Here is a 219604-nt window from a genome sequence, read left to right on the forward strand (position 1 = left end):
AAATTTGTACATATAACAGGCGTAAGATTTTAATTGTCAGGTGAAGTTTTTCGAAAGAAATTCTTACTAAGGATAAGAAATTCTAACAAGCGTATGAAAAGTTATAGAAGATTCTATTTTAATAATAGTAAATCCTTTGGAAGATTAATATATTCTAAAAGTAATTTATTATTTATCTTTGATACAAGAACAAGCAGTTGTATCTTGCGTATAATTGCATCGACTTGATTTATTATCAATTACATTTATTAATCACCACAACAATTTTATAGCAAATTCTGAACAATAATGTAAGATGGACGCAATTCAGTGCTCTTTATACTGCCATTCCAATAGGTATTTTAATAATAATAATATTTATGAAGATGCTACGAAGACATACATCTGAGTCTAAAAAATATTACGACTTACGACACAGTACAAATTTGATAAAGAAGTCTAAATAAATTTAATGAAAATGTTCGATAAATATTGCTAATCCGATGTCAAAGTGATTAATATAATACATGGTAAATATACAAATGACCTATTTAGTATTGCAATAATTTTTATGGCAAATGTGTTGTAATAATTTTGCAAAGTATAGTTTGAGAAACGACATTTAAATCGTTAACAAATTATGGCACAAATTCACGATAGAAAAATACAAATGCCACGACGTACAGTGTAAGTAGCAAGGTCACTGCCATATAATTTAATTTTAAACTCATTTATAAGTCACGAAACATTGTACATCAGTATTTAAAGTTATTTATTATTGTTAATGTAAGTGCAACAGCGATTTCGATCGAGAGCGTGCAGAGTGCATAAGAATGCGCTCGATCAAAACCGCGTTCGACGAAAGAAACAGACGAAAGAGGAAAAAGGACAAACGAAATATGCAAATTATTTTGTACTTTTGTAGCAGTAGTAAGGTATAGAATGTAGTATTTAAGAATGAAGAAGTCATATCTAGCGCCCTGTAAAGTGTCCTTCTTAACGAATTAAGTTGTAGGGAGAAATGTTCTTTACAAGGATATTTTAATATTTATGTCTAGTATTTTTCTTATTCGTTGAATTGTAATATATTATACATACGCAGGAAAAATTAACAATGACGCCTCCGCTATTGTGTATAAAATATATATAACAATGAGAAAGTATGGTCATCTAAATTTACCTTTTTTTTTTTCTATACTTCAAAAGTTATATACATTTACATTACAGCCAATCAAATTAGACGAAGAAGACACACATTAGTTCCACATATTATTATTACCATAAATATATATTATCATTCGCAGAAGAATAAAAGCCTATTGCAAAGTAGGTTATTAAATTTTATTGATGACATTCGCTGCAAGATGCTAACAGTAAAATATGACCCAAATTTACTTGACGTACTCAATAAATATATATATCATCGAGTGGTAGTTTTCATTTATGCGTATATAAAAACATAATATTTACAGACATGGAGAAATCGAACAAGTTATGACAAAGTTTCGGTGTTTCCTTGCTTTTTCCTCGTGACAATTAAAAATGAAGGATTGTTACATAAAAGGGTAATCGTTTATTATTAGTAAGCGCGATTATATCCCATTCGTAGCTCTCTGTCTTCACCCTCGTTTCATAATTTATCACGCCAGTTACCAACAGCTCACTAATAATATTCTCTGCTTCGAAAAATATAAATATTAAGCACAAGCAATCACCACCTTCTCCAGCTACGAGTTACATCATCCTTCCATCGAACATTAGCCGCGTTTCGCGTACCTTCATTTTCGTCAATCCCTTCTCGCCACAAACTGACGTCGATACTTAAGATTAATGACTACATTGTTACCGTAAGTTCCTCATTCGCAGTTCATTAACGATCGTCATCGTTGATTGACCGTAACTTGCGCCATCATCTTACACAACTCATCATCAGCGTCGTCATCGTCTCATGGCGTTTACTTCACGTTCAATATTGTCAGGTTGGACTGTTTCAGAGTCTGAAGTTTGCAAAAATTTCTCTATTCATTTACAATAGACGAGAATATAATAATGAATTTCTTTGGATACTATAATCGACGGATTTTTCTAAATTTTTTTCTTTTCTTCCTTTCAAGTCCACGTAAACGAGTTCGCCTCGTCCTCGAGGCCCATCAAATAATCGGGACGATTGAACCAAGTTTATCGTTACGAATTAAAAATATATTTTCCGCGGTTAAATCGTGAAGAACATGAAATTCGATATGTTGCGTAATTACTTAATAATAATTAATACGGTTGTGTTGCGTGTAAGTGTGTGTGTACGTGTATCTGCCATTCCAGAATATAGGAGGTCTACGGATAAGGCGAACTGATATCTCTATTTCTTCTCTCTTTTTTTTTTTAATCATTGCTTGAAAATTTCATGCACATGCCCGTCAAGCTAAAATACATATAACAAATATCGGATGATACGAATAATCGGATAAGTTTGACGACACACTGATATAACTTAAACGAATAAAACCAAAATCTCTGTAATAGATAGACCCTCCTTATTTCTGTACAAAATATATTTTTACCTCTATCTATTTCTATCCATTCGTTCTATCGGCATATTAAACAAACGAAATTGCATACCTCAAAACAAGAGAGAGAACGAATCGTCAGGATGGAAGGTCAGTGCCAGTCCCATACGAAAGGCGGACATATTAAATTTATGGCACAATAAATAGTTCTTCCGTTACGTTATTATGCTAATTATTCATCATGTACAACAAAGACCGCGTACCTCATTCGCTTGAAATTGGACTGACACACTCCATTAGGAAATAGAAAGAACGAACGATACTAAAATAATGATTGCCATTTGAAAAAGATCTGTTACTGTGAACGAAACTCGTTTTAAAGGAGACTACGCAACTTATTAAACGTGTTACACTTTAGTCCACTTCGTAAAAATTCCCAATACACTAAGATATTATAAATAAACCCCTAATATGCCGTAAGAAGTTTCACGAATCGTGAGGAACGCAGACTATGGATGTTGAATTAAAAACACACTTTAGGCCTACAAAATTCAAATAAATATTTAATTAAGAAAACAGATCGTATAAATGAGATTTCTCACGTAACATTATCCTAACCATCTGCTTTCCTCTTACAACGTTCTAAGCTACACAAGACTTCAAATCGCTTCGTTTATCGTTAAAAAAAAGCAACAAAATTCGATTGAAAATCTTGTGTAGTCGTTTTTCACCATTTGACGACACTTATCGATCATCAAAATTCATTACTTTTTCAAACGAAATCACTTTTAGTAGTACTTAAGGTCCCATTCTCTTTTCTCGAAACCTCGTTAATCTCAACTCTATACCGATGCACACGTCACAAAAAACTCGCTCCGAAATTCAAACCGACACAGCGTTTATAAATTATTCGAATGCACCTACACCACAAAGTAAGACATACTCGTACAATATCGATTACATCCAGATTGATCATAAGGCTGATTTGGTATTTTCTTCCTTTTTAATAATCAAGACCAACTTATCATTTATTTACATATCCACTCATGTTCGTAAGCTGGCTCCATTACGCATTCCAACGAACGAATTACAACTATATTTGTTGTTGCGACTGTCAACAATCGCAAAACTTTCACACGTTAACGAGGAATCATTAATTCGCCTTCGGCAATGACAGTGACACACAAAGAAACTTCTTGGATTACAACTTTGTAATTTTGGATTATTTAATAAAAGGGTAGAACATGCAAATACTGAAAACAGAAGTTTAAAACAAGACGAACTCCTTATTGACGAATTTCTTATTTTTTCTCTTTTTAACACTTTTCACATTCAAATTTCAATAAATACAGACAAAGCCAACACGTATTTTTAATTCAAAATTCGATAAATATGTACAAAGATAATAATGACAATACGACTCTTTGTTGATCTCTGTCAGAAACATAATCAAATTAATGATCCTCCATTTTTCAATTGAATAGTTCATAAACGATAATTGTACTCTAGTATTATAATAATTCAGAAATTTTTCTTGAATTCAACGCGTAACGAGGAAATCTGTGCGAGTTATTTTATGCAATGTAAAGAAGAAAATTCGTTACATTCGACGTTCATGAAAGCCCTGCCTCTCTTAATACAAAGAAAAGAGTATAAGAGAATTAATACCTTGTTTTATACCAGTCACGTCATTCATTTACAACACAGTAGCTTACATGATTACAAGGCGGTTACACGTCGAGAGTTAGTCCGCAAAGATATTAGATACTGACAACAAACCATTCCTATGGTAGATATTGGTAATCTTACGACACAGTGATTGATGCCAACGTTAACTAAAAATAAATGTGAACGAAAAATAGAAAAGAAAACGTCTGGTAACAATGCTACATTCAATATTAGTGTGCAAAAATGAAAACGATTCAAAAGAACTGCACACTCGCATCGACATGTCAGCATCAATCATTTGTCCTTATAAAATTGACTAAGAACGCAACGTTTGCATTAATTTAATATGGGCCTGTATTAAAATAGTAACTATGAACAACAGAGGGCATAGCATAATGTTAGATGTGACATCTGTGTAAAACTATATGACGAGAGGCATGTCTTTTTTGTTCGGCAAATTCACTTTCTTCCCTTGCCACAGACTATTGTGTATTGTAAAGGCATCTATGGTTACAGTCAGATGCTTCGTATGAACTTGGGAAAAGCATTTTCCTCCCGAATTGTATCTGGAGAAAGACAAATGTACCATGTAGGAAAGTTCAACGACTATGAAAAAGTCGCAAATATTTGGCCACTTGAGAATTCAGAGCAGTTTAGTTCTTGCACCTTCGTTAGACGTAATTATATGCATATTACTTACTTGAAAAATTTGTCGAACATTTTATCGATGACTTGCTTCGGTCCTGTACCGTACAACTTCGATACTTCTTCTCTATCTGGGCAGTATGAATAGAGAGCCCGGAATTGACAGCCAGCATCCCGAAATAAAATCAAGAAGTGCTTGCTTTCCGATCTCGCGATTTCATCTAAAACTCTTCTCTTTGCTTCTTTGTTCACCGTGCCGGGGAATACACAATACTCCACTGCGTTTAACATTATACCACGATTTGACTTGGTCGTAGGTTGTTTATACAATCTTGGACCTGTTAAACAGCAAGTATAATGAAATGAAAATGCATTTAAATTCATACATTTAAACGTTATGTAGCTTCAAGGGAACATTCCAATACTCCAACCAGAATAATTTATTAATACATTTTTTAATAAACAGATTTGTGTCTAACGTTTTTATGAAGACTATTTATTATTAAAGTTTCATAGAAATTGGTGATTGCTATTTTAGGATGTTCCCTTGTAAGATTCAAAATACTTTTGATGAGATTCAAGTGCTATTCATGCCATATCTGTGTTCACCAACCATTATAGTCCATCATAGAACTTGGCGTGCTACTGATGTCACTGCTACCGTCATCGAACACTCTTCTCTTTGTCATCAAGCCAGGAGGTAAAGAGCCAGGCCCCGATGGCGAAGGAAGATGCCTCATGCTACCCATACCAGGACTCGGTGCTCTCCTCGGGGGTGTCGCCCTGCCCAGACCGCTGTCCGTATCTGTGTATCGACACATCATACCGTCTTGATCACTACTCGAACCTGCGAACGCAAGCTCAGTATATGAAGATAGAAATAAAGAAAAAGAGTCCGAACATACGTGTCCGTTCACGATAAAGGACAAGAATACGATTCTCATACGGTCGATCCTGTAACGTTTACCCATCCAAGCAAGAAGATATCCGAACTTACATTAATTAATAACTGTTAGTCCCTGATAAGACCGAGAGATATTAGTCACTTGTTAGACTTACGAGAGACCAAGAATATCCATCTTCATTAGCTTGCGTCTAATACATAAATTCATTTTCAAAGTATTTCCATGTAACATACGAACACAGGGACAAAGACTCTCTGATACTATGTTGATGTCTATTTAATTTATAAAACAGGGAAAGCTGATCATGATTCTATGTTCATCTAAGGAATATCGTGTCAGTGACTTCAACGAAAACGATTTTAGCGATTCATAATGGAGACTATTTTTCTAGGACTTGTAACGCGACCAGGAACAATGGATAACTTCAGTTATGATCAGACACGATTACTAGTGATAAATTTACGACTTCAAACGGACAAATAAAGAGCAGCAAAATCATCTTGTGATCGTGTATGAGTTGTTCAATGAGAAGTTAGTTAAGTATGATAATTGAATTGCTATTCATTGGACATCAATTCAAGATGAATTTGCTGCATTGTATCACCATAATACCTGGAAATAAAAACAGAGAGGAATGGCAGAAAAAATACATATCCAAAGTAAGTGATAGGATAACCGTATGATACAGGACCTAAATGTGAGTCAGAGTGAAAGGTTATTAAATGGAAACTGGAACCACCAACAATAATCTGAAAAACACTGAATATATCCGCACCCAGAACCAGTGCTGTACAACAATAAGCCCAACAAGCATCAACTTAATCTTATCTACTGCAGCAAATGAGTTATCCTGTGAATGAGAATCAAACTTCCATCTGCTCTTGTAAGATTTATTCAGGAACCTAATGGTACCTCGTACATTAATCCTAGAACTCCAAACAAGAGGCTCCTCGAACCCACAAATTGAAAAACTTGTAAATCAGACTTATTTCCCTTGAGTCAAAGATTCTCTACAAATTATTTATTATCATATACATACACTTTGAGTACAATACTCTGAAATCCCTGTTGCTGTTATGTGTCAAGAACACTGTGCGCAAGAAAAAGAAAATGTCCTATGCATTAAACACTCGGGAGTTCTAGGATTAATGAAATAAACATCCTAATGGATTACAAATTTGTGAATGACTCATGGTCCAAGTAGTACAATAGCAGATGGAGTTTTGAAGACGTATAAATAATGTGCATGTTGGTGTATGCGTGTAAGTATATCACTGCCACCTGTGCTCCAATCTGCCACCATGCGACTACGTGTGTATGCTATAGCCTACAAAAAATTGGAACGGTGTACGGGACACGTAATACTTTTGCACGATAGAAGGGGGATAAATGTATTCCAAGTCACTGGTGCTTCTTACCACACAAATTCATCAAGGAATTAGATTTTCTCCCCTTAAAGTTTTGGTAAGTCGGGTATTTAGGCCTGCCTCTAACCTGTTGCTGAGGCTCCTGCACATCTGCAATAATGCAATGTTTACCTTGTTACATTCCAAACGCTATGTACGATCAAAGGATTTAATAATAGGGGATGCTTCAATCGTACGTCATTGCATCAGGGGCAGAGTCTAACTACGAGCCATGTCCGCTAGGAACATCAAAAATTCAAGGTAGCCGGTGCAGGTTGGTGCAGAACAACGTTGCGTTCCAACTGAAAGATGTCTACTATAAGGCGCTACTTAAAAAATAAAGGTTATACCCTCGAGTAACCTTGCTCGGGTATATTGGAGGATAAATATCAAATGCTAATGAAATATTCAACATTGTAAGATTCATACGTAGCTGCCCATACCAGTGATACATCCTGCAACGAGTCTACGTTCATCAAGCCAAACGTTTAAGGAATATGATACGGCATTCTTTCTACGAATAATGATTAAACCCACCTCTGGATGTCTTGTAGGAACCACGTCGGCCAAGTTGATTCATACTTCGACAAGGGGAGGAACCTCTACCGTCGTCGGGCGAATCTACGGAAGATACTAAAATAGGGTACACCTCTATTACAATCAGTTAGTTCCGCTCCAGGTCTAGATACTAATAATTTATGATATTTTTCACTACTAATAATACTACTATATAATTGACAAATATATAAAATGTATGGAAACATGCAGAATCATACGAAGAAAAAGTGCTATAACACTTCTACGTTACAAATGAATAATTTTGAGTAAAGTAAGTAGATACATAGACACATATTTTCCAATCAGGCTTAGGTAATAGTACATCGATACCTTCATTCTAATACCACGTGTTTGACAAAAAAAGAATTTTACAGGAAAGCAAAAGAAATTATTTCAGCGTAGCTTTATACTTTATACAGTTATATGGTATATTTTTACATGAAGAGCTTTCGTGGGATTATCTACAATTACTTATAATACAGCTAACACAGTTAACTATTAACAGCTACCTATTAACTATTAGAAAATAAAGACAGCTGAGTCTGATACGTGGTTTCTGTTAATTGTGAATAAAATCTGTAACTAATTTCTTTTTATTAAAATGATTCTCGACGCAGAATTAAAAGTAAATGTAGAGACACTTAAGACCCAAATTTTGTAGAAAATGATGGTACGTGGTATTAGAATGAAGATATCTATATACTTGATAAAGTATATTGCACTTTCTTCCGTTCAATGTGAGACAACGCAACGTGACAAAGTAATGACAACAAGTATAAGCGAACAAATTTCAATCAGCGTGTTAATAAATAATTATGAAAAGAAAAATCAACCAATATTTTGAATTTTGTTGTTCGTTTAGCACTTCGTATGCGTATTTTTATGCGAATACTAACAAGTACATATGTATGTGATGTCTCAAATACAAATGCGAGTCAGAGTGTGTATTGTGCATACCCCTGAGACTGCCGCCCCGATAAAGAGGGCCAGAACGTCGTTCCTCGAAATGGGCAGCAGTGAGACTGTCCTGCGAGCCTCGGTAGTAGTCTCGCCTCATCGTCGGGGAGGTCAGCGACGCTACAGTAAGTGTGTTAGTGCAAAACAATCGGCTCGAATTTTCTTCACTATTCTAGTTCATTGAAATTAGGATATGTAAGAAAAATCAACTACGACTTATTTAATCGTTCATTATAACCCATTGGTAAACTAGCATAGCTAAGAAAATTTTGAGCTTGTGAACTGTGACTGGGTGAGATCTCGTAAAAAGTATTGCAACAAAAAAAATCAGTATAGAAAGACGGCGTTACAAAAAAAGGGGAAAAAATAAAACTTTTCTGACTCGAACTTTCGCCATGCAAAGTATAAATGCAGATTACATTACAACACTTAGAAACTGTCGCTATTAAAATATTGTAATCAAGGGATACACTTGTTACGATAGCTGTGGTATTTGTTATCTTGGAGATAACGGTTTGTGGCGCAGTAGAATATGTCACACAGAAATATATAATATTAATAGTTTTAGAACAGTTAAGCTACACGAGTCCTACTTCATTTCTTTTTATGCATGTGTAATTAATCTCCAAGAAACACTGATCATTGCAACAAGTAACTGCTACTAAAACCATGTTACATTCTCTGCCATACCTGTGCTTAGATTAGAAGAGGAACCCTTCTTTCCACGACTAGGTGTGAGAGCTCCAGAATCCAACTCTGCACCAGCATCCACATGGATAGTCTTGGGTCGTGGTCGGGTCGTTGCAGTCTTATTACGCAATTTGGTTGGTTTTATTGCATTGAGAAGCTCTTTATCAATGACTTTGCCCTAAATCACGAAAGCTATATTTAGTTACTGACTTATGTCAAGGAAATATTGTCGATAAACGTAGAAGGAACACATACTTCTCTTTCTGCTTCTTCTATTGCTTTTTTAACTTTATGTTGTTCTAAAATAGCTGCTCTTCGTTGCCTCTCCTCTTCTTTTTTACGAGCTCTTTCTTCTGCTTTTAATTTTTCTTGTTCCCGGCGTGCTTGTGCCTCTGCTTCTTTTCTTTCTTTCATTTCCTCTTGTTGCTGTCTTCTTTGCAGTGACAGAAGCATTATGCGTTCTTTCTTCCTCTCCATTTCATCCAAAGAATTCTATAAAAATAAAACAATTACGACAAAAAATAACATCTATCAGATTATTTCCTATATGAAACTTACTGGGTCGGGATTTGCAAGCTGATTTCCGATTATTAAACCAACACCAGATTGACGACTTTCCGCACTGGCATCGTGTCGTTCCCTTTGTTTCTCCCTTTCAGCTTCTCTCTGTAATTCTCTTTCTCTAAGTTCTTGCCGCTGAAACTCCCTTTCTTCCGCTTGGCGCTGCTTTTCTCGATCAGATTCTCGCTGACTTTCTAAGTGTTTCTGCCTGTCAAGAGCAATAGTAGAAGGGGATTCAGGACGCATCGTGAAATCTTCGTTTTCAACGTACGACGATGTACTTCTCTCCTGTGAAAAAAGATGACAAATTTTAAAAAACTAAGTCTCCAAAAAATATGCCACACAAAGCTTAAAATAAAGTTGCGTATTTACCTTCTTGGGGGAAGACCTCTTCACTCGGAGAGTTGGTTTCGGTTTCTTCGGTGCATCATTGTCGAAACAAATGTAGAACCCTTTCTCACCCGCGTCAGTTGGATCAAGAGGGGTTACTTCTGGGGTACCTGATGGAGATGGTGTGGCTTCTCTTAATGATGGATGAGGTTGAAATGAATTACGCGATATTGTAGGTCTAGTTGGTGATGGAATTCTATATGTACGGCTGCCAGACGAGATGTGCAAACCTCTTATACCTTGTGAAAGCTCATCGTCATTTCCTTTAAAATACATAGATGAATGAGCAAACAGAAAATGAAAACAAAAATACAAAAGTCAATGACCTCTACATAAATGTCATACAGTATATTTAAGAATGAATAAAAGTAAAATATATTTACCGATAAATGATATATTTTGTGGCTTCATATCATCAACAGGTGGAGCTGGAACAGGTGCATGTAGCGCAGTAACTTGTCTCTTTTCTGTAGGGCTTTCACACTTAATTGGTACGTGATGTACAGTTGGCCTTTTTGGTTCGGGGCTTTCACTCATTAACTGACTTATTCGATGAACCTATATAAGTTTAAGATGTAACTAACATAATTGATATAATTTTCGTGAACATAGTATAACACTATCAACACTATTATGACACGTTCAGATACTGTTGAACTGTATACAGATAAACGAACCTTGTAAGAGTAACTATATGATTTAATAGTTGTAGATGAATTAAAAAAGTGCATATTGTTGATACTGTCGAGTATATTTTAACAGAGAACAAATAGTTTCATTAGAAACAGAAGCGTTCAGACGTCGAAACTTCAGTCGGCGAAGTGTCTGCAGTACTAACTAAGTCTTAAGAGTATCTATAAATGTACATTACATCACTAACTGGTTTCATGACGACAGTGTATATACATGAAGTAATTCATTTAGCACCTATGTGACCAAAAAACTAAGTAACATGCAATCGTCACGTATAAACATGATTTCATTGTTAACAGAAATTTAGAGTGTAACGTCTTATTATTTAACTCATTTATGTTTCAATATTTCTTCACTAATATAATACGATCATAAGAACCAATTGAAAATGAAATAAAGTTATCTAACCTTGAGCTAAAGACGCTACAAAAAATATAATCGATAATGCTAATAGTAAGTTCGAGTGTATTTTATTTTAATATGTGCAAGTAGGTCAGTCAAGTAGGTAGTAGGTAGTACAGTCAAAGAGATATTCATGTTTGTCAACACTATTGTATGCAAATATTGGTAACAGTACAGTACTTACAGCATTACGATGTTGAGGACTAGCAGAAGATGGTGGTGTTTGATTAAAGATAGATGAAGACGTTGGATATGTAGAACCAGGATGACTCATTTGATTATTACAAAGACTATGATCCCCACCATTGAGATACCTTGGTTCCTGTGTAGTATCATGTAAAATGAATCCTTTTTGTTGTGGTGGGTGTGTTACCCAATTCCGTGTGTCTTGATATAAACGCAAATCTTGTTGATATACTACAAATTACACGATTCAAAGGCATTTAAAATATTTGATTAAATCTTGACATTCATGTTGTACATTAAATGGTTCATAAAAGAGAAATATATACATACCTGAGGACTGAGAACCATATCGTGGATCTATTGTTTGCTGGTAACCCACTGCAGCCATCTCATTTGCTAAACTTTGCGTTGGAGGTGGTTGACCCCACATTCGTCTTTGCAGTTGCGGTTGGTCATGTAAATAAAATTGCGACTGTTGGGAGTCCGGCATCTTTGACGTTAATGGATTCATGGGTGCCATTCCAAAACTCTAAACAATACCAGAAAGAAAATAGGTATCATAAAGTAATAAAGGATGCATTTCTAAATAACGAAGGATGCACGCACTTGCATATGTTGTTGACTGAGACTTTGCAACTGCTGTAATTGTTGTTGCATTTGTTGTTGATGGTGCGTCATTAAATGCTGCTGTTGTATCTGATTTTGCTGATTCGCTAAGCGTTGCATATCGGCTTGTATTTCGCTAAGACTGCTATTCATTCTGTGGAGAAATATTGTGCGTGACTGCTAAAAGAGGCTCAAGAGGCTGGGTGTTTACAGAAGTGTCTTACAAGATTGAAATAAATACTGACTGTGATATAGTCTGATGATATTGCTCAAGATCCATATTTTCAATGTCTGGAGTACGCCTCGTTTCAATAAATGGTGCAGTACCATCGTGTTCCAACCATTTATGTTCAACATCCCGAACATCCTCACTAATTTCCTACAGTCATCAGTATAAGTATGGAAAAATTATTTATGAGTTAACGTCACGGATGTGATGTACAGAGAGAAAAATGTGTAATGTCTGTGGGGAATAACCGATTTATAGATTTGTAAGTTTGTATTTATAGATCTGTCTAATTTGTATTATCCTTCTGTATGCCCTCCAATTGAAGTAATAGACAACATTACAGCCAACATAGATTAATGGCTACAGTTAGCTACCCAAGTGAAAACATGTGTAAAACATTAAGTCAACGCCTCAAACTATTATCCACCTCATACAATATATATATACACATGTAGTTTAGATATAAGATTTGTCTTCTCGTTAGTTTCGTGCCAGAGCATAATCAGAACACAAGATTAAAGAACCACCATCACCACCACCACAAACAATCATTGTAAATAACATTTAAAACACATTTCTATTCTTGTCCAGGGAGTGTTTAGTACTGTACCATGCATTCTGAGGAGGACATTTTACGAACTGCATTCAAATAGGAATAGAACGGTGAAGTTTCTCAAAGACCACAGAATGCACTGGGACTGTTTCGTTTTCCTCTATAGCTAAATGTAAGCAATAATAAGCAGGATAATCATTCGCTGTTAGAAACTTAATTCAGATGGTCCACTAATAAAAAATTATGTAAAGCATTTGGTTCTATCTTGCTTGCAGCATATTATAGCATTTTTATCATTGCTTCAAAAATATCTGACATTAATAATTAAAAAGTAAGTGGTCAAAACCTTTTCTTCAATTACGCTATGTATGAGAAAGATACAAAAGAGAATTAAGAGGGTACACCACTTTGAGGGTTTCAAATCATCAAAAGTTGTTTTTTTATTGCTTTGTTAAGTTTCATATGTGTAGAATGCTTTGATAAAAGAATTTTTTAAAGGTAATTGATGAAGTTATAGCATTGAGGACTGCATAAACATATTCAGAATAATGTGAACGTTTTTTAATCTGGTTGACAACATTAAATTTGCATATCTTCACTAAAAAAAAAAAAAAGAAGAAGAGTCTGAGGAGACAATTGTCTATAAAGTATTTTAATTTGTGGAAATATTTTAAAATTAATCGGATGAATAGTTTCAGAGACCTGCTGGCTGCCATCAAAGGTCTTTCCAAACGTGACAACAAATGATCTTATATCACTCTGCTATCTTACAATTTCCATGCCCAAGTAAAGCTAAAATGTTGCTTAATTCTGACCCAAAAAGATCTCAATATTCCATTAAATAATTACTATAGAACAGAAGCTTCAAATTTGCCTATTTTTCTACACCTCCAAGATGGTATACCCCCTTAACAAATGTCTGAAAGCCATACATAAGCGCGTATGTAAATTGCTAGACAGATCAGCGAATCGAATCAGCAAATTTGTTTCAAGATATTCAAGTACGGGACCTGGTTGTATGATGTATCGTACCTTGAGCGAGAAAGGTCTCTGTGGTTTTTCTTGAGAGGGTTGTTGGGGTACAGGGGTCGTCTCAGAAACGCTTGTTGGGGTCTCCCCCGAAGATCCGGAGGTTACAGGAGTGGGGGGACCGATTTCGGCCGGACTGTCCCCCCCAGATGTTGATGAAGAGGGAGATTTAACCTTACCCTGCAACCAGCCCAAGCACCGCGCCTTGTTAAGTACTTGGAGTCCGCATATGCCGAGTCCAATATGTCACCAACCACCACACCATGATCGGATTGTGTCTCCATAGTCAAGTTATACGTTACATTCAAGCTCTAAATGCTAAAGCCAATTTAACTTGCTATTGCACAAATTTATATTTCATCAAGGAAATATAAAATCATTTGCTGGTGAGTGATATCTGGCTAGAAATTGTACATATCTCTAGTCTCAGTAGACTACTTTTATCATTATTAATTATCTAACGTAAGTTCTTTTAGGTGAACTATCTTTTGTTATCAGCTGCTACGTTATGCTTCTATATCATCCAAGTTTTGATACTAATTGTAGATATTAATAAATGCTATATAAGGAAATTTGAATGTAACTTTCTCTGTTAAAAGTTGCTACAAATTAACATTAAACATGCATACCATCACCAAATTAAGACAAATATTATTTTTTTAAATTTACATTCATATTTGTTTTTGTAAACAAAATTTCTATATAAAAACGTATAAAGCAAGAAAACAAGAATGGCATCCAGATAATTAGTTACCTAATTTATTATACAATGTGTACAAACTACTTATAAATTTGTAACTTTGTGATGCTATAATCTTATTTCGTTAGCATGCACTTACCACCAAATACAGCTGAAAGGTGAGAAAGAAACACGTATTATAATAATATTGCTGGCAATAGAGATTATCTGCGCTAGCCATTATGGGCATCAAGATTATATTACATTTGCAACTATGCACACAAATTCATTACTTGATAACTAATGATACATAACGGCAGATGTTATGAAAAAAATAAGTAAATACTGAAAAAATATGCTGCATTTACCTGAAATGAAAGATTATTACTGCAAGCTTGCTTGCACACTACTTTACAGAAATCAAACATAGTAATACAGCCAAATACAAAACTCAAATATACATAGACATATACAGGAATAAATACTTGATACTTTTCAAATCTACACAAACTGTATTGTAGAAGAAAATGAAACTGTTTAGTGTCCAATGTACGATATAATTATGCTTTGCTCTATACTAAACACCCGTGGCTACATATTTTAAGTACCTCATGGCTGTATTCAATGTTCTGTTTCAATAAAACAAGTTTAATGTACATTTCCCCCATTTTCATTCTAAGAAATATTGAAAAAACAATACTTTTACTTTGCCACATATTCAGAAGAAATAACTGATTATGCACATATTTATGAAACTTATTTTTATCTTTCAATGACGGAAACAAATCATCAAAGTGGCCATGATCAGGCTGAAAGGTGATTGTGATGTTCAATATGAGAATCGTAAATTTGAATATCTCGCGTTTTACCTTCGTGACAGCTTGCAAAAACGCGGCTTTTCCCACTTTTTGACGCTGTTTCGACATAACAACCTCCATTCTCCTCTTCTCGTTTTCTATGTGTCGACGTTTCTCCTCCAGCTTCAATCTAATATTATTCAGTTGTGAGGCCATAATCGTGTTACCACCGTTTTCGTCTGCTCGCAAGAACGTTACATTCGACTGGTCAGTATCCAGAGTGTTCTCACAAACGACGTGCTTTCTTAACTAACAAATACGTACCGACAGTGTGTTGTTCCGCCTGTTGAGATTGCTGATTGCTCTGCTGTTGCCACGTCGTCGTATTCGGTAACGTGGCGAACGTCGTTTTCTTCTCCCCATTTCCGTTCCCGTTCGTCTGGCCGTGTTTCTTATTCGATAGATTCGATTTATTTGTACCATCGTCGCGTTCCTGCTCGGTATAGTTCAAATTGATCGCCTTCTCCGAGCTTTGCCTGTTCAAGTTCGCAAAGCTTGCTAACTTAGACGTGTCCCCTTCCGAACTATCTGTTTCACTGGAATGTAAAATCTGCTTGAGCGCGACGTTGTCTAAACTAGAATTCGAAGCCTGTCTCCTCAATCTTGGCGGTTCGTCGTTGCCATAACCGTTGTCTGCGAGTATATGTTGCACACCACTTCCATATACGTCCTGAACGCTAGATCTCGCAGGCAACGTCGGCTCTGTGGTACTTCGTTTCCCTATATGTGCTCCGACTTCCTTGTCTGGATTTCTACCAAAGTTGTGTAAATTATCCTGCATCAAAAATTGGAATTTTAGAAAATAATTTAAATTCGCGAACAATAATACCTAGTTCGTTGCAGGAATTTTGGATCAGAGAACTATTGGTAGTGGATTTAATATAAAATATCCTCTTTTTAATTATTCAGATGCACATAGTGTAAAGATTTTTTTTTTAAAAGGACATGCTAAAAGCATCAACAGTAGGAACTGTGTACAATAATCAGTTAATATGATTAGTAACCAGTTCTTACTATTACAATAAACCAATTTTTTAATTAGTAGTATCTCATAATGCCCCTATTTCTATTTATAAAAATATGTAATACTTTCAAATCCTTAAAAAAATACTTGCTACTTAAATGAATCTCAAATACATTGCTGTATTTCCAAAAGCCACTATAGAAGTCTAACCCCGACTATCAGGTGAGAACACTATCAAAGTAAACCTAAAGCATCCCAGTCTAAAGGCTTTGGTAAAATACTTGAGCACACCCAAGTGGTATGTAAACGATACCCTCAAAGATTAAGCCGCCATACACGCTTCTCGACCTTGTGACCCTCTAATGAGTACTCTGAAGGTACCATTTGATTCCTCTTCACGAGACCTCTAAAGAGAAGCGATAACACGCTCTTTGATCCAAAATCCACGTACAGACTTGACACTGTACTTCGGCAGAGAGCACAGAAACGCTCTGAACTCACCTGAGATCCGCCGAAGTTTTCTATGGTCAGCTGAGAGTCGTCCGAAACGCTGTTACGCCTGGATCGTCGGCCAGCATAAGAACTTCTTCTCTGTTCTTCCCAGTTGCTCGGCCGACCAGCGGCGTCTGCTCTTGCGACCGATTTTTCATCAGCCACGGAGCTTAACGTAGGAATGCCTTTGCCACGATGGACCACGAAACTCTCTTCGCTCCCCGCTCGTCTGTGAAATACGAAAAGCTGAGAAATAGGGTAGAAAAGTAATAGAACTGAATACAAATTTACAAACGATGAGAAGTTGAACCCTTTGAAAGAATAGTTGCAGCAAACGCCGATCGCATTTCTACGTGGGAAGCATTTGTGTAGAGCACTATTCTACACGCTTTACAACTTGTTATAATTATGTACGCTGCTACTTATTTTGTTATTTATAATGTGTTGTTTTATTGCTCCATCTAGAAACTTGGTCACTGGACTATATAATAATTCTATTAGAATAAATTAAACGTTCAACCAGGCAGTGTTCACACAATCGAGCTTTCTATTGTATGACTAATCTTCTTAATTATTCTAAGAGAAAAATGTAGTAAGAGAGTTTAAAAAACATTATGCACACAGTTGTGTGTGTAACAGAGGTAAAGTAACTCACCTGGGCAAAATTTACGTAAAAAAGAACGCTCAACAAGAGTGCTATGCGATCTTTATGATTTTTAAGGATTACGTGTCTTGTCTTCGCTTGACGAAATTGAGAAGGACATTTTAATACAATGTGAACAACGTACCTGTCGTCATGGGAAAAATTCTCGGCAGTCTGTTGCAACGATTGCGACTTCTTGACAGAGGAGGACGACGGTGCTTTCGCAACTAGAAAATAATTCAATGCTGAATCGATCGTTTACGTACGCATCTAGAAAATAGTAGCAATATCTAAATCAGTGATCACTTCTGACGTGTGTCGGAATGAAAGTTCAGAAGGATGTTTCTCTGATCGGTGTGCAGCATTTAATAATGCACGCCGAATATGAAACCGCGTGCGAAATTTCTGTGCATGAATTCGAATAAAAAAAAAATAAAAAAAAGAGGGTAGGCGATTAAAAAAATGAACATGCTTTGTTGATATTGGGGCACAGAAATTTCGACACGCAGGCCTCTAGAATCGAGATCTATGGGGAAACAGAAGCTCTTTTTATCAAACACTGGAAAAATATACACTCGTCTGATGGACCAAAGGTTTGATCAACCCCTCAGCGAACTGAAGATAAAAATATTTGAATTTTCATCTTTTCAGTCCTTGGAGTAAGCTGAACGGAGGCTGATAAACGAGAGAAAATTAAACAAAATCCAGAGGTATCATTAAAATTTGATTTGAAATTATTTTCAATTTTAAAAACAGCATAATCCTTTAAGCAAAAATTTCCATCTGGATAGTCACATCTTAGACGAATTTTTGTTTCTCTAATTTAATTTTTGCCACGTGTGAAAAATGTCGCTGAGAAGTTAACACTACTAACTAATTTCTAACACTTCTAACCGTCTTGTGGTACTGTGTCACAATATCGATAACCCATTAAACAATTCAAAAAAAAAAGGAGAAGGAACAAAACAATGTACGGACATAAAATACAAAAGATACGCAATAACGTAGACAAATGTACGTTTGCAAAACAAGTATACTAACTCAATATGGAGTGGATATATATATTCATATTAATGAATCGTCCAGACATCACCCTGCATCACTCAATGATACAAGACCATGAAACACCATGCAAAAAAAAAATAAAAAAAAAAGAAAGAGGGAACTGAAAGTCAGCGCGACAATGCAAGCAGCAACCGATCGGCCAGAACTTAAAACGAATGACGAAAATCGGCAGGCTATGTTCCATGCAAATCCTGTTTAAGAGGATCTCGATATGCTCTGATGGCATTAATTGCAATTTCTAATACTGTTAGTAAAAAAAAGAAGCAGTGCACCTAGTGATATCTGCGTCTTGTTGCACAGTTAATCTAAACACCATCGAGCCACTTTTTAAATGCAAAACGCATTTTTTGCAATTCGTGAAGAGAAATCTTGGTTTTTTAGTCTTCTATTTCTTCAGCAACTCGCTTTTTTCTGTGTTCAAACGTTGTTTTCAATTTATTCTATTTCATATATCATATAGGATGCTAATGGATAAGCGATTGATGTTAGGCATAATGAGAATGATAATATATTTGGCAAACAAAAACTGATGTATCCCATACAAGTGTTCCAAATTCTATTTATGGAGGTATTTAAATATTCTACAACAAATTTTGGAAATTTCAATTTTTGAAACTCCAGTTTTTAATAGAAAATGCTAATTTTAAAAGGAGAAACCAGAGAAATGTAAAGAAATTTAATTTTTTTTTAAGCTACTCTATTTTTTCTCTACAAAATTTTATAGATATTGAACACAATTTGCAACACTTGCTAGAGTTATCCTACACACGATTTCATAAAAAACGTCAAATAAAAAATTGAAAACATCATTTTACCACCAGCGAAATAATGACGAACTCAATTACTGATAAAACTATAATAATTGTGCCGTGTATACATGTGCCATTCACTCTCAAAATTCACATAAGTGGAATCCAAATGTGGACTTAAGAAACTCATCTTGGCACAAAGTATTTCACTCGAAATAAAACCAACACATTACCAATCACTAACAAAGCTCAAAAACTGTTCATATAGTCCACATATACACGGTACTATATCCCAATGAAAGCAAAGTGAAAATGCGTCGCATTTAAAACGTAGTAATCCAAGATGAAGAATTACAAAAAAAAGAGAGAGAGAGAGAGAGAACAAGAAACCAAACAAAAAGAAAAAGAAATCAAGTCTAAAAGAAGACTATCGAGGAACGAACGACAAACTCGAGAGGTTCTCGATCCCTCGGAAGACTCTTTGTTTACTCTAATCATTAATACTTTTAATTTGTTCAATCGACACGTCAGCCTGCGAAAATTCAAAGAGAAGACCACCTAGTTGGTTTTCATGATTTGGTTGTTTGGTAACGTGTGGGTACCTGTGAAGCCTGGCGCGGATACGGAGAGGTTGCTTCTCAGATCAGGTATCGGAGCTATAGACTGTGGTAGACTTCTTTTATGAGCTACGCCATGACTATTGCGCGGGCAGTCTGCCACCCGTCACCGCACACCGTATTCGTTCATTGGCAACCGGAAGTTGACGAAAGAAGAAGGCGAGGATAGCGTTGTTGTCAAGCGTCAAGGAAGGTTACGCCATAGAAATATATGGAAATATTACAGTTTTAACATTAAAGTTCTATTAATATCACATTAAGTACGTTGGAGGATCGTCGGTCTGTGTTTCATTGTTTCTCCTCTTTCATTAATCTTTATTTATTCTCTATCCTTAGAACTTAACTCTCGACTTAATTCAAACGGACACAGAGAAGTAGGAGAGAGACCAAAAAAATACAGATGCGTTTATTAGTCGCTGCTAAGGATCCTGGATCTCGAGACTGGGAACGAGTGTGTGTACTGACACTGATAAAAAGCGTGATCGCCGTTCCGACTGCGGGCAACGTTCCTTACCTCTGCCACTCCTCGACAAATAAGGAAATAATAATCCTCTGTGCATAGGCAACCGCGTATATACTGGGTGGAAGAGATTCAGCGAAGTTGTGGTGGTATTGGGGGATAAAGAATAGCGATGGCTGCTTGAACGTCTGTATGGCGTAATGGTACATATTCTGCTGATGGAGGAAAAGCGAGGGATCAGACACTTGAGTCCCTTAATTTTTGCATAGACACTTGATAAAGAATTTGACATTGCATACCTGTGTATAAAAAAGTTTATAGAATAAAATAATATTGGACAATATTCAAGAGACGATAATAAAAGTGGTATGTTATCAGATATAGTACAGTTTTATAAAATAAAAATAATTATTGATAAAAATTTGATAAGAGTTATACCAAGAAGAAGAGGTGCACTTTCTGTGAGCTGCTAAATTTTCTTCACCCAGTATACGTATAAAGGTTTCTATAGACACATCATAATACAGACCATCTAAAGCTGAAGGCTCTTAAAATCTCTGAATTATCGGTTACTGTACAGTAAAACACCAAGGAAGAAGCAAAACAACAACGGAGACGCATTGCCCGCAACAGAAACGGAACTCCATGGAAAAAAAGTATAATAAAATAAATTATAGAACGGGTAAGTCCAATACAGAATGTACGCAGCCTTCACCAATCACATTAATCCGATACCAAGGTTCCATGAACCCTTCCCGATCAAAGGGTGCGTTCATAGTGTCGAACAAATCTCTCCAAATGCTATTAATTCGAGAATTGTCATTCAGGTCACTTAAAATGCGTTACGTACCATCTAAGAACTGCATCGCCCTCTCCTCGCCCGGATAACGTACGCACTTTGCAGGGTGGATCTCCAATACGTTGTACATGTCCGCCAGGAAAACGACTAAATTTTGCTTCATTGACCTGATTGGAGAGGAAAAGATAAAGAGTTAAAGGCTTAAAGGAAAGGCTTAAAAAAGCACAGTGTTATTTTTCAGAATAGAAAAATAAAAATTATTTCATGTAGGAGGAGATCTGGTTTGCGGTACTTATTCACAAGGAAGTAATATATTTTCTGTTAACTGTTCAAGTGGTGGAATGAAGTCAGAATAATATACGTATTAAATTAGACCTACTTAGATCTGTGTCTTAAGTAGTAATTAAGTAATAAGGATGACAAATAATTAAAATATAAATTAATGGGGACAGCTCCTCAACCTTAGATCGCCTATTATCTTATTTAAAATAGTTAACTAAATGAGAAATTATTATATTTAACCTTATTACAAAATGAAATTACTTTTCCTAATGAGAAGAGTTCCCCGAGTCTTACTAAACGAGCTTCTTTCTTAATTAAATCTTGAAGTCTGTAATTCTATTTACACAAGCCTATATAGAATCTACGACGTGTTTCTATATAGGCTGTTTAGCGAGGGGTATCAGGAATTTGAAACGGGAATTCTATACATACGTTAAAACAATGCAAAGGTCCAGAACTACGAAATTACATTTGAGGTTCCCTAGTTAATAACTGTTGAAGGTGAAACGTGTCTGACCTGTCTTATTCTACTGGCATCGCCTCGCCTGATCTGGCTATTACACGCCAGCAGTAGAATAAGACCTAAGTCAGACACATTTCACCGAAACACACAATAGCCATTTCTGCAGCAGTTAATACCTCTGAAACGAAGCTTCGAATACAATTTCATCATTCTTGACTCTTGCCCTATTTTGACCTACAGAATCACCCTTTCAACTTCCTGACACCTGTTATTACACAACACTTTATAAGTACATTACCATAATTTATTCTTTCAAACAATTTCTACTCAGATCTAATAAAGAAAATCTTCTGAAGCTACTATAAGGCGTCGGCAGCGATAAAACCACCACGTCCTCATTCTGTCCTCCATATCAAAGCAACTCGAGCAGGTGTGCAAACACTTCACTCCCCCATTTGAAAGCTAAGCTCGCACAGATCTAGAGAAATTTCCGCGAGACTCTTACCCCCTCATGTACGTCACGTCCTCCGGTTGCATGTGAAAAATGGAATAGGGTAAGCATCTGTTACAAAACGCGTGGACCAACGACAGATTGTGGAGCGCGTCGGCGACCGATGGTCTCTTCGATACCCGGATGTCCATCCAGTTCAGCTCGCCTGGGCAATAGAATGCCACGACCGCGGCTAGACCGACACCATCGCACAGTGATTGGAAGTCCTTGGCAGCTGGCAGCTCTGGCAGTCGCGTCTTATCGCCGGCGCCCTCCTCTGTTTGGATCTTGGCGATCAACGCGTGCGAAGCGTGGCTTATCCAAAGCAGGAGCCCCTTCTCGTGGTCCGCTGGAACGTCCACCTCCGCCTGGGGATCGAATCGTCGAATCGCTGAGACGACTCGGTCCCCCGTCACCACTTCTTTCGCGTACAGGACCATCAGGCCCTCTATCACAGCCATATGCGCAGACTGTAACATGTGATCACCAGACGTGTGAAAGTATTCGTCTATTTTAAGGGAAGGGGTGATAATTACATTTTTTAACAAAACAAAACAAAAGTGTTAAAAAATATGAGGTAGTTGAGGAACATTAGGATAGTAATGAAATTCAGGATGACAAGGTATATTATTGGGTTTCGTAACTATAAAGCTACTCTAGGATACGGAGTTTTTGTATCTTGAGACAGAAATGAAATTAAAGGAAATATTTCGTAATATTCTAACAACTCGAGGCTTCGATGTTTTTTACTATCATTTGACTTGAATTCAAAACCAGTCAGTCTAATGTATAATTTAAATACTTCAAGCTGGTTTTATAGCTGCATAATGGCAGTGTAGCGTAGACTGGAAATGAGAGTTTCATATTGCACATGTATTTTAGAAAAATAAATTTTTCAGAAGAAGCAAGGAATCATTTTTGAACTTAGAAAGAAAATATATACTAAATAAATAATACTGATAAAAAGAATAGAATTGTTTTACGAAAATTATCTTACTCAAATAATTCTTCTGAAGATTACATACTGATTTTACTTGCAATAAATTATTTTATCAACATTATTTAACTACTTTGTAGTTTATATTTGAAAAAGACTTTAAATAGACTCTACAATTACAAAGTTCAATTCTTCAAATTTTTAGCATGAATGTGTTTACCAATCTACATCTTCTGAATCTAATTTTTTGAGAATACAGAGCGTAATGATAAATTCAATGTGTCCTTACCATCTTGAGTGGTGAATTTTGAATGAGGATCGTTTCGGTAAGTTGAGTATTGTTTGGCTCCGCGAGGTAAACACCTTTCCTGGCAAGAGCTTGCAGAATACCGCAGTGATTCTGATTGTGATAATTTGGATCCGAATAAATGTTTGCCAAAGCCAGACAGTATAGTTCTGCATTGGAGAGTGCGTGGACGATCTGCGGTTTCAGGTGTTCTTGATCCTAAAATGCAGAACACACTCGTTAGAAGTGCCACAGATGAAATAATTAAATAAGAAGGTTCTCGGTAGAGTTCTTGGTAGGCTTACAAATTCACAATTAGTAAAGAACTGTTTTAAGTCATCGATGATTATTTAAATGCCATTACAAAAAGGCAAATTTTTCGCTATTAACCCCTTCCCACACAATTTTCTTTCTTAATACTATCACCTTCTCCAATCTGAAACGTGTGCCCAGTCCAAACTGCCAACAACAGAGCTCCCATTAAACGAACACAGATCCCTCACGCGACGGTGCGTGATCGGTTACTTACGAAAAATCCTCACCACGCGTTATCATATAATCGACAGCTAATATACTATAAAAAGTGCACGAATCAGCCTCGTCAAAGTATGGCAAGGAATTAAAATCCATAAATAATAAAAGAAAAGTCCTACTCTTCTACTTTATTCTTAGAAAATAATTCCAAGAAATAAATAACATTCTATACCTACTTCAATGTCTAAAATTTCAAAAATTCGGGACAGGAAATCGAGAGTGCATACTTTCATCTCCAATATTCGCAGCCGTCAAAGTGTCAAACCGAAAAATTCGTGAACGCAGATTTTCTCGTCGGTGAAGAAAGTCCAGCCCTAAGTGGGAAATCGGATTCTGTCGAAAGGCATTAATCGGTATCGCCAGTTTGAAACACAATCCCCAGCGCGTACGTCGGCCGCAACCGCATAAGAATATCCGGCGTGGACGACGAGCAAATATTAGTATTCCGTAATTTCCGGCACGGTGCACGGAAACGCGAAGAACTCGAGACGACGCGCGTCGGTAACGGAAATACATGGTGACTCTGGTCGCGGTTGTAGATGTTGGACGATCGCTAGGAACACGCACGATACGTCGAAGAAATATCGAAAGCGTGACAAGAGGACGCGAGACGTAAGACGCTGGGCGTACGAGGGAATACAAATCTGCAGGATGCACTGCAAAGCGTGAGAGTAATTGCACTGGCGAGTGCAACAGAGTTGCAAGGGAGACAGTGTATCTTGATACGAGCTCGTGAGTTGGGATAAGTTAGGAGATTAGGAAAATGTAAGAGATTCGGTTTCGAGATCAATTTATGGCCTAGAGGTTTGAATTTGTGTTCTTGAAGAAGAGGTGGAAAAATAGTTCCCAGAAAATATCTGTACCTGGGCATAAATTAGCATAAAATATGGCGACTGAATTTGAAGAATTAAATGCACTATGTTTCTTGAGCTACTGAGTTTTAGAATTAATATGAGAAAAAGCTGAAATGATTGAAAGAGAACAATTCCTCTACATGGAGTTTTGATGTAATCCTCGCGAGGCTCATTTACCTAGATTGCAGGAAACTAGATTTCATGTGTCGAGGTGCTTTTATTTAAATCGCCAGCTTGAAACGGATCTAAAACGATGCGGATATGTACACGTTCCTCCCTCCCTTTGCAGGCCAAGTCCTGCACTGTGGTGCAGAGAAATTAGGGCAGAGTTGATATTTCGACGAGGGAGTCGATAACAGAGGCCAGGTTTATCAAAAGAATGCGACAAGAGCGGCTGCCATCGAGCTTTCAAACTCGTACGAGTTTGGCGGCTGGTTTAACTTCGTAATTAGTTTGCACTGATAACTATGGCTCGGTGAATCTGAAAGTCTGATGCAATGCTTTCCTACTCTCCTCTTTAAAATGGGTAAAAAGAAGGGAGAGATAAGCTAGGTTCTTTTGCGTACATTGTGCCATTTTGAACACAAAACTGGTAGCAATCCCTCTGTTCAAACAGTTGTCTGAATTTGACATATTTTTTAAGTGGAATTAAATACATAATTTCTTCTGATAGCTCCAGTTAACGATTCAAAATATTATTAAAGAATTTGTCTTCTAGTATTGTTAACTGAGTGGTAATGAGAAAGAGCAAAAATATTTTGATTGAAAAAGGCTATTTTGTCTTTCAAAGCATATTTCTGAATTATTCTAATAATATTCTAAAATTATTCAATAATTTTGTGGAATACTGCAATCACGTAGGTAGGACTAACGGAAAAATGATTAGAGTCATTAGGTTTTACGGCACATTAAGCTTCTGTATATGGTCATTTAAATAGGCTACCTCGCTTCGTATAAAGTGGCCAATTAAGTCAGTTTCTTGATTCATGAAGAAAATAGCTTGAGAACGTCATGTGGTTAAAAATTTGTTGAAACGAACAAGGAAATCATTGGACTGGAGTAACTAGAAAGTATTATGCACCAGTAACGTTACAGCTAATTATTATTAATTATATAATCCCATTGGACTGCAGATATATTATATAAAAAGTGATTTTATACCGAAGCGTATTATTTAACGTTAATTAGGATTACATCTGTTTAAATTGAAACTCAATCAGTTCTACGAATTAACATGGCTAACTATTGACAAATTTTAACAGAAAAAGTTTCTTCTTCTTTATACTATCTATCAGATTAAGTTATCTTAATTGTCTAATTACATTCTAGTACTTTCGACTCTGATTAAGAAGTATCAGCTTAAAAAAGAGATTGCATTGCAATATTCTAACTTACAATTGCAATATCAAATCACTATCTTTCATTAAATTAATGGACAGTCACAGAAAATTGCCATTCTTTCCTTAAAACTAATTTAGATCAAACACACTGATAACAACATCGAAAGGAAGTATTGAAGATGTTGATGTAAAAGACGAAGTAGAATTGGAAAGAGAAAATGAAAGAGACTAAGAAAGGAGAAAAGAAGAATTAGAAGAATAATAGAAACGCTAAATTATCAGATACTCAGTTCTCATTCACGCAGTTAAAGAAAGCCGCAGTATGATAACAGCTGGCTGAAGATGAACCAGCTTCCATTGTTTCCAGGAGTGTGTAGTCATCCTTGGATTACACTTTTTCCTGAATTTAAAGGAGGAGTCAAGATCTCGGGACTGATTAGTCAGACGAAAGTTCAAGTTTGGAGAGGGAAGAAGGAATGAAAGGCATTCGTCCGTAATACTCAGGAGTGCCTCGTTTGCAAAAGTAATGCCTTATTAAGGGAAGGATATCAAACGTACTTTAAAACCCTGATTACCTCTCAAACACAGAACTTCTTCAAGTTTTAGACGCAATTCCTTATGATGAATAACTCGACGTTGTTAAGGTGTATATGGTATTTATATTAGGAGACAAGTGGCTGAATATTTGTCGCGAAACAGAGGTAATATGTAACTTTTCCACAATCTTATATCCTCTGACCTATTAATGTGTACTTAGATTTACATAGGAAAATTTGATTCTACAAATAAATATTTTTCTGACAATCTTATAGCTAAAAGAACCACAGCGAAAAATATTTTTTGTTCGCTTAACAAAATTTTAATCTAGCAAGATTGTACGTATTTAAGCAATCTAACAGTAATGTCAACAGGATGCGTGAAACGAAATAGTTTCATTAAAGAACTACTATCTCATCGACACGAACTTCATTAACTCAATTTTATATTTCCAAAATTCACTACTCACAGCGTCTTTTTAATTAAATCTGAATACACCCAAGGGTTTTTAGTCCGCTCCCTTTTGAAACTGAGTATTTAGTTGAGAAGCACTCAGGTCCCACGATCCATTAATATTCCGAACGATTCGCGAAGGCCAGCAACGATACTCACACTGTCATCTAACCATGTTCACTGACAAATAAATTGCATTTCAAGTAGAGCAACTCAATTACTTCCTCCGAAGTTCAAGGGTCTCACCTCGTGTCGTCGGTACACCTTGAGGAACTCCTCCTCCGCGTTTATAATCCTCGAGCCTTGCGAAATGCAGAATTGACAACTGTGCGATTTATCTCGCGGCGTGCACGCGGGGGAAAAGAAGATCTCGATTAAATACATGTTTCTTGGGATGGAATATTAGTAAAAAGCAGAGGAACATTCGTCACGGCAGTTCCATGTTTCACTGGCCAGGCAAAAGAGGTCGAACGCAGCCGATCACAGTGTAATTTGATTGGTTTAACTGGATCAACCACAACAACCGAGGCTTTCGCACACAGCTTGCTAGCGAAACGTAACGTGCGGTTACGATGGCATAATAGTCGATATCATTTCTTTTTCTATTCTCCTTTTTACCCCCTGTCGTCGAGCTATTTTGCGCCTTCCATGAGCCTTACTGTCAGTTCCATCCGATTTCCTTCATAAGTAGCCTGTCAGGCATTTTTTATGACGATTTAACACTCTATCGAGGTTTAAATCATTAACGATGAAATTATTATGCAGCAAAAATTTAAAAGATAAAAAAGTTGCAATCTTGTGGCAGAAATTTCATTAACATTCATGTGACGACATTAACTTTGTATCTACTTACATATAATAAATATCGGGAATAAGTAAACAATCAAAATAATAGTAAACAGTTATATCTCATTTATGTATATTATTATCACTGTACATGAATACAAAGTTCCTGTCGATGATACGAATGTCAATAAACGCTCTGTCAGTGATTTCATCCCATCAGTAAATAAACAATGTCAGCGAAATTATTGTCAGTAAAACGTGAATAAAAACATTCTCGGTGAAGTGATTCTCCGTGACCTCACGCCAACCCAAATAAAATGCATGCATAAGGTCACGTGAAACGCAGCGGCGCGATTCCCCAGGAAGTGCATTGGTATTTCCGCGCTCGTTATCGCCGTTCAGCGAGAACTCTTTTCGCGAAACTTTATTAGCAGCTCTCGGGCAAACGCCCATCCACTGTATGCCTTTCACGACGAGGCCGGTTTTCTCTGTCGCGGAGTAACGACGTGCGCCACAAAAGAGTTTCCAGGACGCCTTAAAAGGCGCAGGAAGCCGCGGCGCGTTCTTGCCATCCGAGGTTCCCTCGTTCCCGCCGCCCAGCAACGCCACGCGTTTTCCTTCGTTAAAAGCGAACGCGCTTAGAGGAATTAGGATTTAATCGTGCAGGATGCTCCTTAGCGAGACGAGCAGCCAGTCGCGTTTCTGGGAAGAGCTATTCGTTACGGTTAATTAATTATTGCTTCTTAAATAGAGTACTGTGTAACGGATGCATTCATTCATGAGCAGCGGAGCTTGGTAGCTACTGTGATGAAATACCTGAGCTTTTCTTCCTATTCGGTGGAGAAGGGATTTGTTAATCGAGGTGAGAAATTAGTCTGCTGGACTTGTAATAATGTTGGGTAATTTGTTAACTGGGAAGAGTTAACTCGTTATGTGGGAACTTGTGCCTGCTGGAGGGAATGGGGCTGTTTGTTGCAGTAAATGTTTACAAAGGAAGTGGATAGATTTGGGGACCTAATGAGAATCTTTTGAAAATTATGAAGTATGAATCAAAAATATATTGTGAGGAAACTTTATCCTACGTCTTCAATTTATTCTTTCTCTTTCCTTGTAGAATTACATTTTTAAATGGGATCACATTTGTACAATAAAGGGTACTATAAATACAGAACTAACACAACTACAGATAGTGACATGCAATGGTGTGTTAAAGGACGCGTGGCTCAAATTCCTTATAAAACCTGATCTTAATACCTATAGTAATTGGCTCGTATGTACCTTGCAACAACTGCAAGATTAAAAAAAAATGTGAGGAAGGAGAGTATTGAATGTCTCTTGCCCGATTTCTCAAAGTAAGAAGAAGGAAAATGAAAATAATAAATGCGCGAGGGAAATAAGATCCTGTGCAGTTAAGTAGATTTTAATTCTATCATATCTACTATATTGTTCTCGCTATACAACAGCCTTAACTATTACCCTACGAAGCTGTACAAGAATTCTTCAGATTCATAAAATAAATATTTATAATCATATTCAATACTATAATTTAAATATATATAAAAAATTAGTAATAATAGCTTGTAACTTAGTTGCCCATGTCTTTCTTGGAAATAAAGAGATCATACTCCATAGGGGTAGACCCGAAAGGCTTAAGAACAATACTTCATAATGACGAATTAAAAAATGCTTTCACAGTAATGAGAATTTCTGTCTGTGTTTGAATTGCAATGTCGACTAGCGTGACGAAACAGAATTACGTACCTCATGATCAACATAATACGGCTCACGAAGGTTTTCTGGCACTCGGTTGTTGTACGCCTTCGACAGGAGCCATTTCACGGAGGCACGTTGTTTTGCCTGCAACAATAAACACACATTATTAGCAAATATTACATTTGTAATAATTTCATACACAAGATAATACAAGCAAAAACAAATATGTATCTAAATATTGAACCACTTTATTATAGGTAGGTACTTAAAAACCTTCTAATCCAAGAAACAAGAAAACCTTTACACTCTACTAACCCAGTACAAACTAAAACAAAAGAATGTATTTATTTCTCAGTCATAAAACTGTATAAAATTCCAATTCTAAGGATTCTTAATCTACCATTTTCAGTTTTCAAAATTATCACCAACCATGAATATCTTAAAGTCGTTACACGCAGATATTCTTAAAATCGTGAGACTCCAAATAATCAATATTAACTATTTTTTATTAATCATAAGATTACATACACCACGATAATTTCTCTCGAGGAATGCTTGATTCTACATTCTTCAAAGCCAGAGGAAACCTTTTTAAACCGCTTGTAGAATTCATTCACGGGCGTTCACGTTTTCAAGTTTAATTACGATAACAGCGGCGATTACATCACGCGGCAGTCACGAAACTAGCCGCGCGAGTATTTTCGTCGGTAGGAACGCCGATTTATAACATTGGGCGAGGCTCCGGAGCGTGAGCAACTTAAGGGGGTCAACGAAGTCCAGCCCAATCATTGCTATCGACCAGCAGAACCATTGTTGCACAGTCGTCATCCTTCGGAATAGTCGACCCTGACTGACGCTTTGCACCGCGAGCTTCCAGGTCACTCGTGAACTCCCAAGATGAAGGAAAACGACTGTTCTTTTCGTGAAGAAGAAAACAAGAGCACTACTGGTCTATACATAGTACACAGTAGATCTGAGTTTGCCTGAGATTACTCGGGAGAAAGGTGCAGTTCAACTGCACTATTTTCTAACACGTTTAAGTTCATGATTCATACTTTGAGATAATCCCTACAATTTTTGGATGTTTAGTGTGGAGAATGTTTGTCATTGCAGTATTTGTAACTTTAAATTTTTTAGTACATTTTTGGAAAGCAAACTGAAATAATTAAAGTTTCTAAAGTTTGTTTTCTGTAGCACCTTTCAGAAAGAAAATTAAAGTAGTTAGATTGATTAATTATTAGAATATTTGTTACGAAAATTTGGAGCAATGTTCCCCACCAACTAAATAAAAAAGAAAAGCCAGATTTAGGTCACATAAGTATCAAGAAGTATTCTATAATATTACTCATAAAACAGAATATTAAAAGTTTTGTATTATCTTTATAACACGATAACATTTGGTCACTCTGTTCATCGTTCCTCAGCTTCATTTTACTTTCTATTTAACACGCTACCATCCACTAGAAATTCCATCATCTCGTGAATAGTGATCCTGCTTCCTCTTTCATTCAAATCTTTTACGACAGATTTCTAATGAATTAGATATGCGATAAAAATCCATTCCGATAATAAAGATAAGGGCCCTGCATTGGCGAATGGAATTTCAGCTATGAGGAAGCATACGAAAGATTTTGAAAAGAGGTCAGATAATCGAGTAGCGGGTACAAACGTTCTGCAGAGACGTTGGCAAACTGAAAGTACACGGTTGGTCTCAGAGATCTTCAATATTCAATGCATCTTCATCCCCCGGGACAACTCTGAACGCGGAAGGCAAGGCAGATGGAGTGACGATTCGGTCGACGACGAGGAACACGTTTAAATATTGGGTCAGTACATAAATAATGCGGCTTTCTTCTGTACATATCCGAATTCTGTCGCTTTTATTTGCAATTAGTCGTGTGCACAGAAATATTGGAAATTACAGGTCGATCGAAATAAAAATGGTGATTTTTGCTGATCATAAATACGTAATTGTAGGTACTTGTTTTATTTTTAAGTATTATGGAACCTCAAGTAGAATATCTTGAAGACTAATTTCGAAATTCTAATATTCTATTGACGCCTAGTTTTCGAAAGTTTGAGTGTACATAATGGAGGTTCGATTAATCGAGGTTTTTTTGTAAAATAATTTCTAAATATTGTGAATATAAGAACGTGATCCATTGCAATATTTACAAAAGTAATATTGTTCAGTACTATTAATTAATATTGGAATTTTCCGATTCAATTAAAACGTTCGTCGTTTTAAGTGATATATTTTCCAATTTTCTGGATTGGAAAACAAACACTGAACATATGTTTACTTAACCGAAGATTTATAATTGTTTTTAGCTTTACAATTGTGAATTACCTAAAAGTCACTATATAAATTGTCACGTTTTTCGAACCTTCCATCAACCCCTCTATTAACTTACAATTTATTAAATTCTCGTAATTTGTTCTTCCGAAAAATGTCGACCAGATTTTTTAATAAAACAGGTGTCACTTATAGTAAAATCATTTCTTTTGCTCGTTTCCATAGTATTAATTTCATAATGCTACTAACGTTGCACTATGCTTGATTAAATGCATATCAAACACGAGCACAGAGCTGCTTTTTTGACGCTGCATCAAAATAATCGATTAGCAAGTTCCCTGTTAATTAAAACTGAACAACCAGTCGTTCGAGAATTTCTGCACTTAATAGAAAAAGTCATTGCATTCGTGTTAATTATATTTAAAAAAACATTAGATTTAGAAGTAACAGGTTTGAGTTTGGTAATGATGGAATACCGTGCATGATGCATCGCTGAGTGCTCTTCTTATCACGTGTTTAGTATAATCAACGAAGGTGTGGCTCGATCCAATATGATAGCATTTCACCCAGGAAGATGCAGCTGATAAATAAACCGTGGAAGTGCATGTCACATCGACCATAAAATTGCAAGGTAGTATGCGCGAAATATTTCACGAGTGAAAATTTAAATTGATACCATAATCCCCTAGGAAAGAGAGAAATCAATAAAATGGAATATAGGATTCGTTGAATCGATTCAACTTTCATATTTTCTCGATATTCATATATTAGCATTAATGTTTTTAATGCTTCAATCACGAAAAATTGCCTGGAGAAATTTCTGCAAAAACATTTTAGAAAATACGAGAAAATATTAACATATATGAGAGATTAACACGAATGCAAAAATGTGCGCAGAAAATGGAGCGTAATAAGAAACGAATCCTTGAAAGCCAACAACAGCAAACGTGATCTTCTGATGACTATCTTGTTTTTGTTACACAATCAATTTACCTATAGGCATGATTATTCGAGTGGAATGACGATCCATATAATTATCGATGACTTCGATAAACATTCGAATCGCGGATCGTCATTAAACTCACCAGGCAGACACTAACATATAATCAGCTGCAGAAGGTACATAAAAATGTAAATTTGCTGTACAGAATATGCCCTAATTTTATGAAAATATTACTAATTAATATTTGCAATGTTTATACTGATTTTTAGAAGAAACCTTGGCTTTTTAATTAAATTTCTATTTTCAATATTTTTCACAGAAAATATCTATACAAAACTGATTGCCAAAGTGAAACACGTAGTAAAAGACATAAAATATCGTGAGCCAACTCCGTTTCCAGCATCTGTTAATTTATTCAGCTGGTTGTTTTCTTGCTTTGCTTCTTTCCATGCGATTAATCTTGATGTCGAGTTACGACGGTTTTGTTAGCCATTCAATTTCATCGAGAGTCACTTTCGCTACGTTTTCCAACCGATCGTCCCCTTTAATTGAAATTTCTTTTCCCTCTCTAATTACTCTGTTCCTATTAATATACATCGAGGCTGACAAGAACTTTCATATTCTAAACAAAGGTACGGGCGCATTTTTCACTGCGAATTATAATACTAATTGTAGCTCGAGACGATCTTCGAGCAATGGGACGCTATTTTCTTAATTGGCCTCGCAACTTAATTAAGCTAGCCCGTTGAACCTGGCTTTGATGGAAGTTCTGCGAAGTTTACGAAATCGTTTCTGATATAATCTTAAAGCGAATTTCAAATGAAGAGATCGTTGCTAAAAATTTTTATGCATCTTGCTGTGGAAGATAAGCTGCAATTTACTTTAATGAAATTTGGAAAGGCAGTCTATTTTAAATTTGTAAACTGAAGTTTTTTGGATTTTTTAATGTTAACGAATTCAGACTTTGTCGATGAATTATAGATTCCTTTAAGAACAAGTAACTGAACAAAATTCGAAGACCCTAAAACTTCTTAATCACTTGCTATACTCTGACGAGTCTGACTCGTGCAATTTTTACAGTATCTTCGCTGGTGAGAGGGAGAGATCTATGTTACGTAAAAAAATTGTATGTGAGGTTAAAAATTAACAAAAAGTTCCTTTCAAAAATAACATACCACTTATCAATGTTATACAAAACTTCAAAAGAAATAATTTAAAAAATCAAAAAACTGTTCTCCCAGTTCATTTCCCATTACATTCACTTTACAACTGATTCAAAGCTAGGTTCGTTAAATAAATAAGAAATTTTCAGAAGCACTAGTTGGAAAAATAAGAGACCTCGAAGAGTTACTCAGCGTCCCTTTACGTGTAGAATTTATGAATCAACTTTTACCGACGAGTGCTCGCCTGTACCTGTCGCGCAAAAAGGAAGAAAAATATGGGACATATTTTCTCTTGAGCGATACTTTCAGCGAGTTCAGGCGACGTCTGCGGAGTACTGCGCCCCTTCGATGCATAAGCGACGAGACAGTGCACATGCAGCGAACAGAAGCGCAGGAAGCACTGCTAGTACACGGTGCGTGTTCGTGACGTTTACGTTTGTCTATAAAAAGAAGCTGTGTCATCGCTAACGACCAGTTGTTCTACGACGTGGAATATTGCGTTATAGATATATGAAGAGAGTCAAGTTCGATCGATCCTATCGCGACACGGGTTTCGGTTCGATGAACGACGACGAGTCTGCGATCGACCACCTCATTGATCTCTGTTTGATCCGATCGAAACTTTAGACATTAACAAATGCGTCTGTTTGGAGAGAATACTCGAAGTTTATTGCTGTACAGGATGACTCGGGATCGGTACTGTCTATGATTTAGTGTCGTCATTGAATTATAAAAGAGATCACTTTTTATAGAGGCCACTCTTTATGAAGAAATTGATGCAGGATATAATTTCTATCTACATATAAATAGATCACTGCTTTTTTGATGATTTTAGAAATATAGGGAAATGAGATAGACGATGCATGTGAAGTGACGAAGCTTTTTAATTTTGTCAAGTGCATTTGAAAAGTGCAGTAACTTAGATTGTACTGTTTAAGTATTTTAATTCGAATTCATAATTTTTATGAAGGTTTATAAATTAAATAGCACATTGAAAATATTTCTCTGCTTCCATCTCGAGATTACAGAAACGGGTGTCACCACTCTCGTCACGATCCTCTTAAATGTGCGTCTGCACGTCTTTTCGCTGTACCGTTGCTTCTGAAAGTGCGAAGTGCATCTTGACACAAATTGAGATAGAACCTGTGCATTTTAGGTCGAATCTCTGTTTCTGAATTATTGAAGGGGACGTTTACTTCCAGACAAGCTGTAGCAGGTTTTTAACAGCATTTAGCTCTGAGCACTTTCTAGCATTGTTGACCTTTGGTCGATACAGTGTGCATTAAGCGCTTGCAAGAGTTCATGCGAGAGTATACTTAAAAAATTTGCATATACTCAATAAATACACTTAGAAAATTTTCCCACCAGAAGTATGCTAAATACTCAAATTTTACAATTTTCTAAATTTCACTCGACCATTAATACAACACTTAAGACGTCTAAAAAAATTAAGAAAGGAGGTAACTATTTTACCCAGAAAATTGGAAATTTGTCCACAGTTCAGAGAAACCTCTGTCCCATTTTCAAAAAATTCCAATTAAACCCTTACTTGAGATTACAGAATTTATATTCCCAGAAAGAAAAAAGAATATTAAATGAACTTTTTTATTTAAAAATACAGGTTCAACAAGATACAAAGCCACAAAACAATATAGAAATCGAAAACCTTCAATTCCAATGTCTGCAAAAACAAACCATATGCATTTTCTTCTATAATCTCAAATAATATTGTGCAGTTCACACAATTCATAAAACAAACCACATCGAACCGCCTTTTTTCTCGTTCGACTCGGAATCTCCTCGAAGGAACTGGTTTACCTTTGTTGCACGTGCAACAATCCTTGCAACCGACTGCACGCTAGTGCACACAGACCTGTAAAGGAAGACTTTTCTCCCGAGCTGCCTGAAGCATGTGCACACGCACCGCAAAATTTATCAGACTACTTGTGGCACGTGAACGGTCTTAGACGCGGTCAGGTCTGGCAATAAGACAACACTAATCGCGATATAACCTTATCCGTGAAGGTATAATAAAGATGCGATTACTGGCGTGTCGCGTTTCACCGCACCGAAGAACAGACGCAGTAAAGTGCAGTTTGCTTCGACTGGCGATAAGTCGGAACACAAAGCTGATTTCAAACACTGTTAACGCTACCGACACTGTCGAACGTGTACCCTCGCTATTTATTCTGAGTAATTAGGCGGTAAATTGTTTGTGCATGATTCTACGTCGAAATGTTAATTGGATTTCGACTGGTCACAGTGATGTTAAAGTGGGGAGTGTGAACATTTATCAGTGCCAGTGGAAAAATGGGGAAACAATTCTGGAATTTTTCTGGAGTATGGATGCACTTTATGCAACTTTGGGAAAAAAGCTTCTCTGTATTGTCTACAAATTTTCTTGAGATGAAGAGTGAGGATTTATTAGTATTAGTAGAAAAATAGAGAAGTAATTTTAGAATTTTTGTGGTGTATGGATGCATTTTATGCAGTGCAGGAAATAGCTTGTCTGTTTTATCTTCAAATTTTTTCAAGAGTAAACATTGAAATAAAATGTGCTGAATAAAAAAAAATGAAACGTGATTTATGGTATTTTGCATTGTACAATAAGAATTATTCTTCGATCACAGTATCTATTTATAAATTAATAATAAAAATTCTGATGATCAAAGAAGTACTTTCTATGAATTCATATTTACATTTATTACGGTTTTTACTTCAACATTAATACCTCAGAAAAATCTGCTAATCGAAGTAGCAATTACTACTACATTAAAACAGAAGTACCTATTTTCTTTCTAAAGGATTAAAGCTTTGTGCTTCTCCGTAGCATTTTCAAAGAAACCTGAAGCGCAAACCAACGAGAGAAGTTCTTGACGTTATTTACATGCGGCTTCCACGTCGGTCAATTTAGCGAAAGCAGGACGAAGGCAAAGAGAAACAGAAGGACAAAAAGGGGTAAGAACGAAAAGGGTTGAGGGCAAGGCTTTTTGTCCGTATCCTGTCCTCCCACCAAATAAACGTCAGACTTCCTGTCGTCACGGGAATACCATTCTTTGTTCCGAAACTTCGTGCTGGTAAGAAAAATTGACGCAAAAACATAACATCCGATCAGATTGTTGGCTCGTGACTCACCAGCGCGAGAGCTCTTGAAACTCCTAGCATCGTTTCTTTAGCTCGAGAAAAATATACTTGTGAGGATAATCATGTCAGATTTGCGTCACGCGAATACCACGAGCTGAAATAATTCAGCGGATCCTTTTACTTTCGACAGAACAGTACAAAATTGAAAAATTGAGAAAATACATTACTTACACTGCTGTGAGTAACAGAATTTTGTATCTGAGAACCAAACTAATCCAAGTCCATTTCTAAATAATACAAACTTATTTAAGATTCATTACAAGTAAAGGAAATTTAATAGTATAAACTGCTTCAAATATTATTTAACCTACTTATTTAGTCAAGAAATAAGTGATCGTATTTGTTTCTCTACTCTCTTGAGAAATAATAAAACAGGATTAGCCTTCAGCTGCAGAGTTAATGTGTGACAAAAATTTCTTTTCAATTTCTAATACTCCCCACTATTCCTTACAATCGAAGGATAAAAAGCAAAGAAAATAAAAAAGAACTTAACTATCTCTGAATAATGGTTATTACCACAATTAAAAAAAAACCACCCCTATCTGTCTACACTCTACACACATGACCAGAACGATCGCTCGACTGCCAAGAAATCGAATGTGCATCACGAGCAATGCATAATCAGATCGACTGTCGAGGATATACATTACTGGAACCCCTGGCGACTGGCAATGGCAATGGTTGTAACACGCCGCTGATTGCATCGGATAACGTTTAATAATGCCCAGTGCGCACGCTGCACGCACTCTACGCACGCATTACTGCGCCATTCAAGAGAAGATACGGAGCCTTGGTCGTGGGTTAATTTAACACGCGAAGTGAACCCTATGGGACTGAACCTTGTGTGGCCAGCCTGTTGGCTCAGATGCAAACTCTGTTTAGCATGTAAACGACGAGACGACACGTACTGTTACTTTGGAGCGGATGAGCGTTATTTCAGAATGGATTTTCAGAGCTGTCAATTCCCCTTATGCTATTAACACGTATGTAGGTACTTTGGAGTGACGACAAAGGGGTCATTCGAATCATTAGGTGTGTAGAGGTACATAGAAGTGAATAAACTTGAAATTAAGTTTGTAAAAAAGGGAAAACGAAAGAGGCTCGATTATTTTTCCTACATGGTTTAATATTGTATTCTAAATGTCTAATCAGTCTTTAAATACTTCAAGCTTAAGAATCTATTTTACAAAGTTCTAGATTTAAATCATTTCTACATAGTCTAATATTGTATTCTAAATTTCATCACTATTCTCCATTTGCATTTTACTTTTCTCTTAACATTCCTCACCATCCTGAGCCACGTCCTTAAATCTCTTTTCAGTGAATCAACCCTTCTCAAATAGGAACACCTCAGAATTGATACCTACTGATGAATATCGAATCCAGACCACCCAGAAATAGGTGAAGATCGTGGGACGAGCATAAAGAAGAGACCAATCTTATTCCTGTAATATTCACGCGGTTGGTGGAAGAGATTCCGCTTCGCCACGAATCGAATCGTAAGACGGTGCTTCCTGATACGACGAAAAACGACAACAAATATCCTGGATAAAAATACTGTATCTCCCGATTTTCCACATCGAGAAATTCCGTGTCGTCTGCAGTTCGCCCGAGGCGTTCGCCAGCGCACACGAAAATTGCAACCAGCCGTGGAAATTGCACCGCGCGAATCCAGCGATATCGCGGGTTGGATACAATTACTAGGCGATGCCGAGAATTTTATGCAGGCGCTGACGCGCCGATTGCCAATCGTTCAATTAAACCTGAAAAATGTAAATGAACGAGAACCACTGTTTTGCATGCGATCAGAATGCGCCTGATCGAATTCTCTACGTGCAAGATGCGATTCGAAGAAATGCTTTGGTAGGATAATTAGTAACGGACGGCTTGATTGAGTAATTATATGGGTGTATGGTCTTCGAGAAAGCACATGATTTTGCTTTCGATGAAAACTGAGGTTCTGCATAATGCTTTCGTTCATGCAATCTGTGGGAGTATGGTAAACTAGATAAACAGATGAGAAAGGAATTTAGAGAATTAATGTTAAGAGATTAAGGAGAATTAAGGGTTCTACTGGAGTTGGAATATTTATTTTTACGTGATTAATATTAAAGAGAGAGACGAAATTTTGAACAGGAGGCTTGTATTCTTCGATAAGAGTTATTAATCATTCAAACGTCGTATGCAAAGATTAGCCCGCATAATCAAGACTACCGTAGCTAGGAATTCATCTGACTACCTTGAGAATATTCGCAAATTTGTGCAAATTTATGCATTTCAAGCCTCCTCCTGAAGACCACATTTCTCGAATATGAAATTTGTCCCCTCTCACAATACCATAAAAAACTGTCTAAAAAAGCATACAAAGCGACGAAATGTACTCTTTCATGTCACATTTATTTTTAAGCCTCGCCGCTAATAGCGAAGCAATCTTATTCTATTTTGAATCGATAACGTCAGACGAAAATGGTAACGGGATCGCGTGACAACAGCTCGCATCTAATATGAGGTCTTAAACCTCGCCCATGTTGGTACAGCAACCTCGAAATAAATCACCATTGCCCCCCTGCAGTTTCGACAAAGGCTTTCAATGAAATTTCATACAAGCTTCAACAAAGACTTTCAATGAAACTTCATAAACACTCGAAGAACAGTAAAACTCACAGCCGTTCGTCAAAGTTAGAAGGCAAGAATCTGTTAATACGCCCTTCGAGAGTTTGCCTAGCAGTGGGCATGCGACAATAGTCGATCGATCGATAAAATTCCATACGGGACAGTGCGTGAAATAACGATTGGAAGAGATATTCATACGCGACAGGATCGGCTGGCTGTTTTGCAAAGCTTCTGGTCGCGTGGGCAAACGGTGGCCAAGATCGCGTGGGTTGGAAGTCCGAGCCTCGCCAACGCTAGGCTTTGCTACGGTTTCCAAGGCTGAGCCGCGAGAAAAAGGCAAGCAAAAGTGTGCGAAGAAAAGTGAGCGAGCACGAGCCCTCGGTACCTCAGCGGCATCGTGAACATCCACGCGCCTACGATTGCTGTTCGCAATGCAAACTTACTTCGCCACACGATTATTTTCTGATACTGACGCCTCTACTGCCACTTCACCTAGATATGGCAGACACTAGGGGTCACGTTAATTTGCGCGATTATGAAGAATATTAGCTGTGAATTTCTGGGGAGATTAGTGGAAGAGAGGGTTGTGGAATGAGTGAAACAATTGGTTGAAATTGAGGGTAATATGGTAAATAGTTTTTGAATGACTTTTTAAGGGGGACCATAATCGAGGAATATTGTCGAAATTTGTGACCCATATGATCTATGAGAGATAACTATGATTCATTTGTTAACCACTTAATTTTGAATACGAAAATTTATGCACTTTCAGAGAGCAAGATTAAGAAAATATTAGGTAGCAAAATTATACAGAAAACTGTATATTATCAGGATTTTTAATTAGGAATAACAATTTCTTGTATGTCTCTTGGTTTCTAAACTCCTTAAAATTCAAATGAATATACAAACTTCTGAAGAATTTGAAACACTTGCACTATCTGCTGTGGTTACTTCATAACATTTCCTAGAACTGAAATTTCCATTGAATGAGATTGCAGAACACTTGTTTTACAACCTGAAACACAGTTGATGGAAAAAATTGATACTAAAAGCAGTTTAATTGAACTATTACTCTTCTGTGATTGAATTTATTGCCTTGTCTTTTTAACCAGGCTCAGATTTCACACTTTATACTGAAGTTAACTTTTGCTCAAAGCACGCGTCGGTACCGTGTATCCAGTTCTATTAATATTGTAATATAATGCTACTAAATTGGACGTCGCTCAAAGCACAACAACTGCGTGAATCGTTGCACTAAATTTAAAGTTTGTTGGAATCTCAGGTATATAGTTCAACTTCTCATTTTAATGAATGTTATATACCTCCATTTTTCAATTTCTACTTTTTGCTTACCATAACGTTATCACTTAATGTTAGAAAGAATTTCTAACTTTTATAGCTTCATCAAGAGTTTTTCAATTATCCACATCCATTAATATCAAATTGGAATAGGCGCAGCATCATCAAAGTTTTTCCACCATTACTATAAAATTCATTAAAGAATCTGTAGGATAATGCTCACCATTACGAAGTTAAATACTTTTAAATTGAAGGAATGCCAAGTTAACATCGGTTCATTCTTGGCAATCGTGACACTCAAGAGACCTTTGCTCCTCGTCATTGCAATTGAGCTGAAGTTCAAAGTCTGGGGCAAGATTGCAGCACTGAGTCTGCTCCTACCTATTTCTTTACCCTCGTCTTATTTTATTGAGCAGCAAACAGAAATGTAAAAAATCCTCACTGAACTGTATCATTTTTAACACTCCAGCAGTCTACAATTTTTCATCGCAAATTATTAATTTTTCGATATACTGAAACCTTGTCTATATTTATGTACAAGATACCACTATTTTACTGAAATAAATTTCGATCACACTTGCTCATATTTTCACTTATTGCACATTACATTCCACGGACTTTATGAAAACTACGCGATCGTTAACAATTTATTTCACTTGACGCGCATAGTACGTACTAAAATAGGCGGTGCACTATATTTACTCGCAATGAGCATGTACTTAACGTGCATTAACTTGCACGTACCAAGCTCATATGTTGCTGCATCTTACTGACGCGTCAGACGTGGCAGATTGAACCCTGTACAGGAAGTTACAAAGGAATAACATGCTTCAGAAATGATTCGCGAGGGTCCTATGTAATCTTCTGAACGCTTTGCATTCGGGGAATGACTGCCTTTACGAAATCACATGTTTGCATTGAGAGTTGAGGATAACAGTACATATACACTGTGTTTAAAAAAGAGCTACAGTTAATTGCTTCCAATTATTATTTTAATGTATAATTAATGTATAATAGTAAAATAAATACTTTATTTTATACGTGTAATAAAACTATGAATTATGTAAATAAGAATGTATATTGCTCTAGACTATTCATCAAATTGTGACCTCGAAGCATTAAATTCTAATTACCGAGCAACGTAATATCCCGTTATGTAACATTAAATTTCTACTCGAACACTGTTTTCGTCGAGTCCTTTCCCTCGAATTCTTCAGAGTATCGAAATTCCTCGATCGATACGTGAAATGTAAATTAAGATGGAGAGATAAAACTGTTAAATAAGCCAACTATATTGCTTAATACTTGCAAAAAGACACAGATATTCAGAATAAAAGTAAGAGATAATAGGTACTAAAAACAGAAGGAACATAAGCTGCCTAGATATCATAAGAAAATATTAACTCTCAATTTATTAATCTAATTACCCCCCACCCCTCAATCATTCCACAAAAATGATCCTTCCTATCGAATACAATCTCATTTTAATCAATTATCCACAGAGTCAATGCATTTCAATTACCAAGCAACGAAGTGCATAAAAATGCATAAGCAACAACGGATGCGCCCATTCAAACCAATTAATTCTGAATTAATTTCGAGGCAAGTGTACCCAAGGAACCCCAACCTCAGCCTTCAGCGCACAATTCATTCCTGATGGCGGTTCATTCTAAAATCCCAGCGAAGAACACCGAGAGGCCCGCGGATTCGCGACTCCGCAGAAGCTAAAGTCGTTGCACAATGGATTCATCTATTTCTAAGCACTCCTTCGGCTTCAAGAAACCAGGGGCCATCCCCCGAGAGTGACACTGTTGACTCTCGGTGTAACAACGTTCAATCCGCTGCGAAATCCTTCCTTTTCAGCGCACCCAGAGATCTCGAAGCCCGCGATCGCTAGGGGAAGCCACGGATCACGAGGCTACGTGCATCGAGCTAAACGTTCGACGTGAAACAGGTAACTGACCTACAGCAATACACCGAGGCATGAAAGTTGCGCGCGGTCAATGTACTCGGAATTTTCTAGCCTTACGCGATCTCGGTTTCGTGCTTCGATTTGCTCTCTCGGCTGGCTCCTTTTTTCGGAACGCCTCGGAACGAATTCGCTCCTGAGTACCTCCGCCAGAAGAAGAGGAGGATCGTGGAGAGTAATCGCGTGGCAAGGATTTAAAAAAGGCGAAGAAAAATTCATTTCTACGTTCCTCCCGAGATCACCTTCTCTTTTTCTGCCACCGAGGGATGCTTAATCGCGCTCCTCGACGGTTTACGACCAGCCTGCTCTGCGGTGGCTGGGATTTTATTGTTTCGAGCTGTGTCGCGCGCACGGGGATGCAATTTTTGCTGATACGTCGATCGAAGATATGAGAAGGGAAAGTGGAACAGAGATAAGTGGAACAGAGATGTTTGGAGAATTGATCAATTTTGTGAACCTTTTTTTTTAATCATTGAAGAGATTTCAAATCCTTGTGGAGCTTTGTAAATTGAATCAAGGGTTGCTTTATGAGTCCTTGAGTAAATAATTTACATGTTGAATTTTAAAAAGGAGGATTCATTTTCGTATATTTTCGATTCTAATGAAACTGTGAAAATCTAAAACTCTCGAATTTTTAAAAAAAGAGAAATGTGAGTCATTCATAAGTGAAGGATGAATATCTAGAGCACGTTGCTGCTTGCCACTCACAACTGCTTTAATATTTCCTGTGACTAACATTGCTCTGTAATAAGGCAGCACATTTCCCACTTGCTAACGGTAATCGATTTCTCGTACCCTGTAATCTAATATATTTCTAACCAAACACTGTGCCATACTCTAAAAATCAAATGAACAAACAAACAGCCTAATATTTGAAGCTGAAAATGAACCAGAAGAAATACTAAAATCAAAATCTGAAAAAAAAACATTCCCAAAACTGTTACTTCACCAGTATTATACAACATTACAAACTTATTTTGCTAAAAAAAATAAGAACTTGCAAATAAACCTTGCATAAAAATGCTATATTCAACATTCTAAAATTCCAGCGACCTAAAGCAACATAATAATTAATGGAACACGCGTAACTGCCTCCGCATAAATATTAATAAAGGGTCGATTAACAGGAAACACGTAAATGGGATATCGCGGCCTGTCCACAAAACGTTCCACGCGCATTCAACTGGAAAAAGGGACAAACGTGTACACGGAAAAGTCGAGAGACCGCGGAATGCTGTCGAGGATTCCAACAAAACCAGAGGAATTCACTGGACTCGCCTACAAAATGGTAATCGGTTCGTGGTTAACGGTAACCAGTCCTTTTTCAGCTCTCGGTAATTACGTCCCTGCTTTCGAGCTGCAGATTCGCGAGCACCTGCGGCCGATCGATCGGACAATTAGTCGCGAGACGATACCGATACGCTTGTTTACGACTCAATAGATTAAACACGCTAATTCGTTCGGCGGATTTCTTGTACCCTCGTGCAATATAATCCCATTAAAATTACACGAAGGGAGCATGATTCCCTCGACAAATGGAAAATCAGATAGAAAATCGAGGAGCAATAATTAATTCTGCGCAATTGAACGATGAACGGTTAATTAAGTTCTGTGGAGGTAGGGGGTGATTTTGTGGCACTTTTATTAATTCTGAGATGATTTTATAAACATTTTCAAGATAGTTTCGTCTATAGGCTTGACAGATTATTTTGTTTTAATTTTTAGTGAGTGTTGGAAGGTATATAAGTCACGATTTAATTTTTATTGGCTCCTTAATTATTTTTGTAGAATAGTATAGCCTCATTTCTGTACCTATAAACGATTTAATTTTTCCTGTTTAATCTTCGAATTAGATTGCAGAATACTACTTGTATTTCTGAGATTCATCCTTTAATCAACTAACTCAGTTCAATTAAGATTCTTCTTTACTAAGAAATTTAATGACAGTTTTGTAAATTGATATAATTCAACAAAGTAATAGAATAACATCAGATCTCAAAGTCTAACATCGAAATACTTCTCGAAATAAAATCAATTTCCAGCATAACGTATTAAAATCAAATAACCTAAGACATTAATTAGCCGCAGGTTAATCCAATTCTCAGGTGAAAGTCGATTACTGGAGAGTAAGTAGTCTGCCACGAATCGAAGACGAACCTAATGATGTATCCGATTCGAGACTCTTTCCTCCTCTACTAGAAGAATAAAGTAGACGAGAGAAAAAGGAGTTCGACGAACGCGTGCAATCGTCGAATAAACGGGACTTCGCAATTTTCGTGCCTGTCGCGTTGCCAAAATCGATGTCAGCGTCCGACCGATGGAACCAAAGGACAACGAGTCGTCCCTGGCGTTGCCACGCACCGCTCCTTTTATGTATCGCGTACAAAGTTATCCAGCAGAGAAAAAAAGCAGCAGACAGTGGCGTGGGCAGGTAGAAACAGGTATTGAATATTAAACAATTTCATACGTGCGACAGGTTACCATCGCGATCGACGTTATTGACAAAGCAGGGACGTGACGGATGCATTGCGATTTGATAATCAGAGTTCTGAATCCTTTGGACATTAAATGACGAAGACTATTATTTATAGGTGTTCCATTTCCTGGAAACTTCATCAAGACTTATATTGAGAGAAAGTAACATCACGAAGGCTGACAATAAAGTTTCTTAGGAAATCGTTGAGGTATGCTAACTCCTTGGAAACAGACTCTATTTCACCCTTTTCAACTAGGTATTTCACAGCCACGTGAAACAAAAATTAGATCACAATGATTTTAGCAAACTAAGAGTCAAGAAACAATCTTCTGAAAACAGATTATGAGAATTAATGTGTTAAATAATTTACGCCAGGAAAAATTATTTTTAATACATTAGCTTCTATGTCACCCTTACATGGATAACAAATTCTACATCACTATGAGTAATATCAATGTACAGTCATGAATGGTATTAACAAAAAGTTATGGCGACAGCTAACTAGAAGAATGAGAATACTGTAGAATAAATACAAAAGGGAAATAAAAGTATTTTCTTTTTCAAGTTGGAGTCACTATCAAAACTTTTAGAGAGATCAGAGTAGCAGTCAATGTATTGAAGAAATAAACCCAGTATTCTGCAGCAGTAAGGGTCCACCTAATACCCTAAACCATACATCAAAATTACCTAAGACACTTGGAACTGTTCAATTCCCATCAAACATAGCTCCCACCTCGAAAATGGTTAATCTCTAGACCAAACGCTTGGCTCTAGAAGTTCCACAGCGTTCTAGAACCTCCGCGTTCCATGTTGCATGTGCAAGACGAAAATAATCGAGACGGGATGCAGCAGGTCCCGTAATGAGACCAAATCGCTCGACAATCAGGGCACAAGCAGTAACGAGCGCAAACGTTCGAGGAAAAAAACGAAGATGAGCTCATCGATTGTGCAACCGATTTCTGACACTCTGGCACAATTTCCCCGACGTGTCTGCGGACTTTCCTAAGTTCAACGACCTTACCAAAACGATTCGAAGTATCCAAATCATCCAGGCGGAAAGGTGATCACTTGTCGAAGTCTCTCTCTATTTCAGTTAAACTCAAATACATTACTGATGCAAGGAGGCGCGACGATCTCGCGGCAAGTCGAGCTTTCTCGTTTTCATCTTCGACTACTTCTTCTTGGATCACCGAAAACCCCGAGGAACATTCGCGAGGAGAAATAACCCGAAGAAAGACCGAGGGAACACTGACTGAGTCGTCCAGACCATCCAGCGAAAGAACTTCGCACTGTTTCGTATGTGGATCGCCATCCACGCGCCGATGGCCACGTTAACTATTTAACGTGCAGTTGTTAAGCACGTTACACAACGAAGATCGAGCAACCGAAGACGTTGGCCGCCTAGGCAGCCGCGCGAATCGCGGGAGAACGCCGATTGCTTTCCGCGGGGGAAAAGTGTCTTAACGCGTTCACAGTTCGCCAAAGGCGCACTGATTCACTCCCGCATATTCGAGAAAGCGATGCAAGTTTCGCGGAATTATTTGAGATGCGAAAAGAGAAATGGGGAAGAAACTATATCGTCACCAAGACTTCCATATTTTTTAGAGGCTTAAAAATACATCTAATACAAATATCGTCAGGAATTGTTATTTAAAATGACCTGAGGTGTGGCATGAATCAGCTGCAGAGTTTTATGCGTTTATGAAAACTGGAAAGGTGTAAAAAGTTGTGAAATGTATGTAATATTCAGAAACATTGAAAACATGAAAAAGAGAATGCATGGTATAGTACTTGAAAAATGGAGCAAATTTTAATTTAAATTCCGTTTCTGTAACTGTGTTCATATAATTGTGAAATTCATATTTCACGAAATTAATTCATGAAAGTCTAGTCATAAATGTACGCCACATGATCTGTTTATGATATCGATGGATTGGAGGGATTTGCAAAGTAATTTTCTGGGATAAAGAACCACTTGTGCACTGTCTAGTTTCATGCAAAGTAGGTGCATCGGACTTGTAGGTATGTAGAATTGGGAAACTACCCCAATTCTTCTTGTCGAGCTGCTCGTGGCTTTCTATAGGTACGTGAGCCTCGAAGAATGCTTCAGAGGAAAATTAAAAGATTTTTTAGCCGATTTTAAGCGAGATTCAATCGAGAGCATGACGTCCGCCTGGAAAGTGGAACATTTTAGTTGGTAATGCTACATGATTTTTCCAAAACGAAATACAACTGCAGGTGTTAATTAGCAAGGGTGTTATGACTTTCTAGACGTTTCTGTTTAATTAGAAGAGTATTTACATTCCTGATTTCTGTGACACATTTGTGCATTGTTAATTGACCGAATTTTAGTATAGCCACACAATTTATGTGACACAAAATATACATAATTATTATGAAAAAATATACTGCAAAATTTGTATACTATTATTTCATTCATACGCGACTTCTTTCGTGTTCGAATTTTTTATCCTGAGCCCGTGCGTAGGCTTCACTATTTATTAGTGTACAAAGTATATTTTAATTATACTCTCTTGCGTGACGGTTTCAGATAATATCCAGAAGTAAATTACTATGTCTGGAAAGTAATAGTGTTTTACGCTTTTCAAGTAAGAATCTTCGTAAATTTTAAAGAGTAGTTAATATGAACACTTAAAAAAATTAAATTATGTATCTGTAAATGGACTTTATTGTTCAAATCGTGTGTAGTGTTAAATAATTGAAAAATATACTCCGATAAAAAATACTACAATTCCCTCACAGCAAATATTAAAGTACTCCATTTGCCCTAACAAAATAAACTTATAAATATTCAGCTACATGTTAGTGTATCGGCACGATTAAATTTATTAATCCCAATTTTCCAAGTTTAGCCTCAGTCGTTAATTCATAATAATCTGTAGGAGGTAATTAAACTGAGGCGCCAGTTTGATTAGGGTTCCGTGGGGAAAATGTACATCCCTTATCTCGTTAGGAAGTTAAAACGACCTTGAGCAAGTGGTACATGTTCCTTTTACGAGCAACACTATTCAATTTTCACGCATATGCTTCCGGCTATTTCGCTTTAATCTGCAATCTGCATCAGATCGACACTGTGCTCTCCGATGAAACTTTTTAACAAACATGCAAACAACGGGAAACATTTTTATCCTACAGAATATTCCAAAAAATTCAAATCTTCCTGTGTCCACTTTTATTTGTTTTACTCAGTGACTCTACTCATTTACATTTTACTGATTCACTCGATTTCCTGAATATTCCCAAATCTAGAAATACGAATCAGATACTACTAAATTTAGCTCCTTTTTTATAGCTTTCATAAACAAACCCTTCGACTTTATAAATCCTACTCAGAATCACAATCAATAAATTTTACAAAAAATACAGTTTCTCAATTCTTCACCCTGAGAACTCGACTCATTTAAATACAACTCAACTCCACAATCTCCTCAACAGTATCATTCCTGTCCCATGAGAAGTCCCCTGGAAGACATCAGGAACAATGAATTCCAGAAGACTTCTCACAGAGCACAGATAATGCATCTTATCCTTTCAATAAGCTTGAAATCAGTGAGCCTCAAAATTGCAGCGCAGACAGACGCTTTCCTCCCGACCCCCGAGGTGGAGGAGGACGTCGAGCCCCTGTCTCGTGCAAGGAGCCAATTGAAAACCAGCGAAATCGCGAATCGACGCGATCGAAACTGTACCGTTAGCCCGTGCAAGATAAATGCACGACAGCTCCCCGAGATAAACGACGAAGCGTCGAGCAGCGCGTGTAAGTGCACAGGGACGCGCGTCAAGTGCATAACGTGGAGGAGTGAGAAGTGCATCGTGCTTGGTATCAGTCCCGCGAAGGCGAAGGGAGGCCACGTGTTCGCCGATGCGTTTCACGTTCGATCAACGCGCAAAACCTGTAAATGTGGCATCTGGTCGGCGACTTTCTACTTTCCTCGTGTCGAATTGCTCGAGCAATACCTCCACGGGCTGCACGCAGACTGGGTTTGCCGTGACTCTCGAGCTATAGGAAGCAATGTAGCTGGATGGGAGATTTAATTGAAAGCACCTAGAGCAATTTTCACGAGAGATTGACCGCGAGTCAAAAGTACGTATCACTTTTCAATGGACGTCGAACGTGAAAGTGAGAAATTGCCCTGATGTTTTTTTTCGCTCTTAAGTGTTCGATTCTGATTATCTACTTTTTTTTTATTTCTAGGGAAATGGATGGGAGATCGTTTTATGAATTATTTTTGGACGAAGTTAGGAGTTTGAGCACTGAGGTTAGAAGTAATTAAAATATGGATATTTCTATGTTTTTTGTTTTTTGTGAAGGGGTATCATTATTAGTGTTTATGAATAAGGAAGGAGGTGAGAAAATATTTGTGAAGACAGTGGAAAGGGCATTATTGATTAGAGTAATTTATAGGAGAGTGTATTTTCATTTGAGTAAAGGCTTTGAATTTTTCGTGTGACCTAATATATCTAGTAATATCTAAATATATAAAATATCAAAGAGAACAGAAAATGGAATTTAAAAAAAGTGACTTGAAACCGGAAATTTCGACTGATAATATCTGGGATTTCTTTCCTGCCTCGTTCAATCCTCGATCGTTTAAAGTCGAGTCCGACTGACCATGGCTAGTCCATTAATTACAGCGGGTTAATGACCGACAATTTCATACTCCGTAAGAAAGAAGTCTTCTAAATTTCTGAACACATTGAAACACCTTAGTTATTCATTAAGAAAACGAACACGATGTTGAAGGAATGATAACATGAATTAGATTTGTAACACATACTGAATGGAGTGACTTTAAATGTTTTTCTTAATAAGCTGCACTTATTTAGTAGTGATGTAATTAAGTTATATACTTGGAAGTTTAAAGTTCTAATCACCATATTAGAGTGTATTAAGTCTTAAAATCTATTTTATTTAACTTAGGTCTAACAGTAAGTAGTATTTAACTTTTTTCGACTTCCCAATTACATAAAGAGACATTTATACCCTTCATAAGCTCATGACGCAGTATGTGTAATGTTACACAAGTGGACTGACAATTATCGTAGCGATTACCTCCGCTACGGAGGTACGCTAAACATTACGACCACTAAATAATAAAGTATTCTTATTTTACTACTTACATATTATTTAATGACTCAAGATTTCTACTTCTATCACCCTCGAAACAAAATCAAAGCTACAGTTAAATGTAGCCAAATGTTCCATGAAATTCAACTAGTCATTAATTAATCCCCATGCATGCATCTGTTCCGCCATATCAATAATCCCCCAACAAAATAATCAAACACCACAAGACCACACATCAATACCCAACAAAAACTAACTTCAGTCAAACATTCGCCGCATCAAGACAGCCCAGAAATCCCAGCTCCACCACGAAGGACCTGCAGTTCTACACTCAAAGTAGCACCCCGATGATTTATTAACCACGCGCGTCACAGCACCCAGTCGAACCGATCGATGTAGCCAGCCCACAGTGCTACCAAATCTGGATTTACTGGTCCACATAATTTAAAACCAAATAAATCAAAACTTTGTAAAAGAAATCTTTCCTGCTTTACCAAGCCCTAAAGCAAATACCCCAATACCTTAAGATGCCAAATGTCCCAGTAATTAAACAACCAAAAGATGCGTATATCTCAACACTTGAATCGCGTACCAGTAACTGAATTATTTTACAATAATATACTTCGTCCTTTATTAGTAGTACTAGCTTTAAATTAGAATCTAAGCTTAAAATGAAATAAAATTAGCGTCAGCGTCCAAGCATCAAGACATGCTCAGCTACTGGGACATTTACCTCAGTCAAATAAGTAACAAACTTACTTATACTCGATAGAATCTGAAATTCTATAATAGACACACAACAGCGTATCCTAAGATATTAACATTGCTTGAATGATTTAAAGACGTAGTTCACTAAATATTGACTTCAAACCACTGTGCACCCCCTCGATCATCTCCCATCCATCTTCGACGATCTTTCCCATCCGATACATGCCTATCGATGAGTCAACGACCCGTATTGCATCACAGCAAAATGCAACTGCACACAGCGCGTGTGCAACCGTTCACGATCAAAACCACGAGGAGCCTCCGCCAGGTACAGCGCGTGCGCGCACAATAATATGCATACCGCGAATTTATCCATATCGTGCAAACACCAAGATCGGTCACGCTGGCGTAGGACGGCTTCCTTCGTTAGAGCGCGAAATAAATTACCTGAGAGCTTGAGGGAAAAGAACGAGCAACGATGAATGGCGGAGGAGGAGACCCTGGCTCGCCAGTCTGCGCGATAATTAATGAAAACGGTGAATCTGCCGTGAAGATTTGACGCGAGATACTCGCGGCTCTGCCGCTAAGGCGATACACACCCCGCGCGATTTACCTTGCATTAGAGGAGGATCGGAGCCGGAAGGGGAGCAGCCCATTCACTTCGCGGTAAAAGCTGCTCGGTTCCGCTGGTGTATTTATACCCTCGCGGAGGGGGCTGCCGCGGCGAACGGGACTGCGAAATGGATCCTCGGCGTTTCAACGTGACACGTATTTAGGATCTGCGCGAATCAGAGTGGTGGGTATCGATGGCCTGCGGAAGAGGGGTGAATGGGTTCCAGTGGAGAGTGAAATTGCAATCGGGTGGAAATGGAGAGGTGACCCTGCGGCACTATAGTACAGAGGATCTATCGATTAGGGTCTTTGCTATTAAGCTGGGTGTACATCAGCGAACAGGTCGCGAACACTGTTTCTAAATAATGTCTGTCTTCGTCCTTAAGCTGGATCTACACTAGGGAACAGTTTGTGAACACAACATATCTACCTATGTACCAAGTAACCCACATTTGCTATGAATTAAATGTGAAATTGAGCCTGTAGTTTAAAATACCCAGAATCCACCATAGTGTCAATACTAGTATACTACATATCCTATATACATAGTAGATAATATCGTGAATTTTTAGCAGATGTTATTTACCGAGCACTTCACCCCAACCACAAACTTTTTATCCCACCTTAAGCTTCCTGGCGCTAGCAGATGCCCCAAAACGAAGTGACCCGCGAATCGCGACGCCAGTAGAGCCAGCAGTCGAGAGCTTCGCCATATCGTTTGCATTGAAACGACCCCTGGTATTTACATTTGCCTCACGTTCTCGTGGCAGCGGACCCCTGGCTGCGCGGCACCTGTGCCGACAGCGTGTGCTCGCTTTTAGCTCTTTTCGGCTCCGTTTTGCCTCGGTTCTGCCGCGAATAGAAACAGAGAATCCCCCCTCGGCCGAGCGACTGCACTAAGCGCTGTGGAAAGTCTGCGCCATGGACCACCGACAAAAAACGGCGATGACTCACGTGGACAGCGCACGATTTCGGAACTGACGCAGCTCGGCGAAAGCTCGAACGGAAATGCTGCATGCAATTCGCGGAAGGCGGGACAGGACAGGGAAACAGGGATTTCTGGGTACGATTGTTGCCTCTGGAGCTCCGTGGAACGATCTTCTCGTGGTAAACAAGAGGAACGAGGTGTTCGTACGCTCTGGGAGCGTTAAACGAATACAGTGTTTACTCGTTATAAACTCGACGCTATTTGGACGGTTTCTTGGGATTGTTGTCCTGTTTTGTTTTAATCTGATGAGATCCAAATAGATGAAAAACGTGGACCTGATTTTATAAAGGCTCTAGCTGCGAGATTATAACGAGTAGTGAGGGGAGATATGGGTGGTACTTGGGTGAATTGAAATATTTTTTATCTGTTTGTATACAGAGTCACTGGAAGTATTTGACAAAATACTTGAATGTCGAAATATTGATAATAAAGTAGGTTGAAAATATTATGTAAAATGTGTTCCTCTGATACAAGTATTTTTTATGTACTCTATGATTAAATTTTTATTTAATCATAAAGTACATTTTATTTAATCAGAGTACATAAAATTTTATATACTCTGTGATCAAGTTTAGATTTAGATATCTGTATTTTGAGGTAGACCACCCTGTATATATTACAGTATATCTACTTTTTTAACCATTAAACAAAATATTGAAGTTTGTATGAATAACCAATGAAGCTCACATGAATAAACATTAAACAAAATATCTAAGTTTGTATGAATAACAGATAACACAAATTTAGTTTGAAGATAAAACATTTTTTGCCACTATTTTCCATAATTCCTCACTAAACTTTAAAAGATTATATTTATGAATATATATTCTATTATAATACACATAAATAATGAATGACTGAATTATTTGAATTTTTAGGCATTCATCGCTGCAATTAATTATTTCCTACGCGTTTGAAAATCAAATACTTAACATAAGTTATCGAAAAGCCAGCCGTGTTTCAGTGGAAATGCAAATCGTAATCTTTGGCTACTTTTGCGGGAATATTTACCGCGTGCTCAGCGATAACGATAACTCCATGCAAATACCACTCCTCCATACTATAAACCGTATCTTATTCCACCTTCGATAAAGCTTCCTAAGGAAAGATAAGATTGGATTATGCTCAGAGAATAACTACTGAACGCCACTTGTGTGTTATTACTTCTATGTTTCGTTAAAATTCAAAGCACCGCGATTGTACGAGATCGTGTTAATGCGATGAGGGCTGCTGACGCAGTTTCCTCGTCGTCTGTTCAGCACTTTTCATTTATCACAGCATGCTATCATTCGTGCAATTATTTTCCATTGTTTTACTATGCATACAAACAACATATTTAACCAGATTATATCAAACAAATTTAAATATCAAAAACTTGTTTACTATTCAAATAAGAATTTTTTATCAAACAATCAATTATTATTTGATATAAGAAACTCGATTTTTGTGTATATTATTTAAAAATACCCACAATTTTAATTATATTTCTTTTTCCCGCTTTTTTTTTCAATTTTTCTTTTACTAGGGAAGTAGATTCTCTGATTCATCACAATTTCAGTGAATGACCAAGCAATTGGCAGAGCTTTAAGAGAATAAATGTTCACGCGTGAAATGCCGGAAACGGTCGCGTAATTGAAAGGCAACACCGTTTCTGCGAATAATGGTAATAAGCTGCATACGAGCAAGTATCGAGGACTTTTAAACACGCTCGAGCCATGAGAATAAAGATAATACGAGCTATGCACACCCACACGCACCCACGCCAGCCATTTGCACAAGATAGAGGCAATTTCGAGAGTCGAAGGTAATCTTCTATCGTGGTAGCGCCTCCATGACGGAACCGAGCAAAGGTGATCAGCGTATTATATCGATTTATGCGTGTAATTGTCAAGGGAAGGGCAATCTAGTCTTCTTTAAGAAAAACCAAAAGTCGAAGCCAAAAGGATCAATTTTTTTAGTTTCATATAATCTTGAAAATGTAGAACGCGAGGAATATTCAAGCTTTCATGTGAGAATCTCAAATAAGCTTGGCTCGTTACTCTGTATAAAATAAATTGAAAAAAGGGAAAAAGGGATTTCGAAGACACTCGTGCCAATTTCAATCTACTGACCTCATACGTAGTACAAGCTGACAAAGTGACGATCTGAAGGTGGCCTGAAAAATTCAAGTAAAGTTTCACGAGAAGCTTCTACAGAGAGCACCGTGCGCGAGAGACCCTCTTCAGCATGCCCACACATTCACGATACACGACTTTCAGAATTTATTTGGGAGTGGCCACTCCAATATCCCAAGTAAGGTCGTTAAAGCAGCAGTTTTGTTACAGTCAAAGAACCATTACGCGCTCAAAGGTAGGAAAGAGCCAATTTGAAATTTCAGAATTACATGAATCGCTGCTTCGATTGTTTCGCTACCTTTTCGTCTCCCTTGTCAAGTGGTTACCTTGTGAAAAGATCTGGATACAAATGGGAATGAAATTAATGAGATTGAAAAGAAATGTGAAGAAAATCAAAACATACGAAGGCGATTGAAATTGTAAGGAATGAAAGTTACAGTATTACAAGTAGTATTTCTTTTTATTATACAGGAATCTAAGGCCTTGGCATTTTGTAAAACATGGACAAACCTCGTCAGATCCTCATTTTCCTACAAAATTGATAGTAATCAAGTTACTCTCAAGAAAATACAAATCCACTTTGAGAAGAAGTTCACGGAATCCATCAAATTTCCTCGACATGATAAACTTCCGCCTTACTATTCTCAGACGCAAGAGGACTCTACGAATAGTTCAACAGATGGTTTCGATTGAGTTCGAGCGTGAATTCGCAATCGTCTAACCCGAATTACTGTGCTGTCTCGATAATAGATTTATGTTTTCTTTGAACTGTCGAATGACCAATCTTACATTAACTCTGACTCACCAGAAGAACCTGACTAATAACTATAGCTAGCTGCCCTGTCCAAAATACAATTTATCAGAGCCACTCTCACTTCCACTACAGAGTTCATAAACCGACTTATGACTCATTCTATAAAGGTATGATAGTCACCTACATCTCGCCTAAAACCTGATAATATAATACCTCTTAAACTAGCAAAGAAATTTAAGTCCCTAATGCATAAAATGATCTCATTAGAACAGAGTCCCTTGCATCCTCTGAGCTCCTGACTGACTCCAAGTCGCGAGCTTCTAATGAAATAATTTTATAATCACTTTCAAAGAAATGGAACTAATAATTAGCATAGTCTTTAAAAGAAAGAAGGAATTAGCGAGATTAGAGGAATTAGGTGTTCGAGAACTCTCGTTCACTCTCACCGTGAGACCTCTCTGATCCTCGTAGGCGGATCGAAATGTGAGAACCAGTCGCTTCCTTGTTTGGTAACGCCGATTACCGCTTTCCAGCAGTTTTTATTCACCCGTGACACACGATGCGCAGCTTGGCACACCTGAAGGATGTGTTTAATGGAAGATTTGGTTGGTTTTCCGAAAGGCTTCTGTAGCGAGCAGATCTCGTTAAGGCTGGGATCGCAAGAAGAGGACTGGACTCTGATCTGATGGGAGATCTAGACCACAGGGAAGAGTGGATGACTCGTCGGTGTTACGCTTAACTGATTCACTAAGGTTATTACCGAGGAAACATTTTTGCACAGGGTTTGTGAAGTTTCATTTACAGCGAACGATGGGATATTGTTATGGGATTAATTTCCTGGGACGCGTATTGATTGATAAGAACACGTATTGTATCGGTTAAATAATTTAGAGGAGAAATTTTGTTAATTCTTGTAATTTATTTTTACTCGAATTAAGAATTCACTCTGAAAGAAATGAGATTTTTTTCAAGCAAGCGAATGTATAAATTCTTCGAAATTTTTGCATATTCCCAATTAAGAGAGACTACGAAAAATAATATAAATTAAAAAATATTTTAAGTCAGACGAACTTCATCCTAGGAAAATGTAAAACCATTCAGTCGACGAATTTATGGTTGCATTTGCATTTCAAATTGCAGTTTAGTCATACGATGACATCATTTCTACCTACTAGTGCCAAAACTACCAAAAAAGATGACGAATTTGCAGACAGTTTGCTGGCAGATAGAGGTCGCAAACATTAGTCGAACGAACGATAGGAAAAGAAGATAATCAACCATCGAACAACACAAAGGTGGTCATAATTCTTCCTTGATCTTGATTAATATGACAGTGAACACAACAGCTTAGACGATTAATTAAACGAGACCTCTATTCGCGAGGAATAAAGAAGCTCTATAAAGAATTTAGGAGTACAAAATCCTATTATCATTTTTCTTCAATTCTATCACACAATCTTTTTGTTAACTTCACACCGATCTTTATGAGATCGTGTAGGTTTGAAGGTTTCTCTCACTAAAAATACTGATTAACCTTTAGATTTTAATGTTCAATAGAAATGAATGAATGGACGTGGGTACTAAATCACACTAATAAGTGAATTCATTTCTAAATTATTAGAAAAATTGAGTAAGGATGACAAAAAGTTTGTGAACTATTCACAGACATTGCTCATGAACTGTTCACTGATATATATCCAGCTTAAGACCCCTCCTATAAGTTTCATCTGTCCAATCCCTAACGCATTAACATCAGTGGTCTCCAATGTCTCCCAGTACATGCATCTCCTCCTAAACAAATAACAAACTTCTCCTCCAACAAAAGCTTTCTTGCCATCGAATCGACGTGCTCATCGATCACCGCCCACGAGCATTAGCTCGATCACCGTGGACCCACGGTGCCTTTTGTCCGAGCATTTGTCATTCGCAGCGCGTCAATCGAGGCGACATTACGCCCAGAGAGGTTTTCATTTGTCGCTGTAACGCGATTTTTCGTCCCATCCGACCAGTCTCCGACAAGTAGGCAGCCCTGGACGTCATTCCGAACCTACGCCGTTTTCAGTCGTCGGTCCACGCAAAGGCGAGAGGAAGTTTCAGATATCCACACGCAGAACCGGCTCGCCGATTGAGTACGTGATCGTCCTGTTAATTAGTTGCGCAACGAGACTCGACGAACGCCCAGGGAGCGTTGAAAGTCTGCTAGAGCATAGCGAAAATTACACCGTGACGATTTATGGGAGCGTTGTTAGCGCGGCGATCCCTTATTCGGTAGCAAATAGAGGAGGCTGGCGGTATCGTTTTCATGGAACGCGTCGATCGTTAAAGGAGGGATCGCAGAGGTGAAGAGACTGTGCACCTTCGCTTTCTTGGTCACTGTGCTTCCTTGTTCCTGGGAGCTATCGTGTGTCTAGTTTTATATGCTAGCGGTCTTTTTTTAGGTATTGTTACATGGAGAAACTTGGAGTAAGATACTAGGTGTGGCAATGAAGCAAGAAAATAATTAATTTGAAAATTAATTGTTCGCAGTTGGAGGTCCTGATTTTCCGTACATTTTGTATCCTTGGAAGAAAGACCAAGTGCAAGGGGTTCATTTTGAAAATTGGAGAGAAGCTTGGGGCCATCAGCTTAGAAAGAGACCACTGAGTACTCAGTTTCTACTACTTGTTTCAGTAACCGCGGTATATTTACTTTGAATTTCAAAAGCTGGCTGAAAATGCGTTCCTTTAATGAGAAAGAGGAATTCCTACTGGAGGAAGTGAACCCCTTTTTTCTCATGCAGTAAATAATTTGCAAGAAAATTTAGGCGATACAGTTATGAGACTCATTCTGTATAGTATAAAATGTGTAAAAAATGAATATAAACATAAATATACTATATAATACACATAGATAAAATATACACGTTGTCTCAAAAATATTCATTGAAATATGCTCCAAATTGCAAGGTAAAAATGAATGAAATCTCGAAGTATTTCTCAGAACTGCAAACAGGTGCCTGCTACTCGTATTTTTGCTGTTAATCATAGGAAAAAAAGTAGTAGGAACCGGAAAAAATCAATGAAAGCATTCATGCGACTAGCCTTCAGGCTGCTGAGTAATCAAACAATACGTTTTTTCAGTTTTTTGTTCTGGGGGATCATTCGCGAAATAAAAAGAAATGTATTCTCGCTTTTTTCTATATAGCTGTATTGTAGAGAGAGAGAGAGAGAGAGATAGCACACGTGTACAAAGAATAGAGTGAAATAGAATTCACACTTGTGTGTCAATGAATGGGTAGTGATGTGAGGAGTGTTAGAAATTTCTGAGAAGTGTGATCGAATGCGTCTTGGAGTCTGCATAGAGTGCAGAGTGATAAGAGTGAGGCGTGCTAGAGTGTGAATAACAAGTGTTTGGTACAGACTGAAATATGGGGTGACTGGATTTTTTAGAGTGAGGAGTCGATCGAAGACGAGTGATTGTTGAAAGAAAACCATTAAAAACGAGTGCATCAGCCTTCCATATTTTAAGTACAGATACCTGTTTTTAAAACAAAAGAGGTATCTAATTTCACTGATTTTCCTTATAATTCTCACAAATATTTCAAAATGATGTATGCTGTGAATTAAATCACTCTAAATACAAATAAATATAAATTACTTATTAGTCTCACTAATCCAATTATAATAATAATATATACTATAATAATAATACTAGTTATGTATAAACAAACGTAAAAATACAATTTTATCTCATGAATGTTGTCACAGATCTTTTAATATCTACACATAAAGCCACAGAGACTCTAAGACTAAAAGCAAACATTGTCTCTAAATAGAGCAGGTAACACAGCAAACAGAACATTGGCGAAGATTGAATGGGTATCGTTCTCCAGAGGCATTGTTTCCTAGACACCGTCACCGTTTCATGGTTCGAGAGTGAAATCTTGTCCTTGACACTATTGTCCTTCGTCGCTGTGGACACACACGACGACATACCAGTGAACTACTGGTTGAACAATAATGATGCACGCGTGTTCATGGTGTATCCGCTGGCAGAAAATGTGACTCGCTGATGTAAACGTGCAATCGAAACCCAGAAACACATAAATCTGATCAAGGCAGTGTACGCTTCGAAAGATCCATGGATTGAAATTGATTCACGAACTGTTTCCTCGACCATGGGAATTTATTTCAATCTACGTGATAGACTGTTGCATCAATAAATCATTTGAGTTGTACGTATGAACAATTGGACTGTACAATGATATGAAGGAAGAACTGACGACTTTTATGCAAAAAATTGTAATTTATAATTTTGCTCGTTTTTTAGAGAGCTTGGAGTAGCATGAATATGGATTTATGAATTTTCGTTGAGGACAGATTTTTTGATCAATTTCCCTTGAAGGGAATTTAGATAGTAATTAGATTTGTGGGGATTGAAATTTCTCAGAAATTGAAGTGAAGTGAAAGATTGAACTTGGAAATTTAGAATGAACTAGGAAGAAACTGGAACTTTAACAAGGACGTCGTGAAACCTACTAACTATGCAACTTGTGAAGATCTACTTCTACGTGAACGGTATTGTGCCACCTTGACTATAAATCACCTAAATTCGAAACACGTATCGACTTTCAATGGAGACTGAAATAGCAATGAACATCATTTCAGAGAAAAACTATGTTACGCAGATTTTGCTTCTAAATTAACATTGTCAGTAGTAAACTGCTGAGAAACTTGCAAAATATGGTCCCAATATAAAACTTTATTCTTCGAGAATCGATATTTCAAGTTCTCACAACGAAGGATTCCATAAATCTGTGATGTCTGAGAAGAAAAATAAGCACAAAATGAATGAATGTTTGCAGACCTCCAGCAATTTTGCTGCAATATATCACCTCATTATTTTTCCTATAACAAACAACGCTCGAAGGTCACTTTCGCATAAAATATTCATTGCAGACCATATTTTTGCAAACATGACACATTTAACCTTGGAATACAGCACATAAATCCTGCATTTCAAATAATAACCAAAGATATTCATCATAACTCTGCAATTTTATTTAAAAACAGAATTAAAAACTTCATAAGGTCTCGAAACCTTCTTTAAAGACTTCACGCTGAGGCTCATTTCCAAGCGAGCAATTTTAAAAAATTCCCTCGCCATTACCAAAGACACAGGAACTATTTTATCTCGGCACGCTATCACCTACTCAAAAGAGACGATTCAGGAAATTGAAGGTCTTTCAACGAACAGTTCGTTTGAAAAATGTCAGAGGGAAAATTTCCTCTGGTGGCATCCATCGAGGATCGCGATATTCCTCGACGCTGAATCAAAAAAGACTCTCGACTCCTGACTGTGCCAACTGTTAAATTTCGGAGTGAAACAAAAGGATATACACAAAGACGTCGAGAGAAATCCATTTTCAAGCGTCGACAGTAAAAAGAGATTCGAGTCGACGATGTTGGCTCGGTTTTTTCGACGCACGAGAACACTGCGAATCCTTGTCCGCCAGCAATGGACCGTGAACCACTGTGTAGCTTAGCATTTTTCATCGATTAACGATAAATGTGGACGATGTATCTAGAGACACGTTTACTCGATGTGCTCTCGATACTCGACACTGCTGTATTGCTTAACGAGCAATCAACGATATCGCCAACTTTTCACTTTAAAATTGCATTATCTTCCGCACTGTTAATTGCACTGTGACCTCGTTGTCTAAGTACTGTAATCAGTAATTCATGCTCGATTATATATACAGTGATTCAGAACCTCAAGTGTTAGTTTAACTGACTGTATTTTAGGCGATCCAAAATAAAGTAGCTATAACTAAAAACTTCCATCGAATACATTACTAGGTCTATGTCTGTATGAAGTTTCTTCAATGCAAGAATGCCCCACATTTTCTGTAACTCCGTAACAGTTCTACGACCAATGCACAGAAGCAATATTTTGTCACACGATCTCATTGCAATCGTATGTCTGTCTTCATTATTCTGTGATTAGAAGACCAAAGGAAAACATGATCGCTATGAGATCGTGCGTCAAAATATAGTTCGCATTGGCTGTAACTCCCAAAAAGCTCGTAAGCTGAGAGACACTGAAACTGAAACGACAAAGTAGGGTCTTAAGCTCGCTGTCGTGAGCTAGCACTCGCTGAGAAGCGCTCTGGCTCCCTGACACAGAGACAAGTGGAAATTAACAGCGCGCAATCGCACGCCCTACATTACGCTAAACGTTGAAACGCATCATGGAGGATCTCATAACTTACATAAACGGTCGTGACGGTCGCGTTTCTAACCATGTCTCTGACGTCGTCTATTTCTCGTCTGGATGCTCCAGGCGCCGCGGGCGCCAACATCACTTCGCTCGCCATCCTCGATAATCGTTGCCCTTCGCAAGAAGAACGTCGCCAGAAATAATAGCACAGCACAATACGCGATTAATGGCTTCCGGGAGCTATCCACATATAGCTATGTCTCCTGTGGGAACACTGAAACTTTTCCACTATCCAGAACCACTTTACCTAGGGGCACACCTTTTTTCTTGAAAGCGTTGGCGCAGTTTTATAGCAATTTCTTCATAAATATTTAATGTCAACCTCACTGGTTTATAAAGGGAGTTTATATTATAGTTTATCCACGAAGATTGGTGGAGTTTGGTGAAAGATTTGTCACTGCTTGTGGCGTTCGTATCAAATTTTCGTTTATAACACGTAGAACGTTGATTACTGGAGCAGACTGATGAGTTGTTGAAAAAATGCTCCCATTGAAGGTAATTTCCATGGCGAACGCGTATGCATCCTGCTTTCTGAATATAATTGCCGAGTGAATCGAATTTCACGCGATGAGCTAGCAGTTGGTTTCAACGTGGTCGTTGAGTTAAAACACAGCATGCTTCGTGAGTTATCACATTTCCAGATACTCTGCTTTAGTTTCGTGCCTTGTGATAAAGTCAGGGGACACGGGGCACTGATAAAATTCGGTGCTCTGATACATGGAGAATCAGTCAGCCTGTTCTTCGGTTTAGTCACATTGTTGGAGAGCAATTCATTCAACTTGTCCAATCTTTTTTGTTGGAAAAATTTGTATAGACACGATGCAAAATAGTTTGTATGAAAGTGTAGAATTAATATTCTTCAGGGATGTTCATTTGTAGTTGGTTACTGATGGATGAGAGTATAAGCACTTTTTTGGGAAAACATGTTTTGAGGAGTATTATTGTTAAAATAGTTTTAACTTGAGATGAAAGTATCGATCTGCAATGGCTTAGAATTATGTAACTAACTTCACATTTTCCACTGATTTATATACTGATCCCAAGATTAAGTTTAATTCATGTTCTTCCATCGAATACAGATGGGTCCCAATAAAGGCACCTAGTGGTAACCTACATTTAAAGTTCCAAAAAGTAGCACAATCCACCAACCTTCAATGGAGGCTGCTCGAAGATCGAATCACTTTAGTTTCTGAACTTACATGCTCGTCAATAATCACTGAACATTTCCCAATTTTCCACAATTCAGTCCACGATGTCGATCAATCTCTTCAAGAAATTCCCAAATACACTCAGAAGTTTAGAAAGAAAACACAAAGCCCCAGGTCAAATCCTTCAAAATTGTAATTCTACAACTCTATCAATAGTCGCTGCTAAAAATCCAGAAGCTTCACATCTCCCTTCCCAATTTTCCACGATTCAGTTCATAATGTAAATCAATCTCTCCAAAGGACCCTGAATCCACCCAGAATCTCAGAACAAAAACACAAACCCCAACTCAAGCCACATTAAACCCCACCTCCACAACTCACCATCACCCCAAAAATAACAGAATCGTCTCAATCGAATTTCCCAGTTCCCCACAATTCGATGCACAGTCCCCTTCCCTTAACTCCACCCCCAAGCACCCTCAGAGCCACAGCCCCTCAACTCTGACCCTAAACGCACAGTAGTCACTCGAAACCGAGCACAGGGCGCAGTCACAGGTGAGACCACGCTCGCGTCACAATTCCATTTCCCGATTTTCCTCGACTCGGTCGACCCTGGTCAGTCCCCATTTCCCTGTCGACAGGCCCAGGGGGAAATCAGTCAGTGAGGCGCGTTAATCAGCGCGCCGCGCGGCATCCGAGAGAACGGAACTGACCGCGAATGCCAGAAGTGTTCCGAGTTTGGAACGAGACTAGAAGCGAAACGTGGCTTCATTCTGTCGTGCCAGAGAGAGAGAGAGAGAGAGAGGCCGAGGAGAGGACGAGAGGCGGTCTCGTGGTGGCTGCTGCGTGAGTCAGCTGGTGCCTCGACTCGTGCACTCGTGCAAACACGGATCGTTAGGTCGACGATGGAGCTGGCACGAGGGGAGAGGGAGCACGCGGATCATTGTGATTCACGTGAGTTCGCCAGTGGAGACGGCTGGCTGGCTCTGCAGGGGTGCACCTTTTGCTCGGAGGGACGTGACTGGGCGAGAACAGGGCTTCCTTTCGTGCAGATGCCTGTCGACGTATGTATACACGTCGTGTAATAAGCGTAATAAGGGGATCGCTCTTAATTGAGACTGTAATCAACGTCGGGACACTGTTTCGAGGAAAAGCAAGCGTGGTCGCGGCGAATGGTGAGATACCATAGGTGGCCGTGTGTAGAGAAGTGAAAGAGCGTGTGTGGCTCGTTGTCTGAGAGGGTTTTTTTAGAGTTTAATTGGGGGAGAATTTTTTAAGGGGTACTGCAGCGTGGAACGTGCTTTTTAGACCTGTTGGCTAGCTTTTTTGAAGAGAAATTATGTAGGTTTTTTTTTTGACTCTTTGTGTGTATTTATTTATGCTTCAGTGGGATTTGTAAATTTGTTTTCAAGAAAGAGAATCGACATTTAAAGCACTATCCTGTGATGAGCTCTAAAAATGTTCTTATAATTCCATAGTCAAATTTCCTACTGACACCAATTCTTAATTGTCCATTATTTTCGTTCATTCTAGCACCAATTTTATTTTGGTTTCAATTTTACATCTTATCCTTTAGAAAAGAAATGTTATATGTCGACGAGAATTGAAAGAACTTGTCTGGTACATTCTCAAAGAAGACTGAAGAAAAGTCTATGAATCATGTATGAGAAATGGGAGACGCCGAAAACCAGAAAAATTGAAGGAAAAATATGTCCCTTGAGGAGAAAATCTAAAACTGGAGTTAGATTCTAGGAAAATCAATGAACAGTACCACAAGATAACGATAAAAGAAAGTAGCAAAATAGAAAATATTTCTCTGCAAGAAGAGGCTTCTAGGAAACTGTCGAAGAAGTCTATTTTCGTAACGTCATGCTCCCACCTACCTATAAAATCCTTGACAGCATCTTCTAAGGAGAATAGGAAGCCATAACCGACTTCTAGCAGCAATATTCATTAAGGATTTCCTATTTCTCTAGTCAACCATATCTTAAAACAACCTGTTTAAAAGTGTGTTAAAATTTTCTAATTTAAATAATCAATTTTCATTAATCGAAATATACGAACTAATAAAAATACACTTCTCCACAACTGCACAGTTCTCGACACATTTAACAGAAACACTCGTGTGCAAACTGAAACTGGCACAAAGTAAACCTCGCCGCGAGTAATGTTATCGAGAAACTCTCCGAGCCCAGCAATTAGTTATTCCCCCACCACAGAAAAATACTACTAGCTCTGTAATTAACTATTTCGTTGACAGTGCCGTGAGAGCTTTATAAATAACTGGCTCTCGCATTGAGGCCTTTTAACGCAAGATGCTTTTGAATGAAAAACGATAGTGCATTTCAGGTGCAACTATCGTGCAGGCTTCATTGTATATTCTTTTCACGCGACTGTGCCCACGAAATCTTCGCTCGAGTAGTTCAAGGATACTTATGGAAATGCGCTGTAATTTTCTACAAAAGTGGACTGCGTGTAACATGACGAAGTTGCGTGTGATGCATCCATCACGAGGATGGAATTCGTTGCTTATCTAATCTAGCCACGTTTCTACCTAGCACCGTGATTCGTCCTGAACGATTTGCTGCCATGAAACGCTGCAGAAGATCTGAACACGTCTATCATCGACTCTGGGATTACGAACACGTTTATCTTCATTTTTATGCGTTTAGACGTAACATCGTACCGTGTCATTACCAATGTGTTATCTGTTGCTGATATATGATTGCAAGTGTAAATATTATGATATCTGAGATTCTTTTCTTTGGACGTAACTGATTATCGGATGGCGTCAGAAACTTTGCGAAAGTATATATTACATAAAAAACGACCTGACCTATGCATACGTAGAAACTTGTGGTAATCAATAGTAACTAGTGGTTGTTAATTAGAGCTATTTTCTTGTAATTATTCTGGAGAATATACTTTGATCTGACCCCATATTCTAAAGAAGTGGAAAAGTGTGTGTGGAAACTCACCTTGCTGAGAATTAAGTAGGCACTTTTTTTAAATTATGACTCAAATATTGAGCAGAGTGTATTTTTTTCATGCGCATAATTCAGTATGCGCCTAGATAAATGGTATAATGTTATAATTAACAATTGTTCATGGCTATGAGATCACGATTACGGTCAGGATTACCTGTTGAGAACAAGGCCAGTTTGTGTCAATTAAAAAACGCTTAATGTTTAAAGGAGAACGTTTTATGATGATGTCTCCACTGGAAGAGAACTACTTTTCCAATATGAATTATGCTTCATTCTCAAATTTTTAAACTTTTATATATTTAAAATATAAAATTTCGAATTTTCAAATTTCTAACGGTTAAATTTTCAAATTTTTAAACTTTTAAATATTTAAAATATAAAATTTCGAATTTTCAAATTTCTAACGGTTAAATTTTCAAATTTTTAAAATTTCATATTTTCATACTTTCAAATTTTCAAAACCTTTTCATATAGGTATTTATTCCAACTTCTACAATTCTATATTTTATCCCTAAAACCTCAATAAAGATAATTTCAGTTTGGCACGACAAGGGTTAAAATGGAAAACCAAAGGAAAAATTTAAAAAAATTCAGTTAATATTAATTTTACAGATAAGTACCATAGTTTCTACTTCTAATTAGAAAAGTTTAAAGAAATATCAACATCGAGAAAGGAAAATGAAAATCTTGCCTACTTAAATAACCACAAAATTTAAAAAAAGTGTCTGGAAATTCCACTAAAAACTACCACGATTGCTATTAAAAGCCAGAGAAATTGCTGTTCGAGATAAATTTAGGCACTTAATGGAATCGATCATGTGAAACGGATCCCTTTGTTTGAGATCTTTGTTCCAAACCTGTCGATTTATCTTCTCACAGTCCCTCAAGGCTTGATAGCCTGACAGAGGAAGTTTCAAACGTTGTAAATGCAAGCGTGTAACGCAACAACAACAACCTATCCCATGCCCCCGACGCCTCCACAATTCACAAGTTCTCCAACGACGTTTAAGTCTCGCTTTGGCCCCAGCCACCACCCACGCCACCTTCGCATTTTTCTTTACGGTTCACAGGATTTCGAAACTCCAAAGAAAGCCAAGTCCCTGATGAATTATGCAATTTCACTGCTCGAAATTATTTTCGAGCTTGCGTAATCTCCATAACTGAAGGCAAATGTTTGATCACCCATATAAAGGCAATCGTTAATCCTTTTTACCCAGTTGTTACACAATAATGCGCTGTGTCATTCATTCGATTTTTCGTTCTAAGAATTTAATGGTTGAAGAAACATCTTTCAAGTCTGCACTGGGTTTTATAGGTGATTTTCTCTTTTCCTGTAGCAATAATTCATAGATATAATTACTATTGATTAGTTTTTATTTGTAGAGTTGCAAGTTCTTGAGAAAAGAGTGGAAATTGTACAAATTCTGACCATATGTTATTTATTGATGGTTGTCGAAAATATAGACTCCTGAGGTTTTCAAGAGCTTAACTTCTTGGGTGCAGCGAGCGCAACTGAAGACAGGAAATGAAACATCCGTGTCACGACCAAAAGTAGATATTGACCTTTCCTGAGGCTTGAGAAACCACAAGAGGTTTCCCAAGAAAACCACCAATCCCTGATAATAGCTACACTCACTGGCAACCTAGCATATGTATAAGAATACGGTTCCCAAATTCCCCCAAAAATGCAGCAAAAAATTACACATGTAGATTCCTCTTTTTAAATCAAAATAACCACCAGCAATAATCCTCGTTGCACTCTATCACTTTCTAATTTCAGCATTCAATTTATTTTAGCATGAAAATCATACTGTGTGGCACAGATTTGTGGCTTCAAAATAATAATTATCAAAAAAGTCTTCACTACCCTTACTTTAAAAAATGATTTAAAACGCTAAGTGAATTCATTCTGTATAATAAAAAAAAAATTCAATTACATGGATCTCAAGAGGATAGAGCTATGCAATCTAAATCGCAATGAGTGTCCATATGTGGCACAGATATATAGCCTAGGCGTAAATCATGAATGTCTCGATTGCTCTAGAAGGTATCCTCAAGGTGCGCCAGAGCAGCGATTTTCCCCTTGGAAAAGATGTTTCTCTGTCCATCGGCCGTGGAGGTTGATGTTAATGCGACCATCCAGGAAAAGCCTCGATGCAAACGGTCTAGGCAAGAGGCTCCACGCTGGTCGTGACCAAACGCGATCGATCTGTCAAGATCATTGGAGCAAGCGATGCTTTATTTAGACGGTGAGTCCACTGACACCGACTCGCCAAGTTGCAATTAACGCGTTTCCTACATCGCTCTGCATATGGAAAACTGTCCACCATAGACTATTACTATGCTTTTAAGTTCCCTTATTAGGTGGAGTATAAAATTTTAATTAGAAGGCATGACCAAGAAAACAAATCAGTATTCTGAATGCATTAGGCTTGCACCTTAAAATATACTGAAAGAGTGGACATTTTGTTCATGACAAAACAACTATAAATTACTGTTTAATGAATATTTAACGTCTAATATTTAATACTTCAATACCATGCAATTTCGTTTCCTGGAATAAAAGAGAAATCGAGTTATAGAGCATTAACTCTCAGCTACTGGAGGTAGTTAAATTATCAGAAATGGTGATAGAAAATATATTATCCCTTAAACCCACATTACTGCTAATCTACATGGATTTCATAAAACATTAGATTATCGTATCTACAACATGGCTGTATAATTTTAATATTTCACTGAGAGGTAACGATGCTATTATTGTCTTAAATGCAGTCCGAGAAAATTTATGCAATCAAGAATTTGAAGACGTGAAAATACTATAGGCACGCTAGTTATTCATGTACTTTGGTCTCGAGTAAAAATCTTCAGAAAGTAAATAGCGGTGTCTATTTATAGAAGACGAAGGATGAATACATTCCACGAGCTATCAACGAAGTCGTTCGACCATTCACTAAACCCAGTGAAACGAAACTGAACGACTACAGATACTGGCTCCTGTAGCCTCAACTTAAAAGTCGTTTTAAAAGATCGTGGAGACGTAAAATTGTCAGATTTAGGGAAAATTACTTTCAGAGACGTCATATTTCAGAAGGCGACGCAATTCCCTGCAGTTCTTATCTGTTATCGCAAGAAAGGACACGAAATTTGTCGCTTTCATTGCAACTCAAACACTTTATCTTTTATCGCACGAATAAAATCAAATATCTTATTAGCTTTTCAGAAAAAATAATTCTGAAAGGAATTTCAAATTTATTAAGAGACAGAGGAGTCCTGAATGAACTCTTCAAAAATCAGAAGAAATATACCCAGCTGACATTGAACCAGGTCAGTGACTGAACCACTGCACAATGGAAACACGTGTACCAATTATGATCCACGCAGTAATTAATGATTAAGGAGGCGAGACGTCGACTTTATAATTTTACCATCGAATCGTGCGATTAGAGGCTGAGTAACACACCTGGCGAGATTTTTGCGAGCTGTCGACGTTACTTTCACTCTGAAACGAAACTACATTTTTCCCAGTTTCGCGAAAGCTGCTGAACAGTGATCCCTACGAAACCGATGACCCAGATTACGCGAACTCTTCGATGTAAGTATCGCAACTTGAAATGCCAGACAGGAACCGAACTCTCCTCCCCTGCCAGATTTTCCTATTCGACGAACCATAATTCTGGGACATTTTACTTGCAAGCTGCTTTCGGCTAACTTCCCTCGCGCTGCGTAATAACATCGCGTACGAACTATCTGTTTGCGGGTTTGACGTTTCCTAAGAAGTTAAGGCAAATACTGCTGTTCGCGAGATAGATACTCTTGATAAATAATGGCTGTTTGAGTACTGTGGTTCGAAGTCACTTTCGAGTGGAAATGGTTGCCATATGGGTTTCATAGTACCTAGTGGTAGATAATATAATAATATAATGTGGTATAATTTGCACAAAGTTACTGGTGGAGATTCATCTATCTAGGTACACACGTGTTTTGATATTATTCTGATAACCTACAGACGAAAATGGAGAAGAATTGAAGCATGTCTTTTATTTCTAAGTTAAGATCGTGACTTAGAGTGTCTAAGATAATATCATCCGTTTCACTTTTGATTAACTGTTGTGATATCGTTAATATCGAGGGCGATCATTTTTTAAGTTTACGTGGTCAGTTCTGAGTTTTATAATATTGTCAGGATGTATAGACTAATGTAACGCATAGATAAGAGACACGCCCTAGAGATTAAGTGCTCAGTTTCCGCAACATTAATCGGCGGAAACGATGGAGACCTCAAGATCCTTTTAGATCCTCTATCAGTCTATATGTCTTGTGTCTTATATTTTTATGCATTGCGTTGTGTATGTAAAAAGACAAAATAAAAAAATAAATGCTAAGTTGATAAAATTTTTAAATCTTTTTATACTTCTCAAAGTCATCCCAAGGTAACTTATTTCCCCAGAAAGATACCATCTCTTTCTTTTAATATTATGAAAGATACGTAAAAATTTATCGTATTCATTTACACACATCTCGAAGAAAGGACAGAATCATAAATTTACATGGAATATATGCACACAATGTTCCAAGATCTCTTGCATTTTTATGAAACGAATTCCAACATTTCTCAGAGTTTGTTGAATTTATTCAAAATAATTCCCTCAGTACTGCAATCTACCATCAGGATAAATCATGCAAGCATCCTATTTTCACTGTTCATAAATATCTCAATTCTCTGAATCGCGATATTCCATAGGCGTGGAGCCTCAGATCTTCAGATTCGAATTAGATTTCTTCCTTCAAAGAAGATTTGTTACGTTAAATTGCAGGTGTGGCGCAAAAGACCTGTGAGTTCATCAGATTCTCGTAATCCCATCAAACAGGTCATTCATACAATTTAAATAACCGTATAAAGCCCACAACTTTCATCCACAAATAATCGTATTACCTTTGACAACAAGTTTTCGATAAAACCCAACAATATAAAGTTATTCAAAAATAATGTAATTTGTGAAATATTTTTTGTATTAGGAATTTGAACCCCTGTACAAAGGTTATTCTGCAAATCCAGATACATGAATGTACAAAGTGTGTTGCAATTACAAACTTAATGTTCGAATCTGTTATTCAGTCAAACCCTATTTAGCAAGTATTACTTATGTTAAATCACTTGTGAAGTGTAAAATGCTCTCATATGAATATAATATGTATGGGAACATTAGATGGATTTGATATGGTAATATTTTACATTTTCAAATACTACGATATTTTGAATTAACTTCGTATCGTTGCATTTGATCGAAAACTCTTTGCCAGGGGTACTACCCTTGTACAATCAAATTCCTTGCATTCTTTCTTCACATCACTCTAACCAAATCTATGACTCCATCTATGTACTTATAACGAGTTAAAAATACAAGTCACTGTTGATGATAATTCATCATTCGATGAACTTGTTGATACCCATCTGAAACAGGTCACAAGACAGAGCCAGTACGCGAAAGGAAAAAGCGAAAGCCTGTTTCCAGCGCGTAAATCACCCGCTAATTACTCATTTTCGCAGAAGCATTCTCTCGATACTTCTTTCAAGGACTAATTCCCTGCATTCATGGCTGGCCATGGGGGAACAATTACAACTGTTAGCCCGATGAGTAATGAACCTCTATTGAGACAAACCTTTGCCTAAAGCCATGTCGTCATGTGTAATGCCCTTAACATCGATCATATCGCGAAATTAATCGAGCCAATCCAATAATTCAGATTTCAATTTCAATCTGGTTATACCGTTACCTACATATATGGCTCTTGCATCACGGCTAATATCAAGAGAATGATTTTTCAAAATGTTTGCTTAAAAATCCATAGTGCACAGTATTTTCAAATTTCTCGATTAAATGTATCTGTTACGAAATTTTGTTTTATTTCATTTAGCAGAACGTCAGAATCAAATAAAAATAACAGGGTTTCATTCCCTAAATTACTTTCCTATTAAACCCTGGTACCTTTCAAGCTCTCTTAAAAAACGTTTTTCATTTTTTTCACGTACCACCCTCTCGTGCCAAAATACGTATCCAAGAATGCGCGCGGGTCTGAACGAATTAACGACGTTAAAAGGCGATTTCTCGCACAGACCAAGGGAATGAAGAAAGAATTATTAGTTGGCAAGGGCAAGTGCTCGTCGTGATACACCTCGGTCACCGTTTCTTATGGCAGTTGCTCAGACTTCCAACACCTTTTTCGATAGAATAGAAAGAACGCAACCGTTCGTTTGGTCGCGTGCCAGGCTTGACCATCGATAACGAGGTCGCTATGATGCCTACATATTGATTGTTTATCGTCACCGGTTTGCGCAAGTTGCACTGTGCCAAGATTAACGGTGCAAAGGAAAACCGTGAGTTATGGGACAATGGCTGATCGAGAGGATGGAAGTTAATGGAATTCACAATTAGCTTCTTTGCACGGTGAATATGAAGGAAGCAGTAAAAGAAAACTATTACTACCCTTTGAGGACTGTACAGAAGAATATTTATTACAGACCTTTGCAATACTGGGTATTATTGAAAAATGAAAGTATTCTAAAAGGCAAAACTACTGTCAATCATTCTTTAATGAATATAATTTGTATTTGGTTTTGGATAGACCTGTATAATCCTATGTGTTCAGAATACAGAAAAGAAGAAAGCAATACTGCTACTTCTAATTTCTAATGAACCCTGTATACTGAACAATTATTACAAGATAACAAGATTAGGACTACGAATTTGAGATAATAATATGATTAAAAAATTCTATGATATCTTGTATTTTATATAGAATCCTAAAATAAAGAAGTTAATTATTTCAAGAACATGTTCTGAATTTCTAAGTTAATTATTAAAAGCAAACAGAAGAATTCAACAAGGAAGTCATGTACAATTGGTCATTTAACACAGAAGTGTATCTCTTCCTTTTCACGTTAAGGTAGATTCAAACTTCATCAGGTACAAGTGCTAATTGGAATACGGAACACGGATGTGATCAGCTTGTAACAAGCTTCGAACACACGGGCGTTGCGCAAAGATATCTTTTCATTGATCGAGCACGATGCTCCCTTTGCCAAACTGAATCAGTCGATTTACGACGCAACCACGACCCTTTCTACACGAAAAACTTAAAACAGCTGGTAATGCTTGAACGAGGGGCAATCGATCGTGTCTGTTTCATCAGTTTCAAAAACAGGATTTGTACATAGGAGTGGGCCATCGAGAAAGCGAAGCACGCTGCGGTAAACCGCGAAACAAGGAAACTTTTGTGCCTTTCTGATGCTGACTAGAATTTTAATTTGCTTTTTACTTTGTGGATAGGAAAAGTAGGTATATAGATATGTATGTGCAAATATTTTAATTCCTTTTTAAAATGATACTTCTTTTTGAGTATACGTGCTCAGTTATTTCTTTGACCATTGGAAGAGCTAATAAACAACCCAGTTTGAAAGAGAAGTTATTTTTGTGAGTGTTTTTTATTTCATGGCATTGTTTAAATAATAGATACTGATAATGATGTTAGATATTGCTTTTGTTAGAACATGCTATACAATGTTCTGAATAGAATTCAACTATCCGTAGCATGACTGAATGCATTCAATTGTCACTTTGTTTGTTACAGTAAAGCAAGAAATAGTCAATTAATTTTGGAAATAAATGCTAGTGCATTGTAGAATATAAAATGGGATTTATTATTCTATATCAAGAATAGTAATAAGTTCTTTTACTAATATACCTTGCGTAATTTCGTGAAGAACTAATTAGAAGTAAATTTGTTACTTCTGGAAACTCGCTATAAAATAAGCTTCATAAATTTATAGCTTCATTTGAATGAGTAAGAATTACTTCTAAGATACTATAATTAATGAATACAGAAAACTTCTAATATCATATTCATTTTCTGAAATCAAGAAGCTTTTTCATTAAGAACTTCCTTGCATGCATAATGAGCTAAGAAATAACTGGGTGCATACATGGAAACCTAATGATACATAAATTTAACAATCACCAAATACTGTAGTTATTAAGTAATTCAATGAAAAAACTATTGTAGTAATTATTATGTACATTCATAAGTAAGACAAATTTTAAATTCTTATTAATATAAAGTATTACTTGCAGATGATAATTATTGTACTATTACTACTGTGAATTTACAAGTGAATAAAAATTTTTTTAAATATGAATATGCAGAGAAAACTTAATGTAATGATGATATTATCTTCGCTAATACCATGAAATTAAAATTGTTTCATATCCCAAATCTATCCACAATTTACTGAATATATACGAGATGGACCTAAGTACACATAGAAAATACATGAAAACATGTTCCTTTCCTTTAAGTTATCAAAATAATTTCAAACTATGTAATAAAGCAGAGATATAATAAAACACGTGGCCTACTAAAAATGAAGCTAAAATCTTCAATAATAACCGTTTCACTATACAGAATATACACACATATACACCTTAAAGAAAGGAATACATGGAAAGTAATATCCGCATCTTCCAAGCCACAAAGCAGAATGTATAATTTACTAATACTATCTATACCCAATCATAAATCTCAGCTTTTATATACATTCATTAACCTTCGACTACTATTCCATTAATCAACATAAGACCGTAAAGAATACATAAAAGCAATAACATAAATACTAATCCTACTAAATACTTCTGATCTCCATCAAATCGACTTCCATCTTCGATACAGTCATCACAGAAACATAGCATGGTCCTAAATTAACACGCAAAACAATGCTACAGCAGAACACAAACAAATTCCAACACCTGACCAGCCCCCAAAAACCCTGCCCTCACAACCACGCTATGCTTCTGTCCTGACCATACCTGCAGGAAGACTATCACGTACATTTAAACACATTTCACACCATGTACTCAAGAAAGTGAAACACAACATACCTGACGGGAGTCGTAGGCGTCGGAGAAGTGTTCAGACTCGGCCCCAGCATGCTGTTGCTCGCCGGCAGGACCTTTACGTCGATCGTCACCCGCGTTACGATCCATTGCGTCGAGAACATGGACGACCGTATCGTGCAGGCCGTCGCACGTCCTATCCTCCGTCCTCGGGGCGGGTTCCTCTGTCTTGCCCTTGACGAAGAGGCGCGAGATCGCACTCCACATTCAACGAGATCACAGCATCCGCGACGATGGCAGCGACGTTCCGTACAAACGGGTCCTTGTTCTCGTCATAGCCGGCGTGACAAAATCCACTCGAACGAAATCCTCACGTTCCTTCCGGGGGGCGCGCGTGGCTTCCCTGTCAAGGTGTCATCGAGCACGCTCGCGAACCCCTGTCCCGTCGACTGAGAAACGCGAAGGTTAGAATCACCACCGTATACCTGCAGTTATGAAACAGAACACCATGAGCCACGTATCTCTATCAACGCACAAGCTACGAATCCTAAGCCTCATTATCCACCTGCATTCTATTAATAAGATTCTTTGAGAGAAAGTTTTTTAATTTCAATCTCCTGTCAAAAACACGAATTCTATGCGGCAGTTCGAACCTAAGTTAGGTTATGAACTCGATCCCCCGCGAATGTGACTTGTGTCGTTCTGTTCTACAGCCACAGATGCATCTCCCGAAGTAAGGTTAGAATACGCACCCGAACGATCCCTCAGCCACGCAACTCGTTCACGTTGCAACACGATCCTTCAGATTCACCCGACGCACACGCGTGAATCTTCGATCGAGGCCCACAGGAAAAGGCGGCAATTCGGGGGGAAATTCGAAACGGTTCGTGCAACACTTCGTGGGACCGCGGAACACAGCGATGTTTGGAACCCCCGAGGAGCGTTCCCACGAGCGCCGTGCGCAGCGTTGTTAAACAAGCGTGCCGGTTGATCGAGGCGGAACACTGCAAAGGACGAGAGAGCTAAGGACGTGTCCACCGAGGACTTCGCTATTTTTGTCGGCGGCTCGCGCGAGCGTTCCACGCTCCGCGGGCAATGTGCGAGCTTCCCTATCGATTTTGCGCGAAACGGTGGGAAAACCGAATATGGGGCGAACTCCTAGCAGGAGCGTGTCCCTTCGACGATCCAAGGGCAGCGTTCTGATTCTCGGCGCTCGAGAGGTCCCTGGCGTTCGGTGGTCGACTCCTTCGACGGGCCTCGCGAAAATGTTATTGGCACCTGTAAAAGGGGCGTACCTCGCGCGACCCTCGTAACGAGATGAATGGGTCCACTATCTCTCGCGGGTTATTGCTTTGGGATGAGTACGATGGTTTGTTCGCAGAATCTGTTCCTCTTCTTGTTATCCTACGATTCTGGTGTACGAATTCCAGGTGACAGCGGCACGAGGGCACACGAGAAGACTACGGTCGTACACAGCACAGACTTGAGCACTAGCACCCAACGATACGTCGGCTTCGCGAGATCGTTATTACTTAATCGTCGCGACGGGCCCACGGGGATCGCGGTTCGACGTATCTGTGCGCGTGGATTCTCAGGTGAGGAACATTGTCAGCACGAAAAATCGTCATTTCGCACGAACATCGAGTCCACGGCACGTTCGCCGTCCATCGTGAAAACGATCATCGATTCGAAGCGAGATTATCGTCGCGAGCGATGTATCGAAATGGCGTTCGAGGGCGGCCATCTTTGCCCCCGGGTCGAGTCGATTTGCGAGTAACGGTCGCGGCAGTATTTCAGTTTTCATTGTTGAAGCTCGTTAACTAGGTTTCTGATTCCTGGGAAAGGTCGTTTTTGGAATCTAGTTTGGCGAGAGGTAAGAAGCTTTGATAGCTATGTATTATGTAAAGTAGAATTGAGTTTAAATCGATGGAAGCAAGTGAGGTCGAATCTTATTGGTTGGTTTCTGGTTTAGGGGATCACGTGTGTACTGGGATCGTCGAATGTGAAGCGTTCTATTGGTAAATGGTGTTCGGAAGAGTTTCACGGGATTTCAAAAAGTGAGCAGCTTTGTTTCGTGGATTTTGAAATGCAAGTGGGAAGACGAATCGTTGACGTAATGCAGGTATGATTGCTTGCTTCTATTTATAGAAATTTGCTAGAACCGAGTACGTAAATATAAATGGAATGGAGTGTATGAGGAATGTATCTGCATGCAATATTTAATTCGTATGGCATAGTTTATGTTTTGTATGGAAGGATTCCTGTAATGAATCAATTTTAATGATCTTATTTATTCATCGTGTATATAAATTGCGATTTTACTCTAACAATAAGATTCGCATAGACTTATTCTGTTGCAAACAAGTGGCGCCATCTTTCGGCGACTATTGTAACTATATGCAGAAGGTGTTTGAATTCAAATTCCCGCGCCTATATTTGAATTCAGTATTCAAACCAAATTTTTATTTATTGTAACAATAACGATATTATATTGCATGCATATATTTTAATAATACACTGCACTGTTCCATTCAGTTTTTATTTTTGCAAGTTCAGAAAATACGTATTACATTTTACTTGTTTGCTGATCTTCATTTTTTGAACAGTGAATTTGCTTCTAGAAATTTTTAAAGAAATTGAATTGCACTTTTAATCATTTAATCGCAAATATTTCTATTTTAATTAGTAAATATTTTATGCAATTACCAAAAATTGAGAGTCAATAAAATAGGAAATTTGCATAAGTGAATCCTCACACGTTACAGGTCTATATAGTATGTATTATAGAACGTATTTACAACGATATATTTACATTGTCATTACAAAAGTTGTGTTAATGATACCACAGACATATAATAATCGTCGATTTATTTGACTGCATACAACATTCACGCACCCATCAGCTAAAATAATCTATATGCTCCATTTCCCATTCATACGGTTAACGCTCATTTAAACAACTCGTCTTTGAAAAAAAAAAAAAAAAAAAAAAAAAAAAAAAAAAAAAAAAAAAAAAAAAAAAAAAAAAAAGAAAAACAAACGTCGTCGCGGCCCATCAAGCAGCAACATGCCTGTATCTCGCGTCGAAATAATTTAAAAACTTTTAATCTCACGTGTCGATTAAGTGACTATGATTTCTCGTACTCCCTTGCGACTTCGTAGAAAATATATAAATCTATACAAAAAGACAGACAGATAGAAAGACAGAGAGAGAAATAGACAGTGTGAGAGAGAGAAGAGACAAACAAAGAGAGAGAGAGATAAACTGTACGACTACGTATTAATTAATCAAATATAAGTTCTCGTTTTCTATTGCACGTAAAGTTTGTTAGAAATTTTTTAAGGCACGCACTTCGTTGTGATCCAACGTTATCAACGCTAATTCGACGATCCTATCTCCTTTCATATGGCAATGTCGACGCTGCAAAATTATGCTAACGAACTTTCTACTTTCTACGTACGCATATGTAAACACATTTACACCTCACCACATGTGTACATAGAAAGCAGATTTGCACACGTGTGTGTATGGATAGAATGGTCCAGAACTATCGTCACCTTGATACATCGGAGAAAAAATTTGCTTGATAAATACTTGCGATCAGGATTTCTTTCTCGGTGCATCTGCTTTCGAAATATAAATGTTTGAAGAATTTGAAATTTTTAGAGCAATTGAAACACAATGTTTGAATAGATAAATTGATTTGCACATTCGAGCTGAACTTTATTCGTCTCGTTTCTTTAAATATTTGGAGATATGTAGCACATATCTGTGATATGTAGATTTGGTAACAGGTGTTCTTCAAGATTTCTCCATCTCTGTTTATAATAAGAGATTATGTAAATAATAAGAATTAATGTGTTTAAATATAAACTGTTTTTTATGCAGACATTTTGGAATTTTAAAAAAATAATTTTATATGTATCTCGTAAGTATCTTCAAAAATACTCTACACAAAATTTCAAAAATTTCGTAGTACATGAGATGATTAAGAACCGAGCTCGTTCACTGAATATTGAAGACATGGCAGTGTAATATAACATCTATAAATGTGATACATTGGTAAAAATGGGAACGCTGAAGTATTTTCTAAAAATTCTATAGAGAGATAGTATGAAAGAATTTTATATCTCGAAAGCATCTTCACCTCTCAATTACCTAACAATTTCTTCTGTACCGTGTAACATCCACCTAACAAATTTTTTAGATATCTCTTATCAACGTGGCAACAGTCACTACCCTGTAAAATGTTTCATAAAATAATCAGTTTTCACTAATAAGTTCTAAACGACCATTTAGTCGATTCTCAATACACAGCAATTATTAGTTGGCAATAATCGATCTGTTTGTTTGCTGAACCTTATCTTATGAAACAGCCTGTACACGTACGAATCTGCTACGAGTATTACATACAATGTTCTTATTCACTCAAGGAGACGCACTTTACTTACAAACATAAATAAGACTAATTACAGGGAGATATATTCCTCTTTCTATACCAACTTACATAGATACCTTTGACGAAGGGAAAACACACAGACACGAGTGTTCATCCCGGAATAATAATGAGACGAGAAGGAAGTGAGAAAGAGCTTTTGTCCTTTGCAGGCTATACCATCGGAAATTTAAATTACTGAGATGGTACAACCAGTTGAAAATCTAAAATACTGTTATATAGATACGAATTAGGTATTTGTGAATCACAGAAATATTTTCGTTTTTTTGAAATTGATATTTGAAATATTCTTTTAAATAAATTACTATTTTAGAATATATTGAAATAGGACTTTTTTGAAGTATGAAAAATACCAAAATGTAAACCATTATAGATTTTTCCTATTTTCTTTGTTCTTTTTATCTTCCGTGTATTTTCATATTAAAACCATAAATTTTCGAAGATATATGTAACACGTCTGGAATAAATTTGACGAAAAATCAGTATTACTTAATTAACGTCTCCAACCGGTTGTGACCATTTAAATTAATCTCACTGAATGATATGTATTAATCAACCGAACGTTTAGATGAGATATTCCAATTGATTTAAAAAAAAAGAAACAAAGGAAAGATAGAGAAAGAAGAGAGAAAGAAATGATTACGGAGTATTGATAAATGACTCCGACTGTTACGTATAATATATTACAACGTATCCACTAAAACCGGACAAATCGCGCGTCGATTCGTCGTGATCAAGAAATCCCATTTCACCAGCACGAAATGTATTACGATCGTTAGTACGGAAGCACTTGTTTCGAGAATTACGCTATCTACTAGTCGAAATTTGGCACCAGACGACCGATGTCTCTTTCTGCGTCGCTTATGTTCGCCATCGATCTGCTTCTCGTTTCAACAGAGACATTGGAATTAAGGTAGATTGAATTGAACCGATACGATTCGATTAACGACACTTTGATCGAGAACCGATTGACGTGATACTGACAGTGATACAAATTGGTTGTTATAACTATTACACTGATGAATATCCTAATATTCTTTTATAAAAAATTGCAGGATAATATAAAGTGATTTTAATGTGCACAGAATTCAGTTGCATGTGCACTAGAAAAATCTTTAATTTAGATCTTTTGAAGGATAAAGAAAATAACAGCAGAATAAAGCTTTAAAATAAAAGTCGAACGCTCACGAGATCACCGAGCAAAGTGTCGATGTGACAAGAGAAGGGTTCAAAACGTCCTTCTGCTGCTTTCACTGATTTTTGTAGGATGATAGGATACTGTCATATGTATAATATCAGGAGTAGACATTCAATAATCCTTAAGATATAAATATATACTTAGGGTAACTAGTTATTTACGAATATTAACACATAATACATAATCTAAATTCAGATATAGTCATCGCTATTGGCAGTACAAGAGTAAATTTTATAAACTATATTGAAGTTAAAAAATTGTAGAATCTCAGAATTTTCAAGTAATATCTCACTGTATTACCATACTGTTTCCTTGGAGAACAAGAAGAAATCGATTTATCATCAATTCCTATTCTAAAGAGGACTCTGAAGTGATCAGCACTCGTGAACCACAGTATAGAAACTAATGCTCCACATTGAATATTCCTATTGCTTATATGCAACACTGTATTTACTTATATCTGTAAAATGATCGAATGTCTACATCCCGACACTCTCCGCCACCAATAAAACCTGATACACTATCATCCTCCAAAGCCAAGCGACAAAGACGAAACACTTTGCATCCTTCCCTCGTCAAAAGGTAACCGAGAATCGCTCGAAGGCGCGAATCGACGAGCATCAATAAATAATTCCGTCGTCTAATAATAGACAGGTGGCAGCGACGCACGCGAGTACGAATCTGTGTTCCAGCGATATCGGGTGATAAATATCAAGTAGTTTGAAACGTTAGACAGTAGCCCCGGTCGGTCGTCGTTAAAGGTTACTCGATCCCTCGGCGATCGAATCGATTTCCGAACCGAGGATCATTAGTCGAGCTCGAGTTGAAAATCCAGTGGTACTGGTGCGCCGGTTCGCGTCACGGCGCCGATCTCGGCACGCTCACCGATCCCCCAGGACCGATCAGTGGCAACCGCAGCTCTTGACGACCATGTTTTTGTACTTCTTGAGTATAACGTTGCTCTCGTCGAGGAAATACAGCACGGAGATCGGTGAGAGCTTGGTGGGCGCGCAGCAAGGCTTCGGCACCTTGCCTGGGCTCACCAGGTGCACCAACGTTTGGACGATCGCGTGATTGGTCGCGTTCATGTGAGCGTTCAAAGGGAAATTGCACTCGCCGCTGCAATAATATGCGTCGTAGCCGTCCGGTGCTATGATCCAGTCCTGGAATATGAATATTCAAGCGGTTAGAGGCGTTCATGAAAGTACGGAGGGCCGTGTGAAGCGCGATTGCACGAGGAGCGCACGCTATTGCGCATCTTGTCGCAACTCACCTGCCACTTCAGGTCCCTGAAGCTCACGTACAGCGTTTGGATCTTGCAGGTCCTCGAGTTGTACTGCACGCCGGGATCTGAAAGGAGCGGAGATTTTTCTGTTGCGTTATTGTGAAACTTGACACTCTGTCTTAACCTGCGATGGTTAAGTTAGATGCGTTGGTGCAGCTTCTATTGCATTTACTCTTCTTTTTAGCTTGGTAAAGAGTCTACAGAGATTTTACTCAGTGATCATATATGACGTATAATAAGTATATAAATATTTCATATCCCATGTGCAAAGATATGCAAGTATGTCTATGTCCATAGGATTGAATCGCTGAGTTAAAGAACAGTACAGGTTTAGAATGATCTATTTTCAAATAGTCTCAAATGGAGAGCCAAAATGTATTAAGTCACACAGAAAACACTCTGACTCTGGTGTCCAGATATGTAAGATGTGTATACAGGACTATATATTGGGATCAAGTATCTCAAAATGTGAACTTTGGTGTGTGACTGTTCTTCAACTCACCAATTTGATTATATTTGAATTAGTTTCCCTGTGAAATAAGTCTACGTGTCTCTTTTGAGTCGATACCGATTTCGTACTGACGCTATCTTTAGATGGTTTGTGAAAGGCATTGCAAAGTGTTGAAAATAGTAGGATATAATATTGGTTTAGCGATTCATCGGACGTTACCTTCCGGACTTACCGGTGTACGGATTATTCCGATAATCCAAACTCGAGGACTCGCTCTTTTTTCTTCTCCTGGCATCCCGTTTCTGTCGTACCTTCTTCTCCCTGATGCCGGAGCTCTTGAAGTAGCCCACCAAGAAGGGTTGCTTATCAGGATCACCTCTGAATCCGACGATCCCGATGTCCTCTGGTCTCATCTCGTGCACTGAAAGTAACCGTAATGGGAAACATTAATCACTGTTCCGAGCAGTAGATAAATAGATGACTGTTCGATGAGATTTTAATTAACGCTCTATAATACCATCTACCTTAAGAGTTACATGCTTCTATTCTCTATTTCTCAAGTTTTATTTTACTCATTTATCTAAACTGTTTTTCACGATTGACATCTATTCAATCATTAAAATGCAAAGACAACAGAGAAGGCGGGAGATTTGAAATAATTCGAAGCAACTTGGTATTTTTAAAAATATCTCACCTACATGGGAAGACTAAATTAGAAGTCATAATAAATTCTCTATTTAGAAAATGAGTTCAAAGTCTCAAGAGAATAAAGACTATAGTGAAATACTTAATTCACGACAACTGCAACAATACTGTGTCTTCATTCAGAAAAGTATCATTCGACTCAAGTATCAGCCCGCAGTTACGCTACAAGCCTGGGTCGATCAGAGAGACACGAAGGTACGCGTAAACTAGAAACACTGTCGACATTTTAATCGGCCGCCAGGTAATTACCCATTTGATTCCATAAGCGGAATGCAGGCAGGCGATATCACATTTGTGCGCATGTTGGCTCGATTGGCCTGGCAGGCGGTGAATTGGAATTATTAATAGCCAACCTTCAGGAATATTAACTATTTAAGAATCTCAGCGGCTGTGTCAGCGCCAGGCCGATACGTATCGAGAGCCGTTCACTTCGTCGATATAGGCGACAGTTCATGGTTTCCCAACACATTGGCCCTGCAATTAAGTCACCGCTGTACCGTTGCGCGGTTTAATTAATTGATCCTTCCATCGTTGCGGCATAGCGATCGCCGCCCGATTATTCTTAATTATCTTTACGCGGCGTGCATAGCGAGCGACGGTACAACAGGGACAAAAATTGTCAGCGTTCGGGCTGTTCAAACGCTAAGGCAGATCGGGGATTTCGTAATGTAATCAGAACTTGAAGAAGTTGTGACACTTGTTTATCATAATTGTCGCGACTGCGTTAATATTCATGCGGTAATAATTATATTCCATAACAGTTTATAGGCGCGAACAAAAATAGAGCTGGTTTACATACATTAGCATATTATGTCGCAAGTTGGCTCTCTGCTACTCGGTAATAGTATCGATACTATCGATACTTACGGCGGCGATATTATCCCGATGACTACTGACTTGGGACAGTAGATTTGGAAGAAATAATCGAACACATTCTCCAACTTTCATTGGAGAATTCTTATTAATTCCTCCTCTGAGTGTCTCAAAAGCAGAGACCACAGAAGAAAAGAAATATTTCAAACTGTCATAGAACAAATTCACTCGTCATCTCTCTCGAGAACGTTTTAAAAATCAAGATTGGATTTTTCGAAAGACCTCACGTCATTTTTCCCTCGAATCCCCTTTGAAACAAGAAGGGTGTGAGAAGCACCATCGCGAGGTGCTCGAGCAGCGCACGAGGAGCTATTCCAACAAGAAGGCGGGAAAACCGAGGCGTAGAAGCGAGGCGCGAGGGAAGCAAAGTGGAAAGAAAAAGGAAAATCGACGCGCGACGGAAGAGGATCTTCAACTGATTGTGCGATCGATTCGCATGCAGCGCGCGGTTTTCGCGCAATATCATCGAAATTCGAACGAAAGAGCGCGCGGAGACGTGAGAACAATTCAAACGGTCTGATTGCGCGTAACCCGTGACTGGTCGATCCACGGCCCCGTGGTGCGCGTTGCTGTGTATGCAAACGATCCTTCTTACGATCGGCACGGCCGTGCGCGCCAGTTCGAGAAAGCTAGTAAATTGGCTCGCTGGAATGCGCATTTGCCGTGATTGCAGTGGACACCTGCTGCTGCTGCTGCTGCAGTTCGCGCGCCGTTACGGAATCGACTCGCGACGAGCCTGGTCGACACGTATGTATGCACCTCCCGAGCACGGATTCACGCGACTATTTAATCGCGACTTGTGGTTTCTCCGCGTGGAACTTCTCGTTTTTGGATGGCATTTCTGCCTTTTCCAAGTATTTTTAAACGAACCGCGAAAAATTGTTTTTGAATCGGAGATTTATGCTAGAGAATCATTTGGTATGGATTTAATTACTCCTTGTGCACTGTTTTAGTAATTATTACATACTAGCAAGTATAATCGAATTAATTTCTATCGAGTTTGTTAAGTTTTGAGTTCAATTGCACAAGGGTTGAGCTATTTTCAATTTTTCACTGTGAAGGTACATTGGGATTGGGACTACTTACTGGAGTTTTCTGTATATTCCAAAATTATTTAAGTTAAATGGAGCTTGAAGTTTTCCATTAGCTTGGGTTTTTATGAAAAGAGATTTCTTTCAATGTAAGAACTGTAGAAGTGAAAGTCATTAAAGTGGCGAGTATTCTGAAGAGTGATAAAAATGATATTTTAGCGTACCTATCCCTTTCGTCCCAGAGACTCAAGGATAAAATGATTTCTTACGAAGGGGCAATCATAGATCCATCGCTTTCGCAATAATTCCGACAGTCAAGGACGTGGAACCGGTAACATTGTTCGACCCGCAATTCATTCTGACCGTTAAAAATCGTCAGATTTCAAGGACGATTAACATGCTCCAGAAAGCTTCCTCAATCTGAACACACACTACAATCACCCATAAAAGTCCACATAAACTTCGTTCAACAAAATCCATCCAAGCTTTGATAATTTTTGTTCCACCACAGAAGCACAGTAAACTGCTATACTACTGTACTACCCATCAGAAATCCACAGAACAAGTCTAAGCAAACTCCAGTAGAAACCAGAACTCAAGTGTTCTTGAATCCCTAATATCAATATAAGAACTCGAAAGAAGCTATACCCACGAAGATAAGAAAACTCCCTAAGACTTTCCTCAAACATCAAACACCGAAAGAACCAAACACTGACTTTCACCGCAATCAGACAATATCTAAATGCATATTGCACTATCCCAGTATCAGAGACATTGTAAGAACATACACGTAGAATCAGCATACGTTAGACGTACGTATTCCACGGACAAGTCAAGTACCTTTGTTACTGCCCTATTAGCATCCCGATAGCGACTCCATTACCGCTGAATTAGCATTGCAACAAGTACGACTGAAACACTCGGCATTGCTACTATCCTCGACTTTTCCAGAGGTTCTCGCCCAACCTATCTCCTTCTCTCTCTCTCTCTCTCTCTCTCTCTCTCTCTCTCTCTCTCTCTCTCTCTCTCTCTCGTTCTCCTTCTCTCAATATCTTGATTGTCCAATAAAACGACGATCGTGAACATTTCTCTCAAACGGCGCATAAAGTCTGCTATCTCGACGGGGAGAAAAGATCACCGGAAGAAGAGAGAAACCGAGCACGGATTCTTGAATACCTTCGCCAGACCGCTGCCTCCAGTTACCCGTTCCACAGGGAAACACGGAGATCCTTAAACGCGAAACATTTATTTACTCAGCAACAGCCGATACTCGACCGTGGCAACGAATGCAGCTCCTTAACTGCCGATAAGCGAGCTTTACCGCGAGCAAATATTGTTTTCCATGGGATTTTGCCTGAACGATCGGCGAAGCTCTGGCACAGGCTCGTAAAGATACACTCGAGAACAATTTTATTAGGGCGATTGGATTATGTTGCAACGGTAGAATATATTTCGGCCACTTCTGAATACGGCTTGATCTCCAGGTGCAGCGAGGATTGCGAGGATTAGTGGGATAGATGGGGCTGACTTGGGGTGCTTTAATCAGGTTGCTTCATAAGTCCACGATCTTTTCGAGTACAGTGTTCCTTAGCTATAGTCTCAGGGAGGACCGACAGTGATATTTACAGAAGGGGGATATTTTCGAAAAGCTAACAACGAGGAATATACACAAACATGGGTACTCCGAAAGTAACCAAGCCGATCACTTGGACCAAGGCTAGCCCAAGGCTACCAGAAGTCTAAAATCTCCTATCCCCAGATGCTTGCAATTAGAATCTAGACATAAATAACACTCACTCGTGAGAGTCCATTTAGAGAGACTTTCATTAAAATGAGAGTATCGGTATACCAAGCAAGCTCGAGGCCTGGACACAGCGTAAAGCTTATCCGCCAAGAGCTCAAGTTTGCTTGCTGTACCTATAAACCCAGAAACGTTTGAACTAGATTCCACCAGGGAGCGTCAAAATTCCAAGCACATCTAGACACCAGTGTATCTCATGTCCAAGGAGGAGCACCAGACTCCACGATAAATCCCGAGCCATCTGACAAAGGCTCGTTCTCGTTCGCGGTGATAGCTTTGGTGTCGCAAGCCTCGAGAGCAGGAGAGCCGTGTCAGCGGTAGAGAGCGAGAGAGGGCGAGACCGCGGCCACGCAGTTAGGCGTGCGTGGGCGTATCACGCGGAGGTGTGTAGCCGGTCTTTAGAGGCAGAGAGATAGCCGGCTGGTACTTTCGAAAGCATCTGGTTTTCTGCAACCGGAGGAAACTTCCTCTGGCAAGGGAGGAACGGTGAGGAGGCCGCGACCGCGTGACGGCGAACCAGTGCAAACAAACCGATGGAGGGTTCCTCCTCGTGGCGAAGCTGCGCGGCGAAGCTGCCTGGGGGAGGCGGCGGAGAGGGCAGGGGATAAAAGGATGGCCGAATGTGTGCGTGCGAATGCGTATCGCGAGAGGGAGAGGACTGGATAAGACACAGGACGGGAGAAAGGGAGAGGGATAAAGGGAGGAATTACCGAGGAACGGAATCGTGGCGTTTCGATGTATGCAAGAGGGACACCTGTGTACGTGCACGCGCGCGCTGCGTCGTGTGCGCCTCTGATCTTGTGTTTTATATTGAATGATCAAAGGTAAACCGGTTGTGCTCGCGAAGGAGAGGAGTAGACGCCAGGGAGGCAGCGAGAAAGAGAGAGGGTGAGAGGGTGAGAGGAGGATCGACGGGAGAGAGAAACCGGTGAGAGAGACAAGGAGGTGGCGGAGTACGAGGTGAGAGAGGCAAGCAACAAAATGATCTAGGCGCGGCAAACAACAAACTATACGCACGCACACCGCCAAGCATTTGAAGCTATCGCGTACACAGACTACCAATGACTCTCGTTCTGCCAGCTGAAATGTGTCTTGTTTATCTACGCTCTGTCGTTGTGGTAGCCTCTCGGCTGTTACCGCGCCAGGATACGAGGATTACAAGCTGGACACGCGCCGTTCTTTCATGATCGCGGAGAACCTTGCGGTTGTCACATTCTTCGATCGGATGTTGGATCACTAGACTTTTGTTGATATTCGGTTTATGGTTGTTAGGTTTCCCCTGGATAAGGGTTTTGCAAGAGCTTCGGCCAAAATAACTTAGGCTGTGGCTACAGTGGATGCGTTTTCTGACGAATATGTCTGAATTATTTATTATATGCAAGAAGAAGTATTGATGTATTCGTCAGAACATCAGTTCATCCATAAACGTATGTACTGTAATCTCAGACTTAGGCATCGACAGTAGAATTACTCATCTAGCAAGTCTGAGGAGTCTGGTCATCGTTTCCCAATCAAATAGCTAGTCTATATAAGATTCAATTTAATTTAAAGTTTAATTAATATGCCACTCTCACTGAGTTCTATTCTCTCTTCTCGTAACCCCTTTCAAGAGACAGAATTCAAATGACGAGACAGGATGATTCGTGGTTTACGAGTGCTACTTGAGAAAAGATGTTGACTTAAGATTGAAATATTTGAAACTCGCGCGTTGATTCTCTCACGCGATCGATGCATTCCTAAAGATGGTTTCAAGAGTTCAACTATGAAAAGCGGATTCGAATGTGAAGTTTTTGGTACATGGTCTTTGATCTACCACGAAATCACGACTTTTATTTAACGACAATCTGATATCTTCCCGCAATATAGTGTCAGTAAATTAGTACATTATACTGATTCCGCAAATTACCCAAGATGAATGCAGTCTTCGTTCAGCCGTCAGATTAAATATTAATGATTTCGTTCAACACTCGGAATCATTCAATTATACAGACTCCAAGAACGCTGAACCGGAATTAATGCGATCACTGGAATTGATCGATTGCACTTAGGAACGATAATCTGATTTGACATCGTAATGAATAGTTGACGCGGTTCGAATTTTTCCGTAGAAACCAAACAATTTCCGCTGCAAAGTATTCCACCATTATCCAACTCTTCGACAATCCTACACTAATTACAATAATACACCCAAAAATCTGCCCCTGATCGTCTCCTACTATTCTCTGCCTCATTTGCTCGAAGCTCCAGAGCAGCCAGCAGAAAAGATCATCGATACACCTTGACGCGTTCGTGGCACTTGGCTACAAGCTGAAAACACGTGTTCACCAAGAATATTAATCTCCGATCCTCGGCTGTTTTTCGTACGTTATCCCGATGAGATTTAATCGGCCAAGGCTGCCACGTTCTCAGGCGGGCAGTAAGGGCCCGCTAGGCACGTCCGCAGAAGGAAACGAAAAATCATCAATGATCTAAGGCTCATCGGTCCGGGGCCCCGGTTAAACAGGTGTATCTTATCTGACGGATCGAATCGAGGTAATCTTTACCCGTACGCCTCGCGACGATTCTCATCTGAGATTCGGTGGCAGAATCGGATTCAGGGGCGTCCTTATCTCACCATCTGGGGCCTCCGCTCGTTCATATCTCTCTCTCTCTCTCTCTCTCTCTCTCTTTGCTATCGCTAATCGTGCCGCTGTCTCCCTTCGTCTCTCTCTGTTCGGGCTGAATCCCACGCACGCACATCTCGCCAGTATAGGAAGACAAGACGACGCCACAGCCTGGCCTCTTCGTCGATGATGTATTCGTGCCTGGTAGGAAGAACCTCGAGTGACGCACGAAAACTGCCAGGCACGAGCAAAATCTCTGTCCTCAATTTGTAAACGACCCCCTTCGGTATTTACTGCCTCTCGGGGTCCAGGGCTTCTTCCACTGAACGAATCAATTCAGCCATGGATTCTTCTGGGTTATGGCTCTTGGCTACTTCGCTGAGGGTCGAGGGGATGTGGAGTCTTTTTTTTTTAAAAAGGATGCAAGTAGCCATCGGTGGTGGTAGCTTGAGTCGAAGCTCTCAAGCTTTGATAATTGTAGTGCTGATCGCTTAATTTGGAAACGAATTTGGATACTACGAAGGAATCGGTGAGTTGGGGAACAGTACAAGTCCAAAAACCATATTTAGGGATACTTGGCTTTAATATATAGTTCTCTGCATTTTACATACCTGGACCCCAGAGCATGCATTAAGTCCACTTGCACTCCTATGCCCAGTGTCACTCGACACTAATTTTCTTCATATGTTGAGTCACATTCGACATTTTTAAATCGTCTTAAATAACAGAGAGTTACTAGAAAGAGTTACTAGAAAGTGCAAATGCTTGATACACTTTGGCTCTGAGGGGCAGGTGTAGCTTTGAGATCACTTGGAAATGGCTAATTTTGGACTCGTACAGCTCGTCAACTCGCCGATTGAAATATTGAAACGCAACGCAGTGAGGAGGAAAGGGATCGAGGCCTGATACGGAGCCATCGCTAGCCGATCGGCCGAGGCACGGTACGCGAGCGGGGAACGCTTTTCAGCATGAGAGTAAGAGAGCGTGGAACAGGTGTACGCTCGAGAAAGCATATACCATGCGCCTGCGGAGGCTGACTTCTCTCCGAGCCAGGTGTACAAGAAACGCCCGGAATTCACCGCGTCGAACTTTTGACCCCGAAGCGTTTATTAGCCACGATCTATTGCTCAATACGAACCGCGTGCCCCGTTCACGCAGCTCTAACTAATGCACGTGCGAACCTTTACGGTTGCCTTCCACGGGATCTTTCGAAGCCTGCCAGTCAGGTGGAAAAAAGGTCAGTTGCGTATATCGTTTTGCTCGCGAGAGAAGACTCTTCTTTCAACTTCTCGCGATCGATCGACGAAGAGGTTATTTAAAAATATAATATTTTTACAGAAATCTGAAATTTCATATTTCTGCGTGTTTAGAATTGGCTAAGTCCTTTTCACTGTCTGGACGAAGGTTTTCTTTATGTCAAGTTAATTAGGGTCCACAAGTAAAATAGTAAATTAACAAATTTAGTAGATTTGATTTGTCACTCACCAGAACGATCTGCAGGATGCACTGAAAGGTATAATCCCTTGTTCCCATCAGGGTTGTTCACCCAATGCTCGAGTGCTTCGCTAACATTTAATGTCAGCCAGCCCTCTTTGCCAGTCGTCGTATTGACTGCGTCCACGTACTGCAATTCCCTTGTTCTGCAACATAAAAAATCATCATTTTTTATGATTCCACTCTTACTAAATACTCTATTATATTTCCATTATATTATACGAGAATTCATTTTTTACAAAACTGATTACGAATGACTCACAGTGTCAATTAAACAACTTACACATCCAAGATTGAACTCTTTCAATCTAGCGACTGCTCTAATGCACATATCTATGCAAAAATCAGCTATGTAAATTACAAAAGTAATTAACTGATTGGTTCTAGGTACATGTACATATACAATTCACCACCCTGAACTGATATACTTACTCACTTCTAGGACTTAGTTTTTTAAGCGTATAGGATATACATATTCCTTAGTCCTAAAAGCGTTTTTTACGCTTATGAAATCAATTTTACATGAAGTATATTAACTTTGCGTGAAACTTATCAACTTTGCATATTGACGTTGAATGTTGCTTCAGGCTCATCGTCCGCTTACTGTGAGCAATATGTCAGCAGCATCGCAGCGCATTAGTCGTTAAAAGCTACTTCCAACGGCATGCGCGGTGTCAGTAATGTCTCCGCAATTTTCCTTGCATACATCAAGGAAAAACTCACGTTACTCATTACGTTAACACGCAGTTACGTGGCCAGCGGACAGGAGGCGTGCATTATGTGGAAGTTATTACGCTGATCAAAACAAACACATTCCTCAGTGGCAATCCTACCATGCTGACAAATCCTCAAGACTACAAACATTCTTCTACAATGTGCCAATATCGTGTACTGCAATTAAAGAAACAGTGGACTGCCAAAGAATTCTAGACAAGTTCAGTAGACTCTTATTTTTGATAGATTGATTGTCAAGTGGTTTTAACTACTTCTTGAATTTTTATTACTAATTTAGTTACTGAAAGAAACTTGCCAAAAATAGTCTATTGCAATTTATTAGTCATGAACTTTCTGGAAATATGTTATGTCCTATCTAAGTTTCAAAGGGAAATGGATAAGTTTCATTTCTTTTAAGCTTTGGATTGCATCCCTTATTTCGTCAGGGATTCTTAGATTCATAGACACTTAGATCCACTATTTCTTGATACTTCTTAATATCTTCACAAACCATAATAAATGACCAGTGACTCCCACGACTGTCAACACACTAATTACCATGAAATTCAAAGACAGACGTACTGAGAAGTCAACCTATAGAGAGCGGGAAAAGAAGTCAGAGTTGCGTGAAGGTTTTCTAGCAGAAATCGTTCCACAGTTCGAACCGCGCTACTCATCGATAAAATTGATCGATGGGAAACCACTGAATCTTATGTAACGAAACCAACCGAGATGTACAAAGCAGGAGAACGAGGGAGACAGATAATGCTGGATTGCGACTGTTTGCCGCGATTCCTTAGATCGTAGCATCGTGACTCGACGATTCGTGCGAAATCCGTCAGCACGTGACTGGCATCAATAAGATATCGGTGAAACACACTAATCATTGTTCATTGAGGAGATGTATGATCACCTCTGATCCCAGCGTACGAAGACATCCCGTGAACGACGCATTTATCTTCCTTCCTGGGACTGATTACCGTTCCCGTAAATTGAATAATTGGAAACGTTAAAAATGTAAATAGAAGAGGCGGTTCGACAACATTCTTGAGTGGAAATCGTGCGCACTAGTCGCCAGCGGGCGTATTTTTTCACTTCGAGTTTTTTCTCCCTTTTTTCTTTTCGCTGACGTTCGTTGATCATTGAAGTTGTACAATCTTTCAATATTTGTGCAACAGTCCAAATACACAGTTTCGTAATAACTCAGATTTGCAAATGTTGTTTTTCCAATTTCTTTCAGCGTGAAAATTATGTAGTTTCGATTTCTTGCATGCGAGAGAGGGGGTAGGTTTTTGTTTCATGTGGAATATACAAGTGTGGGAAAATTTTCTAATGAAGTCAATTATGCAGTTTGTTTTGCAAGCTGTTATGAATTGCAAATGATTGATCTTTTTGAGCTTTCAAATAAATTTAAACTAATCGACAGGTACATATTTAGATTTTGTTTCGATGCCTGAAATGGTTTAGTTATTTTACTACTTCAGGTAAAAAGAGACTTATTGTAGATAATTTATTGTTATATATGTATATGCGAAAATGAAGCATATATTGTACAGTGAGCACAACAAATTTACTACCAATAGCATAAATAAATGTATACATATGTAAAATATCTTGTTTAAACTTCAAAATATATTGTAATCGTAAAAGAAGAATATGAAAATGTAAATTATAATCGACATAATTATTGAATACTGTTTTTACGATTAAAGTCGCAACAAGAATTCACAAAGCAATTGAAATCATGGCTGTCAATCAAAATCTATCTTCTATGAAGCATATATTTGAATTTCAAAGCGCAGCTGTTATATCGTAATAAACAGAACATTATTTGCTTCGCAAATTGAATATTATTACCGGGTGATGAATATTGATTCAGCGTTAACAGTTTCTTAAATGGACACCTGTGTTTACCTAACACTTGACGAACAAAAATAAGACTATCTATCGTAACAGACTTCATGTACAAATTGCCAAAAATTGCAACTGAAAAAATTGAAAGAAATATATGTAAACTAAACATTTGAGTATTCAAAACTTTGAAAATTTCAACAGTTGAATATTTGAAATATTGAAAAATTTAAAAACTCGAATACTTAAAAATTTGAATTCGATAGTACGAGGAAAACAGTATCGACACCCTCAAATACCTTCACCATAATATACAAAAATTCGGTGTCAGTAATTAAGGGTTAAAAGCCTATCACACATCGAACGATGAAATCCCCGATAGTCGAAGGAACAAGGATTGCGTGAATGAGCAACCATCCTCCCATGTGGGACACCGTCCTCCTTCGGCGAACAAAGTATCGCTGCGCGCGCGTGAAACGCGCACGCGAGGAACGGCCGCCTAATAAACGCGGACGAGGGGGAAAAATTCATGAATCCCTAATTGGGCCTGAAAGCACGAGGCCCGTGGGCTCGTTACATTAAATGTCACCGTCTGACTTTCGTCGGAGAGAAGAATCTCCTTATCGTGGAACCAAGACAGCTGACGCGCTCGCTGTGCCCCTACCACTTGCTAGAGGGTCGGAGGGATAGAAGAGGGAGGGGGGAGGGAGGACTCTTATGGAAACCTGCGCGCACACGTAAGAAACCAGAGTCGCCAGCTTGTCTCGGCTGGACCAGAGAAGGTGGAGGAGGATAAAGAGGTGGAGGAGGATGCGTCACGCATCAAGTTTGACGGAAGGAGCCGAAGAAGAAAAGGAGAAGAAGGAGGAGGAAAAAGAGGGGGAGGGGAAGGAAGAGGAGGTGGAGTGGCTGCGTGCGTGTAACTGCGTAGGCACACCAAGTAACTCGTGGCTCTTAACTCCTTGCTCGGAGCCCGTCTCCACGGCTAATTTACCTCAATTTACGGAATAGCGTTTCCTGTCGGGGCCTGTATATCGGTCAGGTCGCCAGTACCAAAGTCTACGGAGGTAGCCTCACAGACAGGGATGGCTCTAGACACGGTGTCGCCATCCGCCACACCGTCCTCCTCTGTCGAGGAACGGCCAGACACGTGGACTCGAAACGGCCACCGTGTCTGCCGATCAAACTGCTAGTACACTACAGCTTTGGCTCGTCACCAGCTCATGACCTTTTGAATCTGTTAAAAGCTTGCAGAATGTAAGAAACTTATTCCTGAGGTCAGTTTAAGTAGGCTGGAAATTTCAGTTGATGTCTTCGAGGATGAAGATTAAATAGAGGGAAAGAATAGTTCCATGGAAAATACGAAATTTTCACGATGACTGCTACCTATAGTAGAAGTATTTATAAATAGTAGTTTTTGATAAACATACTTCTCCCAGGGTCTACAGTAAATCAGCTTTCGATTCCAAGAAAATCGAGTAATCCCCAAAGAAAAATGGGTAGAACCACCAGTAAAACAATTAGATACAAAGAATTAGCTAAGATTCTCCTCAGTCATAGAAGCTTCTGGAAGGATATGCTCTCTTTCAATGAAAATTCTTCCTTTTCTGGACTATGACACCTGGAAACGGTCCTCCATTCTAGTAGCGAGGCCTGATGCCAATAACGCGAGCCAGGAATGCGATGCCCACGGATCTGACCAATTTGTATCATATTAACGGCCCGGACGGGGAGATAAAAATCGATCGGAATATGGCGTAACCGTCGGTGCCTCTATGTAGAAAAGGAGTCCGGTCGTTATTCGTGCGCCACTCGACGTCCCTGGACGCATGAATGAGAAAGGCAGAATCGAAGAAGAAATGGTGGCCCGGCCCCCGAAGCTCTCTCACAGGTAGAACAAATACCTGAGATTTTTTCGGCGACTTAAGGACGGCCTAATTAGGGGCACGATGACGATGTCAAAAACCACGGACTCTGCCTGAAGGAACACGAAATTGGTCTAGCCACCCACCCGGGACCAGCCCCTCGAGGAGAACGAGAGAAAGATAGGAGCAGAGGAGTACCGTTTTTCCACCATGTTCTCACCCCCTCCGCCCCCTCGTCACCCCCTCCTCTTTCATCCGTCTCATCCACCGCTGCGCAGCAGCTAAAGGTCACCTCGAAACTATCAGCCACCCTTGCTCCACCCTCGAATAGCGGCTCGGAGCTGGCTGCAGGTAGACCCAATACCTGAAGGACTTTTCCGGGAACCGGGACCTCCTAATTGCCGACACGACAATGACATTAGGCGGAGGGTATCATTGCGAACTTGCTGGGGAGAAAAAATACGTGATTCGCTATGTTTCGATGCGTTTCACCGTCTCAGAGTGAGGAGCTTCAAGGTTATCGGTGTAGAAGAAATCGGTTCTGTTGGGGAGAATTGTCCTTTGGAATGGATTTGGGGGAGACGGGGTAATGGGTAATGGCTGTCGGTGATGAGGCAGTGAATCTTCTTTGTTATAGAGTAAGATAGAAGCTTCAAACGCAAAATAGATTATTGAATAGCACGTATGAAGTTTCATAGGGGAAAATTGGTCAAAATGGGAGACTTCGAACTTGACGACTTGTCCTGTACCAAATACCTATGTATATACATTAATTTAGGTAACGTTTCCAGCTGAACACATAATAACAGATAAACAGTGTAACATAAACCAGTTATCGTATCTTGCAAAACAGTACCTCATTAGACAAAAAAATAAAATCGTCTAGTTAGACGAAATAGTCATCTAAATCAGCCTAACATTATAATCCCCTTTTATCCGATCACCCTATTTTAGCGAACTTTCCCCTATTTAGATACCTCAGAAAACTGCAAAAAGAGTTCACATTCTATGACTTAAGGATTAACCCCGAATTTAGGCAACGAATAAAATCATGCATCAGAACTCACCCATCTTCTGTCCTCAGTACGCGGTACGCCGTGATCATGTACGACCCACGATTTCTTCGATTCTTCACGTCCATGCTGCGATAGAGCCTAAGCTCCGCGCCGATAATGTGTTCCCCAGGTGGTACCTCGGAGACGTCGAACCAGAGCCTCTTACCTCGCTCATGCCTGACTCCGGGAACATGATGATCTGCAGATCGAGAGAAACCGTCTCATTAAGCGGCAAGGGCGAATGGAACGGAACGAAAACGCAATCGTACAGATTTACGAGGGGGATTGTCGAAGGGCAATTAGCCTCCTTGGCCGGAGTAAATCGTTCCTACTCGTTATCGTTGCTCGGCAAGTACAAGGTAGAACTTTGGTAAACGGTTCCCCCCCTCTCTCGAGTGCTCCGAGGGGGACTCGAGGCAATGCCTCTACCACTTTCATGAAGCTGACGCTGTTACCGACTCGGACGGATTTTAAAAGGGAAGCTTTTTTTATCGTGTCCGATGCTCTTAGGCGATAACGGGAGACTTTAATGCGGGGCCGATGGGACTTTAAGCGCTAATTGTAGAGAAGGAACGAATGAATTGCTCGACGTGATGTTTGTGGGAATGCGCTGTGTTCTGTGATAGCGACGCCCCTTTCGAATTGTAAGACAGTGGAATTATCGACGATTAACATACGTTTGTTTCTGAGATAGTGGAGCATTAATAGGTTTTTGGAAGAATGTATAATCTGAGGAAACACTGGTTTTCTTTTTGTTCTTCGAGAATTCGATTCAGTGCTAGTTCAATGTACAGTACAGAGCTGGTAAGATTGTATCTCGAAAAGATGTTGATCCTTATGATTACATGAGATAGAATCGCCTGATTTCACACATACCTTCAGATGTGGCGTATTATTGGCCAAACTATTAAGTGAATCGGCGTGTCTCATTGTATACACAAAATTACTACAACATCAAAATATGTGCCGAGTGTAACCTCACCAGCTCTGCAGAGTAGAGAGTACCTAATAGAAAATTGAGCTAAATTTACGAATGAAAAAGTAATTTAAAAAACTAGTAACCATGACGACGAGCTGATAATGAATTCAAGAACAGCACAGTAAATTTTTGACCAGGTACACAGCCAAACCATACATTCACACATAGCTACTTTCACTTTCTGAATCACCCTGACTCGCCCAGCGATTCGAGGAACCTCTCAAAAGCTGATCCCCTGCCAGAATAGGGTTAACGCAGTCGTTCACGCCGCAAATCAATTTCCTGTTCGAGACAATGAGGCTCGTTCCCAATTGTATCTTAATCCTCTGACTGATCCACCGTCAGGGAGGTCAGCGCAGAGCGCGCAGGTCGTCGATGGACAGGCAGCCATGGCCGACACCGATAACCGTGCATCCTCGTTCCGGCACGAGATCGATAAGGGAATCGTTACCCTCGTAAATGAGAGGCCCCGAGAACGAGCCGTGGACAATTCGCAGCGTGAAATCGTCCTTTTTTCTGCCGCCAAAGCGAGCGCCTGCCTCGTGAGAGCGCAAAAGGGAAGCAGCAGTAGGTGTACCCTTCCTCCACGGTGGACCCGTGGGCCCTTAAGTAATGCCTAATGTTTCTCCCGAGGAGGGCCCCGGGCCGCGGTAGGTGGGGGACTAGGATGAGGAGTAAAGCGAACGAAAGCCGAAAAGGTGGTGTACGGGAGGGACGAGGGCATAAAAATTTGTTTTGTTTTTCTCTCGAACGGTCGCATTCCAACGGCACCTGATTGCCGCGAGCCGAGCTGGACCCCTCCGCTCTCGGGGTGGTCCCGAATAGCTTGGGACCATCCTGGACCGCTCCACGACCGACTGGACTTTTGTTTTTTACCCCACCTTTCGGCCTTCCTTCTATTTCTCTCTACGTCCTCGGGGCCCTCCCCCTCTCCCCTACGCCTACAAGCTCTCCTCCCGCGACGGGTACCCTGCACGCGAGAGCCCGCAACAGGGAAGAGAGACGGAGGCATGAGGACCCATCGGGGAGGGAACCTCTCTCTTTTCTCTCTCGTAGAACGCGCCGCTCCGTTCTTCTTGCGATATTTTCCTGGAAATGTCCGTGAGCCGACGGGAGATCCGCCGTTTCGCGGCCCGATCGACCAAGATCACTGTCGATTCCCTGTTCTCTCTTCGACGACTTTAGACCGTCACTCTGAGCCGACGGGATTATTGGTTCGAGGTAAAACACCGACCAGATGCTCCTTTTGGATGATTCGACCACCATCCACCGTGGGAATTGCTGCGTGGTTCCTTTAACGCGTTCGCTGCCGTGGGGGTCGACGGTGACCACCACTTTTGACGACGAGCTTCCCCCATTGTCTCGTTTACAATATTCTCTTGGCGATTAACTCTTAACTGATGTAGTGGAGACGCACCGTTTTTACTAGTTTAACGTTTAATGCTTGATACGAAACATATTCGTGAATAGCTCGTAGAGAGGGGTAAATGGAATTCACGATTTGAGTTTTTTGTACAGGATTGTAAATCAATTTTTCTAGTGGATTAGTTGAAGGGTGAGACTCTTCAATTTTTAAGTTTTTTGCAACGGTGGTAGATATATTAGTGGAAAAATAAAAATAGTAGATAGTTGCAGCAATAGAATTCTCCTAGATAAGTTATTGACTAAACAAGAAACCAAAGAACACAGACTCGCAAACAGAAGACACTTTCCAATTTGTATCTACTCAAAGATCCCAAATCCCAATCGATAATCTAACGACAGCTTAACAAGACATCCCATCTCGGGATCAGGTCGCAATACATTAGAACTGGCCTGCATAACTGGACTTCCAAGAACGAGGATGCTCTCGGTTGTTCCTTAAGCAGATCTAGAAGCAGCATCTGTACAGTAGATCGAAAGAGCAAGAGTCATTGCTAACCATAATAGTATTGTTTGTACACTGTACCAACACACTAATCAGTCACAATCAACGAATACCAACTATCATACCTAGTATAATAGCTACTGATACAGTACCTGAGGATTAAATCTAATCCACTGCAAATAATACGCCTAAACTCGAAGCCACCCCAACCCTCTCATCTTAGCTCTTCCTCCAAACTCTCCACCACCAATCATCTCCCAAAATTCTCAGATTCCACGATCCATGGAATTCCTCAGTGGCCACTGGCACAGCATCCACCGCGCCGCTTGCCATTCCATCTCGTTCCTCGGACCCAACGCAATCGTCCAGGCCAGGACGAAACGGTGAATAGGAGGCAAAGCTCAGCGATCGTCGCACACGTCAGGCCCAATCATTGATCGAGGTACGATCACGTAGGAACAGCGACGGCCGCGTTCGCCACTTTTATTCGGCGCAGAAAGAACGGGTGGACGGAGGGTAGAGAACTCGGGGTCCATCCATCTCGTTCTGGCATGCTACTCTTCTTCTTCTCCTTCGCCGGTTCTTCCCTTTCTCTTGTCTGGCCCGTGAAGGGAGCCGCCCTCAGGCGGAAGATAGATAGATAGGGAGAGAAGGAGGTCCTGGGAAGAAAGGAGCAAAAGGAGCAGTCAGGACGAGCCAGGGCACCCAAGTTGAGACATTTTTACCTGCCCGCGGCTTCACGTGGGAAGAGATATTGACTCGTCTTCTTCCCCGTTCGGGTATCCGGCACGATTTGGTGGAACAGAGGGGCCCCTGGCACGGGGGAAACTTTGTATAATATATAGGCCGTGCCGCGGGTCCCACACGTACGCGCGAGCACACGACCGCAAAATTCGTCCAGATACACGTACCCGAGGGGATCGGCCCCGGGCGGGCCATAAATCGGCCGATACTTTTTAGGGGACGTACGCGAACCCGCTGACAAATGGAAAGATCACTGCACGACTAATTATGCGAACAATTAATATTTCGGGGCCCTGCTGGATAACCGATGGATGAGCCTTCCTGGACACCTGTTGGCGGTTCGAGTTGTTAACAGGATCATTTATTGAGGAGACGTCCGCTGTCTGGTTGAAAGTGATTCAAGTAGAGTTGATGGATCTTGCTGTAGCGAGCACTATATGTAAGTTTGGTCGTTTGAGGAACACACATGACGAGTTATATCGAGTTCCTTGGCTCATACGTAGGTACGTTGAAAAATCGAAATTTTAATGTACAGGCCAAGTGATTAGCAATTTGCTTTATTCTTTTTCTTAGATGAGGTAAAGGGCAGTTTAAGTAGTTTTAGGAAGCTTAGGTTGAATTATAATTAAGAACTATTAAGAGACAAATTAATTTGGAGTTCAAATTAATGTGTGATAATTGTACAATGTGGTTTTTATAGAATTATGAAATTTTACTTAGTGTTCCTATATCAAAATCTCTGTTAATAAATTAGCGTTGACGCTACCGAATTAGCATTGAAGAATGGAAGTCTGGTTAAAAAAGGTCAAGAACGCGTAATGTCTAAAAATTAAGACAAAACATCTTTCCCCGAATAACTCTGAAGGACGTGGATTGAGAGATTCAGAGAAATACGTAATTTGATTATGCAGCTTATTGATGGTACTAAATATTCTTGTAATCCATCATAAACACACGTGATGTTTATGCAATACATTATAACATTCTACTTACTAAATCTTGTCTCACAAATATAGATGACTGTGTTTCGACTTTGGTAAATGCACTGTCACCTATGATAACTTTCTTGTGGTTTTAAAAAGATGCAATCGTTGGGTCCGAAATCAACTCACTTATTTGATTTTCCTCAAATTTCACTAAAGTTTAATATAGAAAGAATACTTAAATTTAGATTTGAATGTTATTAACCAATACAATTATAGCCAATACAAAAATTTCAGAATGCTAGACTTCATGATTTCATCAAACAGAATTTCTAAAAATTCCCTTTCATCCGGACCTCCCAAGAAGAATACCACTTCGGTGTTCAGTTCCAATCTAGTCCCAAATAATTTGTATCCACTCGTAAATATAAAATGAACGATGAAATGACTCCCACATTTTTCGACTTGACCCTCACCCTTATAACACAGTACAATGGAATTACTGCAATTCCACTGCAGGACTACGCAGAAAATTCTCAATTTCCCACTTCACTCATTTCTACGAGTTAACCATATATTTACATATTTTCCATACCAAATCTAAAAACTTGAACTAATAGAAGCTAAAACACTATTCCTCCAAAACACCACCCAAAGACTTTCATCTTCTTTCACCATCTCCTCATTATCACTTTCAATCATCGCTCCTAAACACTCCAATCGTCTCCTAATCTCCGCTCGTTCCATCAAATCTCCCTAATCGCGTCTGAAACCCATCGAAAAGGAATTCCTGAAGACAAACCAACCGCCTGCCCGTGCACCACAATTTCTCCCAGTTCACAACAAAGAGCCTCGGAGTCACCCATACCTCCCCAACCTTCATCCCCTCCCTCTTAATCCAATTAAGCTCGCGCTATCCCGGCTACCTTCAATAAAACCATCAAGAGTCCAGATGGCCGTAGCGATCAGATACGGCGGCCGAGGCACCGATTCAAATCGAGTTTCTTTCCTCCGCGGGACAATTATTCGCGGGATTCAGTCTCGGCTACCGTGCGCGCGCGGCAACAAACAATGCTGGAACGCGCGCGCAGCGAGGCCCGAGCGAAAGAGAAAGAGGGAACACGGGCGCAACGAGAGAGGGAAAGGGTCGACGGCGAAGGGGTGGGCGCAGGAGGGGGGGAGGTTCGAGCAATGGCAATCAATTAAGACTCGCCGGGCGTCGTATAACGTAATAACGCGATTTAATTTATGCCGGTTTTTATCGGACGCCCGGAGTTCCCAGTACTGGGTTGGGTACATATGTCGAATAAGTTATGGTTATGGGTATCAATTTATATGCATGCCGCATATCGCGTCGAAGAGCCTAGAACGTTTCTCACCGCGGAGCCACGGCATCAGACGTCCCGGAGATAAAGCAGGAGGGACAGATAAGCGTGAAAGAGAAAGAGGGACCCTGGCTACTTTTCCGAGAACTGTTCGACCCGCGCGCTTCTTCTGCCACCCTCGCGAACGACGCGAGGATCGCTGGACGATCCTTCTCTCGCGATCGAGTCCTCGGTACACCTCGTTCTTCAAGCATCGTGGGTCGGTTGTCAATCGAACCTGATCACTGTGCTGCGAATCTTGACGAGGACGGTAGGAACCTTTCCTGTTCACGATTTTTTGCTTTTCATTCAGATGATTGTGTTTCAAGGGTTTTCCGGGTGAGACTGGTATGTACGATTGGTGTCCTTTGAGAAGTCCCCTGGAATGTATTGCTTCTAATACTTTCCAAGGGACTTTTCATGGGACACGAATTGTACTTGGTTTTGGGTGGAAGTAGCTTATCTAGGAGAATAGGTTTTGTTAATCCCTGGCATACCAAGACAGAATCACACAAAGTGTAAATATGAGTTTCCAAAAATAGGAATTCGGAAAACTGAGGTAAAGAGACTTTGGTATATGAAGAGTTTGTAAATTTGTAAATTAAGAGTTGCAAATTGGACTTGTACTTCTTCTACGCAGTAAACTCTTATTGATACTAAATAAAAGTTGAAGTTGAAACATTTTCTGAATGAAGTTTAGATACCACCCCTTTCTACCCTCTGGATCCATTAACTCATTTGATGTACCTAAGTGCATATGCTCATTACTAATAGTCAGTTATAGCTTTCTAGATACAAAGTAACTTTGTAACTCCCCATGAGCTTGTATTCCAGACATTTTCAGGTCCCGAGTTCTTCTGGACTCGTACTTGGACTGCTTTGCTGTCCCCACTGACGAGGGAGTGATTCTTCTCATTCCTTTGAGCATTTTATCTGGATTTGGTGATTGATGAACCTGATGAGAGCTCTGGTTCTTTGGAAGTCCTTTTAGTGGTGCATTGGAATCTTGAATTCCCCTCTGCCTTGGTGTCTTCACCGCTGACAAGCTACCTCGTGAGTTCATGCTCTTTGGTAGTTGGACAGTCGACTTTCGAGAATGCGTTTATATCTAGGATATTTATTTCTCAGCGTGTTTCTTGGGATGCCTTCAAATTGAGAGGAAAGTGTTTTTTCAACTGTCTTGGCGACTGGCTATCTCCACCAGAGCTACCTTCTCGCTGTCTCCTAAATTGACACGAAATGAGACTTTGTTTTTCGATCATTTGGTATTTCAAAATTCAGCTACTTTTTCCTGGTAAATCGTCCTTTTACTGTGTTTCGATATTCTGAAATTCCAAGTCCTCCTCCTTCTTAAAACTACCTTGATATTCTTCCATCTTCTGTACCCAGTCACGCAAATACTCAGATACACAAATTTCCCAAGAAATTTGCTTCCCTTTCAATCCTTCATCCTCAGAAAAGTCGAGAATTTTCGTATGGACGCCACTCAGAAACCATCAGTTTCCCAGCCTTCCGCGTTCGCCTTACCGTCTTTATTCATACGACCTCGAACTCGAGCGAACGCTCGCATGTAAACTCGCGCGCATTTGCATCTCGATGTCCACCGCGAGTGCACGCGAGAAGGTCGCGTTGCGACGATGATCCACCAGCCGCGGGTGCTGATTAATTATCGGCCCCATCGTCTCCTTCATTCGCCACGATTTCGTCACTGACGCGTCTCGCGCGCCAGTTTATTCCGCGAATCCGAGGTTTATTTTAAAAGTGTTCCGCGAACGTGCTCAGCCTCTCGGAACCGCGGGCATAAATTTGCGCGAGCCAAGGAGCTCTCGAGGCGTATTGATTCGCGCGAACGTTTCGATTCGCATACTCGCGGATCGACGTGTTGGCTAACACCCTGTTTTCTCCAGAATTCTTGTTGGATCAGCTAGACAGGATTTTAGTACTTTCAATTTTAATTTACAATTATTTGTGAGCGATTATTTTATTGTTTTTAAGGTAGGTCCTTTTTTCTCTGGTGAAATGGTGTATATTAATTATGAATGATTATAACCATTAGTGATCGACGCTATCATTCGTGATACATAGTATCTGAAATGTTAATACGATTTAACAATATTTTTAAACAGAACAAAACATGAACTATTAAGGTAATTGTAATATAGCTTCTCCTGTTAGTAATAAATTATCGTTTGAAACTTTAATCGATTCGTGGTCGATAAAATTCCCTGGCGAGGTGTTTTTCTGACTATACACTTTCGAGATTTCTATCGAGTCAACATTAATAAAACCATCGACTTTGTCAGTCCCCGCGGAACGATAAATCGGCTGAATTCCTTCAGGCACATAAATTCAATTACAGAGCTGAATAAATAACGAAACTAATTGCGATAGGCTGACACGATACTCTCCATATTTCTTCGTTATTACGAACACCAGCGCTGGCCATTGATGTTTCAGTTATGAACGCGATTAACAGTTTCGGTGGATTATACTGCCAGGTAAAGCCTTATCGCAGCTGAGATCTCCTTCCGCCACGACAGGCGATGAAACATCGCCTTTTCTGAAACGTACATTTTGTACCTTTTTCTCCTGGCCGAGGGACCTACTGTCAAAATTAACACCGCGTGAAGTAACATCGATCTTTGCGCTGCGAAGGGAACTAAAATAAAATTCTACTCGAAACGAATTTAGAAAATGAACGAAGAACAGAGAGTCTTAAGAACTTTTAAATTAGTGTTAATTAATTTTATAGGGTTTCTGGTGCAGAGGATTCTTGAACCAGCAGACAGGATCTGAGGACCTTCGGGTACCAACTATCTTCAAGGTAAAAATTGGCTCTAATTCAGTACCAGTAGTTTAGTAAACCAGTAGTTGACTTTAAAAAACATATACTATTTTTAATACACACGTGCTTAATTGATTACAATAAACTGGATTATTCTTTGAGCAATTCTGGAAAGAGTAATCGGTTCCATACATTAACACTAATATTCCACTTCACACTTTTCTATCTTCAATATAGATAGAATACAGTCTTATAAGATTTTTCTCAAAATTTAAAAATCGACTAATATCTTTCCTAGAGTCAGAATTATTTCTAAGATTCTCCAGTTTACTAAACACAGAGAAAAATTATTTATTCAATTACTTAAAAAGGATATTAACAGTCAACTGCCCAATTGCTTATAATTACTATTCCACGAAATTTATTGCCACGACCCTGAGAAATAACACATTTCATAGTTTCCACATAAAGCAAATAGATCCTTATATCATCCAAGAGTATGAAACAATGCACAGTGGTGTCCCTTCGAAAGATACCAACAGCCAAAAGGGTTAATCGGCGACTTTCGTCGCTGAACGCAATTTCCCCGAGATTCGGGGCAAAGATTCAAAGAGAAGAAAGGCAAGGATCGCGTCTGAAGAAGGCTCGATTCCAAGAAACGCCTGTCCTTCGTTCATTCACTTCGTCAGAAATTACCATTCCCCGGTGTGTTCCATTCGCGTCACGACGTCCGAACGCGGAACAATTTACGATGCCACCGTGGCGTCTTTCGGGAAAAGAGCACACCTCCGAGAGGTAGGGAATCCCCCTTTACAAGGTTCGTTGAACCGAATGTGTCAGAGGCGAGATTTATCCCGTGTGAATAATTTGCTGCCGACACGGCGAACAGTGATACATTCTCGACGCTGTGCTGTTGAACTTAAACAGAGACCACCACGCGATGGCAACCTGGATTCAGGTGTACTCACGTTATGGGGGGCGACTACTTTAGAAACCTTACGTGGAGGTGAAATAGATGCTCTGATTTGGCTAAACTAAACTTTGAAAATTTTGTAATGACTGTGGAATTGGGACGACTTTTGATCAAATTTATGTAACTGTGTAGTGTTCCAATGATGTAGGTTCCATGGGTTATTGGTAAGTTTCTAGCAAGAGATACGTTTTTGAAATACGTGAGATATGTGGTCGTGATAAATTGTCTTCAGTAAAATCTCAATTCATTGAACTTCGAATATTTAGAACGCAGAATGTCTGTTATTTAGGGTTACGCATCTTGGGTGCTATGATAATAAGAGTACAGTAGATTAAGACTTAAACAGTGAAATTATAGTATATATAAGTAGTTTGCTGAAGAAAATAAAGCTAGCTACCAAAAAGATGCTTCAGATTTAGATTAGACCTAGTGGTACTTCAGATAATCGAGATTCTACTATACTTTGATCTTAGATCAAAGACGTACCTACATAATCTGTAGAGAATTGAACAACAAACTTATAACAAGGGGATATATGTTGCCCTCCTGTCTCATTCATACGAGGCTAACAGAGAGGGAATTACACAAACCTAATATCTATTAAAATTACTTTAATTAACCAAATTAAAGACTGGAATATTCTAAATATTACAGAGAAAGTCTCTCCAAATCCTAAATTCACAGAGAAAAGCATAAAACTCAACCCAAAATAGTCAAAAGCCTCTTCCAAAAGGATCAAACGAAGCCTCATGAAAAGCGCCATGCACCTGACCCACCGTCCCCAGATCCGACAGTGTCACTGTCCAAAGGGTGTCACTATGCCTCTTCAAACGCTCAGGAAAGTGTGACGATTAAATCGCGCCTGAACCAGGATATCCCTGGTTTCAAAAGCTGAACCAGAAACGTGGCAATTTCACGCGTTAGCCTCGATTGACTCGGATCGTTTTCGTGATCGCGAGCGTCCGCTGTATCCAGGCCCGCGGCGCTTCTCCCCGCGATTTCACACATCGGAGGAACGTGTGCCTTGTCCCCCGTGTCCTTGTAATTTATCTTCCTCGAACTTTCTAGAAGAATTCGTCCGCCTGCGCTCGTGAGACCGTGTGCCCGCGTAAACGCGGCCAATCAGCCGCCGTGAAAAGGATTCCCCGAGTGAATAGAAAGTTCTAGCGGGCGGCGGTAGCGGCATTTGCATAAGTCGACGGCAACGAAAGTGGAAGGCCACTGGTCCCGGCCGATTTTCGACAGAGCATCCGCCGCCGATCTCGATCACTCGAACGGTCCGCGTGACATAACCGAAGAGTTATGCTCCGAGGGTCCCAGACCGAGGAATTCACGATGGGCGGTCCGCATGAACGGTTGCCAGGACCTTGCGGGAAACGTCCAATAGAAAGTTTCCCCGCTCGCCTCTGGGCTAATCCTCGAGACGTGGAAATCGAGATCGTTGCGCCCCAGCCAGGATTTTTCCAATGGGAGAACCGTGTCTTTCTTGCAATGTTGGAGTTTGATTCGAGGGTGGAAGGAAGGATGAGGGTGAATATTGGGATTTGTGGCTGGGTGTTTTGTGTGGTTAGGGATTTTAATTGGATGGGGATAGTGTACTGTGCAGAGTTGGTGAGGTTGCAGCTGAGACACATGTTGACATAGTAATTTTCCGTGTGTAGGGGATACGTCGGTTCAATTAGTTGTTATGATCACTGTGGTCGATAATATGCTATGTCTCCAAGTGCATGTGAAATGAGGTGGTTCTATGTACAGTAATCATATAGATTTGCATTTTTTCTAGATGCAAGATGCAGTCTTACCAACTCTGTATAGTATATGGGTGGCGATTTTGTTTGCAAGATGAAGGACAGTGATTAGGTGATTACCTTGTCATGCATGTAGGCTTTTTATAGGTGATAGTCCTATGAATTACTTGATTATGTGTAGTAATGACTAGACTACTAATGGTCTAGAGTAATATTAAAAAATATGCAAAATATGAAAATTGAAGTGCAAATTATAGTATTCGAAAGATGAAGCAGATTTTTATTTTGATTTCATTTCTGTAATTGTATTTATGAATATGTGAAATTGTATGAAAATCTGATGTCTAGTAATGACCCATTAATGCCATGGAATTCGTTCTTATTGCAGACTATATTCTATTTCACTATAATTTTCCTTTCACAAGTAAAGAAAAATTAAGTGATGAAAGATTAAGAATATTTGAATTTGAATTTGAAGTTGAATTTGAATTTGAATTTAAATTTGAATTTGAAAAGTGGGATTCCAGATTTTCATGATTCTCATCGAATTAATGGTAACTCAAAGCTGTATAAGACGAGCTTTCTTAAAGTGTATTCGTGTTCCAAGAAACTGACTTCGTTTCTGTGGTATTATATAGTGATTTAACGTGATGTCATGATTTCGTAGAAATCGACAGGTCCAGAAATTTGATCGTGTTCGACCGTCGATGAATATGCATGCGGAAGCACGGATTTACGAGAAACTGGTTCGCGTTTCAGAACGCGAACTGTGATTCGACGTATGCAAATCCGCCCCCTTGTTTTTCCTTTTTTCCGCGATTTGCCGAACAAGCTGCATTCTAAACCGAATATGTTTTTTTAACTAATTTTGGAATGCGATAAACAGCCAATAAAAGAAGCATAAATTTGCCGAGTTAAGTATTTATTGCATCGCTGTTTGGAGTATTAAAAAACCTACACAGTGCAGTTGTCTCGCGATGTAAGCTCAAGGAAGACTCAGAATCAACTGTGAGCTTATAAAGCCTGACTAACACTATTCTTCTAATAGAATTAAGCATCAATTTATCTAGATTTATGTTAAGACAAATTCCTATAAATTTTGCACAAGAATATCATTGACGAAACTCAGTTGTACTGATTTTGAATATTTTCTTTACTCTCAATGACGATAGTGTAGTAGAGGAACGAAAGTGTCCTTTGACAGTGATCAAGATATCCAACGGGATTCCTTTCAGCATTAGAACGTGAAACGCGGATCAATTTACTATTCCCTGTCGGATATCGTGGTGTAAGAGCTCGCAGAACAGCCACGGAAATCAATGTGCTACTTTTAAACTAGTAGAATCTAGTCCTAATACCAAAGCCTCACAGGCTATCGATATTAATCGATACAATTACCCGCAGATGTTCCTTATAACAATATTCCATATTCCAAAGTGTCGAATTCTTACACACTCTCCTTTTGTACAAAAATTATTTTGAAAATTTGTCAAAATTAAAATCGTTAATTTAATCAAATCAGAACGTTTGAATTCAAATATATAATAAACTGAGACTTCTCATGATTCTCATTTAAAAATAATTAACCACACTGAATGTCACTACTTAAATCACAAACAGTGTTTAAAATATAAAAAACTACTCCAAAAAAGAAACGCACAATTGAATTCTCCCAAACTAGGAACTTAACTCTCCACTCAAAGAAGATTAACAACCCATACAAAATCACCAAAGTACATAGTCGAAGTAGAGATATAAAACGTGATAATCCTATCATTCCATTCGCAACAACAGGGCCCGATCCGCGGAGGGCACAGACCATAAAGAAACACTTTCCCAACGTGGACAGCAACGTGAAAGAATTTGAAGAAGCCATCGAAACATTTAGACAATCGCTACTACGTCGTCCGACCGGATGATATTCGAGATCTCGCGGAGAGAGGATCTGCCAAAGTCACCGAAGAAACGCTAGACGCGGCATTCCGTGCCGCAGAATGCTCACACCCACGAGAACTGCTTCTAAACCGGTAGAATCCAGTTGGTGAAGCGATTTATAATCCCGAAGTAAACTCATACGGGAGTAGCGCATTAAATTATATCGATCGCTCTGAAAACATTTTCAAAGCGGTCGGTGAATTCAAATCCGCCGGTTAAGAAACCAGTTTCAGCTCCAATTCCGTTCTCAACGCGACGGCCGACGGTTTTTTTCAACGGGACGCCGCTGTCGTTGCTTAGCTTTTCGATGGAGATTGTTTCGGGCCGTTCGACTGAATTTCACGCTGTGACGCAACCGATTTGCTATTTGAATCCGCGCCGACGCGGGAAAAGCTGCGCGGACTTTGAAAACGGAATCGTCGGGAACGAGGCTGGACTGATTAACGCGAAGGAGGTACGACGAAATGGCATATAGATCGAGTGAATCTTCTTGGAATTGAAATGATACCCATTCCATGTATGATGTAGTTGAGGTTTATAGCAAACGCTCGTCGTTACTTACTGGCTGAAAATTTCATTTCTTGAGTATTCTCATGATGTTAGAAGAGTAATATTTGTGTAGATTTGGGGGGGAAGTACTTTTGTAGAATAATGGTTAGAGACCCCCTTTGCTATTTGTGAAATGATAAGTATAGCTGTTATATAATTCTACAGATATAATTAATTGAACTTGTGATCCTTTGTGATACACTGTGTTACAGGTGTTTTTTAGAGGTGCCTACATTTTAGCTATGACAATATTAACTAAAGAAGGTTCGAACCCCTGATCTTTAGCACAGTAACTTCTAGCCAGGTAGCCTTCTAGGTATACCTTTCAACTCTAGTCACACCTTTAATACCTAAGTCTCTGTTTTTATAGTATAAAGTATTCTCTTGATCGCTAATCTTCTATGACAAGATAAAGACTCTATCAGTAGATGAATTGATCTCAAAAACTCACCTTCTTCAATGAGTGATCATAACACATTGTAACTTTAGGTACAGTAAGTAAATACTGTGTCACTCAAATAAGTATAACTAGCATTCTATAGTAAAAGAATCTCTGGATTACGATTCTGCAAAACTGTATCAAACTCAAAGTAAATTTCTTCACAAGATTTACAATCTTTTAATATTCCTTTGTGTTCACTAGGTTCTATAGCCAAACGTGTTCAAACCCCAAATTCTGATCATCAAACTATACTATAGAACACAGTAGAATACTCTAATCAATTCTGAGAACAGACTATATTGTCGGTGCAGTAGGAGCCATAGGAACCTGCACTAGGAACCTAAAATCATCAATGAAAATAGGAACCACGTATCTCAGCATGAAATCAGAGTCGCAGCAGTCCGCGCGGCGCGCGAGCTAGACGCATGCCAGCAAGAAAACGTTCGCGGAACCAGTTAACCTCCGGCTTAACAGAATTCATCGAACGATCCTGAGCGATCCGACGGTGCTGGCTGGATGCTGTGCACGAGACATCACAAGGGACATCTAACAACGTCTTTCCTATCGATAAAAGCTAGCCACACTGACATTCTTCTCGCGAAGAATTCGTATTACAGTTAGAAGTGAATGAGTCGTGACCTGGAGAGTACCACAAGATGAGGGGAACATTATTCTATTTTATTACACAAGATGTTTACACATGGTATGCTATTACTCATTCACTGTTTCTTAGGTTTCATATTCTAGTCAGTGGAATCAGGTTCAAACTCAACTCTTCTAAACTGTATCTTTCCCACTACCACTTTTCAAAGGTATAGTCACATATCCCACTAACCCCGATAACAATCCCTTCACGACGTCCTATTTGCTTACGATTTCCCTCGCACTAAGAATGTCACTGTACAGCTATCTAAAGTCCCAAGTATAGTACCTCTCAGAAATATAGTGACTTCGTAAAAACAGCAGGGATTCACGTTCCTCACGCCTCTGACAGTGAGCGTTTTAATACTAGTTCTTTGGAACTCTAGAATAACGCTGTCCAAATGAAAGCTTAGTAGCCTTGTGGAGGGTAAGAAAGTAAATCTAGCCACATAAAATACAACCCTGAACCAAGTAGCAAAGAACACATTTGGCGACTTGCAGCCACAAGGGTATTACACAGCACGCCACTTCAGGTCTCACCTAAGTCACTATATTTCCAAGAGGCACTACATCAATTTACCGCGCATAGGCAAGGATCGTAGCAAGGATGAACCTGCAGCGGCAAGAGGTGCCTCGAACCTAAACCGACACGTCAGAAGCTAGTCAACGAACGCCGCCAGGAACACAGAGAGGTCCACAGGGAATAATGACTTACTGTGCGCGGTAAAGGTCATGATGACGTCGCTCTGGTCGATGGCCCTGAGATCCTGACCGGTGAGGTCGAACTCGCCGGCCCTCCGTTGCTCGCCGATCGGCTTCTCGTCCTCGTCCTCGCCGAGAGCGTTCTTGTATATGTCCAGGAGGAACTTGGGCGCCGACCTCTTCACCTGCGGCGGCCTGCCAGCCGTGCTCCTCGGCCGGTCAGGCAGCCCAAGAAGGTTCAGTATCTCGTGCTCGACCTCCCTTTTCTCCCGTTGGCTGACCACCCTGTGGACGATCGTCTGGTCGAAGCCGTTGTCGACGTAGAGGCCGCTCATCCTCTCCGCGGCGGCGGTGCTCGTCAACCCGGCGAGGATCGTCCCGAGGATCAGCAGGGGCGCGAGACGGCGCGGCGACATCTCGCCGCGTCTTTCCGCTCGAGATCGACACGGGCCGGAAGCCACCATTCTACCTCCCGCCGCTTCCACCACCACCTCCACCAGCACCACCTTCCCCTACGCCACCGCCTCCTCCTCCTCCTACGTCGGCGCTCGCACGACGACGACGTCGTCGTCGTTCCTATCGAACCACCAACGTGGACGCCGAGCGGGACCGCCGACTCGGCGATCGAGCCGCGATCCAGCCGATGGATCGGCCGATCCTACGATCTGGATGAACGCCAGATGCGGTAACACTCTCTAGACAACTTCGACAAATATGAACACACCACCGAGGTCTCTTGATCCTCCTCTTCTCACACTGCCACTTCAACAAGTTTACTTTTCCCAGACACTGAAGAGTCCCGACGGTGGATCCCTGAACACCTAGCCCCGCGAGGATTTTCAGGCTCTTCTCAGGTTCTTAGTTTCTCGTGCTAGCACAGGCTCTACTTCTCGAATCACGTTCACTAACTATGACGATCGGACGCGTTGTCAGGTTGCTTTTCAGGTAGATCACGGAACGCAGAGGCACACCGCGCGCACTTCCGTCGAGGAGGAGCGATTTAAAGGATGCACGCCGCGCATGTTCGCCAACCGCGCTCGGCTGACTCTCGAGACCGTCTCGGTGACCACCGGTGACCACTGCCGCCGACTCCCGCGATGCCAGTGCCAGTCTGTTTGTCTGGCCCGTGCCGTGCACCTCCTCGTCGTCGCTGCTCCTCCGCGAGGCCTCACCACCGCCTCCCAGGGCCGTACCGCTCCTCCGACAGAGCCACGCCTCGCCTTGCCTTCCTCTGCCTTCCTTTGCCTTTGCCTCTCTGACTCCCGTCGCCTCGTTTCGCCTCGCTTCGCTTCGCCTTGCCGCGCTAGCCAGCGACCGACCGCGTCTCCTCGCCTCGCCTCGCCGATGCCTCGCTTCTTCGCCTCGCCTCGCATCGCTTTACCTTGCCACGCCGGTAGCCACGCGTACATACTGATCCTCTCTTCTTTTAAGGACCGTCCCTTAGGACGTCGATTCAGTCAACCCTCTTTTCCCTTTTGGACAAAGCGGCGGGAGAGGTGGTTGCTGAAATTTGGATGGGAGTTTTGAATTTGGGGAAATGGGACTTCATGAGTGGCTTCATGGGTGGTCAATTTGGTTTGCTTTGAGCTTTAGTGGGTTCTCAGGGGTTTGGGGATTTGATTAGACAGGGGTTAGGGGGGACAGCGGTTTTGGTTATGAGGATGTCTTGGGATTGGAGTGGGGTTTAGTGGGTGTTTCGTGAGCTGGTTTTGGATTCGAGTGATTTTTGCAAATGAGGTGGAGTTTAAGGTGTAGATACCTATAAATGCTAGAGGTTTCAAATTGATTTAGAGGAGTATACTTAAGGAGGTAATTTTGGAGCAGGATATGAGTGAGGATTTTAGAGTGAATTTAGTGGATGTTTTAAGAACCTACTCTAATTCAGACTCTAATTCAAGTCCATTTGCTTTCTGTATGATTTAATACTCTAGCTTCGGTGTTCAGATAAGGTACCACAAATTTCAATAGTTCTATATCTCTATAAAACTGAATCAGCATCTGCCTTATTCATGGGATGTCCCAGGAGTACATTAAGCAGCCAAGAATTTTCCCAGATTTTCCTCGTACACATTCCACAAAGGTCACTTTCCTCCCGTACAAACTTCGACCACTAAACTGTACTCAAACTCCACCACAGCCCACCAAATCCTCCAACGAAACCTCCTGAAACCGCTGCAGCTAACTTACCCCACTGCCAGCCATTAGAATCGCTTCAGGCAACATCGACAACACCTACAACAGTATTAATTTGTCGACGATATCTCCCTCGCCGATCATCCCGTCTCTATCTACCTTTGTTACCTCGCTGCAAAGTTACCTATTAAGTAACAGTGCAAAGCGTGCTCGTTCGCCTGGTTACATGTAACACGTTGAACAAGAAAAGGGGAAAGTGTCTATTCGCCTGTGCGATCGCTGTGCCAATGGCATCGGGATAATCTTTGTTCCGACCAGTGGAAACTGCTAGCAGGGGAACGTGGATTGCCGCGGTAGATGGTCGTGATAAAGAGAGCCGCGAAAATGAAGGATAGCCCGTGCAAAGTGAAAAGGTATGCCCACGATTAGATTGTCGAGGGAGCGTGCGCGACGGGTTGCGTTACAACGGCTGTTGCGCGCCTAACAAGGCAGCCGCGGAATGTTGCATGCAACTGCACATGTTTGCAAGGTTCCGGAGAGGTTCGCGGACGTGTGTTACAATGTAACTATTACGTAACAGACGGCACTCCGAGTGTGTGTCACTTAGACGTGATGCGCAGTGGTCCGAAACGGCTGTCCGACCGTGAAAAATTATATTTTACCTTGAAAGTGTGTAAATCGTGGAGAACAAGTTGGTTGAGTAATGATTGAAACGCTCTTTGAGTATTTTTCTTCGTGAATTTGACATATTTAAAGCAGAAACTGAATTATTTCTTTAAGAAATATGAAGATTCTGATAATGTACTAGAAGCGTTTCGATTCTTAATTTTGTATTGTAGATGTATCATTTTTTATGCTGTGTATTTTGAAAATTTATTATTGAAAACAAGTGGCTGCTTTTTGATGTTAATAGTGGAATTCTTGTAGCCATTTCGAAACACTGTGCAACGACAGGGCTCAAGATTCAATTTGCACCGCGCACGTCTTCCAATCGACGCGCAGCGATTGCAAATTTCGATGGCTTTCACTGGAATCTACTTTGCAACCTATTTATAGGCGCGAATGCTGAAAATGCAACATGATTGCAGAGAAGCATGGACGAAGTAATTCTTCAGAGTTCTGGGAAGCACTTTTCCTTCTGAAGTTCGCGGAATCATTTACCTTTTTGCTCTCGATGTCTCATTCGTGATTGATTCTCCGTGGGTGAAATTAAATTAAATTGAATCATGGATAACTCGTCACGCAAATTGGTAGAGTAGAATGTAACTACATCTTGTATAGTTGTGATTATACTTCATTCCACTTTGGTATTCAAATATTTTGTATTGAATTTTATGGTTTTATTGTTTAGAAAATCATAAAGAATTGTCTTCGTATGAGGCTCCATGTCAGAAGGGTCCCTCGAATTATTTTGGGCTCCCAAATGGTAGTGACCTCTCCCAGTGACACATTTCCCTTGTTGTTCCTTTATTATTCATGCAATAAGAACGCAGACACGGGAGAAGAAGAAAATCCGACTGGAACCAGTTCGTTTAGCGACACCCGGCGACGTTTAACACGCTAAAAGGACGAATCTCTTGCTTTCACCGCGGCAAATAAATTTCATCAGTTCTCCCAGGCCAGGCTCGCAACTTTCGGAAGTGTAACGGCCGCTTGAAAAAGGAAAGAACATAAAAATTCCAGAGGACCATGCAAATGAATTCACTTACGAGGATGCTATCGAATATTTGTCATTTTGTTTTCCACTTGGCCGATATCGCTTGAAGGTAGGATCTCTGTAGACGACTCTCCACCCACGTGCAGATAAAAATAGAAAGTATAATTAATGCAAAAAATTTTATCTGCAAAAAACTCCACTGATTTTTCTTCAGCTTCTTCTTATGGTACTGTCTTAAACTATGTGGTGAAGTTAAATGAAGTAAAAAAGAGGGATATCTGTAAACCGACTGATGACTAAAGGATGACTAAAGGAGTTAATATATATCATTAACTAAGGGAGAATTGTATAAGTTTTCCTTTAATTTTTAATTTAATGCAATATTTTACCACTCTGTACATTTTCTGGCTAAAAGGTATCTGGCACTCTAACGCAAAATCATCACTAGTAACAAAGCCTACGATTAATCATACGTATCCCTTGAAGTAGTACAATCTATCAAATGTGCAATGTGTCTATTTCAAACCAGAAAAATACTTTTTGGCTAATTGTCCAATATAAAGCAGCACCCATAAACATAAAATACAAGACACTTTTTAAATTTCAATTTCTTTTCCTGCTTCTCAAAGATGAGCAAATATAATAACAAAACTATAACCCAGTCCTATTCATAACGTCTCAAGCAAATACCCTCCACAGGGATAAACAAGGGTCTCTTGATAACACATGGACAATAGAAAGAGATTTAATAAGATCAGCGATCTAGAGCAAAATGTTTCCAGGATCACTGAATTTTCGACAGAATTTTCGAAGGCATTTGCACGTCCCTGGGTCATAGAGATAGGACCGCCCCTGCCGAAGAAGTAGGCGGCGTTCACCAGCCCTGATCGTTGGTATTACTCGGCTCTCTAACGTGGTACCTGGGATCAGGGTTAGCGTTGAAACACCGTGCGATGGCGGCCGACCGAACCAAGGAATTCACTTCAACTTTTTCAACCCCCCTTTGGATCGTTATCTTCTCGACGTGCTGACCAGTCACACGCAATTCCCTGCGATAACTGTACGCAACCGAACACTGTTTTCCTCGGTGAAAACTGTCCACCGTTTCCGGCCTGGAGATAGGAATGCAGGGCTACCGTGAGCAATGTCGTCCATCAGTCCATCGTCCATCGCTCACGACTAGACACTCGCCTGTTTTTCGAAAGAAAATGTGAATCCTAACGCAGGTAGTTTCCTGTTACTTCGTTTTGTTGTTGTCAGGAAGGGACTTGTTGATAAAGGGGATGGAAGGGCAGACAAACATATTTCCTGACGAAATTGCGAGTTAATGAAAGTTATCTTTTAATAACATTCAATGAAAGAATAGTGGCATAGTTCATTAGCTACTATATAAATCATACAAAATATAGAAATTATAGATCAATTCTTTATTAAAAATAGGTAGCAATTTTCTATAACTAGGATTCTAAAATTAAATTAAAACACCTATACTCGATTTCCAATTAGCTAAACTAAATAGTATGCTATATTTAATAGCAATCACCTTATCAACATTATTTCTATATATCCTACGGTTTCATAACATATGTTTCACATTAAAAATCCAAGTTTTCGTTAATTGAACAAATGACCATTTAATCTACTGAATTATTTTCTGAATTTTCAATGTTCAAAAAATGAAATCTTGAGTCTTCATAGAAATACGAGAAAAGGGGGAAAAAAATAAGTCGCGTGTCGTATTTATGCGCAACCGGTCATAAACGTAGAAGGGGTCGGGGTGGGCAGACGACGGTGAAAGCGAATCTGAGTCGGTGGTATCATTAATCTGCCAATAAAGCCAGCGCAAGGCTTATAATATCCAGTTTGTTGTAAGAAATATTTGTTTACTCGACACAATTTCCTTCAGCAGCGTCCGTTAGCCGTAAAACGACGGAGAAAAAGTCCGCATCGCGTCACCGTTTCGGTCATCTCTAGATCTGCAGCAGACGTCGCGCGACAATTTCGTGCAGGCCTTTTTACATAGATTTTCTCGTTCATGAATAATGGACGAGCGGATAGAAATTGGTGAGATATTTTTAAACGTGATTTCAAGGCATTTTACTTGTTTACTTCGACATCGTCCTTTCAAATTTGTCTGGACAACCTGCTGGGGTCTCACTTTGCGCTGCTCTGAGGTGGTAATTATCATTCTTTTGTTATGAAGCATTTATTCGATACAGTAAGCTTCAGTGTAAACTTCTTTTATAGTTTTCACTGGCAACTAAAGTGTTAGGACATATAGGGTTGAAGAACTGATTGCGAGAGCTCCTGAATGATGATGTCATTTTGGCAAATGTTCATTTATTAATAACTTGTTCATGGAACACTTTATTCTTAGAGTTTCTATCTATTGAAAATGATTGAACTCGACTTGTTAAATGATTACTTCCCAAAAATAGTAAATCTAGTGTTGTCTTATCATTCGTTTCTTAGAGTCTCATTACCTCTGATTGAGTTATAAGTCTGAACATATGTATAATTCAAGACATTATCAGCAGACTCACAAAAGGATCATAAACTTGTCAACAGAACACAATTAAATACTAAAACTAGTCTCCAATCCTGAACTGATAAACTATTCAACTTCATCGCGAAAGCCTACAAAGTGATATGCTTCAACACTTCATCTGAGTCAATACATCAATGTTCATCTTCTTATTATAAGCTCAACTTCACCTCCAACATATCTCAGAACCACTCTCTCATTTCCTCTCAGCCTCACACGACTTATCAAGACATAGATCGACATTGCAATCATATTACCTACACGTTGTAAGCTCTTCTTTAATGCACCACGAGATTACATCGAATAAAGACTATGTAAGAAACGATCGTTAACGACCCCTAATGCAAACGTTCCCCTGGCGAGGTGGCAGAAGGCCCCTGCACTCGTGGCCATGTTCACGGTCTCAATTCCAGGCGATAATCCTGAAGATTCCATTACAGATGCATACCAGCTCACCCAATAAAACGTTCGTAGCTTACAGCCCTGGCTCGTCATTCTGCACGTCCGTGGATGGAACTCCGGAGAAATGCAAGAGATGCTACAGTTCACTCCATCTCTCCCTCTCTATCCCTCTCGTCCTCTCTGTCCCGCTCTTCCCTCACCCCCTCTCTCTCTCTGTCGGTCCCCGCACGATCTCTGTCTCGACTGACCAACAGCAACGGAATAAACAAAGCAAATAGAGGAATATAGGAGGTAAATAAAAAATGTGGCAGCAGCGAGAGAGAGGTGAGTGCAAGAGAGGAATGGACGATTGGAGGGGGATGGGGAGGTAAGAGGAAAAAGAGAGTTAAAGGGAAAGAAGAGGGAGAGGGAGAGGAATGGAGAGTGCCCTCAGGGCGAATTCCCGTCGAGCATCGGCCGCTGCAGAATCCAGAGGTGCGTTCACCGGGGAAATCCCTCCCTCAGAGATTATCCGCTCAAAGAAAATTCAACGACTCCGCGGCTCTTTGCCTCGACGTCGAACTCCTCGTCCATCGATTCCATTTACTAACACGTCCATGGTCTATTCCCCCTCTTTTTTTGGTTGTTTAGGAAATCACCTGACGAAAAGGTGGGACTGCGACGGTGAAAGCGGAGCGTAAGTGGAGTCGGTTTTAATTTGGAGATTTGGGGAGCCGAATTAGAGCACGGACTGTCTATGCTTACCCTCTAGTTGTTGTGAGTTTTAGACACTGTGTGGTGGAGGGAGGTAAAGGAGCAAGCTTCACACAGTTGACTTGTAATAAGGCTTAAGAGGAGTCTTAAAAAATAAGAGAGCACTAATATAAACGCTGCGTAAATTTAATCTTAGTTTTATTCTATAAATAATGAGACTTTCCAGCTCTTACATAGTACAAGAAAATCAGACGTTCAGAGTATAGAGAGAGAGAGTCTTTTCCTTTTCTTTGGGACAAAGAAGCTCCAAAATTAGGCAAACAATTCTCTTCATACTATGTCTGTAACTATAAACCTACAATTCTTCAAATACACAAGCCTCAGCTCAGAACAGAAACCCAAATATTCACAAAACCTGACTCATGTCACATCCTCATACAACTACAGATCCACGTACGCTCACGCATTGATAATACAGACGCAAGTACTACAATCAATCAAAGCCTCACGAGGATCGAGCTAGATCCCCAATTACAATGGCACTCGGATGGATCTTCCATCCTGTGTTCTAAGCAATTCGAAGGAGAGGAGCCAGGCGGGATTAGCGATGCTAGATGACGAATTCAGCGGCGCGCAAAGTACCGATCGGTCGTACCGTAACGTACGACATATCTCTTCCTAGAAATCATCTCGAGGCGATCTACCGGTGAACGGTCGTCTCTCTTTCTCTGTTCCTCTGGTTGGCCGAGTCGGGCCGGCCCCTTGTGTCCCTGTTGCGTTAGTTGGCCAGGTCGGTGCCAGGGAGTCTACCAGCGTTAACCAGCTGCGCGTCGCACCGGTAGACTGCCTGCTGCCTCCGGCTGCTCTGGGGACCCTGGGACCGGTTATACTTGACCCAGCGGTTTACACGCGCTTGCCGCCGCCAGCACCACCACCGCCGAGGCCGGATCGCACCGCTACCGAAACACGTACCTACATTGCCTGGACAAACTCTAGCACGCTCGCCTCTCTTTCCCTCTCTCCCTTTTCCTCCTTTAAGCACGCACACGCACACACACGCGCGAGGAACGATCTCCGCCAGACCGATACACGCCACCAATCCACCTCGTTCTCTATCTCTCAGCGTCTCTCTTTCTCACTGCCTCGTCCTACACTTTCCTCCTCTCGCTCGGGATTTTTAAGCTTATTTTTACATACGGTTCACTTAACGACTTTGTAGAGTTATTAGAATGACCCTCCTCGGAGGGAGAACACGCGAACAATGTACGAGCAGGCTTGGGAAGAGGAGCCTTGATCGATTGGTGTGTTTTAATTATGCTTGCAGTAAGGCGCGGGTTCTGTGACGACTTTTATGTAGGTTTAGATTTGGATATCTTGTTTTAGTCTGCTCAAGCGAGTGTATTTGGTGGAGGTGATTAGAAAATATGTTTATGAAATGGTGTGAATTTTGTGAGTGAAATTAATTGTAAGATGCGAGACGATAAACCTTGGTTCTGAAATAGATTTTAGGTTTGTAAGAGCGAGCTTTTAGGTCTACTCGATTTTGAACTTCTCGCGTGAAACTTATGTAATTGATATGATCAAATTAGCTTTGAACTATGTACAAACATATATTCCTTATAATAGATTTTTACTTAACATATTTTTCCATAAATTTACGGTGAAATTCACTTCTTAACGAATCGTTTATGAACACATCGTGCTTCTTTTTGGGTTCTGAACGAGCGCAATTCTTGAAGACGACGTCATCGTCCCAGCGTCGTCTAACTTTCATGTCTGTTCGTCCACTTTGCGAGGAGTAATTCAGTAAAGGGTTGCCAGAAAGAATGTTTTCCATTCTTATTCTTTCTTCTTCCTGCCGCTTCTCCATTTCCTGTGAAATAAAATAAATATATAATGAGCGTAACTAAATATTTTAGCATTGTACAAACTTTTCTTTCAGGTAAAGAAGACAAAATAAAAATTCTCACCTTCTTAGCTTGTTCCGCAGCCCTCTCTTTCTTAATACGTTGCAGTTCAGCTAGAAGTGCAGCAGTGTCATCTTCATCACTCTCAGAATCTGAATCATCTTCATCTAAAGGATCATCTGCATCTAAGCTTGCTGTTGGGACTTGATCTATCTTCTGTCTTTTAGCACTGGTTGCAGAAGTTTCTCGTGCTGGTTCTATCATACGTCGATTAGAACTTTTGTCCTTTTCCCTTTCACGTTCACGTTCTTCCAATTCCTTACGAAAGTCTCGGTTTCGCAGTTCCTCGATCGTACTTTGCCCATGTTCTCTAAACAGAAAATACGTCAATATAAATAGGAGTAGACAAGGTTATGTTCGACTTCTTATTAAATGCATAAAAAAGATACCACATATAAGAAAAGGGTTATGAAAAAGGGTATATCTCTTAAAAATAGCACTAAATACATTCTAATACCTGTATTTTAGTTTCGTATGAGATGGTAAATCTCTACTACTGTATTGTTTTGATATCGCACTCAAATCCTTTTCACCGCGTCCTTGTCCTCCTCGAGCAGGCTCAAATGTAGGTCTCGCAGCTGTAGTCATCTTTCTTTCGAGATTATTAAATTGTACACAAACAAAACTTTATTTATTTTCCTTTTTGTCAGCACGTTTCACAGCGTTTTCAAAACACAGCTGATCGTTCAGCAACTATCACCTTTTCTGCGTCATATACGTACGCATGTCATACATACCTTGTCCGATAGAAGTCGCTGTTGTAAGTTATCGATTTATCATTCGATTGTTGCAACAATTCGAGAATCGCAAGCAAAATTGAAATCAGTCTTGTTCGAAATCGTGTTGAGTGAGGACGTGATTTAGTTAGTTCATATTTCGTGAATTACAGTTCTATACAATTCTCTTCTTCTTTCTAAGCGCGAGTGATTTCCAATTTTCAAATTTCCGTATTTTTAGTTTCTTTATTTGTTATAATTTGCAGATTCTACCTTTGAAAAATCGCTTACCTCCTCAAGCAATAGTTTCGTGCGCGAACTCGAAAAACGAAATTACAGTAAGATTCGTTTGTTAATAAGACTTTTAAAGTTATTTGTCGTTTTATTATCGTGATCACAATAGAATAATAAATACAGTGGGCGATACATCAGTAACCAGAGTAACAGTGAAATAAGCAAGAACATTCTGTGAGTATATTAAATTGTTATCCCATTACAATTTATTTATATTTAACACTTCGACGGCCATTCAAGTCACATCGTTATATAGAATTCATAATTTATTTGCACAATCAATATAAAATTTTATAATTCAATATGGTATTCAAGAGAGTACATACCATTTAAGTTATTCATTTTACTCAAATTATACATTATACAATGTAACGTATAATAATTCACTATTCAACGCTATTCAAAATTTTATGAGCAGGTTTATTTGATATACAATTAACAAGGACTTACTAAAGTAACTTCTAACATAACTGCCAACTAAAAAAGTCATGTGTCTTTACAGAATGTAGGCATATTTAATTAATATAAGGAATAAAAATTAAATTCACAAAGCAGCTTTTACATTTCTAGTATTGCATCTGAGACTAATTTGATAATTGTTAAAATAAGAATTACACACATGTACCTAATCGCAAGACTTATTTTCGTGTTAAATTCGTTCGTTTCTATCATTGAATTTAAACACATATTACACTTTTCTCTCACACACATACATAATCGTTATTTTTTCTCTTGATTATAAAAGTTTATAGTAAATGTAAACTGTTAAAGTAATATGTTTTGTGCGATGCAATATTTACCACAGTTGGACTTATTTTTATCGCTAATTGTTTTGCTTTTAATTCTAACATATTATTGGACAGCATTTTAACTTTCATTCATTAAAGTTTGTAACTAAAGAGGCACCATATTTGAAGTTACATTTTTTTTTTAATTCTCACAAGTAGTAATATGAAATCGAGAAATTTCACTGCTTATGAATGTAGAAACATTATAAAATGAAGCTCTAATTGTTATCAAATATGGTTTTTACAAATTTCGAAAATATATTTGCCTAATAGAATTTTTTAACAAAAAATTAAGACGATAATTATTGCCGCGTACATGTTTAGAGAGCTTTTTAAAGGAGCTGAGCAATAGAGTTAAATAATTATGTAGATGCAATTATCCAATTGCAATGTAAGATGTAAACCTAGCATAAATTTTTTCTAACTAGCCTAAACTTTTTATCTGTGAAGAACCAAATGTGTACTATAGCTATGAAGCATAATTATTTTTTAATATTCATTTAGAAACAATTCATAATTTTAGAAGCATCACTTTTTCTATTTCTAATTATATAACTTATTACATTAATTGCATTTGTCGAGAGAAATAATAACATATATTTCCAAATATTCAGACATGTATCTATGCAATGTCCATTTACATTATAATTAGTTACAAAATGCAGTCTGAATAAGAGAAATAATATGCTATGGCACGCAAGTTTTATCCGTTTTTTCTTCAGACGTTATTTATTATATTAGTTTAAAGTTTATCCATTTTGTAACTAAACGACACTAGTGTACAAGCCTACTATTTTTTCAATTTACATATTATAATATACGTATAGTCTTTACTCAGCCTTTTCTTTGTAGCGTTATGACAGTAAACTGCTATACATTCATTTTGCAAGTCAAATAAAATTTTAAGAATAACACAATTAACTGCAAAGGTACTTGACACATTGTTTTATAGGTAAACTTCAGAAGTCTTACATTATGTCACTATTTTATACCTATATTCTTCCTTCAAGTTAATTAAAATTGATTAGATTCACTTGTCATAATGCACGAAATCATTTACCATGTTACTAAAATTTATTCCAAGAATTTTTTTGCCATTTATATATGCATTATTTATACAGTTTATAGTAAACTGTATATTTCACTCTCAAATATTACATAAGCAACTTTGTACTAGAAAAATTGCAAATATATAAAGCACATAATACAATTTGCAAATATACGTATTCAATAAGACATTCTTGAAGACAAATTCTAAGATCAAGCAATACATATGCTCAAAGATAAATAACAACATTTCGTTAGTTGAACATAATATTCTATACATACTAATTACAATTATACATTTTACTATACATAATAACACATTAAATTTGCAGTTTTCTGCATGAAAACCTACAACACATGTAATATTTATTTTATACAAATAGTTACTGGCAAAATATTTTGATAAATTAACTAGAAAATAGACCTCCTATAAAGTAATGAATTTTTTCTATCTTTTTATAATTGATATCCTGCATACAATAAATGCATTGAAATTAAAAATTCTGAAAGATTCAACATTTGTAATTCTACGTTTCACGGATATCATAAAAGTTTCAATATGTGTGTATTTACATACATGAAGTGATAAAAAGAATTGTAGAGTGCAAATACAATCTTGTGCTCTACTTGAAATGTATCACAACAAAATTATATAAAGAAGACAAGCACACAATATAAAACAAAAGTAATTTGCCAACAAAATTCATTGTGGAATATATCTGTATCTTTAAGTACATAATACAATTTTCCGATATAATTAAATAAAATAAGAAAACTCAACAAATACTATAATTTCATGTTAATATAAATATAAATGTTCTATAATACATAAATTTCTACTTTCTTTTCAACAAAATTTCTTAATCTTTCTTATAAAATAAAATAAATGTGAGCATTTTATAACTTGATAAAATGTTAAGATTTGAAATAGTTCCATAAATATAAAATTGCTAGCTACATCTTCTTTACATAATGCATATGCATAGAATAAATTATACAAATATGTACAAATTAAGTTTTACATAGTTAACATATTCTAATATACAAACCATTAAATTATTACAAAATATGTACGCATATATAAATGCCCCTTTAGGTGCTTGACACCAAAATATACTACATTCAACTAGATTTAAATGTATGTATATGTATATATATAGTATTCTTAATACGTACAAATTGCATATAATTGTAGACAGTTACAAATCTTCCTGTTAGGAAAAATGTAAAATTTTTCATAGAAATAAAATATCTAAATATCAAGTTTACATTTACCCTTCTGTTTGTATAAATTTGTAATAAACAAGAGTATATATACGTACATCAAATACGAAAATATGGCAGTGATCGGAATATTAAGAACCTTTGCAATTAGACCATAGCATAATACTTTTATACTTTTAATCAGTATACTTTTATACTAATTGAAAAAGTAGAAAAAGCTATACACATACTGTTCATGAAATATGTTTCTAAATCATTCGAGTCTATTCTACCCAATAAAGCAAAATGAATGTTCTTTAAATGTTTTACATCAAATAACAAAAATGCCTCCAAAAAATTAATAGTAAATGGTAGCATACAAAGTTTTAATTAATCTATGTTTACTAATAGAAATGCTTTTATGCGTATCAAATTAATAATGGATTAATACATAATCCAATTTCATTCACTTACACAAGAAACTGTATTAGAGACAAAGATAGTTCGCTTGTTGAAGACTTGCATTCTAATCGACCTCTTAGGCTGTACTTGTATGATTACTAGCACCACTGATAGCACTAAATAAAGCAGCACTATTACGTTTAAAATTCCCAACCTGGTCGTCTGGCCAAATTGGTTCTCCAAGCAATGATGATAGATTCTGACAAAGTTTCTGATAATTCTCGCGTAACACTTCTTGATATTCATGTTGATCGGACGTAATTAACTTACTATTTATTTGAAGTGCCGTGTAACATATCTTAACAAATTCTCTGTAAATGAAATATGTTTCAAGTGTAAGCATATGCAAACATAAGCTTTTAAAAACTGATATAACATACCTAAAGACATCTTTTAGTTCTTCGACCTTATCATCTGGATATTGCGGTGATAATGCAGGATCTAAGAATGCAGAAGCATAAGCAAGTGGTCCAGCATTTACGGTCACACATATACTCCCTTGCAATCTTAATTGTAATTTTTTCACATCCGTTGGTCCTATCAAAGCCACGTCTTCTAATTCCTGCACGCGTTGCCGCATTTCATCCAAAGCAACTTCAATTGGACTCAACTCCATTATTCGTCTCTCAGTTACTAAAATACGCTTTTTGATGTATGGAAAAGAGTATTGTGCTGAAATATTTTTAAAAAATTGTTGTTACTCAAATATATTTAGAACAAATAGAAATTAGGTGTTAAAGTAACATACTTGTAACAATTGTTCTGCGTTTCCATTGATCTTCTGGATTACCTCTTGCTTTTCCTTCTTTTGTAAATGGAGTTTCAAACATAAAGCACGACACATTGTGATTCTGCTCAAATTCTGTTTGCCGAGTTTCTAGCTCAAACTTTTCGAAGTAAGGTGTTACATGTGTAACTTGAATATACGCTATTTTTGGATCTAACTCAGTCACGTCGATAGGTACAGAATCCATTATCATTTTCACGTTTTCGGAACCGAATTTATCAGAATATAAACGGTGCAAGCGTTCTGAGATTTCTGATAAAGATGTAACCTTTGGTTCCTTGTAAATGTATTCTTGGCCATTCTCCTCCTCAAAATAAGCCTAAAAAAGTAAATCATTCATATTGATATGAACATTATAAATTACATTATAAATTATATTATTATCTTCTTATAACCCATACCGAGCCGAAAAATGCGACTCTGTAGAATCTTCCAAGGAGTCTCTTTCCAGACTTTGTAACTTCAACAATCTTATTACAAGCTTGTGCCAAATTCGTATAACAATTTGCTAAAGCTTCGTAATTTCGTTTCTCTTCGTACATAGGAACTATTAATCGATACAAATGTCCAAGAAGTTCAAATCGTTCTGCTTTCTCTAACATATCAGCGCAAACTTCCAATTGTTCGAGAAGTAGGTACTCGTTGTAATGAATATCTTGCACACCTAAAAGAATACGACTAAATATGGAACTTGACTTCTAACAATGGAAAAGGAGAGGTGAAACAATTCAGGCATTCTATGTACTAATACAAGTAATTGATTTTTAACGACGTGTCGTACAATTTTTCGTGCAAAAATAAAAAAATTTGTAACTAGAAAATTAGTAAATAATACAAACATGTGCAAAACATACAAATCTCACCAGCATCGAGTTTAAGGCTGCACTCGTCCCTAGAAATATTTTCAGAGATTTTGTCAAAGGCTTCTGCACCCCATGTGTGAACTTTTCTTAGTTTTAAATATTCAGCCATTAATGCAGCGATATGTAATTGACAACAAGCAGCCTAAGAGGGAAATATTATAGTACAAAAATATTATATTTGAGAAAAATGTTAAATACGTACCTCTGAAAAATTGCCATCTCTTGCGTGATTTCTAGCCATAGTTTCTAACCATGTGTGTCTCAGTTCTGGTGTACTAGCATAAGAATTAGCCAGACTATGTTGTAAATCCACCAACATTTCAGGATCGTTATTGTGTTCCCTCATTTGAGTGGTGGCCATTAAGACAGTTCGAATTCTTTTATTGAGATCTTTAACTTCGACTGGAAAACCAGTACCTTTCATCACTTTATCAGATGAAGCGTAACTATTTATTAGTGAGAGCGATTCTTGGAATCTTGAATTATTCAGTCCAATAACGTTTCCAAGCATTTGGGAAACAGATATTATCACCTGTTTGTAAATAAATAATATGTATGAAATATCTAAAATATTATTAAAAGTATTTTAACATAAACAAGAAAATTAGGTTTCGATCATATTTACCTGCAGATGAACTCTAGTCAATCCTTTTCTACTAGTGAATTCAAAATTACTTCTCATAAGAAGATAAAGTAAAGCACACGACTCCTGTCTAATGGAACTTAATTTACTATTACAACAACGTAACAATTCATAACATAAGCGTCCACATAAGACTGCATTTCCTGTAAGATTAAAAGTGTCTAATTAGGTTTAGTAACATTTTTTTAATAATTATAGTGTATATATTACCAAATTTTATACCTTGGAAAAGTATTATAGAGTAATTGTTTAAAAAAGCTCTAAAACTGGCAAAAACGTGACGTAATAGAGTTTCTGACTGGCCTACTTGGAGGAATGATAAGTATATAGAAAATACTTTTTGCATTATAGGATTATCACCATCTGCTGCTAAAAGTATGTCCTATAAAAACAGTTTACTCATTAGTTATGAATAATTAAACTCTTAAAAATTTTAGCACGCTAGTTAATACCTTAAAGTGAATGCAAAACAACCCTAAACAATCTAGCGCAATAAGACCAACTTCTGTTGCCATGTTCGCTTCCAACAAAACTTGATGCACTTTTCCACTATCACTTTCTACAAGATTTTCTCTTGTCGTACTATTTTGAGGCTGTAAAGTACCAGTGGCAGGATTTTCATTAGAAAAGTCTGGGGGTGCCATTCTGGCTGGCAGCGTCATCGCCTTCACTGTCCGAGGCTTTCCACAGCTGCTCACCGTATTCGTAGCTATTTGTCTTTTTCCAATATATTTAAAATGATGGAGACTCATTCTAAAAAGATATTAATATGTAATTTATACTGTAGAAATAAATTTTGGGATGTTATGTCTCTAGTAGCTTACTCTATCACAGTGAAAAAGTTTAAGATTTCACAATCGCTGCACTGTTGCCACCATGCAATGACCTGGTGATCGCCCAAATATTTTATAACAAACAAAAAACAAAGTAGGATGTCTCTAACTTCCGATGACTGCAATTTGTCGCATCTTGGTGATGACTGTGTAACGCTTAAGGAACGTGAATGTCTTTTCCTTTCGCCAGTTCCATTTTCAATAGGTTCTCGAATAATTGTAGTTTCTTGAGATATATTGGACTGAGAGGCGCCAGACATAGTTGACGTGTCTGATTCTATACTGGTACAAGAGTATCCATTAACCAAACCTTGGCCTGCTATGGCAGCAAAATATGTAGAATCTCGTAGATGCATAGACGCTCTCATGGGGGATTGCGTCTCCAAATGTAGTGTGAGCCTACACATATTATTTTATGTAACTTCTTCTATTTCCTTATTTAGTTTTAAAACAAATTTAATAGTAAATGCATTTCAAATTTACCTGTGAATTGATTTTGGAGTTCCAGTTGCTACAGTGCTAGTAGTATCTTTACCTGCTAAGAATGAACTACTAGTTGATATTCTGTTAGTACCATTTTGCTTAGTTTCTGCTTTATTACTGTCGTGCACAGACTGCAATCGATGTAAATTTTCCAATACTATACCTAACCATGGTATATAAACAGATGCTATTCTACTTAATTGACCCTGTGATAACAATTTCACGCAATTAAAAATTTTTTCTTTTGAATAGAGTCTAATGTATTAAATTAAATTTAATTTACCTTATTCTGATATCTATCATCGAGTTCATGCTTCGCCATTAAATCTCTCAATGTAGCGATTGCTACTTTTCGAATTTGTACGATTTCGTTTAGAGACGTTTTAACTTCTTGCATTAAGAGCCCAACCAAGAAGTGATGTTTGCAGAAATCTTCTGATAAACAATATTCGTTTATTAAATCTGTAATGAATACTTTAAATTAATAAATACGTTTTTATTATAATGATTTATGGCATACATGGTATAAGAATAGAAAGATGTGCACATACAAGGGCCACCTAAAACCATTAAAAATCGAACAAAATTAAAATAATTGAAACAAAATTATTTAGTGGAATGCCATCGATTGCTGACTATGCTTTATGCGTGTAATTTCTAAATTCAGTAAATTATTCGCTGACTGAAATTGATTAATTAGTACGAATTCATAACAATATAATTGTTGCGCTAATTATGCTTAAGAATTGATAAAATATTTCTAAATTCGTGCAGTTTCTCTCTGTGTAAAAATATTTTTAAATGGTGAACATGAATGAATGAAAGTGTTTTAAAGAAAACATGATGTATAACAGAATATGTGCGTGTATTCTATGTATTACGTGTACTTTATATTGCATAAGAATATAAAACTTCGTAACTTTTAAAACCTTCGCCATTTTCCATATATTTGAATAATATAATAAACCAGGCTTGCATAGCAAGAAATAAAAATACCATAGAAGTATTTTCTAAAATCTACTGATTGATAGTGAATTAATGTTACAAAAATTGTGTGCAACTCCCACTCACTATGGCTACGGTAACAAACCACAATAAAGACGGGAGTGTATGAACGTCACTTAACATACCATCACATTCTGGATCACTGTCTGTATCTTCTAAATAAAGCATAAAACGATTACATTATAAGGTTGAAGGTATCGAGTATTGTAACAGTACTAAGAGTAATTTTACCTCGGGAAGTGATTCGTGACTGCATCATTGGCAAATTGAAAGACACATAGTGCTCGTGTGAACAAATTATTTGCAAGAATGTGAACTTGAAATCGTGCAGTGCACGCGGATCTCCAGGAGAAAAATTGTCCATGTATGAATTGATAAGACGAAAAACAAATCCACGATCCATGAACGTAAGACATCGCTATTTAAAAATACATATAAAAGTTAAGTCAAATCAATTTTTACACATTATTATCTAGTGTATTATTACTATTATATTTTAAAATATGCAGTGATGCATTTACTTACCTTCAAAAATTGTGCAAGACTTTTGTTTAATTCGTGAGTTTCAATGGGCATCTCTTTATACTTCGTCATGAGATAAGGCATAATAACTTCCACTAGACTTCTAATTTTTTCATGGTATTCCTTTGAAAACCTTTCATTCCTATGCATCTATTAGACACAGTATTTGAGTCAAATCTTTCTGTTTAATGTATAATACTGCTATGAATCTCACCTTTATTCTTCCTGTTGATAACAAATGTTGTGCCATACTCTTGATCATTATTTCAAAGAAAAAGCTAGAGTGGTGCATAAACTTATTTACTACTAGGAAATCAGTGTTACTCGGTTGCAATAACGTGGGAAGATGTTTCCCCAATTGTTCATGGACTGTCACACTGCCATTTCCTTGAGAAGGTGATGCAAAAACAAACTGTCAAAGGAATTAATGTAATATAATACTCGCCTGTGAAGTTAAATAGTTACAACAGTTAGTAACATTTACCTTAATGTAAGCTTGCAGCGTTTCCTTTCTACCAGCTTCGTGTACCATATTTATAAAGTGTATTAAAACTCTTATAATGAATAATCCAACTTCTTCACTTATGGAACAAGTTAATAGCGCAAACAATTGATTTAGTATAGTAGGAAGAAACGTGATGACCGTAACTAGTTGCACAGCATGCGCAGCTTTCAATATCTTGCACGTTTCGGAATCCGCAGGTACTGCTGCCAATTTCGTATCCAGGATTCGTTCCATATGAGCAAATAAGTTATGCAAATGTACATCACGTGTAAATACAGTCGAAATTAATTGAAATGCCACTGTAAATACTGGCCGTTGAGAATCGATCCATATAATTTCTGGTCCCGCATTCTAACACAACATAATTGACAAAATATTTAGTCCAACGTTACGCTTAACTAAATAGCAAAATATAAATTTTTAATCTTATTTTTACCCCTTTTCCAAGTCCTAATGGTTGAATAGAAAGATACCCTGAAGGTAAATGAGTTGCCACAGGTAGAGCCTGCACATTCATATCCATATCCACGTTTAATCTATAAAAAATATGTGTACGCTCTTTTATAACCATAGATAATATTAATTTATAGAAACTGTGGTTCTTTAAGGGACATGCCGTACCTTCCTTTATGCAAAAGAGGGGACCAGGCATAACCAACACAATTTTCAACTCCATTTTCTTTTTTCTTATTCATATCACAACTTATATGGTAGAAAGAAAAGAGTAAATGGTGCTTGGAATGAAGCTTCGTCGGTAGTCGTATTTTAATCTCTTCGTACCATGAAGGAACTGCATTGTGATGTAAAACTGCACAAGATGTTCGTACACATAAAAGTGGGGAACCAGGTTTTCCATATATACACTGTTTAAAAGATATACAGAGAATAATGATTAACAATTTAAGAATTTTTGGAAATATGTAGAAGCAATAAATATACAATATACGTACTCTCAAAGGCATAGCATTTTCACTATCGTCATCTCGTAATTCAACAATACACGCTATGTTTCTAGCTCTAGTGAATATTTTTTGAGCATCAAAACATAGAGTTTGTGGATACACATAAAGATGATTAATGTATGTTGTGTAAGGATGAACATCTTTTTCTGACGTACTTTCAAACTCTGCAATTTCAAGAGTAGGTTCAGATGTCGGTGGTACTGGAAATGGTTTTAAAGCTGCTAAGGACGTAGACAGTGTATCTAAAAAGTAAAACGTAATTAATCATTTTATTATTCATTGCTCCGATCGATACAAAAAATATTAATTAGATACATACTGTCAGGTAGATCTGTAATTGACTCAATTTTTATTTTCAACCAACCAGGTATCACAGTCAATTTACTAAGTTTCTCAGGTCTGAAAAAAATAATAGTAAGCATTTACATCTCTAGAAATTAGCATACACACTTGTAATACATACTTCCTATACTCTGAAAGAAGTTTTAGTAGCTCATCATCCTTTATCTTATTTCCTTCTTGCCTATATATTGCTGGAAATTCTGACGATGTATCTAATTCATTACTATAGAGTCTAAACAACGGTCTAGCAGCCCAAGCAAAAGGCATTCTATAATTTCCCAGTCTGAAAAATATTAAAATATGTATAAAAATGATTTTTAAAATGTGTTCACGTATAAATTTACCTTTGGCAGCATGCTCTAACTTGTTTGTGCACTTTTAAACCTAATCGTGGATCTTTTGTAGCTCTTAAATATGGTTCAGATGTTTGACATATATTCCCTTGCAATATTTTATCTATTCTCACAACCAAGAATATATCAGGATGAGGATTACTAATACTAAAGATAGCCTAAAAAATATAAATCATTGTTAATACACTAATATCAAAACTATCATCAAAAACTCATGTAAAAATAAGACAAACCTGTTTTGGATACTTGATCCAGTCTAGAGGAATATTTTTTAAGTCATCTGGCAATGTTATATTTTCATTAGATTCTGTCATGATACCGACAGGACTTAATTCTTTCACCATTCCTTGAACAACTTCGTGATTAATATCGAAGTGGAAATTTTCTGTAAGTTTTCTACCGTTTCTTGCATCGTAAAGACTTAATGTTGTTTGATATGGCTCCACCTGACACAATGATTCTTTCTCATCTATTGGTGCTTGTAATCTAAATTTCAGGCTTTCACACCTTACAAAAATTCTTTGCCCAAATTGCTCTTTATATGGATCAATATTATGTTCATTAGAATTGCCTGGCTGTTGCTTGCTGTGTGGAATATGAGGATAAATGCTAAATAAACATTTACGGTGTTCACGTCTAGCTAATGCTATACTAGTATCAGTTTCTCTGGAATATTTTATCAGCTGAGGATTCATACTTTGCTCCAAGCCTTTCAGTGTTCCATAAACCTATAAATAGTATCATACATCGTTCATATTAATTATATTAATTAGGTTCGTTAGTAGTTGGATAAAGGGCTGATTTATCCTTATTGTTAATACCTGCATAGGTTGAGGAGAAGGAGGGGGCGTATTACACGCTCGTTCTAACGAAGCAGCACGTTTTTCTTCTTGTTGTTTATAGTGTTGTAATACTGAACTTAATTTTAATAACCAATCCTGCATGTCTGCCTCATTATCTGCTGCGAAAGTATACGATTTATGAGTCCCGCTCATTCTTAACTCGAAACAATACCGTCCGCGTTTCGGATTCCTGACAACTTCAGTGCAAAAATCCATCACTATTGTTAATTTAGCTTCTCCTTTTTTCTCATCCTTAAAAAGTTCAAGTATGTACGTTCCATCAACTTCCTGTCTAAGGTGGCAAAATCGTCTTTTGAATGACTTGGAGCCAATATTTGCAAACATACGATCGCTGCTACCAATTTCTGGTCCTTTCATCAAATAGCCTTCTTTTGTTATCCCATTACTCTTCGTTAATTCCTAATGAAATTAAGTAAGCTACTTAATTTTATTACATTTTTCCGCATTTGTTTTTATGTATTTCATAAGAATGCATGTCGTAAATAAGGGAAAATGTAAATAATAGCTAAAAAATAACAGATTTACTGAATCATAGATAATAAAAAATAGCATAGAAATAATTTTTAAAAAAAATGCTAACATTACTGCAATAGATATTACACTGTTTTTGTAAATAGCAACTGCAAAAAGGCAGAATATGCAAAATTGACATACTTCTTAATGTAAATTACTTTTATCAATATCAATACATTTGGTATTTTAATCTTCCTTATCTAATCATGCAGCCTGATAAACAACACAGTAATAAAGAATGAACTTAGCAGAATATTCATAACATTTACATTAAAAGCAAAATATTTTACCTCATCAACTTGGTCTACTTCTGTATCAATTTCATATACTTCATCTTTCAGATCATCTGCTTTTGCTATTCTAAAAAATAAGGAAATACAAATAAATCATATTTTGCTGTGTACTGCATACAAAAATTTGCAACAGATCTTTTACAAGATTTAAGTAATTTTAATTAAGTTAATATTGTTATAAATCAAACAGGAAAAACATACTTAGGTAATTCAAGATAAGTTCCACTGTATGCTGAATATTTATAATGTATAAGGTTCCAGTTAGATGTGTAACTTCTTAAACATTCTTTTGTCAGAAGGTTCTCTCCTCCTTCCTCACTATCTGAAACTTGTGGAACTGTAGGTACCAAAGTACGATACCTTCTAGGTAATACCACTTGCTGCATTAGAAGAAAATACTGTATTAAAGCACTACTACTACTTTATAAAATAATTGTACATGTAATTAAATTATTACTGTCACATATTTAACAATACAATCATATATGTTACTAAATTAATAGCCATTACAATTTCTAAAAAAAAAAGCTAGCACATAAATTCTACTACATTGTATAATTATGTACATCCTGTGTGTGAACCCATATAATAATTTATCTATTCACACAACGGATGCAAGTTCTCCTAATTAGATAACAAACACTGAATTGAAACTCACTGAAACATCATCCTGAGGATAAAGTAGGAGCTCCCTTTGAGGATCATTTTGTAATAAAGTTTTATTCTTTAATACAAAACTTTCAAAGTCTATAGGCTCTACCAAATGTGGTTTATTCTGAAAATAAATACAAGTTTATGAAATAAGCACAATTCATGTGGCAAATAATAATGGAGTAAGAAAAATATTGCATGCATAATAATAGAGTTTTATTATACAATAGAAATTACTTAAAATTTTCGAAAACACTTTACAATTATGAGTATGACTTTTTTTAATCTTTATAAAGTGATTAATTAAATATATTGAAAACACTGAAAAGATAAGTGACTATCATTTCAATAAATTAATTCACATGATAAGTAATTTTCAGTTTCAAAAGAGAAATAATTATCAACACTGTTTATTTCTCAAAAAACAAAAATTTTATTTGACTGATTTTTATCAAAAACAAAAATAAATACATATTAATTGATAGCATTTATATATAAGTTTATTCATTGAATACAAATAACCCTTTGAGTTTCATACATGTATTAGCTTTCATTTATTACAAAGAGTAACTGTATTATTAATTAAGTAATTGACCCATAACACACAGAGAGCTCGTGCTAGTGTGTACTCTACATTCTATTACACAGTGCCAATAAATGGGCCAAACAATTTCTCTCAGAAGCGACGCAAGGCACCCTTGATCCAAAGAAACGATAAATGAATGATAAGTCAAGGTACAACAAGATACCATAAATGGGCACATTCCAATGCGAATATAATTATCCTTGAGGCAAAATTGTACGCACCTTATTGCCAAGGAAAATAACAGTAGTAATAAAACGAAAACACGACAAACAGAGATTAATCAGGCTATGCTTTATTTGCTTACAGCTCATTATATACATATTTTAAAGAACTCTGCATATATAGTTGACAGTAGTTGTCATGAATAATGAATTAACGATCCAAAGAACGCTCCGATAAGAACGTCGAGCTCTCAGAGGGAACCGGTCTCGGTCGGTGTCAATCATTATCGCATACTTTTTGCCCAAGCCTCGGCCGAAAAGTTGCCGGATGTACTCGCGCGGCGGAAAGTGTCGAACCGAGGATGTCAGTGGGCCTACCTGTACAGTGCTCTCGCGCACTACCTGGGACACGGTCTCTCGTAATTGGGCAGCCATGCCCGGCTTGCCCAGGCCCCGAGTGAACTTCCTTTCGCTCATCTTTCACGATGACACGTCGATCTCATCACCGTACGCCGAAGAGGACGATCACAAACACCACGCGTACTCATTACACTCGATCACGGGGACCGCTCGTTATTGCCGCGGCCATATTTACGCGGCTTCTAAACTCACGTCGTAGCAACGCGTGACAGCTCTCCCTCTATGCACTTCGCGGAGCGTAATGCAATCGCCACGATTATATCCGGTGTGCGCATTTAGATGTTGAAGGGAATTTGCATTTCAAACGAGGAGCCTTTTGCGACGTTTTTCCATACTTCGATTCGGAATTTTGTAGCTTGAAGTCGAAGGGAAGGATGCTACTGGTGTGTTGAGCGCGTTGGGTGAAGGAGATTTGAGGAGGAGTATCAAATTTTGGGGTTTTGCTATTTTTATATGATTAGAGCTCATTTGTTTATTGAGCCTTTTGAATTTTAGACTGTCTTCGTAGGTTTCGAATGTCTTATCTTTGTGTTTTTTGTTTTGTTTCTATAACATAGCCAAGGCACTGTATTTCGGTTGATTTTGGTACAGTGGTCTTTGACCTTGATTACTGACTTTTTGACGTTCTCGGTCTTGGTCTTCTATTCTAAAGAATGAATCTTGTAGTAAATGATGATACATGTTATCTTATTTTCCTGAAAATGAAATAGTATGTGTTATACCATCGTTGTAAATGAGCGATATCTCAAAATTTAGAGACACGAATATCAAATGTTCCGACAGAGGGTTCGCTTCTGCATGAGTTTAATTATAAGGTCCGCGATTAGGAATGTTATTAGGTCCATGGCCCGTGGTTCCCTGGGACTTCCTATGGAACCATTTAAACGGTCCTCTACCCTTACCATTAGTCAATTAGAATTAGTCCATTAGTCAATTAGAATCAAGGAGTCTTACGATTACTTATGTTTACAGCTCAAATGGTACTGGCGTGATAATTCAATCAGTATCTCAATATATTTAGAAATTTTAAGGATTTCTTTAATCATTTTAATTGAGTAATCATTCCAGGTCCTAGTACAACAATTTGGAAATGATTTCATGAATTCTTGGAGTTTCATATTTTTTATTCATTCTTCTATAATAAAATAACTGATACATCATAATTAATCGTTATAATAAAGTAGCAAAAATCGTGTAACTTTATTCGTTAAAAGCTCACTCGCCACTAACGAGGGGCTTATGAACTATTATAGACCGTAAGATACAAGTTTTAAAGGTTCATTGACCTTTAAGGAGTCTGCAGTTTCATTGAAATTTCAAACTTTTTTCGCGAAAAATTTATGCACATATGTAACCTACAAGTTTGTTACTGATCCATACATGAACCACTTAAAGGTTAATGGCTCCGATGACTTAAGCCTATCCTATCAGAAGTGAAATTAAGAAGGGAACGAACAGTCATTTCAAGAAGTGAAACAAATCCAAACGATAGAGATTACTTAAATTCTACATAATGCCGCCAATAATTCGCATGCATAGGATTACGGCGTGAGCATAAGCATCGACCTGCAGCAACGTTTGTAATTTGGTGTCGTCTGCCGTAGATGCCAGGGCAGTGTAAAATATTAACACTCTTTCAAATGTAATTTTCCGAAACCGTTTCGAACGAACGACCGCACAAATTTTCATCGAATTATTGATGCAATTCTCGCGAGTATTTTGTGCTCGATCACGTCCACAGTCCCACAAATAATCCGAAAATTTTTGCTTACGCTTGGAGTTGCTGCGAAACTGGCTTGATTCAAAGTGTTTTTTTTACGGTATATTATGGATGACGAGCTTGAAGACAGGATCTTATATCAGGTGATACAGGAAATAATTAAACGTAACGTTCCTTTATTTCACCTTGAATTCGCTTCAAATTGCAAATACTTGTACGTTTGATGTGATTCCCACGTCGCGTAGTTCGTATTCAAAAATAGTCTCGGTTAGCTGGTCCCTTATTTTTACAACGCACACTTTAATCAATGATTTAACACGTTTACTGGCAAACAATTTTCTTCAATCTTTCATGTCTCTTCATTTATGCAAATATATACTGCTAAAAACGAAAATACTGCATAATTCAATAATAGACTTACCATTTTATATAAACTCCTAATTACGTTAATATTACTTAAAAGTTGAGGAATGTTAAGGTTTATTTTTATAAACATTTAAAAAAAAACACTGCATGCCTGAAGTGTCAGTCACTGATAATTGTGGTAGCAACGAATGGTTTAAGTAAATTAAAATATTTGTTTTAGTCACTCCAATGATAAACAGTGAGATTTCATACTTATTGTTAGACTGTAGATTTTTATGCAAATTTGTATGTTCATAAACACAATGAAATGAAATGAAATAATCCTGAATGAAAATTTGTTTCATTTTCCAATTACTATAACTTGCACTCTATTTTTTATATTCTGAATATTTTTGCATATTATGTGCAACCTATAATTTTTTGTGCACTTAAAATTCCCACAAATGCATGAATATTTATAGTCTAAGTGTTACATAGTTATACAACTGATGTCATATGAATACGCACAAGCTTATCACAAAGTAAATTAGTGGTAATTAACCATATTTATAATTGTGCAATAGACATACGTGTCACACATGAAGCTAGTATCAAAGTTTGCGGTGGGTATTCCCACTGGATTAAATGCTGGGATAAATACACCTTTGGGTTATTTTTGGAGAATTATGAGGGCTTATGCATTAAAGCCAGAGGTATTAATTTGCGGAGCAGTTTTGGCAATAATTCTGTTCTATATACAAGCTGTTGATGTATGGAGCCGATCTTTATTAGGAAGAATTCAGTATACCCTTGGTCGTACTACATCAAAGGTATTCAATTTACAGTTAGTTGGATAATGATATATTATTTAAATAGAAACTTTTATTACAAGTGAACTTAATGTTATGCATAATTTTGTACATAATAAAATAATATGGTTAGTGTAGTTACATAATTATATATATTTAATAGGTATAAAAATTACAGTTTTTAGTTAATGATCCTGTAAACAATGGTGTAAAACTCAGCTGGGAATTAAAACAAGGAAACATTGCTGCTTATGCTGTCCAAGGGCACAGAGCTCGTATGGAAGATCGCTTTGTTGTGAATGAAGATATGAATAACACAGGTGTATCTTTATTTGCAGTATTTGATGGACATGGTGGAGAAGTAAGTTGAATAACTTAAATAGTTACTGAAATATTAACTACTTCTTTATAAAACAATTGAAAAAATTAAGTTGTCAGTGTTAAACATTTCATGCTACAAATTCTGTATTGTATTTTTATGATCTTACATGGTCATTGTCTTCCAAAATTGCAGATTTGAAAAGCAGGATTAAGGTAATATAAGTACTTCTTATAATGGCACAGTTATATAAAAATAATAATATAATAGTGAATAATGAATCTAAATAATTACAAAATATAAAAATAGATTTTAGTCAGGTTTTAAAATGTATTGCATAGACATAAATTAAAATGTTTGAATTATTTACCTAGACTATACATATGTATATATAGTTTAATTTGAAACAGTTACATAGTTCATGTGAGGAATTATACCAAGTGCTATTGTAATTGCATTTATTACCATACCAAATATTTATAAAAACAAGGTAGTGCATGCAGAAGTTTAGACAGATAAAAATATATTCTTGTTCATAAGTTTAGTATAAAATAGTAAAAATATAGTATAAAAGGAGATATCAATGTATAATAATAAACAAATGATATAATTTAAACATTAATCACAAAGTTTTAGCACTAAAATATCTTGGCTAAAGAGAGAACATTGATATCTTTGTGAGATTTGTAGCAATACATAAATTATAGTTAAATCACTCATCAATTGAGGCACATGACCTTAAGTAACAGTATATTGATTACATTATTATTATTACACACACTTGCATCTAGAAACAATAAACTAGATGTAGAACCTTTTTTTCGCAGTTTGCAGCAAATTATGCATATGATAATCTCATCCCAAACATTAATAAAAAAGTGATTGAACTGAAAGATATGATAGCTGGTAAAGCACCACGTGCATTAGAAGATACTGACAAATTTGAGGAACAACAGAAAGATGAAAACAGTGATAAAACTGAAAAAACTGATGGATTTCTCGAGCGTAAAAAATCATTTCGTAAAACAGTGAGTACATCAGTGACAGACGATTGTATGAAAAAGAACGTTGGTCTAACTGATCCAGAACTACTTGACAAACTAGATAGTTTACAGAGACCGATTACTAGAGAGGTATGATCAATATTAGATTTCATTTTATATAATTTTAACACAATACATTTGATATTTTAATTTGAAGGTAAGGCCATGCAGGACAACAGAAAAACCACAAAAAGTAGATATAACAAATTATCTAGACGGAAATAAAATAAACTATGCTAGATTATTAACTGATGAAGTGTTAGCAGTTGATAGATTGTTAGTTGAAGCTGCTAAGAAAAACATGGATGTGGCCGGTGATTGTTTATTTAAATCCTAAGTTTGTTACTTCAACTTATATCAATTTTAAAATAACTTTGTATTTGTATTCTCAGGAACTACTGCTTTAATTGCTCTCTTAGAAGACAATAAGTTAATTGTTGCGAATGTTGGAGATTCAAGGGGTGTAATGTGTGATGGAAAAGGAAATGCGATACCTTTATCATTTGATCACAAACCCCAACAAGTACATAGCTTTTTTTTCATTAAACAGAGTATTAGCTTGAGCTATGACAAATCCCTTTCACTTAACAATAACATTTTTACCTATAATGAAAATTGCTTTCAGGAAAGAGAAAGGAGACGAATAAATAAGGCTGGAGGTTTAGTAACATTTAATGGTGTATGGAGAGTAGCTGGTATATTAGCTACATCGCGAGCTTTAGGAGACTATCCTCTAAAGGATAAAAAATTAGTTATTGCTGACCCAGATATTTTAACTTTTGACTTGAGTGATCATAATCCCATGTTTATTGTTTTGGCATCAGACGGCTTATGGGATACTTTTACAAATGAGGAGGCTGTGGCATTTATAAAAGAACGAATAAATGAACCACACTTTGGAGCAAAAAGCATTACATTGCAAAGTTATTACAGGTAACATAAACGAATACTACATTTCTTTAGGTATTAGTTTCAATAATATTTTATCACTATCTATTTATTTTTTTAATGTACAGGGGTTCTGCAGATAATATTACTGTAGTTGTAATCAATTTAAGAGATCGCAAATACAGTATGTCAGAGGCCAAAAAAAATCAATAATATCTTAATTATACCGTAAATTTTTAACGTTTTTTCCAAAGATATACTCTAGTCATTAATTGATATTAACGACTAGTAAATGTAAGTCTGCAAAAAAACGAACGTACTTCTACTGTGTGTATAATGTTGAGAAATGTGATATTTCAGTTGTTATTAAAATGTTCCTTTTTGCAAAATGCAGTATCATATTTTATTCTGTTAGAGCTGTAGATATGTATTCTATATTTTATGCGGTCACACATAACAAAATACTTACATTTTTCTTACCTGGTTCACTCCATTCAATAATAATCTAATTGCAATGTTGTTTCAAAATTTTCTAATATGTGCTATATTTCTTACATATCTATTTTTCTATTTCGCTAGCAGCATACAATTATAACATTCACATGTACATGTGTACATATGCATTATTGAATATTAATAGGAATATGTATAGTGCATATAAAACTAAATAGAATTAAATTTACAATTAAAATAAATTTGGTATATAAATTGCGACCATATGATATTTATTTTTGTATAAATTAAAATGAATGCATTCTATAAGTGAGCAATGCGACAATTCATGCCCTGAATATATTACACTAAATGACTACTAATATTTGAGTATACTAGTTTATAAATAAGTAATTATTTAGTAACATTTAATTATAATGTTTCGTAATTGTAAATATTGAAAATTGTAGATAATAAAAATACAAAGCAGATATATTTTCAAGTTGAACAATTATACTAGTTACATTGAAGTTGTAAACTAATTGTATTAAAATTTTTAATATAATATAATATAATTGAATAAAAATGAAGTTATAAAACATTGGTTTATTCTTGAAAGTTGTAATTTATTTTTTATTTCTTGACGTTACACTGTCAATACACTGAAATTAAAACTATGAATTTATGTAATTTAAAAAAAACAATTCAAAATTTCAAATTTCATTTTATTACATAAAATCCGAAATACAGAAAATTTTGACATTTAAATAAATACGGTTTTCCATTTGTAAAGTGCAGCCAAAATTTTTTATCTTAAATATACATTATACTACAAAATGTTCATTCATTGAAAATTAGTCTAACACTTAAAATAGTATATTTAAGTATCACATGATAATCAATTATTTTTAATATTTTCTTTTTTATAACAAGTTTATAGGAAGCAATAGTCTAATTATTTCGCAGTATTTGTAGTAAGTTTTATAAAAATTTAGACATATTCGTATTTTATATATAATATACATATTAAATTCTAATAAATTTTATCATAACTTGAATGCAAATTTAACTAGTTACAATGTAACATTCAAATGATTTCTTTAAGTAAGTTTACAAGTAGCTTATTTAATATTTTATAAAACTTTATAAATATGTTGAATTTTGAACCACAGAATACAGATGAATTATATGCAACTTTCATGAATTTCAATTTATGAGTATTCAGGGTTTTGAAATGTAATTTATATATAGTATAGACTAGTTATTGTATTTAGCATAGATTATGCATTAATGTTCATTCCCATCTCCTCATATACTTTTATTAATTCAAACTAACATCATATTTCCTAAATAAAACGCCAAACAGAATTTACATTAAAATATTTGTTTCATGATCCAGGTTTCTCCCTGAACACACTTCAAATTGTGTACATATCAGTGCATATATTCTTATACGCATTACTTTCTAAAAAAGGCAAAAACATTTTAGGGACATGAGTGTTCTAATTTTTAGTTTGATTTTCCGTATGTGTATTGGGCAGTAACAAATATAATTCTGTACATAAAACTGTCTGAAGTTATTTCTAATACATCTTGCCAATAATTTGTAGGTTTCAATAAATCATTCATGAAACAATGTGCATAAAATATATTCAAAAATTTGTCTTATATACATGTCACTTAAACTAGTAAAGCGTTAAATAACAAGGAAAACATTAAAAAATTAATATATCACAATTGCACTTTGGGGAAAAATTAATAAATACACTCTCTCAGAATGATATTACATTATATAAAATGCATCACTTTAAAAAATATTTTTGCTTCTAAACAATCATCCGCGAGTGTTCAATTACTAAAGTAATTTAATGATTTATTTAGTGTATGAGTATATGTATTTAGTTTCATTGATATATAGAAAAATAAGTACATATTGTATTGTATGTAAAGGCGAATATTTCTTTACAAACAGGCATTTGTTTATATCAAAATTCATATACTATATTAACAATGCTTTGATCACCCATGTCCGAAAAATTTAAATACAAGTGATATATACAATACCTTATTAGATTATTGTTTTATTTCATTTCTAGTACTGTAACAGCACTAGTTTAATTCGAATATGTATATCCAATGAATAATTATGTTTTATTTTTAATGTGTGTATGAGTGAATCATTCTGGGCATTTATTTACATATTTTTTATATAATGAACTGACGTTAATTGGTGATTAAATGTCAACCAAGTAGTTCAAAATCTTCATCAGACGTGTCATATTGTGGGTCTACATGTTCAAAATCTACAACTACGAAAAAATTTATGATGAATCATAAAAGATAAAGTTTACTAATATCTGTACTAATAAAATGAAACTATAGACTCTACTATTAAAAATTGAACTCATAAGTTTTAAATGACTCATGTGTTGTCACAAAATGATTATGAACTCAAACAATTTATTATTTATTAAAGTAACTACTAGATAACAATTTCTTTTAAGCAAATACTTACAATTTGAAGCTGAGAATGCTTCTGCAGCAACATCTTCAGCGGGAGACCACTGTGCTATTCTTTCTGCACATAATTCAAGTAGGGGTTGTTTTTCTGGCATGATTAGTTCTTCTTGAATAGATTTACATAAGGATTTAAAGTCTTTCTCTGTAGCACAGAAGAAGCACTAGAATGAAAAATGTTGTTGTTAATTTATTCTAAAAAAAAAGCATTTTAAATTATTAATTACAAAAACTACTAACAAGAGCTACTGATGGATCTATTCCTGTGATAGGAATACGACTAGCTAACTTGCAGTGATAAGTAGAATCTATGTCAATTTCTTCATTCTCCAGCTTCTTGTCAACGCTACCTGATCTTTGCGTCGTGTGCGGATCTAAACAAATCACCTCGTTTCCTGTAAATAAAAATAGATTTTACGATGTTTGAAAGCTTCCAAAAATTAAGAAAATCGATACACACCAACACATCCTATAAAGTATAATGCAAGATTTGGTTTTCCTCCTATTACTCCTAGAGATTGTGGAATTTTGAATGAAGTCTGAAAAATTATAGGTATAAATAGATTATCCCTAACTTCATTCGTGTTTCAATCCATGTTTAGCCATTCATGCAAGAACATTTATTTCTTTATTACTTTAAGCCCATTAATGTAGATAGGATTAATCTCGCTTAATCCAAGGCGAAGAGGTATTAAAAGTAATAAAGGCTTCCATTGGCTAGGTGCTTTCAATGGTATATCACCGTCTGCTTCTGCTGTTGTACCTCCTTCTACTCTACATTGTCTTACTAAAAATATCCAAACGAAAGAAATTCAGTGATGATGAATTTATTAATTAGAGAAATCACTGAATTAATCACACTTACAGATATCATTAACTATTAATGTATTGTCCAGCGCTACGTGTATCGTGATTGAGCTCCATTCATCGAACACAACTAATTTTCTGCAAATAGTAATTATATAAATACTATGAATTAAACATACTTAATTACAGAAAATGTAAAGGATGTGTACTTTAACACTTGTGCTATTGTATTGGGTCCAAACCATTGTCCAACTTCTTTCCCTTCAGATGCTCCCATTGATGCAATTTGATGAATGGAAAAAGCGGCAGTTTTTCTATCCTCAAAACGTTCCAAAATTTTTAGGTACGTATTGTCCCTTGTTTCTGGTGTCCATTGCCAGTCTCTACCTAATTTTATGTGTTACATAATATTGTACCAAGTTAATTTAGTGTTTTAAAAAACTGTATTATACAGTTTAAAAAATTGTGTTTGAGCCAAAGTAACAAAGTGATTATTCAAACGTAACATATGGTCCTAACATTAAACTAAAGATAAGTTACCTAAGTGTAATGTAATTAAGGCTTGACCAAGAACCATTTGTCCACATCTCAGCATACAACCCCAACCTTTATCAGTCGTAAAATTGTAACCACTGATCGGTACAAAACCTTTACGATAGGTGAACCATAATTTGGATCTTATATCCCTACGAATTGCGTCGAGTTCTGAAATATAAGACCTTACACATCTAGTCTATCAACACAAATTATGTCTTAAGCGATCATGAGACCTTTTATAGCATTATATTTTTTTCCAAGAATCCAAACCGGATCATCTGTTTGTGGTATATCCTCTGGTTCATCCAAGATGTTCTGTGTGAAAAGGCTATCCATTTCCACAATTTTTATAAACTAAATACTATCTAAATTGCTCGAGGTCTGTCAATGTATCATAAGGAAGAACTGCTTTGTTGCCCTATAAATAGAAGGAAAATTATAGTTCTTTGTTTCTATAAAATGAAAAGATAATAGGACTAAGGTTAAATTATCAATGAATACTAATAATAATTCGTATATAAAATATGACAACCTTCAGTTTAACAAAACAGCATCGATCATTGCTCATTGAACGAAGATTTCATTATTTTTCGAAGTGACGAAGATAGTTATTTTACTTCAGCAGAATGTCAACAATATCATGATAGCACTACAGCTGATTAACAAGACCTCGAAGATAGCGTAATAATCGAAAGCAACTTGAACTTTTTTTATTTACTGTTCCGAATAACCAAGCATAAACAATGCATATAAGAAGTAAACATACATTAATGTCTAACTTGTAAGAAATATTTTAATGGAAAGGCGGTGATTTATGAAATGTTTCGCTCGTATCAAGTCAAACACATATTATCAGTTCCCTTTATTTGACATGTTTCCATTACAATTTGTAGAGTGCCCATATTGGCCCATATTAAACACTTCTATTTTACACTAGATGGCACATGCGTTTTCACAATTAAAGAGACATCTTTAAACATTGAAATTAAAATTGATGGAAGTTCTTTTTACTCTAGCACCTTAGCGGAATATTTGAAGCTATATTTTATTGAGATACTTCAACTTTTGTTTAGTTTATTATTAAAATATTGAAGATTCAGATCAAACAAGATTTGAAATATTTGAAAGCGCTAAGATGATCTTAAAATATCTCGCTTTATCCTCTATTATGTAGCAACTTGAATGAATCAAATATTTTGGCATAAAAATCAGTTATTTACATATATTCGCGATTTGATGATCAGAAATATATTATATAATATGTATCTAAAGTTTCTTAGTTATTATAATAAATTCGATCCTTTAAGTTTACGAGCAATCCAAGAAAAATAAACACTTGTAGGAGTTATAGGTCACTTTCAATATCTTAATGAGTAAACAAACTGTATTTAAAATTTTCACATTGTATCACTCAAAACGTCTAATAAATATTATTTTTACATACTTTATCTTAAAAAAATTGAAATTATAATGTCAGCAACGTTCGATAAAGATACAGTTAAACTAAAAGTAAATTATAACGCGATAAGGGCTGTAGAAGAAAGAGTCATACAAGCATTGCAGAAAGAAGGTATAAGAATCGTATTTCATCAATAAAATTGATTAGAAATAATTTTACATTAAACAATACATTTTTCATTACTAGAGTATACATTAAATACAGTGAATAGCTATGGAGAAAATTTACTGCATATCAGTGCAGCAAACGGCTGTCTCAATATTATAAAAGCAATATTAAAAAAACAAGATCATCGTATCATTAACAGAAAAAATAAATTTGGATGGACACCATTAATGTTGGCGATTCGTAATAGGCATATTGAGACAGTCAAATTTTTGTTAAAAGAAAATGCCAATGTAAATGATTCAACTTATCTTGGTAAGTGTATTAATTTAATTTTTGCACAAAACAAAAGAAAATGTATGTGAATTAAAAAAACTATCATAAGCTCAATTTTAATTCACAGGAATGTCAGTATTTGGATTAGCTGCTGCAATAAATAAAGATATGTTTGAGACTGTCTATGAAACATGTCCATCAGCGTTGTTAAACTCTGTAAATGATGACATTACACCACTTTGTATAGCTGCTATGAAAAATGATAAGGATTTGTTTTTTAGATTGTTGAACTTAGGCTTTGATGCCTCTAAAAGTAGTAAGATAATGTCTATTTGTGATAAACAGCATAGTATAAAATATTGAGTTCTTAAATATTCATTTGTTTCTTTTTTACAGATGAATATACACAAATTATAATGAAACAATCAGCAGTACCTGAAATATCAAATTTAGCAAAAAAGCTTGACATAGAAAATTATTGGAATGACACTTCAGATAATATTTCTACAGTAAGTGGTTTAGGTAACATAGAACAATTACATATTTTTAATTCAATGAATAAAAATGAAGAAAAATGTGTTATGCAATCTGAAAATAATCCCGAAAAGAAATTTGATAATGAAAATGACAAAGAAAATAACAATAATGATGTATCTTTAAATATTCCTACACAGCCCATCTTTGTATTCAATTCTGCGGAAATAGATAATGATGATAATAATAACAATCTAACAATGGATATGAAAACAGACTGTAGATCCTCTAAATTACATTTAATGGTAAAACATTCAGAACTTACCTCACATAGTTTAATTTCACCAACTTTGACATGTACTCTTGATGAAATATTATCTACATCTCCAAATATATATTTTGTACAAAATAATCATGATAATGTTAATATGAATACAATGAGTAGTGAGAATAAGCAACAGTTAGTAAAAAATAAGACAGAATCTTCAAAAAATGATGACTGTATGAGTAAATTACATTTGCAAAGGTATGTTCATACATATATTAATTAAACATGGTAATTGATGAGATAGTTATATTTTTTGCTTCAATTCTATTATTTTTTAAGGTTGCAGTCTATCCGACCACCAGATTTAAATATTCAAGATGTATATGAAGATCTTGATACTACTCTTAGTTATGTACCTGAATTTAGTCCAGTTAGATCACCAAATGTACCTCCAGATATAAATGATGAAGATGTCTTTGGAGAAAATACACCAACTCCACCACGTTACAGAACACCACCAAGAGGAATGATTTTAAATTCAGGAGAAGCAAAATTGATAGTTCTATTAAGAAATTGTGGATTAAGTCACCATATCCCAATATTTCTTGAACAAGAAGTAAGCGTTTTAAACTCTAATACTAATAACATTTCTCTTAAGTCCTCAACTTCTAATTATTTTAATATTCGTATATATCTTAGGTGGACATTGATCTATTTATGACACTCACAGACAATGATTTAATTGAAATTGGCATAAAAGATAAGTCAGAGAGAAAAAATATATTGGACGTTATAATGGACTACAAAAAATTACTAGTATAGACACATTTCTTGTTATTATATTATTTATTATGAATTTTAACCACTTTTATACATATGTTTTAATAATGAAAAATTTTTAATGTTTGATAAATAATATTTCTATACATTGTTATTATTTAATGAATAAATTATTAAATATATGTGACATAAAATGTACTTATTCAGACAATGATACATATCTTTATATTTATATACGAAATTGATGTAATATTTGCGAGTTTCTTATATGAGATAAAACTTTATTTATGAGGTACGTTTTTCTGCCTTTTGAATCATGTGGAATTGAATGTTTTTTCAACCAATTGCTTAAAGCACTATTTTTTACCTGATGTAATTGACTATTCTTCGCCATTTCTTCTATATCAATATTTTCATCCTATTGGATAATTTGTTTTATTATTTTCAATCAGAATTTTACATTTTGAAAATATAAATATTTACTTACTGCCTCTTGTATAAATACTTTATTTCCATTAGTTTTAGCTTTTAATAATTTTTCTTTCAGTGTTAAATGTGTTTGATTTTGCTCTTGTGTGGGCTAAATTTATTAAAACGAAAGTAATACACAATAAATTAATCATGAAACATGTTTTCAAAACAGGAGACAAAAAAATATACCTCTTCTTTATTTATAAAAGGCTGTGACTCTTCAACTCTAAAATATGTGGAAGTTGTTCCTTCTGTTGTTGCAATAATATCTCTAGTATCTAAAAATTGAATATCCATATGAGCTACTTTACTGCTAGAATAATTTGTAACTTTACATTACTTATAAGTCAATATTATTTTTGCAATACCATTTTGATTTTCCTGTAACTCCCTGTTGCTTGAAGTAGCAATATTCTCACATAAAGATGTGTTGTGAATTTGATGAAATTTAGTTAATTGTGCTTTTATTAATGTACCATTGATATTTCTCTTATTTCTAAATTCTGAAGACTGTGATGGTATAACTGAGGTGGTTTCACTGTATTTCTGCGGTTCTTGATTTTGTAATAACGTACTTGTTGGCAAATTTTCATTTAAAGTTTGCTGTGTAATAATGGTCTATGAGTGGTTTTCAGTTTATTGAATCGAATATAAAGAATTATATTTGCTTACTGCGTTGATTGGTGTATGTCTAGATATTTGTAATTGTCTGCCACAAACTACAGGTAACTTTACAAGCATGTCAGATAAAAATTGTGTAACTATAAAGTCCTTCTCCCTGTTTGGAATAATATCTAATGGACCAGATGTAATGCATAAATTCGGATAAATAAAAATATTTGATTTGGGCATAAGAAATTTGATTTCGAAATAAAATACTTCATCACTGTTTTTTGGTAAAGAATATCCATACTGAAATATAATATATTTATATAAAGAAGGCATTTTAAATTAAGGGAAGTGTATCTAAAGTATATTTATTAATACCATATTTTTCCAATGTCTGCGTAATTGATTATAGTCTTTAAATGGACATTTGGATGGAATTTGTTTAGATACAGATAATAGTTTCCCCTTTTTTGTGCTAAAATGAATTTTTAAAGAATAAAATAGCAAAATCTAAGTTCAGCACTTTCTAAATTAATGTGTGTTGTAAATTCAATTTTTTACTACCTTGGTAAAACATAAATAAATGGAAAATTATATCGAGATAAATCAATGTATCCTTTGGGATTTGCTAAAAATTCGGACACAACAGATGATGGAAGATAATCTTCAAGTTTTATGTAAGGAACTTTAATTCTTTCTGCATGAAGTTTTAAACATACGTTTTTTCCTAAAAATTTATTTTATAGTACGTAAAAACAATAAGTTTTTAACGTTGCGTTAAATTTTTTTGATACCTTCCAAAAGAATATCTAATTTTATCGCTTTAATTGCCTCTACAGAATTATAAAATTCTTTCCCTTGAAGAAAATATTGACCAACTTTATTCCATAATGGCGCTATTTTAGTTTGAATTGTAAAAATGACACAATTTTGATAAAGTTCAGTGGTAATTGGTCGTACTCCTTGATACTAACAAAATATGTATAATTAAATAGAATTATTAAATATTATCGAAATAATCTTTCCACATAATTAACAATCTAGAACATAAGCGAACCACTAATTTAAAACTTCTTAAAATTCTTTCCAATTTTCCAGTTTCAAAAAATTTCTTGTATGTGATAACGAAGATATATCTTTCTGTACCCGATACTGGTGAAGCGATTATATCGGGAACCAAAAGTATAAGCAATCTGAAATTATATTTCCCATACAACGCATATATAAATTGATCTACTTAAAAATGATATAAAAATCAACGGATGGAATATAACACTCCATACCGACATTTCATTGTTTGCCAATGAAAATTAGATTTTGATGATGAATCCTGTACTTCAATGAAATCAGTTTGACACATTATGCAACATAACTCACATATTTGTTGCAAAGATGTATAAACAAGTGTATTGTCTTTTTTTTCGTATGCTACACTAGAAGTATCCATTATTTTATGAATATTACCTTCAATTGTTACGTTTTTATGAAAGTACAACTCATCAAGCACGGTAGTCAAGTTTAAATTTAAATGTATTCTCAACAGCTAGAAAGTAAAACATTTTGTTCCCATTTTTCTTCTAGTAATTTTAGAATCAAATATTTTAAAGCTTTGAATTTATAAACAATATTTTCTGTTTTTTAACGTACTAAAAATATGAAATTAAATCTCTTTTACTTGAATCATATAAAATTTACGTGTAATATTATTTATTATAAAAGATATGAAAATTGGGAAATTTAAAGTTAGAATATTGGTACTTCTGTTAGGTAGATATATATATAAGCAAACGCTGACGTCATTTTTCGTCACTTCGTGTGAGTTACTGTGTATTGTTTGATAGGCTTTTGTGTGATTAGTTTTGTCTACGGTTTGGTGTCTTGCGTTGCAAATATTTTTCTGTAAATTATTTCAGCGCATGTAAGTATACTTGAAGTAAATGTTCAATTATTTTCTAACGTTTAATCTACTGGATTAGTAAAATGCTGTTAGACGATTTCGTCATCCACCTTCCATTTTATACGTAGGCTTTGGTACGATCAATAGCCAAGTTTTCAAAAATACTAAGCCGTGTTTCTTGCAATTATACTGAATTGTTAAATGTACTGTCTAACAATACATATATTTTTGTACTCGTTTGTCAAATATTAAATATTGCATGTGTTTCACAATATTCATCAGACCATTGGGCGAGTTCATTATGACGCCATTTTCTGATAGGATACCCCAATATTGCTTATTCATAGTTTAGTTCCGTTAAACAATTTGATACGAAGACATATTATAAAAAGTATAAAGTACTTGATTTACTTTGAAATTATTAATTACAAAATTCAAAGAACTTAGCCATAAAAATTAAATATCTGTATAAATGTTTTATTCAAATACCAGCTGATTTTGACATTTAAAGTATGCTTTAAAATCTGAAATCAGCTTGTAGTAATATGATGAAAATATTCTTTTTTTGTCTAAAATTCTAATTAATCAAGGAGCAGAGTAAATTGAATTCTTTTTTCTTAGTTTTGTAGATCTACAACCATGCAGATCTTCGTTAAAACACTTACGGGTAAAACCATCACCCTCGAAGTAGAAGCTTCAGACACAATAGAAAATGTGAAGGCCAAGATTCAAGACAAAGAGGGTATTCCTCCCGACCAGCAGCGTCTGATCTTTGCTGGTAAGCAACTGGAAGATGGAAGAACACTTTCAGACTACAACATTCAGAAGGAATCTACACTCCATCTGGTACTTCGTCTTCGAGGAGGAATGCAAATTTTTGTTAAGACCCTCACTGGTAAAACCATCACCCTTGAAGTAGAAGCTTCAGACACAATAGAAAATGTGAAGGCCAAGATTCAAGACAAAGAGGGTATTCCTCCCGACCAGCAGCGTCTGATCTTTGCTGGTAAGCAACTGGAAGATGGAAGAACACTTTCAGACTACAACATTCAGAAGGAATCTACACTCCATCTGGTACTTCGTCTTCGAGGAGGAATGCAAATTTTTGTTAAGACCCTCACTGGTAAAACCATCACCCTTGAAGTAGAAGCTTCAGACACAATAGAAAATGTGAAGGCCAAGATTCAAGACAAAGAGGGTATTCCTCCTGACCAGCAGCGTCTGATCTTTGCTGGTAAACAACTGGAAGATGGAAGAACACTTTCAGACTACAATATCCAGAAAGAATCCACCCTTCACCTTGTACTCCGTCTTCGAGGAGGAATGCAAATTTTCGTCAAGACCCTCACTGGTAAAACCATTACCCTTGAAGTAGAAGCTTCTGACACTATAGAAAATGTGAAGGCCAAGATTCAAGACAAAGAGGGTATTCCTCCCGACCAGCAGCGTCTGATCTTCGCTGGTAAACAGTTGGAAGATGGAAGAACACTTTCAGACTACAACATTCAGAAAGAATCCACACTCCATCTGGTACTCCGTCTTCGTGGAGGAATGCAAATTTTCGTCAAAACCCTCACTGGTAAAACCATCACCCTTGAAGTAGAGGCTTCCGACACAATAGAAAATGTAAAGGCCAAAATTCAAGATAAGGAGGGTATTCCTCCCGACCAGCAGCGTCTGATCTTCGCTGGTAAACAGCTGGAAGATGGAAGAACACTTTCAGATTACAACATTCAGAAGGAATCCACACTCCATTTGGTACTCCGCCTTCGTGGAGGAATGCAAATTTTCGTCAAAACTCTCACTGGTAAAACCATCACCCTTGAAGTAGAGGCTTCCGACACAATAGAAAATGTAAAGGCCAAAATTCAAGATAAGGAGGGTATTCCTCCCGACCAGCAGCGTCTGATCTTCGCTGGTAAACAGCTGGAAGATGGAAGAACACTTTCAGATTACAACATTCAGAAAGAATCCACACTCCATCTGGTACTTCGTCTTCGTGGAGGAATGCAAATTTTCGTCAAAACTCTCACTGGTAAAACCATCACCCTTGAAGTAGAGGCTTCCGACACAATAGAAAATGTAAAGGCCAAAATTCAAGATAAGGAGGGTATTCCACCCGACCAACAGCGTTTGATTTTCGCTGGTAAACAACTGGAAGATGCACGAACACTTTCAGATTATAACATTCAGAAGGAATCCACTCTTCACCTTGTCCTTCGTCTTCGAGGAGGAATGCAAATTTTTGTTAAGACCCTCACTGGTAAAACCATCACCCTTGAAGTAGAGGCTTCCGACACGATAGAAAATGTAAAGGCCAAAATTCAAGATAAGGAGGGTATTCCTCCCGACCAGCAGCGTTTGATCTTCGCTGGTAAACAGCTGGAAGATGGACGCACACTTTCAGATTACAACATTCAGAAAGAATCCACACTCCATCTGGTACTTCGTCTTCGAGGAGGAATGCAAATTTTCGTCAAAACCCTCACTGGAAAAACCATCACTCTTGAAGTAGAAGCTTCAGACACTATAGAAAATGTAAAGGCCAAAATCCAAGATAAGGAGGGTATTCCTCCCGACCAACAGCGTCTAATCTTCGCTGGGAAGCAATTAGAAGAAGGAAGAACACTTTCAGACTACAATATCCAAAAAGAGTCCACCCTTCACCTTGTACTTCGTCTTCGAGGAGGAATGCAAATTTTCGTCAAAACCCTCACAGGAAAAACGATCACCCTTGAAGTAGAGGCTTCTGACACTATAGAAAATGTAAAGGCCAAGATCCAAGACAAAGAGGGTATCCCTCCTGATCAGCAGCGTTTGATCTTTGCTGGTAAACAGCTGGAAGATGGACGCACCCTTTCAGACTACAACATTCAGAAAGAATCTACACTCCATCTGGTACTTCGTCTTCGAGGAGGAATGCAAATTTTCGTCAAAACTCTCACTGGTAAAACCATCACCCTTGAAGTAGAAGCTTCTGACACTATAGAAAATGTAAAGGCCAAGATCCAAGACAAAGAGGGTATCCCTCCCGATCAGCAGCGTTTGATCTTTGCTGGTAAACAGCTGGAAGATGGACGCACCCTTTCAGACTACAACATTCAGAAAGAATCTACACTCCATCTGGTACTTCGTCTTCGAGGAGGAATGCAAATTTTCGTCAAAACTCTCACTGGTAAAACCATCACCCTTGAAGTAGAAGCTTCTGACACTATAGAAAATGTAAAGGCCAAGATCCAAGACAAAGAGGGTATCCCTCCCGATCAGCAGCGTCTGATCTTCGCTGGTAAGCAATTGGAAGACGGACGAACGCTTTCGGATTATAACATTCAGAAGGAGTCTACATTGCATTTAGTATTACGACTTCGGGGAGGTATTCAAAGTTTCACATGATTCTTTGAATCATCACATTCCATTAATGGGGCTCTATCTTTGCTGACAAAAATGTAAAACATGCAGTCATTTACTGCTGAAAGTATTATTGTTGGCAAAGTCCATTAAAATTGCTAGTATTGATAGTACCATTATATTAAATCTGTTTTTTTTTTTATGTATCTTTAATATTCAGTACTTCTTGCTATTGGTATATAAGTATTTCTTTATTCGTGTATGATGACAAGAATGGCAAGTTGTATTGATTCTATTGCATATAAGAACACATTCTTGTAATGCACTTATATTCATTAAAGGATCATCAACATATTCGTGTTGTAAATGTTTTGTTACCTCCCATTATGAAACTAAGAAATAGGTGTTAGCATTATGAAATTAACAAATATATTCAATTTGCAATGGTAGAAATATTCTGTAGTGTTTCTTAACAAATAGAATTCAGTTCAAAATAATGATTACTCTGTTAAACAATCGGAATTATTTAGCAAACAAAGCACTATACACGAGAAAGTTAATCAATTGCGGTGTTAAAGGATATATGCACATAAATTTATATATTCTCTGTAATTTCAATTGTTAACGGTACTAGTGCATAATTCATGTAATTACCACACATGCTGCGTAATCAACAAAACATTGTTTAAACTACTAATAGCAGTATAAATTTACTATTATTATAAACTGTTATTCTTTATTTAATTTTTATTTTAATAGTTACAATCACAAATCAAAGAAGCCTGTTCAAAGGCAAACTAAATATATTTTATTATGTATACAAAACTTTCCATAATATTTACAATAAATGTTAAAAATAATGTATTTGACAAAACCATAATAACGATAGACTCTCACAGAAAATGTTTAGACCAGTATTTACGCTTTTATTCTTAAATGAATAAAGTACAGTAATTATCAATGAGGTTTTCCCGCAATTTCTCTTATCTACAGGTAGGGCAATGCGTGAGCGATAATCAGAAGCGTAAGTTCGTTAACGATCCTCTTCGCGAATTCCTCGAGCCCTTCAGGGAGGAAGGTTCGTTCACGTGCAGTTATTATCCAACCGCGTGAATCGCGTGACCAGGATCGTCCCACAGCTACGAACCCGGAACTGTGTACATATTTCTTATACAAAGAATTTTTTTTTCTAATTTTCCCTACATCGTGGACGTCCTCGACGTCGTGGCGGAGGAATACCGCGGAACAAGTGAAATTGTATCGCATCGAACGTTCCAAATAGAAAGTACGCAGAACCTCGTTGTTGCTACACCCCTCCTCGATCGTGTTTACGTTCGACGAAAATGGTAAATCCAGAGGTTCAGTTTCGACTTTGTCAGTGATGGTGCGTAGACGGTTTTGTTTTTCCTGTGGTTTTACAAGGAAGGAACTGGAAGGAACCGACATGAATTCTGAGGAATATTGAATCAAGGTATGAAATATGAATTTCTGGATCCCAGAATCAGAGTGTAGTGATATATTTTTGAAAATTTACAAAAGAGTAAATTAGAAGTGCAAAAATTATATCATTCTAAAATAATCAGAGCTACTAGAAATATATGTACGTAGTTTTTTGAAGACAGATTAAAGTGCATTATTTCTTCGTTTGCAAGTAGAATTGTGTTGCTTTTAGAAATAAAAACTGAATTGGATTTGATATTGTCTGACTTTGAGGTCCAGATTTTCTTCCTTTATAATGATATCCCACTTTTTGTGGATTTATTCGTCCCACGTGGACAAACTTTCAAATATATACATAGTATTTTATTTGCGTTACTCTTTGGCTGTGATTATATTATAAGCCCCACACTATTTTACGTAGGTTTAATGGCACTTGCAAAATGCAAACTCATGTCTAACTTGATATTTACACATAAAATGCTGTAGAATTGCGTAATATCACTTGAGATCTAGGCAGACTTCGATTTTATGGCACTGCTATGAAAAACATGTTTCCTTATCTTGCATTAATAATTGTCCCATTAGATGTAGAATAAGTAGTCGATAAATTTAAGGTTATTTTCTCGTCTTGTTTAGGACTTTTCATACTAATTTTTTTGTGTACCCTATTTTCATTACTTTTCCACATTTTTATCGAAATTAAACAAGAATTATTTCCCTCCAGTTTACTTTTCTATAAACATATAATTATCGTCTTAATTCAAGAAGGAAATAGAAATATTCTACAAATTGTCGACGTTTCTTGCGCAATCTCTATAATTACACTGAAATCTGTATATTATATTCGAAATGATTGTTACGAAACGGTAAATGAAAGCTGTCGTCGAATTGCTTAATTTAATGTTAGGTTCAATGAAACATTAAGGCTATCATTTTTTGTTATATAAAGCGTATCAAGTTGCGTCTGTGACATTTCTATTTCAAATTAATACTACTATTAAAGGTTTATAATGAAATTTTATTTGAAGAATATTTTCAATTGCACGTGCAGAATATTATTCGAAGATGTTTTTGAATTCTACTACGGATTCCCACGTGATGAAAACTATCCTAGGATAACGGCTACATGTGAAATGTTAGTGATCTCGGCCGTGGGTGGCATTCGTGGCATTCCGTTATACAGTTGCACCCACCTTTATTCCATAATATGGATCAGAGTTGCGGGAAACGCTTTTACACGCATGAAATATTTTATGTTACATTGATACACTGACTATTATACAATGTTTTACGATTTTACGCAATGTTTCGTCGTTAAAATCAATCTAAACTATAATGTAACAATTTAATTGAAAATTCAGACATGAGAGGAGATTATTACCTATTTTCATATGAAAATTATATTGCATCGTATTTTAAAAAATTCTACATCAATTGATATATTTTAGAAAGTAGCAACTTTACGAAAGATAAAATTAAAATTTAAGACATATACACAAATTTACAATTCTTTAATTTATGAAAGAAATTTATAGTAACCCATATAATATAATAATTCATATGGTGTCAGTATTATAACATAGTGTGGTAGAATCACTGCTATTCTATTATAAGAACTGATTAATAGTAGTGAACAGAAAATTCACAGCTTTTCAGTTTATTATCATCTATGAGTAATAATTCTATTAAAAAGAAGAGATAAATTATAGATACATCTATAACGAGATTAAGTAATTATTATGCTATCAATTTTTATTAAGAACACCTACAAAGACGCTAATTAATCAAACTTAGAGATGAAGAATTGCATGCAAGTCACGATAGCACACAAAATTAATGAATAGCAGAGGATGTCAGCTTCCATACATATTCTTTCGTTTCTTTCGCCGACGGGAGAAAGTGCTACACGACACATTTTTCATTATAATTAAACTTGCGTGAGGTCAAGATCCACGCGATAATAGGTGTATAACATAGCACATGCCAAGCTTCGTACTCGAAAGTAGATTGAGTTTCATTCATAGCTATTCATTGAAGCTTCACTGTTCCACGCGTTCTTCATTCTCACAATATGTAATTGACGCGTTCCTTACATTTCTAACAATCTCCAATCGCCCAATTACTCAAATCACTGCATAAAAGAATTAACACGCTCATAACAATCACCTTAGGTTCGCAACCTTTTATTAAAAACGCTCATAACAAATGAACTCTCAAGCTTATCGGATTTCAGATACAGTAATGTAATTAAAATCAACGTAAAACAGTAACTGTATCATTAAATCGTAAAATATTCGTATTTCCTGTAATACACATATTTTCATTTGCATAAACGAAACGGCGTGGAATTTGCATCGCAGTGATCGCGTTAATGCAAATCTAATTAATAAAAACTGCTCAAATATTAGTACGTATCCAGAGACGCACAAAATATTCTTCGTGTCAACAGCAAGACATTTCCTCGACGTAAGGAAATTTCAATGCTCCAATAACCACGTTCTATTCCCTTTTTATCGAAACTTCGTTGTCCCCTTCTAAGCAAATTGCTTTCCCGTCTTTTTCTCGCAGCGCGACCGTTTGGCCAGGTGAACGTACGTCGCTATCGCGATCGAGGAAAAAAATTTCAATAAAAAAAAAGAATTCATATGTGGAAGGTTGACGACCGATAGTCGGCACACGGAGGCGAAATTTTTGCATAGGCGTACCGCTACGCGTAGCAAGAGCAAATATGCGATCGAGGAAGCAGCGAGTCAAGATCAGTGAAAACAGCTAATTATTACGGAGAAATCATTAATTATGTCGCTCCGTATTCCCTCTTTGTCTCATACGTTTGCCCTCTCTTTTTCAGACGCTAGTCCCTTCTCTGTTCTTTCCTTTCTCTCGATCGAGCCTTCCTCTTCCCGCCGAGCGCCTCGTCATTTTTCCCCTTTTTCTAAGCCTCCTCTTTCACCGTTGCATTCTTTCGCAGCGTTAATTATGCGAAGGACTCCCACGACTCAAGAATGCCGCTTCAAGATCATGGGCTATGGCCGTCAGTCACTTTTCTAATTATTCCCGACAGTTTCTTCCTCCAGTTTTCATCGCGCTTCCTCCGTGACTTCAGCGAGCATTGCAATTGCGAGCCTGCGTTTCGAATGTAAAATCGACAGGTGTTCGCGTGACTGCTTCGCGTATGTATTCGTTTCGGGTGATTCGTCCACTCGAGTTTCTTAAAATGGTGCCAACGGACGCTTCTTGAAATTTAAATAAGAGGAGACGTAGGATCGGCTCAATTTATCGTCTCTGTTTTAAGCTGTTGGAGAATTTAAAGGTCCTTCACTTAAAAAATCTGATTTAGCGTCTGATTAACAGAGTAGTTTTGCAATTATTTTCTTTTAATGGAATATTTTAGGTTTAGATGGGGGCCGAATTCGGTGAGTTCATTTTTTTACTTTAACTTTTATTTGGAACGAAGTTTCAAAATTATACATTATTTTCCTAATTGTTATAATAGAGGAGAAAGTATTACTATTGGTCAAATTTTTATGACCATGGTTTTTTTAATTTCTCTATGTTTTGAGGTGCCTCGAGTCGAAAAATACTCTTGGTAAAACAGATGCTACTAACTTTTCAAAAATTTGGTCAAGGAGGAGGCTGAAGCCAGACTCATATGTATACATATATGAGCTGCCATATCTCAAAGAATGTTGAAGTTACAAAAAATGTTATTCTATCTAGTTTTTAGCTCATTATAAAAAAAAATTATTGCCAAGAAAAATTTGTCTCGTATACCTCCCCCTACACTAAGAATAAAAAATTTTGGGTTCTCAGAATAAACCACTTGTTCGGTGTCGAGAAAGTATCGCAAGCAAGTGCTCACGCTTTCACAGTATTACTTTGTTAATTCGAAATTACCTTATTAAGCAGAGGTAGCTAAAAGTATTGCGATCGATCGGGCCATTGCTACATTCGACAGTTTATTATCAGTTTCGAATTAAATTTCAATATTGTACGCCCACAGTGGTCCACTATTTCTACCTGGCCTTCGCCGCATTTGGAAATGCTGCACGCCCAGCAAACATGGATGATTCAACTCCCAAAATTTGTTTGCTATGGAAATATACAAGAATGACTAGCTGTTTTACCTGTACTTAATATTAAATCTAATAAATAATCGATATAAGGGATAGTTAACTGTACTATATGTGTAAGAACGAGCTTCTGAGTTCAACTTCCCGAGTGAGACACTAGAACTTTCTATGTAGTCACTATTTCGTTCACAACACCAGCATTTTACAGAACTGCTTCTCTTCAATAAAAATCCTCGAGAAATTCGATCGTCGAAAGAATTGCATAAGTGTTTCCAGGCTGGTTTGGCAACAGGAAACTTGCAATTAGAACAGTTAGATCATTCAGTTCTCACTGTAGGTCGCAAGTGTACCATGGGTCTAATATTACAAGTATCACTGGCATGTGCACTATACTTGTAGTTATGCATAGGTGAAAAATAAAAAAATGAAAGAAATATGAAACATTCAGAAATATTTTAATTCGTTCAGGAGAGTTACAAGAACACGTGAAAGATGATCTTAAAAGTATTAAAATTCTTACAAACACAACTAGAAGAATGATACCTAATTAAAGATTTATATTGAAATTTACCATAATTGCATAAAAATTTGCAATTTAGTTATCAGTGTTATATGGAAATACTAAAGAGATAAAAATCAAGTGGAAAAAAGATAAAGTAAAAACATTGTGCTCCTTTTCAACAGCCCAACACTTGGCTAACTTTTTTTCTATAATACTAAAACACCTTGTATATTCGGTGAATGTCAGCAATTTACAAAATGTTGTTCTTAACTGAAAAGGTTAACGTTTCATAAGCGACAGCTTCTCGGCTAAAAATATCATTCCAACAAATCACGTGCACAAGCATTTCGGTTACGTCACTTAAATGCAGCGTTAACGTAACGCTGAACATTAGTGTGCGAGTTGGTTAAAGAACTCCCTCGATCGCGCTGTTACAAATACGAAACAGTTCGTATACCACTAAGAAATTTTCCTTTATGGAATAATAAAAATCCTCCATCGGTGTATTTCATCGCTCCCCTTAACCAAGTCTCCTCGCAGCTGAAAATAGAGAGTAGAATCGCGGATGCACAAGGGAGAATTTTCTCGTTCTCCTTGGCAGCCTTCCTTCTCTTCTTCCAATGACTCAAGTCCACTGACCGAGACTCGGATACCACGCTATAAAGTTGAAGAAAAAGTCACGATCGTAAAACTCGACTTGCTTCCGCACTTTGCGATAGTTTCGTTGCTAGCAATCGACAGCGAAGTTGCTTTTCTACAGAGATTCGCCACGATGCAGAATTCGAATTTTCGACGGCTGATATCGAGGTTGACGATTTATAATAGGAATAGGTAACAACCTTTTGGAATGTTGAACGATAATAATAGTCGTATGTTGATAGGAATTATTTAAAATCACTTGTCAATTTATGTTAAGATTTGTATTGTAATATTGTGGGGACTTGAGGACCCAACATTTAATGATCTGTGTGTTTTGTTTCCTTCAAAACTCGAATATATGAATATTTCAATTTTCGACTTCTCGAACACTCAAATAGTTGAATACTCGAATATTTGAATAATTGGATATTTAAAACTTTTAAAATCTCAGGATCTGAGATTAAAATTTCAAAATTCAAAAATTTTAAAATCTCAGAATTTGAAAGTCTCTAAACCTTATAAAGTTCTCCTCAATAGACAAGTTCGAGTTTAAATACCAGTTTTAAATAAATAAAACTTGGGATAGTATATAAATTTGCATTATTAAAAAAATATAATCCAATTTATTTAAATACAGTTCAATCTACGCGACTTAAGTCCACTAAGACCGTTCAATAATTCGTTACAGGTATAGAATTAATAAAATACCTAGATATCGATATAAAATATTTCCAGAATATTACCCAGCGTATCGTAACTACCATAATCCTCGCTTTACCAGTGAACTTCAGTTCCCTAATGAGCCACTATTCCTCATTTGCAAACCCCCGCGAAGACGCATCCTCCGAGATCCACCGTCCCGATAAATCCAAGTTGCTCCTCCAGCCAGCATGGCTGGAACCAATTTCCCGCAAAGTATAGGTGTTTGGGATCGTAATGCACGAATTACACGGGGGACTTGCGTAATACTGCGTTATAATTAAGGCAGTGGAACGCGGCAAACCGTGCTGATCATAGTCAAAGGAACGATTACGATGGAAAATCGAGAGAGGCTGGTGCGGTCTCTGGCTCGCGTCTTTCTCCTTCGGGGGAGAGGAGCGGCGAATAAAGAAGGCGACAAGAACGCGTAATGACACACGCTCGATTATTGCGAGGAAGAGAGAGAGATAGGCGTGTGCCCTGGCGAGAAGCGTGCAGGATAAAGACGAGCGGATAGGAAATATGGCCATGATATTTACTAACGCGGCCTCCACGTGAAAGTGCTCGCTCTTCGCTTTGTGCCTTGCTCGAGGTACGCGTATGGCTTCATGTAACGGGTGACATGGCCAAACCTTTCGAAGAAAAAGAAGATCACGGCTTGTTCGGTTAAAAGAATTTCGTTTTAGGTTTTACGTTTCGTTTGGTTAGATTGGTGTTTTTATTTTATTGGGACAATTGTTTTTAACGTATTCTGAAGTATTTTTGATCAGGGAGCATGCAGTTTTCTCGGCAGACGGTGAATGCGCCTGAAAATGGGACGTTCGAGGCACGAGACACTCGAATGCAGTGGAATTTGACCTAAATAATAACTCGTTGAAGCGCGAATCCTTTTTCTTCGCACCCGTCGATGAGGTACACGAGGAATGCATGCCATACCATTGGTGGATTCCTGATCAGTCGATGAAACTAGATCGTTGCAAACTAGTTTATGATTTTTAGTCAAAATTAATCTTCAGAGAACTACGTATTTTTTAAAATCAATTTTTCTTTAATTCTTTAGAATTATACCTAAAATGTTAATTATAAAAGTATTTTAAATTTAATTGTACATACTTGTACTTGTAACTGTAGAATATTTATTTTCATTTTCGCTGTTCTTTAATTTCACTTTATGAATTTTTGGAATGGAGCTGTCCATAAAAACATCTTCAAATTCGTTCCATATAATCGGAAGAGTCTACCGTATTCTCTTTTCTATTTTGCTGATAGTTGAATGGCTTGCTGAACCAAGCATAACATTGGTCTTGGTTTGCTTTGTCTGTGATTGTTCCCTAAAAACTGGCTTGATTTAGTGAAAGTACGTATCTCTGCAAACAGCCCTACTTCCACACTATATTATATTTTAAGCACTGGAATCTGCAACATAGAACAATAGAAAAAATAGAAACCTTTTTCCAGGTGTTATTAAAACTTGATTTGAATTATTAAATCACGCTATAATTATTTCATTTCCAAGAAAATTAACATTCATCCTCTTAATCCTCGTGATACTTGCTGTTACTTTCTACGAGCATTGCAAATAATTTTCTAATCTAGTTTTCAAAAAATATCTACTTCGTCTCTAGACAATTTACTACAAATTTACTTTTACTAATAAATACATAATACATAGTTTCTCAATTAATACAAACTCCCTAAAAATTCTCAATAATATATTTTCAAAATAAACAGCAAAAACTAGAATAAAGTTTGATAGAATAACATTTTCTATGATTTCAACTCCCTTTGAAATATGATACCCCATACCCTCGTATCTCATCTTTCCCTCTCACCAAATTCTTTTTAAACTTAATAGTATCTATTTTACCAACAGTATTCTTTCACTCAGGGGGCCTCGAAACTTCCAAAAATTCATAAAACCAAAGAGGAGAATCAACCTTTGACCAATCACATTTTCCCTGTTACATTATAACAGCCTCAAAATTCACTAACAATTACTGTTTAAGCAACCCCGTTTCAGAACACCGCGCACAGCCACAAATTCAAACCGCAGTGGAGGGGCGTTCAAATCTCCCGCGCTCCGTTCCGTTCCCCTCGTCCTGTCCGCCGTGCCATTTCATAGACGAAGCTCGGCCGCGTTCGTAATACCGGGCGCAAAGATAATTCGTCCCCAAGAATTTCGATGGAAATATTCGCCGGCACCGATGGTGTGTATACACGTATCCTTAAGGTCTCCCCTCGTTGCTCCTCGCAAACAAGGACAGAAGAGAAGGGGATACGAAGTTGTAGAGGCACCTTTCTCGCGGCGCTCGCTGTGGAATGGCAAAAAGAGAGGAGGCACTCTGACGTCACATCGGTTGGTCGACGGTGCCGCTAGCCTCTCACTTGGCCGACGACGTTCGGCACGCTCAGTTCGGTTCACGATTCGATCCACCATCGATCCCGATTTCGAGTCGATCCATCCCTCCTTCCCTCCATCTCTCTCTCTCTCTCTCTCGTTCCTTGTAACCAGCGGACAGAGGGAGCCCGCGGGCGCCAGTCGAAAATTCATCCGTGACCCGCGGAAGTGCGACGACATGTAATGAGCAGTCCTGGCAACGAAAGTGCGCGAAACGGCGGTGTGCAAATTGTTCGGTGTCTCTCGGGTGGTTCCACGGTTCGCCAGTGTCGCCGATGATTATTTTGTTGTATCGTTGTGCCATGACACACTGGATACGATCGTGAACGGATTAGGTGGCGGCAACGGTGAGTACCATTACTGTCTGTCATTCCCTTCTCGCCTCGCGCTCGACGCGCGCTTCCTGATGGGGTCGTGGAAACTCGTTTCGGTTTTGTCGAGCAAAGGTCGCCGCGATGCGGTACCGGAAGGACGGGGGAGGATTAGCGACGAGGGGGATGCGGATGCTTTCGGTATTTATGGGGAATTTCAGCGCGCGGAAAGGGTGGAATTCGTGTAACGTGGAAAAATGGAGGAACTATCGGAAGATCTTTGTTTTTATGGGAAACTGTGTGTACAAAGGGATAGAGTAATTGTGTACCTTGGAGCTAGACTAACTTTAAGCCCATTTTTGTGACTAAAAACAAATGTGATTACTTAGTTCTTAACATAGCATTTGGAGTAGTTAATACTATTAAATTTCTTTCGCTTATAATGTAACTTCACTAAATTCCTGTTGTTCTAATAAAATGAAGAAGAAGCAGTAAGATGCTGTACAAAATTTAACTTTGGAAAAATGGATTAGAATCTGGTTCTGAGGTACAGAATTGTATAATATAGAAAAATGGAGGAATTATCGGAAGATCTTTATATGCGTTTATAGAAAATTTTAGTTTACAAGAGAGAAGAGGTTTTCCTGTAATATGGGAAAATAAATACGTAGATTTTATAATGTTTAAAAAGTGAAGTAAATCTAATTAGATTCTATTCTGTTAAGTACTATTCTCTTAGGTTCTATTTCTCTAATTTTGTGCATGAAAATAGGAATTTGCTTAAACATTCGCAGTCTAGTGATGACAGGTTAGGAAGGATGAGGGGAGGAGATAGAATTTGAGAATGCGGATATGAAAGGGAGGATGGGTGTTCGTGGTATAAAATTTTAAAGGGTATTCGAAACAAAATGGAGGATTCTGTGGGTGTTGATTTTTTGACACTTGTGTTTATGGGTGGTATATTAATTATTGTGTACTGTTTATCGTACATGTACTTTGAAAGTGACATAACTCAAAGTATACGTTTTAGGGAAAAGAAAAAACTATGTGCTTAAAAGAAATTTATTTATTATATAAATAATATTGACGAAAAAAGGTACTTATGTTTAATAAAAATTATCTTACTTGAATGGTTTGTCTAAAAAATAGTTGTGTGTTATTTTTATAACGAATAGAGGAGTATCTACCAAACTGATTAATAGTTGTGATTCGAAAATCGCGTTTTTGAATTATCTCTTTCGAAATACTTCAAAGTTATTTTCTCAAGTTTGATTCAACTCATTTTTATTGTCTGAAATAGTGTGAGAGATACGTCTTTTTTGATGAAGATTAAATATTGAGATTAAGTTTCAAGTGAAATTGACTTGAATAGTACGCGAGGGTTCTAATTTCCAAGCTCATGTTCAGCTTCTAAAAAGTTCCGTTAAATCGTCTTAAAAGTTGGTTGCTCTTTACGTTGATTTACGACCATTTCTTATTTGATTTACGTTAGGCCAATCCATGGACCATTGACCTTAAATGACCGTGCTTAGAAGGTCCTTCGTCATCTCGACGCGAGCACTCTTTAGATAATACATTGATGTCTACCAGAATAAAAATAAAATATTCAGACTTCGATTTTTTCCATAAGAAAATATAATTATAACTTAAATCTAATTATTACATAAACCTAATTATTAAATTTAAATAACTGAAACCTAATTATTACTTAAGTTGCATTCTAGATCGACTATTTTATCAGAAAACACGTGTTAGTTTAAAAATATATTTTTTTCAAACATATTCGAACGTTTTCGAATATCAACCAATAAAAGTCGATTCAAAAATGGACTAGTTGTTACGTGTTAACGTTGAAGGGGTGAGAGATCTTACGTTGGTCATTTTGTATGCATTCCTTTAACGATGGGAAATGCGGTCACTTGTTTCACTGGTATCTTTTCACGTTTCGTGCGAGATACAGTAACGTGACTTTAAAACGACTTAACGGATTAAAAGGATATTATTACGTTCCTGTTCGATAAAAAGCAGTATAGATTTCTCGGTTGATCTAAATATAGGTACGAAGATAGATTTATTGCTTATATTTTGCGGTAATAGATTCCAAAGTGTGTCCTTTGCAAGGTCAAATTAGTTTTCTCAGTTTCTCAATTTTTTATCGTTACAAAGAAAAGTAAAAAAATTAGACAAACGCAAAATGTAGATATAATAGTTAATTTACACTTTTCTACGTTCATCGTTTCTTATTTTGAATAAAACAGTACTAACAACAATTAAGTAATATTGAAATGTAAAGAATATGTTAAGGAATTGAGAATTTCGAAGGTAATTTGAGTAGTTACGAAAAACCACAATGTTTTTCTTTTATGTTTCTCAAGATCGCAAATAACTAGTATTAGCGTAGTATTACGTGAGCATAAACCGAGGAAACCTCTATTAAAATTGTTAACTCATCGATTGTTCGCCAGATTTCCAAGAAATAATAATTTGCCTGAAAACAACAGCTTTTCAACAACAACAGAGTATTGCGAATATATATTATAAGTAATCTAAGTTTATGACGAATAATTGTAGGTGAATTGAAAGAATTATGTCATTAAACTAGCAAGATATTAGGTAGCGATACATACCTTAAATTTAATAAAATAGAATCATTGAAAAGGGAACATTTCTTACATAAAATCTAAGATATGTTTTTATCAATGACGTAAATTTCATACAAACTTTCCCACAACTCAAATTGAAATTAACAGAAAATCTTCTCGTTTTCTCAACTAAAAGGAGCTAAACGCGTGTTCTACCTTCGGAAAATGCGTTGATCCAGTAATCGTAAAAGGAATAGGGGGTCAACGGGTTAAAACAAATTACTGTGTTTAAGCAGTACTCTATCGTACTGCTAGAATAAGCTTAGAATTAACGATGAACGTTTAACGGGGTCGTCTGTGAATTTTCCACTACACTCATTTATTTGCTATAGTTTCAGCTACTTTAAAACTATCGTTGAATATATTGAAATAGCTAAATTAAAAATATTCTATGAAATCATACATAAAAATATAAAAACATTCTGTTTTCTTTTATTTTTCTGATCTTTCGATAGTCTCATATTTTTCGTGTTTGACGATTGTACGATTTTGTATGCAAATTTAGTTGATCGAGTAATGTCATCTGAAATTCTGATTTTAATAACAAAAGAATATTTGTGGTTTTACTGAATGTCTCATGGGTAGATGTAAAGTGGAAGATCTATTTTTGTACACTTTTTACGTGGTGGACATGCATATTTTATTCCTGTGGAATTATTCGAGTTCTCCATTTTCTAAGTGGGCTGTATCTTAATTCAGCATTAAGCACAAAAAGAATATCATAAGATTTCTCGTCTTTCAAAACTTCCTTATGCACAGAAAATTACTGAAGAGTTTTTCCTATAAAATTGCTAGATTTACGTAAACAGGAAAAATACTTATTACTACGTCGTTTAAAATTAGTTATAAACTCAAGTGAAGTATTAGGTAACCAAGAAAGTTCTATTACCTTCGAAGTCAAAGTAAGTCACTTGTATTCTCCAGATAGAGAAGACAATTTATAAATTCCTTCTTCACAAAATTCAGAATTTTGTATATCATACAAACTTTTACTTATTTTCCACTTTGAAATAAAAAAATATCCTGCATATTCAGTGAGGAAGCTCATAAGCACCATAAAAGAAGGATCATAACCCAGTCACTTAGGGATCTATTAAAGCAGAGAACATATTCTCTGCTCTAAACCTCTATCTATAAATCTTCTTCAAAATTTCAGTTGACATTACCTGGTCCACTAAAATAATCTTCATCGCAATTCTTAAGCCTATCAGAAATGTTTAATTTTGAGTTTGGCTCCATTTCACTGAAGATGCTCAAGGAATTCTGGGAAGCTCTCAGTGCTCGTCATCCACTTTGGTGGCAAACGTTTTCCAAAGGTCGAGGAACAGTTAGGCCTCTTCGGCGAAAAGTTTCTCGCGGCACATTCAGAGCGGTTCGATTCGTTCGATTTGTTCCGTTTTAGAGCATGGCTAACAAATATCTTCCGACTTCACTTCCACGAGTTGCTCGCTCGCAGAACTGGAGGCTCTGACTCCGGAACGTGTATCCAGTAAGTCCAGTTTGAGTGAACATCCTGACTTCTCTTGGCTTCAAGTGGATTGACCTCCGCCGTCAGGATTCGTGATAGGAATAAATTCCCCATGGGATGCCTCTGTGCTGTGTATTCCGGGCCGAACAGCCAGATCGTTTCTTTCAATTTTGAATACCATCTCGACGCAGTCAAACTGGAATGGAATGTGAACGGTTCAACTTAACCCTGTGAAACGTTGCTTTTGTTCTCCTCGAGGGAACGATGTCTATGACTGTCTATGGTGACCTTCCTCTGAGTCACTCGTTCTTTTCGCGTGGCGAAAGAAATGGGTGATTCCATGCAAATTGAAATGGGAATCTGGAAAGCTTTGAGTTGTTTAGTTGCTTGGGAGACTTCTGTAAACGTTTTCGAGCTTCAGTTATTATACTTTTAGGATACGTTATTTCTTTTATTTTGTTGGTACTTGTTTATGAGCGTGTCTTAATTTTGGGAACACCAAGGTAGGATCACTTAAAGACTCCAACATTATTATCTTGTTGGTTTGTTATTATTTGCTGTTGTTTTGGTTGCTTTTAAGTTCATTAACCTTTTTAAGTCGCCTAACTGAAATTACATCGAGACTTCATATTTCTCAGTGTCAGTTTTCAGCGATAAATTATAAGTTACAGAGACAAATCGGTTTGAGTGGGAATAGAATTTCAACCTGATCGAATCGATTCGCTACCTAGAACGGGAAAAATTATGCAGAGCAATTTTCTTTCCCTATTTATTGGATCGGAACGTTTTACCGCTTGAAGTTAGTCAAGCGAAAGGAATAAAATTCTTTCGATTCACTTGAGTCTGGGATCGTTTTTCCTCGTAAAGTAACATATTTTTATATTTGTAAGTAAACGCATAAAATTGCTTGAAAATTTATAGTGTGTATGATTGAAAGATTCGAGTTAGAGGAATAAGAGAAAGTTTTACTTTCGTAGGTATTTTATTGTTTAATTTATACCAAGTACGATTAATCCTTTTAAGTGGAAACCTTTTGTGGGATAAAATCGTGTATTTAGTGAGTACAAACTAATTGGTGTTCTTATATAAGTCTTTTCTTCTTAACATCGAAGAAATGTCAAATTTGGGAAATAGTTTAGGAGTTACTAATTTACAACTATCCTTAAGGAGAATTTAGAATAGTAGTCATTACAGTATTTGGTTATCCTATTTTTTTGTTAGTATCTTTTGTGAAAAACAGATTTCAAATTAGCAGGAAAACAAACTGCATTAGCGAATAGATGAGAGTCAGTCGATCTTGTTACACGATAACGTAAGACCTCATGCATCAAGGCTGACGGTAGAGAAACTCAGCAAATTTAAATACAAAACATTTCTACGATCTTCCTGGTTTTCCGATTCCTTATTTTTAAGCAGATATATTATTTTTCCTGAAATACCTTTTTCTGGTATATTGAAGTATCTACTTACGTGAAAAAGGTCATTTGACTACTGAAAATACTTCAAAAGATAAGAACAATTACCCACCTATGTTCATTTTAAAAAACAAGAGATTAAAAAAGTTGTTAGTAGGTACACAAAATCGCTCTCAGTTACAGTAATAAATTTCAGCCTTGTATTTAACTATATCTGAACCATTATTTTGCTTGTGGCTTGCATTGGTGTTGGCCGAGGAAACCGATGATTTGCAATGAGATGAAAATAGAAGTTTTTTTCACGATCAGGCGATAAAACTCAAGATGAGCAACCACCAGTTGTATCATCCTCTCGATCATCTTCTCATCGACCGCAGAAACGAGAGACGAGAGAAATACGGTTTTAGTCAAAAATCCTAGAGGATAGATTTACGAAACGTTAGACGTCCTGGGAAATAAATAAAAGAACACTTCACACTATAGTACCAGTTATTTATCTATTGAAAGAATTTCTCAAGTTTTCTGAATTCTCCCACTTCATCTGATCTTCGTCTTCAAAAATTCAACCTCAAGTCATCTCAGAGATCTCAAAAACAAATTTCTTACATTCCCTGAGTCTCTATCTGACTCTAGCTCGCGAGCTCATATCGACACAATACTGTACCAATGGTTCAGCCTGTAATTTTAGCACTCTAAGCAGGTGTTCTACTATCGACAGATCTCTACCTTGACACTAAAAGGGTTAACTAAGCTCCTAAATAAAATTGCAAGGTTAAAGCTTGGAAAATTGAAAACCTTAATACCGATTGTATTAGAGAAATAGTACTAGGCTTCAAAGCTGGCCCTACCAGCTGGCCCTACAAGCACGATCAGGGTTAACTCGTCCAGCCAATATGGCAGACGGTGAAAAAAATAAGTGGGTCCAGCCCGCATGTGATGTGGGCTAATTTACACCTGCACGAAGCGCAGAGCGTTCTCACAAGGATGTCACGAATCGAGGCAGGGGCAGATGCGTACACGATAATTGACTTCACACGGAAACACCAGAGACGCTAAAAAGTTCGCCGTTAACTCGCCCCGAGACAGTGGCTCAATAGCATTCGAAGTCCAGAGCTATGAGAAACGCGAGACAATTGTGAAAGCATCGCGCGTTCCGTAAAATTCTCTCTGATTGTTTTCGGTAGAAAGTAAACACAGTGGGAAGAGGAGGTTCGAATATCTGGCGAGAGTACCGCTCTTTCTTCGAGCGTGTCGAGCCCGCTGCCAGACAGGACGCGAAAGGAACGCGAAAATCCGACTTAGGTCGCAATTACGTAGCCGAGGTCTCTGTTGGGACCGAAAAAAGGCGAAACGAGAAGGAGGTCGGGCAGGAAACAAGGGCGAGCCATAAGGCTTACGAGTTTCAAATGATTTTGGTGGACATGTACGGAGTTCGCTCTTCCGCTGCTTCGGGTTCCTCGATTTCTTTTCTCTTTCACTTCCTGGTGAAGGAGATAATGTTCAGTGGGTTTCGTTTCATTGTTTCTTTCAGTGAAAGGAGTGCTATGGCCTGGCCGAGACTGATCGGGTTAATTGGGATTGGTTCGCGATCGAGTGTGGGGGTGGGCTGGAAGTGGAAGAGGAAATTTAGGACTTGAAAGTAATTAGTAGACTGCGGATTTTTATGCCATTTCATATTTTCGTAAATACAGTTAAAGAAATAGAACGTAAAAGAGTAAAATATGCTTTATCTTTCAAATATTATAATTTGCACTCTATTTTTCATATTTTCTAAGTTTTTGAATTTTATACATATTCTGTAAGTTTTTACACATTTCAAATTTTCATACATGCATAAAAATCCGCAGTGTAGTAATATGATGGTGATTATGGTATTAGTATTAACTCAAACTTTTTCATATTTGATGTGCAAAATATCCTAGAATAACTTGCAGAACTCAAGCAAGGAAGGATCATAAATATTCTATATAAGTACTATACATTCACTAACAATAATTTTTTATAATAATTAACCTTTATAATATACACACCATACCAGTTGAGGATTAAAATATGTATTTATTGTAAGATCGGGAAATTACTTTGGTGAACGAAATACCAGGAAGAATATATAATATATAGGTATATAAAACTCATTAAAAAAGGTCAACCTTCGCGATCACGTCATCAGGATATTTTATTCAGATATATTATCCTTCAGCAAGACACTCATTGCTACTAATTTTAAAATGACCATATCCATTAATACTCTTCCTTAATCACATTATAATAAAAGCTCTATGAAGACAGAAATGCCCAACGGTAACAAGAGCGTCTGACATAACTATCATCTATCTCGTCACGAGATGATATTTCACAAGCAACGGTAAACACATCGTCAGAATGATTGGTTGATATTCGTAGACTGCTCTGACAGCATTGATTTATAGGCTTACGCTAATTGCATGTCCATTTTCATGGGCACTATCCACCGCCGAATTCTTCTAATCATAAATCATCGACTGAGCGTGAAGTACCAAAGGGTGACGAATAAAAAATTTTTCTTCGGGGTTTTACGAACACTTTGAGTTACGTCGTCGATGCGCGCAGCCGAATAAAATTGCAGTAAACCGCGATTATCGTTTATAGGCCGTCGAAACAGGTTTCCTGTAGTCAGGGGAATCAGATTCATCATATACGCGTACGCGAAAAAAAAAAAAATCGTCGTCTCCCTGGCCACTTTCAGAACCTGGTCACGTGGAGCAGTTGACCCCGAAACACTATTATCATACGTCGGATCAAAAACCGTTTTAAGTGGGAATTGTTCGGCTTGGAAGGTCGTTGTGAATGTAACGTTGAAATGGCAGGTGATTGTTCAACCACTTGGATACACATTTGACGAGTCTCGCTCATTATGGGTTTCAGATACCATCGGGTCGTTTTAGTGAGATAATCGTGGGCAGTATGTTGAACTGCGCTATGTATGGAAATAAATTAATTACTTAATTCAATTTGAAATGTTATTTTCTGAATTATAGTGACGTGTGACATCTCGACAATTTTTCTTTGTTTCCTCGGTGCAGTGATTTGAAATTTTCAAATATTCGAATTTTAAAATCTTCAAATTTTCGAATATTCAAATATTCAGATTTTCAAATTTTCAAATTTTCAAATTTAAAAATTTTCGAATATTCAAATATTCAGATTTTCAAATATTTAAACACTTAATGTTCAATTCATTTCACAAAGTGCTTCAATCTGCTCAAATGATATGGTAACAATGACATAACTGGACACATCAGATCAAACTAATAAAAAAACATAAAATAGAATCTAAGATGCACAAAGCTAGAGTCCTCAAAGTCTTTCAAGAGGTCAGAGCAAAAAACAGCGTGAGATTGGTGTGCACCGTGAAAGTGAACTCAGTTTTCTCCGTTTTCACGCTGCATTCAATTCTCGCTTAAGCGTGGTAAAGGTGAATGATTGGCGCTCAATATTTAGCGCTTGGTATTTAACATGAATAATGGATCTGTTTACGCACGAGACGATAATATTCCTTTAGAGTCATCTCCCTCTTGACGATGACGATTGTTCATGAATATTGGTAAAAAATTTGTGCGAAATTAGCAACGGGGCGCAGCGAGTTCCTGGAGGAAGGCGCGACGACATGGTTGCGTAACGCGAAACCTAGTAACCTTTTGTGATTCGATGCAACGTTGTGTTGGGAGAACCGATAATATGTATGTATATGCCCCTTCGCCGCATGGTAATAGCAAAGTCTTGTTAAAGTCACTTGTTCGATGAACAAGTCACGCCGAGAGAACGACGGTGCGTGATGAACATGTCGAATTACATCTGGTATTACGAAAAGAACCTTTTTTTGCGTGCAGTAATCAGAGCTTCGAATTTTGCGTTTAGTCATCCTAGTTTTTTCGAGTCAGATCTTTCCATATGCATAGGAATTCTGAAGGTTATTTTATTGGTAAAGAAATATCTGTGGCTGTAAGGCAAAATGATTTAAGTCTCATATTTCTGTTTTAGATATATTGGTGTTTCAAATTTTCAACTTCAATTCTGTTTTATGGACTCTTGTCGTTTTGAAGCTTTATATTTAAGTAAAAAGGTTCTTTTAATTCCCTTTCTTCTTTCTGCAAATATAAATTCTATATTCTAAATCTCAATTAAGGACTTAACTCGAATTTTTTAAAAATGTGGCACAGGTCATTTTGCTTTATAGGAAGTACCTGATACAGTATAGATATAGCAAGTACCTACTTTGCTGATAAGGTTTAAAATAGAATACCTGAATCCAAGAGACATTAGTGTATGAAGTCGACTTTTCTCAAAACTGATATTTTACATGTTCCTTACGTAAAATTATTCACCAAATTAGTTTTTAGCAATTATGGCACAGAGAGGTCAGGAATACCTAGCATCTACGTTGTAACAGTACAAATAGTTAAACACGTAATGGAATATATTCGTTGCAACGTGATATGCTAGCTATAAGAAAGTAAATGTTTGTGTAAATATTCATTAACGCCTTGTATAGCGAGGAAAAGTACTGAGAAACATGATCCGCTATTAATATTGCTAAGGTGAACCTTCACTCTTTGAAAGTCGTGAAGATTAACTTGTTCCCACTTTTGTTTCGAATTCCTTGCGTTTCACTGGACTCTGGAAACTATGCGACTTCTCGCGATTAAATTAAACCTTGGTGTTAGTGAACTCAGATAAGTTTGCATTTCTTGAAAATCGAAGAGTTGGAAATCGAAACAGTACAGAAGGCAATTTTTTAGTGATAGCTATTGTACAATTATTATTAAAACATTGTGCTTCATCTAAACTAGTAATGAATAAACTTGAGAAAAATTTATACAAAATTATCTGCTAACTATTTCGATATTTTATAACTTTTGAAAATTCTTTACCTGTTTTGTTATAAAATATTTCAGGGTATACATGTACCGTTGTCTTATTACCTTTTACTATTTAATGTTCGCATTTCTCTGACCCTATTTTGATTTAATGCAGGATTTCATGACTATCCTTAATCACTTATGAGATTTCAATAAATAGTATTTGGTTATTTAATCGAGCAGGTAACGTTATTCGGCAAACAAAGATAATTGAGGATGCAAATATAGCACGCTTTCTCTCCTTAAAAACTTTAATTGCATAAAATAAAAGAAATTGTTGGTGGAAGTATATTAACTTAACTTGGATAAAAATCTTGAATCAAACACAGAAATTGGAGTTATTATATAAAGTATTATATCACTACTTGAAACAGGCTTGAAGAAAGAACGAAAGCTTTTCTAGCTTTTACAAAGTACAACAAAATTTTGCAAATATTACAGTTCATCTCGCGATACAAAAATATGTAGAATAAAATATAGAGCGCCATTATTTAAAAATTGAATTACTTTCACTATCTCCATTTAATTATCAAAATTTTATCCCATTTCACAATTAAGCTTCCTGACTTTGAAATTTCAAGTTTTTTGTTAACTAAAATTTAAAGTGCTTTCATAAAAGTAAGCACCTACTAAGAAAGTAGACTAGTAGAGGTATCAAAGTTATAGTTACAACTAGATTCATTTATTACGAAATAGAAATTTCTTATGGTACTTCCACGTACATGAAAACGCGTCGAGGGTAATGAAACTTCGCAAACGTGTCTATGAATTTCACACGGAAATTTTAAGTAGCGTGAAATCGATGCAGTAGTTCGAGCGATCGTGGAGTCAACATTACGACACACCAGCAAAGTGTGTCAATAGACAGGCAAATAGTCGAATGCCACGGTGTTCCTCGTGTGGCTAACCTACTCACGAAAAGGAACACAAAGGCAATAGTTTCAATCTGCCACGATTGGTCATAGCTACATTTATCGTGTTCAATGGAGACCATGAGCCGGATATCCAGAGGCCTGTCTCGATCTGATCGACTGTCCTGCTGGAACAAACTTTCCATAAAATTATTCCACGGTTGTGCTACAAGAATAGAATATGAGTAGAACATGGAGCTAAATTTAGAAGATAATTGTGTTAGATTCTATACATGTTTATAGAGACAATTACACATTTTCATTATGCTAAATTATTATACGAAATTGTGAATATTCTTGAAAGCTAACTGACATTTTATTACTATCTGTTCTGAAAATTGCAGGAAAAATTTAATTTTTAAACAAACATTTTTATGCATATATTTGACAATATGCTGAAAGCAGTATCTCAATAATTAGGTGCATACCTACCATGGATTTTCCTACAATTCACATAATTATCTAGAGCCACTTATCTAAATTCATAGTGTTCTGTATTCCTTTCCTGCCACAGAATGAGGTAACAATTTTTCAAAAAAATTCTGACTACGTACACCGACTCCTTTACAAAGGATTTATAGGATGCAGAAGGACTGCAACAGGGTTTTAATAATTTATCGGTGAAACCACGCCCCATAAATCCACGGCTGTTTAAGCGACGCTGTTTCCGGCTAACAATTATCCCGTCGCGGGCAATAGCCTCCAATTGGAGATGATCCAGCGAATTTAACGCTACAAGGAGAAGACAAATGGAGATGACCCGTTTAGCCCTGTCGCCGATGAACCGTTGGTCACGGCGAACGTTCGGGGGCAAAAACGTGGAAACGCGATGGGCGACCGGTTTGAATTCTCGCTATCGAGAAAGGAAACATCGACTTTCTTCCTGTCTTTCTCTCCGTCTCTCGCTCTTTCTCCCTCCCATTCTGTTTTTCTCGACCTCTCGTCCCTGGTCGCTTTGTCCCGTACGTACAAATTCTCCTTCTTACCTTTTATGACTAGTTACGCCGCTCGCCGAGACAATCGCACGCGTGTGCCGTTGTTATTGCCTCCGCGTTGCAATAATTGTTGCGTTCGTCGACACAACGTACCTGGATTTTGCGTTCTTGAATGACTGGGAGGCTAATGGTGTCGCGAATGTCATTGGGCGGTGCTGGTGACTTCGATGCTGGGGATTTCGGTGACTTCAACGCTTGCAATGGTGTCTGCAAGCAGAGATAGGGTTTTATTGGGGTGATGAGTGACGGATATAAATAGTTAGTGAATTTTCTACTTTTATTAAGTGAATATTATATAAGGTGTCTAAGCTGAAGCAGGTTACTTAAATAATTCCTCTGTTTTTAATAATATGGGATTTTAAGAAGCTAAAAAATGATTCTACTCAAGAGATTGTTCTTTCATGATATTTGTGCTTCGAAATCATTCAAATTATGACAGATTAAAAACACAGGAGATATTTAGGTGGCCTGTTTCAACCTGAACACCCTGTATATTATACTTTTAATCGAATAGAATTTTCCTGAATAGTTTTAAGCAATCAAGTGATTTCCACTTGAAGGAAATTATGAAATATTTGAATACCTAATTATCTTAAAGTGCTGGATACTGCATAGTGAATTCTTGAGAAGATGTTGAAGCTAGAAAACAGTAGAAAGTGGATTAATTGATATTGAGATATATGGGATATCTAAAGTGTATAGATCATAGAAAATTACGCAAGTTTCATCTTGAATATTTTTTTCCATCGACTTGAAACTAGAAAGTATTACTGTATTCGAATTCTATTCGTGGATTGGTAAATTAGAAGGTACGTGTTATTGGTAAATTACAATTTTGCTCCACTGACCAACAATATTCTTAAAAGTTTCTCCACATAGTAGAGGATATAATCACGGAACGATAATCTAGTGGTAGAGGCTGTTAACCCTATCTCCGGAAGAGCGTAGTACACGAGTAGAGGCCATTGTCTTCGCTTTCCGATCGCTAGACATTCGAATAACATCTGTACGTATCAATGATGAATACTCATTGAACACGTGATTAACTTGAAGGATAGTTTCCGTTTCGTTGTGACATTTTATTCACGTGTCTTCGATGGCTGCACTTTATCTCTTCCCTTCACAATGGTTTACAAAAATCACTTCTAATTTCTACTTCGTTATACTTATTACTAATTCACGAATAATAAAGACTCGACCCATTTTTAGCATTAACATATTTTTTTCAATTTTCTTAGTCTCTTAATTGTATTTGGATATTTTACAAGATAAATTACATAGAAATATAGGAAGTCATTTGAAAAATATGTAATGTTTCCAAATTTTCGTCTTATTGTCTATATGTTAAAAAGCATACCTCAGGTAAAGTAAAGCACAGAACTCGAAGCGAGTATAATAATTATTTATGTATGTTATAGATTATAGATACTTACATTTAGATACTCGGAGAGATAAGCAAATGCTCCAGGTAATACCTAATGGAATTTTGCGGAAACGTCGGGCAGTAGATACTTCTCACAAGGAACAGACAGTTCTAAATAGGCTTCTAGTTGACCCAAAGTAAACGGAGCATGACTTTATTCGATGGCCGCGTAAACTATCACACGGGATTAAAACCATCCACGTGTATGTGTACGAGGCACACGTCTAAGTGCCATTTATTAAAGTCTAAGTTAAGTTGCTGTACAAAAAAGAAATTGTATAAGTGGTATGCCACTTAGAAGGTATCGAAGAGGCACGTTTCCTCTTCGATCTACAATTATACTTGATTTTAGTCTACGTATAATTACGCTTGTAATTTAGTAACAAGAAGTCTTGCAACATGTGAAATAAAAACTTAACATACCGTGACAGGCGGTGATTCACAAATTTTTGCGCGCTAGATGTATCATTCTTGCCTATGGGGACGAAGTAAATTCTACAAGCAGAAAGCGAATTACAGTTCTATTTGCATTTTTTTGTTTCTAAGTAGACGATGAACATGTGGATCGTGAGATTGCACTTTCTTGTCACAGATATCTACTTTTTTAAAATATTTAGTATTCTTTTACATTCGAACCAATAACAATTCAGAAATTTAATTATTGTCGCAAGCATTACACAAGATATCTGTAATTGAAATGTATTTTTTCTATGTTTCTAATTCCTCTTTCTAAAATTGTTTGTGAACGTATAATTCAATGAAATGGACCAACAAACACTATGGCATAGTCGGTCGAGTCGGGTTTACATATCTTACGTTCGAGTATTTGCAAATGTTTACGAATACCGTAAAAGCGTCGTGTTACATTGCAAATGCAATATACGAGTGCTTCAACTTCGACGTCAGACAGTTTCTCATTTTCTATCTCCTATTAGTCTTGCAATTTCGGAAGTAAACTGTTTATGACGATGTTCGTGTTTACCTTTATTTATCGTTGCAATTATTCACGGTGTCTGGAGTCAGCATAGTCAGTGAGGATATTTTTGCAGTATGCTTCGAAGAAAATAAAACGTGTCCTATTATGTAAGTAAAACATACAAGAAGTGTATGAACTCAGACCATTTTCCAAAATAGTTTTTGATGATATGAACAGAAGGAGGATATGAAATTGAAGTGTTATAGACAATAAGAGCATAAGCCACATTTTAATCAATTTTTACCTGATTTCAGGATTCACTGAAAACCTTTGCAGCCAATTTTCTAATGTAGCTCATGTCCTTGTTGTCCCTAGTGCTTCAATGAACTCACCTTTTTAATAAATTCAAGATGGCCTAAGCATAGTGCTTCGCTGACAAGACGAGCCCTGTCAATAATACAGATCGATTATTTTCGGGGCTCATTTCGTCAGCGAAGCCCAGCAGATACTACAGACATTAATTGACCTCGCAGAGAACTGCCCTCGCTATAAACTCAGTGAACGGAAAGTCTTATTATTAATCAGAGTTCATTAACACCAGTTCACAAGAAGTTTATTATCATTGGTTGAAAACTGATCTCCTTATCTCGCGATAGGATTTCCAAACAGATAAATTTCTCGGGCTCGTGGTTGCTGAACGATAACGGGTCCAAAGGAAAAAGAGCACAATCGCCAATGCATTATCAGGGCGCAGCACTCCGATCGGCAGTATGCAAATGGAGTTAGAGGAGCCGCGAGGTGGCTGTGAAAGGGAGAGAGGAAAGGGAAGACGAGAGAGATCGAACTTGCGTAAAGAATGTTTACGTATATCCGCGATGCACGCCCGAAGAGAGGCTACTTTCATGAACCGAAGAAAGCCGTCTACCTACATTGTAGGTGGGAGTAGGTTAGGCCGCATTACACGCTTGGGCGCGAAGAAATTTTACCTTCCTATATGCGAGCCAATAAGAACAAGGGGGGACTTACATAATTTAACAATGTACTTGTGGCCCGCTCAATAGGAACCACGGGTGGAACACGTAAGAAGGTGGAAACGCGTTTGAATTCTGATGCGTCGATTGTTCGTCCATCTGCTGCCCCCCTTGAAGCTGCACCGAATGTTGCCTCGGCGCATTGTGTTCGCGTTTTTCTTTCGACACTGTTGAAACAGTTGTGTTTGCACTAATGCCATTCCATTTTGTCGAGTGTTCCCTTCGTGGCTTTTGAAATCGTGGTTTCAGGCATTTTTCTATGTCCACAGTGTCCTTAGAAATTAGGAAACTTTTATTAGTTATCTTTTGTAGAATTCCTATGCTTCTATTAATTTCTATTTTTTTATCTGTAATTTTTTTGAGTTTGGGCTACTAGAAAATTGGTATAGTTTCTTCTATACGTACCTGCAATTAGAAATTAGTAGTGTTTTTGTTAACTTTATTTTAGGTTCATTTATCAAGTTTCTCTCCATGCTAGTAGACTTCTGATTTCCTTACAAATCTTTTTATCAGAGAACGAATCTATAAAAATAATACCTACATATATGGGTTCAGTTGAAAGGAACAAAGCTTCGGAATTCAATAGCACCTTTATGTAACATTACTTTTAATGTTACGTACAGTATTTCTACACAGAAAACTCGATAATTGATTCTACTTTTCTCTCTCTTTATGGACTCTTGCATATTAAAATAAATTATTTATTCACCTACTCACGTATTTAATAAATTATTGATTGTTAAACCATTTACTATTGAAGTCATATAATTTACATTATTCTGTGACAGAAAAGATGTTAAACGATAGAAAAGGTCTGAAGATTAAGCTACGATATAATCTAGCACTAATGAATGATTACAAAATTGCCTGGCTCTTCAAATTAATTGGATATTAGCATCAAATTATTCCGTGCATAAAATTGTACCATTTCGAGTTCGAGTACGGCGACGCTATTGTACATAGAATGTATCGTGGAATAGTTTCGAAGAAAGGCGAGCATGCAAAGTGTCGATCAACTTCGATTCTTTCGAGTTTAATTTATACCATTCACTCCAGAATCGTGAACGTGAATAGCACACACGCGAATCACGCCCAAGGAGTATCTACTTTCATGGAGCGAGGAAAGTACATACACCTAGTTTAGAAACGGGTTAAAATACATTGCCAATAAAAATTTTGAATTGAACAATTTCGGGATAATTGAAAAAGAATAATTTTACGAAGAAAAGAAAAGAAAATTGTAAACTGGATTTCTTTTTATACAGTATTTCAATATGAAAGAATTTATCAAAATTGAAAATTTGATTTTTGTCATGCCACATGGAGAAATTATTGAACAACAAACATTTTTCCACAAGAATGCTTCAATTATAAAAACTTCAGCATATGTTTCCAATATAGTAAACGTGTCAGTGTATTTTTATCTTGACATTAAACTTGACAGAAAATGAGTGTAATAATAGAGTAGAAACTTTTAACGAATATTGTACCTAAGTACTTATCTACTAAGAAGAGGTAGAAGGAGAAGGTGATCAGGTTCGCCTAACAGCTCTGGGCTGTCTTTTACTACTAGATTCTAGGACGACTCGAGTTTCACGATGAAACTTGTTCATCCCTTTTTTCCTTCCTCCTGGCTGTATCGCGGATAAAATACGAAAAACAGAGTTCTGTTAACGCCTCGATCGATTGTGCACGTAAGAAAGACTATGAGAAAGTTTCTCTGCGTGCTCAGCTTCTTGTCTCCTTTCTTTTGATCAAACCAATCTGTTACTCTCAGTTTTAGCTTGTTAGAAGCGGTGTTAATTGTACCGCAAGCTTTTTACTTTGGTCTTCGAAAAATAGAACGAGTAAAATTCTCTGTGCATTATATTGGCAGATTCCTTGTTTCGAGGCAATCTGTTTCTTAAAAAATGATTGAATTGTTTAATTCCATGATTAGTACGTTTACTAATACTACTGGTACTAGAGGTAAACCTTCGATCAAATAGTTAGGGGAATAGGAAGCAAGTGGTAAGACTTCATATTTTAACTCATCAAGTTTCCTCGCCGTCAGCCTTGATGCATGGGATCTGGCGTTATCGTGTTTCAAGATCGTTTTCCAGCTATTCATTAATACAGCTTGTTCTCTCGCTAATTTCAAGTGCATTTCTCTACTTTGTTTGCGATGCACTTCCGCTGTGATTGTCACTGAAGGCTTTGAGAAACAAATGTAGTCAGTGAAGGTCTGAAAGATCATTTTTTATCTATTTTGTCGTTTTATGTTTTAAGCAATCTCAATTTCATGTATTTTTATTAATCTTAACTTTTTTGTAGTATCTATCGTTCGTTATTCATTTTTAATTTACTATTTACATATTTTACATACTACTTTCTCTTGCCAAGTCAATTTTTGTAAACCTTCGTTAATTTCTGAAGCTATTTTTCGTATAGTTTGGATAATATACTTTCAGAAATCGTTTATAAAGTGTAATTGTTCGACCTTATCTACGATTTTCCTGCTAGTTAGCTATTTTGACTTTTAAATGTTGGAAACCATCTCTTTACACTTTCTATGTTAACACATTTTTCGACAAATTGGCACTTAATTCTCAGATTTATACAATATTCAACTCGTTTAACGTGCAGCGAGTTTCAAGAAGGACAACATAGTAAGATGTTCTAGAAACACATTTTTTACGCAAGCATGCAAATCCGATGGGCGCGATATTTAAAACAGCCATAATCATTGAGTACGTGAAAGTGTCGCGAAACACTTGAGATTTTAATTTAAAAATCTGTAGCTGCTGTCACCTACGCTTATCTTCCCATTGAAAGTTAATTAGACATTCAAGAGAATGTAACAGGTACATACAAATTTGTACCAAAATGCTTGAAATTTTATCGATCATTAATCATTTATTTGAGGAAATTCCAATTAAATTTCTGCACTACATTGAAATAAAGCCAACTAGAGCGATTCCTTTTTTTTTTAAAGTAGAAAGTAAAATTAGCAAAGCTGTGCGTTTATTGAGACAGGAAGTACTTTACATAAAGACGTTTAATATTCGTATTAACAACTGTTTTCCAAGACGATAGGATACTTAAATGCGAAACAGCGATCGTTTGATTGACTGGGATGATGCTAACAGGAACCTATTAAGCATTTTTTCATTCAAGAATGAGACCAATAAAAAATACAGAAAACAGGATGCAAACACTTTGCATGGAATGGAAGATAAATCGATGTTTCGCTCTGCTCTTGGCGCTTCTCGAAATCTTTTCCTTGGTCTTTCTCTTACCTAAAAGAGAAAAGATCGTTGGTTTCCGAATCCCTACTTTTATCTTCCGTGATTGTTTTAACATCTTCAACTGTTTCGACCAGGTGAGCCGTAAAAACGGACGCTGATTATTACGTCTTCTTGGATTGCCTCTTGTGATGCAAACGCGGCAAAGCTGTTAAGGAAGACTGAAATTATTCTTTACTAAATTACTTAAAAAAGAATTAGAAGCTTTTGAAGCACTTCTTTCACACTAAACATTGCAATGAAATTTCTCTTCAACTTCTTTTTATTGCATTACTTTCACAGTTGAGACACTTCAAAATTAGGTAGACATCATTGGAAATAAATTATGGAATATATTTCAAATGATGTTGAGTTTTGGTGCATTTTCACTGAGAATTTCTCAGATGTTCAATGAAATATAGAGAAGTATTTTGATTTCTCGTTTATGCGTTCTTGGACATATGCAGCCGCTGGGCTGTGTCCTTTTCACTTTTTGGTTCGCTGCCTTTTTGCCTCCATCTGTCCGTTTTCTCTGTCTCTGCGCGTCGATAACCGTTCCTCTGGAAAACCGTTATCGGGTCACTTAACCACCCAACGAGATCATGTTCGCTCTGGTTAAATGAACACTCGTAAAAATGAAATCTCCCTGGTGCCAGTGTTCTTTCTTCCTTTTTCGAGAGTTCCCGCATTATTAATCTTCTGCGGTGTTCGAGAGCTTGCTCTCTAAGAAAATTTAGGTCGAATTGTTTTGCTACGTTAAACCGAAGCCTGTCACGAAGACAAAGTAGAAACTTGCGAAGCAAATTATCTTTCATGTTAGAGATTTCTATCGTACGTTTTTTGGACTTGATAGACAAAAGTAATTTAGAAAGTGTTAATTGCCAATTGCTGAAAAGTGAGACTAATTGAGATATATGTATTAATCCCTTGCCATACGTTGACGAGTCTCACTCGTGCACTTTTTACAACATCTTCGCTGCTGATTACGCGGTAACGCGTGATGAGGATTTTTCGCGAGTAACCGATCACGCACTATCGCGTGGGGGATCTATGTTCGTTCAGTGGGAGCTCTGTTATTGGCAGTTTGGGATAGTCACACGTTTTAGATCGGCAGCAAAGGTAATAACATTACCAAAGAAAATTGTACGAGAAGAACTTTTAAGATATATAAAAAATGCAAAATTATTTAGGATAGAACATCAGGTTTATATCTACTTACTATTATTCTATAGATTGCTTTCAGTTATCATATAAACTGCATAATGATAAGGAGGTCAATAAGATGAGTCCATACGATCGAGATCAATACATACATTGAAATGCTCGTCACGATAGTCGTTAAATAAAAATCAGTCGGCGACATGCTGGTGCATCGTAATGAATCCCACCAGTGCGAGTTAACAGTATTGCGAGTAGCAAAGCCGCACCGTTGATTTTACCAGAGGCGTGTCAACCTACATTGCTCAAGCCTTAAGCCTCGAGACTCAAATTCTTTCGCTCTTCTTTCTCACACAAGACGTCCTACAGTTTCCTCTTTAAATTTTACCAGTGTATTTTATAGGTAAAAATAAGACTGAAATGTCAGGTAACAAAATTTATAAATGGATTGATTAAGGACTTATAACAAAAATATTTGCTTAAGTAAATAAATCTATTATTAAAAATATTGGCTTTCTGTGGTGATGAAAAACAGTACAAGCTTCTGAAAACGCGTTTTTACAAAGGAATTCTTTTTTCCTTTTAAGTATACTAATATGGTAGAATTTTGATGGTCTAGTAGATAATTTTCCAGCATTTTATAAAATACATAATATGAAGACTAAAATAATTGAGTAGAATTGCAAGTGATTCTTCTTTCTTAAGAAAATTCGTGCTATAATTTCAATTTCAAATTAGGTACACCTATATGATTCTATTTTCAAGCCAAATACATGTCCCATCCAGTTCTCCCAGGCCACAGATTAAATAAAATTAATTCAATAATATATTTCCACCTTTTTCATACGCTTCATTTTAACACCAACTAGACTTCCTCATTTCCAGCCAGCCGCAATTAAAGCGGTTTAAATATTTTTCCAGCTCCCTATCAGTCCCCTCAGCATGTCAAATCTCAAAAGCAGAACAAGTCCGCGTTGCAGCGGATCGTTGCATTAAGCGAGCAGTCGTCGTGGCTGTGGCGAGTAAGACCAGTAACTCCAGTAAATTAGCATTTCCTAGACGCTTTCTAGGTCTGCCCGAATGTCTCGTCTGGCGCGACGAAAATTGTGCAACTGCGATCTCCTGGCGAGAGTGAAATTATACGGTGCCATTGTAGAGTGTTGTAACGCGATCGAAACGATTGCCTAACGAATCGCCATTTCGGCGTGATTTTACATCGGTGGTAGCTCTGTGGCGACAAGCAAATCATTGCTCGTCCATGGGTCTTCCTTCGTTTGGAACGTGGAGATCGGATGGCTTCGATCGATCTCGTGATCGTAAAGAGGAAGAGGCTCGAGATTCTGAGATGTTGGCAAGTGGAATTTGCAGAATCGTAGAATTCCTGTTTCGATTAAGTAGACCGTGAATCGTGGATCGCGGATCATTTGTTAACAGCTTATAATACTCGTGTGGCTGCCGTGGAACGTGTCGTTGGGGAAGCATTCGACGCTGCGATGCAGAAAACGTGAATTTACGGTTATACGTGCGCGGTGTCGGATGGAGGTGAAGATAATCTTTGGATACGTGAAGTCAGGCGAAGAGAATCTTAACGAATGTTGCTTCAAAAGTGATTCTTGATCTCTTGAGCTTGGGAACACTTTTATTTGGGAATTAGGACCCTTTGGTTTCGATCAGAAAGTGGATAAAGGGTCTATGGGAAAAGAAGAAATGTCAAGTTCTAGTATTTTTGTTTTCCTTTTAGATTTCCCATTTTTTCGCCGTATACCTCAATTTTTATGACTGTGGAAGTCGGCAGAAATTTTAATTCGTTTAATTTAAAATTTAAAAATTGAATTTTAATTGAAAAATATTTTTAATTTAAACTTCGTTACGACTGACATCTGGACCCTACAGATGTCAGTTACAAATTAGGTATGTAAATGAATTCGGTGCCTTTTTAAAGGAAATTAAAATCTTATTTATGGATCATGCAATATTTATCATTCAATTAAGTTATGCGAAATAAGATTAACACAGGTGATATTTCTCCAACATTCAACTAGTGGGATGAGGTCTCAAGGATCCCATGGAATTTTTAAACAAATGAGAACTTACGATCACTGGATCTTCATTTCATTAATTAAAAGTTAAAATTGCCATAAGACGAGACGAGGCTTCGGTTTAAAATAATTACTAGAAATGAATGTGTTAAAGTGCATTGAATAAATTTTACATGCTTATTAAAAACTCTAAAATACTGGAGGACTGGAGTATCTGAATAAAGAATGACCCCGTTTAACTTAAATTTCCTTGAAACATGGACTTTTAATTGAAGATTTCACTGAGGTCACACGTGTTGTGTTTCAGCGGTCACAGAATGAGAATGACCAATTACGAAGATCGCAAAAGGCCGCGGACAAGTGCTTCGAAGAAGCCGAGGACTGCGTTCGTCGTAGGAAATGACCATGACGAGCGTGGCTGTCGCCCCGGGTAGCCTCGGCGCACCTCCATCTGTGCTCACCCCGAAGATGTATCTTCCGCAGGGGTTAACTTCAACATCGGCCTCACCCACTCCCGAGAAAGTGAGTAGCAAACTAATAATCTTCTGTATCGTTTTATTCTGAAGTAGCTAGTATCCACAACTCAACGCTAAAGGTGACCGATCTTGACTGCACGAGGCGTTAATGGAAATGTAAGAAATATCAACAAGCTAAATTGAGGAGATCAAAGTAACAAAACAAAATTCATGTGTACTGAGTGTTTTAGTTATGGTAATATTGGTCAATCGGTACAGAGACTTTGAAAACTGAAAAAAATTGAAAGTGGTCAAATTTTCCGATATTTTTCAAGTTTGAAAATTTCAAAAATTTAAAATTTCAAAAGTTTGAAATTTTTAAAAATTTCAAAAAGTTGAATATTTGAAAATGTAGAAATTTTGAATGGTTCACTTCAGGAAGTGAAAATGGTGGTCTTTTCATTATTCTGTTACAATTGCTCTAGCTGATTCTCATTCAAAATGCTGCACATTTTTGTTAACTATTAACATTTGGATTATATTATAATATTATAACATACTAAATATACTCACACATTTTTTAATACCTATTTCAAAAAGAAAAATCTTTAAATACATAGTAACAGAAAAGTCATTAACCTTCGTATCTCAAAGTAACAAATAACTATCTCCTCTGTAAAAATACTGAGACTATTCATAATAGTCTTAAGTAACAGAGAAAAATTTAATCACTGTTAATGATACACTGTAAGCCATCAAGAGCCTAAAAATCGCGCCAAGGACGTGTCTACTCATTTTTATAAAAACCGTACAGAGAAAGTTCACACAGCGGATTGATAATTATTCGTGACGGGTTGCTTATGTAATAGTATAGGATACTTGCAATAATAACATGTGAATTTTCATAGCTAGTCTCAAATGACAGTTAATGTTTCCTTCGTGTTTCTCGTCAGTTCCTCTAAGCTTTGTCTAACGAGACTCGAACGAGGTAACTCAACACGAGAACTTCTGAGCACTGTGTCGAGTCACAATTTTTCTACTGTACATTTTATTTGCCATTTAGTTTCCTTGTATTTATTTTTTCTTAAGTTTCACTTCGATGTAATAATACGGCGGAAGAATTATAAAGAATACATGCATATTTAAATCAATACGGAGCAGAAAAATACTATAATGATGATAATTTTTGGTCTGTGGTTTTCATTTACATATCGTTCAGGCAACGTTATTTTTTCCCTCTGTTTTGTTCTTAGATACGCAGTACGATTTAAATTTGCAAATTTTTATTGCGTAGCAAGAGGATGAAAACAACAATCATACGTAGTCAGATCTACCAAAAAAACATCTGAAAATATAAAGTGATTCATTTTTTTCCATAATCATCGTCATAAGCGTATCTTAAATTAGATTAAATGTATACATAATCCTTTTATATTCATTCAATATTTGCAACATCATGTAGGATTATTCAACACTCACTCGGCCTTCATTATTAAAATTTCGTGACCTCTAAAAAGGCAAACTGCTCACATTTATAGCACTCACATTTCTAGATCTATATTGAGTATATGTTTTTTGTGCAATGAATTATTTATTCTGCTGACATATATTATGTCCTTCTGTTAAAAAAAAGACCAAAACATCGTTCGTTTACAATTCACGTAAATGTTCCTCTGAGATTGCTGAAATCGTGGAAGACTCTTGCCACTGTGTTTTAAAACGACTGTGTATCGAAACCCTGAAACGCGAAACGCCTGAGCAAGGACAAAACCAGCTCTTCCGATGATGTAAGAACACTCACGTAGTACGCGATTTAATTCGTCCCAGCTCTCTCACAAAGGTTGGCTCTGGTTTTACCTTAAAACCTGACCTCGTTCGCGACATCGAATACTTGCCTTGCTCCTGGTGTCTTTTGTGCCCGCTGAGGTTGAATCCAAGCAGATACTGCCTCGATAATTCTTGTCTCTTTAAATGACAAGGCGTGGGATGATACGAAAATTTAGTGTTATTTGTATTATTAAATCAATCTTTCTTTTTCAGTTTTTTTTTTATGGAGAAGGATGAGATCAGTCTAGAGTAAAACAGTTAATTATTCTTAATTTTAAGGATTGAAAAAATTGAACTTAAATATAGATTTGATCCACCTTCAGAAATAATATTGTTATGTACTTTAAGCATTTTGTATATTTCCTTAAACTATGTGTATTCTATATTACTTTGGAATCTTAACTTTTTCATAAGTGTATGAACGTTCTCAGTCTACTGATATTATAGTAGCTTTTTTATTGATTTAAATGTATGAAAAAATTTAATAGCAGTCCAGCCATTTCTTTTGTCTCAAATGAATGAAACTTTCTTGCGAATGAAATAAGATAATTGATGAATATTTTACGGACTGTCGAGCAATTTCAGTTATTGATATTTAATTAGTAAGAAGTCCTATTTAGTGAAAGTACAAATATTGTTATTAATTACTCTAATTGTATGCTCCATAGAATGAGTTTGAAGATAATTTAGAGTTTCATTATCGAAGCATTTATCAAATAGTTGCATGAAATTTTTATATGTCCCATAATTTCCTGCAACGACAGAAAAACGTTGATTAATATTCCAGTAGGAAGTGGTATCGGTGCTTCTGCGAGAGTTCTTGTAAAAAAAGGTAAAAACGGTAAACGGAGTAGTATAGATAACATCGCGCGGCGATAGTGGTAGAATACTCTGACGTTAAAAACGATGTTTGGTTACGATGCCACTTGATCACAGGAAAACGTGTGCAAGTTTAGAAAGTATGGTAACACTACGTAAGGAAGTAAAGAAAGCCATGCTCCACTCGCTTTAATAGTACATAACTCAGGTGCTCGTTGGATAAATAAACGCTACAAGAAGCAAGAAGTCAAATCTAGCGATTCTTATGGGGAATAAGCTTTCGCTGTACCAAAGTCGTTTAGACAAGCATCTCGTTGCGAATGCGAAAGATTGAATGGTTTGCTCCTTCAATCTTGACAACTCGAAAGATGGGAAAAGCTCGTGTTTGAATCCCCTTCGGGAAAACGCGAAAAGCGTTTAGTTTTCATCCATATGGATAAAGACAATGGAGAAAGTAGATTGCGGAAAAAATAATTAAGAATGTGATATCGAAGAGCATTGAGATATATATCTAGCTGATTTCGGTGGTACCCCAAGCGCAAAAGTGCGATGTTCAAGTCATCAACAAAATCGGTCTTTCAACCACTGTTTACTGTACTTTCACTTCACGTGTTTAGGACTGTAACGATGCTCCTAGTAACATAACAAATTAAAGATTGCTTCATCGTTTTTATATTCTTGAAAGGTATATTCACAGGGTACTGCGATAAAAATTGTATCTATAAATTCCCAATTGCAATACGTGGGGCCTAGGAAACCAATTAAAGCATAATTAATTTTATGCTTAATTATATACACATAGTTAAAAATTGAGGTTTCAAGAGTCCCAAGGGATTGCGTAAAAACAGTTTAACGTAGCATCAAATGTTTTTTAATACTTCATAAAAAGATTTAATTAGCCTTTAATGCTACACCAACTGTTAACATTAAAACTTTCAAGAGTTTCTACGATTCCGAAATACTGTTCACAGCCGACTAGAAATTCTTCGGGAAGCATTAGCTCCATCACAGTTGTACTATAAATTGTATGCTAGCAAAGGGAATGGGTGATATCGGGCAGGAACTCCCAGGAAAGTTTCTTCAACAGAGTTCACAGATACTTCTGTGTTACGACCGCTGTCACCTCGTTAAGGTTTATATAATGAATCCGCTATAGGTGCTCGTTAATGTGATCACCTATCCGCACTCCATCAAATGCCAGGAACACGAGCGACAGACTCACGTGCAACCGGTTTTGCGTTTGGCCCACATTGCTATGTCGCGATAGAAGGACAGAACTTTCGAGATATCGCGTCTCGAGATTGTGTACTCTCCTTGCATTCCTAAGTTTGTCCTAAGTCTATAAACAAGGTGTTTCTTCATTTACGAAAAATATTTGGCAACATGAAAGTTCAAGAAAATTTGAAACTTCGAATAAACGCAGCTTAAGTGCCTTTACTAATGAAGTGATTTTTGGATACAGTAAAAGAGGGGTTCTAGGGGTGAGAACACGCTCTTACGGAAGATGAGTTATCAGATTATCTATGATATCTGTGAAATTGTCATTGTAGGATGAAGAAAAGTGTTAGTTACTGAATAATTACACTATCAGATTTATGATCATCGTATATTGCCATTCAAATTTTTTTATTCATCATAAAACAACACATAATATCCTGCAGTTGGTATTATTGAATGTTTTTATATGTTTATATAACTGTTAAATCGAGGTAAAACAAAAAGGAAATTTATTTCGTAAAAAAGTGGAATGTCTGTTTTTATCTCTTTAATGTTTGTTAAATGTGATATAAATCGTTTATAGAGATTATAGAAAATAACATGAACGATTTCTAATTCTGCTACATGGGATCAGTAAATTATCTGTATTCAAATATTCACTAATCTATCTGTTCGCGAAGTGTTAACAAATACATATTCAACGGTCATCGACTTAAAAGAACGATCGATAAAAAGAATCATATTTTCCAAGAAAATATCTTAAACGCGTTATTATGATCTCGTAAAAGTCTCAAGATTTGCGAATAATCGAGGAATAGAGAGAAGGAAATATTAAGAGGGCGAGTGCAGAGATTAACCGTTTACGATCGATATCATTAGCCTTGAGGCACATAATCGTTGAAGATTATTGCGAATGCTATGAGAATTATGAATAGAATTGAATGCTTCAACCTTTCCTTTATAATTCCTGATGTCTAAGGTATTCCTTACCTTGTGAATATTTCAAAAACCACAATACATTTAATATATCTAAGCATGAAATGAATGCGTATGAAATTACAAAACGAAATATAAGTTAGACATAGGTGGTAATAGATGAGTGCTGATCTAAACCTGAATAGATGAATAGATAAATTCTGATAGAAGGGTATCAAAAAATGACTCTATATCAATTTTTAAATCTTCAGATATATTCATTTTTTTAATTTAAAAGATGTCCAATGTCTTACTATTTTATTTCAACTTGTAGTTCCACCAAATCGAAATTACCCTACCTATATAAACAGACATAGGCACATGCTCCATTCTACATACTAAAGACACTTAAAATTTCAAATTCTAAAGTACCCACTATTCATGTCCCAAGGGAAGTCCTTTAGAAAGCATTAAGAGCAACGCTTTTCAGAGTATTCCTCATAAAACACGAATAACAGCTATTCATTCCCATCGCGAAACATTGATCTCCCAAGGCTCAATAACTATTCACTACTCCCGAGTGCCTATCAGACTCAGCCCCATCACCAGGAATAATCATGCTCAGGCTGCAGCGAGCTCGCAACTAATCAAATCCTCGTTCCGCATCTAACAGGGGCTCGGTAGCTGGAAATACGATAACCGGTGCACAAGGGCCATGGAATGCGAAACTGAACTCGCGTGGCCCGATCCCGCGGATAAGATGTACGATTCCATAACCGAGTCTCTTGTCGATCAGTGAAATCATCGTGTACAGAGGATTATGAAAAGACGAGCCTGGGCATCCGGCTCGGGAAACGTCGAACCACGCCGGCGAGTCTCGCTTCGGAAATTGCGGTATCATCTGAACGCTGGCCGAGAGGATTGTGTAACTGTAGCCTCGCCGCGGCATAGACGCGCGAGCGTGTATGATGCATCTATGGTGCATCCGCCGTGACCCCGGTGCATGCGCGTGCACCCATGTCGCTTACGCGCGAGATTGTATCGTGATAGCGGTTATATTCACCTGTCTTCGATTGCGTACACCTGTATTTCGCTTTTTCGAGAGATTCGATCAGCCCTGGGGCTGCTCGAGTGATTCAATACGGGAGTGGAAGCGTTCTTGGGTTGGCACCTGGGTATTGTAATATCGAACAGGGTTGTAGGGAAAGGAAATTGGGTTCTAATGGAGCGATTTAGAGTTGGAGTGTTATGCGAATATCGTGGAGGATGGTGGAGGAAGGGGGTTTGGGTTTAGTGGAAGAAGGTTGGATTCGAATATGAATGTGAGTTTAGAGTGAGTATTGTAGAGAAGAGTGTCAGAAATTTTATGGAGTGATTTTATGTGTTAAAGTAAGACGAAAGTAAAAGTAAATGAAATTTGATTTGGGAACTTGTTTTGGAATGATTAATTGCTTATAAATAACTCGAATGTGCGTGAAATGTGTCTGACTAAGTACTGTTTCTACTGCTAGGATGTATTAATCAGATCAGGCAGAGCGAAATCAGTAGAATAAGTCTTAAGCCAGACATATCGAATGAAGCAGAATAATCCTTAAACCAGACGTATCAGATTCAGTAGAATAGGTCTCTAGTCAGACATATCGAATGAAATAAAATAAGTCTTAAGCCAAACATATCGAATGAAGCAGAATAAGCCTTAAACCAGACATATCAAATTCAGTAGAATAAGTTTCAAGTCAGACATATAGAATTCAGTAGAATAAGCCTTAAGCCAGACATATAAAATACAGTATAATAAGTTCCAAGTCAGACACAGTGGAAACAGTAGACATATTTCAAGCGTATTTGAAGTGTTTCTTTCTAATAATTAATACTTTGGAAACGAAGCCCCAAATCCAATTTCCTATACTCTTATTTTCGTCTTATTTTAGTATGTGGAGCCACTCCTTACATTCAACAATTACTCCAATATTTGGACCGTACATTTCTGCTACCATGATCTCTGTTTCTGCGTGGTTTCGAAAGCGAACGCTGCACTTCGTCTTCGTAATTGGAACGTACGAGTGTATTATCGTATTAGTATCAAAGATTCAACATACTGTGAAGAGAGCTGTAGCAGACAGTTACGCGCCATGCAAAATGCTCTAAGCGAAATTTACGTGTATTTAAATTTGTTTCTGTGCAAGATTATTATGGCGTGCAAAATGAAGTATAAACAGCGAGAAAGATAAGAAAGGAAATATGTTTTTTGATTGAAAATTAAGTGATGATTGATTAAAGTAGCATGCAATCGTTTATTCTTTAAAGGGAAAGTTAAGTATGGCATAGTAAACGAAATTTCGATTGTAGAATGCAATATGAGGAGATGGTTTACTGAAAAGGCTAAAGATTGCACGATTGCAAAATATTAGTTGTTGTTATTATATGTCAGCCTTGATACCATTCAACTTTTACTTAAGCATTTTTTTGTATCACATGCAGGTGACAAGTGTTTTAATATCGTTAAGTAATAGTGTGTGGAAACTTGTATAAACTAACACAAAATGTGTAATTATGTATATTTCGTAATCTTTTTTATCTGTAGTGATATTTTCAAGCTTAAGTACATTACTATAAATGGGACAACATTAATTGCAGAACGTAAAACTGCATTCTATGACATTAATGCTTTGTTAACATGACATTTGCAGAAATAGTAAAAATGCAATGACAGGTCATGAAATCAAGTGACTAATGGGATTCTTTAAAAACTTGTAAACAATTTTTTTCTTCTTAAATATTAAAATAATTGTCTCTCATTTGTATGCACATATGTCTGTGTAACGAGTACTCTACCTTATCTCATGAAGTTGAAAAAATGCATACCAGACGATTCGTAACACATCGATAAATAGCACACAAATATTAAAACAATATTTTATTAAAAAACGCAGAGTTTTACGCAGAGTAAAGAGAATTCGTGACAACCATTTCATAAAATATTTTCACACGAAAAATTACGTATTCACTTTTTATGGTATTCTTTAAAATATGTTTCCCAGAAAGACGTAAAAAAAAAAACTGACAAATCAGATTATGACCAGTTATAATTAGCTGAGTGAATCTCGCAGACTGTTTTTAATCGTGCAAATTTATACGCCTCATACGAGGTTTCTGCTTGCTCGACATTCACAAGCAGAACGAGGGTTTTCACCGATCGCGAACGTGTTAAGTAGTGCATACATTTCTCGTCGTAAGAATGTACTTTTCCGATCGTGCACGCGACTCTGTAATTTCTAACATCGCGCCTATCGCCCGTGGAAATTCGAACACGCAATTTTCCATCGTTCGTTGTTCACCATTGATTCCGTGTCTGTTATTAACCCGTTGCGCACAAAGCATGAGCAAACAAGGTAAAACAATCCTGTGGATACACTATCATCAATCAGTACCAATACTTATGTAATTAATCTTGTTGATCGTGCGCATCATCAGTCCCGTACTTCCGACATAGTTGGGTGTGAATAAGTATCTGCTTGTTATTAAATTCGAAGGAAACCTTGTGTGGAAGGTTATCATTACTGGATATTTTTTAATCTTCCTTTCTAAACAGTAAAAAATTTATACAGGATACTTAAAGCTATGTAGATTTAGACTAAAAGAAAATGATAAAATATAATATAGGTATGAGGTAATTCGCTATTTTAAAGCTGAGAGTATTGCATAATGTTTATACTTATTTTTAAGTATTCATTTAATGAATTTGTTAAATGCCTTAGATAAGTATAGATATTTAAAAAGTAAGTGGTACGTAATGAAAAGTCATTTCGTTAGTTATTGAAATTTTCTAGTTAATTGTAAGAAACTCGCCAACACTTCGTGTTGACTCTTCGTTCAATAACCCTTTCGTGACTAGTGGGACATAATATGCTCCGCTTATTTTTCTCTGCTATTGCACCTAAAATGACTTTGGAAGCTTAATTAGGAAAAAAATATAAAAGTAAAAATGCTCGTAAAAATCATTCGATCACGAAAGGAATAAAACACATTTATTCCAGTCTTTAATTAATCTCTAGTTTTCACTGCAACATATTTATCATAAAATCAACGCATTTTCGCTTTCGTTGCATTATTCCCCAGCCATTACGAATATCTCTGTCACTACTCTAAATATAGCAGTATGAGTGCAATGAAAAAGGACTGTAATCATTAGATCCTTCCAAGGAAGCGAACGGTAGATGACTGATTAGATCATCGAGGCTGTGGTTGTGCCTGACAGAAAATTGCAAAATTTCTTCGTCGTTTCCTTTCTGTTTCGCGTGTCTTCCGTTTTGTGGTCAGGAAGCTAACGAAACGCTAAACGGTTCAATCCTGCAAATTGAAAATTAAAAACTCATCGTCGATTTATCTCGCGGGGAAAAGGAAACAGATTGGTGTATACTCGGAAAAGAGCACGGTGGTTCTTGCGAAAAGGGAAAGAGAAGCATGGGTGGCGTGCAAGAAGAAGGGAAGGAATGAGGAGAAGTCACGCGAATAGGAGATGCCCATCTCTTGAGGTCATCTCGATACGAGGCTTGGCCACCAGGGGAAAGTGGACTTCTGCCTTTTATGTTATACGTGGTCGACTTTTCATTCTCCCCTCCCACGCGAATTTTCGATAGATTCGATTTTTTGGGACCACCTTGTGGCCAGGAGAACAGATCGAACATACTTTCATAGGTACCTACATTTAATAAATACATATCTCCACGCAGGTGTTTTCTCCTTTGCACTAGGTTGATGCATATAACTCTATTCGACATTGATAATATTAATAATTATCATTAATTAGGTGACATAAAGAGTTTAATTTTTTAATTTATTTTATGTAATTCTATTTCTTTAATACGAATGATGGACTAAGAATATTTTTAAGATTTTCTTTAAGTTTGGGTCTAATTTACTAACTTGATTAAATTTGTAGAGTATCAGAATTTGTATTATTGTGTAATAGCAGTATTTCATGGTCTTTAATGAAGTTATAAAAGTATTACGTAATTATAGGTACAAAAGTATTTAACGTCTAATGTATTTTTAGTTTAAAACCGTTAATCTGAGAATGTAGTGCAGTCGTAGCACGAACACATTGCTTGCAGAGGTCGAAAACCTTCGGCTAGCTTAAAAACCCCATGACTTCACCGTGCAATTAACGTTATCCGTCTGTGGCTAGATTCTATTCCAGTAATATCAACTTTGGTTCACTAATTGTGTAAAAAGCATTAAGCGTAATCTTAGTCGTGCCTGTGGTAATAATTTTCATTCGTCGGTTACCGCGGAAATTGCAAACGCTAGATCATCGAGGAATTAGCGTGTACACATTGAAATCGTTGAACGTTGCTGTAGGATAAAATAAAGTGCTTATCTTTCGCTGTACTGTTCAAAAACATTTTGTAACTACCTGATAGCAAATTGTATGTTAGGTATTTTTTTAAGGTAAATACTTACAATTATATATAATTAGTGTTTAGAACATAAGTTTAGTTAGTCTTGCTTCTCCTATTTCGCTTTTAGCACCACCAAGTGGAAGAATGATTTAATATAATTAGAAGCAATTTTTAGCTTTGTTTTATGCTCCCACTAACATATTGCTTATAAATAAAATGCTTATCTTACCATATCTTGATCATACGATACCTAAAACATGAATTCTGAGTAGAAAATTGTATCACTTCATCTCCACGCGTGGTCTGTCCATGACAGACATTTTCTACTTCAAATGAAATATGGAATGATCGAACCTTCGATATACACAGTCCTTAAATTTTTTTTTACTGAATGATTTAATTACATATTTTAATGCTAATGTTCTCCAAATATGTTAATCATCCCTCAAGCTATTTCACTATTTCTAGAAGTTAATTAAAAGAGATCTAAATCTAGGTGCCATTTTTCGAATCGTATTCATAAAACTACAAATTTATATAAGTAGACTGAATCCAGTATTAACTTATTTCTCACATCTTATAATATTTTCATCTCACCGCCAACGTCCTTGCTTTCATCGCCTTCCTTTCAAGTATCCACCAAGTCGACACATAACATATGACAGCAACGAGGTATTACATGGACAGGGTGCAAAAGAAGCGTGGCAAACAGGTCGAATCCACGTCGATTAGAGACGCAGATTTCACCAACTGGGAAAAATCGCTCGAAATGTCACTGGATCGAAACCTGTACGTCTCGTCTGAAATTTTGTCGGCCACGCCCGTTCACCCGTTGCACCTGCGGACGACATACAATCTCGGTGCGATTCTACGAGCATGCACGCCGCGATTGGCCTCTCTGCACAGTCTTACGTAGCGTCGATCGTGCCCCAATGTTAGTTTTCTCGTTGTTGCTTTTTTTTTTCTTTTTTCGAGCCGACCCGAGCCACGGAGCGTATAGGCCGCTCCTCTTACGTGAGGTTCTGGAACGAGGCTTTTACGAAAGTCCAGCACCGACGAGAAAGTAAAGCGTGTATCGAGCGGCAGCCTGCCCTCCGGCCACCAATCTGCTCCATTTTCCGACCTCGTGCCGCGTTGCGATGTCATAGCGACTGGCCGTCCGTATCCGCCTCTGAAATGCAAATAACCTCCTTTTTCCACACCGACACCCTCCCTTGGAGTCGACGTGGACACGGCAGGGAAAGGAAATCGACCATTTCCTTCGCCATCCTTTGATCGATCTGTAAATCATTCCCTTTTGTAGAAAAAGACTGCAGAGCGTAGAGGAAGCGATCTGCTGTAATCGTTTCTTAAAGAGGCACTCTACCTTGGAGGTCTAAAAAAGTAGATAAATTTTAGTCTTGTTTTTTAAACTAGAGAATTTATAAAATGTCAAATTTTTTTAGTCACAATTTAGTCATGGTTTAGTCGTAATTAGTCACAGAATATTGAATCAGTAAGTTGAAGAATAGTAGGAGTTCAAACATCATGTTTTGAGATATTTGGTCCCAATTTGTGGTTCTGTGCATTGTACATATTTGGACCTTAGAGCCAGGGTACCATCTACAGGGTGATCAGTTTAACTGGAAACCCTTTAATGGGTCTTGGCAGCACTTACAATGCTAACTGCATTTAGAATAAACGCTGCCAATGTTCGATGGGATTCCAGATAGACTGATCACCCTGTATATGAAGTCCACTTGTATTTTTGTGTGATTTAATACACTTTGGCTCCGAGGTCTAAGTAGATATATGTAGTTTTAAGATTACTTGAAATTTGCTAATTGTGGAATTGTGGATAATATGTGGAGCCTTATCGTTGGAAATATTAGTGGGTGATTGTTCTTAAAGCGGAGGGGATATAGAATGTACTCGATTAATTTCATCGAAGAGAAAATGTGAAATGTTTTTCGCCAACTTCATGGGTTAATTTCATGAAAGCGAGAGCCATGAAACTTTTTTCTCAACCGCGTCTCCTTTAATTTTATAGAAATGCAATTATACTCGAGTGCAATTTTCGGGTTTTTTCTTGAGAGGTTTCACGAACATGCGTGTTTTTATACTAAGAGGCCTGTAATATAGAAAGTATCAATGCTTTATACATTGTATACAAGATACATATAGTATATTATATTGGAGAATACTGAGAGACTTTCCAGCTGCTTAACAGTCACGAAAAAACTTATGATGAATATAAAAAATTAAAAAATAATTCAATTTTAATAATCTCAACATAATTTTTTTCTTGTAATCTGTAGGTAGCATGTTTAATTTTGAAAAAAGTACCATTTTTCGTCAGTTCTATTCTCATTTATTATTTTATCTTATCAACTGTTTTTAAATGTTCTACATTTCGTAACTATTGAAACCCAGAAATTTATTAGGTACCAAGAAAATGATAATTTTATTTCAAGATTAATATTCGTTTCGTAACATTTGTCAATGTGTCAAGCAATTGTAAAACGTTTCTTTGAATATAAGAGAAATACGTTACCACGACATGCGAGTCTTGTTTAAAAGACAGGTGTAGGTTCCCGTTCTGAAGAACTGAAAGACAAATTACGCACAGCTGTGGCTATCAAGAGGGTCGAATATGCTACGACGTTCTTACTCAAAAATGAAAATATTTATTCCCTTTTCATTGGTTTAATCGACTAATTAATCGACTTAAGTCGTGCATCAAGGTATCGTTCTATTGTTCAAAAATATATTTGCTAATCGAGTTACCTAACAACGAGTTTAATCCTTTCACTACAGACCATGACCATTTACGAAGAATATAAGTACCTGTAAGAAGTATAAGAATAAGAAAATTAACATGCATTCATGTTTATTATTTTTTATACTTAACATTTTTGTTACTTCTACTACAATTAGTCAATGTAAAATTTTTAAAGAGGATACACTAAAAAATTCCCATTTAAAATGCATTATAAATTAAGAATATTCGATAAAAGCCAAGAAGTAAACGAATGAAGCAGAAGCACAAGCAGGAATTAGTGTAATGAAAATAATAGCAAAACGCAGCAAAAATTTACAGCTAATTAACAGTCGCAATACGTATGCCTGTTAAATGCTAACTTATGATCATTAGGATAATTTAGTTATCGTAGTTCAAGATTTCAAAGTTGTACGAATGCATCTATTCATTGTCTGTAATTGTTGAAGGGAACAGGGCGTACACGTAATTTCATATGGTTTTCTTAAAGACCACAGATCTTCATCTTACCTTCCAGCACGCACGCCTCGCACACGCAAGTCCCACCTTAATGTTTTTTTTTTTTTCCAGAAACAATGGTCGAGTCTATTGCTTCGTGGGTTTCCTGGTTACAATTAAGCTTTCGCTTTCCAACTAACTCTCATGCTAATTACACTTGCTGCGCCTTCGCACGCGGTTTAGATACAACTTTGACCCGTTACTCGAAATTGTCGTGCTTGACAGCTTTTCTCTTGAGTACCTTCAGGGGTACAAAAGACTCTATTTTAATCCTTGGGAAGAACTTAGTTTGTTAATGTTGTAGAGCTTCCTGTATTTAACTAGATGTGATTAAGACATTTTATTTTACTAGATTATGGGTTAGATCCAGAGGTAGTTCTAGAACTAGATCAAGAGTTTGTGTTAGAGCTAGTCCTAGGGCTAGACCAAGAGTTAGTTCTGTAAGGGCTAAACCAAGGGGTAGTTCTAGAGGTAGTTCTAAGGTTAGAAGGACTAATGCAAAGGCTGAATCAAGAACTAGTTCAAGAATTAAACCTAGACCTATTATTAATATTAGGAACACAACAGATTAGAACGTCGCATCTATCGATGGATTTTACTACTTATTTAGTAGCCAGATGCGACGACTGATCCAGCATTGAAGTCTCCGAGTCATAGTTGGAAAATCTTACATTGAGATCACTGTGATTACAACTGAGGGTATTCTTACGTCAAAAATGAAATTCTTGTCAAGCGCACTTATTGATAAATGCTTCCCACGTTGCGATTAAATTTCCCGATATTTTTGAGAGGTGATCTCTTAATCACCAGAACCAGGCGAACCAGAAGAACCAGACGAACGCCAGATTTAAAATATTTTTCAGTTCTCTGGCAGTTGAATTTTTTAGAGTTTCCTAAAAATAGACTTTTTATGGTTGGATAGAGGGTCGAAATCGTCTTTTTGTGCGCAAGAAGAAACGTTCGTCTGGCTTTCGGGTATCTTTGTCCTCTTGCGGTTTCTCTTCTCTTTCGAAACTCACGAGCGGGCTAAAACGAGCCAGTCCTCCAGATCACGGCAGTTTCACCAAGGGAAAACAAATTTAAAATGCGATCTCGAACGATTCCTACCGTCATTTACTTTCGCTGAAACCTGTTGTTCCTTCGTTTTCTTTTTTCCTCTTGCATTTCCTTTTTTCTCTTCCCTTTCCACCTTCGCGTCCGCCATCAAGATTGAAAAAGGAACAAACAAGCTTTCAATGGTGAACTCTGTCGAGAGCGTGTTCCGCAATTCACGACACAACACGCCCATCGTGTTCAAAAATAATTTATTGTAATTAGTACCGCTGCTGACAGTTCTATTAATTCGCTCCATTTAATTGCAATTGTGGACTGATCTGAATGAATTGGCAGTCTGTTTTAATGAAATTAGAGAGGTAGTAGAGGAATTTATGCAAATATTTTGAGTTCGTGAATTTTATAAAATTTCTTCAATGTTTAATTATTTCCTATAATTCTTCCGTGGAAATTTTATATAATAATTTATATAATAATAATAATCAAGGAAATAATTTTTAATTTCGAGATGATAGGAAACTTTGTTTTTGCGTGCCTTATATGTTCTGCTGAAACCATTGAATTAATATTTGGAACAATAATGATACGACATGTATTTAATTAAGCATTCCGTTCACCAAAAGAGGATATCCTGTTGAAATCGAAAGCTTCGAACGACAATAATAATAACAGCGGCAATTATTCGCGACAAGAACTTGCATCGAATTTTAATGAGGTTTCCAAATAAGTAGATACGGATCACAGGAATCATACAGGCCAGACAAGTGTCTAATAAATTTATTTTTTCAAAATATAATTACTAATTCAAAGAATGTTAACTTTAATCCATAAATTTGCTCCATTTATTTTTATATTGCGAGCAATTTCATGTTAGAAAAATTAAAATGACAAATAAAATGGAAAACTAGAGCAAGAAAAAAGTCATCAAAGGATATGAATAAAAAGAGAAGTGCAACTAAAAATTGTTGCGGCTAAAAAGAAAAAGAGATGCTTTCTAATGTCACATGAGTTCAAAAGACGCGATAAAAATCTATTTTCACCTTCACGAACACTTTACTTTCTAACATTATTATAATTACTAGTGCACTGGTTCTCACACTCCTTTGAGAAATCCCTCCTTTTGTGGCTTTTGCAAACCTCTCTCCCAAGCCCTCTCCCCCACACAAATTTATACATTTTGAGATCCGTACTAATTTTTAATTTTCTACTTAAATTAACATTAACTTTTTCTTTTAAATTACAATTATGTTATTTACTATAATTTAATACATAAGTATAAATACACAATCAATTTTCTTGGAAACTAGAACAGTAATGAAATTTTAGTTTAAGAATTGTTGCGCTAAAGGCAAATTTAGATTTTCCACTTTGGACGATCATCGCGAATGATTCGTCCACAATGAAAACTGTGAACATTGTTTTCCTCTGCATTTCACCCAAAAAACCTAAATTCGCCCTTACACTTTTCACTGAGGATGGAGCATCCGCGATAATCACCCAAAGCGAAAAGTGTAAATTGACTTTAATGGATACTCGTAGCCTCGTAATTCATATGTTAATATTACTTGTTCCAGGGTTACGATACCCTGAGCAAAGGGAAAAAGTCGTGGAGCGTGAGACTGGGTCTGTCGCGGCAGAACCAGAACCCCGACGATCCTGGCAAAGGGTGGGGAACGATAAGCGGCAGTAGCGGGCTTTCGCGTCAAATGATCTACGGCGATCCATGGCTCTACGGCACGGTTCGATCGTCGAGGTCTGGCCACGAGCCACGAGGCTTCATGACACCGCCTCCCCCGCCGCCACCGGGAGCACCAGTGCTGGTTGTATGTTCCTGTCCAGAATTCCTCAATGGAACCACGCGGAAGCTCGGCAATTGCCGCAAGTGCGGTGGCCATCGGTTGGCTGGCATGTCCTTCGGAGGAACATGCCGACTTCCGCTGATCCCGACGAGGTCGAGACCCAGTCTGGCGGGTGAGACACTATCTTCGTTTTCATACTGGGTACAGGGTGATCAGTTTATGTGGAAACCCTCAGGGTGTTGGCAGCATTTATTTTAAATGCTGTCAGCAGTTTGAGTGCTGTCAATACCTATTAGAGGGTTTCCAGTTAAACTGATTACCCTGGGTTTCATTTTGCTGAGGAATGTGCTGAGGAATGCTTGCTCTTAATAATATGAAAATTTGAACATGTATTTCTGTGAAGTATGTACTTAAAATTGGCAAGTCTCTGTCGTCAAAGTATTAATCTTAGAATACGTGTACACTTGAGAGTAAAACTATCGCGAGTTGCTCTGGAGAGTACTCTCAGATGGTGTATTTATCATCAGACACTGCGTTTAGAATATCTGAGAGTAGCTGCAAGAGATGAATACACTATCTGAGAGTACTATCGAGAGCAACTAGCAATAGTGTTACTCTCAAGTGGACACGTACCCTTAGTCTACAATATTTCTTATCTGACGTTCTTTCCTTTTTGCATCCTTTCTGCAATTTAAAGGAACTGTAAGTAAAAAATAAGTATCTGCTAAAAATTGTCAAAAGTTTAACGCACCCAAAAATCCCTAGGAGTGCTAAGGTCCTCGATAGACGACCCCTACGACCAGATGCGTCGAAATCGCCTAGTGGAACCAAGGACCCGTGCCCGAAGCATCTCCCCTCACCGTCCACTATCCCAACGCGACTCCCGAAGCCAGAGCATGGCACGAAACACGAAAGAACGAAAAGGCTCGATCGAGAGCACAACCTCGAGGTCAGAGTGGTTCGACAAGGAGGCATCGACAAGCTACGATGACACAGGGCGGAAGCCACGACCCAATTTCCCTGGGACTACCGATGAGTGGCTCGACGAGACCCCAACGTTAGCAGATCCGCGGACCCAAGCGGTTCCAAAGCCTCCAGGCAGGCTGGTACGAGTACCAAAGAAGCCCAGAGGCCCCAGGAGCGACTGGTCAGACAATGGACTAACGAAAACAACAGATACGAGTCAGCCAAACAACCAGGACGATTGGAAGGAACGACCATCGAGCGCTGGGGATTTGAGGAAGAGCATCCTCGAGTGTGACGTGAACCCATATCTGTTATTAAAGAAGCAAAAGGACGAGGACGACCTCAGCGACGATCTCTCGGACAACGCCCTCGAGCAGGACGACGCCAGGCCCCTGTCCAGCCTGTTCGACCCCTCGAAAGTGAAATCGATCGAGAGGATACCAAACCGAAGCGCCGTGGCGGCGATCGGCGGTCAAAGGATCAGAGTGTTCAACGAGCCCCGTGAGATCTCAGACGACGAGGAGGTTCTGCCTGTGACGAGGATTCCCATACCAAAGGTTTCACCCAAACGACCGCCCAGGCGGCTGAAGGAAGCCAAGCAAACGCTGAAGAGCATCCTGAAGAGGGGGAAAGTGCTCGAGACTAGGAGGAAGAACGTTCTGTTCAATGTCGATAATGTTATATTCGCGCCTGAGAAACCTTCTGAGGCGACGAGGCTGTCCTGGAGCAGGATCGGGAGGATTGCTAACTGTGCTAGCGGCAGGGAAGAGAGGAATGAGTCAGAGGAAGAAGAAGAGGAAGAAGAGGAAGAGGAAGAGGAAGAAGAAGACGAAGAGGAGGAAGTGCCAGTGACCTCACACGAGCAGAGGGAGAAATATAATTTCATCACCATTCCGAATATTAGGGATCCTAAGATGGATAGAATTAAATTGAAGGAACCTAGGGTCTTGAGGGACACGAGTCAGAGTCCTGTGAATGCTGAGGGAGTTAAAGTGGATAGGTTTGTTCCTTCTGTGGATCGTGGTACTCCGAAAGTTAAAGAGAACAATGTTCTGAGGAAGAATGAAGAAACTCGACGAAGCTTTTCTAATCAAGTTGTACATTCGAGACGTGAAAGTACGAAGAAGGAGGAGGAAGAGAGGAAAAGAAAACAGGAGGATGATTTTGTTAAAGTCGAAGATGTTGAATCGCAGGAAAAGATAGAGGAATGTGAGGAACGTGTTTCTGGCGTTGCTGTTGATGAGAAGGATCTGATCTTGAAGTCTGAAGGTAAGGACTATAATTATTTTTAAGGTTGCTTATTTTTTTATTTATTTGTTGTGGTTCTATAAAATTCTATTTGCTGTGGACTGATATGATTAACAAAATGAAAAGTGAGAAATATGATTATAAATCGATGATCACGTATGCGTTTAAGTTAGATGCTTAAATCAGAGAGGAGCTGGGACTTTTCATATTTCACTCGTGAATCTCGCAATACAATAGATTTCTCTAGGAGATATCATGATTTAATCGTTAACATTAGAATGAAAATTTCCTACAAGTATGCATCGTTACACGTTTGTTAGTCATCATTTTCAATTATCCTTTCTTTTTTTAGCTTATGACTTTTGCAATCTTTTTTATAACAGCACTGAAACAAAAATAGAAGATATAAATTTTATTTCAATTCTTGGAATAAGTGCAAAATAAATATTTAATGACTATAAATAAAAATTAAAATACTCTTTTAAGTAATTACTTGTAAATCGTGATGTGTTAATACATTTTTAATTGCAATCTTATGAAATCATTTACTAAATATAAAAATAGTTGCTCTCAAAATTAATCCAGAAACTTTTAGATGAACATCTCTAAAATTTAAGTTCTGATTACCAGTTTTGATATTAATTAACAATGATAATTTCTTGAAAAGTTCGCTAGTCTTACATCTCGTAAATCATCAGATCGTCTGCAGAGTTCTCCTTTCTCTAAGTATTATGAGCGTGTAATTATGCTTTTAAGAGCTCTCACAAGTTTTCTCTTCTTTTCAAAGTTGTTCACAGCTTCCATGTGATTACACTTTGTACAATAGCTTATGTTTATAAAACGATAGATTTGACATTTTTCAGAATTTAGGGACTTTTTATTCTTGAGATAATTAAAATTAATTGCTTCTGGTGATCTGTGTCCTATATACATATAATTTTTTTTACAAAACCTTTTTAATTAAGCGAAATGAGGTAAAAGTAAAAAAACAAATGAAATACTATTTAGGATTCTGCAATTATCTTGGACAGGATAATAAAAAATATTTACTCAGCCTCATCGTTAAATTAACTATTTCTTTCGCCAACATTTAGCCAAGTATTCTAAAAATTTATCTGCACTTCAATATTCATTAAACATATCGTTCTCTAAAAAGATCTCTAAAATATACAATCAACAAATTTACAGAAAATTCGAAAAGATCATCTCTGTCGCGCAGCCAAAGCGAACGATCATACAATAGACCGGAAGTATCAGCTGGCGACGTGCTCTTCATGGACACAATGCGTCTAAGTCTGTGCAGAAAATTCAAAGAAGCACCATCCTTGTTAGATTCATGCCAGCAGTCCAACCGAGAATCTTCTCCTGAATCCAGAAAAGAAACAACGAAAGACGACCACTCGAACAAAGAAGTCAATTCAGTGAAGACAGAACTCCAACAAGATTCATCGAATCTTGGAAAAGAAATCGAAGAAATTGTGGAGGAAGCGACGGCAGCGATTAAGACAGAAAAACATGCAGAATCCCCAAAGAATTCTCGAAGCAGTTTCAACGGAAGCAGCGATCATTTCCGAGGAATGAGACCAACCAGCTGGTCCCCTCCACCTGGGAAGCAGAGACACCGACACAAGATCAACGATCTAGACGCAAAAGCAAAAAACATAGATCAGACCGAATCAGATAGAAGCAGCCCTGCCTTGAAGACCACCTGGAGCACCCTGAATTCTTATGGACCCTCAAAAGTCGAGATCGGATCGCCAACAACAGAAAACAACGTGTATAAAATTACGGTGAGTCCTCAGGCTTCCCCACTCGTCCATCGTCTACAAATAGGACCTAGTACCAAAGGATCGAGGAGAACCTCGATTCTCATCAATGGCGACACAGCACCCAGCACTGAAACAACTTCTGACAACAAAGTGACGATTAGCGTGGGAGGAGAGGATAGTGTCTATAATCCCACAGTAATTTCAGTGAACTCAGAAAATCCTCCTCGAATAAAGAGCTCTGCAGAAAATCGAACACTCGTGATCCTAGACAATTACAAATCGAACATTGTCGTAGAGTCTGGAAAAGAAGAAACAAAATCGAAGTCGCTTAAAACAGAATCTGAGGCCGAAGGAACTGAATCTTGCGAAAAGATTGGCGAAGTGTCCACTGGAGAGAAGACATTGAGTGCCTCAGAAGCAACGAGTGACCTGGAGAAGCAGGGCAAGTTGAATATCGAAAGCAAAGAGAAGAACACGAAATTCTATTTAGGGAATGATCGAGCAGATAGGGTTGAGAGGAAGGTTCAGAAGGAGGCAGAAAATTCGAAGCACTCTGGTCTATCGAAGGAGGCTTTAATCTCGAAGTTACTGGAGGACTCGTTGAGGAAGGCAAAGGAAAATGGTGAGATCGTTGACGAGGGAAGTGGGGAAGCCATTCTGAAGATCTTAAAGCAGAGTTTGTTGAAGAGTAAAGAGTACGAAAGCTCTGAGTCGACTCTGGAGGCGAACTACTCTAGATCGTCTAGCTTGAACTCGGATGGAGACTTCATCTCGACGAATCTTTTCCTCGAGGAAAATCCTTATGAGGTGATCAAGGAGCCGATCTACGAAGAAATTCCAGACGAACCTCCTCCTCTACCACTGAGCCCACCGCCAACAGAGGACTACCTAAAAGACAGAATCTACTTCGGTGAAATTGACTACTATAGGAAGGCAAGCACCGAGCAGTTTCTTGACTCTTATTTGGCTGATAATGTTTTCAAGAAGCCAAACCCTGAGGATCTCACGGAGACTTATCTTTCTAAGAGTCCTGAGGACTTCTTCAAGAAAATGTCCACATCGCCAGAGGAAGAGAATATCTCGAGCAAGTTCGAGCTGCTTAACTTCCTGATGGACACGAAGGATAGAGCGATATCGATAGAGGAGGAGGACGACGATGAGGACGAGGACGAAGAGGACACGGAAGGCGATCTTGAGGCGCTGTATGAACAAAAGGAAACCAGTCTTGGGGACCTTAGCTCGAAGAGTTCGCAGATCTCCAATGTTTCTGATAGCAGTGAGGAATGCAATATTATATTGACCAGTTCTTCGGAAACCTCTAAGGTGAGTAGCTAGGAAGTTTCTGATAAGAGACTGAACACTAAGTGCATTGTATTTTTGCTAACCACTTCATGATTTCCTGGTAGCAATTATTTATTGCAGAAAAATTCGTTTATGGCGTATAAATAGCGTGGTATATAATACTGCTTTAATGTATGACCAACTCAACGACGTTGGCCGCATCGACATTCTCTCTCCCGTGTAAGAAAGAGATAGAGAGTATCGATGAGGCCAGGTTCGTCTGAGCTGAGTGTACAATAACGTTCGAGTTTTTAGCATTTTTTATTACAGACAGGCACAATAACCTATGACAACCAGGCTGAGGTTGCGGTGAAAGTGACCCTTCCATATTTGCTTTTTAATTATAATTTTATAGTTGTTATCTCCAACATTTCTCAGACGTAGAAAGTAATTTTTAAGATAAAGAAACGGTTTATGATTCATAAATAATATATATCTTTATCATTATTAAAATTGATGTTTCATTTCGAGAATTAAGATAGATTAATTTAGCTTAAACTTGTTGATTACCTATAAAAAGCCCTTTTTTATTTTCCTTTCAACTTCCCTAATCCACGCTAAGCAATTGCCACACTACATAAAATTTAAAGTAGGTACCTAAAAAAATAAAATAAAATTGCTAACATTGTTCCAGAGTACAAAACTTACAATTTTTAATAAACTAGGTTGCAAACACTTTAAATACTGTCATTAGAAACTTCAAAAAATACCCCAATATTAATATCAAATATTGAATTTTCTATTTATAATTTTTATGATCAAACACTGCACATATAATTGCAATAAAATTGCATCATAACATTGTTAGTACATGTATTAAATTGCAAATAAAAAATCCAAGAACCATGGTGAGAATAATAATGACGTTGGCATTTGTAGGCAAGGGCAGTTGATATAGAAAGAACTGATAGTGGAGTGGGATCGGAAAGCAGTCAAGCTAGCAGCACCAGAGGCGTGCCGCGACGTTGGAGAGCAGGAAATGTCTCTTCGGGACCAGGAAGTCTCCTCGGTGGAATCCCACAAGTGATTTCCGGTGATTCAAAACTTTGCGAGGATTGTGAGCAGCGTTTGGATCCTCTGATAACAGACAGGTGAATGATAATGTTTATGCATAACAAATTAGCATTTAATAAAAAAATAAGATGGCAAAATTTTAGAAAGAGTTAGTGACTATTAACAATGGACCACTTTTATTTTTCCATCAATAATTGTAAACATGACAAGGAATATTTATTTTAATTTTATCGTTTGAAAAAATCGTAATGTCGTCTCCAAAAATTATTTTATTTATTATACGATATATACAATAACAAAACAAAAATTATGCAGCTTTCGAATTTGTTAAGGTTTCATAAAGATGTCTCAAATTGTCAGAGACGCTTTAAGTTGTGAACTTTTACCAAGCATATGCAGCTGCAGTAATATCTCTGAAGACAAACCACGTAACAAGTCCTCAGTATCATCGAATTGCACTTTCTCCTACTATTGATTCTGTTTACCGCAACAAGCGAAAGTTTCGTTACCGAATATACACCACTGTCGAACGAATTGGTGTGCCAAAACCACTAAAGCTCTTTCGTATGCGTTCTGCAGGCCTGTACACGTGAATTTAAAAACAATTACGATATTAATTATCATAAAGAAATCTATTTTAATGTATGCATCGTTTTGTAATTGTATAATTTTACATGTGAATAAATGAAGTAAGAGAAATTTAAATGCAACTATTTGTTTAATAATTTGTTTCAGTGGTGTGGTGTATGCACCTTTCGTCTGCAGAAAGTGCGCGAAAAAGAGGGTGGAGCGCAAAGAGATCATCACAGAGATCGTGGAGACTGAACAAAAGTATGGAAGAGATCTTCAAATTATTCTCGAAGAATTTCACAGACCTATGTTAAGGGCTGGCCTTCTCACGTCGGAACAACTTACAGCGATTTTCCTCAACGTGGCAGAACTCCTCGAACATAATCTCGTACTCGCGGAGAAATTAAAGGATGCTGTGGAGATTGCTCAGGTGGCTTCTTACCCCTTTTTCCTAGTCACACAGTTACTTTAAATCAATTATTTTTACTAAAATATTATTAACTTTTCTTATTGTATAATCTTCAATTCGAAAGCAACACGTTGTACAGATTGATACAGAAATAGGTGGTCCTACTTTGGTACTATATTCTAGTCTTCCTAAGTAGAGACCTTTGTGAGTGAACCAGAGGCATAAAAGTATAATAGACACTTATTTTGATTATTATATTTTTGCCCCCAATTCACCCTTAAAACTATGCCCCTATATTTTGCAAACTCTTATGTAAGGGTTGAATGATCAATAGGAATCAGGGGACGAGGATCTTCTAACGGTGGACGTAGGAAAGATCTTTCTAGAGTCAGAGCGGATGCTGCACGCGTTTGAAAGTTACTGTACCCGCCAGGGAAGCGCAAGTTTACTCCTGCAGAACTTGGAGAAAGAGAAAGAGTTACTGCGAATATTTTTAAAAGTTTCGCAAATGGAAAATACAGTCTTACGTAGAATGAACTTAAATTCCTTCCTCATGGTAAGTTGCTCTGCATAATACTTGTTTAAACCATTCATGACTCTTTCTTTGAACGTAATAATATATAAATGTATATTCAATATTTCTCTCTTAGGTTCCCGTCCAGAGAGTGACAAAATATCCTCTCTTATTAGCTCGATTGCTAAAAGCTACACCGTCCGTACGACCAGACATTCAAGAAGCAAAAGAAAGACTGAAACAGGCGCAGGCAAACATCGAATTGCACTTGGAACATATGAACGCTGTAAATATTTCATTTGCATTTATAATGAACGTCACTATAAAGAACAATTTTTTAATATTTAAGTGTTACTACGCGTGTAAACCTGATTCCTTGCATAATTAAATAATACTACAATAGGAAGCGAAAGATGTGACCTCGACGAAACTTTGGAGAAGAATTTCCATTATTCAGAACGGCAGGCGGCCCATAGGTGAACAAGATATGGTGAATATAAAATTGAGAAAGGTTTGTTGGCAGAAATTATAAACTACAATACGTACTAGCTTAAAATGTAAAAACTTTTTGAATGTGAATGCGTCCTAACAATGATCCTGTGGTAACAGATGGCCGTGGAGGTATTAGAATGGGCTCACGAAGAAGCTAAATTCATTCTGGAAGGGCGACTTTTAGTTGCTCAGCCAACCGATAACAATTGGAGACGCGGACGGACTGTTAAGCTGGCTCCTGTCACGGCTATGTTGGTTACTAATGGCAAGGTAAATTGTAATTTTCAGTTATTCACAATGCAATAACATTCTGAATTTATAATTAACGCAGTATATTATATATTTTTCAGCCAAACGCAGAGGATATTGAATTCAACGATGATTCCCTGTTTCCAAGACACATAGGTATCAAGGAGGCTACCCTTTTGTTGGTAAAAGAGAAACTTGGACGTTATTCTTTACTGCGTGTAAGTGTATGGTAAAATTACGAAAAAATCTTTAGTTCAATGGTACAGTACGTATACTTAGTTTTAATTTAAATATATACTGTGATACGAAGTTATATTTGTTTTAGGAACCATTGTATCTAGATAAGTGTATAGTATGCTGTGAAACAGACCTTGAGGACTATTTTGAAGTCCAAGAATTATCGTCTAAGGAGACTTTTATATTTAAGGTACATGTTCGCTATATTAGAATATAATTTTCTAAGTACAATAGTATTTAGAATATTTTAAGATACGTGTGTAAGTTTCCTCAACGCTACAGGTCATTTGGTATATTTGATATACCACTGATCTATGAAGAATCCCTTGATTTTTATTTTTTATTATAGGCCGAAGATGGAGCCAGAACGAAAAGGTGGTGTAGGACGTTGCAGGCCCATGCACAATCTCTGGGTGCATGGCGTAAACGTCGTGGAGCATTGCCAAACATCATGATATGCGGTGTTGCGAGAAATTAATAAGAAAATTGCACGATATGTTAAAAAAAAAAAGATAGAATCTATGTTTACAGTCATTATTTAAAGGTGATTATGATTCCTAAATGCGCAAATGATTTTGCACGCACAAGTGCGCTGGATCAAACAAGCGTATGATCTCCAGATGAATTAGTAATGATTTATCGTGGAGAAAGTGTTGGACCAAAGGATTTCTTCTGCTCATTGACGTGTGAATGAGTAATACGAAAGTCTAGTTCTCGCCGTACGCAGACTATTTTGCGTTCGGTTGTAGTACGTTGCAGAAACTTCAAGTTTCCTACGTTGTTATAGTTCTAACAAGCTGCATAGCGTTTACTGCATTAAAACTGTTTTCTCTTTTTCTTCTGATCTAATAATCGCATACGTATACAGGATAAATAACTGCCCATGACTAGGATTATCCAATTATAATTGCATCTGAACCGAAAGAACAGAGAGTAACTGTGATACTGACCGGTGTATTGGGTACTTTCTTCATAAAATATTAAATACTGCAGACATTTTAATTTTGCGAGAACGTAAATAATAATGTATATAGTATTAAACAAACAAGGTAATAGGGTTGGCACAGTTTGTACCTACGATTTATGAAAGCCAAGAAACTGCCAAATGTTTCACAAAACCAGGGCTTAATTATAATTCATAAATTAATTACTCTATTATATTATATAATTATTCTTTGAATAATAATTAACAGTATTTTATCGCGCCTAACACACAAAGTAGAAATTGTACATTGTACTATAATTTTATTTAAAATCTAAGCCATATGTTTGTATATAGATGTATATTTATATTGAAATCAATTTTAGTAACATGATTGTGTTAAATTCATCATTCAATAAAAATCAAATATATCTGTATTTGTGCTGCATGATGCAGCGTAAACCACCTTTCTGTTTTCTTCACTGTGTAATATGAATATGAATATAAATATGAAAATGAAAGTGATTCGCAGAGTACTTTATCCAAAAAAGTCAGTTCTGAATCCTATAACGAGTATTCAAATTTCCAATCTTCAATTTGACTTTTAGGGGTACGCACCCCTATTTTTATTTTCTTATATAAAAAACGAAGTACTTCCTGGTACATGTGTAGGTGTATACAATTTTTGACCGTCTCTGTATCTAATCTCTTGTGAACAACCCTATAAAATTGACCCACATATTTGAAAGCACCCTGTATAGGATGTATATATCATACTTTGCTACGAAGTAGGCTATAAACTCAAGGGGTTCTCATGCACTAATTCTCTATTCTTAGAACTCAGAACCCCTGGCGTCTCGTAAACAACGAAGATGGCTTACGGTCGACATTGTTTTATATTGGAGTTCCACTGACATGACGAACGTTATCCTTTCCAAACAAAACTTCTAAGTTTGCTCAATGAAGAATTAAGTTCTACTTAGAATTATGGCTCAAGCGAAAGTGAATCCACAAGAGAAAAGTAGTAGCACGCTTAAGGACAAGGAGAAGGAGGCGGACGAAAAAGAAGGTGCATATTTCAGTAAATTTAAGGATGAAATTTATTATTAATTGCAATTCTGTAAAATTCTATTATCTTTACAAGTACATACAAATAAATATTTATTACTATTTATCGTTAATAATCTCTTTTTTGAACAATTTCACGTAAGTAATTTCTAATGTAATTATGAACTTCACAATAAATGACGCATATTTATTTACATTCGTCTGATCTCCTATTGTAATTTTTATAAAGTATAATCCAAATTTATTACATGGCAAGAAATAATAAAATCAATAAGAATGACACAATGTTACATTATTTATTTTATAGGTTCAACAGTGGTACCAGAATGTGCAGTTTGTCTTCAGCCATGCATATATCCTGCAAAATTGCCTTGCAATCATGTTTATTGTTACCTATGCGTCAAAGGTGTTGCAAATCAAAGCAAAAGATGTCCTATGTGTCGTCAGGAAATTCCTCCTGATTTTCTTGATAGACCACAATTGGTTGAGATAGACGAAGTACAAAAAGAATCAGAACATTCTGAGGAAGAATATCAGTGGTTTTATGAAGGCAGAAATGGTAAAGTATTTTTCCTAATGTAATTGTATAGAGTATAAAAATGGTGTTTGAGACCACACAAAGTGCTTTGCATAAAATATTTTCTATATATATAGCAAAAATTATTTGAAAGTTTTTTAATGTATCATGAATACATTAGATAACTTCATTATTAAAAAGTTGTGACAGGATATAGATAAGTTTATATCCTACTCCTTCATAGGTTGGTGGAAATATGATTCAAGAACCAGTGAAGATCTGGAAACTGTTTACAAACTTGGTAGCCCACAATGTGAAATTTTAGTTTGTGGCACACTTTACATAATTGACTTTCAAAATAAGTGTCAGTATAGAAAATATCAACCACATCGCAAACGTAACATCAAGCGTGATAAAACAGATGCACCGTGCAAAGGTGTTTCAGGAATAAAATAACTTGGAATCATATATTCTATTAATCTTTCAACATAATTGGCTTACAAAATTTCTAACTACATTTATAATTCATGAAAGCTTCTAAAACTATGTATAATCTTATACAGTATCCAATATAAATTCCCATGTAAGATATTGTATGACAAAATTATATGCATCTCTATTACTTTGCTGTAAGAATTATTTTTAATTATTTAAGATGCAGTCTTAATGTATTTTTGTAATAAAACTTCACTGCAGAATGTAAGTTTTCTTTGTAAATTCCCTTACTGAAATGTCTTCATATTTCGTTATTATGTGTATCATGTGTCATGAAAAACATAACTTGCATGAATTTGGATTAACTTGTTACAGGTTGGTGGCAATATGATCAACGTACAAGTCATGAGCTAGAAACTGCATATAAACAAGGCAAACGGAATTGTGAATTATTAATCGCAGGATTTCTTTATATCGCTGATTTTGGTTCTATGCTTCAGTTACGCAGAAATGATCCTTCTAGACGTAGAAGAATTAAACGTGATTTGCACAATGTTCCCAAAAAAGGAGTTGCAGGTCTAAGATTAAATAATCAGGATGAGGAAATTATTAGAGAAATAAGGGGTGCAGAGAGACCAGCTAGTCCTGCCAGTGATAATATGGGTACAATGCTCAATCAAAACATTTGGGAGAGCTTCTGTATACATACAGAATATTAATAATGTTTTGAAATATGTCATTTAATGTTAATAGGTACAGGAGATGGTACAAATACCCCAGTACCACCAAGCAATACACCACAAACACCAGCAGGTGGTACAGCAAGTGGTGATGCTACACCTCTCAATGATAGAATGGAACAAAGATCCGATTCTTTACATCAGGTATTAGAACAAATGCGTTCCTTAGTCCTAAGAGAACATTTATATTCAAATACAGATAATGAATTAGAAGAAGCTGAAGAAACTGAATCGCTTTCCTCTTATCTTACATTGTAATAATTCCAAACACTTAATAATTCCTATTCAACAGATGAAGATCGATTTTAAGAGCATAAATTTTACTGAAATAAATGTGGCACTCTATTGAAAAAAAATATAGTAAGCGTATATATATTTAACGATAAAAAAATATTGATAAATGTGATGTAATTGTTATATAAACTGTATAGTGTACTGCAACGCTTATTAAAAATAAGATAAGTGTAATTAAATCTTTTATGGCTAAATGCGAATTAGTTTATGAAATTAAAAATTGCAATTAACATATTTGTATCTTCATATTTTTACCATGTCCTTAGAAAACATTTTACATGGAAAAAATATCATTCCAAGCATCTACATTGTCGTGTAATAATTTTGATTATAATCTGTGTAATATTAATAGTTATTGTTGTAAGTTACATTACAAAGCCTGTATTTGTAGACATTTCTGATAAACAAAAATATTATTTATTTATTCACAAAGTGCAATACACTGATAATACTCCTTAACTATATTAATAATTTACTTACACATTGAAATTACAAGAAGTGTATTATCATTCATTTTATATTAAGTTTTTACATTAATGTACTACTATTAATAGTATTATTGCAAAGAAACTAAATATTTATGACATTCTAGTAATATTTTTCATAATCAACAGAAATTCTACAATTTCATGATCAAGGTCAAAATTTTAAAACTTAATCGATGAATGATTTAAGAGCAACAAAAGTTTCAGTAAAATTTGTGACTTGGATTGTGTAGAATCTACACTATAGATTATCAAGTATTAATGAAGTAGACAATATCTTTTTAAATAAATTATACAAACATTGTAGTAACAAAAAGCTTTTATTGGAAATTAATTGAATTTCTTAAGTTACTACAAATTGTTCTAAATATTTGAGTTTAATATATAAAAAGTATGTTTCAGTGATCTCTTAAAAATAGCAAATTTCTTACAATGAGTATTAAATTAATATTTACTTAATTCTAATTACATAATTGAACTGTATTTTAATTTATCTTATATTCATTACAATTGATATTTATTAAGTAATGCATAAATATATCATCCTAGTATAAAAAGTATTCTAAATTGTTCCAAATGTATCTGCCAAAAAGCTTTTTGACATTATTGAAAATATAACTTAAAAAACATTACTTAAAAAAGATATTTTGCTAGTACCATTTAATTATTTAAATCTTGAAAGAGTTTAGTTTTTGATAAAATGTAAGAGAAATAAATACGTACTATGCGAAACAAAATAAGATAAATACATATGAAGAAAAACACATGTACTTTTTTCTGATATTGTCGAATATTGTAATGATTGTTAGAAATTAAAAGTATATGCTTTTATTAAACAATGGTTACATCTATTCCCGTTCCACTTTCGTATTTACATCTTATAAAATTGTATGAGTGTACAAACATGTCTAACATACACAAGTTTTCTAGCTTCAAAGCATATAAATAAGGAGGTATATACATACACCATAATAAAAAAAAATAAAAATTAGTTTTATAAAACATAAATAAGATTAAAAAACATGTATTATTTTTAGAAATTAGCAAACATACATAGAAATGCCATTTTATTTCTTTCAAATGCATGTTAATACCTATCAATATAGCCCATTCAACACCTGATGGTA

The 219604-nt window shown here is 37.1% G+C and overlaps 10 protein-coding genes across 26 annotated transcripts; 5 read left to right on the forward strand and 5 right to left on the reverse strand.

Annotated features, from left to right (window-relative positions):
• Positions 1-4571: 4571 nt before the first annotated feature.
• Patronin (calmodulin-regulated spectrin-associated protein patronin) lies at positions 4572-76352 on the reverse strand. Of its 16 annotated transcripts, none has more exons than XM_076389210.1 (27): positions 76166-76352; positions 75459-75862; positions 30010-30105; positions 23748-23963; positions 22537-22991; positions 21338-21453; positions 20013-20123; positions 17742-17823; positions 16963-17182; positions 15762-16272; positions 15510-15676; positions 13965-14141; positions 12396-12529; positions 12151-12304; positions 11875-12073; positions 11543-11775; positions 10647-10821; positions 10246-10526; positions 9871-10161; positions 9568-9804; positions 9313-9490; positions 8623-8742; positions 7645-7740; positions 7120-7218; positions 5410-5643; positions 4852-5134; positions 4572-4717 (listed from the first exon to the last, which is right to left on the reverse strand). In XM_076389210.1, exons 2-27 carry the CDS (start codon positions 75678-75680, stop codon positions 4573-4575), a joined length of 5232 nt encoding a protein of 1743 aa, XP_076245325.1. In that variant the 5' UTR covers positions 75681-75862; positions 76166-76352; the 3' UTR covers position 4572. The 16 variants fall into 16 exon arrangements, with proteins under 16 accessions (XP_076245325.1, XP_076245326.1, XP_076245324.1 ...); XM_076389211.1 differs by having other exon boundaries at positions 5410-5601; positions 75459-75898; XM_076389209.1 differs by having other exon boundaries at positions 75459-75898.
• An 814-nt stretch (positions 76353-77166) lies between these two features.
• On the forward strand, positions 77167-143203 carry LOC143185907 (protein phosphatase 1L). Of its 2 annotated transcripts, XM_076389226.1 has the most exons (10): positions 77167-77286; positions 77386-77535; positions 105426-105497; positions 139791-140036; positions 140194-140376; positions 141162-141467; positions 141535-141691; positions 141770-141900; positions 142003-142310; positions 142394-143203. In XM_076389226.1, the coding sequence occupies exons 2-10, from the start codon at positions 77500-77502 to the stop codon at positions 142476-142478; spliced, it is 1524 nt and encodes a 507-aa protein (XP_076245341.1). In that variant the 5' UTR covers positions 77167-77286; positions 77386-77499; the 3' UTR covers positions 142479-143203. The 2 variants fall into 2 exon arrangements, with proteins under 2 accessions (XP_076245341.1, XP_076245342.1); XM_076389227.1 differs by lacking the exons at positions 77167-77286; positions 77386-77535; positions 105426-105497 and adding an exon at positions 138863-139004 and having other exon boundaries at positions 142394-143201.
• On the reverse strand, positions 81929-112913 carry Gbb (glass bottom boat). Its single transcript, XM_076389228.1, has 6 exons — positions 112463-112913; positions 96809-96995; positions 91303-91457; positions 83037-83225; positions 82342-82418; positions 81929-82231 (listed from the first exon to the last, which is right to left on the reverse strand). The coding sequence occupies exons 1-6, from the start codon at positions 112911-112913 to the stop codon at positions 81971-81973; spliced, it is 1320 nt and encodes a 439-aa protein (XP_076245343.1). The 3' UTR covers positions 81929-81970.
• On the reverse strand, positions 120050-122542 carry C12.1 (spliceosome-associated protein CWC15). The gene is made up of 3 exons (XM_076389154.1): positions 122304-122542; positions 121850-122156; positions 120050-121752 (listed from the first exon to the last, which is right to left on the reverse strand). The coding sequence occupies exons 1-3, from the start codon at positions 122432-122434 to the stop codon at positions 121510-121512; spliced, it is 681 nt and encodes a 226-aa protein (XP_076245269.1). The 5' UTR covers positions 122435-122542; the 3' UTR covers positions 120050-121509.
• Ziz (dedicator of cytokinesis protein Ziz) lies at positions 126258-137828 on the reverse strand. The gene is made up of 29 exons (XM_076390050.1): positions 137100-137828; positions 135982-136098; positions 135525-135703; positions 135321-135390; positions 134476-134916; positions 133888-134382; positions 133646-133812; positions 133423-133584; positions 133279-133358; positions 132948-133201; positions 132619-132860; positions 132434-132533; positions 131977-132348; positions 131707-131904; positions 131496-131642; positions 131202-131388; positions 131096-131125; positions 130249-130427; positions 129966-130171; positions 129474-129881; positions 129102-129402; positions 128872-129031; positions 128632-128792; positions 128209-128538; positions 127998-128148; positions 127545-127807; positions 127105-127462; positions 126737-127028; positions 126258-126667 (listed from the first exon to the last, which is right to left on the reverse strand). The coding sequence occupies exons 1-29, from the start codon at positions 137196-137198 to the stop codon at positions 126433-126435; spliced, it is 6384 nt and encodes a 2127-aa protein (XP_076246165.1). The 5' UTR covers positions 137199-137828; the 3' UTR covers positions 126258-126432.
• Positions 143204-143689: 486 nt separating the features above from the next.
• Positions 143690-147469, reverse strand: Atg4a (Autophagy-related 4a). The gene is made up of 10 exons (XM_076388577.1): positions 147091-147469; positions 146792-146976; positions 146562-146726; positions 146231-146408; positions 146080-146159; positions 145850-146001; positions 145675-145753; positions 145455-145609; positions 145213-145378; positions 143690-145006 (listed from the first exon to the last, which is right to left on the reverse strand). The coding sequence occupies exons 2-10, from the start codon at positions 146892-146894 to the stop codon at positions 144939-144941; spliced, it is 1146 nt and encodes a 381-aa protein (XP_076244692.1). The 5' UTR covers positions 146895-146976; positions 147091-147469; the 3' UTR covers positions 143690-144938.
• Positions 147470-147954: 485 nt separating this feature from the next.
• On the forward strand, positions 147955-150020 carry LOC143185787 (uncharacterized). The gene is made up of 7 exons (XM_076389040.1): positions 147955-148128; positions 148204-148437; positions 148526-148714; positions 148795-148907; positions 149073-149398; positions 149480-149756; positions 149840-150020. Exons 1-7 carry the CDS (start codon positions 148029-148031, stop codon positions 149960-149962), a joined length of 1362 nt encoding a protein of 453 aa, XP_076245155.1. The 5' UTR covers positions 147955-148028; the 3' UTR covers positions 149963-150020.
• Positions 150021-152788: 2768 nt separating this feature from the next.
• On the forward strand, positions 152789-156599 carry LOC143185629 (polyubiquitin-A). The gene is made up of 2 exons (XM_076388796.1): positions 152789-152918; positions 153519-156599. Exon 2 carries the CDS (start codon positions 153537-153539, stop codon positions 156288-156290), a length of 2754 nt encoding a protein of 917 aa, XP_076244911.1. The 5' UTR covers positions 152789-152918; positions 153519-153536; the 3' UTR covers positions 156291-156599.
• Positions 156600-202432: 45833 nt separating this feature from the next.
• Positions 202433-215003, forward strand: Rhogef64c (Rho guanine nucleotide exchange factor at 64C). Its single transcript, XM_076389830.1, has 14 exons — positions 202433-202604; positions 202680-202837; positions 204983-205379; positions 205973-207442; positions 208610-210513; positions 211411-211622; positions 212281-212545; positions 212859-213080; positions 213175-213324; positions 213442-213549; positions 213648-213800; positions 213881-213997; positions 214105-214206; positions 214366-215003. Exons 1-14 carry the CDS (start codon positions 202433-202435, stop codon positions 214492-214494), a joined length of 5559 nt encoding a protein of 1852 aa, XP_076245945.1. The 3' UTR covers positions 214495-215003.
• A 746-nt stretch (positions 215004-215749) lies between these two features.
• Rnf146 (Ring finger protein 146) lies at positions 215750-218145 on the forward strand. The gene is made up of 4 exons (XM_076388823.1): positions 215750-216007; positions 216314-216565; positions 217334-217621; positions 217712-218145. Exons 1-4 carry the CDS (start codon positions 215926-215928, stop codon positions 217954-217956), a joined length of 867 nt encoding a protein of 288 aa, XP_076244938.1. The 5' UTR covers positions 215750-215925; the 3' UTR covers positions 217957-218145.
• The last annotated feature ends 1459 nt before the right edge of the window (positions 218146-219604 follow it).

Source organism: Calliopsis andreniformis, chromosome 12, assembly GCF_051401765.1.
Source record: "Calliopsis andreniformis isolate RMS-2024a chromosome 12, iyCalAndr_principal, whole genome shotgun sequence".
Lineage (NCBI taxonomy): Eukaryota > Metazoa > Arthropoda > Insecta > Hymenoptera > Andrenidae > Calliopsis > Calliopsis andreniformis.

Excerpts from the sequence above, each read along its gene's own strand:
- Patronin (XM_076389210.1), bottom strand. The coding sequence starts at position 75,680 with ATGTGGAGTGCGATCTCGCGCCTCTTCGTCAAGGGCAAGACAGAGGAA. Across the intron at positions 22,992-23,747 it reads AAAATTCACCACTCAAGATG|TCTGCGCATATGGCTGTGAT; the intron begins GTAAGGACACAT and ends CACATGTTACAG. Across the intron at positions 9,491-9,567 it reads TAGAAGAAGCAGAAAGAGAA|GGCAAAGTCATTGATAAAGA; the intron begins GTATGTGTTCCT and ends TTCGTGATTTAG.
- LOC143185907 (XM_076389226.1), top strand. The coding sequence starts at position 77,500 with ATGCAAGTGGGAAGACGAATCGTTGACGTAATGCAG. Across the intron at positions 105,498-139,790 it reads GGGTACCAACTATCTTCAAG|ACATACGTGTCACACATGAA; the intron begins GTAAAAATTGGC and ends ATTGTGCAATAG. Across the intron at positions 141,692-141,769 it reads GAAAAACATGGATGTGGCCG|GAACTACTGCTTTAATTGCT; the intron begins GTGATTGTTTAT and ends TTGTATTCTCAG.
- Gbb (XM_076389228.1), bottom strand. The coding sequence starts at position 112,913 with ATGGTGGCTTCCGGCCCGTGTCGATCTCGAGCGGAAAGACGCGGCGAG. Across the intron at positions 96,996-112,462 it reads CATGACCTTTACCGCGCACA|ATCATCATGTTCCCGGAGTC; the intron begins GTAAGTCATTAT and ends CTCGATCTGCAG. Across the intron at positions 83,226-91,302 it reads GCATCCTGCAGATCGTTCTG|TGCACGAGATGAGACCAGAG; the intron begins GTGAGTGACAAA and ends GGTTACTTTCAG.
- C12.1 (XM_076389154.1), bottom strand. The coding sequence starts at position 122,434 with ATGACTACAGCTGCGAGACCTACATTTGAGCCTGCTCGAGGAGGACAA. Across the intron at positions 122,157-122,303 it reads CATACGAAACTAAAATACAG|AGAACATGGGCAAAGTACGA; the intron begins GTATTAGAATGT and ends TTTTCTGTTTAG. Across the intron at positions 121,753-121,849 it reads CTGCGGAACAAGCTAAGAAG|GAAATGGAGAAGCGGCAGGA; the intron begins GTGAGAATTTTT and ends TTTATTTCACAG.
- Ziz (XM_076390050.1), bottom strand. The coding sequence starts at position 137,198 with ATGAGCGAAAGGAAGTTCACTCGGGGCCTGGGCAAGCCGGGCATGGCT. Across the intron at positions 134,917-135,320 it reads AAGTAGACCAAGTTGATGAG|GAATTAACGAAGAGTAATGG; the intron begins GTAAAATATTTT and ends TAATTTCATTAG. Across the intron at positions 129,882-129,965 it reads ACTCCAAAATCAATTCACAG|GCTCACACTACATTTGGAGA; the intron begins GTAAATTTGAAA and ends TAATATGTGTAG.
- Atg4a (XM_076388577.1), bottom strand. The coding sequence starts at position 146,894 with ATGGATAGCCTTTTCACACAGAACATCTTGGATGAACCAGAGGATATA. Across the intron at positions 146,727-146,791 it reads AAAATATAATGCTATAAAAG|AACTCGACGCAATTCGTAGG; the intron begins GTCTCATGATCG and ends CTTATATTTCAG. Across the intron at positions 145,754-145,849 it reads TCTACATTAATGGGCTTAAA|ACTTCATTCAAAATTCCACA; the intron begins GTAATAAAGAAA and ends ATAATTTTTCAG.
- LOC143185787 (XM_076389040.1), top strand. The coding sequence starts at position 148,029 with ATGTCAGCAACGTTCGATAAAGATACAGTTAAACTAAAAGTAAATTAT. Across the intron at positions 148,908-149,072 it reads CTTCAGATAATATTTCTACA|CCCATCTTTGTATTCAATTC; the intron begins GTAAGTGGTTTA and ends ATTCCTACACAG. Across the intron at positions 149,399-149,479 it reads AGTAAATTACATTTGCAAAG|GTTGCAGTCTATCCGACCAC; the intron begins GTATGTTCATAC and ends TTATTTTTTAAG.
- LOC143185629 (XM_076388796.1), top strand. The coding sequence starts at position 153,537 with ATGCAGATCTTCGTTAAAACACTTACGGGTAAAACCATCACCCTCGAA.
- Rhogef64c (XM_076389830.1), top strand. The coding sequence starts at position 202,433 with ATGGTCGAGTCTATTGCTTCGTGGGTTTCCTGGTTACAATTAAGCTTT. Across the intron at positions 205,380-205,972 it reads GTCGAGACCCAGTCTGGCGG|GAGTGCTAAGGTCCTCGATA; the intron begins GTGAGACACTAT and ends AAAAATCCCTAG. Across the intron at positions 214,207-214,365 it reads AGGAGACTTTTATATTTAAG|GCCGAAGATGGAGCCAGAAC; the intron begins GTACATGTTCGC and ends TTTTTATTATAG.
- Rnf146 (XM_076388823.1), top strand. The coding sequence starts at position 215,926 with ATGGCTCAAGCGAAAGTGAATCCACAAGAGAAAAGTAGTAGCACGCTT. Across the intron at positions 216,008-216,313 it reads GGAGGCGGACGAAAAAGAAG|GTTCAACAGTGGTACCAGAA; the intron begins GTGCATATTTCA and ends TTTATTTTATAG. Across the intron at positions 216,566-217,333 it reads GTTTTATGAAGGCAGAAATG|GTTGGTGGCAATATGATCAA; the intron begins GTAAAGTATTTT and ends AACTTGTTACAG.